Genomic DNA, 239,709 nt, shown 5'->3' on the forward strand with positions numbered 1-239,709 from the left:
CATACCCAATTGATCTTTCAAATTATAGGCCTTGAAGGGTTGGGATCAGGGCCATAAAACGCTCACAATCTTCTATAAAGTCTCACCAGAATAAGCCCACAGTAGAACCTAGACCTACACGTGTTAAAAACATCATTTTTTAATGGCAGGGAAGGCCTTAGAGTAGAATGGATGTCATCTTGTGAACTGTTATGTAGCACATTTAACTGCAAATTATTACCGAATATGTTCTACAGCGGAGTTTAAAAGCACACTTGTATTTTCGTTCAATCAAAGGGTAAAACTGCTGAAACTTTTGGCCCATGAGTTTAATGGATATCTTTCTCCTTTGAACACAATCTTCTAATTAAATGCAACCTGTCCCTCATTTCATGTGGAAGGGATTACTTATAATTGTCTTCATATGACAGAAATGTGTAACCTACTGTTTGTTCACTGCCGTCTTTGAACAATCTCTTTCCTTTTCATTTTCTCTTATCTGTTGCTTAAGAATCTACCTTAACTCACTCCCGACTAAACTGATGTTGTGGCAAATCTTAGGGTACATGATAGAATAGCACCAAATGTTTTTGAGTCGTACAGGCAACATTTAGGAGCAGGAATTTAAGGTCCTTAAAGCAGGAACATATTTAAATGTCTTGATTTAATGAGAGAGCATTATCAAAGAGATATTATCAGTTGCATTCTGCGGACAAAAATACGTTTATGAGCACTTTTAAAACACAATCTTTGTGTGTTTTTAATCCCCCTTCTGACCGGTCTGGCGAACATGCAATTCTACTGACACAAACCCGAATGCCAGGCGGGCTTGGTGGGATACATTTTTGAAAGAACATAAAACCTAAAAAAGATAGAACTATATGTCAACCCTGCTTTGGAATGCATACGCATGGGTCTTTGGAAGGATTTACTTGCAGTTCTGTATCAGGAATATGAAAGGAAAGAAAATATTTGTTTTATCCCTTATCGGCATGCATCATCCCAATTTCCTCCCTAGCCTCCTTTATGAGATAATAATATCAGTGAGAAAGGGATTTATTGGGATTGAGTCGGCCAATTTAGTGGTGAAGAAGGCAATGTAGTGGGTCCGCCTGGTGACAGCCTGGGAAGCAATGCAATACAACGGAAGTGTGCTCTAGGAAAAGTTGTTGACCATTCTTTAATTCTGTAACGTGTTGACATTATTAAAACTCAAATGATTTAAATTAAGCTTTCTAAAATGACCCTCCCTCTATTATCTATTAATGAAACCCATTATTAGGAGAGCTCAACTATTTTGAACTACTTTTTCATGTTGACCACATAAAATTGAGCCTTACCGTTTTTCAGCAAGTCTAAATAGGATTATACTGCTATATTGCTGTTCTGGATGTGGAAAAGACAGCTGCACTGCCGAGAGCCCGCAAAGTTAGCGGTTCTGGTCCCTTTGCATTCGTCTCTCTAAAGAAGAGAGTGATTAGTGTTGAAGAAGACAGTTTAGTTGCCAGTTGCACATGCAGTACGTCAAGCACTATTGCAGGTCGCCCAAGGTCAGTGATGTATGAGGCGGCAGAGAGGCAGAAGCCTTAAACTCAGACTACATTCAGACTGACAGAACACTCAGTCAGAGCAGAACAAAATCAGGATTTTATAAAGGACAAGCTGAATATGCTCCTGCTCTTTTTACAGATCTCCTTTCGGTCTTTCAGTGGTCCTACGGTGCTGTAAAGAAAGAAAAATGGGGAGACACAAACAGGGATCTGGAGAACAAAAGCAGTTGATGGAAACACGTGGCGAGAACGTTGAGAATTGAGAATATAGTGTATATCCGTAAGGTGCTTAAATGGCTCTGCCTTATCAGCTCACGTTAAAATCACAAACCTGCACCCATAGTATACGTCTGAATTCATTTTGTCTGCTTGATTATTGAAGCGCTGGTTCCATTAAAACATCTCAACGCTAGCAGAGTATTGTAGTATAATCTTTCGCTTGAGACATACCTGTAATATTTTCTGTAAATATGGATATAAACTATCGACTTTCAGATTACAAATCCAATATGGTTTTGATAAGATGATTCAGCTTAGTGAATTAGTTAGATTGTTGTTTGATCTTTGTGTTGTGGGGGGGAGGTCAGCTTTTTTCCTTATTTTTGATTGATTTGATATTCCCTTCTTTTGAGATCCCGCTTGACCCAATTACCTCTCCTGCAACATCATCTCTTCTCATCTCATCTCCTGTCTCACCGGGCTGCTTTGTTTTCTGCTCTTCTTCCTTGGACACCAAGGAAGCAGGGTATCGCTTCCTTCAGCAACAGGAAGTGGATTAGACATCATTTCTTTGCTAAATACTTTCATTGTTGCACATTTTAAGGCTTTCTTCTCAAAACATAACCACTGATGCAGGAAAAAGAGAAAATACTCAAGTAGATTGTCGATGGGCGGCTCTTTGTAGTATTTGTGTGTGACATATTTCAGCCGTCTGCTTTTTTAAGTTGGAACTTCCTAGGCACCATTGTTGGAAAGCAAGGATTAACATGAGGGGCAAAGAAAGAGTTCACTGCCTTTAACAATGCTTTTTGGAGGTTTACACCAAAAGCTTGGCTATTGTGTGTGTATGACCCCCCCATCATTTTGTGTTTTATATAACACTCCTCAAATACATTTATTCCAGACCCAGAACCAATCTTGAAGTGACAATCTAATGCAATAGCCACTGTTCTTCTGAAAATAAAGATGGTTGAAGCTACAACTTTTTCTCTCTAGCAGCTGGAATGGCTGTCCAATAAGCAGACTGTACAGAGATCAGACACATGTACCAACATAAAGAAAACATTTTACCAACCTCCCCATAAGCCTACATTTTTTGTGTTTTTTGTGTGTGTGCTACTATAAAGAGTATGACCATGTGCTTTTTTAATTGGTAGTTTTGTTTTCATAGTTGTGAATGATGAATTTAATTGATGACCGCTTCCAAACACCGGAAGTGCAACAACCGACAAAACTCTTTTAAAGGTTATGAAACTTAAAGCAATTACAGCTTTTAACATTTGGTTTTTAAAAATCAGTTTTACAGTTTTTATTCCATCAACCAAACTGGAAATAAAATAAAATTAAACAGCAAAAAATATTTTACAAGATTAGCACGGGCTGTAACTAAATAGTCTTATACATATTGACCCTGCACAAATCATATAAAATGTAATTGCATTCACTGAAGAAAACATAAAATTTTACTTACAATCATAATAAACTCAAAGAAAGAACATTTAAAAAGGGAAAATGCAGTACAGATTTTTTTATGAAGTTTTTCTGAAGTTTCAATGATAATGAGAATTACAAGCAGTTACTGTACTGGGAGTAGTAGCATTTCATCTTTAATAGGAAAAGTCAAGCAAATAAAATATATTACAAGCACAACTACAATAGGGACAATTGAAATAGAGAAAAATAAAGAGATACAAACTTTCATTTTAAAAAATATACAATAATTACACAAAATCCTTGAAGTTAAAAATGATATCTGGGGAAGTAACTGAAAATCAAAAGGAACTGGACACACTGTTTGGGAGTTTATATGTACATATATATACACACATGAATTAATATACATACACATATACAGATTGCATTTCTCTCATGGCATGTTGCAGAAAAATATTGATTAAGAAAACGTATGCTATCCTTTAAAGTTTTAGTAGGTTTCTTCCAAGGTTGATGATTTGTGGGTCTTAATAATATAATCTAACAAAAACAACTGTGAGGTGGGCTCTGTGGGAACAATGGCTCCTTGATGAGATCTATTTGCGTCACTGGAGTAATGAACTGGAGCAATTTGTTTTATTATAATTTTTTTTACATAAATCAAACCACTTTCCTGTGGAGGTAGTATTCTCCACATTGCTTTCACATACAGTGGAGGTGAGGGTTGTCTCACAATGCCACCCTAAAATAACCATCGCGATTGCATTCTCACAGCATATGAAAGCGAACGGTCATGTTAAATTATTGAAAATGTAAGGAGTTATATAGTCAGCTGGTCATGCAATAATTCTATGAGTGGCATAAGACAACATACCTGACGCAGGTTTGAGCACCGTTTTATCAATACTGTACTGCTTTAGAAAAATAGATGTATTTTCAAATGATCTTGTGACATGGTAGGGACTATTCCAGGACAAAACAAAGCGGAACTAAAGCATGGATGTTCTGCAGCATCCGAAGTTAGAAATCCCCCCTCCTCCAAACAAACCAATCATCAACATTATTTTTGCAGTCAGGGAAAACAATAGGTAGGGTGGGTCTTGAGTGGCTCAGAGATGTACAAACACATTGTTTGTTTCAATGCACTTTATGCTTCCTCTTCTTGTGTTTTTTGTCCTTCTTCTTGTTGGCACATTTAGTACAATACCATTGAACTTCTTCTGGTGGGGCTGCTGTGATCCCAACGCAAGGCCTGAAGAGAAAGAAATAACCAAAGTTGTCTTGCTGCCAATCAAGCGTACAACCAAAGACCAAAATAATAAATGAAAGGCATTATCTAGTTAAAAAAAATGTGCTGCCACAGAAAAACTGTCCTCTATTAGAATTCCAGGACCAGCCATCTGTACACCATGAAGAGCAATCGTGCTGCCCATGCATGCCACTTGTCTGTACAATTCCTCATTCAAGAGGGCAACAGCAGTCAGTGCGAACCCAACACGAGTCAAACTGATCCCAATTTTAAACAAAGGCTGGTTTAGCGGTTTCTCTCTTGTTTTCATAACATTCTTTCTAAGTCTGTGGTGTAAACAGTGAATTTGCCGTTTGTGTAAGTGGATTACGTCAAAGGAAAAAAACTAAATCAAAAATGTAATTTATTGTATTAAGAAAATTACAACTCCTGCCTCAAATTTAAAAATAAAAACTACACGGAAAAGTAAAGCTATTTTCTGCAAACTCCACATATAATAATCATATGTGTTTTAAATGTTGGTAACAATTAGCTTTATACTCTGCATCAAAACAATAAATCACTTAAATCACTTAAAATTGCTTTAGCCAGAGAAGATGAAGTGTGATGAAGATGAAGGCAATACTCCTGCACATATAGGCACCATTGATAAACATGCTCTAGACTTCCTTGCCCATAATCGTTTGGTTAAGTGTGATTCTTAATTTAAATCAGGATTTTGACAAACTTACTGATGGGGTAAAGGTAGCTTTAAAAAATATGTTCCTTTGAGTGTTCGTCTAGTCTGCGGATCAGTGTTGGCTCACTCGCTCGCTATGCGCAACCTAGTCAGCTTGTGAGGTTGTTCCAGCACTGTGGCTCCAGGCACTTGTGTTGGGACTGCATTAACCTTCAGGGAAGGTGACTCTCACACTGTGCAGTGTTGTGTTGGAGGTAAAGGACATTTTGAAGCGGCAGCTCCATTCTGTCCGAGTTGAAGAAGTTTCCGAGATTTGTTTGGGTTCTACGATATTAATTATTTATTCATTTTTTGAGGGGGGTGGGGGGTTCATTTATGTCATTTGACCAATACCAAGATTTGAAACTCTTCTTCATACAACTAGCTAAGAGCGAATTCTGGAGTCTGTGCCAGCTTTGAGGCCAAGTGGAAGTGTGTGGATTGTTTGCTTGCAAGGGCTTTAAAATTAAACTGTACAATTAGCTAACTAGGGGTACTTTAATTTACCTGAACCTTTTTAAGAACATCTTGAATTAGGTGAAAAGTAAAAGTTGCACACATAAATGATGTTCATCTAGTTTCCGACCAAGGAATGTCCTCACAGTAACAGATGCGGTGCTCCAGAACACCACAAAGAAAACAATGAGATGAGGGGTTTGCAGCTTAAGATGACTTAAGCCATATTTCCACAGAGTCTGGTCTAATGGTAAAGTGTAACCAATAATACACTCGAGTACAGCAAAGTTCAATTGCATACTCTGTGAAAAGAGCACCAAAGGATAATTTTTTAATTAAAAACAGCTGCAGAAGCTGACCTGTTTGAAATCAAGGTTCCACTAAAAAGTAAGACTAGTTTGGCAGAAAATATGAAGATACTTTCTCTGTGACAGACATGTGATGAGAAACCTCTTTATCAATGAATCTTTCAGACTATCATAAACACTGGTGTCCCGTATCTTATCTACAGAATGCCTGACCAGTTGTTTATTAATCTGTTTTGTGTTTCCAGTAATTACACATTAAATATAAATATAATGCTTTAATTCCTTTAACTATAGACTACACTACTGTACTGTAGCATTAGCTAACCTCACTATTTTCAGAACGAGAAGGTCTAGAAGCTGAATAGACCTTTTCAAAAGGTAAATGACAAATCTTATTTTTGGAAACAATCAGATTTAATCTGCCGAGAAACACTGACGACTACTTACCAGTGATACCAGTCATCGCAGTCATCACAGCCAATCATAGGACTGCCATCATCGGGTTTATTACAGCCAGGACAGATCCAGATTTGATTTCCCCACTCGTCTCGAATCTTTCAATGAGAAACCACGACAAAAACAAGAACCACAATGAGCTCAAACATCACTCTTCAGCTTTGCTGCCAAGAAATTGGGAAAGGCCTACAACTATTTTGTGTAATTTAAATGCATATTCCAGTTGAAATATACCTTTGCTGCTGTCCCACTGCTGAAATTTTAACTATGTGCACGGCACTAAACCCTGCAAATAAAACATTAAGTTTCATAATGAAACCGAGATGTACAGTGACAGCATCCTTTGTGTTGTTAGGTTTAGTTTAGACAAAGGTTTGCAGCTAATGAGAAAATTAACATCATCAGATAAATGAAGGCATATTACATGACAAAATTCTCATTATACAGTTCTGTGTTATAAAGAGACAAAGCCTGACACACACTAATTTCTGCAAAAAAAGTCAGAACTTTCATCTACAGTTGGATGCTTAATTTAAAAGCATGTAGGTAAGCACATTCAGTGTCACATTTTTACAGCATGTAAGGTTAGATCTTGTGTAATAATAATAATATTACCCACAGTCAAGTGAAAAGACCAAAACATATGAGGTGTACAGTTTCATTGAATGTACCAATGCATTTCACTTGCAGTGCCCTAAACAAATCACTATAAAACAGAAACAACAGAAACTACTGCGATGTGTGTCTATTTCAAGGCTAGTTTGGCTTTCATTGTACCAATCATTGAAGTTTTCAGAGGAAATGAAGGGGATTTTTCGTTGCTGTCTATCTTATCTCCATCTTTAGACAGGTAATATCCCCTGAAATATAACCCTTAGCAAGAACTGTACACCTTTCAGACAGAAAACTTCTTTAAATTAATGGTTCAGTTCAAAAAAACTGAAAAATAAAAATTGTAAAAAAACAATAGAAGGTTGCATAGTTTACATGTGTGCAGAACTGTTCATTTACAGTTCCTTTAACAGCATGTGAAACATCTCAAATTCTCAAATTGTTCAAGGTTAAGCTGGTGAATTTTCATTTTTTGCTTAGAAGTTTGCATTATAATTTCTTCAATAGAAAAGCAGCATCTCATGTCCAAATCTGGCTCATGATCAGATACTCTTACAAGATAAAAGCAGGAGCTCCTTACAGTATTAACTAGGAGCTTTTGAATACAGGGAAAGGGTTAACATGGCTAACTTATTGTGCACCACAAGCAGACTATTAACCTCCACAGAACAACAGCAGCTTCATTTTATAGCCCCTCCTGATAAGATCTAGAAAGTCTTGTTACTTTGTAACTTTTCCATTGCTGCACATTAGGTAATTAGTTTTAGATGCCAAAACGATCCAGAAGGCATGCCTGTGGGACTATTAATTAATGTTTATTTCTGGATTTCTTTTCTATAAACTTAATTCAATATTGCTACAGTGGAATAAGGGCACAATGAAATGCCAAAGGTAATGCACCACTAAACTTTCTGGGAGCTCACGGGCACTCCGTGTATATTCTGTATGTTTGAAAAAATATATAAGATTGTATTGAAGCGAGCTGCACACCTGGGCCTCCACACAATCACGGGAACAGGAGTATTCATGGGACACTCTGAAGTGCGGAAAGTGGAACGATGACAAGTGCGCTAATGTCCCTGGCGGCAGTGATACTCACCACGTAGGTACTGACGGTTTCTGTCACCACGCTGCGGACAGGTGTTTTGGAGGAGCCGGCTGCAGGCACTGCTGGGGACGGGGGTGGCACCGGGGCCGGGGAGGCAGCTGCCGGCAGTGGAGGAGGGGGCGGCTGAGGCGTTGGTACAGGTGGGGGTGCTGTATGAATAGGAGCTGGAGCCAGGACAGGGGCTGGGGGGGGTGTCCTGGGGTGGCTGACAGGAGTGGTTTTTTGCACAGGGGTCTTGGGGGCTGGAGCCTTAGCCTCTGGAGTTGAGACGACTTTGCTGATGACACTACAGGACAGAAAGGAGAGGAGAGTAATAAAATAAGTGTGTCTTCAACCCTGCCAGGAACTCTTTTTGTTTCAAGGGTGTTATGTAAGCCGTGATTCAAGGCGAATATATAGCAGTGAATACTAAGACTTAGCAGATTTAAAAACAGAAGCACTGAATAGCGAACAACTAAATTGAAATAACCCAGAGTACACGGATTTAATTAATAACACGTTTGGCAATATTCTACACCCTATTTTGCTTCTAGAGAGTAATATTGTTTTGTGATCAGAATGCAAATGAAATAAAGATAAACGGATCTGAATATACTTTTTAAACAAGTGTGTCTATAAATATCTCCATTTCAAGAATAGATGGTCGGCTTGTGATCAATTCAAACCAGATATAATTTTGCACCAAACTTGACCTGAAATCAACGGAGGGAACAATTAATTATATCTTAAGCTACTGTCAACAAAACTGCCAGTGATCCTTTAATCTGTTATAACATGAAATGTCTTGGGGACGACGACAAAAAACAAATCGTATAGTTTTTATACAAATATAAATATTTCCACAATATACATTTATCTATACAAACTCCACACAGAAAGATGCCTGTAGTGGTAACGGTACCAACTGCCAAATTATAGGATAAACAGAATAAGCTTTGTCATGTCTGTAACAAAAACCCGGGCTGCTGTGATTTGCACCTCTAATAAATTGTGTGCAGGGTAATCTGGTCAGGCCACAGTGCTCAACAGGGCTGACCTTCTTGACAAGTGTCACTGGATGAGCTGCACAGGAGACAGAGCCTCATTTTTAACGTCTTATCTGAAGGACAGCACCCCCGACAGTACAGAGCCACCCACTGACAAACGGTCAGGTTGTGAAAGATAAGAACATGTCCAGGGAAGGCCATTCTGTTCAGGATATGAACCTGTGACCTTCTTGGTTAAAGGTTAGTGCAGCCACATTTCCAAATACTTCCTTTACAGACTCGCCAGTGTACGGATTTAACATTTTATGCTCAGCACTCCAAAGATACTTAATACAAATATATTGTTTTGTATATGTTTAAAAAAAAATCTGAAATAAGTGTCAACAGCAGTAGCAGACTAAGGCCAGGAAACTTTTGCGAATTATTGCGTAGAGTGCGAAATTCGAAAACTGTTTTAATGCAAAACTATTTATTACAAGAACCCCTATCATACTGTAGAAAAAAGGGTGTTGGGGGTGAAAGAGGAAGGGAAAAAAACAACAAAAAACAGAAGATGAAAAAGCCAGTGAGAATACTCTGATTACTTTCATCATTTTGGTAACTGATGAAACAGTGTTTTGAAATCTCAACATAAAAAGCTCTTACAAAGACATTAAAGCGAATATAATACTTCCTCCCTGAAATGGTGGTGGATGTCGTGGCATCTGGGAGGAACAAAGACAATTTATAAACACAGTACTCTGGACAATTAAAGTGCTTCCTACTGACTTCCTTAGTGCTTGAAGATACTGGGAATATGGGCTGAAAGTATTCTAAACTGCGCCTTGAAAATCAGACTGGTATTGTTATGTTCTCTCAGTTTTTAAAGCGATCCATTCAACAGCTCAGTCACGTCAAGACCCTTATTACTCAATGTAGTAGACTGAAATGTGACCACACAAATGTTAAGCAACAAAGAGGTAAGGTCCCTCAAACTCTTAATGTTGGTATTATAAAACACATAAACAGCATTTCTTCCGTTTTATTTTAATAATTACTGTAACAGGTTAATTATCTCAAGTGAAAAATCTTTCACACACAAAGTATTTAAGTGTTAGTATTCACAATGGTGCATCTATTTCAATTTTCCTGCTTTAAGCTTAATTTTTCTTCAGTCAGCTGTGGGGTTCAGGGTGAAAGGAAAAAATGCAAGACAAGCAGGTGATTAGCCAAAAAAAAAAAGATTTAAATTTTAATTATAAATTAAATTTGGCATTTTTGTCAAACGTGGTAGCCTTCTGATAACTATCAATATGCAGAGAAAGCCAAACCCTATCATCATTTTGCTCAGTTTATCTCGCAACAGGGGGAGTGTATGGTGTAAGAATGCACTATAATTAAGCTCTTCATCACACAAGGAGAGAGACTATTTAAGTTACAGATAATATTGCAGTGGATGTACACCTAGACAGGAAGTGACACGTAAAGGCGGCACCAATATGAATATTTTTAAAAACTAGATCAAGTTAACAGAATAAAAGATTATTAAGTCTTGTTTTTGTTTGCAGTGGTGGATCACTTCAACATCCATAAGCTGTATTTATTTATTTTGTTCTGCAAATCTTGAGAACAAAATTTATGATTTTATTTTTATATTTATCTTTTACAACAGAATATTACAGATAAATGGACATTATGGACATTCCCTGTTTGTTTTCTCCCCCACTCTCTTTTTGGCTTACACCTTTTCAGTGCTGAGAAATCACCCCCCCCCCCCCCCCCTGTGCTCCTTTTACACTCCATGGCAAGCTTTTCCTCTTGACTTCCTCGTTGAATGGACGGTCTCCAATGGAGTAACTGACACCGCCCACAGCTGCGGCTCATAATAGCCCCTTGCTGCTTAAGTTACAGCACTGGATGATTTTGGTCACAGTGAGTTAAGTGCCACAAACAGTGGGCTTATTGATGAAAAACGTGCTGTGGGAGGGACATCCAGCGGGACTCCATTTACTCGATTCTGTGCATAGAATAGGCTACTGCACAAAACAGGTCACAGGGTGCTTTGGCTGTAATACATACCTGCTACCTGACAAACCTCTAAACAAGCCATTCCTCCCAGCCCTGACCACACATACTGAGTAAAGGTTACAGGCAGCCCTGGTGTGAATATGGCCGAACCAGGAGATTAATGACCCCATTATTCAACTGTTGTGTGCAAACATTATACTGGCAGCAATCTCAACGGCTTACCTCTGGGGTGGTTCGTGCTAAGTGGTTCAGCTTTCTTTACAGGTAGAATGTTTTTAACAAACAGGGTGAATTACAGATTAAAAGAAATACATAAATATTTATCATCGTCATGAATTTGGTATTTTTAATTTTCGCGAATATGGCAACCGATTTTCAATCTTTATAAATTGACATTGGCTATTTAACGATGTCACATTATATCAGATATAGCATAAAGTCTAATAGTAATGAAAAATAAAATGTAAAAAATACTTTTATAATCGTGATGATGACTAACAGACGACCACAAAAGCCAGAACTACTCTCGCCAAAATAAATGTTTGCGATTAACTTATCAATTATTGGTATGATTTATAAAATAAATAATCACATGAACAAAAAGTACTACAGCTTTAGATTGAGAACTAGTGAATGGAAAACATTACTAAACAATACATATTGCAAAAAAAAAAAATAATAATAATAAAGAAAAAGGATTAAATTATATTGTTTTCCAATTATGGATTGCTGAAATTACAATGTGTAACCTGCAAGTATAGGGCATTAAAAGGATGCTAAGGGCTATGAGAGTTCATTACCACTGAAATCAACCTAAACATACTATTTTGTAGCTTTCACCCTATTATATATATATATATATATATATATATATATATATAACTTTTAAAGGGTTTTCTGCAATGTGCAAGCATTTTTCATATACAAAACACTTACTTCAAAAGTATAAATTTGCATATATCTAGGAAGTGTATTTAAAAACAAAAACAAACAATAAAAAAAAAAACATACCAACTGCTATAATGTGAAGGAGAACTTTAGAAGTCATTATGTAACTCATTACTTAACACAGATTATATCACGAGGAATTATCTGTTGAGCTATGTAGCCTCTTAAGTTAACTCAATTAGTTATCGAGTATCAGAGATAACAGGAATTATTCAGGAATAAAAACATTCAATACTGTAAGCTAAAATACAAGTAATAGCATTAGGAATCATTAAAGGACAAGTGCTCATTCTTAATTTGATTGACCAGATGCCAAAATGCCCACCAACACTATTTCAAACCAACAAATGATACAACTGATTTTGTGTAGTAATTAAAAACAAAGAAATCTTACATGGTATCTGTACACTTACTATTAGAATACACACATAAATATCCTGTGTAATCATAGGTTTAGGTTATTGTGAAGGAGTGTAGATGTAATGCAATTATTCACAGCATTTATCAAGTTTTTTTATTTTTAATCTGAAATAGGACTGTGGTGCTTTGATAGCAGTACTGACAAGAAAAGCACATTAATTCCTTCATACAACATGCCACAATGTATTCAATGTTTTACTTACATCTTGTCCTGCCCGGCACCCACCCTTAGAGTAAGTCTGGGAATAACTGGAGAGGGAGCTGCAACAGGTGGTTCCAACTTCACCTGGAAAAATTATAAAAAACATATGTATTAATTAAACACCACAAAAACTGTTAAAACCTGCAAAAATCAAGAACATTTCAGCAAAGCACGACCATAGGTTTACAATTGAAATGTATTTACTTTCAGAATTAAACTTTATTTTTTTTAGTATATTTTATTTTCCTATACCTAAATATATACTTAAAATATATATATTTTTTATGTTCATTGTCACCTTTTAAAACTATGTAATGGGGGAACATAAATAACAGATAACAAATAAATAAATAGCATCTGAATCCTTTACACGTTTTTTCCAAAACTTCTCAACTATACATTCTATATAATGTAACATGACTATCAATACGATACTAGAATTACAAATTGGAAACCTGCTGGAAACGATACAAAATAACTTCCTAGCCCTGTCACTCAGACATTTGTTGCTCACTTTCCATTATTTTCCATTGCCAGTGCCAGTCTTGATGGAATAGCCATACATGGGTATCAATTCACACACTGCGGCTTTGGCAGCGATGTAAGTGCCCCCCCCCACCCTCAGTCTTAATAATTGAAGAACGCCAGTGGACGCCTCGGACCGGGGGCACAATGAACAGTGTGCTGGACAGTGCATCAGGAGAGGGGAGGGGGGAGACTACTCAGGTGATATAGGTAACAACACGAAATTAAGCATTTGCAGCTAATTCTTTATTTCAGAGTTGTGATAAACTGTACTAATCTGAATTCCCAATAGTACAGCTGGAATGAGAAAAAGGGATGTAAGGAAAGAAGGATATGAGGCATATAAGGCATAAGCCCAACAGGGGCAGGTCACAGTGCTTTCAAGGGCTATAGAAGACTGATCATGAGAAACAAATATGTGACGTTAAGGCCTTTCCATACCTAGTTAGTTGATAAAGATTCGCTTTAGAGTTCACTTCAAAAGTAACTAAAACGTTGCCATTTTGCAGCGGTTGGTTTCACACCATAAAATTTCAAACAAACCACAGCTCCCCTCCAAGTGAACTCAAATTCATTTTCTTCAGTTCTTAATCACACCACAAATCTTTTGCATTGCATGTTTTCCCAATGAACCTGACCATACTGATATGATCATGTGCAGGAAAATATAAAACATAATAATATATACATGTATATATATGGTTGTAATAATATTTTAATTTCATTTTCTCCAAACTAGTTTGAAAGGGCCTTTAACATTATCTTTTTTTATATAGCTAGAACGGACAAGGCTCATCTTCCTAGGAGTAGCACTCTGTGTGTAGTATGAGGTACAGTCACACTGCCTGTTAGCCAGTTCAATCTGAACCTTCGCTCTTTGTCAGTGGCATGAAAACACACACACACAGTCGCACTGAAAGTCAGAGAATACTTTCCGTCATGACAGACAGGTCTGTGAGCCCAAAAGACCATCTCCTTCAGATCATTTTAAAAGGGGCTTCCTAGCTTGTAGCAGCCTCTTCAGCAGTGGCAAAAAACATTCTGCAGCGCACTCCGTGAAACAGTGTGCAGAAGCCCCACTGCAAAGGATGAGCTAAACGTTTTCTTGAACGGATACACTGTGATACAAACAGGCAGCTAAGGGCTTTCCTTTCATGGGGCTTAACTCCAGTCAAGACCGTTTTGTTTTGGAAATGGGCCCCTGCAGCCACTAGGTCTGCGCTAGGAGGGAGTCTCAGATTATGTTGCGAGACACTAATCGTTAAATTTTTTAAACTGTTGCCGACACTTCCGTTATCAGCAAAAACTGTTACGGACAACAACGGCAAAAAAAAGTGCATCACGGCACCTTGAAGGTCGCAGTGTGAAAATAAATCGGGATATGAATATGAAAAGTCAATATGAAAGTCAGCTGGGACGCCGGATACAGTGATGGCATTCAAGTCAAACCAAAAGTATAACAATGTACTAGAAATTATCAATCTGGAACGGTATTGCACATAAAAGCAGCTTACTTTATGGAAAGAAGCCAACAAATATATGTATATTGGAAGAAAATGAAGACTGTTACAATGTATATTTTTAAAAATAAAATAGTATCAAATTAATAATGATTAAAATACCTGAAATTTGAATATCAGGTGTGCAGACAGCAGAAGGCACGCCGTCTCATTAGTTTACACTAAAGGATACTAACACAAAGGCAAGTAATACTGTAATATTGGTAAAGCGTGACCTTGCTCAGAAGCTCATTGATTGTAAAATGTAAAACGAGTGTGCCATTTAGCATGAGCGAATATTCCCGGAATGATGTTTAATTCTGTCCGTGCACTTGACCTCCGAGAGGAATGTTCCGAGAGGTACATTCCACGATGAAAACAAAGCACTGTACCTGCTAGATAAGGACCAGATTAGGTGGCTTAGGTCACAGCAATGGCATGAAAAGATACCACTATCTGCTCATGCTAATTATCTATTAAATGGCTCAGAACGAGTATGCTACTAGTATTATCACTTTATCCTACTGGAACCACTACTGCATCACTCATAATTTACATCCAAAAGGACTTAAAAAATCTAATAAGGCAGAAACTAAAAAATACAAAACCATTACTGATATTCTTCCAACTATTGTGAAGACATTTATGTTCCATTGGATCAGTATTTGTCCACAAACACATTTTGATTGCTATACTTTATGTATTTAAACATAATCTTCATCTCAAATTCAAATGCTTTTTTTATTGCAGTTTAATTTGTTTGGTTTCATGAAGTCTGACTTTTATATTGTGTACCGCTTACTAAAAAAGACAAGAATGTGTTTGGCATGCACATATGTTTCCTTGGTTTTCAAAGGTTGATGGAAAAAATATTTAATCTTTCTTTATTGCGAACTGTACAAATAAAAAGATAAAGAGATAGTTCAAATGAGTAACTCTTGGCCACATTCTGCACATTTTTTCTTTAAATAGGGGGAAATATGACAGGCCTTGACACATTGTAAACATTTCACATCTTCCAAAAATGGAAAATTTCTACATTGAACTCTGACCTTCAAACTTCAAAGATAAAGCTTGATCTTTTAGTTACCTAGGTAACCAACCCAACCCAATAGAACATCATGCTCCTCTGATCTGCCCCCAACATACTCCCACATTTAAAAGAGGAACGAAATATACTAAAGAATAAAACAATTTAATGGTTTAAGGTTGCGCTGATGTAAATTAAATGTCAATCAAAGAATATATTTATGTCTTCCCAAAAATACACCCATGAATGAAGAATTTTAGGTAAATATGTTTTTGGTACATTAAGCTAAACATATCTTGTAACGCTAATAATGCAATTTAATTCTATGATAAAATACTGAAGATAAAACATTATTCAATCAGTTAATACAGCAATAATTCACCAAATAAATAAAACAAAAGTATACTCTGAATTTATGTGATTATTGAAATATGCAAAACTAAAATAAATTACTGCCAAGTGAAGTATTGCCAAAGGGTATCTTGTATAATTTGTATAATTAAACCCATTCAAATTAAGTTCTCAAATTCAGTGTATATTTTAATTTCTAATGTACACATATAGATGAAAAAAAAAAGATATATGGGCGAAACAGAAATTATAAATAGCTCCCGCTAGGACACATGCTCGTAGACTAAATTATGATTTAAAAATGATAAATACAGAAAAAAAAGTTTTTGAACTACTTTGTACAAGGTATTACTCCTCAGAATGTGGTCCAGTGGAACAGCATTTAGATTCCAAAGCTTACTGAACCAACGAAGAGGTGAAATCCAGAGATATAAGATTCCTTTGTAGCTGACTAGAAATACATTGTCAGTGGATTTGTCCAGTTTTATGTAAAAGCAATACTCTTTTCACCTGAACTAATACAAGTAGTCATATAAGCCCCTTATTGCAGTGTGCTGCATTTTTCTGCTAATCTCTCTGGATTTAGCTTCTTTGCCACATACCTCGGGGCACTTACTGATAAAGCCTTAACTCTCTATTTTTCCAGGACACCAGCGAAGCAGCCTTGCAAAAAATTAAAGTGATCAAGAGATTTAAAGAAAAAAAATCATTTTCAGAATCCTATCTTGCAGCAAAAGAAGGATTTCTAAACTTACCTATGTAAATCAATTCTAAACAATCTTCTATACTGTACATACATTACAGAAACATTTGTTGTCTACAGTTTGAAAGATTGGATAAAGACAGGAGCAAGATAAAGAACATTTGATGCAGAATAAACATACAGACAGACTCAAAATCTGTTGTAGATAGAGTATAGTAAACAGTGGACATAAAATGCATGAGAAAAAGTATCTTGTACATGTTCTATTTTTTGATGTACAAAAACTGATAGCTTTAACATTGCACTTTAAAATAAACAAATACATCACATAAAAGGAGCCCAAAGAGAAAACGGCACAGCATCTCTCATGAAAATGTTAAAAAATTGGAAGATTAAACAATATATTAAGATCAAGCAGATCACTGTGGAGGTAAAATAGCGATTAACAATACCCTAATGTTATTATTTAATCTTAAAGACAAATAAAAAAAGAGAATGCAACCAGTTACATTATTCTTATCTCAACAAATAAATGACTAATTCTCCACTGAAGCTGCAGGCTGCTATATCAAACATCACACTGGACGTCTGCACACATAAAAACAGTGCATCAATAAAACCCTATCAAATGTTGATAATAAAATCAAATTAACACTACAGCAGGTAATATGCTTTAAGGGTCCTGCTTTCTCCAGTGTGGAGCTAGACTCTTACCAACATTAAACCAATGATTACCAGGATAATCTGTGTGCATAAATATATTCTTTATTGTTTATACTACTTGTTGGTTGTATATTCAAGTTTGTTAAAAGGACACAAATTCTGATAAAAAAATAAGTCTTTGCACTAATGCAAACATTCATTTTTTGTCATATTTATATGGGGTAGCACAAAAAGAAAACAACATCAATAGACATAAATAGTATTGGTTTTCCTTTATCAACAAAGCCGGTTTTATAAACACTTACTTTTTCATGCTTGTGCTTTTCCTTCTCCTTTTCTGCCTTCTCCTTTTCTTTTCTCTCCTTCTCCTTTTCTTTCTCTTTCTTCTTTTCCTCCTTCTCCTTGTCTTTTACCTTCTCCTTCTCTTTCTCCTTGTCCTTCTCCTTGTCTTTGTCCTTCTTCTTCTTCTTTTCCTTTTTCTCCTTCTTCTTCTCCTTCTCTTTAGGCTTCTCCTTCTCTTCGAAGAGCTTGTCCGGGAGGATGGGAGGCAGGGAAGGCAACATGGAAGGGATCCTGACCCCAGTGGGGGTGCTGAACAATGACAATGGGGTCTCCTTGGGGGGCAGGATGAGAGGTGTACAAGGAATCTTCTGCTTTTCGTCTTTACTCTTTTCCTTGCCCTTGTCTTTTTTCTCTTTATCTTTTTTACTCTTCTCCTTATCTTTCTTTTTATCCTTGTGCTTTTCTTTTTCTTTCTTTGAGCTGCTGTCTTTCGATTTCACCTTGGGTTCAAGCTCTTCAAATTCCCTTGGCTTGAACAGCTCTTCCTCCTTGGCAAAGTCCTTCCACTGTAGCTTGGCCTCCTTGATGGCTTCCTTGTCCTTCTCCTTGTTCTTCTCCCTGTTTTTTTCTTTGCTCTTCTCCTTGTCGCGCTCCTTGTCCTTCTCTTTCTGCTTGTCCTTTTCCTTCTTCTTCATTTTTGTCTTCAGTTCTTTCTTCAGCTTTTTCTTCACGTCCACCGAAGCAGCCAACTTATTCTTTTCCTCGTAAACCTTGAGCAGTGGTTCTGGGGTCGGCGGAGAAGCAGACGGGGACGACAGGTAGAGAGGATTGGGGGGCGCAGCAGGAGGAGGAGCAGACAGGTTCACCTTGCGGATAACCTCATTAATCGAATCGTCCATTGTCCACGAGTTATCCGAACTCGATGTTCCAGCAGGAAGAGGAACAGGGGTTGACGTATCCTTGCTGAAGTTATTTGTACTGATGGTCAGTTTTGGGGTTGTCGGCTCTGAAATGGTCAGTCTCCTCGGACTTGGAAAGATCTCACTCTCCGATTCTGAAGAAAAAGCAAATGGATCCGGCTCTCGCTCGGCACAAGCCCGGGCGATAACAGCGTCAATGGAGTCATCGATTGTATTGTCAGGCGGAGGCAATTTCTTTAACTGCAGATCCGGAAATTGCTTCTCAGAGTCGGACATTCCTGGTGCTTGCTTCAAGTGGATATTTTCCTTTCCCATCTTTTCGCTCAGAGCTGCTAGAGGTGTTCTCACTGGGGTTTCTACCTTGACCGTGGGATGAGAAACATTTGGTTGAATCTTGGGACTCTTGGGACTCTTTGGGCTTTTGGTTCGCCCTGGAGATTTCTTTTCCTTAGGTGTGGCTTTGGGTGAGCGGATTGGACTTCCAGAGACCGGAGCTAAGTTTGCTCCCTTGGGGGACTTGGTTTTCTGTCCTGGTGAGGTTATTTTGGGTTTCCTGCTGGGTGTAGCTGGTTTAGTGTCCAAGATTTTAGGGGTAGGCAGCTGCATTTTAGAAGATGGAGGTAAAACTGGCAGCTCAGGCGACATTGGCAAAGAGCCCGAGCTGTCATGCGCATTGACTGAACAAGGTATGGGGGGCACCTTTTGTGGGTTTATGGAACTAAGGGGTTCCCTTAGCTCAAGCCCCCCTTCTGGGCTCTCTGATTTGAGGCCTTGATGCCTCGGCCTCTTCATGACCGGCATGTCCATGGAATCAGGGCTGTCCAAGGGTCTTTTGCCTAAAAAGTTTTCATCATTTACAGCCTCATCCTCCTCCATTTCACCCTCTTCCTCCAGAGGAACCTGCATGGCTTCAGCCGAGGTGCCCCCATCTGTGAGTACTTGCTCCTCTTCCTCCTCTGTAATACAATAGAGAAAACATTAGGGGAAGAAAAAATGAAAACTCTTCCAATCTGGAGATGCAGACAACATACATTCTAAATATTTTGTTAAACTAGAATATGACTAAGTTTATTATAATACTTTTTACAGTTTATCTGTGTTTAGGTGAACTACAATATACCTAACTAAATAGGTCAAGTTAGTATTATTATCATGCATTTGTGTGTTTTCTGAGTGGGTCTTTATGGAATCATGATGGTTTTCATTGTAAAAACTTCCCAATATGTAACAATTATAGCTGAGGTCGCTATATTAAAAAAGCCACAGGAAAAGTTGTCTGCACCAGCTGCAGGAAATTAAGTGAAATTGTGTTGAAATTCAACTTGGCCCTCTCCTTTATATAGCCAAGAACTTGCAATGAAGCTGCTACAGTAGTGAAAGATACCTATCGGAGTCAGTGCACCCTTCAAATTATTATGAAGACTTGAAACTAATGAAAGCCATGGCATAGGTGACGATTCAATAACCTGGGGACTATTGCTTTCAGAGGACCAACACCAAAAGAAAACAAAACAATAACAAGGATTACAGAAAAGTTTGGATTTCTGAACAAAGGCAAAGGTTATTCAAATAGAGCATTAGAGATGTTTTTCAGCAGGGCCAATTAATAAAATCATGCTAATGTATATATCTTTCCTAATTCATAAAAACAAAGTCAGGGTAAATATAATAAATGTTAGTGTGCAAAGTAGATGACAATGTTGACAGTAAAAGAGTCAAAGTGCTAAGTTATAGATGTAATTTCATTATTCCCAAAGTGTTTCAACCTTTGCCATTAAACCATATTCCATTGATTTGTAATAATAGGCATAGCAAAATAGGTGCTAAAGTAGACAAAGTTTCTAAGTGACATATAAAGAACAACTGTAACCTACATAACAGCAGGTTAAAAAAATAAATAGTGGCAAAAATAACTGGTTCACTAAAGTTAAGGAGGACAAACCATGAATCTAGCATAAGGTTTTATTTTATATTTGTTTTATATTTAACAATTATTGTTTTTTCCTTCACATGACATAAAGACAGACCAAACTGAGCGCTGAGTTTTTAATGGTATGGTACTTGTTGTAAACTATTCTGCAAATCTGCATGATGAAATAAAACCCTTCTGATAAACTTATTACAGTAATATACATCATTTGGGGGTTTTCCTGCTTTCTGCCATGGAACAAAATAGCGGGACTGTAAAATCACGGTTATGATGAGGAAAGAGGCACAAAGCGACAGGAATATCCTCTACCAGTAAGGGGAAATCAGGTGGCATTTACTATGAATAAACCCCAAAATATTTTTTTTCCCCCTTTTAAATCATTTATATCAAAATGTCTAAATTCAGTGGATTATGAGTGATTTAAAGAAGCAAAAAAACAGGAAAACAAACCCCACTTTGGTTTGGAAAGAACAGGAGGATCCCCTTAGGGACTTCAATACAAGTAGCTGCTATCTTTATCAATGATCAAAAGTTTTCAGAAGATTAAAAAAAAAAAAGAACAAAACAGATACAAGATAAATATTTCGGTGTCAAATAATCTCTAACAACATCATACCCTTAATATCTCAATTTCTTGATTACTTTACGGTCCCATTGTATTTTTAAACTAGCAAGTTATGTTCTTGAAATGTGTTTCAACGCGATACATTTCTGCCATTGAGGCAAAACATAAAGGCAATGCCATAATCTCTTGGAAAGACACTTCCACCTACCCCTCTCCACAATGAAAACATTAAAAATGCTTTTTAAGCAGGAAGACCTGGAATGACACCTACTATTATAAATAGTCTAATCTATATGTTAATACTGTTGTATTCTATAACCATAGCAGGGATAAGATAACATTATGACTTTAGGGTTTCAGTGGCTACGTTCTATGGTAATTGTTATCAAAGGTTATTTGGTTGACACCACCAGAGCCTTGTGATTGGCTCTCTTGTGTTATTTATGATATGAATTATGATAACAATGATGTCTCTTCTTCTTTCCCTTCTACAAGATACAATAAATTGCTATCGTTAATCATAGCTCTTTGTTCAGCTATGATTACTGTGGTATAATAAGAATTTTATTTAAGAATATGGATTTGTCTCCTTCTTCCAGCAAATGAGACTGCCAATATTTTATATCCTGACATTTAATTTGTAAAGCAGCACAAGCAGTATTTGCATTTTATCTCTCTCTCTCTTCTCTTCTTCCTCTCTCTCTTTTTTTTTTTTGGATCCAAATAGTGTAGGTGACATCTAGTGTATCAGGCGGCAACATGGTTGAGAACAAAACGGATAAGGCAGTAAAACTTGTCACTTCATGGGTGGAGATCTCTATAGCATGTGTGATTTTTTTTTTCTTCACACACCCCTGTAGGTACTAACCAAATGCATATTGGCTTTTTGGATACATTTTCATTCCTAATCACAAAATCAATTTATTTTTAACAATACAGAACTGCTGTAATTTAGATTCAAGTAAGTAATTTATTTTGTCATTCGGAATTCTCAAAAAAAAATAAAAAAAAATAAAAAAAGAACAAAAAAATAAAACAAGCTTAGACCAACATTGTTCAGTAATTAACATAAGACAGCAGCAGTCTGCTTAGGAACTGAGAAACAGAGAAAGAAGTCAGTTATAAAAATATAGTCAGATTTTGTAAGTTGATATTGAACCTGTCACCACACCCCACGCCAACACAAGCAAGCTCCAGGATCACCAAATGCATCAAAGTAAAGAAACGGACACACAAACACAGATCTCAGACAGATTATTTCCCGGCAACGAGCTTTGCTGACTTCATTAAAATGGTTATAATCTGTATCATTAAAATCGATCCTCTTGTTTTCCCTTCTGTACTTAAAAAATGGTTTTGATTAGACGCTATCAAATTAAAGCCTGCAGTATGTATTGAGAATCTCTAATCGATACAAGGCAAATCCATTCCTTCAATATAGAATAGATAAGAGACTTTTATTTTCTAATTCCAACAGCCATGGAAAATGGTATAATTATAAACATAAATGCATGTGACTTTAATTTCAAGATATTTACTACAAACAGTCAATTCAATGATGAATACAATTAGTGCTGCCCCTAGTTTTTAAAACAACTAACAAAATCTAAAGCAGAACTGCAATTCTGATAAATGACAAAATTCACTTTTCATTCATGTATTTTCACAATCAAGAATATATCGCAATGCACAAGGGATACTAGTAAAAACATTTTTAAATACTAAGAAGAAAGAAAAATTAAACTATCAAAGACAATCACATTGTTAATGTGTTTTTTGGCTTGAGGGGGAAATCAAAATATGCTAGCCAACCCAAGAAGAAAAAAAAAAAACTAAAAAAAAACTCCATTTACCATTTTCTTTTATCATGCTACAGTGTTGCCACTGAGGAATGTTAATTATGCTCACGCTTGTACAGAACGAACACTAAAAGGTTACCTAGATTATTCAAGATGGAGAAATGAACAACATGTATTCAACCAGAAAAGCCCAGTGATTGGTCAATTTGCCTGAGCTACTTAAACAGTCCTGCCATTCTCTTTTGAACCAGCCTTCTCTTTCAAGTGGCTACACCAGGCCCAAAGTACTTTCATGACCTTGACAAAAAAAAATCTGGGAAGTGGAAAAGAAAAAAAGAAAAAAAAGTTTCAGAACCTCAGGCTATAAGTTATTTAAGAATAAGCTTTGAATAATTGTCCCACAATATGAGTTTCTTGATTAATTGCTTCAGATAAGGTCTACTTTTCTCTCAGCTGGCCTCAAGTGGCTCCCTTATTTCCCATAATCACTTCTGTGTACAGCTCAGTCTGCACACGAGGAACTGCAAAAGAGAAAACACAGAGACGCCAGAGAGGGCCAATTCTATTACCATAGTATTAACCGACAGATAACCCTTTGTATTCTATTAATGATAATGACTGCTATAATTATTTAATGATGGTTAGCCTATTTAAGGATGCACAGTCCCTTTTCTCATAATTAACACAGTTTAAAAAACTTCTAAGGATTTCCATTTATTTAGCTAAGAATTCCCACAACTTGAGAGGCTGCCAGCGGTAAGTGTGCAGTCACACAAGTATTGAAAAGGGCTAAATTGGGTTTCAGATCTCTAATAAGGCTACCGAGTCAAGGTACACCTCTAGCGACTCCCGTCTTTGTTAGGGAGACTAATGTCCTGCAGTCCTTGTCGCCGATTCTTGAAGAATGCATGATCTTTCTAAGAAGGATACAGATTTTGATATTCATTATGCTGAGCAAACGTCCTACCTTCAGTAAAGCAGTCCTTGAGTAATTCGTCACCCCAAAGGGAATTCACATTGTGACTAGTTCTCAAGACCAGCGCAATTATCAGAGGTCACCAAGTTAAACTCCTTTTTAGAGGAGGTGTAGGACCTCGCTATTGCAATCACTCATTTGGGGTTTTCTCGGATGAGTTTTTCCCCCCTTCCATCTCCCGTTTATTTTTAAATAAAACTGAACCGCAGTTCAATAAAATAAATAAAAGCTAGTTCTAACTGGAAGTGGGCATACCACTAAAGATAACACAATGAATATAGGAAATATAAGAACATAAGAATGGTTTCAAATGCAAGGAGGCCCTCTGGCTGGCCCTGCTTTTTTTCTTTTCTTTTTTTTAACTAGTTTATCATTCCAAGAATTTCATTCATTCTTTTCTTGAGTCAGCTTCCACTACGCAGCTGGGAAGCTCATTCCAGGCTCCCACAATGTCATCAATGCAGAACTGCGCTCAGGTTTGAGGAGACAATAAGTAATCATGGCTCGTTTAGGTATTATTCAATTCACAAGCACAAAGATCAAGACACATGTAGTTGGCTAAAACCAGCAGGAAATAACATTTGAGTTCACAGTTACAGTAAGTTGCTTTCTATGTTTTCAATTATGGTCCCGATGGTTCAAGAACAGAGCTTTGTTAAGGCCATATTAGAGCTGCATTTGGATTCTTTGGACTCCAATAAGATGATCTTGAACTCTGGTTTGGACACAATGGTTCAACAAAGGTAATTTATTTATTTGGAAATATGCAACAGGTCAGAGGTCATCTCTTCATCATTCTCGTTTTAACCTGAGGTGCCTAATAACATCCTTAGCCGGTTATCTCAATCCTAAATCACTTCTCCTTTCAACCAGACCTACTTTGACCTTAAGTGTTTCCTTTGCACTCAGTAAGGCAAAGCAGACACTTTAGAAATAAAGTCAACCTGAAAGACACTTGTACCCTGAGAGGAAATTTGTAGTTGTCATCAAACCACAGTCTACAACAAATAACGCTTCACTAATTCTCAAGATATGAATGTCACTGTGTCGAGAGGTGGTACACCAGCACTGTAAAGGGGGTTAACTTAAAGCAGATATGGGGGGGTGATCCATACACCCTATCTGTGGTAATAATTTTAGTGATTTGGCTTTTATGTCAAAGATAATGTAAGCAGGACATTGCCAGAGCAAAAACATAACCCCCCAAGTGAAAATGCGTAAAATGTGTTTCCAGAACTTGAGGTGGCTGAGCGCTGTTGACAACTCCCTTCAGATTACTACAAGAAAAGAAAGTGTGTGTGAATTACAGTGCTATTGTTACAGTGTGAAAGGGAATCCTTGAGAAAATAATAAGTCCTGATTTCAGCAGACAAACGCACGGAAGATCCGTGCAGAACAAACATGCCAGGTTTTACTGCGTCTGTGCCCATTTAATGTTCTTTTGGATGTCAGGAAGGGAGGGGGGTTTAATCCGTACCATTCACAAGAATTATACTTTACCACGGCTGTAGCCAACACCAGTATTGAGGGAAGATTGTGGATAAACTGCTGCAAATGCCAGCAGAAGCATTGACTTTTGTTTCACGGCATCACTGTGCATCATGCTTTTTTGGTTTGTTTGATTTTTTAAGAGCACGTAATGCGAAAGACTGGCGAAGAGTGCACGTCTGTGTAGGCTTAGGCCACTTTATACTTTTCACCCTAATCTCTGCAAAATGTATATAAAACTTAAGACTATAATAAAAACAACAACAACAAAAGTCTAAGACCTACTTTAGGAGGCTGAGAAATCTATTACATTCATTTGCAATCGGAGCAGAGCAGAAGGGTCATATCAAGAGCCATCTCTGTTCAACTCTTTGCACGGACCACCTCCTCTGTCATTCCTCCGAGACAAACTACTTCTGTGGATCAAAACTTCAGCAACAAGGCAAGCTGCAAATCTGTGCAAAACAATATGTAATAATAATAATACAATCCATACAAAAAGGGTCCATAGTATGTAAAATAAACAAAAACAAGTTTGGACAGCTACAGTGTTTTAATTTTGACCACTCAAAATGTACAAAGATGTACAAAAAACATTGAGAAAAATCATTCTATGCCGATTCTTGAGAGCAGAGGGCTTTCATAATTTACATTTACGATTCTGTGCACTGCAGCTGAATAAGGAATAATAATAATAATAATAATAATAATAATAAAAGGTAAAACATTTTACAACAGTGATGCTGTGACTATTCAAAGCATCACACTGCCAAACTCATGCTGGTCTGTTTCTGTTGAAAGATTTCAGAAACACTAACATTACATAAACTCACAAAATACTTTACTTTGGCTTCAGCTAACATTTCCGATTGCATCCTACAAACTCAATTACAATCAGGAATAAAAGTAATATCAGCATCATCTCCCTACCCTTTTATTTCTAATCTTGTTAAATACGTGCTTTGTAATTCTCGCTTGTAATCACTCAAATAACTATTGCTTTAATAAAAAACCTAAATATAAGTATGTGAATGGGAGGAAATTACGTGGGGAACTTTTAAACATGGTGCAACATTTTAAGGGAGATGTTCTACTAATGGCTTCTGATCTCTGCATGATGCTAATTTATACACTCATTCAGTTTTGAAAAGTCATTTGAAGAAGCTACCTGAATAGAATATGTTAACAACTCAATACAATCAAAGTGCTAATTTAGGGAAACATTAGAGTAAAAAGTGGAACATTATCTATAATGAAAGTCATCAGGAAGCCTTTTATCCACACACTGTATTGCAGAAACTGGGTTTATAGCTTCAGCTTGAAGACTAATGTTGTTGCTGGGGGTTGTCTTTACCTAAAGGAATGGGAATGAAAGTGCAACAGATTCTGAATGAACACAATTTGTCATATACAGAGACAACACACCCGAAGTGTTAAATATTCCTTTATAGTGTTTATTTTAGCGGTTTATTCTGAATGAACTTGTTCGTGTCCGTTTCCCTCGTATCGCAGAATGTGACCGAGAAAGAGTAATCATCAAGGTTTCCAGTCCAGCAGCACAAGAGACCTGCCTGCTTCAGTGAGAAGGTTGAGCTGCCCTTAAATAAATATTTTCTTTGAAGCCCCGTGGTCTGATAAAGAACATGCTTTACTGAATTGTCCATTTACGTACAATTGTTTTAGCAGTAACAGTAAACAAATACACTCACCTAAAGGATTATTAGGAACACCTGTTCAATTTCTCATTAATGCAATTATCTAACCAACCAATCACATGGCAGTTGCTTCAATGCATTTAGGGGTGTGGTCCTGGTCAAGACAATCTCCTGAACTCCAAACTGAATGTCTGAATGGGAAAGAAAGGTGATTTAAGCAATTTTGAGCGTGGCATGGTTGTTGGTGCCAGACGGGCCGGTCTGAGTATTTCACAATCTGCTCAGTTACTGGGATTTTCATGCACAACCATTTCTAGGGTTTACAAAGAATGGTGTGAAAAGGGAAAAACATCCAGTATGCGGCAGTCCTGTGGGCGAAAATGCCTTGTTGATGCTAGAGGTCAGAGGAGAATGGTCCGACTGATTCAAGCTGATAGAAGAGCAACTTTGACTGAAATAACCACTCGTTACAACCAAGGTATGCAGCAAAGCATTTGTGAAGCCACAACACGTACAACCTTGAGGCGGATGGGCTACAACAGCAGGAGACCCCACCGGGCACCACTCATCTCCACTACAAATAGGAAAAAGAGGCTACAATTTGCACAAGCTCACCAAAATTGGACAGTTGAAGACTGGAAAAATGTTGCCTGGTCTGATGAGTCTCAATTTCTGTTGAGACATTCAGATGGTAGAGTCAGAATTTGGCGTAAACAGAATGAGAACATGGATCCATCATGCCTTGTTACCACTGTGCAGGCTGGTGGTGGTGGTGTAATGGTGTGGGGGATGTTTTCTTGGCACACTTTAGGCCCCTTAGTGCCAATTGGGCATCGTTTAAATGCCACGGCCTACCTGAGCATTGTTTCTGACCATGTCCATCCCTTTATGACCACCATGTACCCATCCTCTGATGGCTACTTCCAGCAGGATAATGCACCATGTCACAAAGGTCGAATCATTTCAAATTGGTTTCTTGAACATGACAATGAGTTCACTGTACTAAACTGGCCCCCACAGTCACCAGATCTCAACCCAATAGAGCATCTTTGGGATGTGGTGGAACGGGAGCTTCGTGCCCTGGATGTGCATCCCACAAATCTCCATCAACTGCAAGATGCTATCCTATCAATATGGGCCAACATTTCTAAAGAATGCTTTCAGCACCTTGTTGAATCAATGCCACGTAGAATTAAGGCAGTTCTGAAGGCGACAGGGGGTCAAACACAGTATTAGTATGGTGTTCCTAATAATCCTTTAGGTGAGTGTATATATATATTTATTTATTATTTCAAGTGCATATATATACACACACACACACAAAGGAGAAATAAAACTTTCTTTAGCATAATTTAAAGGTAAAGAGTGTCATCTTTGTACTCTCTACATTCTATTCACATTCTGCTGAAGCACAACAAGCAGCCTGCTAATGCTGAAGAAACAGAAGTACTGATATTTTGCAAGTGTACACTTGACACCCAGTTAATAGCAAATCTTTCATTATTTTGTCATTTGCAGCAGAGCCTACTGAGCAAAAAGGCTTTGAAGATGTCTGAAATGTCAAATCAATTATTACTTTTTTGGAAAAAAGAAAAAATCAATTTAATTCTTTCATGGTAATTATTTACATTTTATGATAAAAAAAGCAATTTACCACTTGCACATTCATCTTTATTTAGAAATGTATTTAAGAGAAACATTAGTAATCGTATCTTAGTAGGTATTAGTAGGTATCCCTCAAAAGTAAAATAGTGTCATTTAACTCTTCTTCTCCTTCATTTAACACTTACAGTTATGACTACATTCAATTACAAATAAAATTAATAAATATCAATACAGGCACACAAATTTGAAGTCTTCAATTAATATTAGATGCCTGTAATCTCGCTAAACCTCTGGGCAAAACAAATGCTTCAAGAAACTACAAAGAACAACGGAAAAACGAATGGCTGGAAAAAACATGACGATACAGAAAATGAAACAAGCCGATAAGAACACATAATAATATGATGTCATCTCGGCAGTGAAGAGAGCAACATTTTTTTTTATTTTTTTTTAAATGGGCCAGACATGGATGGAATAATGGATCATTGTGTGAGGAAGCAAATACATACTGGGCTCCAAAATGGCCAAAGATGTGACCCAGTAGATCAAGAAGTTTGCAGAAGCAGATTGGATGAGGATAGACAAATAAAGAAGTTCATTGAGGAATAATGCATAGGCCTTCAAGCAGCAGTGGACTGATAAAAGCTGAAGGACATGATTAGTACATATACAGGGCAACAGACATATAGTACATGTACAGGTCTGCGTAGGCCTACATATAATGTTGCCTTCAGATGGATTCAATGTATCCTTTTGGTTGTCACTACGAGGATATACTTCTTTCACGAAGCACGGCAAAGGACACCATATTAAGTTAGCCAGAACCGAATGATGACATGAAAATGTTAGCTTACATCCTGGTAATGCCCCAGTTTCTTGAAGGTCCTCAATTTTCTGTCCATTAAGTTTGAGTTACCCCCCGGCATACCCCCTGAGGGGTTAGGTTCTCTTGGGTATCTAAAATCATCGTATGATTTTATTTTAATGACAACCACGATAACTTCCAGCAACTTAATTTGAAATGTGCAGACATTTAGAAGCTACCAGAGCACCCAAAAAATGTATAAATAAAAAAGTATAAGGTTACATTTACAGCCCTTATTCCTGTTATACTATAGAATAAATTTCAACATTGTGCACATAAGAAACATACGTTTATTATATGACAGATACACTATTCATGTGTGTAATATTGATAACCATACATTTATTTATTTCAGATTGATTTTTTTATGCTGATATGTGAATGTATGTATTTTTAATGACAACATGCTCAATGTTTCTTTCTTAGTATAGCTTCAGTGTTCTGTGCTATTCAGCAAAAATTGGATACAATTTCCTTTCGTTTGCATTTTGATGTCTGTCTTCCTTTAAAACTGGTTATGATATGCAGATTAGGTATGAAAATCAAATGGAAAGAAAAGCAGTTTGGAGTGCCAAGTTTCAGAGCCAAGTATCCTTGTTGTTTGGTATATAAAATAAGCCTGAATTTCTGTGCTTTTACTGAAACAGTCAAGTTAACCCACGTTTCCAGATTAAAAAAATAATAATAATATAAAATAAATCAGTATGAACGCGCCTGACAGCAGAAGTTCCACTACAGGAGCTGTTGGCAGCCAGCGTGATTGATGTGCTCGGATAACTTTATCCTGATTTCTCCTGTTCGACAAAGGGTTAATGGAACCTGGAGAGAAGTCAAAATTAATTATATATTTCCAAGGGAAAACAATAAATAACCATACCAGATTATTTTTGAATGTCTAAGTTTGAAGTTATTCAGGAACAGATCATATTCTGTCATCAATCAGGCTGAATAAGCAACTCAACTAATGAAAGAATAAAACCATTAAAATCAATGGAATATTTCTGTATAGATATTAATGTGATTTTATTATGAACGAACCCATTTGAAAATAAATAAATAAATAAATATACAATCTGGTGACTTTTTAAATTTAACAGCCTTGCGTGTAATTTAAGTGGAGGGGTGGTTATAAAACTGTATAATAAGGGGACACTAATTTGATTTACTCCTCATTGAATTTAAGAATTTTAAAAGTGTAGTGTTTTTTTTCCCCTTTCTTCTTTTTCTAAAGAGTCTCATGTCATAAACTAGCTTCAAGTGTTTATTTTACTCATTACTTTAACATGACCTCCTTCCTTGGCTCCAGCTTTTGTTATTATTTGAAAGACATAACATCAAACTTAGATTTGAAAAGCTCAAAGGGGTAACTGGAAGCACAGCAAATGGCAGGGGAAATATAAGCATATTTACCCTAGGTCAGGCTGGCTCCACTACAAGACGCTGGTATGTAAAAGCAAAAAGGCTGCAACAGACCAAAACCCAGGAGGGACCATCCAGCGCCCACATCTTCGTGTGCTTGGTTTGCAATGCGTGTACCTTCAACAGGGAAATGCCACCCGCTTACAACATTGTTTGTAATAACATACCTTTTGATCAGCACCGATTACAAAACCACAGAATTCGGCCGCCCCCAAAACAAAGTGTTTTTTGGCTTCTGTTTTTTCAGGGCCTGGCGCCGGGCTGAGAACAGTAAACAATAAACATTGGCCGATGATAGATTTTTTTTTCTTTTTTCTTTTTTTAATTCGCGAAACCCGTGGTGACACACTGTACTGAATGAATCTCCTTTTCACTGTAAAGAATCTCAGCTGCCAGGTGACATGTCTTAGCACCTAACTTCCCCTGCCCTTGTCATCAGCTATAGAAAAGCCTTCCTAAGTTGTGGTTATCTGTCATATATTGTGTATCACCTCTAGTAAGCCCTGGGTTGACCTGTTAAGCAACAATACACGATAATACCCTCTCCATTCTCCCATAAAATATTAACCTGGTAGAAAATCTTCAGATTATCTCATGATTTAAAAAAAAAAAAAAAATCTTGCTAAACAAGAACTGAAACAAATGTGTATTTCTCTCTCTTCATCAACAGACTGCAGTGATTGTACATTTCACACGTGTGTTGCACAATAATTTAAATATACGTTTTCGGGTGAGTAACCTAAAGCAGCAATGCTGTATTTATACATCGTCGTTTTCTGAAAATGCTGGCTCTCCTCAAAAGTTGTACACTTTAAATTGTAGATTCATACCAAATTAACTTTTACTTCAAAGTCTTTAACAATTATGTCTTTCAGCAATTACAGTTTAAAAGAACCACTTAAGCATTGCCAATGAACCCTACATGCCTTAAAATAAAATGCCGTTTAGGCTACTTTGGCTCAGAAAGAATTACCCAGGGAGTCTAGAAATCCCTCAAACGCAACGCCAGTAAAATAGCCTAGACTGCCTGGCCCTCCTTCAGACTGTGTCAAGAAAATGTTAACATTCGTGATGGGTTCAACAGAAAGGTCAACTGAATTTAAGGCTTTAAAAAAACCTGACAGCATTAGCAGTTCAGGCATTCTAGCTCTGACCCAGAAGAAAAAAAACAAAAAACAAAAAAAAATGTAAAGAAGGGGAAAAAAAAAAAATCATTAACTGGTCACATCAGGGGAAAACTATTTTATTGCATTTCAATTGTTACCAGGTTCTTATTTGTAAAGCCACTAGGTTTTCCGAAGAAATTAAATGTTTCATCTACACTTCAAAGACCTAAAAGATTTTAAGACAGAGCCACTGAAATACAAAAAGAACTATACTGTGTTTAATGGAAATAATAAGGACTATCTCACGCAATTAGTTGCGATTTTATCTACTAGATTTCTGAGTATCTAAAAAAAATGTTTGTGTTTGAAAATTCCGTCAAATAAACAAGATAAGGCACTGCTATATCGTAGAACCCAGACTTTGTACTTTACTAGATCAGTCAAGCAACCGTGCTGTTAGCATTGATGCTTTTTAAGTCTGAGGCACAATCTGCAAATGTTCCAGGTCCTAGGTACTGCAATAATTTGCAGATTAAAAACACGATAAGCAAGGCTTGTGAAAGAAAATAATGAGATGTGCAAGTCTAGTAAAGGGCAATATCATTATCATAAACAAACACAAACATTTGTATTTGCAGTCCAATTTCTTTACATTTACCAATTCCCTTACGATTAACCAAACAGAGTAAGTTCTGAAAAATGAGTTATTTTGAAGAGCAGTTTAGTTTCCCCTGGTCAAAACAAAGAGCTTCAATCTTCTACTCATTCATACACCCAAGAGATAATGTATGAATCGTCATTAACAAGTATGGAATATTAGGTAACGTTTGTGCCCTGACACTTGAAATGCATTTTTCACTTACAGGACACAGTAAAATTGCATAAGGAAGGGATCACAAACAGTCAAAATATGATATATTAAACTTATAAGTCATGTGCCATACCATGAGGTTTTCATGAACAATTTCTGTTGACAAACCGTAACAAAGCTAAAAAAAAATAATATATATATATATATATATATACACACACACACACTCACCTAAAGGATTATTAGGAACACCTGTTCAATTTCTCATTAATGCAATTATCTAACCAACCAATCACATGGCAGTTGCTTCAATGCATTTAGGGGTGTGGTCCTGGTCAAGACAATCTCCTGAACTCCAAACTGAATGTCTGAATGGGAAAGAAAGGTGATTTAAGCAATTTTGAGCGTGGCATGGTTGTTGGTGCCAGACGGGCCGGTCTGAGTATTTCACAATCTGCTCAGTTATTGGGATTTTCACGCACAACCATTTCTAGGGTTTACAAAGAATGGTGTGAAAAGGGAAAAACATCCAGTATGCGGCAGTCCTGTGGGCGAAAATGCCTTGTTGATGCTAGAGGTCACAGGAGAATGGGCCGACTGATTCAAGCTGATAGAAGAGCAGCTTTGACTGAAATAACCACTCGTTGCAACCGAGGTATGCAGCAAAGCATTTGTGAAGCCACAACACGTACAACCTTGAGGCGGATGGGCTACAACAGCAGAAGACCCCACCGGGTACCACTCATCTCCACTACAAATAGGAAAAAGAGGCTACAATTTGCACAAGCTCACCAAAATTGGACAGTTGAAGACTGGAAAAATGTTGTCTGGTCTGATGAGTCTCAATTTCTGTTGAGACATTCAGATGGTAGAGTCAGAATTTGGCGTAAACAGAATGAGAACATGGATCCATCATGCCTTGTTACCACTGTGCAGGCTGGTGGTGGTGGTGTAATGGTGTGGGGGATGTTTTCTTGGCACACTTTAGGCCCCTTAGTGCCAATTGGGCATCGTTTAAATGCCACGGCCTACCTGAGCATTGTTTCTGACCATGTCCATCCCTTTATGACCACCATGTACCCATCCTCTGATGGCTACTTCCAGCAGGATAATGCACCATGTCACAAAGGTCGAATCATTTCAAATTGGTTTCTTGAACATGACAATGAGTTCACTGTACTAAACTGGCCCCCGCAGTCACCAGATCTCAACCCAATAGAGCATCTTTGGGATGTGGTGGAACGGGAGCTTCGTGCCCTGGATGTGCATCCCACAAATCTCCATCAACTGCAAGATGCTATCCTATCAATATGGGCCAACATTTCTAAAAAATGCTTTCAGCACCTTGTTGAATCAATGCCACGTAGAATTAAGGCAGTTCTGAAGGCGAAAGGGGGTCAAACACAGTATTAGTATGGTGTTCCTAATAATCCTTTAGGTTAGTGTATATATACCTGAAATACCACATTTCTCACATGCTATTTCCCTGCATCACTGGAAAGCACTGAACAGATCCTTAAAAGTGCTCAAGTCCTCTGAAAGGCAAGGTCACATTAAAAGATGTTACAGCCGAGTGCTGCTGTCAAAATACATTAAGTTCAGTAGTGATTTGAATCTTTATCTTCCGAATACAAAATTGAATAAAGTTTCACCGAAAAAAAAAAAGATGAACAACTGAGAGCAACCTCTAGAGGGTTCAAAATGATGCTTGTTGAAGTAATTTATGGATGCATCTGCATTAATAAATCTAAAGGCCACGATACACTACGAAATTTCCATGAAATCCGAATGTCTTCGATTTAGTTGGATTTCATGAAATCCGAATGCGTGAAACCGCACGATTTCATCAGGTGAAATCATATGAAATCGTGATGCAATCGCACGCTATATAAAGGGCGTTTGGGAGCGAGACAACATGGTGAAGTTTGGAGTTTTGAAAGAGAAAAGCAACACTAGTTTCAGTATTGTACATTGCAAAACTATATTTGTCCAACATATTTGCATATTTGTTCAAAACTTGTACTTTAATATTTTTGCGATATCTAACACTGATAGTCTTACACTGTTTCATGTGTGCCTGTATTTATACAAAACGAAAACAAACAAAAAATAACATTGTACACTCTTCTTTGCTAAAACTATTTTTGTTACATTGAATCAGGGGTATGCATAAATCTGGAAGTCATAAATCAGTATATTTCTTAAAAGATAATTTATCGAGCAGATTTAAACAAATAAAAATGTCCATTATAATGACTGGTGATTATACAGTTAACACCAGAAGCGCCGACATTTCAAACTACCTACAAGAGCCAAAACTATAGCACAAATTGGGGTAGTGTATTTAAAAATGGAAATTTCAAGATAAAACAAAAATTATTGTTATAAATGACATGGAATATTTCTGTCAAAACACATAAATGAAACGTGTTTATTTGTGGGATAATCACTCTCCGTGTCCACTCAATGTGACTACAGCTGTAAGAGGACACTTGTAATGCTGTACAATGTGTGTGTTTTTCAAGCACATGAAAGACTGCAGACTGTAGGTGAGGTAGAGATTGCAACTTGAAAGTGATTTGCATTTATGCAGCTATGAGATTAACTGATCAAATATTTTAATCGACTGACAGCCCTAATATTTATAGGTGTGTGTGTGTGTGTTATTGTAATGAAATGTATGGTTTGTATTATTATTAGCAACTGTACACTACCCAAACCGAAGATATCTAATATTTTGCTTTTGAGAACAAAGACTAATCAAGGCTAATTTACCAGTATAAAAAATAATTACTTGGCAAACATTTAGCACAGTAACATAAAAACAGTAGGAAGATCTGTAAAAGAGAGCAACCCCTTGTGCAAGATACACAACTATGATTTGAGGAAAACAAAATGGGAGGTAAGAAATAGGAGACTAAAAGGAAAATATTTAATATTTAATGAATGGCTTTTGCCAATTTACCACAGTTTTATGTGTACGAGTCAGTAGCTGTAAACAGTATGAAAACTTGCTTCTCTGGCTCTGCTCTCCTGTTCAACTTCCTATCTGCTGTTCAATGTTCCCAGTGATGTCGTAGATGTTGTCATGTGACTCCTTCTTGCTCCCTGATTGGATACTTGGCAAGGGTGATTTCATGAAAATTGGACTATACTGCTTGAAATTACATGAAATCTCATGAAATCTCATGAAATCACATGAAATTGGATTGAATGAAATTTTGAGGATATCCTGGGCTGCATTAAGATTACATGAAAATGTCGTAGTGTATCGTGGCCTTAAAATTCACTCATTGTTACTAGCATGTTAAGGCAAATGAGGAGTTGGGTAGCAGGAAACATCAGTAGTACATTAATGGAAAATGTTTGCAATAAACATTAATCTGTTATGGACTGTAAGAGTGTGGTTTTGAAACATCAGTGACCTGGAGTGACAGTCGTTTCGATGCCCCATCAGACTAAACTACAAAGGAAGGAGACCGGTCACTAAACAGACAGGGCTCCTCCAGCCAGCAGGTCACGACCTTCCTGCGAGTGTCAAAAATGTTAAGGGGCCAAGTGATCCTGTGCATGTTATCAGGAAGTTATTTCTTTTGTTCCCCATCAGGCCCAAGAACTTCCCTGATTATGATTAGAATACAAATGTCTCTGGGGGGGAAAACAAAAACAAACAACAACAAAAATAATTTTAATTATGTGAAATAAATAACATCAAAAGGGTGCTCTGTTGAAAATCTAATCTTTTTCATCCAGTTTGCAAGAATAAGAACTGTAGTTTGCATTATGTCAAGGTTGTGATTTTTTTTTTTTTTCTTCTTCTTCTTCTCGCAATGCCATCTTTCTGCAGGCCACCACTGCTCAAAGAGAAAAGGGGAGGGTTGAAGGTGTACTTGGTGACAGCTTTATTAGGCACTAATTGAGTAGAAAACATTCGGAGCTAGTGCCCTAAAGTACCTGCCAAGTGCTTGCGATCACACTCCACAATGTCACTTTTAATTACCACTATTTTATGTGAAACTACACTTTCAAGATCAAACTTGAGCTCCAAAACTATGAGCGCTTGACTCTGCTTATTTGCAGAGCTGCAGCCCAGCCTCGAGGCTTTCGGGGTCAGGAAGCAGCCGTTGTTTGGACCCTCTGGGCTGTGGCTACCTTGATCTGAACAACTTTGAACTCCTCACCTTTCCCGTAAACACAGGCAAGAGAGTGCAATATCGGAGAGCAGCCCAAACCCTCATGTGGGAATCGCATACCAAGCATAAAAGGTAAGTGCATTTTTTCCCCCCTTCTCTCGATTGTAGGCGATACAACAATATGCTTAATTTGCACTGCATGGCTGCCTTTATCTGCTGGGTACGTGTTCCCTGTGTGCTGTAACTGCAGGGCTGCAGCAGCCCAAACACACTGGCGCCTTGAGTCTGCCCTTCCCATGAGAATGAAACGGCTGAGCGGGAATGGAAGGCAGCTCGGTGATATCCAGAATGTGGTCAAATGTGAGGCAGACGTACGATTGCGAAGGAGGCCAAAATCGCGACAGCATCACGGAAATTCCTAGAGTGACAGGGGTTAAAAGTTCATCTTAAATGGTAATACTTGACTATATCATCATTTAACTCATTCTGCTCCACCACTGTCAGAAACTCTTTAAATGTCAGGTTTAATATGACCTTTCTGTAGCGAGTTTATAATATTTTGTTGCTGGGAGGACAACGTGATCATTATTCTTTTTCAACTCTTGCCCTTAGGATGTATTCCACTTACAGGGTTACATTACAAATCTTGTTATTAGGAATTAGGAATATGCATTTATAAAAAATAAAAATAAAATGTAAATCACATGACAAAATAGGACCATGTCAAACCTTTTAACAGGTTTAACCCTCTGTGGAATTATTTAGAACTTTGCTACAATATTTCTTTATAACATTTTAAGTATATTGAATAAAAACATTTTTTGTTAGACAAAAACACATAATTTGTGCCAAAATTAAAATACACATCTAAATCAGTTCATACAATCTTGTACGAGTAAGCCGACATTGCATATCCCATAAAAAAAAAAATACATATATATATATATGTTTTTTGGGGATTCATACTTAGTTCTTGGTCCCAAGATTTATTATTTCTCTGGCATATTATTTCAGGTATCATTATCTAATAATTTGTTGACAAAATCTACATTTTAATTTCTTCCCCATTACATTTTAAAATCATATAATTGGAAAATAACTTTTTGCACTGATTGAGTCCATCTTCAAAACCGCTTATCCTGGTGAGGGTCGCGGGGAAGCCGGAGCCGATCCCAGCAGGCACAGGGGGCAAGACAGGAATACACCCAGGATGGGATGCCAGTCCATCGTTGGGCAACAGGCACAGGCACAGGGCAATTTAGAGAGACCAATCAACTCAAACCCGGGACCCCGGAGCTATGAGGCAGCAGCACTAACCACCATGCCACCGTGCCGCCCACCACTGATTGAGTCATTTTAAGTAAAGACAATGCAAATTGGTCACAGAATTTTGCTCTACTGTTAGTTTTGGAGTGCACAGCTCCTGCACAGCTCAGTCACTGTATTTCAGTTAGGATGAAGGGGCCATTAGCAGAAACCTGAGTGAAATATTCAGTCTGGCATTATATTTTCTCATTTAATATGTCACGTAGTTTTGCGTCAATTTTCGAAAACCAAATCCAACTCAAATAGAAAAACTGCCATTTAGACCGATTTAATTCCCTCGATTCCGGTCCAGGCAATCCACTTAAAGTTATTAAAGCTATAAATAAAATGGATACAAGTTTTATGTCAACGTTGTGGCTCACGTAAAGAAGCATAATTGCTTAATTTACAAACATTTCACTTCCTCCCAAAATCAGAAGCTATTATGCTGTGCTGAAATACTCATCCCAACAATTATGGAGCTCTGTTACTTTCCATTTAGCATCAAGTGCCCGAATTCTTGAGCTACAGAGATACAGATTTTTTTTTTTTTCCTAACGCCCTTCAATGCAAGGAACTCTAACAGACAGATCTGCATTTTCTCCTTGCTGAACTCTGTCACTACATTACATAGCAATGTACACCTGCATTGAAAGGGATTTGTGATGAATACTGCCAAATGCGGTTTAAATGGGGGGTTAAATAATTAACTCTTAGGTGTTAATGTATTGTTATTGTTATGTCTCTGATAATTAGGCCCTACATGATTTACACATGTGTTGAGGCACTGCGTATCCAATATCACAAGACCTAAACAGTGCTATGGGATATTGTGGTGCATGGGTGGGTTAGAGAGATTGGTGGGATTCCAAATGCATATAAAACATGTATGCATTTCGTTATCTATGAGAAATACATATGCTCAATATCGCTCACATTTCGGTTCTTAAGTGTAGAAATGGTGCAGTGAGAACAGTAACAAAAAACAAATACAAAATCAACGATGAGTGAATCCTTAATAAGATTATAGGTTTAACACCACAATAATACAGGTTTCTCAACAAAAAAAAAAGATTTGGGGGGGGGGGGATACAACTAAAAGCTGACAATTATGCATGACATCAAAGTGAGCTTTATATAGTAGCAACACAATGGAAATGGACGATATCCATCCATTCTTACTTTAGTTGAATGTGTGTAATGAGAGGTAAAAAAAAAAAAATAACACTTGCCTGCATAAGACCTAATTAAACTTATTTTACCAAGTCAATAAGATTAAAACTACAACCACAGAGATTTGGCCAGAATACCCAGAAACACAACAGAATAATAAGACGACATACACCAAGACATCTATAGAAACATCCAAATATACTGGGAAGGGAGAAAACAATTCAGATGAATGTTCAGAATATATTCTCCTTGTTACTCCTTAATTTTCACAGGGACCACAAAATGACCTTACTCACACCTATATGTACATATCAGCATAAGGATATAAATGTCTGACGTAGTTCATTCGGCTGAATCAAAACAGCCGACATGTTTATAAAATATACATTCCCTATCTACATATAGCACAGGTAGTTTTCAGGGTAAACTCCCAGCAATTATCTGGAAGAAGAGAAAGGCTGAGAAGGAAAAGTCCCCTTCCTGTTTCTTTTTCCAGTGGGAAAGAACTCATCTGGATGTGATGAAGTAACCTTCATGTGTAAATATTTATTACTGTTTCAAACAAGCCTGAGGTTAAGACATTTAATGACCTATATATCAATATCACATTTGTCTACGGGAACAGACCCACTCAAGAAAAAGTAAGTCAGGGAGATGTATTTCATACCTGTGACAAAACAAAAGTGTTTTTGAATACTTTCTTAAACTTCTGAATTGAACAAACAATGCAGCAAAACTAAGCTAAATAAACAAAAGCACAATTTTAACCAATATTCCAATATCATCAAGGTATTTAAATTGCTTTTCATTTTTATTCTGGGGCCAGATATTAAGAGTGAAAACCGAAGTGTACATTTGTCAAATCATTCATTATGCCATCAGTAAGTATTCTACACATGTTGCAAGTGTTCATTCCAAAAAATAAATACAAATAAAACTGAACACACAAAGCACCCCAGTACAGAACTTTACCAAACAAATTACTTAAATAGGTTGTTTCAAGGAATTACAATGAAAGTTCATGAAAGCTTCACATGCTATAGACCGTTGCAATGGGATGAACTACAATTAAATTAAAGTACCAGAGAGCACTCTTTGAGCTGCTCCAGAACATGGCTCTGACCTGTAACCGAGTTATGCAAACACTTCCTGGTTTTTAAACCAGTCTCTCTGACCTCCACAAGTCAAACTTTTCTAATGATTATCATAACAAAATAATTCCTAGGGGCACCCGTGTGCAGAGAAATTATTCCTTGAAGGGTAAGTAACTAAAAAAAGGAATAGACCCATCCCAAAGAAACACTTTATTATTATTATTATTAAACAATCACATGAACATGAACACGTTATTTAAGTATGTAAGAGTGCCCCTTTCTACAGCCGTGTCAATAGCAGTGCATATATTAAAAGGTCCTCTCCACAGATCTCTACCCTAACCACTGTTTTGGGGTCAGGAAATCCCTTAATGTATGGTTATTAGATAAATGTACAAGGAATAGGGTCACAGTAGGGGCAGACTGCCTGGGAAGTCTGCCTTGTCATAAACCATACGTAATGAGGACAGGAGGCACAAGTCAGGTGTTAGAGAACATCTACAGGAAAACCCACTGCAACAGTTAAACTCTTATGATGAAAAAAACAATATTACAAATATTATATAAAAACAAAGCCAGAAAAAAGCAAGTAAGAAATAAGCATACACTTTTGATTTAGATGAAAATGTATAACCCTGCTAAAAAAAAAAAAAAGCCAAACAGATGTGTTTTGTGGAAAAAATGCTTAACCTCTTATTGCCATAGTTACACATATCCCAGTCATTCTACGCATATAGCAGTGTGGAGCGGTGCAATCCATTCAATCCTAATGGTAATACGGGATAATATGGGGAATAGCGAGACCAAGACATCAACTTCCTGATTTCTGTCCTTCAGATTCATTTGATTTAGACAAGGTGAGAGTAATGTCATTACAATATTGAAAAACAAGACCTTCAACCAAAAGTAACCATAAAATAGGTATTATATGACTGAGTTTTTGAATGAGACTCTGAGCCTTTATAAATTATACCTTCTTTTGCAACCCATCTTTCAATGAATATTATAAAAATACAGGCTGATCATTATTTGATTCCATCCTTGGATCTTGATTGGTTTCACACTTTATAATTTTTAGTGACACTTATTCTCTGAAGCCTGATTTCTGGTCTCTCAACTTCTCCTTTTTCTCAGGGAATGTTCATTATTTACTACAGGTTGTTGTGTCTTGGCAAAATCTCCATTTCATATTTTACAAATGTTTTTTTTTTTTTTTTCAGTATGGAAAAATAAGTAAAAAAAATCATAAATATCTCAATGGTGGAAAACCAAAACCAAGAACCAAAAAACAGAATGGTAAAAATCACATTGAGAAAAAAAATAATCACTATACATCATGTATTCTCTTATCAAAGATTAAAAGTCCAGGTTAAGAACTGGCACGGGAAGACAAATGTTGCAAACACCTTCCAAAAGTTCAGTTTATCACCCATGCTGCAGTTTTAAATGTATGCATTTCTAATTTGTTTCTTATTTGCATGAATGAAAACAGGAACAATTATGGAATGCATTCCAAACAATAATTGTGGTGTATGTATCATGAGCTGTTGAGTACAGTGCTTAGGTTGTTTCCTGCCCTTGTGAAAGCCCACCTTTAATAAACTATACTGACGCTTTGGAAAGAATACAGATAAGGGGAACAGGAGTAATCCCTGGACCTACACAGACTCCACAGAAGACAAGGTAGCGTAGCACTAAGCAGGGTTTTTTTTTGTTTGCATTTAAAATGGATTCATGTAGTTTAGTTCAGTACCAGATTTGCATGGCAAATATAAACAGACAAAACAACAGACAATTACGCAGGACACAAAACAAAAAAGGGGAAGGGAACAGGTAATGAAATAAAATAAAAACAGATGATATAAACCTCTTACTTAAAAACAAAAACCTAGATGCATTCCAATCTTAATGGCAGGGTAATGCAGTAGGTTTAAAGACCAAATGGAGATGAAAGGAACCTATTGCACCATTTCATAATCCATGTACAATAAACACATATACATTAAATTCATGGGAAAGGCCGGAAAAACAACATTATTATAAATATTTATAATTTTGGCCATACGGAGAGCAAGCGACTGGTAATGAAAGGTTAAAACAAAAAAGACCTGTTCGGCAACAGAATAGGGTTTGTTTCTTTGTTTAGAAAAAATATTATCCCAAATGTTCAGCAAACCAGCTATATTTATAATAATAAAAAAAAAGAAACCTATATAAACACGCTTCAGTGTCGCCCTCACTGACCTGTACAGGGAGAATGGAAAGGCACATTTGGAATTGTAAATGAAATGGCTGTGATAACATCAGCAGCACCGGCTCCGTGTGAGACGGATTTATGAAGGGTGTGGGGAACCGTGTTCGTGTGAACTGACCTCCAACTGCGAGCACTACCTGAACATGCCAAAGCAACACGGAAAAAAAAAAAAAAACACCTGCTAATGCAATTTTCTTTCAAAAGTAACCCCCCATTACAAAAAAAAAAACAAGATGTTCAAAACATCCCACATTTGATGGCTGATACACAAATGGAGTGTCATGTTATTTTTCTTGCGCACTGAGAAGAATGGCAGTCCATTTTGTGTTAATGTAAACTTTGATGCATCAAACAAATCAAAACTCTGAGTCCTGAGAATTACTGTCAATTTTAGCCGTATCGAGATACATCTCTAAGTTTGAAACAAAGTCTTAAGTCACAGAACCTTAGTGTTCCTAGTAACAAATCAGCAGTTATGCTGCTATTGCACATCCCCATCCTCCACACGCACTGCATCCTTCTTACAAATAGTCTGCTAAGATTATTTTATTTTGTTTAAAGTGAACATACCTCTGAGTATACCACCACTACTTCCCAGTGTAGTTCAAAGGTTCATAAGACATTCTGCCTGCCAAGTAGCTCTTCATTTTATTAAATAAACACAGAGTGAACTCATTTGGTAAGATCTCCTATAGCTGTACTGAGAATAAGACGCTTGCTGTCAGGCAATAGAAGTCTATCTTTGGTATGCAGTAAAATGCCCCATGACTACAAAACAACAACACAAACCTAATTATTGTATTTTCTATTAGAGAAAAATCCATACAAAGGTAGAGCAAGAGAAAAAACATAATAAAGAAAAGCAAGTTGTTTTTTTCCTTCAATTGAGAAAAGGGGCTTTGATTTTATGGACGTCTCTCGTTTGATGGCTCTGACAGAAAAAGACTAACAATTATTCCACATCAAAACAGGTATAGCACGTTTAATTTTGCAGCTCTGGTTAAGCACTGCTTTGTTTTCCTTCTGCAATACATAACATTAAAAGCGAATCTGCAGCCAAAGTGCTCTGCTCACAATACTGTATGACTTTTTTAATGCAAGCGCCATTTGTGTACACTGTCAATAATGAAAAGTGATTTACTATGATAAACGTCCGTTATCATTTCATAGCATGTACATACATTTTCTGTTCTGGTTATATTTCAGTTGTATTTACTCCTTATATTCCTAATTTACCAAAACAAACATGCTGGATTACAGCCCATGCGTTACTTAACAGCTCCTCTTTCTCAGAGCCACAAGGGGATGAGTTGCCGATAAGGATTTTCTGTTTGCTCAAGAGATCGTGTGTAAATCGAATTTTTTCAACATTTAATTCCCTCACACAGGCGCTGTTGCTTTGGAATATACATTTTCTTTCTACGTATATCAAAATTCCAAGTGTAAATATTTACCAAGCGATTTATTTTGTTTTGCAACAAATGTTCCTTCTAAAAACAGAATTAAATACAAACATGTCCAACACCACCAGAAACTCTAAGCACATTGTGAACAGTGTCTTTCAGTCGGTTTCCTTTTTTTTTCTCTCCAAATTTAGAAGTTGCATTTTTACCCAGAATTGTTACTATTGTAATGCACTCAAAGTTTACCGGTGTAATCTCATTTACTTCACTCTAAAACATTTTAACATATTGAATATTCTGTGGGTTTACATACTCCAATAACATTATTGTGCAGTGTTTCAAAGAGGCATTCGTTTCATAGTCACCAGCAAAAGGAAGAGGTGTGTCTGTGTCAATTTACATGGTGATGTTGCTTCCAGTGTAGAGAGTGTTGTATATGATCAAGTAACACTCATCAGTAACTGACAATTTAGGTACAACACAAAAAATATCCTAATTAAACTACAGCTGGATGATGAATGGAACACTAAATCTTTCTGTCAGCAAAGTGAAATGCAATGTTAACCCAAAATGCAAACTTTTTATATCCTCATAGGCCCAATTACTGGATGCAATTCAACATGTAAAATGTTTTTAAATGCAAGATGCCATTTAATACAGGCAATGCAGACTAATTTACATTTTTGCAAGACATTCCGTTTTATTAAATAAGAAAAAAACAAATGAAATCTTGCTCTCTCTATATATAAAAAAGCCATATATATATATATATATATATATATATATATATATATATAAACAATCCTGTAATGCCTACATAAGTACAGATTTTTTTTCTAAGCTATTAATCCCTCTGTCACTTCAGAGAATGCAGTGTAAACTGATCACCACCAGCTCCCAAGAGCATTTTCAATCCTGCTCAATCCGATTTCACTTCAGCAAACTGTACTTAATTTCATTGTGTCTGACCAGGCAATGAAATTTCCTCTAACTGGACACTTCCTCAGTTGTTGACAGGCTCTTACATTTGAGTTCTCCGCTTCTCCAGATTTATCAGTGCATTTATCAAAGCATTTCCACCAGCGCTGATTCCATGGGGCAGAACCGCGCTCTCAAAGCTCCATTTGTATTCAGCAGACCAACCTTCACATTCTCTAGTGCAACTCTGATAATTTTCTGTGTTTCTGATAAAACTCCCAAATAGTGCTGAAACGCTATAGCTCCAACAAAGAAAAAAGCCGTTCCGTTCTTTTTTGGACTAATTAAACTCACTTACAGACACTTTATCCTCATTCTGGCTACACTCATCACTTAAGCTGCTAATATGACTCTCCCCGCTCTTCTTTTGTGGTTCGAGATTTTAACATCATAATATCCATCTTTCCATACATCTGTACATTTAGTTTTATATACAAACCTACTTAAATACAGGAAATACTGACATACTTACAATGATCACAATTGTGCACAAATTCCAAAATTATTATGCATATTATACCCTATTATTATACCTTTATATTAATAGTTAAATATTAAATATTAATAATATTTAGCCTGTTTGCAGTTTTCGGATATAAATATTTAACGCAATACCATTAAATCTGTAAGTATTTTTTCAACAACAAAAAACAATGTATTTAAACTATAGAAAAAACTAAATATGATCAGTTTCCTTAGGTATATCTTACTAGCAGGTATCACACATTTGGTTTCCAAGTCTTTGTAATATGCTAATGCCATTTTCCCTCAGATCAAACCTTTGCTTTAAACATTTTAATAATTTGAATTAAATACATTGGATACATTTTAATGTTGTGGTTTTTAAAGTAGGTAAGCCCACCTTGCACTGCATTCTGATTATGTGATTGAACTGGATATAAGTTTCAATGATCGTAAATTGTAAATTTATTCTAGCAAGTTCGCATTTAATGTTTTTTTTTTTAAAATTATTATTCTTTTTAATACGGTTCCAATTGCTACTTAAATGTGATGTAAAGAAAACCTGGAAACTAAAATTGCAGGTAAAAATAAACACACACACACACCTGCCATGTAAAATTATTCTTGTTACCGAGCTGTGACATCATGGGAAACATGTCAATTAACATCCTTTATGGCCCGCTTTAAAAAGAGTCTTTTAACCCCATGCATCTGTTTCTCTCGGCTCCGTTTAGAAAGAACTGTTTGCCATGGTCGGCTAGTCAAAAGCCACATTAAACTACAAACACTACAAAGTTAATTGAATGTTTGCCAACAGAGGTACAACTCATTATTGTAAAGGATAATTAATTTCTTTGTTAAAATTTTTAAAAGAGTGACCGACAAGAACCCAGTGGGCAATCAGGTACGTGTAGAGGAGGCCTCTTGTTTTAAATGCCTTTTTTTCCCTCTTCTGACCTTTAGAAGCTACTGTGCCGTTTGTGCCACAGTTTTAAACAAGCAAATATTTTCATCAAGGGATCAAAAGCAAAACAAGTAAATTACTACCACCAGGAGTTCTCAGTCCCGTCCCGTCACACTGGATTAATTTAATATGTAGCCTAAATCTTTCTAAATTAGTAGTCAACATGCATTCTTAACCTGTACGACCCAAAATGGCCAAATCGCCATCACAGGCTCTCAAAACACACAGAATTACCACCAAATCTTTCAAACAATGCTAAATTTGCTACTGTACAATAAAGTTTGAACAAAAACAAAATAAAATGTGTAACACGTAAATAAACAAAACCCCTTATATGCAATATGAAAAACAATACTAAAAATACAACTTAAGGAAGCAGTGTCTCACTTGGCACAAGTGAAAAAAAATCTTCCTAATTACACACTTTAAATAATGGACATTACAAATACATTTTACTTTTAGGCTAGTACTGTAAATGGGAATTTCCACAGTCCACTTAATAAGCTACTATGAGTGTGTATAACTGAGCCAGAGGGAATTTCAACCTCAGTTCATACATATAAATTAAATTAGATTTCTGCACTGGTGTGATGTCCTCCGTGGGGAGGAGTCAACAGGAAAAGCAAGAAAATTAAGACCATTCAAGGTACTTTTCCTGTGCTATTACAAGGCGAAAACACACAACTTCATTTGAAGGTAAACTGTTAGTGATGTCTGCATTGTTAAATGTTACTTCAAAAGACACATATTCATGCAGTGTCAGACAGAGTAGATCATTGTGAAGTGGTTACAAAGAAGAGGTGTTAAGCTGTGCTTCTAGGCTACATTTTTAAATGAAAATATTCTCACACGGTGGGTTGGATTTCAGAGGAAAACATACATTTTTGAAACGTCCCCTTTTCACAATTTCTCCCTGATCCTGTAATTTCCTACAATGACATTAAGTACCTCAACAGCTGCCCCTGCTCTAAAAACAACAAACACTAACATGTAGTACATAATCGCTTCCAGGAGGAGTAACTGAACTCAATTAGGAGTACCGTACATTCTCTACACCGAGGTTCGAAAGTTAACCAATACATTTTTAATATCTGGTTTCTCTGCGATGACCTGGGACGCAATGCAAAGTTCACATGAGAATATTTACTTTACACATGGTCGGGGGAAAAAACAACAACTATATCATAAACACGAAACAAAAACAAACAAGCACACAATCACACTTTGTTGCTGCTGTTTTACACAGGTCCCGTTAAATGCTGCACAAACAATGGAGAGTGAGAGGAAATGGGGTCATTAAGAAGGAAGGCCATTAAGTAAAAAAGTCAACGTTTACGAAGCCTTTCTGATTAGAAAATTATAAGCCAGTAATTCTCAGCTCACAAGCTATTTCCATTTGCTCAATTTGTTTCATGAAAAAAAGTTGAGTGTCCTCAAGTTAACACAGAGCCCCCACCCCACACCCCCTCAACTAGTTACCTTGATGGCAGACTACTAGGTTCACAGAAGGAGAGCAGAACAGATGCCACTTTGTCAAAAAAGCAACTAAACTATTTAGATTTCTTTAAATGCAACAACCCCAAGGGACAGCAGCTAAAATGATCTGTTTAACCCTCCAAGCCGAAAGCTCCCTTGGGAGGCAATTCAATTGCAATTTTACATCGTTTTCTATCCAGACAGCGATAAACGAATGGCAAAAAGAGTTGTATTATACAGTAATCAAAATTATTTTAATGATCTTTCCTATTGAAACTGTTCGTGGTAAACATAAATGTCTTCTCAACGTGACGGCACAATCAACTACCCTTGCAGTTGTCGTTTAAAGATGCAGAGAAGGAAGAAGTATGTGCTTCTGAATTTTTACGGAGAAAAAACAAAACATGCAACCAGATCAATATTAGGGCTGTAACAATGGGCTATTTTTACCTGAAGTGGTCCAAAGCCCTTAAAGCTTTTAGCACAGTTTAACTGTCTATTTTAGCTAGTTTAGTCTGATTTAAAATACTGTTAAACTCATGGAAATCCATATGACATTGGAGGGTATTTAAAACTGACATGGAACATATTTGAATATAGTGAGCTTTCACTGAAGGAGCACCTCTCTGTGGCCAAGTAAAAAGAAAGACAGTCAATTTGTCATGACAATTGAACAGTCACCTACTTGTGCAAAGGGTTGTACATTTAATTTTCATACTTAGCTACCTTAAACAACATGAAGTTACTTTAAAAAAATATATACTGAAGTCATGGTTAACCAAAGAGAGAAACATGTTGCCATGTAAGATACAAAACAATGAATGAAATACAAAACTTAGATAAATATCAGTTGCAAACCATTAGGTTTATTCAGCTCTGGAAGAACACACCTGGTCAGGAAAATAGGCATTTCCTTCTCATTTAGGACTTGAATTAATACAGTTAGCCACACCTTGTAGTGGACTTCAAAAGCCAGGATGATCCTAAAGCATTCAATCATAACCGATATTTGAGTTTAGCAGGTGGACATAATTCTGGACTGGATGTAGCAATAAGCAGAGATGGCCAGTTGTGTGAGCACAGGGAGGTCTGTAAATATTTAGAATGCATGCACTGTTTCAATATGGACTTCCAACAGTCAGAGAAGTTGGAAGGAAGATCACCTAATCTAACAGAAGATGCCAATTACAGGATTGCCTTTAGTAATGCTTGGGGGGCGGGATATAATATTAAATAGCATTTTTATAATGGTATGTTCAGGTAGACTTAACAAGCCCCTATAAGGAGTATTTAAATACAGCAAAGAAACCCAACTTAAAAAGACGTGACAAACAGTCCATATTTGTATTCAGAAATGGCAATATTTACATTAGTGCTTTCTACATGAAGTAAGACTGTAAACACCATGACACACTGATGTCTGTACTTGTCGTCTTTCATAAATCATACCTGCTCACTTAATGAAATTGTGAAATGCCCCTGTTAATAAACACATATTCTTTTGCATTTTGTATACATTTATAACTTAGCAAGCAGGGTTTCTTCTGCCTGAACATCCCTCATTGGTATGTACTCTGATGATGACACCCTCCACACAACAAACTGATGAGCAGAAAAAATATGTACATCTTTTTGCACAGATTTCTTTGATTTAATTAAAAAAATTATCATTTTACAATACTAATTAATGCTGAAAATGCAAGTTAAGAGGACAGAAATAAATGCTGAATCCTTATGTATATTCCAAGGTGCTAATGCCTCGTATAGATAGGAAAGCAGTGAAGCAGCAAATAGAAAGATTTGGATCTCGCTGGCTTCCATTCCCTCATATAGCAGTTGCCTCAGCTCTGAAAGACATATTAAATACTCAACCATATGCATCCCATTCCGATGACAGTATTTAGCTGTACTAACTGACAAACAGCTAGTGGCAAGCCTAATAGTAGGATAAAGGCTTAGTGTTACACTATGCAGTTTTATAATAACACAATCTACATTTATAGTATACCAACATTTATGCCTCGAACATGAGGTATAACAGCATTCAGAAATGTGTTTAAAAATGCAGTATTTTCATGTTGCTTATTTTTCTAAACATTTCGCATTACAGTAATACAAACTAATTCTTCAGCTGTAATTATTCCTTATGGCCATTGCAATAGTAGTGTATCGTAGACAGTTTTTTCTGATTTATTTGCCCATATTTTGTAGTTTAGTAAAAAAAAAAAAAAAAAAAAAAAAAAAAAAAAAAAAAAAAAATCCAACAGAGGCATGTAAAACTAAAATAATCAAAAATATGTCCATTACTTTGGCTATTTGATGGTTTGAATATTCTGACTCACATATACACAAACACACTGTAACACCCATATTAAATCTGAACATATACACTCGTACATTTAAATCATTGTACTTACAATGACATTTTACCCATATACACTGAAAACACATACAGGAACAATATACACAAAACAGTTTCTGGAAAACACGTTGCATCTTTAAAAACATCCAGTACTGTTCCGCAAATGATTATAAAGTGCATTTTTACAGTCCCACGATTCCCGCAGTTGGTAAAATACAGCAGTGATGTTTAAAAGTACTGATATTGAATGCAAGTGTAGTATTTTTGCTGTTCATACCCTGAGCTGCACATGGAATATCTGTTTCTACACCTGAGTATTAAATTAACGGTGCTATTTTGTGTGCACACCTGCATTGCTGAAGGCAAGTCAAAATCATTATTGCCATCCTTGGGGTTAAAACATTTTACCAACAGAAACAAAAGGGAAAAGATATTGAAAAACAACATGAATATTTTCTTTTGTTTTTTTTATATTATACATATATTATATATAAAATACTAAGTTAGCAGCAGAAAATTAAAGCCCAGCGGAGACCCTAATTTACTGCACAGTGCATACTTTTCCAGTTTGCTCTGATACAGTTTGTACCAGTGGGACCAACCACAGACCAAAATCTCAGAACTTCTGCCAAGACACTTATACTGTACATGTTCATCGATGGAGAATAGCCAGCCCCCCCGTGCCAGCCTCACAGAGATAGACCTTGAGTAGGTCCTGCAGGGCGCTCCCTTATTCTGCATGGATCTACATACATGGCTGGCTTGCTGCCAGTGCTGGTCAAAAAACCCCACACAAATTAATCATCTTACACTGTGCCCTAATGAATTACAATACAGTATTCCATTAACACAATGTCACACTACAACTACGGGTTTAGCCATTTAGGGTTAAGCTTGTGATTGAGGCTGCACTGGAAAATAAATAAGCTTCATGACTTCATTTGAATTCTCACACTGAGAAAACACATTTCAGGTACATTTTTTAAAACACATGATCATTTTAACTTATCAAAAGGGCTTTGCCAAATTAAATAAATGCAAGCTGGTAACCATTTTCTCTTTAGAAATAATCACAAGAAAAATATATTGTTTAGATGTTTCATATACAGTATCTGTAGGTATTTAGTATAAATTGAAAAAGCAGCTGTTGTGTACAGACGGAGACAGACTTCCATGATATACTCATTATAAAACAATGCATGAACAATTTCCTCTTTTGAGTATTTCAGGAATGACTATGTAGTTCATTTTACCATAAAGTATAAAATGGAAAGGCGTCTGCATAAACACCCGCAGATCAACATCATCTATATAAATGGGTTTTAGGTGCCTGACGTCCAGCTGCATATGGTGACCAAATATTCATTCCAACAATATTCCATGTTATAAAAAGAAAACTAAATGTACAAAGAGAAATTTTACCACTGTTTTTATTTAAATATTCAAGTGGAATCCATTTCTGTAGAATTGTACAAACCTACAGAGGGTAGAAAATTATAATCTGACTCAGAATTCAAGGAATGATACTACATCTGAGTCAATGTACAATGAATAATGCTTATGATCTGGAAAATATGAATAAATGTGAGGGCATCTCGCTGCCTACAGAATTCAAAACTAAAAAGACTGACACCATGAAACGACTGGAAAAAAGCCCAATCTATTACATAAAACTAATATGTATATACTATATTGTGTAGTGCTTGCAGACGTAAACTGGGTATTAATCAGTACAAGAGGGCCATCTAGGAAGTTGTTGGAGGTACTGCATGTTTGAATCAACACTGACAATGAGTTATCAGTGTGTGTGTAATATATATGTACATCCTTATTATACAAATCAAGATATCAGATACCACACGATTTGTCTACTTATAGATAGAACAGGAAGTTTAGTTTCATGAAAGAAGTAATGGTTTGATTATAAATTTAAAAGGTACCAAATCAAGAATCTGAAAAATGTTTAATTCACAACAAAAATATTGTCCCTTAAATTCAATAAAAGAGGGCAACCCTTTTAAAAGCTGAAGTAAATAGGTTTCTAGTGGAAATATCTGTCCACTGGGAAAAAGTACATCTAAAGCTTTCCTTTTTGAAGTGTAAAGATATTGTACTGATGATAATATAATAATGATTATCATTAATTAATGATAATATAGGAAATATACATTAAAGTACATTAAAAATGGGGTTCAGTTATTTAAATGTTTGCTTTAAGAGTTTACCAGGCTGCCTTTGTAACACCCAAAGCCAGCTATTCTAGCCAGCTATTTCAGTTCAGTAAAATAAAGTTTCCTTCCAAGTATTTAAAATGCATCCACTTAAATGTCTTACTGTTGTTCACATTCACAATTATCAAGTTACACATGTAAAATGTGCCATTATGGGAGAAATTTAACAATCACCATCAGAAAAACTAAAATGAAACTAGGTGAAAACTAGGGTTTATGTTCTCTGACTGAGGAATGTGGGGGCCATCTGTTTGCAAATTCAATCCGACTGTATTGAAAAGCCCTAGTTTAAAGCAGAAGCCAGTTTCATTCTATACCTAAAAGTGTTTATGTATCTCCATATTTCCAAGTTTTGGCAGCCAATGAGAGAAGAATAAGTCAAATATTTCTCACTAGGCTCACTATGAGTTTTGCAATGAACCTACAAGCTGAGTAACCAACCCCTACATTCGGTTTTATTTAGTAGCACCCTGAGGTTAGCTTCACAGGAAAGCCTGGCGCGAGTGCTGTAAAAAAAGCCAACATGGCAGTTCAAGTTCAGCTGACCTCTATGCAACACTTACCATCACACAGCAGGTGAGTCGCACTACATTTCAGTGGGTTGCCTTCACTTTTTTGTAATTTTAAACTTGACAACTAGCAATTTCAGACACACGCATGCAGGGCCGAGGAAAGAAATAAAACTGTTTTGACACAAAGATGTTGCTCAGACTGTGTGTGCTTCGATCACAACCAGAATAAAGTAACTTAAGCCAAGTGAAATTAAACACAACCTTCTCCGCACAGTTAACAAGAAAAAGTGGAAAATAGTTCAAGATTTTATTTTATAAGGGTTTTTAAAACAAATCTTTACACAACTACTAGGCTAAACAAAATTTAAAAACTCTGAAGTAATTTAACTCAAAATAAGCCATGTTCTATTTATTAGTGCCTTGAAAACTGTAGTAGGCCTATGTTTCAGGTTTTAAATTACCATATTCAACAATACATGGTTGTGTAAACACTGGCCTAATTAGAGGACATGCTACTACCGGTGTAAAAATAGTAAATCAATTACCTTTGAATAGTAATCATGAAAGAAACCTTGAGTTGCAAAATGTAATCTTTCATTATTCTGCTCTTCTGTCTGTGCACATGAACTAAAATAAAAATGAGTCAAACAAAGCATTTGTTCAATGTCAAAGAGAAGGGTTTTTATTTTCCTTAATTTGACTTTTAAACAAAGTTTTGAGTTATCCCCCCTCCCCCCCTCCCCTTTTTATATAACATGCATAAAATAATGCCTTCAGGAAAATAATGCGGCTGTCTTATTTTTGTCCGTCCTACAATTATCAGTTTGTGTTGGGTTTCCTTTTCTCCTGGTGCAGCAATTTCGTGAATGTTTTAAAGCAGGCAGAGAAATGCACATTTTGCAGCTACATTCAACTGAATTTCACCCTTTTTAGTTTGTACTGAAAGTACTAGTTTTGCCAAGATTTGTTTTTGCTCTTAATGAAATTATGCCATCTGCGCTTGATTTTAATATTTTACCGTGTTCTCTGCACAATGTTAAACCCGAGTACTGTACACACCTCACATACACAACGTTCAAAATCAAACAAAAATAGTTCCTATAATGTCATTCCTATCGCAGTCAATGCCCATACCTTACTTAATGTCTTAACTCTTTGCACCCAGGGGACTAGCTTATCAAATTCTTGCATAGAATACAAAATCTCTTACAGTGTAATTATCATTACACCTTCTACATTTAATTGCTGTTGTATATTTAACCCCACACAAATAGGACCTATTACTGTGACCATATTTTCAAAGTTAGGCAGATACTAGTGCTCATATTAGTCATTTTGTTGGTGATAAAATAGTGATACACTGACAATAAATTTAAATGTCTGAATTATTCACACCCATGCTTATGACATTACAGTACTACATATGCACACAATTTCCCACTGTAAACTGAAGTGTATCAAAAGCTGGTATCCTATAGTATCCTGCATGTTTTAGCCATTCATACCCCATACAACAAAAAGAACACAAAAAAACAACCCTTGAGATTTATTTTATGGCAATTTAATTTGGTGTTTGATTTGATCTTGAGGTAGAAAAGTGGCCCGTTTAAGAGTTATATTTTAAAAAGATCTCTGAACAGCTTTGCAGGCAGTGTAAAAAAGACAAATGGGAAAACTTAAGCAGATCTCTGTTAACATGTAGCCCAAACAAAATGAGACCAAATAAATCTGACTGCATTGATCCCAATGCACTTCTCTTATCTACAGAGATAGAAGTTTAAATTATCTTGACCTTGTCCAACATAAATAGTCAGAACTACAAACTGCAGATAGCTTCCTCATGAGGGAAATGCATTGAGATAAGAGGGACCAAGATAATACTGTATTAGTATATCAGTATCAATGTCAATGCGAAGATGAACATCTGTTGTGAAAAATACGTTCTTTACCATCTGCTTGTGAAAGGTACATTCAGGCAGTAATGAGTATTATCTACATAAAGATGGCTTTTCAGTCCGAGTCTGTGTTTCACAAGGCCTATACAAGGGCATCAAATACAGCCCAAAGAAATCATTATCCCTTTAAAAAAAAATACACAACGGTAGTACTGGTAGTAGTGGTAATAAAAATATTATTATTATTATTATTATTATTAAGCCTTTTCTTTCCTTCTCTAATAACTGAAATTGAACACAACACTGTAAACATTTCTTTATTCATTTAAACCGGTTAACCTGTTCTTTCTACCTTGCTTAAACCATAAGATTATGGCGAGATGGATTCAGATTAAACTATGATAATATTAAGAATCTAGATGTATGCATTTAATTATTATAATTGGTTTAACAGCCACCGTTGAACTGCAATAAATCAGCCTTTTTTGGAATATAATTTTAATTTAGAAAATGAAATCTCAACCTGCCCGTCAGACATTAGACCTTTAAGTTGCAAAGCATGAAAACATTTATATTTATAAATAAATAAATACATTTATTTATTTATTTATATTTTAAAAAGGGTGATCTGCAGAATATTGTTAACCAATATGTTCTATTGAGCTTTTAAATTTATAACTACATAATAACAAAGGTTACTAAACACCAGCAGGCTTCCACACAGTTAAAGGAAATGTATTACATGGCATCAACCTGGACTTTCTGAAGTAAAATCAGAAACTACTGATGTTGAAGTATTTTGCAGGTTTAGTCATTCATGTCCCGACTTCTACCGAAACAGCATCCTCTAGTGGAGCACACTACCAAGAACAATACGGATTGCAATTTCATATTTAACGTGGGGATCAACAACATAAAACAAACACACAAAAAAACATCCAAGTTGAAATTATAAACCGAGTGTGGAGATTTATCTTGTGAACCAATCTCTGGTAATTTTGTGTTCAGATGTAATCATTGCCTCCTTCCCTCAGAGTAAAGAAAAACAAGGAAAAGGACAATAGATAAACACAATTTTCAGCCCTAGGTAAAACACTTTGTTACTGTAATGTGAATTAACTCTTGTATTACAAGGTAAACACTAATTCAGGTACATTAATGAATCTAAAAGATGTTTTGTCTTTTATCATTATTATTATTATTATTATTATTATTACAGTGGCTTTCTTGAAGTGCAAGGATTGTAATTACACAGCTCCACCAGCTGGACACATCTCAAAATAAATGCCTTCAAATACATTGGATTCACTTTAAATAAGCAATATGGAATAAGAACACAATTTTCTTTATTAGCGGTTTTGCCAAAAGCTCATTTAAAGATAAAATGTTACCCTAAAGCAAATTCCTAGTGATTCTTCCGTTGATAAGGCGTCTGACACTTCACTTCATAAGGGAGTCTTTGAAAATTATGGGTTATGAAAATAAAAGCAGTCATAAAATCCTTTTATTTTTTTAAATGGTAAGAATGATAAATTATGGAGTCTCCCACTCCTCTTCACTAACTCAGACTGCAATCAAATCCTCACTGGCTCCAGGTAATGAATAACTATAGTCTTCACATCCAGAGCGGCCAAGAGAGGCTGTCTTTGGGAAAGTTCTGAGGACGGATTTCCAGACTATATCAGGAACTACGGCAAAACACTATATGGAGTCTCTGGCATGTACATACTAAGCCAACCGATACGTTTTAAAGACAAAGAAGAAACTACATGTGAATGGAGACTCTGGATTAAAGCCTGTGTGTGCAATATGGACATCCAAGTTAATGAGGCTTCTTTCTATTCATTGGAAATGTAAACCAAATTCAAAACCACCTCAGCTTTATTGGCAAACACACTGAGTTTACAATGTTCTCAGAAAATGTTAGGAGCAAGGGTTGTTATTTTCCGCACGAGCATCAGAGTACATTTCCTAATGAAAAAGTCAATGCAAATGGAAAAGTAGACACCTCCAAGTAATGCTATACTGTTTTCTTTAACAAGAAAGCAGGAAAATGAATGTTTTTTCATCTCTCTCTTAAATACATTGAGCTTTTTGTGGCTGTTCCTTAGTCCTTTGGAGATTAAATCTGAAAGAACCAGAACATGAACACAGAAAGGCATATTATTCATCTCTGCTGCTGCAACTGTAGTTTAGCAAAAATAATGACAAATAGTTTCAAAAAACATACAGCCAGTGTTGTTATCAAGAAAAATGCACGAATCAACGAAGTTGATAAATTGTATCAGAATTTCCCCCAAAATTAAGGTTACTGGATTTAAGCTGAAATGTACACTTTAGAATTATTTTAATACAATTCTTATTATTACAATGTTGATGGATTCTGAAGTTCTGGGCCGCCGTGAATCAAGAAAACACAAAAAGTGTGTCCTTCCAGATGGATTGCACTGCTAAGTAAAAACATTTTCCAATGCAAACGCTGGAGTCTGTTTTTGACTTAATTGTAACAGGATATCCAACAACTTCACAAAAGCAAGAAAAAGGTCTTTCTACACTGTGACTGGTATCCAGCTGAGATGGGCTCCAAGTCTATTTACCTCCCTCTCTGTCAGTCAGACTTCAGAATAGTGCCCTATTCCTTTAAATCTATTCCAGTCCTTGTCTGTTAAAAAGACCTAAAGACCTGAGGAAATGAAAAAGTAGATTTTCTAACTTCCTTTGGTACTTAAGAGTTCCTGAGCGTGTCTGTCCATTACTGGTTGGTTGCAAGCTATGATTTCCTCTTGCTCTCTCAATAGTATAGGACATGCACAATTAAGATTACACAAATGTGCTGAAGGAAATATGCACATTATACACTCTACAGTCGAGGGCAAGCTTCTGCACACATAGACGGTCAGAATATTGTGTAGGTACAGCATACAACAATACAATAATAGTGTTCTAAAATAAATGCCAACTGCTTTTGCCTTTTATACGTGCCTCACAGTTTAAATCACCTCTGTTTCACACACAGTGCTTTTAAATGAGTTGAGAAGTTGAGTTGCAATGGTCTGTAATAACTTTTTAGCTTAACGATGAACTTCCAAAAAATGTTCTCAGGGATGGCCTATCTGGGCTATTTGGCCTATTTTGGGCTGCAGGCTTCTTTAAAATTGAACTGATCAAATACATTCATATTTGAATAAATATAAGTTTTAGTTTAAAATGTAGTTCGTGGAGATGCCATGAAAAGGAACAATCAAGATATATCTAGAACCAAGTGTTAGTGGATATAATAGTCTGTTATAGGAAATCTGGATCGGCTCCAACCAATACAGTTATTTCAATTTCTGATCCAGTTGTAGTCCAGTTGTAGTCTGCAGTTGTTTTTCCTTATAAATTTGAAATGATCAACTACAAATCTTGCTATGACTCAGTGTTCCTTCAAGAGGGATGATGCAAAGCATGTGTCCTCCAAAATGTACATCTTCAAAGCCATCCACTATGTTCCTCACTGCAGACGTGGAGCTTGTGAACAAGCAAGGCAGGCAACTGCCTGGGGCCCCAGGCCGTTAGGAGGCCCCCAAGGTTATTTATAACATATATTAATGGTGATGAACGCTGGTTGGAGGGGCCCCCTGGGAATTCTTGCCTTGGGCCCCAGCAGGCTCTAGAATCACCACTGCCTCACTGCAAGCCGGGAATGCCCACAGCTTGCCCATTACAACCATTGGACTCACTACTGCTGCAACAGGAAACAATGTGAAGCTGCAAGTGTCCAGGAAGCCACAAGGAGTCACTAGTGTGCAAAGAACTGAGGATTACCCTGCCCATCCCATCTCAGCAGGGCTCAGCAAATTAGGCTAAGCATCCTCCTCAGGGAATGCCCATCTAAGGCCACACATAGTAGAGCAGGGATTGGAGACCAACTCAATCTACAAAAGCTATCAATCTACAAAAATTCAATATCCATGGTCCTGCATTCTGGTTGGAATTTATTTACACATTAACCATTCATTGTATTTTATAATGTTAATATATGTTAGAACACCTTGTTTCTTAAATGTTGTTAAGTATCATAAGAAAAAACACTATGCAGGTTTCTATTTTACATTGGTCTTATAAACAGTTTTGCTAAGACAATTATATACATTTATGATGCAAACATTTTACATTTTATTCAGTAAAGTAAATATATATTTTTAGGGAACAAAGAGCTAAGGCTACACTATAGTCAATAAACTAACTTTTGAAATATACAAAAATAAAGTGATATCATACTAAAATATATGGTTTCCAGTGGCAAAAAAACTGTAACCTTAGGCTATTAAAATCTTGAACAATTAAATCTTTATAATTTGTTTTTTTTTTTTTTTAAATACTGGTTTTCAGACCCCCTTGGTTTTACTGCAATATTTACTTTATTCAAAGGGGCCTTTCTTTTTCCCAGAGCACAGGGGAAGCAAGGTGTGTCGAGTATATGATCATCACACCTGCCTCCCTTAAGCAACACTCTTACAAACAAAGCATTTTAATCTTCCTTAAGCAAGTACACAATAAATCTCACTTAATCGCAATACATGCAAGACACCAGGAATTATAATTACTGTTTTAACCTTATATGCACCACCTTTGAGAACTAAAACATGCAACACTGTAATTCTGATGACCTAAGGAATGATCTCATAATAAAAACAGAAGGAGCATTTGAAAATGAACAATGTTGCCCTCCTCACAGCCACACAATACTCAAAGGAAGTGAATGACTGTGCCAACACATTTAATGGAGAAATCAATGGACCAGTAGTCAAAAATTAACTACACTCTTTACAGACCTCCCTATGTCAAATAAGCATAGATTAATAAGCAGTATTTATGAAACTTAATAATATAGTTTAAAATTAAAGGACTGAATACCTTAAACAACAAATATTTTAACTACATCAAGATGGAATCAATTAATTTCCAAACTCAGCAACACTTAAAATGTCAGATGCTCTGAGGATCAGAGAATCAGAGTGATGCAAAGTGTTTAAAGTAAGTTGGTGTGTCTCACTGTAGTACATCCACAGGATACCCTCCTACTTTTCAGTAGTTTAGACAATCCCCTAAGCAGGTGGAATATAGAAGTGATGAAGTAAAGGAGTATAACCCTTTATATTAAGCCCAATTCACAATGAAATGCCAGCAAAATGCAGGCAACGTTTGAACTAGTGAACCCAGTATGAGACTCAGCTCTCGGTTCATGATTGTGTAATGAGAGGTGTTGTGTGGGGTCTTGACATATACTGCAGCAAAGTGAAATCAACTAAAATAAATGAGAAAAAAAGCATGACATTACATTGTGTGTATATCTATATAAAAAAAAAAGTCTGGGTTTGCAGATCTGCGATTGATTGATTGCTCAAATCTAATTATTTAATTTTTAATTTTTCAAGTTTGACATTACTGCCTTCAAATCAAATCAAATTAACTCAAAACAAACAACCATCAGTATCACTGCAATGCAGTCTAACACGTTTGCCTGTATAGAGATATTACATTTTGCATGATTTATGTCAGAAGTTATATACCAATATGTGACAATAGTTAGCATTACATAAGTCACCAACATGTTGGTTCATCAATTACACTCAGAATTGCTACGACTACATTATTTTCGTTACAGTCACAGATCTTGGTCAAAGGTGGCTTAACCTTGTGTTCTGGTAAAAACGCGAACATGCACCCCTATTCTGATTGGTTACGTCATATGCCGGCATTCATTTTCCTGCTCCATTCACACAGATCCCTTTCCCAGAGAATTGCTGGCATTTTGGCATTTCCTGAGGTGGAAAATTGCCGGTGTCGAAATGCCAGCAATAACCAATTCACAAAGACCTTGCCGGCAACAAAATGCCAGTGTGAAAGGGGCTTTACATATGTAGTATAAATGCCCTATTTTAAGGACAAACAGCCTGAACCCTAACCTTAGCCAACAACTAAACTTCAAGACAGGCCCATACAATTCTAGACACAATTCAGTTTAGTCAGTAGAAAAGCAAATGTAACCTGATCAAACGCCTAAATTTACTGGGGACTAACCCTATAATAGCCTAAGCCTAATCAAAGTATGGACCAAAACATTACCCCTTAAACTCAAGGTTGGGGTCAATTCCAGTTTTTCCAATTCAATTCAGTTTGTATTACCTTTTTCAATTCAATCCAAATACCAGTAGAACCTTTTACATCAAAAGTAAAAAGATTTGGAACTGGAATGTGAAATGGGTCTCAGGGTTTCACTCACAGAAATGTCTGTCCTACTTTTGAATTTACAATACAATGGGCAGGACACGGGGAGGGGACTAGCTGGGCTGAGGTGCCGAACAAATGCTTGTGTGAAGTAGATAAGTCTTAGGTTGGATCGAGCTTGGAAACACTACTCTAGAGATTTGTTTACAAGTAAAAAACAGATTGTTCAGGGCCTTGAGCGGCTCATTCAGAAAAAGCATAGATTGAGTCTTATGAGCTGTGGTTTGCCAGTTCGATCCCAGCCGTGACCGTGAGTGCTCAGTGGTGGTGCACAATTGGCCAGGGAGGGCTAAATCTGCAGGTTTGCGGTACTACTGGAAGGGACATGCCTCACATCCAATCTCATGAGGGTGTGTAAAATGATGGATGGGTTTGGAGGATCCCAGTTGTACTTCCTCACTCTCCCCAAGTGTTGTGGCAAGGGACATGGAGACAAGCTGAGATACATTAGGACAATTAGGAAATTTGACGAAACCAAAACTTTATAAATAATTGGCGATTCCAAACAAAAAACAAAAACATATCATTTCAGATTCAGCAGAGTGTGGCGTGAAGATAGAGCCAAACAGTCCCTAGAAAATGACTGATCAAGGTGTTCATATTTTTTTTTATAAATAATAAATATATATATTTGTTTTACATTATGCAATGATTTTACATTATTCGTCTATGCCAACAGGATATAGTTTTAAGTTCCAGAAGCCACTAAGATAATTCCAACCCTTAGAATTCTGATCTGAAAGCAAAGCTTTTCATACTGGACTAACTGACCATCTTATGAGTTATTTTTGGGCCTTTATATTATGCAAAAAGACATCCATAAGTTTGGTCACAGAGAACTGATGCTCATACATTGAGATAAGTAGACTATATTTTGTCTTGCGTAAGGCAGCAAGACCCTTACACACTGCATAGAGGTGGGGAGGGGACCACAATCCTGGGCTACACAATTGCAGACCATTCCTGGCACAGAACCTGTATGAGGGTGCCAAGGATTTCAGTTTACTGTGATTCTTGTCACAGAGATCGGTCGAGGACAGCCCACACATGTTCGATGAGGTTCATCTGCAGTGACTGGCCGTGCTCCTGCAGTGCTGTGAAGCCCCAATTCTCGTTGGCGTGCAGTGTGATTTGGGTTGCTGGATGGTCACACCTGGGGATTTGCTTCCACAATACAACACAAGTGTACGCTAAAGAGTTCCGTACATTTCTTTTTTAAAGCAGGACCCCCCAATGGTGGTATTGGCCTACATTCCAGAAATACTGAGGTCATGTGTTCAGAGAGACATGTGTGAGTAATCTGAAAAACTGGAAACTACCATACCAACAAAAACAGTATTCCAACTGAGAACCAACTAAGTCCTTTCAGCCTTGACTGAAAACCTATTCTAATATAGGATCAGGATGCAAATCTAAAGTAGACAGCACTGGATAGAGCCTCAGTTCTTACACTTTCACATACGTTAAATTACAGTTACCATCCTGAAGACAATAGATTTTTAAATCGTGAAATTAGAGCCAGTAATAAAAACATAGTTTTGTCAGGATTTTATTTTAGTTCATTAGTTACCCCTGACTGAAATTCACACAATCGGTCACAGAAGATACTCCCATGTGGTCTTGTTCTGGAAACGATGCACACCTTGACCTATTAATAGCTTAAAAATGTAATATCAATAAGAATGGTACACAAGGGACACACTGGGGAACACCAAGTTCAAAAGTAAACGTAGTTACGGAGACATAAGACACTGAGATAGATAGGAAGCAAACCAATCCAAGGCTATCACAGAAATGCCAACTGATTTACAATATATACTATCAAATTCTACAGAGGACCTAGCAATTCAGAGGTCTTTCTTAACCATAATGGGATAATGGAGGCTCATGGCAAAGATGCATCCGTTGTATATTCACAGAGAAATGCTGAATTCAACTTTTCTGACAGATCACATCTGTGGGCACAGTCATAAAGGCCGCAGCCAGAAGTTTCTTCATTGCTTTGGCTAGGAAAGGAAGATGTGAAATACATTTTCCTAACAGTTCTGCAGAGAGATCATCTTTTTCTAGGAAAAGATTCACCACCCACCTCCACAAGCGTAAATGCATAGTATTTGATCCTGAAGGTAGGGAGACATTTTCATTAAACGTGATTAACAACTGGCAAACGTGCGTGAATGAAGTTTGGAGATCTTTTGTGCTGCTAGGAAGCTAACACGTGCTCAGATGCAGAAGACGAAATACTGGCAACAACCATAGTATGAGGAACTAAATGGTCATAAAACAGAAAATATATCCCTAAAATGGTTTTACACAGGTAACAATGGATCCCACTTTACAGAGTGGTTTTTGGTATTTAACTTTTCCCACTAGAAATCACAGTGGAAAAGTAAGCAGCCTTCCCTTTCCTTTTGAGGCAACCTTTCTTTGCATACATAAAGAAGAGAGAGAAATAAATAATCCCACCTTCTTGTGAGGACACAATGGGAGGCATATACTCGGGGATATACTCTTTCCTCTCCTCGGCATCCTTGCTGCCAGCCTGTGGGAACTGCAGGATGTTGTTCTTGGTGACAGGAAACAAGGGGATCTGATGAGCAAAGCCAACCGGCTCAAGATTGTGGACATAGTCTTCAAGCTCATTCAGGTTTATTCCCAGTAACTTGAATGCCTGTCCGACATCATCTAAAACTGGGTCTGTGCGGCCATCTGCAAGAGAAAAAACAGAACAAAGCAAAGGGTTTCATTAAAGGCGTCCTTTTAAAACAACTGTACACTCAGCCTAGAAAGACATGGTCATGATCAGATTAAGATTTGTAACGATAGGGAGATTAACATAATAAAACAGTGACAGGGGTTGCAGTTTTAATGACAAGAATAAAATTGCTGTACTAAAGGTACAAGTACATTTTGTAGGAGTGCAGCTTCACAAAGATGCAAACAGTTTACAAAAATAGTTAAAATGCGATATGGAGACAGACATGGCTTCAGACAGCACTAATCGTACTATTGGTTCAGTTAGTGTAAAGTGTTAGTAGTAGGAAGAGGAGGAATCGCGGAATTCAGAATAAAATCGGAAACAATTATTAATTTAACAGTGTATGTTGTTAACGGTAACAGCTGCTGGGGTTGTTTTTATTTAAACTATACTTGAAAAAATGTCAAAGAGGGACAATGCTGTAATCGCCGTTTATATTATAACTAGTAGTAGTCTTGTTTAATAATAATAATAATAATAATAATTACAGAAGGATGATATGTTAGGACACTCCCCCCTGTTGACATCTGCTAACACCATAAATAAATGAAGCTTGATCGCATAGACTGTCACTGCAAGTGCGACGCTTTCAACACAGCATGTTACTCTCTTTACTTGGGTAACTAAGTAAGTGCACAAATCACACGATATGGCTTTTAAGATACAATGATTAATATTAGCTAATCGTAAAAAGAGTTTCTCTCAAATGGGGACAGCAACATTAGTAACAATATTAATATTGATAATAATCATACGCGTTTCATATTGGGGATGCACATAACCATGCATCTTATGTCACTCCATCTAGGCCTCAGCACAGAAAGTAGGAAGCCACACATGACCGGAATCTGTTTTTTTAAGCACAACTTTCCATGCAGTAAAAGAAACACAAATACTCACAGAGCTCCGAGTACCGGTGACAGCCCCTGGCCAGCTGCTGGATATACCTGTGCAGAACATCAGTGAGGAGGTCGCAGGCTGTGAGCTGAACTGAGTCCCAGCCCAGCGCCTGGCATATCTGCGCCACCGACACCCGCAGCAGCGAACGGGCATAGCTCTCACACATCCCGCCGGCTCCCTGGAGGGTCTCTATCCTGTCAATTCCCGGTGCAGGCGGTGCTCCTCGTCCTCATGATGCACTAAACCCGGAGGAATCAGAGAAAAGAGCGGCGAATCATTGCACTGTTGACATCTAAAAGAATAAACAGTTTGGCGCTAATGCAGAAGCCGCCATCTTGTTCTCGCGTACAAACCATTGCCGAGCGAGTCGCTTAGACCTGCGCAGGACTGAGCGACGAGAGGTTCAGCTCCATTGTGCTGCTATCAACTGCGCAGCCTTGAGGGGGAGGGTTTCGAAAGAGGAGGCCGGTGATTGGCTGTTCGGTTCGTTTGACCATAGACATATAATCGATCTAGGTTACTTCCTCTGTCACTTCACATAGCTGAGTGATATTTTAGTCCGCCATCTTGGGTGAGGCTAAACCCCACTCCTGAAAGCGGTGTTACCAACGTTAACACGCCGTTACACCCAACATACTGGGAATTTAATTTGTGTAGTTTCTTTAAAAGTGATAATGTATTAATATAGTCGTCTCCAACCTCTGACGTATAGACATCTGTTCTGTTTATCTGTGAAAAGCAAGTACCACTCAATGTTGTAATGAGCGTCGAGTGGTCAACAAGTATAATAAAACACTTCGAGACATGAAGACATTGACATTGAAGACATTGAAATTGCACTCAGATAAATTCATTCCTAAATAATGTCATTTTTTGTATTTCCACTGCTCCTATAGCTGTATAATCTACAGCCACTACAATAAATACATCAACACAATTTAGCATGGTGTGAATATGTGTAATTTAATTGCATGATTATCAGCCTCTATGACTGCACTGTAGTTCTCAAGGACCAGGAATAGAGATCCCTGCTACTGCGCTGAATCATGCGGTTACAGTTGCGTTTTTCTTCATGAGGAAACATGACATATATTTATACATGCTGTGTTCATTTTAATTAGGCTGCACGTAGGATCTTGCAGTTTCTAGTGCAACTGAATTATGTGTGGTAAAAACACGTTAAATGGTTTTACCATGGTACAATCACAGTACAGTGTATTGTGTTGCACCTTGATAAAATCACAATTACTATAGTGTGGTTTACCATGCGTCAATCAGAGTAAAGTGTGGTGCACTGTGGAAAAAATACGGTAAAATGTACTGTGGCAAAAACACAGTAAAATGTAGATTAATAGCAGGCTACAATGCTTTAGTATAGGAGTCATTCATAAAGTGTTGTAGAGGGCAATGACGTGTCGTAGGGGACAGGGGGCGTGTCCATCTCTCTCTCCAAGACTAGACCTTGAGACCCCCACAGTGCTGTGATGAGAGCAGCACTTAGTGATATTTCTAATGAGGGAAAAAATCATGTCGATATGTTGCAATAATGTATTCATTTCATACATTTCAGTTATAGCCTCTTAATTTCAATTTAAAAAAACATGACATTTATTAATGTATTTATTTAAATTTATAATTTTTTAGTTTATTTTCTCACCCTTTCGATTTTCATTGACAAATTAATTTGATGTCTTTCAAATATGAAAGACTTAATCATTCTTTACACTGTTTTCGATTAAAGAAAGCTTGATATAGCTGTGGAGTCACACAAAAAATACATCAATCAGCCATAACATTATGTCCACTGACAGGTGAAGTGAAAAACACTGATAATCTTGTTATCATGGCACCTGTCAGTGGGTGGGATATATTAGGCAGCAAGTGAACATTTTGTCCTCAAAATTGATGTGTTAGAAGCAGGAAAAATGGGCAGCGTAAGGATCTGAGCGACTTTGACAAGGGCCAAATTGTAATGGTTAGACTGGGTCAGAGCATCTCCAAAACTGCACTCTTGTGGGGTGTTCCCGGTCTGCAGTGGTCAGTACCTTTCAAAAGTGGTCCAAGGAAGGAAAAGCGGTGAACCGGCGACAGGGTCATGGGCGGCCAAGGCTCACTGATGCACGTGGGGAGCGAAGGCTGGCCCGTGTGGTCCGATCCAACAGACGAGCTACTGTAGCTCAAATTGCTGAAAAAGTGAATGCTGGTTCTGATAGAAAGGTGTCAGAACACACAGTGCATCGCAGTTTGTTGCATATGGGGCTGCGTAGCCGCAGACCAGTCAGGGTGCCCATGCTGACCCCTGTCCACTGCCGAAAGCGCCTACAATGGGCATGTGAGCATCAGAACTGGACCATGGAGCAATGGAAGAAGGTGGCCTGGTCTGATGAATCACGAGTTCAAGGTGTTGACTTGGCCTCCAAATTCCCCAGATCTCAATCCAATCGAGCATCTGTGGGATGTGCTGGACAAACAAGTCCGATCCATGGAGGCCCCACCTCGCAACTTACAGGACTTAAAGGATCTGCTGCTGACGTCTTGGTGCCAGATACCACAGCACACCTTCAGAGGTCTAGTGGAGTCCATGCCTCGACGGGTCAGGGCTGTTTTGGCGGCAAAAGGGGGACCTACACAATATTAGGCAGGTGGCCATAATGTTATGGCTGATCTGTGTATATATAGCACAGAAGGAAAAGACAGTCCTGATGTGATTAAATAATGCAGTAACACAAAATCTCTATTGGTAATGGAATAAGCTGATTTGTCTGCATGATCAGATCTCCTTGGACTTTTGCACCACTCGTTTTTATATAGAACAAAAATAAGTTGTCTTCAGATTTAAAAGGTCCATTATGTATGTACTTCAGGGCTACTAATCTTAGCCAGTACAAGCTGAAGTTAAGAATAAAAAACTTCCAGCAGTCAGAGACAGAAAAGTGATTTAGCTATGCATGCATGGGAGCAAGAGACAAATACAAAACATACAAATGGTAATTTAATTTTGTCAACTTCAAATGCACACACAGTCAATACCAATCATTTTCTAATATTTGTAAAAAATATTAGCTTGCCATTAATGTGTGTTTCCATAATGTATGTAACAAGGCAGGAAAATGTCAGGGTCAAGTCAACCATGAGAATAAAGTTAAAACAATGATTCAAGTCTGTGTTAGAATATTTTTATTCAGAGATATTTTACAAACAGGTTGATAGGTTTTCCATGTATACTTGACAGAACTGACAATTGCTTTCGCATGAAAACCACAAGTTTACTGAAGTTGACAAAAGTTGGTCTTGCTGGTTTACCTAAAAAGAGAACAAATTATGGAAGGTAAGACATTGTCAGAATAAATTAAAATTGTCTGGTGAGAGCTGTTTAGGAAATGTAGATTTAAACTAATTACAGAATTTTACATTGACCATCAGGAACCCTAAATGTAAATTTCTGTATACAGTCAAAAGTCATAAATGTTTACCAGGAACTACCAGGAAGACAAACAAAGGGCACTCATTTAGATCACATTTTCTATTCTAAGGAATGTTACCTTTGTTTCAGTTTTGATTAAACCACACCTCAATTCCTGAGAAGATGTTAGAAATAAAATGAAACAAAAGCAGGGGAGTAAGGAGTTAAGAAATTAATTAAGAAAATGTAAATCACAGAGTCCAAACCAAAGATGAAACTCTGGGGGGAAAAGTGTGTCAACTTTATTTTGTATTGATAAGGGGACGAGAAAATAAAAAAGTCAGCATAAATCAAGAGATCTTTGTTTTTTATTATTTTTTTATTCAATAAATACATTGTTTGAAGTAATCTCTTCACCTTTCCATTTCAAGCGTGACCTTCCATTTTGGATTTCTCTGCAGTTTTAATGTGGGAATTGACAAACTACAGCCTGGACCAAATCACTACTTTGTCCCACCTTGCTTCTCTCTTCTATAAACCATCAAATACTGTATTTTGTATTTGCTAAGGCAGGGTGGATAGTGATTGTCTCGCCAAAACAAACAGCTGTCAAGGAGCTCTTGCTTACTCTAAAATGAATAATATACTCACAGAGCAGCAGCACCAGAGATGATCTCAATAAGCTCTTTGGTGATGACGGCTTGACGGGTACGGTTGAATGTAAGAGTCAGCTTGTCAATCATTTCAGCTAAAGAGAATGAGAGACACAAATTAACATGTTAAAAACAAATGTACACCTTCTCCAATTTCCAGAGTTCAAATAACTCCATAAAAGAGTGCAATAGGGTTAAGGCTATAATTACACAAGTACACGTTTACAGAAGTCCTCACATTGCCTTAAATGATGATACTAAGAAAGAAATCATACAACTCAAAACAGAATATGCAAATCTTGGCCAAGAAAGGCCTAGATCAAATTAAAACTTTGAACTACCCACAAATTGCAAATGAAAAACCAGTACCCTAGCCTAATTTAATAAACTATCAGGAGCCAATCTAAATAAAAACAGAAATACAGAACTGGTTGGTAGTGTATTATTCACAGGCCAATCAAAGGTTTGATTTGGTGTAGGTTTTAGACTGAAAGATGAAAAAACAACAATCTTACAAGCATTCTTGCTAGCACTGTCCATGGCAGTCATCCTGGCGCTCTGTTCACTGGTGGTGGACTCCTTCATACTGAAGTAAATGATATTGACCAGAGCAAACTCCTGGTAATTTCTCAGAACATCAGCATCAATATCATCATAGATGCCCATGTTTTCTGAAAAGGATCAAAAGTGAAACTATTAAATACAGACTTAATGCCAGGAAGAATACATCTTAAAATAGCTATAAAAAGAAAATGTGCATTGACAAAAACTCAATTTTCTTTTTAATTCAACAGTGTAGGAAGCATTACTAACTATACCCTGGGCTTTTTTCTTCATTTTGTTTTTATCCAAACAACAAAACAGGCATCTGATAAAGTTTAATCTTTTTACAAAAGTCAGACGTTTCAGTAACAACTCTACCCGACATTTAATATTTTCAGAATACTTTGCATTCCTCATTTGATGGAGGCAGTATATTTTCTCAGTTTGAGAATTTTCACACAGCTGTTTCTTTACATATATATATACACACACACATACGAATAAAAGCATATCAAAACGTTGCTTTGTCCGTGGGCAGGCGATTGGGTGATGTGGCCTGGTACTGGGTGTAACGATTTCCGATGAGCAACGAGAGATGAACCTCGATTGTGAACTAGAGGTGATCAATCTTGCTGAATATCCTTTCATCAAGTTTTGAGTGAATATAATACGAAAAACATTTTGGAAAAGGTTCCTTTTAGGCAATATATACATACCTGAACTTGCAATGGTATCAATAGAGTACAACGGCTTCTCTGAGGTTTTGTAGGAAATTACAGACCTAAGAGGGGAAAAGCAGAAATTCAAAAATATGACCACAATTTATACATTTACCACTGCATGTCATAATACTTATAATGAGATTTTTAAAATCTAATCTCTGAAACATTGACTTCAGAATGTGCAGAGAAGGTGAATTTTACATTAATCTTCACATGAGTGTGGTTTTAGAAATTGCTCTGCAAACAAGTTTTCGGCCCACACAGTTTATGTCCTGACAAACCTTGCATATAATGAGGTTCAGGATTCTTACCTGAACCGGTTGAAAACAATGGAGCCTTGGTCAAACTCATATCCCGAATTGAGCAGTTCGGTGGCAATTATGGAAGCATCCCCAAATGTAGGGGGTTTACGTCCCACTTCCTTAAAATTCAACAGCATGTGATTTCCGTGGGTCCTGTTGGGAAAAGTAAAATGTCATGCTTTAATCCGAGGGTACAAACAAAAATATTATAGTGTCTCTTGGTACTTGGCCGTTTTGCTGAAGCTACAAATATTGCATCTTGTATAAAATCAAGTCTTACAGAAACCCAAACAAACTAAAAACAACACATTTTGGAGATTTTCATTAAACATCATGGAGATCCTTGGTGAGTACATGCATTTGACATTGTTACTTGTTTACAGACCCAAGAGGGATCATTGTTACTTGTACTATTTCCTTTAAAAGAGCAAACTTTGAGAGACTTGGAAACCTTGAGACCCATTCATCTTGTATAAAATCAAGTCTTAAAGAAACCCAAACAAACTAAAAACAACACATTTTGGAGATTTTCATTAAACATCATGGAGATCGTTAGTGAGTACATGTATTTGACATTGTTACTTGTACTACTTCCTTTAAAAGAGCAAACTTTGAGAGACTTGGAAACCTTGAGACCCATTCATGACCGGATTGCATCATGAAGATTAAGCGTCTCTCAGAGATTACCTGTGGAGCAGACCTCTCAGCTTGTCCCCAATGCTAACCACCATGACCTCCTTCCCAGCGCTGGTCAGGTTGCCAATCTCGTACTTCATGGCCTTGGCCACACTGCTGTGAATGGCACCGCAGAGGCCACGGTCGGAGGAAACACCAATAATAATGTGCTTGTTCTTGTCCTCCGGAGCCTTGATATCGGCTTTCTCATAGAGGGCTGAAAACACAAAACTCGAGTCAGAATTGGCAGGGAACACAAGCACAAGGGGCGAGGAAAACGTACAGCAGTGAGAATCCATGTGGTTTTGGACCCTGAATTCCACATTCCACAAACTGTGTATCTACACCAGCACTTTGATAGTAGAGTTATTCTACGGTTAGTTCATATTTTGGTCTGAATTCTTCTATTGTACAAAATAAGTGTTGCAGATATTTGTATTTATATATTTTAAAGAAAGACTTTATAACCATATCTTAAGGATGTATGAGGCATTATTTGTGCATGCCACAATACAGATTACACTGAAAGAGCATAGGTCCCAAAATAGACATGTAACCAATCGGGAAAAGGTCCTGGAAAATCTCACGCACCTAGGGCCCCGGTCCCATAAACACGCGCCGGCTTCAGAGAGCGCTCAGCCCTGGCATACTTGGCTGCAGCAACCATCTTCATGGACTTGGTAATCTTCTGGATGTTCTTGATGGACTTCAAGCGAATGGTGACTGGGAGGAAAAGAAAAAAAATGTAAAAGCTTTAAAACAATCTTTACTGGGAAGGCTAAAGAGAAAAGATCCAATGGTTCATAATCAAGCAAGGGATGTTTGTGATATAGTGATTTCCATTTCATCCTCCTTCACAATCTTGTCTCCAGCATTGGATTAAAAACTATAAACATCCTTGGTACCAATAGCAATAAATCATGCTGAACACCTTTCCAATTTGTAGACTCCAGAAAACTAACAAGCTCTCTAGTTAAGGCATACTGTGCTGCTTCAGCAAACATGGAGAAAGAGAAATAATGTTCATCCACACTTTACTAAAAGTACCAGATACTTAGCAGTTTGCTCAAAGGTAGTTTATATAGCATATATAGATCTACACAAATGGAAAACATAGTACTTACTGTCCTTCAGCGTAGCCATGTTTCTGACTTGGCCACTGCAAGAAAAATAAAAATAAGATTGGTTAGATCTCTATTAACCTATATTTCTATATATAATGAGCCTGAATCGATGCATGGGCAGGACAAATGCAAGAATATGCACTAGTGTAAAGGAGGTTGCGCGTGACATTAATTTAAAATCTACAACCTAAACATGACAATTACAAAACCATTTTCAAAGATTATTATAGAGACTTAATGCAAGATATGCGTATACATAAATAATACAATCATGATCTTAACTATAGTCTTACCCGTTTAAATAAAATGACAGCAATTGTCAGGATTAATACAATTAAACAAACAGCAGGACACCAAAGGAGCAACACCAGGTCAAATCTAAAATAATACGTTTCTTACGTCTTTGCGGTGTGTCTGAACGTATTTCAAAAAACAGACTTTCTATCTGAAGAAAGTGACATTGAGATTGCTGCACTCTGTATTCATCCATAAGTCACTATGCAAATGCAACTGTTTTTAGGGCCAACAAAGATACACCACAAATGCAGCTTTAAAGAAAATATATATTAGTATCGTAGCTGGCATAAATTGCGATTTTATGTGAGTGTATTTGACTTAAAATGCCAACAATGTAATCCTTTAGCCTGAACTTGGCCGCCCTACCGCTCACTGCAGCGGCCTGCCGGTGATTTGCTCTAAGAACAATCGCACACGCCAGCACTGCAAAAAGCAACATACAAACAACCTGAGGTCCAGCAACAAACACCCATTAATTAAAAAATCCATCGTTAGACATAGACTTTGACATTTAGATAAACATTACCATTGTGGCAGAAAGACCAGAGCGCTGGTTCGGGAGAACATGGTGACTCCGATGAAGGTCAGACTCCACAAACTGCGCACGCGTCAACACCCGAGCGCCTCGTAGGCTGTGACACAAACCTTCGTCACGTGATCCCACCCAATCTCGCGATATCGTTACGACTCTTGTCGTTGCGCTTTGGAACTCATGTTTTGATGACGAATCTCCAAGACCACCTCCGCAAAACGGGCGAAGAGAGGTGAAAGGTCATTGGCGAATGACGTATTACGCAATAATACTGGAAGTGTGCTAACCTGCCTGTTACGCTAGTGTTTTGAGTTTTTTTGTACAGGAAGTATATATATTTTCAGTCTTTTTTGTTTGTTTGAGAAAGGTAGTTGTCTAAAATGGGTAAAGCAGAATTCCTCAGCCCTAAGGCAATAGGGAACAGGATAAAATCGAAAGGTCTCCAGAAACTGAGATGGTATTGCCAGATGTGTCAGAAACAGTGCCGAGATGAGGTGAGTGCTGAATACTTTGAAAGGAAACTTAAAGCAAATCATAACACAGTTATTCGATTTCGTTATGTGCTGTAGTAAGTGTAGTGACGCCTTCACCCGTGTACAGATAACAGCAGATAATAATATGGAATATTTCCCTAAACCCCGTATATATTTAATGACGTTGTTGTGTTTTAAAAGAACGGGTTCAAGTGCCACTGCCTGTCCGAGTCTCACCAGAGACAGCTGCTGCTCGCCTCGGAGAACCCCGACCAGTTTATGGACTACTTCTCACAGTAAGTTTAGACAGAAAACTGAAGACCACCTTAAATATTGTATAACTCCTGTTTTTCTAGGTTTTCACAGATTCACAGAACAAGAAAGAAACCCCAAAACATGCAATTCTTCACTGATCTCTATATTCCTGACATGTTTTGTTTAGCAAAGTATCTGCTCTTTTTATATTTGTATTCCTGTACTCTCAGTCACAAATGAATCAAATCTTTACTAACTTCCTCTGGCATTGTATTTGGCTTGTATCACTTAACAGCATTTTCAGTGTTTCATTCTTCTTCTTATAGTGCTTTTAAAGTATACATTGTATAGTTTGACCATTCAACTAATCCATCCTTTCTTTAGGGAGTTCAAGAATGACTTTTTGGAACTGATTAGAAGACGTTTTGGTAAGACTTGTGCCAGTGGGTCCATAAAATCTTGAATTTAACTGACAATCTAACAACTTTTTAAACATTTTTATTCACAGTTATTAATGACATGAAAATGATGATAATACTGCCTTTGCTTCCTTGTGTTTCTTAGTATTTGAAGTTCTATACAATATATAGAAATACATTTGGGGGGTTGCTTGATTTTAAATAAAAATAATCTAGACATGAATTGGAGATATGCCCTCATCTTTTAAGTTCTCTTCACTAATTGGGATGTGCACTTGCGAAAACATTTTGTTTTTCTGTACAGGAACAAAGAGGGTCCACAACAACATTGTTTATAATGAGTACATCAGTGACCGGGAACACGTCCATATGAACTCTACACAGTGGGAAACTCTCACAGACTTCACTAAATGGTTGGGCAAAGAAGGTAGGCACATTGTCTAATATAAAATAGTTGGCATAGGTGGAGAATGGTGACTGAGACTTCTGTAATGTATTTTATAGTATAAAGCGAGAGTTCCAGAATCCCCTACTTAGTTGTCTTGGATTTTCTATTTAGCCAACAGAGATTATATACATCTGGACCTGTAAAGTTTTGTGCAGACGTATTTTGTTGTTGTGTGTTTAGGTTACTGCAAAGTGGACGAGACACCTAAAGGCTGGTATGTTCAGTACATTGACCGGGATCCTGAGACCATCCGAAGACAGGAAGAACTGGAGAAGAAGAAAAGGCAGGATTTGGATGATGAAGAGAGAAGTGCCAAGTTCATCGAGGAGCAGGTTCGCAGAGGCAAAGCAGGCAAAGAAGAGGTGAGTGCAGTGCTGATCTTAGCCTGGCCGTTACTGTATGGCTGAGTGATCCAACAACTCAAATTCTCATTTTCCACAGGCATGTGTTTTTTGTGGTTTGGTTTCTTATCCATTAAAAATAATATGATAAATTCCCTTTGAAGTCCGTGCCTGCAGTGAGAGTTAAACTTGCATTTGCTTTATGCTTCCAGGAAACGCCTATGTTCACGGAATTAAAGAGAGAGAGTGAAGAAGAGAAGGGTGAGTTATGGGTTTACTCTGAATGTATGTCGAAGTGAAGGCGAGGACAATTTCATAGACTCTTTTCACTGATTCCAAGTATGAGTATTCAAGTGAAGAAGCATCTTAAAATGTTAACTGCATGCTGTAGTACATCGATTGATAAAGTTGTTTGTTTATTTTTCAGTAACATTCAATTTGAGCAAGGGAGTGGTTAACCCCTCTGCGTCCTCTTCAAAGTCAAGGTAAGATTGCTCTACAAGGGCTTTTTATTGTAGAAAATGTGGACATTGATGGAAAGTGCTAATAAAACGTTTTTGTTTATTGGGCTTGTATTTTTTTTGGTAAAACCGTTCCTGGATTTCCTGTTCAGAGTCTCCATGGGACAGGCTATGTTTATCTGACTACTGTTCAGTTTTTCTTCACTTTCTCACAAGTTTACAGTTGAGCTGAGGCATCTGTTCTCTGGCTCCTTGCATTTGAGCTTATTTTAATTCAGAGTCATTCATTAAGGTACATGTTCTCTCCTAGTCCCTCTCTGGGTCCAAGTGCATTGCAAGCCATAGGAGCATCGGGAAAGAGGAAGGAATCTGGTTACAGCTCCGAATCGAAGGAATCTAAGAAGAAAAAGTCTGCCCTGGATGAAATCATGGAGGTAGTGTGTGACCCACCACCCTCTAGTAAACTACCAAATGATTCAAGATTTAATCAATCTTTACACCTTTAAAATAACAAAGCAGAGTTCAAACCCTGACCAGTTTTATTTGTATTCATTTTAGATGGAAGAGCAAAAAAAGAAGTCCACCAGAACAGATTACTGGCTGCATCCTGTAAGTCTTTATGCTTATATTATAGAGCTTTCTTTGAAGGGTCATCACGTGCCAATCATATCGATTTATTTTCTAGTTAATAGAAATTGACAATGTTTGAATACTAAACCACACTTTAGGTGTCCCTCATAGCCTATCTAAATCTAAATTAAAGCTGTTGATTTGTATAATGCCCATTACTAAAATAAAAGTTGTTGGATATAAGAAAGTTCAAAACCGTCATAAAAAGCCCCTCAATTGCCACTGTCCTCTCAGCAGGCATTGGACCAGATGGCATTTAAACTGTATTTTGAAATTATACACTGACACTGATAATAGGGACAGCCCTATTAATATTGGGTAATTGCATGCATTTTTCTTTCCATGAACTATACAAAAGTTTAAACGTTGTTTTTATTGTTTATCGTTTCCTTTTTCAGAATATTGTAATCAAAGTGGTCACAAAGAGGCTGGGGGAAAAGTATTACAAGAAAAAAGGAGTAATAAAGGTAACTGTACACTTTATTCATTATTGATTGCAGACATTTATGGGGCTCAACTTGATCGATGGTACCATTAGAACAGAATGAGTAAATTCTGCCTTTTTATTTAAAAGGCTGCATTGGTTTTGTGAAGCCCTTGGAGTTATTTATTCTGAATCTGTCCAGACTTCAGTGGTATTTACCATCATGGAGTTGTCAGTTGAGTAAGTAAACCCCTTTGTTACAGGAAGTGCAAGACAAATACACGGCAGTTGTGAAGATGATCGACTCTGGTGACAAACTGAAGCTCGATCAGAGTCATCTGGAGACGGTCATTCCAGCACCAGGTGAGACTCCAGCATCTGCCTTCCTCTGGGGAATTTCGTGTAAGTGCGCTTCGGTGACTGTATTCTGTATTCATTATCCAAGGGAAACGGGTACTGGTGGTAAACGGCAACTACAGGGAGAGTGAGGCTATGCTGGATAGTATAGATGAGAAGAGATTCTGTGCCACTCTGGTCCTCGATTCGGTAAGTGTCATCGTTTTATATCATGCCACACTCATGTCTTGTGAGAAACCTGTCTGCTGGCGTGTAGCGTTCGAGTACTGACTGGGTTGTTAGATTTGTAGCTGGGAATCATGGTGATGTGAATTGATGTTTACTAAAACATTTGTTGTGTCAAAGGGGCGCTTGAGAGGCCGGAAGGTTAATGGAATTCCCTATGAAGACTTCTCCAAACTGGCTTGAATTTCGACTGACTGATCAGACACCACAGCCCCGTATGTCTGAAGAACTCTACTATGTCAGGGTTACCATGATTTATTTTTTTACTACATATCATTTAAGTCACTATTGTTGTAAATATATCTGTTTTAAAACCAAACAAGAATAATTGCTTCTGCTCTTTCACTTGCATTTGAGTTAGCAGTTGTGGCATGAGTGAAACTGTTTATATGTGCTTTAAGAAGTGCTAATTATACATCTGCATAAATAAGCCAATTATATGCTCCCAGAATGTTTTTTTTTTAAATTAGTTTGTGCATTTTTAAATATTTTCGAGTGATGATATCCGGTTCTGCACTGTTTTCAATAGATCTTATGTTTACTTTTCTGGTGCTTCAGTGATTTATTGACATGTCCTCTATAAAAGTTATTATGTACGCTGGCACAATGGGATTTCAGTGCTATTGCAAGGTAATTGTAGCTTTCTGTTTCATTGACTTCTATGTGTGCTATAAGGATATAACTGTCAATCGTCAACTGCAAAATATATGAAGCAAGGTAATTAAAAAATGATTTCAGAAATGTAATTGCAGCTGTTATTGATGTTTTTTTTGTCAGGAGAGACAGTACAATTAGACCAGGTATTTGTTAAATGATTTTAATTCTACATTTTCTTTTGACATGTAATACACAAGTGAAATTAGAAATGATCGTTAAGGACTGTGTAGGGCTATACTCTGAAGATATCATTTGGAATGCTGAACACCTGGAACTCAAAAAATACTGAGGAATCACAACTTTATTCTGAAAGAACGACTGGGGGGGAAACGCGGGAGACTGACGCAAAGATGCATTTGAAATTGTACAATAAATGTAAATAAATGTTTGATGATACACAAATGTTTTTATATTTCTGTATACTGAGGTAAGAAATCAGGATGTGACAAACGCAGTAATATTTTCATATTAATTGTATACACAGTTCCTTTGTATGCAACTCTAACTCTTTTGTGCTGTTCAGAACAGTGTATTCCAGCGTTCATAAATTATATGAGCTTTAAGAGGTTGTATTCCACAAGCTCTTAAACTTGTCTTGCTGGAGGAAACTATCGAGCTGTGGAACGATGTAATTCTTGTAATTTCCATCAATGAATCCCTTTCCACTGTTGTGAATAAACCAGCAGTAGACATCCGACCCATGCACTTTGTCTGCTCTGTAGTCTTTCTGCCATCCCCTGTTGCAAATGTAAAGACATGTCTGGTTAGTTAAATGAAGAGCAGGGTGACCCTTTTGGGGGGAAAAAAGCAGCATAAAACATCTGGTTAAAAGATCGATGCATCCAGGAACATACAGAATGCACAACAAAGAGGGTTATATCCCCCTCACAGATAAACGAGGTAAAGCCTGGATGAACGGTGGGCAGAACTGTCTTGTTCACTTCCTTGCCTTTCTGATCTTGCCAGATTATGCGAGTGTACAAATCACGCTCAATGTGCAAAGGGGCTTAACGTTGTGAAGCCAGCTGTGGACTCGGTGCCTCTGGCATTATAGCTACCCTTCGCACTTCACCTTCCATTCAGATCTTGTTTCTGCAACATTCAGTGTAAAATTGTGTGCAAGCAAGATGTTTTACTTTATAGATGATAGTGTTCTATTGATTACGCCCTGTTATAAAAATAAGCTTATTTTTCATAGACTATAATCCACTCTTTGATATTTATGTAATTTTAGAAAAGGAACTGGCAGGAGACCAGTCTTCTACACACATGAATAGACCATAGAAATTATTTATTGTGCAAATGTTTGGACTCAGAAGTATTAAGCATACTGACCCCAGAGGTGTGTTAGCTTGACATGTTTAGGAAAACCTAGCAGTTGTGTGTTGTTCTACAGTAAATTGTAAACTCAGGTAAATATACTGTAATCAGGAAATAATTACTCTCATCCCTACTTTGTGTTGTATCAGCTTGAGGACAAAGATGAAAACACAAGTAAGGTTTAACCTTGGGAATGAAAAAATAATGAACATAACGGGACACAATCAGTGAATGAGGAAACACCCCTTTTTCAGACATGCTCAACATTGACATTGAAAAACCATTAAAAATTGTCAAGTTATCATTATTGGATTACATTCTGCTTTTTAATTTTATTATCATGACCAAAAGTAGCCTCTACAATTCTGTAATTATTGCAGAATAATGATTCTGTTTTGCATTATTTCAACAAGCCCAGTATACAGGGAAAGATTAATTAGTTACAAAAGAGAACTCTGCATGCATAAATAATGACAGGTTATTATAGAGGCTAATTTAATGTACATTTTTAATAGAGAATGATGAATGAGGAGATTTAGCTCTGAAAGGACATGTTCTGCTAATTATGAGTGATTAATATAAGACACATTAGTCCTTCTCTGGCAGTGTCCATAAATAAGTACCCTTGAGAGGACAGTCACTTTATTTATATTTGAACTGATGGAGTCTACAAAGAGGGATATAAATCATCTGTTCTTAACATGAGGCTCCTGAAAACCAGAACAGGTATTGGTGTTGTACCTGGTAACAGCAAGTTTTCCTCCTTTGACGTCCATCGTGGCCTCTGGTTTACCTGGGTCCAAACCATCATGTAGACTGTATACCTGCACCTCTGGTTCAATGGCAAACTGGCCTAAGAGGCAACAGAAGAGAAATTGTATATAATGTAGTAGACTAATTTTAATGGACACATAATATTTTGTGTTTTCTCTCCAGCCTTGGTCCTGGAGAGATGTAAATTACACTGCTGAATCAGTTATTGGCTCAATTAGGCAACTTAATCAACAGAATCTTGGGACACTGTTTGAAGAATTTTATTAAACACCAAAGGACTGGAGCTAGTGAATACAATCAGCATGATAACATAATTTTGTATTGCCCTCTCAATTCTTTGTTGTATTTTTCGACAAGCCATCTTGCCATAACATGACTGTGCAACTTTAAGGTGTGAATCTACACCTCACACTACCCAAGTCATTGGCCGTCTGCTACGAGTGCGATGGCGTTCAGATTATGAAGGAACACTACCCACCGATCAGCCCGTGAACCTTGGGCGAGTACACGTTGGTGTGAGGGGTGTAAATGCCCAAGAAGTCCACGTTGACTGGGTGCTTCTTCCACACACGGTGAAGAAGGACCATGAAGGAGACCTTTTCATTAAGAGTGATGGTAACGTGTGAGTCTCTCTTGATGGTGATCTGAACTCTGCGTCACAACAGGCAAACAGGTTTCAACCACACACCAGGGGAAATTAAACAGTACTGCTGCTGGCTAACGCTTCAATCATCTAGACATCTAGACACCATGTTCCAAGTTTAAGGCTGTTCCGGTACTTTGCTTTCTCTTCAAGTACTGTAAGCTTTAAGAACCACAGTTTTCAAAGTCCTTTAAGGTAAAAGTAAATAATATTGATGGTACAGCTGATCTGGAAACTACATAATCACAGCTGTGCTCCTCTTCAATGTGTAACATCAATCCTTTAAAATCTTACACAGTACATACCCATTTTGTGTCAGGTTCCCTGTTTCTTTCCAGGAGATGAAATGAGTGTACTGCTCATCTTCTATGGATATGTGCTCGGTGGTGATCTTAACTTTGATGTGCCCAGGTTTGTAATAGATGGCAATTGTTCCAAAATAAGTCTTCATCTTATTTTTTTCAGGTTGTTTCGCTGCTCTGAGTTGACCATTCACCACAACACCTATATAGCAAAAGCAAGAACACAAAAACAGTCGTCCAAAAACTTGCATTTTCTCCTTATTGATTGATATTGATTTAATCAGTTCACAGAGGTTATAAATGAACTCATGAAAAGGGCAATAACTACTCCTTCAGAACTTTCCCAATTCATAGACATATATAAATGCAGTTTCTGTTTTTCTTTGTTATCTATCTAAAGTCTTCTTGTTTGTATTTTGTTTTTGATGTTGGATCAATACTGTAGCCAAAAGTTGTCTATCATCTATTAAATGCAGCCTTGTTGTAAGATGTAGATTTCAAACTCAGGAAGAAGAAAGTATAACCTTGTCCCAGCTGGATTACTGTAATGCCCTATTTGGAGGATTTCCAAAAAGCACCATTTCTAGTTTACAATTGGTATACAATTCTGTGGCAAGACTCTGCAGTGGGAAAATTACTCTGTGTGCCTTCTTTTCAGAGAGCCTTGTCTGGAGCTCAGTCCTTTAGAGATCTTGCACCACTGTCATGACTAATTGTGCCGTACGCTGCAATAAGGTTCAAATGAAGAACTGATAAGGAGGCTGAACTAGCAGCAAATAAAAGATCATTAAGTGGTGTTGTTTCTTTACCAGGACTGTTTTTGTTTTGAAAAGGTTAATAGAAACCATTGGATTAAAACGTAGTCTCTTACCTGAGTCAGAGTCAGAGACGAGGCTAAGAATGTCTCCAGGTTCAGAGTCAATGTTGAAACAGACGTCCATATTTTTCTTCGGCAGATGAATGATGAAGTGGGGATCGTTATCAACTGTGTTTACTCGAGTGGAAACAAAACATTGTTTTTCCTTTGTGAAGAACACGTAATATTGTAGAACCCCAGTTTAAATCAATATTTACATAAATACTGGGATCCTGCTTTCACAGTTGAAACCTAGGTTAGTATGGAATGAGTTCGATCCTGGGAAAAATGGGAGACCATTCTACGCTATGAATTGAATGATGACAAAGTCCTTCCTTTGAAAGTTTCTTGTGTCAGCTCCACACCAGGACACTATGATCTGGACAAAATTTTAAGTTGCCTTGCAATGAAAATACATGGATTTGTTATCTGAGCTTCATGCCTTTACTGAGATGACTATTTCTGCTGACTCAACTGTCCTGCTGACCAAGGAGCCATATGGTTAGACTAACACAAGCACTCGTGCACAGTGCCAGGTAAACTTCGCAAGAACCAAGTTACTGCTCAAATGAGGCCAAAGCTGGCAAGATAGCTCCAGTGCACTCTTACCTACTGTGAGGGTGATTGGACCAGCCTCAGCCTCCATGGTGGTAGGCACAGGCCAAGGAGGATTCCTCGGAGGAACACCCTCAGGCGGTATAGATGTGACCAGTATAGGTTTTCTTCCCAGCTGCAAATCTGCCAGAAAAGAAGTCCATGTGATAAAGTGCACCCTTGCCATTGGGGGCCAGCATGTGCCCCAGGTATACAAAATGCATTTAAGCCTTACTACTGATAATAATAATAATAATAATAATAATAATAATAATAATAATAATAATAATAATAATAATAATAATAATAATAATAATAATAATAACAAATAACAAATCAATAGATATCAGCCGCTAACCAGTCAACATTTGGAATACACTGCAATGTTTAGTCAAGAAATAGAAATTAGATGAAAGCAAAGCTTAACAAAGAAAGAAAAACTTCAATGCCAGGGTTTATCCAGGGTTGGGTGTTAACCTTTATGAAAGCAGTAAACTGTCCCAGTAATTTGACTTTGTATTTGGTGTGATTAGACCATGGTTATACCATCCATTTATTGCTTTGCTATGTTTTTTCATTTGGTTCGCAACTTGCTTTCATCTACCTATCCACCCTTTAACTTTGCTTAGCTACACCTTGCTCTTGTTTATCTTAATGTAGGCTTGTTTACCTAGCAAGGCCAGAGAAGACACCAATGCTCTTCTCTAGCTCTGTGCAATGACTTGCCTGTGCAGCAGGCCTGTTTGGGGTCTTTAGGAAGGTCAGCCAAAACTCTCTCAGTTCCATCTTCACTCTCCACCAGCATTGCGGTCATTGGGGTCACAAACTGGTGCTCCAAAGCCAGGTTCAGGATTTCATGAGTGATTTTTCTCTTCTTGACAGCGTTTGGAGCCAGGGCCCTGTGTGAGATCAATATATGAGTCAGGCCTCTGAACCAAACACTTCCTCATCCTTCCACTGTAACCTTTAATATTAGCTGTTATACTGCATGCCACTAGACCCTGAAGTTTAATGGCGCGGTGAAGACTGAAAACTGTACCGAGAATGCAAACACCAACATTTCACAAGGCTTACTGTAGTTGTGTTCTCTCGTGTGGAATATTGTGTACAATTTTGTTCACCATGCTAAATTGTGAGAAGGACAAATCAATCAATCAATCAAATTCTTATATTATCTTATCTATAATATTGCAGCTTATCAAGGTTGCCACAGAAAACTTCACATGACAGACTGTTATAGGAGAGAATATGTCTCTGGGGGTCCACGGCTTAAGGCCCAGACCTAAAGGTTGCCTTCCCTCCAGGCAATTTAACAGAAACAGCCAGTATGCGGTTCAACAAGTTCTCATAGTACTGCTGTCTGTGGTCTGCCCTTTAGGATGAATTGTATGACATCTGGGGGTGCAAAGAAGAGTAACCAGTCTAATTGCTGGTCTTGAAGGATTGTCTCACACAGACAGGTCAGATTGAGCCAATCTATGTGGTTATGAATAGAAACAATTACAAGTATTCAAAATCCTAAATGGGATTAAAAAAAAAAAGTTGATTAATATAACAGGGACCAGAGGTCACGAGTGGAAAGTAAGTTTAGAAAATATAGAGTTGGGAAACCCTACCCAGCCATGCACTTGAGGTGTACTCTCTGGGTTCCCTCAAGAAATACTGGATTAAACTCAATGAGCTTTTATGTACATGTGGAAAACAGTTAACATTAGACTACAGACAGACAGAAATGCTTTGGTGATACTCACCGATCGGCCATCAACTGTTTGATTGTGATGTAGGCCCACAGTTGCTTGGCAAATCCAGAGTAGACATTTGCCTGTGAGGCTAGGACCTCATCAAGCTCATTCACGTTGGCGTCCACGTTGAAAGTCATTTCCATCCAAGCCTGGGAAAGAGAACCAAGAACTGGCGGTCCAAGCTGTTTTTAATAATTACCTCCCAGTTTATCCAAGAATCTTGCCCTTCTACTTATATGTTGGATTCAGTTTTCATACTACAGGGATACCGTGATGCATTGTCCACACAGAAGGAAATTAAACACAATGAATGAAATGATGAAAATGTCAAAACGAACAGGGCACACCTAAAACAAATATACAATTATTGAAAATGGAATGGAATTTTGTATATGTATTTTCTCAGGGAACTCACAGAGGATGCCGTGATTAGGCCTTGTAAGACTGGAAATCCAGGGTTCAGTTTTCCAGCAACTACCAGCTCGGAGCCATTGAAGTACTTGTCAAAGATGTTTTGAGTGACCTTAGACACAGCGATATCAGGAAACTGGATATCTATCTTCCTCAGTAATGGAGAAGACACTTGAGTGTAGAAATTCTTTAGGGTGATAAGAACAAGATAATACATAGTTACCCACATGGTGTCCACCTTAAAAGCATTTAGCCCATTACAACAATACTTCTATTGTTATAAGACTATGATTAAAATGAAAATATACATATACAAAGAGAGAGCTAGAGATAGAGAGAGAATATGTGTGTATGAGAGAGAGAGAGAGAGAGAGAGAGAGAGGGTTAAGCACACATTTCAGATTTCAGAAATTAAACTGAACTGTCCCTGATCAGGCTCCTGATATCACCTCAACATGTGGTTATTTTATACTTTAATATACAAGCGAAAAAAACAAACAATAGGATTCAGTGTTTCTTGATCCCTAATTCATGCACATGCTCTACTCCACTATAGCTTTAGAGTTGATCAGGCTGATTTGTATGCAAACTGTTAACAAGGCATGAGATATTGGCAAAACGTTGGCATTAAACACTGTCTATTCAGCAGAACAGGCATCCTGACAGAAAATACTTGGGAGAAGGGCTAAAACAGCTGGACAAACATAAAAGTACCCTCAGCTGCTCAGAAGCATCTTGATTGGCATAAATCCGTTGAGCCATTCCACGGTTCTCCATTGCGATTCTCTCCAGGAAGTCATAGTCTACATCAAAGCCAATGCCGAGGGAGAAGAGGGAGAACTCCTCTCGCATGATTCTCTTCACATTCTTCTGAATGGTGCTCAGTTTGATCTCACCTAGCAGTTAGGGGGAGAAACACAATATCTGTCAACTCGTCAAGATCAATTCCAATCAAACAATTAAAGCCAATCATTTAAAATAAACACTGGACTGTTTTATGTTATTACTGTAGTGTTTTTTTTTTTTACATTTAGTTTTTAGTTTTTAAATGCTGAATTTCTTTACAAGTACAGTGACAACATGTGTACACAAGCAGTCATGTGATTAAATTGCAGTTCTCACTGACATTCCTTTCTGAAGGTCATATAAAAACCATAACTTTAAAGTCACTTTCGAATGTAAGAAAGAAGGTATATTTACAGCCTGCCAATTAAGTGACGGAAGGGAAAACCATTTTACTTTTAAAGTAATCTGTATGTAAGCTGTAGGAAAAAAGGAGCTCTTCTGTTAGCATACCTACGGTAGGATCTCCGTCAGACACTAGAATTATCATTGAGACTGAGCGAGGGTCAATGTAACCATAGGTCAGGCCTTTAGACAACATATAGATGGCTCGGAGAAGTGCTTCATTAATGTTAGTACCTGCAATGAAAGACATCAGAGTCAGAATTATGGATGGAGTATAAAGCTCCAATATCCTATATACATTTAAAGAAGAAGCTTATAATATTTTGAATAATCACATTGCACTGTTTTTGCACTGATTTTGATGTCAAGTTGATAGCAGAGGTGTCAACAAGTAATTATTTTGCAAGTACAAGTAAGTCCCAAGTCAGTATCCCAATAATGTGCGATAGTATAAAAAAAAGTATATATAGTATAAAAAAGTGTATATATATATATATATATATATATATATATATATACACTCACCTAAAGAATTTTTAGGAACACCTGTTCAATTTCTCATTAATGCAATTATCTAACCAACCAATCACATGGCAGTTGCTTCAATGCATTTAGGGTTGTGGTCCTGGTCAAGACAATCTCCTGAACTCCAAACTGAATGTCTGAATGGGAAAGAAAGGTGATTTAAGCAATTTTGAGCGTGGCATGGTTGTTGGTGCCAGACGGGCCGGTCTGAGTATTTCACAATCTGCTCAGTTACTGGGATTTTCACGCACAACCATTTCTAGGGTTTACAAAGAATGGTGTGAAAAGGGAAAAACATCCAGTATGCGGCAGTCCTGTGGGCGAAAATGCCTTGTTGATGCTAGAGGTCAGAGGAGAATGGGCCGACTGATTCAAGCTGATAGAAGAGCAACTTTGACTGAAATAACCACTCGTTACAACCGAGGTATGCAGCAAAGCATTTGTGAAGCCACAACATGTACAACCTTGAGGCGGATGGGCTACAACAGCAGAAGACCCCACCGGGTACCACTCATCTCCACTACAAATAGGAAAAAGAGGCTACAATTTGCACAAGCTCACCAAAATTGGACAGTTGAAGACTGGAAAAATGTTGCCTGGTCTGATGAGTCTCGATTTTTGTTGAGACATTCAGATGGTAGAGTCAGAATTTGGCGTAAACAGAATGAGAACATGGATCCATCATGCCTTGTTACCACTGTGCAGGCTGGTGGTGGTGGTGTAATGGTGTGGGGGATGTTTTCTTGGCACACTTTAGGCCCCTTAGTGCCAATCGTTCATCGTTTAAATGCCATGGCCTACCTGAGCATTGTTTCTGACCATGTCCATCCCTTTATGACCACCATGTACCCATCCTCTGATGGCTACTTCCAGCAGGATAATGCACCATGTCACAAAGGTCGAATCATTTCAAATTGGTTTCTTGAACATGACAATGAGTTCACTGTACTAAACTGGCCCCCACAGTCACCAGATCTCAACCCAATAGAGCATCTTTGGGATGTGGTGGAACGGGAGCTTCGTGCCCTGGATGTGCATCCCACAAATCTCCATCAACTGCAAGATGCTATCCTATCAATATGGGCCAACATTTCTAAAGAATGCTTTCAGCACCTTGTTGAATCAATGCCACGTAGAATTAAGGCAGTTCTGAAGGCGAAAGGGGGTCAAACACAGTATTAGTATGGTGTTCCTAATAATCCTTTAGGTGAGTGTATATATATATATATATATATATATATATATATATATATATATATATATTAATAATAATTATAATAAACACAAATGCTTTGCTGCATACCTCGGTTGTAACGAGTGGTTATTTCAGTCAAAGTTGCTCTTCTATCAGCTTGAATCAGTCGGCCCATTCTCCTCTGACCTCTAGCATCAACAAGGCATTTTCGCCCACAGGACTGCCGCATACTGGATGTTTTTCCCTTTTCACACCATTCTTTGTAAACCCTAGAAATGGTTGTGCGTGAAAATCCCAGTAACTGAGCAGATTGTGAAATACTCAGACCGGCCCGTCTGGCACCAACAACCATGCCATGCTCAAAATTGCTTAAATCACCTTTCTTTCCCATTCAGACATTCAGTTTGGAGTTCAGGAGACTGTCTTGACCAGGACCACACCCCTAAATGCATTGAAGCAACTGCCATGTGATTGGTTGGTTAGATAATTGCATTAATGAGAAATTGAACAGGTGTTCCTAATAATCCTTTAGGTGAGTGTATATACACACATTAGGTTCCCTATATATCTTGATGAATTATGGGACAAAATCCAAGGAAAAATTATGAATATGGGTTTTCTTTTTGGTCCAAAGCAGAAAATGCACACTCCTACTACTGAGCCTTACTTTGGACATAAGTAGAAGAACATCAACCATGTTGCTACATGTCTTCATGCATCAATGAAGTATTGTACTTGTTATACAGAGGATTACAAAATATTAAGTTGAACAGAACCCTGTCACTCATCTGTACATGATGTGGTCATAGAATTAGTCCACCATGGCTGAAAACCCGCTCAATAGGTGCACTTTTTGCTGGTACAGCTAATGCCCTCACTGCAAAATGGAAAAATTCTCATTCATCTTTCCCATAGGGATTTCATAAAATTGTCAAAATAAAGTCTGTGTTTAACACAGGCTTATAAAAAGTGATACGTTTTGTGCACAAAGGTGAGCTCTTTGATGCACTTTTGTACTCCCAGCAAGCAGAAAGCTAACTTTTATAAAAATGGGACTACAACATCAGACGCTACCTTGATACATCCTCCCCCACCAACACTCTACTCCTGCCGCCTGAACTCAGTTGAAAGAGTAGCTACCATATTCTCTCATACTTTTGATACATATACTAAGGAACTTTAGCACTTTATGACTCCGTTTAGAGATAACTGGCTAGCTAACTACTACAATAAACACTACCCGATTGTGCTAGAATGTAGAAGCTAGCTAGGTGATCGTGCTTGGGACAGCCAGGATGCGTTAGCTAGTGGAGGAGACGACACAGGCATGCGCCTGTTCTGTAGTCACGTTCTTCTAAAAGTTAGCATTTTGTTAGCTTTTCCTTGCTGTCGGTAAGTTTGTGCTTCAAGACCTATAATGGCCGAATGTATTGAAAGAGTCTAACTTCCACAACAAAAACGTATAAGATGGCCTAAGCCTGTGTTGAACATAGATCTCATTTGAGCAATTTTTCCTTATCTCTATGGAAAAAATTAATGGGATTTATGCGTTAGGAACCGGAAGTTAATTTCCATACGCTATCCATCTTTGAACTTTGTGCTGGATGGTTTATACACAAAAGTTAAGGGTAGAAAGGTAAAGCGACATGTCCAGACAGGGCAAACATGAGGATTATATCAACAAACAATCTGAGTACAAGGTCCAGAGAGTTCCATTTCCCTATATCCACTCCTTCACTGCCATTGCATTGTTCAACCCATGACATGTCTCTTGGCTTCCCACTATAGCTCTGGCCAACAGCTCCATGGCTTCACATACCCCCATTTGGCTGGATTGCCTGGATGTACTTCTTGGCTTCAGCCACCTGAATGCTACTCGCAGGAACCAGCTCTTCACTCCAGCAGCGGACATTGTGGTTGAAGTCAATGATACTGAAGAAGTCATTGTAGGAGAGGTCATCCAAGATAGTCTGCATTGCCTGTACTGTCTAACAGACATGACCACACACAAAAACAACAACAACAAGGTAACTGTTTCCTGCCCAATGTTCCACCTAGGTAAATGAATAAGTTTAAATGCAGAATGGATGTGAGAAGACCCCACATACTCCCCTTGTCTCCAGCTTAAGGGTGCCCCATAATACCTGCTGGATCTTTCTTTTAAAACAAATGCAATGAAACTAATAAAAATCTGCTAATGGTCCCCAAACAGTTATTTCACATTATTTTAACACCCTCATCATCATGGATTCCTTAAAAATATTTATAGTCCTGTAGAAAGGTGTTCCACCATTTTGAAGATAGCTGGACATCAATAAAATGCCTAGGCATTTAATCATAACAAAGTCAATCAGCCAATTCTGTTTTCAAAAACTGTGAATGTTTGCATACTCTGTTCTACAAAACAATGCAAACACTGACCCACATCTGTTTATAAAATATTTGAAAAGAAAAGAAAAAGTTCTCCATGAGTCGGCTAGGGGGCAGTGGAGTACTAGTTTTTTGTTGTTTATCTTTTTTCCTGGTTCCTGTGTAAAAGCTTTAACAAATATTTTCTCACCAAAGTGGACATTAACCATTTGAGAGAAAGAAAGAAAATAATCACTGCAAATACAACCATTCTGAGGTACTTACCTGTTTCATCTTTAATCCCCACATTGAGCCACTAACATCAATGACAAATACGATGTTCTTGGGAAGGGGAGCAAGGTTGGATGGGGCAAAGAAATGCACAAAATGTCCATCGGAAATCTAGGAAATACACAAACATGTATCAATTTGTTATGTGAATAATAATAAAAATAATTATAGCAACAATAATGATAATACTAATCTGAATCCAAATGAAAAGCAAAGAACAACAACAGATGCATGTTTGCAGGAGTTCTGTAACAATTTTAAGGCTACCTGCAGATTCCCCCCGTTGTTTTCCCAAACCACGTCATATTTCACAATGAAGAGGCCACTGAGCGCAGTAGAGGTGCATTTGTGACACGATCTCTGCTGCTGCAGGGTTGGCCTAAAGGAAACATGGGCCTGAAGAAACACAGCAATGGGCAGAGAAAATGTTTGCAAAATTATATTGATATCATCATCATCATCATCATCATCATCATCATCATAATACAAGGTATATTAATTGCTAACTTCAAATGGAATTCTAACCAGGACCAATACCAGTCCCAGTGCTGGTCATTGTATTTTAACAAGGTCAAACACATATCACATACAAATTCACATGTCACTGATAACTAATAAATAAAACATTCTGTCCGTGAAATTAAATGTTCTGCTTCTATTTATTATTATTATTATTATTATTATTATTATTATTATTATTATTATTATTATTATTATTTATTTCTAAACAGATGCCCTTATCCAGGGCAACTTACATAATATAAGAGCAATACAAAGTGGAATAGTACAGTACAGTTCCAAGTATAATGCAATTTACAAATTCCAATTTACACAAGTGTATAGGAAATATACAGTAAACAATACATTCACGTGAACCCTAAATCTGCCCCTGATGATTACACTAGTGACTGTTAAATCAACCACTCTTGTAACATTTTGACATTCATGGAGTTTTACTATATGTATTTATTGCATTTCCTTTGGTGTTAAACTGGCGGGAGTAGATGGATTGAATGGACAGAGGACAGACAATGTTTACCTTATTTTTCGAGTGAGTTACTTTAGTAATTCCTTCAAACTGTTCTCCAAGGATGTTGGGAACCTCAACATAGGCAATGCCCATTGGCTCATAAATGTAGACATCAACCTTGATCAAATAAACAAAACCTTTTAGTTTATAAAGTCTTATTATTCTCCAGAGCTCTCCAGGAGCCGCTAACTGGTAAAGAGCTACAGTCAAGACAAATGCATGGTTATCATTGATTTAAAATATGTACAGCAGCAAAGAGCAGAGTATTATGTATCTAAAATTAAAACAAAATCTAATATCAGGAAGCAAGCAGAAGTTTCTGGAGTTTTTTCAGGTTGTTTACCACAAAAAATGCATTGTTTCTAATCTTTAATTACACATTACTAATCTCATGCTAGGGACTGGAGCAAATATGAACTTTGGCCCATCCACCACAAATGTAAAAACACTGCTTCATGATGGATTTGCATGAAGCAGAAAGATGATTCTTACGGCAAACAAAAAAGCCACCGTTGCATATCGAAATTATTATAGTTATAACTGTAATTGGGAAGTGATTTAACATTCAGATCTTGTCCATTCCCAGTTTGTGACCCCCCCTCCCCCCCCCTTGATAAATGCATATAAAAATGACTTTATTCACAGTGAAACTAACAAACAAAACCAAATCAGACCTTACAAGTATTTTCATGCATTGAGATCTATGAGAAAGAAAACGTGTTTCCAAAACATTATATTCTTTCTTCCCTCACACCTCAGCTGTGATATACAGAAAATGATGGACGTCTACCTGGAATTGCGGCACCAGTTTGCCAGGTTGGAGGTTAAGTACGTATTCATAAACCGACAATTTCCTCATCATCAGCCCCTGATACTGCAGCTCAAATTCAACCTTGCTGCTGGCAGGGACGAACAGTTCAGCTTTGAATGTTTCCATGTTCTGACTGTTGGTCCTGAAACCAGGAATTAGAAATCTCAATAAGACAAATTTGAAAGATTTGCTAAGCTAAAACTTTTTTTAAAAGTGTGATAACATATCTTCCATTTCCAAGCAGTTGAGACAACAACAATAACAATATTATTTATTCTGTGCTACATACATTTTTATATTTTAGTTATCCTTTAGCATGTGTTTGGTCTGTTGTTTATTTTTGTGATATCTTTTATTGTTTCTTCAACTTTACAAAAATAAAAAATAAAAATCTATCAAACCTCTTATCACTGGGGTACCAGGAGTAGAGTGCTTTTGAGAATGTGCTATTATCATAAATCCCTGTTTTGTTATAACACGACTCCCGACAGTACCAGCCAGATGAGATTTGAAAGGAATCCTATCAGATAAAGTAAATCAATTTAGACTTTAGTATTACCCAAAGGGAGCTCCCTATGGTTATTCCAGAGAATAGTGCTCTACCATATGCTATATTATTACTGAAAAGACTCTCTAGCAGTACAGCTTCAAAAGGGAATTTGCCCGAATAGAGAATACTGAGATAAAACCACAGTCGCCCGGGTATGAGGGCTTCTTGGACACGCGGTCCCACTACATTACAGTAAAAGGCCTAGTAAAGATGTATTTTAAATCAGGATTAATCTAAATTCGCCATGGCTTTAGCTAATATTAAATGGAAGAGTGCTGTCTCACAAGTCTGATATTACTTTCATTTTTTGATAGGCCTTGGCCAAACTAAGAAGATTTCATGTTCCAATCTGAACATTTATTAAGATTCCTTGTGTACTTCATATATGACTTCTCGAATATTAAGGCTGGATAGATAAAGCAATGCACATTGAATGAGTGGAACAGTTGCATGACAGAATGTTCCTTATATAGACACTCGAATATGGGATTGTACCTCATGATTATTAAGTGTATTACCTTACTATCCCAGCAGCCTTTCCTCTTGATCTTGCTTGGGCATACAGCCTTCTGGCAACTGTCTTTTCCTTCACAACACCAACAAAGGTCACTCCATCCACATTCCTATAAAGAGTTAACAAAATAAGGCTCAAAGCAGTACATGGATGTAGAGGTAAGACACATGCATCAGATGAAGATGGCTAAATCAATCCCATATAACAAAAAAGGAATGCAGTCTGTAAATTAGGAAAAGCTGAAAGATATAAAGTGAATGGAGACTGATGAAATGAGTGATCAGGACTTACATGGAAAATTTGGTAATGAAAGCATTTTTAGGTACATCAACATTGAACCCAATACTCTGTGGGTGCTTGGCTGTGTTGACCACTTTGCTTTTGATGGTGGTGACGGCATAGTGAGATGTGATTCTGGCCTCCACTTTATAACTCTGAAGACTAATGCCATCTCCAGATATCGCCTAAAATCACAACATGACTTTAATGAAAACGTTGAATGATGTTCATAGTTATTTTAGGACAGATTCATAGTCAATTAGGCTACAGAATGGGAAGCAGAGAGAGAGAGAGAGAGAGAGAGAGAGAGAGAGAGAGAGAGAGAGAGAGAGAGAGAGAGAGAGAGAGAGAGAGAGACATCAGTGGTGATTGCATTCTTTGGCTTGGATTTCCAAGGTTTATCAAAATGCAGAACTGCTAATGCAATGGGAAAGATGAGTTGGAGGCGTGAATCTGAGTTGTTGTGTTTTATTTTATCATATTGATTGAGTTCAGTGAATGCCAGCCATTATTTTCTGTTCACAATAGGTTAAGTGTATTCCCTCTCAAGCTGCATTGTTCCAAATGCTCGGCTGAACAGCCTTCAGTTTTTCAGCCTCCAGCAGTAGTATAGTTCACAAATTAAGAACGATTCCAGAAACCAATAAGCCAATCTTTTTTCTTAAAGAAAGGAACCACTAAAATTATTATTTTTCTTTAGGTCCTCTCTTGGTACTCTCATTAGTTTAATAGTTTTAAAAATATGTAGTTTCCTCCATTTGTAAGATTTAGTTTAGAAGTCAAAAGGCAAACATATTCACTGTTATAAAGAGAAAATGCATTATAAAACATTTCTAGCAATCATTCTTGAAAAAGACCACAACATTCACCTATGATTGAGAACAATATGGATGATTCCAAGAATCCAAAGAGTTCCTAAAAGCAAAGTTGCTCAGAAGTTATTTTGCAATGTCAATAACCTGTCTGTCACTGCATTCTCTCTATTGATTGCTAGATAATCATTATCTTGGTCACATCGTGTGGGCTAAACAACAAAATGAAAAATACCTCCAGCTCCGCTTCTTCCTCACTGGTGAAAATACTTCTCTGAAAGTGGAAGAAAAGACAGTTAAATCCGATTGTGTCCGATTAAGTCTTGATTGTGTCATTACTTACAAGACAGTATATCATTATAGAAAACATTAGGATTTAATAGCTGCTTTTCACCAAACTTTACAAAATAATTAAATAGTACAATATATTTGACACTTGAAATTGTTATAATTACCCATTACTTCTGTTCCTAGGAAACTGCATATCAATGTAAAATATCTGATCCTCTATCTCTGATCACTCAGCTATAATGTAAAGCATGACTGGTTCCTTTCACACTAAAATAAATAGTAGATAAAAATAGGATGCAGTTAGTAGTACTTCTGCTGCTTCCAGTTTCTGAAATCCAGACCTATAATGCCTTTTAGACATCTAGATTTATTCAAATTTCAAATTTGTAGCTTACTCGTTTAGGACTTTTCCTGGTAACAACATCTATATTAATTTATACACACCTCTTTTTGAGTGACCTGGTGACCACCTTAAATAATATATAGACATACTATTTCCCATTATGTCAACAGAGAAAAGCAACAGTATTATTCTGAAAAAGTTTGTTTGTTCAAACAATTGGCAAATATATTTCTAACTTACCTTTTGTTTCTCATATCGGTTTATGAGTTTGGGTGAACCCAAACGTGATTCAACTTCCCTTCCATTTGATTCTGACAGCTGGAAGTGAGAAAATAAATAAATTGTATATGTATATATGAGCTTAAGATATGACAAAGGATTTCAATCTAATAAATCTTGTATCAATGTATAATTAAAATAAGATATATTTATTCAATGCATTGCATTCTTGGGAGTGACTGTTCTCATTTTTAACTAAAGAAAAAAATATTATATTTTACACGATTACAAATATTGTGGTAGTAATTAGCATATATATTTTGAATGCTATATTAGATATACATATAGCAGAATTATAATTAATATATTAGATTTATTTTAGTTTTAATTTAAATGTATCTTTACATGTTTGCAGACCTGTTATAAAACAAAAGATCATTTTACCTTAGTGAAGTCAGTTTCTTCACCCCAGCTTCCATCAATTACAAAATCAAAACTTTCAATTTTCGAGACAATAAAGAAACAGATAAACCAGGCAAGGTGTCTCATCTTGACTGCCTTCCAGCAGTGACAGAGGACACTCGACAGAAGCACTTTCGAACAGCTCTGAGCTGAAAGTAAACCAAAGAGTGAAGGATAAAAATGACACAAGAGCTCTTTTCCTTTGGCTGTGGTCAATATTTGTTGTGTTTCCCATGAAAAAAAAAAAAAAAAAATCACTTTGAAATTTGAACTGAATTGTGCAAATAAGAATTGTTTGCACTTGTAGCCGAGATATGATAGGTTTCCTTCAACCTGTGGATCTGCTTCCAGTCAGCTGACTGTTCAATATTTTAATTTTATTTATATAAAATACAATGAATCCACCTTTTTTCCCCTCTGGTAACAAAGTATAGCACTGCAAGGGTCTTTTTTAGTTTAGTTTTAGTTTTAAGTTTAGGGTGTGTCCCATGCTTTTAACTTTTATGTAGGTAAGTAAAGCAAACTGAAACTCAGGGATTGTAGTTTATTAGGGGGTCATGATTGTCCATCTATCAATCAAGTAATACATTTACATTTGCAGAGCAGTCTCCCCACCACTTAATTAAAAAAACAACAACAACTGTATACTAGTATATTCAATATGAATTTCACTATTATTAGTACACTCAGTTATTGAAGTCTGATTGTTGTAATTCTGAGATGGACAACCCCGCTCCCAGATTAACTCCACAGCTTGTCACTAGGTGGCGCTCAGGATATGACAAAGGATTTTATACAAAGTACTGTATAACTAACCAACTAACTAGCTATAACGTCTTGCATTGAAATGATGCCAACATCATTTCATAATAAGGACCGTGATTGTGCGCATTTCAATAATTTAATATACAGGCGCTTCAAACCCATGCATGACGTTTAAGTCGTACTATAGCATGAACTGAGTAAGTAAAACAATAATAATAAAGGACTGATCAACTGGTTCATATTTTGTATCTTCCAGCAGCAGAATACCCCCCCCCCCCAATAACGGCTCCAAAGTCTGTCGTAGCAAAAAAGAAAGAAAGAAGGGAAGAAACTGCCTGCATGGTGGGCTATAACCTACAGCAGGTAGGCCTAAAATGAAATAAGGTATTGATCAAGTTTATCATACTTGATACCATCGACAACCACGGCTACAACACGAATCAAACGCAGTTCAAGCGAGGGAGGCGGCGTGGCGAGGGTTAATCCTCCGTCTCGCCCCGTCTGGATGCCCGCGGCTCTTGCGCGCCTGGGCGGGTGGAGGCGGGACCCTGGGCTGCCGGCCAGTCTTCGGTATGTGCGCTACTTTCAGCACACCTCCGCCGCCGAGCACTTCTCTGGGCAGCTCAGCTTCATCTCCCGAGGAAGCACATGCTCCGGGGCTCACCATGCGGCTGCCGGCGTTATTACTGTGTTTGAGCGGCGCGGTGCTGGGCCGGTGCGACTCTGACGTCGTCGTCAACCCGCAGCCGGCGGCGGTGAGTGAGTGCGCGGGCTGCGGCGCAGGTGTGATGCGCAGTGTGGGTGAAATCAGCAACCAGCGGGGCTTGTTCAAATGTGTGTGTGTGTGTGTGTGTGTGTTGTGCTGCCACATGTTGTCAGCTCGCTGTGTAGTGAAATCCGTGACTGGATGTGAATTGTGATGTGTTTGTTTCACAGGCTGCTCCCAGAGTCGCAAGACAGGCTGCCTCTCTGCAGAAAAAGGTAATACAAGTGCAACAAGTTCAATTTCTGGTTTAGAAAGTGTGTATGGGGATTTTGGTAGGCAATATACTTTTCCTGTTAACACAATGCACAATTCATCATTCTATATTGACAACTTTGTATCCTTATGTTTTACTAAATGGCAAGGGGGATTGATGGGCAGATGTTTGGGGAATATAATGACTAACTAAGTAAATAAATAGATGCATGGTGACTTGTCATCCTTCCAAACTTTTCGAAATGTGTGTGACTGTGACCACATCGTTCCTGTTGCAAAACCAGTGCTGGAGTGCATTAGACCTAGTTTGAAAGAAGACTTTTCAAATAGGGTTTATATTTCTGCAAGGTCATAAGTCTTGTGTTAAATACATTATATAAACACTAGCAGTTCACTCAGACACAGATCTGTACTTATTAACTGTCGAACTCCATAAAAGTTATATGCATTTAAACAACCGAACAATGGGTGCTGTCTTTCTTATGAGATGAAGCTTGTGGATTTGCGAAATGCTAGGGATGTATAACTATTACACGCTATACATTGACAGATTTAACAGGGGCCAAAGCAAACCGAATTGATTGTGATAAATAAATAAATAAAACATACAGCAGCTGTCACACATAACAATTGAAACAAACACTTTTAAAGCATATAGAATGAAAATGACTTAAAACAGAGTATTTGATTTGTTCCCCTCTTCTTGCAGGAGAGTAAGCCTCACATTCAGGACTTCTCAGTGAAAACCACGATTATCTCTCGGTATGCTTTCACTGCCGTGTCCTGCACCATGTTCAACAGACTGTCCACGGCCAAGGAGGGTGTCTTCCAGATGCAGATCGCAGCTGCTGCCTTTGTCTCCAATTTGACTGTGTGAGTATCTGAGTGACATTGATAGAAAAATCCCCATAGCTGAAATAAAATAATAGTAAAAAAATCTACTAAGAGGATTAAGAAGGAGAAGCAATTGTTAAGCTTATCATTAGAACTGCCCTATCTTCATCTTGGTGTCTTTGTGTCCAAGAAGAAAATGTGTCAGCTCTGGTCTCGAACATTTAATAGAAATCGGCTTTGTTCAGCAGTCTTATCTTGCTTTGTGTGGTCTTTTCTTAAAGAGTTATTTAGTCTTTTTCTCCTGTTCGGAATGGCCCAGTCATTGTTTCTCTCCATTGCTGCACATCACTGATAACCTTGGAAGTGGGTACCCTTATTTTCTGTGCACCAGATAAAGCTAAATGTGGGTTAGTTACTGAGCTTCATTGCATTTCTCTTCACAAGGAGCTGCTGTCTTGCACCAGGGAATATCATCGCAAAGCAACATTTCCTTGTTATAGACTTGAGTCCTGAGACCAGCAGACCAGTATGGATGGAACTCAAACCAGCAATCTGATGAAGACATGGAGTCATCATCACTAACCTTGTGTATTGTGTAAGGTCACCCACCTCAACTTGTGTATTTTTTTTTATTGTAGGATCATTGGAGGGAGAGTCTACCCAAGTGAGGTGAAAGTGAAAGAGAAAAAACATGACAAGAAGAATGGAGATACAACACCAGGCAAAGATGATAAAATGGGAAATAGGTATAAGAAATACATGGGTGGAAGGCACTACAGTATTTTGAATAGGAGATTGCATTTTGGAAGACACATTGTAGACTGGAAATGTTTGACATTGGTGTGTGTAATAAGTGTTAGATGGAAAATATAAGCTGTAGATCAAATGCAGTTTAAACTGGTAGTGTAGCTGTTTGTTTCCAACATAGTCATATTAATTACAGTATAGCTCTAATGGAAGTGTTGTCTGATAAAGATGAAGCATGTATTAATTTATGCAGTGTGGTTGCTCTGAATACATTAAATGTCTTCTTATTCATGGTAAGTATCTTTTTTACAATATTATATTATATAAGTCAATGGAAAGCTACTGGCATTGTATACGTCTTAATTTGTTAAAGTTATTTTAAGTGGAAAATGTGAGTATATGGAACCGTTTCCTGTTCGCATTAGAATACAATATGTGAGCTGAGATTTTCAGGAATAATGAAGAAATAACTAAGAAATGGCCTGTGAAACTGGCCATTTAAGATCTCTAAAGGTTTCTCTTGGCATTTAAAATCAATTTTCAATCTTTGGATGCAATTTATGTTAGTGACATTTCTTTTGTCTACAGTGAAAGTGAGGTGGAGACCTTTCGCATAGCTGCCAACATCCCTGGAAAAAATAAGGCCATTTTCCTTCTGACCTACGAGGAGTTACTGCAGAGACGTCTGGGAAAATACGAACATGTGACCAGTGTGCGACCACTTCAATTGGTCAGCAAGCTGTCAGTAGAAGTGACGATATTGGAGCATTCTGGCATAACAGGCCTTGAAGTCCTGCCACTGAGAAATGCTAAGAATACTGCTACTAGTAAGTATGATTCTTCCATATCTGATGTTTCTATCTTGAAATAAATAAATAAATAAACAAACAAACAAATATTATGCACAATTTGCATTTGAGGAAAAAGTAGTGATTAAGACAAAATATCAATGAAGAATGATAAAATGAATATTTTGAAATATGCCTGTTAATATCTATAAATAGCTATTCCACAATTCAGTATGTTTTTTTATTTGATCCATGCAATTTTTTCTTCAGAAAAATATATTAGGAATATGACCCTATTTGATAGAATGAAGACAACATTATATTCTCAAATAAACATTTAATATGTATTCATCTGTTGATCAGTCTGAATGGTTATCCATCACTCTCATATATTTATTTTCATAGTTATGAATGGAATCAAGGAATTGGGCCAATATAATATAGCAAAGTGTCATCACACCTAAGTATATGTATTTAGCAAACCATGTTTTCTCTTGCACTGCAAAGCTGCTTGTTACAGTCATGCGTAACATGTGTTGTACTGAGAAACAGCAGATATCCAAACAATGAATAGAAAAACTGACAGCCGCCCAAGAGAATGCCTGTTCTCTGTTTGGGAAGTAATTAGCAATGAAGCTGTCAAAAGCTCATTGTCTTATATGGCCAGGATTACACCTTCTTTATTTAGGTAAATAAGCCCCCCAGAATTACAATTTCAAAGGCAAAAACAGGTTGCATTGCACTTGACATGACCTTGACAACACAGATTTTAAAGAGTATACAAACACAAAACCTCATTGACTTTCTATTGATTTAAGCCTGTGTATAGCCTATGAAGTCAATCCCTTGTTAGGCCCGGCATCTATTTAAATGTATATAGATGTTTTACAGTAAGTGTACAAAAGTAATATCATCAAAGTGAGATTGAATTCTAACTTAATCCTCACTGATATTGATACCGACTCCTTTCTAAACGGGGTCTAAGGTGGAAAACTTGGTGGTAATGCTTAACATGTGGATTTCACTAATATATGTGAGTGTGTGTATAGGGTGGCCTTCTTTTTCTTGTTTTTTATCTGCTCTGTATGCAACAAATGCCCTGCTGACAAAAAATAAAAACATAAGTAAGCCACACTGGTTAAGTATTAAGTTAAAGTTCAGTTAATATTGACCCCACATCTTGGTAAAGTTGGAAGCTGTTGTGTAACAGAAGCCATGCATACGTTGTTCGTGTACAGTGAGCTCAGACGCTGGTTCAAACACAACTAATTTTTGTACTTTCTTTTACATGCAGGTAAACCCACAGCTCCTATATCAACTGTTATTCAGCAGAATAAGACAACATGCAAAGTTACATTCAGACCAAGCCTTGTGCAGCAAGCCAGGATAGCAACGAATGGCATCCTGGGGGATTTTGTTGTACGATATGATGTAGAGAGGGAGCTGGGGATTGGCGACTTTCAGGTAGACTCTTAAAAGACTCAAAATAACTGAGTGACCCCATGACAGACGTCAGACCGTTTCAGACCAACCAGATCACGATATAGTAGCAATCAAAGTGCACATAATCTTATTACTAATAAACATAATAGAGTAGTAATACATGCATTTTCCCATATGGAACAAATATGTCTTAATATGTGGTAGATGATGTATAATTTTTCATATACCAAATGTTGACTCTTTTTTGTATATTTAAAATATATTTTTGACTCTAATCCATATATTTATTTACCATATATTCTCCAAATATAAAATACATGTATGTATTATGGACTTAGGAATACAGTCTTCCGGCAATACTGAAGATTATAGTACAGGCAATTCTGGTTTCATTTCTCACAGTTAAAAGACAGTCATACTATGCAAACCTCACTAACTAAACAGCAGATGCTGATATTTGGGGAGCTGATTTGTGTGCATTGGCAGAGAATTAGTAAATCTCTCTGAAGGCCCACCCACTTTTTATTCCCAGGAACACTAATGATCATAAACAAGAAATATATAGGAAATAACCTTGGTAACACAAAATAATTCTGACACATTGAGGATGTTTTTATTAAATATATGTATGTAATGTTCAAACCATGTTGAGCTTCTTTCCTGAGATCAACAAATTACTGCAAACCAAACAGAAAAGATGGGACTAAGGGGTTCCTCTTGTTTGTTCTTATATTTCAATATTTTTTATTGACCTCAAATTGTTATGATGAATCAATAAAATGCTGAAAAACATTTAAACATCTTTTATCCTGGTAAAAGTTTTAAACATATTTTTTCTATTTGAAATAAATATGTGAATGTTTTCTTCAATTTTTTCTTTTTTTTGCTCTAGGTCTTAAATGGATACTTTGTGCACTACTTTGCACCAAAAGACCTACCAGCTGTACGTAAGAATATTGTTTTTGTTATTGACACCAGCGCTTCTATGGTTGGAACCAAAATTCGACAGGCAAGTCACCTTTTGGAATGTTGAGTTACCAAATCATGTAGGTTTGTGTATGTTTACAATACTTTGTCTGGATTTTCTGTCAAGCAAATCACAATATGACAAAAAATGGCTAGAAAATGTAATAGTTAATTGAAAAGATCAGGTGGTAAATAAGAGCTGATGCAAGAAAACACAGCCTCATTTAGTAGAATTCCAGTTAATTGTGAAACCAGAGTTAATTGTGAAACCCTAGAGTTGTTTTTATCTCCTTATGGAGCACAGCATAAGACGTTGTGAAGAAATACTTGCATTTTATACAGAGACCACGTAACTGAGCAGTTCAGAGGAGGACAAATGAAACACCCACAGATCGTGACACAAGGGAAATAGTCTGGCTCCTATCCCTCTTTTGCTATTCCAATTTTTTTTTCTGTGATTGTAAGAGAAAATGTGATGGGAATTCCAGAAAAATAAGAAATACGTTGCATCCAACACATTTCTGACAGGCTTTAAACAGCTGACCCACCACAAGATGGCTAAGTATGGAATAAAGAGAGATGTTTGTTTCTAGGGCAGAATCAATTTTACCAAACAATCAATCCTATCACAGATAGTGTGTTGTATGTCAGTATGCTTGGATTTGTGCAGTGTCTTGATGTTGGACAATGGAATTAGTCGGTAATTCAAAATCAACTCATAAGCCGTGTCCAGTCCAGCTACAGTGTCCTCTTTCTTGTAATTTTTTTTTTTAAATATGGAAAATAAGGATTTGAAGTCCTTCAATGGAAAGCTGTGCAATGCAGAACAAGTGGGGGCTGTAGTGGCACGACAATGAGGCAGTCATTGTGAAGCGATCATTTTCAGTGCATGAATCGTTGTGTGTGAGTATTGTGATGCGTAGGGCGAGGGCTCTCAGTCAATGTGCTCTTGCCTGATGGCTTGTCCTGATTGTGGAGCTGACATCACATTCCTCAGCTGAAGAGTAAACACTTTTGAACCTTTTATTGACAAGTCAAATCTCTTCAAGGATCGGGTTGGTGCACCAGACATCATAGGGCAGAACCACTTTTTTCCACTAACCACTCATTTCATCACAAACATCAGTGAGAATGTGCACACTGTACATGACAGGTCATTGCCCATTGACCTATTGACAACATAGTCAAGCAGTGACGCTTTATTTGTATCTGGAGTTGCCAGGCAAGTCCTACCAGAGCTGCATAAAGGTCAGTAGGATAAGAATTATGTGTGACTATTTTCTTCCCCCCGTGACATCATTTTGAATGGCGATACGGGAGACACAATGATCGTGTATACATGGTGGAAGAAAGCCATGAAATTAGAGTTGTGTCATGACTTCTTTGAAGGTGGTGGTATGGCTGGATTACAATTTTAGATTGTTCTGGTTCATACTGTTGTCATTTTAAATGGTCCTTAAAACTGTATCCAGCCATAGCCACCTTAAATGAGTGAGTGTCATGGCATATTTACCAAAGTTCACACACAGGTGAACCCATTAAAACATAAAAATGCAACAGTGCTCATATTATAAATTAAATTAAAATGGTAATTACTCTGAAATAGTTTAAAGACATTTACAACCAATAAATATATATGCAATTACCTATAAATAACTAAAACCAATAGTATTATCATTGCACAGCGAAGAATCATTTTTATTATTATTATTATTATTATTATTATTATTATTATTATTATTATTATTAATTTTTTGGTTTTTTTATTTCTTGGCAGACGCCCTTATCCAGGGCGACTTACAACATAAGTGCAAAAATACAGAGAAGTACAAGGCATCAATCATTACAAATTCAACTTAGCAACATAACACTTAAAAATAATACATTTTACAAATTCCAATTACAATTTACACAAGTACAGTAAGAGACTTCCTACATCCTGGACGGTGAAAGCTAAGTGCTGTCAAGATGTAGGGTTACAGACGAGGGCTACGGGAAAGGCAGTAAGGAGGAAAACAATCAAGAACGCGAGGAGCATAATAAGCTGAAGTGCTATCTAGCAGGGAAAGAGGACTAATATTACAAGTGCTGTCGGAAGAGATGCGTCTTGAGTAAGCGCCGGAATGAGGTCAAGGACTCTGCTGTTTTGACTTCGGTGGGCAGGTCGTTCCCACTTAGGGGCCAGGGATGAGAAGGAGCGGGCTCTGCAGGAAGGAGAGTGGAGAGGAGGCAGAGTTAGCCTTCTGGCACTGGAGGAGCGCAGTGGTCTGGAGGGGATGTATGGAGAGACGAGTGACTGAAGGTAGCTTGGTGCAGTATGGTCAAGACAGCGGTAGGTGAGGGTCAAAGTCTTGAACTGAATGCGTGCCGCTATCGGGAGCCAGTGGAGGGAGCGGAGCAGTGGAGTAGCGTGTGCGAATCGTGGCAGAGAGAATACCAGACGAGCTGCAGAGTTCTGGATGAGCTGGAGTGGGCGGGTAGTGGATGCAGGCAGGCCGGCCAGGAGGGAGTTGCAGTAGTGGAGTAGTGGAGTAGTGCAGGTGGGAGAGGACCAGTGACTGGACGAGTAGCTGAGTTGAGTTGTCGGTTAGGAAGGGACGGATCCGGCGTATGTTGCTCAGGAAGAATCTGCAGGTGTGTGTCAGCATGGTGATGTGCTGGGAGAAGGAGAGCGCAGGATCGAGGGTGACTCCTAGATTTTTAGCAGAAGAAGAAGGAGAGAGTGTGGTGGATTCCAAGTGGATCGAGATGGGGAGGTCAGCAGAAGGTGAGGAAGAGTGGGGGAAAAAGAGGAGATCTGATTTGGAGAGGTTGAGCTTGAGGTGGTGCGAGTGCATCCAGGCGGAAATGGCAGACAAGCAGGAAGAGATGCGTGGGGATGAGAGGGTCAGAAGAGGGAAAAGACAGGAAGATCTGGGCATCATCAGCGTAGAAGTGGTAGGAGAAGCCATGGGAAGCGATGAGGGGGCCCAGGGAGTGAGTGTAGAGAGAGAACAGGAGCGGGCCCAGGACGGAGCCTTGGGGAACACCTGTGAGTAGAGGTTGGGGGGTGGATGAGGAGCCTTGCCATGTCACTTGGTAGGACCGGTCGCTGAGGTAGGAGGAGAACCAGGTGAGAGCAGTCCCAGAGATCCCAAAGTCAGCGAGGCAGGAGAGGAGGATGGAGTGATCGACGGTGTCAAATGCTGCAGAGAGGTCAAGGAGGAAGAGGACTGAGGAGAGGGAGGCCGCCCGAGCACGGCTGAGGGAGTCAGTGACAGCCAGGAGAGCCGTTTCAGTGGAGTGAGCTGTGCGGAAGCCGGACTGCAGAGGATCAAGGAGTGAGTGTTAGGACAGAAAGTCAGAGAGCTGATGGTGGACCACCCGCTCGAGAGTCTTGGAGAGGAAGGGAAGTAGGGAGACAGGGCGGTAGTTCTGAGGAGAGGTGGCATCAAGGGTTGGTTTCTTGAGCAGTGGGATGACAGCAGCTTGTTTAAATGCAGAGGAGAAACAGCCAGAGAGGAGTGAGGAGTTGAGGAGGGAGGAGATGAAGGGGAGAAGATCAGGAGCGGTTGCTTGGAAGAGACGAGAAGGGAGAGGTTCCAGGTCGCATGTTGTGGGTTTGTGACGTAGGAGGAGAGCAGAAACTTCAGCATCTGAGAGAGGTAAAAATGAAGAAAAGGAAGCTAGGTCGGTGGGAGGTTTCGGTGTGATGGGAGATGAGGGTGGAGTATTGAAGAGCCTGCGGATGTCTGCAATCTTGGAGGAGAAGAAGGAGGCGAAATCATCAGCAGTGAGAGATGAGGGAGGAGGAGGGGGGGGGGCAAGGAGGGAGGAGAAGGTGGAGAAGAGTTTGCGAGGGTTGTTGATAGTGCATTCGAAGAGAGATTGTGGCTGGGAGTTTGGTCCTTTTCCACTTTTGTTCGGCGGCACGCAGACTAGTTCGGGTTGCACGGAGAACAGCAGAGAGCCAAGGCTGAGGAGGGGAGGGATGGGCAGGACGAGACGCGAGAGGACAGAGAGAGTCAAGGGAGGAGGTGAGGGAGGAGAACAAAGAGGAGGTAGCACAGTTGACAGATAGATTTGAAAAACAATCAATGGAAGTCAAGAGAGTGAGGGCAGTGGAAGCAAGGGTGGAGGGGGAGACAGAGCGGAGATTTCGACTTCTCAGTTGGCTTGTCCGAGAGTCCAGTGGCAACGACACAAACACACCGGCTAATTTAAGATGTATTAGACAATAAACTCACAAGGCTGGTCAGGATGGCCCTCCCTCCCATGCAGGACTGCTAATAGCACAATTACTGGCCGCTTAATATCTGAATACACTGAAAAATAGCTCGTAGTAATGTTAAACAAATGCTAAATAATCACAGCCTACACAGTGTAACGCTTTCGAGTGCGCTAGGTTACTGGCTAAATTCACTAACATACTAACAAACAGTCGCTGCTTTTCCGACAATACAGGTGCAAGATATACAATTCGTAGCTAAACAACAAACCACGTAAACAGTCTATGTAACTTAACTAAACGAGGAAACTTGAGAGAAAGCGTTACTTAGCTGCGGCGACTTGAGCAACTTCTCAGCTGGCTTGTCTGAGAGTCCAGTGGCTCTGAGACTTGGAACTTGACTTGGAACTGAGATCAATTAAAACTGCTTACAAACAGTCAGACAATATAGGGCAGATTTTCCTTGGGGGCAAACTATGCGCAAATCTACCATTAGTATTGAATTGACTGTGTCTGTGTGGTGGGCTGTCTTCATATTTGTTCCTGTTTTCTTATGTTTACATAATTTCTGCTGAACCTCCCAAGACTTCTATTGCATTTGTTTTGCAAGTCGGGATTTATACTATCTTAGGAGATGTCAACACAGATTCAAATAGATTGCTATTTTGCTAAAATGCTTTGGATCATCTGCTTGTCTTAAAATATCTCTGCTGTTCCTTTCAGACTAAGGAAGCTCTCTTCACCATCCTCAAAGATCTTCGTCCACAAGACCACTTTAATTTTGTGAGTTTCTCTAGTAAAATTAAAGTCTGGCAGCCAGGACAGCTAGTGCCTGTAACACCAAACAACATCCGTGATGCCAAGAAATTCATCTACCTTTTGAACCCCAGTAGAGGTAAATATTCAGCAGAAATTGAGTCAGCAGCTTTTTCCCTATAAACTGGAGAAACAGCTCCCAAATCCAACAAAATTATTTTGAATTATTTGAATTATTACTCCTACAAGAAGAGAGAAAATGAATGCTTAAAACTGTGCATGCAGGTTATATAATAAAATAATACACTAGAATAAAAAAACTATAGAATAATAGTGAATTAATTCATAAACATGTTATGATTGTAGGTTTTATACTGAAGTGTTTAAAAACCCTCATGGTGTTGTGCACAGTACACCCTTTTCATCAAAGCAATCTCTGTTTTCTAGGCACTAATATAGATGGAGCCATCCAATCTGGCTCTTCCTTACTGAGTGACTACCTGGCCAGCGACAAGAGTGCTCAGAACAGCGTGTCTCTCATCATCTTCCTGACCGATGGCCGTCCCACAGTGGGGGTGACCCAGTCTCCCAGCATCCTTAGCAACACCAAGGGAGCAGTGCAAGAAAAGTTCTGCATCTTCACCATAGGCATCGGCAATGACGTGGACTACAGGCTGCTGGAACACATGGCCCTGGAAAACTGTGGCGTGATGAGACGGATCAACGAGGAGTCGGATGCCAACGTGATGCTCAAAGGGTTAGTGATCCCCTTAGCACAGTGTTCCCCAGCCCTGGTCCTGGATGAGTCCCTGTGCTCTCTGGCTTTCATTCCAGTTCCAGTTGTTGTCACCTACTTGCATGAAAGATCTGCATCTGTTTTAGAGTTGAAAACAAACTGAAACAAATGCAAACTTTGACTCAACTGCCAATCACAATCAACAAAGTTATACCCTATTGCATTTTGTGCCTTCTAACAGTAAATTACACTGTGATTTGGAACAGATTTGTACTTTGTGACCAAAGTATGTATTTATATATTTATTATGTTGACCCCTTCAGGTTTTATGATGAAATTGGCACTCCACTCCTGTCCAATATCCAGGTGGGATACACAGAGGATGCCGTGCAATACGTAACGCAGAACTTCTTCACCAATTATTTTAACGGGTCCGAAATTGTCGTCGCCGGCAAGCTAATGGATCAGAACACGGACTCCCTGCATGTCCAGATCACCGCCAGCAACAGTGACAAGAGTATCATGCTGGAGTCTGAGGTGCCCGTGAAAGAGAAAGAGAGAGAAGCAGAGCAAGTCATAAAGGCCTTGGATAATACGGCTGTGGAGAAGGATTACATCGAGAGACTGTGGGGCTTCATGAGCATCAAAGAAACACTCAAATCTCGTATGCGGAGCACGGGCAGCAAGCAGAGGGAGGAGCTCTCCGAGAAGGCCACGAACCTGTCCTTAAACTACCACTTCCTGTCCCCTCTGACCTCAATGGTCCTGGAGAAGCCTGACGTTCAAATGGACGGGGTGACGGAGGAAGTTCCAGAGCCATCGGAAGAAACTTACAGAGAGAAACCCCAGAGCCTACACAGGAGCACTGAGCAGCCAGGTGAAGTGTCCCCGGCCACATAATAACTAACACCATTATTATTATTATTATTATTATTATTATTATTATTATTATTATTATTATTAAATGATTTTGCAGACACATTTATTCAGGCTTTTACAAACACAGCTGAAGTGTAAGATAAGATTGGAATGGTCTACAGATGTCATCTAAACAGGTGTGCCTTAATTAGGAAGGGCTGAAAGGATTTTTATAGACTGCAGTCTTAAAGCTGATGGGCAGCTCATTCCACCAATAGGGGCAAGAGAGGAGAAAGAGCGAGCCTATGGTAGCCGGGCGCTTGAGGCAAGGCGTGGCAGAACAGCAGTCAATGTTTGTGCTGATTAATGATTGAAATAGGAAGAAATTAGACAAACTGAGTCAAATTAATGTCTTCAGTGCTGATTATTAAATGCAACATCCTGCAGCTGTAATTCTATTTAAAGACTCAAATACCTTAATCAGTGTAATTGTATACCACTCCCAGGAAACATCATCTGAATAGATATAATCAAGTTTCTGATTTTGTTAGGGTATTATTCTACAGAAATGTTTTTTTCTTGTCTCATTAAAAATGAATCGAAGTAATGGTTAGATTTCACATTAGGTTATAGGTTATGCCTCAGGCTCACTGAAAGCACACTAAAGTGTTTTGCAAGACTTTTGTTATCTGAGTTTGAAAGTCATTTGATTTATCTTCCAATGCTCACTCCAATTGTTCTGTTTGATCTATAGGTTCGACGGGTAAAAAGTCTGGGAAGAAAATGTTAACCTTTTCAAAAACGTCAGGTAAATTTGGAGTCTCCTGATGAGTATTTTGTTTTCTACTTGTACAATAAGTGCGTTAAATTGTTATTGTTGTGGACAGGTAAGAAACATCTGTATTGTTCGCATCGAGGCTATTCATTTGTGTTGAAGGAAAAATACTGTATTCATGGATCGCACGGAGAGGCTTGTAATTTAGTTGTTTTGTAAATGGTAATTATCAATGTTAAAATGGTTCAAATGATAACGTGCTTGACATACTTCCAAGTCTCAGTTATTTCTTGTTTATGTGCTCTAATTGGTGTAGGAAGTCTGGGAAATTCAGAGAAACAGCCTCTATTTAATTCTGCTGGCCACAGAGGACGTTGGTTTGTGGAACTATGTCTCCACTTTAAAGTTTAAGAAGTGTATGTCACATATATCTTAAAAAAAAAAAAAAAAAAAAAAAAATGTTCCCACACAAATTCAGTTGAACCAGGCTATCAATGTCCTTTGTGGTAATATCTCCGAACTGCTTTAATGGTGCCTCATAATTGTTATCATTCATTTTTCAATTTCCCAGTACTGCTTTTACCTTTAATAAAGGTCTTAAAGAGAGATGTCTGCTATTATAGGAGATACTCCAATTCTCCTGTTCTTTCTATTAACATGGTACATTGCTTTGGCAAACATGAAGTGACTAATGAACACTGCTCTCATCTCTTAGCTGATGGTGACCCACACTTTGTAGTTGATTTTCCTCTGAATAAGATAGCAGTGTGTTTTAACATCAACGGGGAGCCAGGAGACATACTCAGGCTGGTGTCTGATCATAAAAACTCAGGTAAGGCAAACGTTTATCTGGCCTACAGAAAGTCCATACTGTTGGATATAAACCCATAAGTTACCCATTGCTTAACAGAGGTTTAATAATGCTTTTGTATTTCATTTTTAATATTTGGCAGTTTTACTATTTCAGTTTTTAAATAGTAGTAATGATAGCCAAGACAACAGATGTGTTTTGTAACTATTTTTATAAACTGTGGCTAGGTATAGATTTCATATACACAACATAGCTAGAGTGTGCATGTAGAGAGGTAACAAGGTGCATTTTTATGTGTGGGGGGGAATATGACTAAAAATACAGGTGTGTCATCTCTTTTCTAGGTGTTACGGCGAATGGGAAATTAATCGGGACCCCAGCGCCGGTCAACAGCCACAAGAAACAACGCACATACTTCAGCACCATCACTATCATGGTGAACAAACCCAGGCGCTCCTATATCGAGATAACCCCTCGCAAGGTCATACTGGACGGCAGGGACAGGATGGTGCTGCCTTGTGATAAGACGCTGGCAGTGGAAAGTGACGGACTGGCCGTGTCCATCGCTGGGAAGTCCAATATCACAGTGACGGTGCAGGGATCCATCAGCTTTGTCATTCTGCTCCATCAGTACAAGAATCCGGCCCCCTACCAGAAGGACCACCTGGGCTTCTATATCGCCAACAGTAAGGGCCTGTCACATGACTCGCATGGACTCTTAGGTATGTTCTAGTTATATTGCTTTCTCTCTCTCATTGTTGGTCAAACTAAGTTCATCCTAATTCCTGCTCTATTGAAAAATATAATGAATTATTTATTTAATTACTTTCATGCAGTAACTAAGATAGTAGGGTCTATGAGACTTTAAAGGCTCCCAAAGACTGCAGTCACATGCATGGCTCAGACCTCGATGAGTGAGTTCAGTCTCTCAACTTCATCTACAAAGAGTAGTTTGTAAATAGGTCCACTTTTACTCGCAGTTTTCTTACGACAGCCTGATTAAAACCTTGGTTAGAATAAATAAAATATTTAAATCATATATATATATATATATATATATATATATATATATATTGATTCATGTATTATATATAAACAATACTGTGTATCTACTGGTTTTATTTATTGTCTCTTGGAAAATGTATTTTGACTTCAGAAAGTTATTTTACCTACATCTGTTGGAATTCTCAGATTTTAATTATTTTGTTTGTCACAACTGTTGTTGGTCTTATTTAATGTCTGAATTTAATAACCTGGTTATTATAGATTTAGTTTTTTACGTAGCAATTTCATGCATTAGACACATTAGTAACTCAGCTGAAGCCTCTATTGTCTTTCCCTTTTCAGTAACTTTGAAATAATGACTCTGCATGCTTTTTAAGTGTCTTAATATATTAGTATTATGCATGGATTAAATAAATAAAGATCCTTCTTTCTTTTTTACATTGAAAAAATTCACAGTTGAAAAATCCATTCCTGCTACAAATGATTCCCAGGTGAAAGATGTGCTTTTTTTAAAATCTTTTTCTCAGTTCAGTTATAATATTTAAAGCAACTGCCGTAACAAAGCTCTGTGCAGGAACAGCCTGCTTTGTCTGCTGTTGTGGAATCGGTTTTGATGCTTCGTCTTTTACCCTCTCTCACAGGTCAGTTCCTCTATCAGGACGTGAACCTCATCCATTTGCTTGTGAATGACACAAATGCTATGATGTCTGAAAGCCTGCAGGATGGGACACAGGGGCACTCGGAGCCCCTGACCCCAAGCACTGCCCTGAAGATTAAGGACAGATTGGTCCCAGTAGTGAAAAAGCAGAGGAAAATATACAGTGGACAGCACAGGGTGGACTGCTGGTTTGTGAAGAACAATGCAGCTAAACTGATCGACGGGACGTACAAGGACTATGTTGTGTCACACCTCTTTGATACTAACACATCAAACGCACTTTAACTCGGTGTGCCATCGGTCATGCACAGAGAGAGTGCACTCCCCTTCTCAGGAGCTCCAAAGGGTCTGAAGGTGGAACAAACCGACCGTCCAAGTGCATATATTCTTCGGCCTTCTAAATAGTTGGTTGTCATCACAAAACGCACACGGGACACTGTAATGCTTGCTGTTGGTATGAAAGCAGAAAGTTAAGCTTTACATATTTTTATTACGAACACAGTACATTAATAACCGAGACTAAACCATATAGTAATGATGCTTCAAATCACTCCTAATATAACAGGGTACATTCTAATGCTTTATGACTTTACAGGAGATGCTCAAGTGTGCAGTGGAAATGTGTACATTTAAGCAAGTGTGTGTATGCGTGTATTTGTGTACCCGGAACTAGATATGCAGTTGTTTTTTTAATAAACTAGTTTTGTATTAAATTTTCTATTTGGGGGTTTTACTTGAAAAATATTTGCCTGTCTTTTGTACATATTTTATAGATCTGGTGACACTTTACACCTACAGAGAGAGAGCACCTGCAAGATAAATAAAGAAACGTCTTTAAAAACAGGAGTCTGGTATCCCAACCGTTTTTATTTGAATAGAGAAAGTGATATGTGATTCTAGAAAAAAAATATATGGCACCACCATGAAGTACCATCAAATTGTAATATGTAGAAGTCAATTATTGCATTACATCTAAACCAAAAGTCACTTATCTTCTTGTACACATATGTAATAACTTTATAAATAAATTGTTTTACATTGGTCATTTTAATACAGAGACCTGCAACAAATATGGGAACAAAAATGTTTATAAAAAATAGAACTGTAAATATTGTAGAGATCTGAAGTTGTGGTTTTTCATAGTCTACGATTTTTATAGAGCACAGCAACGAAATTATGTATTTGTTTATATTTGCAGCGCATGATAAATGACTCTTTAAACATGAACAAGTGTTTAGGAAATTCAAATGTATTCCTTTTTAAAAGTGAAAACCAGTATACGATCATATAAGGACTCCAGTTTGATCAATAGTGAATCAGGGACAGCACTGGCAGTCAATAAATCATTCCTTCAATGTTCCTCAGTGGATGATTGAATGATTGTATGGAATATGAATGGGACTCCCAAAACAGTCTTCAGCTTAATCTCAGTTTCAAAACTTTGGTCCAACATGTACAAGGAGCGAGTATATTGCACGCAAAACAAACAACTGTTTTTAAGAGATGTGAACTTGGTGAACATTAACTTTAAAGAGTTATAATCTCCTTAGCTCATCCAAACCTCACAATTAGCACCAGTTTTGAATTTGACCATAAACTATTAAACTTTTTGAATGGGTCAAAAAACACCCCAAGAAAACACCTTACATCCTAGTTCATTGTTTCACTTAAACATACATCTACATCCTTAACTTACAATGTATTTGTAATATATTTTTTGTAAAAAATGTTTGTAGTATTGAAATTGTTGTTTGGTATAAGTCATAGTTTGGTATAACTGCATATGTAGGACTATGCGAAGTCCATAAGTTCAAAACCAAGCAGAAATAATATATAAAAAACAACAAATACAAAATATTATAGAACAAAGTAACATTTCCACATACTGTGAAATAACAGTGGTTTGTAAGGCTGTATACTGACATCAAGTCAAAGGCAGCAATAAGTCAGTGACTTCCAAAACACAACCTCACTCCCACCACACCCCCTTTCCCCAGTGCCTCAATACAATTGGGTATTTATCTCACTTTGTGAAATATCTTCGGCAAGTCCAGTTTCTGCTTGTACTGGAAAATAGTCCAAAATGGTATAAGAGTGACCATAGATTACGGTGGTCAGCAAGTGTACTAGATATGACAGCTTGTAGCATTTATTTTCTCTGTCTGGTCTGCATCACACTTCACGTCTCCTCCGTCATTCTCGCTTTCTGATGGATCTACGTCATCATCAGCAGTCAGCAGTACCTAGTGGAAAAAACACGAGAGATACCTGATGTTAACAGAAAGATCAGGCTTTTCCCCCACCGTGTGCATGCTTTAGTGGGTCAACTGCGCAGCGTGGGATAAGAAAACGTTTTAACCTTTTAACAATGGGCTCTAATTTTTTTGTGTGAACATCAACGTTGACCAATATGGTTTAAATACACTATGAAAAAAGCTGGCGAGATCTGAAACTTACTGCTATTAAGAAAGCCTTAAGAATGATCCTGCAAAGATAGTCCCCGTGTCTGCTACATGTTTACAATCAATCACCATGAACATCCACATGTTTAGAGTCTTCTGAAGTGTACTCAAACAATTGCCATTACTACTTGACTTCAAAATGACCTCCCGGCTCTAAACATGTCACTGCACGGCAACACACTCAAAATGTCATTTCCATTCCTCTCAGTAAATGGAGTGACGTGTGGCTCCCTGGCAGATGCCCAGCACGGAGGAGGAAAAGAACACAGCTCTGGTCTAGAAAGAATGGAGCTACTATTTGCCCAATTTTCTGAGTGTTGTCAAGACAGCAAAGACCACTAGCAATTAGGATTCCAGTAATATGAGCTCAGAAAATAATACACTGGGGTGAAGTGGACTGTAAGAGGGGGCTGAAACAGGCCATCAAGACCACTTTTGTATATCCAGAGCAAGCATTCAGGAGGACGCTGTCAAACACAAATCAAGCATTCAGTTGTCTAAACCTAAAACAAGACAATGAAAAATCTACAGTACAGTATGTGCAGTAAAAGTACATTTTGTTTTATAGTTTTTGGGCAAGTAATAAAATATTTGTTTCGTGTGCAAGCAGGTAGCAGGTTTCAGAAAAATTACACCTTTATGGCTTTGAAAGGTGCACACACAATAAATTAAGTGAGGTAGATATGCCCGTAGTCCCCATATCATTATTTCCATGTTTATGGAAGCATGTCTACCTGCATAGTAAGGAATCAGTTGGACATACAAGCAGAAAAATCATAGGGGTGAAAAATAAGATTGTCTTGAGCGTCTAGAGCAAAGGCACCGAATGTTGGTCACTAGAAAAGAACTGAAGTGAATGGCAGAAGACTTTCCATTACAGAGATGCGCAGGAATTTCCAAAGACTTCAAACAATGACATGGAACGAACCAGATTCACACGGCCTGGCCGGGCTGATTCGGGGCACTGTTCCAGGGGAAAATGTACCATAGAACACTGGAGGGAAAGAAGCTCTCTGACTCAGTATTTCTTGGAGTCGATTGCGAACATCTGTCTGAGTAGCTTTCAGTAAGGGATAAGGGTCACGGCCTTGGATCGTCCACTTCCTGAGTGATCCCATAAAACATCCTCCGGCGGTTTTGCAAACCACAAATCGGCAGAACAGGTGTGATGGGAAAGAGTAAATAAATCTCACTCCCAATCAACAACTTGCCACTGTAATAAACCGCCTTTCATTAAGAATACTTGCAGAAAAAGCTGATTTTCTGGGGGGTGAAAAAAAAGGGGGGGATTGTGTAGAAGCATGAGATAGGTAACACATGGTTCTGTTAATAGCAGAATTAGCAGGTTCCTCCACTCCCCCCGCCCCCCATTTAGAAAATGGGAGGGTGAAATAAATCGGCTAAAAACAAAAACCTGAAAAGTCTTAAATAGATAAGTATTCAAACCCATTGCTATGGCACTCAATACATTGAATGGAGTCCATCTGTGTGCAATACAAATGGTTCACATGATTTCAAATTAAATATACCCGTCTCTGCGAAGTCTCACAGTTGGGTAGTGCATTCAAATCAAAGATACTATGATGGCACAGATCAGGGGAAGGGTATAAAAAGATCTCTAAGGCATTGAATTTAACAGCATATCCCTTGGAGCACAGTCAAGTCGATTATTAAGAAGTAGAAGGTATAGAGCACCACCCAGAATCTGATTAGAGCAGGCTTTCCTCCCAAACTGAGCATTGGTCCCAGAAGATCAAGAGACCAATGCCAGTTCTGAAAGGCCAACAGCATTCCATGGGTGAGATGGAAGAAACTGTCCAGGTGTCAACAATAGCTGAGGTACTCCACAAAACTGGCTTGTATGGAAGTGGAGTAGCAAGAATCAACCCATTTCTGAAAATTGTCATGTGGGAGACTGTGAAAAGATGTGTATAAAGATTCTGTGGTCCAATGAAAAACACAAATTGAACTATCTGGCCTAAATGTAAAGCGTTATGTCTGGAACAAAAGCCAACACAGCCAATCACAGCTAAATGGAGAAAAAACTGCTTCAGTCTGGAAAGGACTTAAGACTGGGATTCAGCAGGACACTTGACCCCAAGAACACAGTCAAAGTGGCTTAAAAACAAGAAAGTGAATGTCATAGAGTGGCCCAGTCAATGCCTGGACTTGAATCTGGTTGAGAATCTGTGGCAAGACCTGAAGATTGCCACCCATCAACGATCCCCTTCCAACTTGACAGAGCTTGAACAATTTTGGCAAGAAGAATGGGTGAGTATTGCACAATCCAGATGTGCAAACCTGGTAGAGACTTACCCCCAAAAGACTCACATCACATGGTTAGAGAAGTATTCACTTCCTGAGACAAAGACATTTCAGTATTTTTATTTTTCATTAACTATTACCTCACAAAAATTCTCTTGCCTCCCAAAATGTCAGGTTGTAACAACAAAATGTAAAAAAGTCCAAGGGGGCGAATATTTCATATAGGCACTGTATGTATGTATATATAATGTATTTATTACTAATTCAAAACAAACACTTAACTGCAGAGTATCTCTGAAAAATATACAAACATGACACAGCAACATTTGCGTGGACTGTGACCTATTAGCATGATCTGAACTTATACACGTGTACAGCCTCACATATTATGTTCAGACTACAACCATTATTTTGCTGCAGGACAAGTTAATGATTCAAAAACTGGTGAAGGTCTCATGATGACACAGTGAGACAGTAGTGTTTCTCCAGGCAACATCAGTTCTAGAGCTATGAGGCCTCCTTCCACTCTCTGATGTTGTTTGACTGAATATCACTTAATATATGTCTGAGGTTTCCAACAACAAAAGAAAAAGCAATTCAATGGTATATTCCACTTGAAGGCATACAACATTTTGATGGAAACATCATCTGAATGACTGGGAAACAGCTGTGTCACTTCCTCTGAAATAAACAGAACATCCTTTTCCCTCATGTATTCAAAAAGCAAGCATGGTGCCAACCTCACAAGTGGAATTAATTTACCATTTCCCTTGGCTCATAATAAAGCTTTTTTTTTTTTTTGTTCATGGCATTTGATCTTCAAGTATTTTATCAAATATGAACCTGCTTTGATCTGATACAGAAGCATGGAGAAACCACCTAGACAAATCCCAGCCTTTAGAAAAGCTGCTCTTCTCTTAAATCTCACCTGTGACTCCTCATCACCCGTCCCCTTTGAGGCTGCTGTCGATTTGATGTTTGCTGGGCTCTCGGCGGTCTGCTGGTTCTTATATTTACGCATCATCAAACTGTCCACAACCCAGAACATTATGGCCTGGAATGACATTTTACATGCAGTTAGACCAACAGGTTTACATTCAGAAATCTCATCGCTATATACATCAAATGTTGGAAGGCAATAATGAGGAGTGACAAATCTATAAATCTTCAATATACCTTCAGTAAGAATGTTTTTAAAATCAGAGGCTTTATGAGCAAGGACCTCAATTTCCTTTCAATTTATCTCTGTCATTATTTACTATCAGTATGTGGTGATATCCTGGTGATTAATGAACTGTATCAAATATTTATCGATATGTCCCAAGCTACTGAAGTGAAATGCAGCTGCCTATTGTACCAGCCAGGCCCAAGTGTTTACTGTATCAACAGTTGTAAGATACACATGTGGAAACTTGTGTGGAAATGAGGAAAGCAAATTAAACTAAATAACAAACAAAAGTGATTATATTACAGTGGGGGACAAAAGTATTTGATCCCCTGCTGATTTTGTACATTTGCCCACTGACAAAGAAATTATCAGTCTATAATTTTAATGGTAGGTGTATTTTAACAGTGAGAGACAAAATAACAACAACAAAAATCCAGAAAAACGCATTTCAAAAAAGTTATAAATTGATTTGCATGTTAATGAGGGAAATAAGTATTTGACCCCTTCGACTTAGTACTTGGTGGCAAAACCCTTATTGGCAATCACAGAGGTCAGACGTTTCTTGTAGTCGGCCACCAGGTTTGCACACATCTCAGGAGGGATTTTGTCCCACTCCTCTTTGCAGATCCTCTCCAAGTCATTAAGGTTTCGAGGCTGATGTTTGGCAACTCGAACCTTCAGCTCCCTCCACAGATTTTCTATGGGATTAAGGTCTGGAGACTGGCTAGGCCACTCCAGGACCTTAATGTGCTTCTTCTTGATTCCTCACCGTTCTCATGATCATTGAAACTCCACGAGGTGAGATCTTGCATGGAGCCCCAGACCGAGGGAGACTGACAGTTATTTTGTGTTTCTTCCATTTGCGAATAATCGCACCAACTGTTGTCACCTTCTCACCAAGCTGCTTGGCGATGGTCTTGTAGCCCATTCCAGCCTTGTGTAGGTCTACAATCTTGTCCCTGACATCCTTGGACAGCTCTTTGGTCTTGGCCATGGTGGAGAGTTTGGAATCTGATTGATTGATTGCTTCTGTTGATAGGTGTCTTTTATACAGGTAACGAGCTGAGATTAGGAGCACTCCCTTTAAGAGAGTGCTCCTAATCTCAGCTCGTTACCTGTATAAAGGACACCTGGGAGCCAGAAATCTTGCTGATTGATAGGGGATCAAATACTTATTTCCCTCATTAACATGCAAATCAATTTATAACTTTTTTGAAATGCGTTTTTCTGGATTTTTTTGCTGTTATTCTGTCTCTCACTGTTAAAATACACCTACCATTAAATTATAGACTGATCATTTCTTTGTCAGTGGGCAAACGTACAAAATCAGCAGGGGATCAAATACTTTTTTCCCCTCACTGTATATGTATGGATTATTGGAAAACACAGATGGCTCCTCTGGGGTAAAGACTCCAAAGCTAGTGTGGACATCTCCTGCTTTTTGGTGTCGGCAGCTCTACTCACATTGACAATGAAGGGAACGATTAGCATGACCAACACAAGCTCCAGCTGTGGGTTGGGGATGTAGTCCAGCAAAACTTCTTGAAGCTGAAATAGAGGGGAATTTTGCAATTGGCTTCAGTGCTGCCAAGAAAAGGCTTCTGTGGACAGAGGCTTCACAGCTGCCCCCCACATTTCATTACAGCACAACAAGCCTGTCATTCTAAGAGTACTAGGGGATTCCCAGCACATTTGCAGGGCTTCCAGGTGTCGATTTCCTCTTGAGAGGTAAACCAGTGTTTTTTGAGGTGAGAGAATAAAATGATAATACTTCTAGATAATTAATTCTATAAGCAGTGGATGTATTTTAATGTCAGAATAAGTCAGAACACCTTCATAGATATCTTCATAGAAATTCACACAGTAGTCTCACCCCCCTCCCCTAACACCCATCATTCCACACTGTTGCACTTTTGAACATGTACAACCAAAACGAAAACGTAATAATACCATGCCTAATGCCTTCTCAATGTGGAAAAGAAGACTAATTGCAGCTTTTGGTTGCTTGCCTGGAATACAGACAATGATGGAACAATGAGAAGAACAATAGTTCAAATAATCGAGTCTAATTAAATTGAATAATAGATTAAATATATCCTATTCAATCAAAGTGGCCTATATGATGTTTCATAATCATTTTGGGATAATTAAAATTGCATGAACTCATTCAGAAAAGAAAAGTGAGGAGCTGATTTCTTAGCCAGAGCTTGCTTTAGCATAGAAGAACGTTGTGCTAAAGGAGTGTTGGGAAACATTACCTTATCGATACACAATTTAATCAGACTTAATAACTATTTTGTAAAATTTTCTTTGATGTGCTCCCAAGTCTCAATTATGTTATGAATGTTTACTGCTCATAAACCCCTCTCTAAAATCGGATTCTGTTCATAACTCCTAACTGCCGGTTACACTATCTCAGCCATCTGATTCTCTCTGTCGCCTCCCTTCCGCTTAATGTTCCCATGTTATAACAGTTGTTTTGATGTAAACTAACCAATCTTCTTTTTTTTATCAAAACCCAACAATAAAATAAACAAAGCAATGGAAACTTTTGCTATTCCACGGAGAATAGAGGGGTGGGGGGTTAATTGATAATTTTCTTTCTATTGAGTCCAGAAAATGGATTTCAAATCCCCAACAAAGGGAGCTGAAGTAGCATTTGTGGCCTCAAAATAAATTTTTCCATTTACAGATTTTGTTGTGAAAAGGTCACCGGTTATTTGTATATTGGTATTTCAGTTCCTGTGCGTCTGTTATCAGTGACAGATAGAGAAAAGGAATACATATGCTGAGCGTTTTCAAGCATTCTGCTAATTTAACATCTTCTGCTTTCACTGGGTCCCTCTAAACTTTTTCATTTGCGGTACATGCTGTATGAGGTACATAATACACAGTTTCCAGTGAAGAAAGTGCTTCTGGGATGATGATGTTAAGGAATATCTGACATATTGTGGCCTAGTTGTGATTGTGGCTCTTTCAATGACCCATTACAACGTCTATTTTTATTTTTAAGAATTCAGAATGATACATCATTTTCCTTCTCATTATTATTTGTATTAAAAAAAGTACTGAAAAATACAAAATAAAATGTAAGTATAATCTTGCCCTGTAATATTCCAGAACATAATTCATAAACTCAAAGATTATTTAAATGTATATGTTGAGTTACAGTTCAATCTTTCTCTTAAAAACAATACAAGGAAGCCAGCCAATGCAGAAACAGTCATTACTCACTTTGGTCCAGCCGGGAATGAGCAGCACCAAACTGACAACGGTCTTCTCGAAGACCATGATGAGCATGTAGACGGCACACTGGCCAATCCAAGCCGCCGCCTGGGGGGGGTCACCTGTGCAAGACACAAGACATCAGGAAAGTGCCATAAGAAGCTCTCTCACAGAACTGTGGTTTCACACTTATTTATTCTTTTTTTGCTTGTAACCAATTTAACCTTTGTGATGACACTGTTTTGCACATTGTGAACATGGCCTTAATAACAGCATGTAATGAGTGTTTCCAGCCCCTACAACATGAATTCTGTGAAAAGCCTTCCCCAACATACCATATCAACAGAGTTTAAGGGACACATTAAAACAAAACTTGAACCCATCTTCTAATAGAAAATGCAGTCCAGATAGTCACATTTTCTCAGATGCTCCATTTCTCTATATAATTACCATCAAGGAGCGGTTTAGTTTGCCATGAACAGGTGGGTCAGACTTTTTATTTAAACCAGCACTATGAAAAATCTTTAGATTAATGCTGTTAGCTTCTTAATAACATCATACATGGTTGCTGTAAATGTATCTTATGCTTTTCAGATAAATTCATAACCAGAACTGATTGCCTAGGCTTTCACAAAGAGTTGCAGATTGTGAATAAGTCCATCCATAAAGCCATAGGACTGGTTACACAGACCCATATCAGCACTAGTCTTGAACTACCAGATACTAATCAAGGTCTGTGAAACCAGCTCATTAAATCATATGATAAAACCTCCCAGACAAATGTCCTAAATGTTGGCATTTGGATTCAGACTGTGTTGAAAGGGTGCTTTACCACATCATCAAGCCTTTGCACAATATGTTCTCTTTTATTAGTGGAAGCAAGTGGAATTCAGGGCAGAAGCACAAAAATAAATTGGGATGTCACCCATTGGCAGCACACCAATCAGAAACCAGTGTTTGCTATCTAACACAACTGTGCAGCTCAAAAAAATTGAAAAAACACCAAACTAACACCTTTTTATATGTTATTCAGGAATGACTGTTTAAAAATATAAAAAGACAATCTGAACATTTTTTTAAATTATCTAAAAAACAGGTAATGTCTGACACGATCAATCATGTCCCATATTAAGATGGTTTCTCTGTCCTTTTATCACAGACGCTGCACAACAAAATTCAGTTTCCTTCCTATGCTGGAAAAGAGAAACATTCCTCAAGATATTTTTAGTGTGTTTTTAAATAGACAGCAGTGAGACGGTGATTCATGTTCCCATGATGTGAACTACTGCCTGTTTACATGAGCTCCTCCTCTCTTCATACAAGTGCTACCTGGAGAGATCTTAATCACCTCATATTGCTGTATTCAGGAGTGGAGTACAACATGAAAGGCATGCAATTGTTATAATTAACTCACTGCTCTAACTAAACCACTGTTGAGTATTTGAATTGAAGGTTCAAAAGACATTTTGCTCAGGTGGTGAGACAGGTATAATTTTTCAACACAAATGTAGTGCTCCCTACTTACAGGACAGGGGAGGAAACTAATATAAACAGGGTTACTCCTTTAATTTACTGCAATAGGGTAAAACCTAACTAAATTAAAAATATGAAAGAAAAAAAAAACAACCCCAGCCCTTGTAAATCACTTTTTCGTAGATCTTGGTGAGTTTCTGTATACAATTGTTCACTAAGGGTGTATTTTCACAGCTTTATAACAGTGCCTTTCTGGTATATTAATAAAGCACAATGTGTACATTGAGAATCACAACATGTAACATGAAAATAATTAAGTGTGCAGAGCTGACTGTATCATCTCATTCAAATTGTGGAATCACTTGCGATGACACAGCAGACAGAGCCAAGTCATTTGACCCCCAAATCATCAGCTACTCTTTCAAATGATCTCTTGCTAAATGACAGGAATAATCACTGGTTACCACAATCTTATACAGCAATTTGTACACATTAGCTCAAATGATGCTTGATGTGGTCTCCCCAGTGCATGCTTAGAAAATAGATTCCAGGTGTTGTCTGCATGGTTTTCCACTTTTTTTGTACACCTGACCATGGAGAAACTGCCTCTTAATGTTCAAAGCACACAGCCACATCTGTTGTGAGAAACCCTGAGCGTGAGAAAATTAAACAGGACAACTCCCGCCTCCAGTTTTGTGTGTAGTGTATTGGATACCAATACATCAAACCATTTTAATCAGCATAAATGAGAGCTTGTAGCAGCTAGTCAATTTTACAGATGAGCTTGAATGCTTTATGATCACTTTATAGTTGAGTTCCTTAGTTTAATGGCATTGCAACATTGTGTGTGTGTGTGTGTGTGTGTGTGTGTGTGTGTGTGTGGGGGGGGTTCCCTGTTGAATCTCAGTCTACTAGAAGTTCAAAGGCATCAATTGCACAATGCCTCTATCTGACCCTTCTCACAACAAGATACTTTATAATTGGTGAAAAAATATTAATCTGATCATTTTAATTCCAGTATACTAAACTAATTTGACAGAACTACCAAGTTAGTCAGATCATTAATTTTGCATTGCCTTTTTAATCAGATTCATCTTCAACTCTAATTTAAGAATTATGTCTGAATGCTTTTTAATCATTAATATGCATCATAAGAAAGATTAGAACAAGATTTAGTTCCACACACACCTTTAAACCTACGCCTCTTCAAATTATAATCTTGCAGTCCTGCAGCCGTTTGATATCTAAATAATTTTATTCAGTTTATTTGCATGAATTAGAATTATAGCAACACACATCCGCATGTCAGCGTGTTTGCAAAGTACAAAACTGATTCATGGTTTTTCACCATGCTTAACGGGATTAAAGAAACAGCTTTGATCACTGTGATCAAACACTGTTTCGACTCTGGCTTCAGAATCAAAACATAATAATTCAGAATCAAAACATAATTAATGTGAATAGGCTGAATAAAAGTGTTAGATATCTTATTTTCTGAGCAGCTGCAAATTAATATAATAGGAGTTGTTACATTTTAAATGGTACGGGCTCTTAATCCAGGATGTCCAGATGTTGCAGTGATAAGGCAGAGCCAAGTAAACACTGAAACACACAAAACACTCAGCCCCTCTGCAATACAAAATCACTTGTCTTCTCCAAAATACATGTATTAAAGCATAACTGCGTTAAAAATCATGACCTTTATCTGTGCTGCCAAATGTGATTAAAACGTGCCAGATATATTTTCCTTTGACAAAACAGCGTTGCACTCGTGTGGCAATAAAGCAGTGGCATAGCTATGCAACAGAAAAGCCACAGAGCACAATGTCTGTCAAAATATATTATTTGGTCACTTGTAATGGGAAAAGTAATAAACTCACAGTGGAATAACATATCTGAGTGGGGTTTAATCATTGTCAACTCCAACTATGGACTGGTGCCCCATCCTCCTCCCAGAGCCATGAACATTATTGAATGTTTAAATATGCCAACCTATACAAATGGACTTCTTAAAAGTACTTTCACACACACACACACACATGCACACACACACACAATTCTACCTATTGGTCATTGATATAGTCAGAACAATGCACATGAAAAACATAAAACAAACAAAGGAACAGTTTGGGAATAATGTCAGTCAAAACAGCTCATTCAAATTCCCATCTAGACGTATACATTTGTCAGCATGCATGCCCCTCTGATCTGCAGCATAGTTGTCAATTCATGTAACAGTAATCTTAGGGCTTTTACCCTTTAAACCCTTGAAGGAAGAAATGACTTTCCCATTCCTTTCACAAGTTGTTGACATCAAGGACTTAAGTTTTGTTCATAAGTTACATTGAGTGCTGCAGAGATAATTGTATAACAGCACGTTTTAAGCTGTTCAGCTGTTATTCTGTTGAATACATTAACTGCTTCGCTTGACATTGCTGTTTAATGTATTTTTTTACATTCGCACAAACTATTTTGACCCATTTAATTCATTTGATGGCAGGAAAGCTCTTCCATTCAGAATACATAAATAAAGAGATTGTATTTATTTCAACAAATGTGTGTTATATCATTAAGGAGACCGAGATCTAGACGTCTAAATAGTTAATCTAGATTTGTAAGTTCTAGAACACAAAAGACATGCTCTCATATTAATATTCTACAGTGTTGGAATGCAATATTCTTCCAGAAGTTAGCAGATGTATCATGACAAATACAACTGTGTAGACACAATATACCATGCAATCTGTGAAATAGGTTGTGAATGAGGTAACTGATACAACTGGCTTTGTATTTGGTGTGTGGATCATCCCACTGATGCAAACTAAAACATCCATGCAATCCCACATTTCATAATTTAGCAACTTCACAGTCATCAGGATATTGGGACAGAAATCATATTGAGGCATGGCATAGCAAGCTAGTGTTGTAGATGAACCGTTGCAACCACAGATTGGGCCATTAATCCTCTTATTTAAAAAGGGCTGTTCTTGAGGGATTGTTTTGAACTTTGGAAGCATTTCCATGCAGGGAAATTCGAACCGCTAATAATAATGAAACAATAACACCTAATTGACTGAAAGGAGAGTAAAGCAGCGGATCTTTAGCTGAATGCTAGAAGATACCCTGAGCTGGTGCTATGTGTGCACCCAGTGGGTATGCCACCAGGAACAAAGGGTCACACAGCACACCAGCATGAACTGAGCACAGGGGCAAACAGCTGGAGAGTGAGGTGATAATTCAATTCAAAACAGAGGCGCAGAGCCATTCAGATCCTTTTTAAGTCACAGCAGTATCTTAATCTGACAGATAGCCAATGTAGCAAAGCCAAACGAGGGGTCACATTGCTACAAGGATTTAAGCCACACAGTGCTGACAATGGCAAAGGAGGTCTCTAGGCTCACTTCTTTGACTATCTTTTAAGGCTTGATAGCTACAATGTCACAGATCCTGTCTTTAGAAGACATGGAATCAGATATCCCAGAATTCAGCAGCCTTATCACCTATAACAAATGCCCACATACACCTACAGAATTCCCATCATGGACATTTTGTTTTAATCACTTTTATTATTTCAAAGGGTGGCAAACCTGCATGTCTTTCCCCAGAATGGCAGAAGAGTCCCCCCACCCCTTAATATAATAATGTATAAAGTAATATTATTATTTTTTTGTAAATTTTGAGAATTTTAAGTGACTATTTTATTTATTTATACTTAATTTTATTATTTCGATTATATTATTAATCATGTGTCCCCCTTTTGGGCCCTGCTTTGGAATCACCAATCATTAAGAGCTGTTCACTGATTCGACTTCTCTCCTGCTTAAAGGACAAGACCCATGAGTACAAAAATGTTCATATCACGTTTTAATTCATTGTCAGAAGCCACTTTCTATTACTTATAAATGAAAACACAATATTGTAATTTAGGTTTTGCGTGTATGTCAAAATTTTGATTTGGTCTAGGCCAAAGTATCAGTCTTCTGATCTGCATGATGTCAAGGCCTACCTTTGTTTCTCAATGCAAGGCCAGAATGCCTAGAGTCAATCTTTCATGTCAATCGGACATTTGGAGTATCTCATGTACAGCAAACCACATCTTCCCCAGCCTACAAGACACACCCTGCACTCAGAGTACTTTTACGCCACGGTGGAGTCCCGTGAGCAGAATTATGAAGCAAAATAAAAATGTGCGCAAAATCAATATCATTGCAGATGCCTGGGGCTTTATCTCGATTTGAGATCAACTTCCACAATATAAATATAAACAAGTATACACATGCCTAGTGGTGATGAAACAGTGGATAATTAAAATCCTTATTTACAATTAAGCTCGACGCTGTAATAAGTCACCCATCTGAATGATTTCCATTTCATTTTCTTTATCGTTATATAAATATAATAAATTAATTAATGAGCACGCGAATCGGTGCACAGCAGTTTCACACCAATGGAACAACACTTACAAACTGTCCTTAAACCAGAACACTGCGACTGCATCATCATATTCCCGATAAAACAAAACAAAAACGCAGAATCCCACTAAATCTAAAATCCATGAGCCATTGCCATTATTAATTAAACTCTCTGACTCCCTTATCTCCCACTAAACAGGAACACAATCATGCTCGTTTCATTACAAAAGCCTGAAATACCCACACTGCTTATACGAGTGGATTAAAAGACTGAAGCAAAAGAAGAGGCTTATGCGCTTGGGGACGCGGCCTTTTGTAACAAGGGAGCCAAAATAATTCAAAGCATATCAGTGATGCAGTAATCTTGTGCTATGAAAATCGTAAAGCTCAGGGCACTGACAAAACTTTCAGATTCCAGTTTATGGAGAGAAAAAAAAAAAAAAAAAAAAAAAAAAAAATATATATATATATATATATATATATATATATATATATATATATATATATATATATATATATATATATATATGCATATATGTCAAGGTTTTGTGAATGCCATTAATAAACAGGTAATTTCCAGAATCACAGTTCTTTATATCAGTACAGAGTTTTCACAGTCCTCTTGTATAATCTGAAGGCACTATTATGCTAGGTGTAAAGCTACAAAAGTTTTCTGTTCACATCAGTATAAAAAACTATATATATATAGAAGTATTATCGTAGAACTGATTACTATTTTTAATGGTTTCTAACAAGTAATCTGTTCTCACTACTGTATTATTCTTTCTTCCACGTTTATACCTCTCATGTATTCTAATAAAGCATGCTATATATATATATATATATATATATATATATATATATATATATATATATATATACACCTACATACATCTAACTTTCATAGTAAGAGAGCTCTTTACAAGATTGGCAGTATTTCAGTACACTGCTGTTTTTTGTTTTTGTTTTTAGTTCAAATGCATAGTAATTTAATCAGGATTCAATAATTGATTGTTTGATTGATTAATCAGTAATTAGGCATGCTTCATCCCGAAGATAAGGAACTTAAAACCTTAAATACTTCAAAGGCTTAAAAACTAATAAAGAAGCAGCATATATTTATTCTGTGCTGCCAATAAATAAAACCACACTTCACAGAAATACCCTGATGCAGATCTTTGGGTCTAACTCATTTCTATCACAAGTCATTTCCTAGCAAAAGCCACTTAAATGTCTATTACAGAAATGCAATATTCACCTCATGTGCTTGAGGCAGTATTGATTGTTAACCCATTTAAGTACAAGTGGATAATAATGCAGTTTATAACAGGAGGCTTACACTGTCAGGTTCTCATTATGTCTAGCTGTACTACAAACAATGTCGTACTGACCTCTAGTGACATCGTAAAATACTGAAAACTGTTTTAGTTTATACAAACAGTGTGTAGCACACTCTGCTGGTGCTGCAGCAAAATAACACTCAAGTTCTCAACTTTCCCTATAGTGGAGAAACCAGAGCCTGAGATTTCCCCCCCCAACCCCACCAAAAAGCCAAACGCAGGCATTTTAACAACATTATTCAACTTTAAAATTACTCTTAATATGGCTCCACCTGAAACAAAAAGTGGTCATGTTGCAAAATATTTTCAAACCATTTATTTCTCTTACCATATTCCCCAAACATAAGTAAAGTGTATTGTTTGTATTCCACTATTCGTGAGATGACTTTCACAGCAAGCCAGATCAGAAGCATCCCAAGAGTGGCATCCAACAGGAAGTTCATTAAGTATCTGGAAATAAACCAGTGGAGAAGCTCAGTCATTTTAGACACTTAAATATGAAAACGTCTGTCAAAGAGAGAAGAATTATTAGTCTAAAAACCACACAAAGTACATAGTACACTGCACTTACAGAGAGCAAGGATCCTGCTCGGTGAGGTTCGACAGGAAAACATTGGCAAAGTGAATGAAGAGCGCTCCAATAGCCTGCTTAGATGTGTCATAAAACCTGGAGAGAGACAAACAGTCAATTTAGTTGAAGATAAGATTCCTTGTCTTTCTGTAGTGCAACCTATGAATAATAGAATTTCTCTGTAGTGCAAACATACATACATTAATAAATAAACACACACATATATATAAAGATGAAATGATCAACTTTACATGTGTGACATGGACAAGAGAAGCTGTAAATAGAAGCAATTGGAAATATCTCGGGGAGGCCTTCATCCAGCTGTGGATCAATATAGGCTGATTGTGATGGTGATTTCAGCGAAAAAAGTACTAAGTCAGTTTTATCAGAAAATGCACACATCCTCCCCAGAAGCACTTTCTAAAAAAACAAGAGGCTAAAACAGGCTGTGATATTGCATCAGTTAACTTGCTCAACTCATTCTACAGCAATATTTTAAAACACAGATGATTATCTGTTCAGAGTAACTGCAATACTTAGTAAATTAGGAGTCAGAGTAGAAGGAAATAAGCAATTACAATCTCCAACCCCAGTCTTGTAAACCATGAGTTTTCTGTCTTGGAACTATAGCCTGTCACAGTCTGCATAGCAAAACTCATTAAAATAAGGAAACTTTATACCAACTTAAATAATTTAGGTTGCACCGAATAAAGGCTGATTTATCTAAAGAAGCATTTCGTCTACAGCACACACTTGATGTATTGACTAAATAATGTTCAATATTATTGTATCTTTATGCAGGAAAAGAACAACACACAGGATGGTTTCTAAAACATGATGATGCAATAAGAGTATTATGACAACATCTGTATTTTGTAGCTGACACAGAAAACAGTAAAGACTTATGTTGCCTACAGTAAAACATAGTAATGTGAAGATCTGCCTTGATATTGTTGTTTTAGAAAAAGCCAAAATAGTAAAGGGATAGTATTATTCCATTGTTCAATGTTATACAATACCCTTAGAGAGAAGACAGGTAGGTGAAGGCATTGTTTTGTCAACATGATAATTAACCCAAATCCAGTGTTCATGAGCCCAGTCCTGGAGGTCCACAATGGTTTGGGTTTGCCTTTGACCCAAGTTGCTAATAACTTCACTCTTCTCTTAAAAAAACCAAATGAACCACTCTTTTCCCAGTTCCTAAGTGTTCATTAATTAAGAAAGTTGAAAAACTTAAATAAGAAAAGGCAAAGACAAAGAAAAATGAAAGAGGTGACAGAGAAACGAAGAGAAAGGAAAAAAAGGGAATGAAACATGTGCTGGTATACTCCATCAGCTGATCTTAACAACACTGACAGGTAAGGTATAATATTCTGATGAGAAAAGTATTCAGAAAAAAATGCCCACATTTTTTGTAAGAAGATTTCCAGGTGTTCTGCTCCTTTTGTTTTTACACAATGACCCAAAGTAGTTGCTTTCATTTATTCATGGTTGGATCGGGGTTTATAGAAGCTACCTCAAGCTCCAGTGCTGGTTGGTTATGAATTAAATAAACATAATGTTGCCTTTTAAAGTAAGTTTAAAGTCTTGGGTGGTGTATTATTTTGTGTTAATCACCTGTTACACAGACTGCCAAATTACAAAGCAATACAATGTAGAACTGCAACACTACATTTTCCTCACCTACATTGATTTCAATCATAGGTATTGCTGTCCATATAGTTCTAACCTAAATTCATTAGCTACAATTATGTTTGCTGTAAACCAGAAATGAAGGTTTTATATCCTGCTTTTGCTAAGCTTTTTAATGAATGACTATTTCTAAGCCTCCATTTAAGTAGTAATTAAGCAGTAATAATAGTAAAAGTAGTAGTAAGTAGTAGTAGTTGTCATAATAATAATAATAATAATAATAATAATAATAATGTTAGAAACATTTTCATTTCTATCTTGCAATTTATACATTATTGATACCATGTTGAATATTTACTCTTTACCTAAAAAGGTTACAAAGAGAGCCTTGGTACACAGATGTTACAGGAAATATAGCAGAACAGGTTCCCTTACCAAATTCTCCATGGCCGTCTTACACCTTTGGGCTCTCTGAATCTTTTTACTGTGAAGGAAAAGAAATGGTATGAAGCACTTGAACAGGAATCGTTTAAGGAATTAAGCCGAGGTCAACAAAGAGTCAAAACTTTAATTGTTTTCTGTGAAGTGTAGATATTGTAGGAGAAGCTCCCTTTATCATGAAGCTTAGACAAAACAAACACATGATGATTCATAGAGTGCAAGAGAGGCGAGAATGGGGCACATTACCTGCAACAACTGAAAAGCGCGATAAAACATTTTTCACACCTTTGTGGTTACGACAGTTCTGCTTCCCTCTTTAGTTTATTTTTGGAGAAATGATTTAGTCTTCCAAATGCAAACAACCTCATTAATAATAAAATATTGTGAGGGTTTATTTGAACACCATGGAACACACTAAAAAGATGTTGCACTATAAAGGATATCGTTCTAATAATGAACAAGGGTTTACATGAGGTTTTATGCTGAACAGAGACAATCAACGAGTAGGCCACCCCATCTGTCTAGGATGTACCAGTTAAAACTATTAATCCTGCCATGAAAAAGATATTTTACATTTTGATTATTACGATTATTAATTATGTTATTACTATTATTGTTATGAATAGTTGTTCTAATAATGGTAGAAGTAGTATGTGTAAAAAAAAAAAGTGGCAGCAAAGCAAATCCCATTATGCTTTTATTAGGCTATATAACCACTATAGCTACTGATGGTTAATGGAGCAGAGAGGGAAAGTGCTTGATAAAACATGTTAGAATTAGGCTGTGCAGTCACACAACATAAGCAAGGCACAAATAAAACATGATTGACTGTCTACCTAAAGCATTCAGTATTGTTTCCGGGGACACAATAAAAAGTGCAAAAAACTTCATTCACAGAATCACAATCTAGGCATTGTTAAATTACAGTTAAATCAAACGCTGGTACTGTTGAAATGTTAAAAGAAATGTAAAAACTAATATTTATTTACAAGTCAGTACACTGTGTTAATAAAACAAATGCATTATTTGTCTATATTTTACATTCATACAATTTATATATGTGTTTTATATACAAGATTGATTTGTATAATAAGATGGGATAAGGCAAATCTTGCACTGCAAGAGGAAAACAACATGGGAAGAGAGCATTTTTATTAGGAGAATTAGATGTGAATTGTTTTGCATGGCTGTCAAACGTGTTGCTATGGGACCAATTAGCGCTCACTTTATTGTGTTTCACCACCAGTATAATGACACTTCAGTCGCAAACTTTTTATTTTGTGCACTTTTGGAACAAGCACAATCATACGTCATTTGTACATGACACGTCCTGAATTCACGCTCACAGTGTGATTGAAACTTGCATGTAAAGAACCCCAAATGACATTCATTGTATGCCTTGACATATGCAGTGCTCCCCAGCTCCATGAACATTGGTCCTTGTTCATATTTAAAACCTGACATTTTGAATAATAATCTGTAAAATAAAAAGTAATACATGATACAATTACTATCTTAATAAACTTAATATCTATTTAATAAACCACTCTTTTGCCATGTATCATACTTACTATACTCCAGAGAGACAATCAAAAACCATCTGTTCTGACTTTAGATATTGGGCTAACAATTGTGTTTCCATGCAGAAACCATTTCCATCTCTACATGAAACGCCTAACAGTGACATCACTTTCCCATAAATCCCATACAAACTGAAGTATTTCCAACATTTTGAAAGTTCCCTTAACTCTAGTTACTAAAGTAACAACAATAACTAGAAGTTACATGCACATTTTCAGCTTCCAAGCTGTATCTGCAAGTTACAGATTGTAGTATACATTTGTTATTTCCATGTTTGTGTTATTGAAAGTGTACTGTAGTGCACTGTAGTATCCATTTGTAGTTTGTATGCTTGTTATTCAAGATGTGGAATTCAATTTCAAATGTTGGCCACAAAATGATGATAGAGGTCTACAGTGTAGTAAACAATGAATTTCTTCATGTATGTGGCTCAATACAAAAAGTGTTTAGTTGAACAACCATAGAAGTAGGACATAAGGCATACACAAAATATACACAAAGTAAGACATATCCCCTGCAAGTGGTTTTGGAGAAGATGATATGTGTAATAATGGCAAACATATACGAATACACAAGCCAATCATGTGACCAAACCCAGAAAGCTATGAAAGTGTTTTCACATCCTAGGTGTAGTTTGAATTAATGTGCATGGGTATATGAAGTGTCATGAGTTGAACATATTGTTCCACTGAGAAATTGTGCAATGCATATACGCAGTGTTACAATTCGATTGGCCACTCCAACAATGATTTTTACTAGAGCACCTTCCCTTGAACAAACTTGTTATAATAAATGCTACAATTCAGCACAGTGGGCCTTAGGATTGTGGAGAAGTAATTGCTGGAAGTTCAACACACAGTGCAATATGGAGGGCATACTGTGTGACCGATACACTTCCCAAGCCTTAACAAGCCTTAAAGTAGGCCATAGGCTTTCTAAAATAATTTTAGGCATTTTAATATGTTCATATGTAGAAACATATGATCCAATATGGCAGATAAACCATGTGCCCATCAACTTGTTTATGGTTGTATGTTCAAGGCATGGGCTTTATAAACATATATGTGAAGTTTCATATGTGTACTGTATTCCAGTATGCAGAAAATGTATAACGTGTGTGAAATTGCGCATACATTATTTTTCAGTGGCCCACATCAGCCATGTTTTTATAGTGGAGCAACTCGGATTAAAAAAACTTGGTTGGACTCCATACTACTGTCATGTATGCCAACGTTCGGAACAGTTCTGGAGAAGAAATCACTGAAAGTTTGATCAATACAGCTGCCAAAACATGTGAGCGATCGACTTCTGTCGCACAACCGTAAAAGTAGGGCATAAGACAATAATGTGCAAAGTATGTGTCAAGTTTTGGAGAACAAGATTTTTGTAGAATTCCAAGGCTTCACCACAAAGTGCAATATGGCCACCGCACCATGTGTAGTTTTCATCAGCAATGAAGGTATCACAGGCCTCTACAACACTGCCTGGATTTTTGATTTTCATGTGAGTTGGAGCACTCTAGTGCCATTTACAGTTTTTGCTTTTGGTGGAAGAAAATAATAATAGGTGTGCTTGGAAGCCTGATAATAAAAACATAATCAGGAAAACATTTCTTCTAGTTTGTTTCATCATTGCCTCTCCTGAAGTGATACAAAATCAGTAAACCAGCAAGGAATGTCTTAATGACATTCAGAATTTCCACAAGTGAAGGAATTAAAATAAGAACAAAATCAATGCAATTGTAATCCAATTTAAGCATTATGTTGATAATAAGGTCCAATATTGGATACAAAAAAATAGACATGACCCTCCATCTTAACCACACTCATATCTGCAATATAGTAAACAGCACATATGTTTGTTACAGATCAAATTTATTTTGACAATCGTTGGTTTTTATCCTCAAGCAATGCCACTATAAAAGGTTGCAATGAATGCTTCAACAATTGCAAACTCAAATACAGTCTGGCTTAGGCACATATTGATTTAATCATTAACACCAGTACCAGCCTTGGCTGCGCAACCTTCTGAGGCAATGTTAGTTCAATATTTATCTTCTCTATAATAAGTAACTTTCCAGAGGTCACAATCCTATTGATTTCCCTACTTACCTTTAGATTCTACACCCATTAAAGATAGTTTACTCTATCCTGAAGGCTCTCTGCCCAAAGTACTTTGCATATATATTGTATAGTATACTTAATGTGATGCAAATGTAATAGCTTTTCCATTACCTTTTTTCCCATTATGAGCATGGAAAAGAAAGCTTGTTGTCCATGCTTATGAATTCAATATGGAGTGGTGTTGACCATTATTTGTCCAATTAAGACAATTATTCAAATCATTATTACATTACTATTTACTATGAAGAGTGCATTTTCAGCAGTAAAGTAAAGCAGTGCATTTTCAAAAAGTAAAGCTAATGCAGATCAAGGTGACGACATCAAAAAACAGAAGTACAAGCTGACTCCGCAATAATTTTGAGAATGCAGAATGCATTTTTCGATTTGACTCGGTCACCACACGCCACAGGGCGAGAAAAATGAGCCCAAGTTTAGCTGCCGTTTGCATTGCAAGAGAATTTCAGTTAATTCCCGATACAAAGTTTATTCTGCTTGACTTTTTCAGCAGACTAGCGGAAGATGATTTGACAGAATTCCACAGTAACCACAACTGGCCTCTTCTGTCTGCCTTAAACCAGATAAAATTGCCAATGAGTGTTGTAAGTAAAAAAGAAAGAAACATGTTCCTCAAAAGCAGTACCGCATTACTGCAGCAGAACAAAAGAAAAAGGAAAACAAATGAGGAATGGAAAAAGACAAAGTGATGGACACTTAAGATTCACAACAGTCACAAGTTTAAAAAAAAAGTAAAATGGAAAGTAAAATATTACATCACGCTTTGTTTTACTTTCATAGAAGTAACAGCTACAGGACAAGTTAGGGGTTGCCTCATATCATCTAAGAGTAAATGTTTAAAAATATATATTTAAATGGTGTTAATTTACATCAGTTACATATTTCTGCAAAGTTACTTGGGAAAAAATAAATGTATACATTTGTTACCTCAACAAATGCTGCCAAGTGTTTGGAAATATAGAAACAAAGTCCAAAGACCAAACTTTCACCAACCAGCAAATTGTGAATTACATTTTTGAACTTTTTTAAATGTAAGTAGTAACAAGAGGTTTCTGCTACAAAATGGCCAGTGACAAGATACAAGTTTGTAATTTGACCTTCTAGGGTATGTTTTCATTTGGTCCAGGCCTTGATCCTACTTGCAGGCAAAGCAAAACAAAACAAAGAATAACAATTCATTAATTATTATTTTAAAAGGCATTAGACATTCCTGTGTTTAATGATGGATCTTTAACATTCATTTAAACAATCATAATGTGACTACCAGGTTCTGGATGTGCCTTCTGAAATACATTCTCTTGTTTTAAAATGAGTCACATACTATAAAAAAAACTAAGGCTTGTTTTCCATCTCTCAGATGGTGTACTCCCTTTCTCTGATAGAGTGACTTCATACTGAACCTGTGTGTGTGAATACTGTGTAAAATGTATCATTGAACAAATGATAAGTAAGCTTATAAGTAAGTAAAAAGTAAGCTTTAAAACAAAAAACAAATATTATATATATATATATATATATATATATATATATATACACATACATACACAGAAAAGTTTGCTAGCCCATACATTTCCAATCATTTTATTTTATTCATTGACATATTACTGTAAAAACATGTCTTCAGTTAACCAGGGTTCTGGAAGATAATCCATAGTAGGGTTTCACTGCATGTAGACTTTATGTTCTTTATTTTAACCTTAGTATCTACAGCCAAAACATACAGCTCTGGAAAAAATTAAGAGACCACTCCAAGTTCAAAAATCAATGTTAAGTGGTGTCCTCATTTTTTCCAGAGCTGTATATATTGGTATCAACATTAACCATTTATATCATAAAACTATATATATATATATTACAAAAAAAATATTATAAAAATGTGAAATGTGAAAAGTGAAAACCCCTCTTAAACATACTTGATATTTATTTCAGTCACGTACAACTCCGACTTAAGCCAGAGTGCGATTTTGTGGTAGAACAAAGTGCTCTATCTTTATCTTTTACAGGAAAGCATGATTCAGCACAATCTATTCCAGGAGATCTAGAATAAACGTGAATTGAACTGCACATACTATCAGTTACACACTCAAATCTTAAAACACGACGTAGTAGACCAATTACTGCTTTTCAACTGAACTCTGCCAACAACACCAATAAATATGCGCAGGGCAGGCCTATGAGGATTTACCATTCAAATTATAATAGAAGCTGTGTTGTTGTGGGCAATTTCACTTCTAATGATAACTGGCAAACTGTCTCTCAACAGTTGCTGGTGGTACAATAATTCACCATAATATCATGAATAACAAGGAGCACTATGTTAATGGTGTGTTGCCCTGTTCTATCGTGTCCGTCACGCCTCATTACACTTAAAAAGAGCTATTTGAGGCTGTGTAATTGCCACTTGTGGACTCAATAAAACTGCTTTATTAAAGACAAAGGCTGTGATCATACAGAAATAATTACCAGTTCAATGTGATATCCACTTTTAAGATCTTGAGTAACAATAGTTAGAGAAACACACACAAATACAACTTTTCCCTAAATTTATACTGTGTGTGTGGGGAGTATATTTATTTTAGGTATTTGCTATGTTAATCACAATCTGGAAAGACACTGGAGAGATTTTTTTTTTTGCAAATCATCCCTGTTACATCTACTCGAGTCACTAAAAGGCCTTGTGAAGAAGCCATAATGACAATATCAATATGACCAAACATTTCAGAGATACGCAGCTTGCGTAAGATGACATGATGAAATCACTATATACAGTCAAAAAGCTACAGCGGCTGGACACTGGTAAAGCACTTCTTAAAGGTATAGGTACAAGGCTTAGGTATAAGGTCATGGGTTGTTTTTTTGTAGGATTGCAGTGCATTGTTAAGATAATAAAAGCCTAAACATAAATCAAAGCCTCACAAGTGAACAGTGTATTTAATATTTATTTCTTCATCAAAATAAATATTGCTTCACATGCCCAACAAAGCATTTACTGCTCCAGATGTCAGTTCTACCCATTTTAGATTATGGGGATGTTATTTACAAAACTGCTTCTGATTCGGCCCTTATGAAGCTGGTTGCTGTAGAGCATTCTGTGATACAATTTGTCACTGGCACGCCCTACCGCACTCACTACTGTGATCTTTACACTCTGGTTAACTGGCCTTCACTTAAAACACGTCAGCTATGTCACTGGTGCAGACTCATTTAAACAAATAATAATCAGAGAATCACCACAATATCCAAGCAAACCATTAACAATATCAGGCCCCTCTTATAATCTTCGATCAAGCAACCTCATTGGTTTAACAATCTCCTATGGCTTCAGAGTTACTATCTTTCCACCATGTCCTGTTAGACTCACATGACTGTATTGACATTGTTCATCATTAAAGGTTCACCGCAAACATTATACAATATTGTTGACAAAATTCAACTCAAACCTCACAACCCAAACAGCCAACGCAAAACCAGAAATGTGCAACACTGTCCCCCTGTGACCATGAAGGCATTGGAAATGTATACAGTAAAAAAATAAACTGAAGAAACTACAGGTGCTTCAGGGTTCAAAGCAAACATTCCCCGAGAGGGAGAATGAGACATTCTAAAGACAAAGAGATTATAAAATACAATACCTTCCACCTCAATATTATATAAAACATTTTAGATTCAATAACCTATGTTAGATTGCAGCATGGAATAGCTTTCTGCTTTTCATAATTATTTAAACTGCATTACATTTCTTTATATGTAAAAGAAAAAATGTTTTTGTCGTTTTTGAAAGGCTAGAGAACAAAAGGAAGTTTGAAATATATGCCAGGATTTTAATTTGACATTTAGAGAACAGAGCCTGCTTTTCCCTGCATAACATGCCAACAGAAAAAGGAAACATATGTTGTCTTAACAGGCTATCATGGCTGCATGGATCTCCTACGAAATGGTTTTGCAATACTTTAGCACTCATCTGACAACAGACCCTCCAGTTAAATTATTTGGGTCAGATTTGAATGTCTAGTACTGTTCACATCTAGCTCAACTTTATCATCTTAAGCATCTTCATGAAGGAAACCTGCCATAATTCATTTAGAGATCATTTGGGACAAACACCAGAATGCCATTTCAGCCCTTGAGTTTCCGTGACTGGTCAAGGAACTTGCTAAATTGCTCAGTAATGAACGTCTTTAGAAACTGGCGACTAAGTGAGCTATTACACAAACTGGATTGGTGCTCTCCAGGACCAAGGCTGAAGAGCTTTTCTCTAGAGCTGCTTTCATTACCTCTAAAACTCACTGCCCACATTTCCCTGACTCAGAGTCTTTGTAGAACACATTAACTGCAAAATGTGCTACTGTGTATAGATTAGAAAGGTAATTTCATAGAGAACGAACAAAGAAATCATCACCTATTCATTTTCCTCTGGGCACAACTCACATCAGAGAGGTTATTGAGAAAATAAAATGACATTGTGCTGTTATTTGTTGCCCCTCCTGTACATCCTTTAAAATGATAAAATTCAACACAATGGAGCTAATTATAAACAAGTGGTCATCTGAAGAAAGTCATCCAAAGGTTTGTGGCGAACAATTCCATGACCTCCTTCTTGTATTATATGCAGGGACATGCTCGGTTCTGGTGGATACTTTGCAAAAGCCACGACTTCCAAATAACAATAAAAGAGAAACATACCCAACACACACTCCATTCACTATACACTGAAACAGGGTTCATGTTGTTGTTTTTTCCATTTGTATGGGCAAAACAAATGATTTCACAGGCCAGTTCTTCCATTTTTCCACTCCAAAGTTATTGAGGTGAAATATGAACCTGTTTGGATCCCATGAAACTGCTCTGGTTATTAATTGTATCTTATTTCTAAAGTATTGCCCAAGGAGCAATAACCCATTCCTCTCAAGGGTACACAAATCTGAGCATCTTTATTGACTTACAATAACATTATCCTAGTCACATCTTTTGAAGTTGCAAATATAGACAGCATTCATTTGAAATACTGTTATTCGGTAATTCCTTTAGATTAACTAGATTATCGTTAGTGAAACATACTTATACTATACTTGTGTATCAAACATATGGTATGACAGTCAAAGATTAAGACCCCCCTCTTTATGTTAGATTAATCAACTGGAAGCATTGGTTTTCTGTAGGCTGTTTCACTGTTCAGCAAAATGTAGTGGCAGTGATAAATATGTATAGTTTGATTAACAGTCATTGTTAAATGAATAATCCGAAACGCAGTTTTCACCCTCCTGCTCTGCTGTTTAGCATACCATAACGAATAGGCCTATATATAATGCATCCCTTATTACTCATGCATGCAATTTGAAAACATTTACATTTGATCAGCTCATAAAAGTTGAAGACACGTGTTCCCACCCATCGCACAAACTCACACACCCAATCTGCTTTTGCCACCCTGTGACAGTGAAAAGTACCCTAGAAATTCAGCAGCTTTCCACGTGTGATCACATATGGTTACAGCCAGGAAAATAACATGATGCACTGTAATAAATAGTGATCAGGAAATTGTCCAAGGTGTACTAAATACACACACACTTCACAGCGGAATACATACACCTGAATCAGCACTACGGCCTCTTTAAATATGCGCAGTCTAGGGTGTAAACAATGTGGCATGCACACAAAAAAGTTACATTTATTAACAGAGAAGCGGGAAATGGTTAGCAGGGTCTTTGTGTTTTATTTGATTTGAGTTTGTTTCCGATACTTACACATCAAAGTGCTGAAGGCAACAACCGCAAGCAGAGCCTGGATTAAAACCCCGAATCTGTCCAGAAGAGCCCCGTTATCGCATCCTTGGGGCTTTGCCTTGGTCAGATCAGTCATATTGGAAATGACAAACAGGCTGCTGTCAAAGATGCTTTTGGCCAAGGAAAAACTGCTGACTTTGTTGTTCAGATCCATGGTGGCTAGAAACAACACAGCGAGGCGAACAAAGCAGCTCCGAGTTTCCCCTGACTTTGGAGGAAACTTGACGGCTGCAGAAAGTCCCCAACAACGCCGTCAAAAGCCTTATTTTCCATCCGGCCGGATTGTCCGTTTGGCATCGATTTCCATGACCTACTGTACCGACTCCACGGGAAAAAGCAAACGGAGGCCTAAAAAGTATGTAAACGTAGAAAGTTGGGAGAAAGGGAAGGAGGGATTGAAGAAGACTCCTAGCTGTTTTTCTTTTTTCTTTTCTTTTTTTTAATGTAGCACAGGCTGGAAGGCTGCAACGTGACGTCACCTCCTGCTGCCCAAATGGAAAACATCTCTGTTGTTTCATTGTTCTTCAAACGCACATTGTCATGAAAGTAAGGTTATTTCATACGCGACTGCATGTGAACTGGAACAGCAGTGACCTCAAAATGAAGTTATTGTCTCTTCACAGGTATCATTGTATCAAGATGATCCATTATTGTGATGTACTAAGGGACTGACAGAGTACTTTTCTGTGTATTCATAACTTCTCTGATGCTACCCAAAAAAGTTATATTGGGTTAAACTTTTCCTTTAGTGTTCTTAAGTCTAGCAAAGGCATGGATTTCTTAGAGACAGCCAAACCTTAGATGTTTAGGGTGTACTATGATTGATTGTATACTATAAAACTCACTAAGAGAAATAATCTTTAAAAAAAACTACAGATGAACAGGGCTTCCCATTAAGCTCGTGCAATGATGTATACCAACAGATATATAAAGTGGTTATAATTGGTTTAATTTTCAAGAACTAGTACTTAACCACTCTTGTTTAGTGAGACAGGGTTTTGTGTGTGCGTTTGTGGAAACCCATAAGTGTAAGGCATTTCCAGTGCAGAGAAGGGAGCTTCATATGGAGGCCTGCTTCAGTTCAGTAGATAATGTTGTTTGGTCCCTGAGGCAATTAAACATCCAATCTTGTGATCTTGCTTAAGTTTCCGTTTGGAAGGGTTAAGGTAATATTAAAGCAGCCAGTATTTTATTCAGTTTTCTGCTGGTATCATCAATTTCTTTCTTCTGTACAATCTAACAAACAGTTTTGCTTAAAGTCATGAGAAATCAATGACCACGCACATGTTTTTCAGGAGTGTGTTAACAGGATATAGGGGAAATGTCCAGAAGGTAAAGATGAACACCTATAAAACTACCAAAGCAATAAAGCTCCATGTCACAAATCTGTGAATATAACAATTGTTTAAACACCTCGAAACACCCACAAGAAACTTCTAGAAATCTGTCCAGTAGTAGTACAAATATCTACAAATGTAAGCCAACCAGCTGGAGCCTTTACAGTTTTCTTTAGGATGAACCAGTGTTCAACACACTTTGCAAAAGCGATATCACTGTTAATAAGTACAGTTTAATTAATTGTATTTATTCAACCAAATGAATCGAATCACCAAATAACATTGTTTCACAGTATTTTCAACTACTACTGTACATCACACAAATAATGTATTTTCAGTTATATAATAAGTGTTGCCCCCCTACATGCAGTAGTCATAAAGCACACTTTGTGCAAAGCATATATAAGCATTGAGGAATGAGCAACATGATCATTATCCATCCTGGGTTGCAGCTGCATTTTTTAAATAGGGCAAACCTACCAACATGAAATGGAGGGCCTGTTCTTACCAAGCAGGGCAGTGAGAAAACGGATAATGCATTTCCTGTTTGGCTTATAGTTCACCAGGGAGCAATTGTGACTATGACAAGAAAAGCATTCATTTATCACACTTAACTGATTAACAGTTCTAAGAGCTGTAGGATCAGCTTCTGAAGTTAAATGTTTATAAAAAAAAATAAAAAAGTTAATGTATTGGCTTTTAAATGTCTGTGTGAGTGACAGGAAAACTGTGGTTGCAGTACTGATCATTACTCATCATGTCTGAGGTCTGTGACACTTCGACCACAGGCAAATTTGTCTGCTGTAAACCTCTCAGCAACAAAAAGCCTACACGGGGAGGGAAACTTTGCTTTTCTCAAGTATGTCAACACAAAGTTCTTTTCTTCTCATTGTATGAAAGTGTAAATGAGTTTTTGGGACATTCGTTACACTTTAATCTTCTTGCTAATATTTTTCGTATTGCATTGTGTGTGCTTTGAAGTTTGTTAATTTGTTTTTCTAAATTAACTATTTCTATAATTATTGAATTCCACCTAAATAATCCGTTTTTATTTTAATACATATTTTTCTAAATATTTGTTGGACACAATGTTCAATTTTATTCACATGTCAAACTGTAATGGGAACAATGATCTTCAATCATACTCTTGCAAGTGTATTCTTTCAAAAGATTTTTTGCAATCCCACAGAGACTAAGTGGTGAATAGACATTTTGGCAGCTTTATCCTGTTCATTGGAATTCTCGGTGGGAGACAAATGCTCCAACAAAATTACTTTCATCGATGTGTATTTTAACAGAATGGCTGTGCTCCGTTTGTAAAAATAACTTTCCAGCATTCCCTGAGGAGCATTTCTTCTTATGCACAACACACTGTCTGATTTATTTAAAGAGACTGCCACCTAATACATTGACATGGTTTTAATGTGAGAGGAAATAAACAAAATGTGTTATTGTAACAGGAAAACATAGCTTGATTGAGAAGATGATTACATCTTAAGTGAGGAAACTATTTTAAAAGAATATACATATATTTTTCAGTTAACCATAGGTTTAACATCATGACAATAGTTTTTTGTGCTACTTTCAGAAAATCTTAAAAGGGTGACAATCATTGATATTTTATTCATATCAGTTGTATTATTATTATTATTATTACTACTACATTGATATGAATCTTGAATTATATAATACATATCCACCGAACAGTGTTTGACAATACAGCTGTTTGTCTATATATTGCTTGTAAATATATCAAGCATTTTCCAGCTTAGCAAAATATGCATAATACTTATCTTTTACTTGTTCTTAAATAAATAATTACCACTTCTTGTCCTAAAGCTTTTAATAATGCATTTGAAGTACCCTTTTCAAATTAATTGGGTGGAAAAAGCACTGCTGAAATATGTGCCTCAGCATAATACTCCAATGGCAAGCATATGTAAAGCTATGATTCTGGATATTAGAAAATACTATCCAGATGTTTAATAATAATAAGATATACTTTAGTCTTAACTGAGTATACGATAGGAGTCATTTCTGTGTTATTGCAACCAAATGGGTAGACATTGAAACCTCTTTCTGACAAAGTGCAAGCTATAAGATGTAATACTATACAATTATGGTTCTGCTTTGTTTGTTCCATTAACTTTTGCTCCACTGTTAAAAACCTAAAAGATTTATAAAAAAGAATGTAGCATAGAAGCGTGAGGCATAAAAAATGAAATAGTGATTTACAGCCGTGTTTTTATTACACTTGAACACCCAGCATCTTAAATCCAGCACTGCATTACTGTAGACTACATTTAAGAAGTCTGTGCAAGGACTATTAAATCACTACATTCCTGGATCTTTATTTATTTATTTATGTATTTATTTTTACAACACAGACAATATATTTCACAGTTTTGTGTTAACTATCGGTAGAAGGTTTTCCACTTATTAGCATTGCTTCCCCTTTTATTGGGTTTTTTGACTTTCAGTTGCTTCAATTTCCAGAATTTGTCAGCTGGTCTAGTCATAGTTTTAGCCTTTATTGCGCCCTGAAATTTACTGTTACAGATCCTGTACTTCACAATCTGACCCATACTGACATACACCGATCAGCCATAACATTATGACCACTGACAGGTGAAGTGAAAAACACTGATAGTCTCGTTATCATGGCACCTGTCAGTGGGTGGATATATTAGGCAGCAAGTGAACATTTTGTCCTCAAAGTTGATGTGTTAGAAGCATGAAAAATGGGCAGCGTAAGGATCTGAGCGACTTTGACAAGGGCCAAATTGTGATGGCTAGACGACTGGGTCAGAGCATCTCCAAAACTGCAGCTCTTGTGGGGTGTTCCCGGTCTGCAGTGGTCAGTACCTTTCAAAAGTGGTCCAAGGAAGGAAAAGCGGTGAACCGGCCACAGGGTCATGGGCGGCCAAGGCTCACTGATGCACGTGGGGAGCGAAGGCTGGCCCGTGTGGTCCGATCCAACAGACGAGCTACTGTAGCTCAAATTGCTGAAAAAGTTCATGCTGGTTCTGATAGAAACGTGTCAGAACACACAGTGCATCGCAGTTTGTTGCGTATGGGGCTGCGTAGCCGCAGCCCAGTCAGGGTGCCCATGCTGACCCCTGTCCACTGCTGAAAGCGCCTACAATGGGCATGTGAGCATCAGAACTGGACCACGGAGCAATGGAAGAAGGTGGCCTGGTCTGATGAATCACGAATTCAAGGTGTTGACTTGGCCTCCAAATTCCCCAGATCTCAATCCAATCGAGTATCTGTGGGATGTGCTGGACAAACAAGTCCGATCCATGGAGGCCCCACCTCGCAAGTTACAGGACTTAAAGGATCTGCTGCTAATGTCTTGGTGCCAGATACCACAGCACACCTTCAGAGGTCTAGTGGAGTCCATGCCTCGACGGGTCAGGGCTGTTTTGGCAGCAAAAGGGGGACCTACACAATATTAGGCAGGTGGTCATAATGTAATGCTGATCGGTGTATAAAACAGTTATTTTCCTTTAATCAGAATTGCAACACTCCTTTTGCTTAGATAGATACTGCTTGGATACCATTTAATGCTCTTCAAATACAGAGTTTAGAGGACATTAAAGGATATACAACAAATAAAAGGACAAACAAACAGAAAGTTGTTACTTTATTTATTTTTAAGATTACAATAAAGACTTGCCATTTAATGGGAAAACCTGACATACAACTTTGTCACACTTCGTATTCCTCATATACCCTGATTGTAGCTTTTACTCTTTTTATACGGTATAGCTCTTTCAATGCCACTAACTAATGCAATTTTCTGCAGGGAGCCAAAAGATATTTAACAATAGCAAATACAGCATGAAAGTCTATCTAAACATTATCAGTATGATATTCTAAAACCTAATTTGCATCACTTACTAAACTCCTTTTTATAGGGTTTATTTAAATGTATCATGTATCCACTTTCTGCACCTTATACAATGCAACTGAAGTGACATTGTTACATAAACTAGGCTTTATAAGTCACTGTATGACCAACTTCTTATTTTGACACTTTTGCAAATCATGCTTTAAAAATGTAGACATCAAAGCTGTTTTTCACACTGTTAACTCAACACTCTGTCTTTTCTAAACCTTTTCTTTCATTTTAAGTAGTTCCTACTGGAATTACTGATGGATGTGCAGCATCTCAAATTTCTAAACCCATTGTATGTAAATACTACTGATTCAAACAGACAGAACTACAAATAACTGATGCACGTTTGTATCCAGCTCTTTTGCTGTGGGCTACTGTACCAACAGCTGCCTGAAGATCACATGCGAATAATCTCCTCCTATATTCAGTAGTTGAGGTTCCCTTTGGAGATTAGCAATAACTCCCAACCATCTGTTCTCTATCTCCTTATGACAAAACCACGGTCGAACTGTTAAAAATCATTGCAGGGACAGTCTTAGTGACTCCAGAAAGTTTAACACGGTGGGGAAAATGTGAAGATGGGAAAATTCCAACTATCTGTCCTTTGTGTAATTCTGCATAAATATAAATTGTAGGCAAAAGCATTCAGTTCACATCTTTCTTTTGAAACTGTTATTCTCTCTACAGCAGGAGGACTAAACCCTCCTTTGGGATACCTTAACAAAAGAGCAGCACAAACTAGCAATATGGCCGGAAATATATTATCTGCTAGATCGTGGGAACGTGATTTATGTTGCTTTTCCACTTAATGTAACATTATGGAAAGATAGATGCATGCTCAATTATTGCTGCACTTGAAGTTTAGAAGAGTTATTATAAACTAGGTTTGATTGCATCGCACGAGTAGGTGTTGTGCAGCTGTGTTGAGCTAACCAAGTACAGTCTTTGGAATGGGTATTTGATTCATGCTTTTGTAACACTTGAAAACATTGTGCTTCAGGTGCTTTTGGTGAATAAAACAGAGGCAGTATTGTTTTAAAATAAGGGGGAAATGTGTTTATAATATAATGTACAGTCTTAATCAGCAATATCCCCCCAACTATTGGAGTACAGGAATGTCCTAATCATTGTATTTAATGATTGTCCAGGTTATATGCATAGTATCCCATGATACACTGGGGGGAAATATAATCAGAAGATAAGGCTGACTGTCCCATCTAGACAATGGTTGCTGTTGTTACTGATGACATTTTGGATTAGCACAGCTTGACCAAGAAATAAGATGAACACATTCAGTGAAAGGGTTATTCTTCCTTCTTTCTTTTTCATGATATGTATTTTTAAATGTGAAATTCAACAAAAATCAGGAACAGAAGTCTCTTTATATGTGTATATTAAATCCTGTTTTTAATACAATCTCATTTCATCCAAATCTGTTTGAATGAAATGTGTGTGTGTGTGTGTATGCATGCACATATTTATATAAATCTACTTAGCAGAAAGCAAATACTGTAATACCGACGAAATTGACAGTATATAAAATGATACCTACATCCTACCACAAGATGTCAGTATTGAATTAGGGACAAGTTTCCCTTTGTAGGCGCAGGTTTTTTGAATCGATATGCTGAGATGAAGGGCAGTAGTGTATTTATCATGTCGACAAGATTACGTACAGACTTGATGGCCTTACAACATAGGGACGCCCTACTATAAGACAAAAGTATCAGCATCTTGGAATTGCAGCAAAACAAAAAGTCACAGCTATAATTGCTACTAAATATAACACAACCCCCCCCTCCCAATTAAAAGCAGAAAAGTGCATACACAACACAACACGTGTAACTTTGAAACCATATGCACTTTGTATTGTGACCAGCACAGCACAGCACAGCATACAGCGGCATGATCGCACTGCAGCTCCTCCAAAGCAGAAGCTGGAGAATTAGTCACCCGCCCTATGCGTTTTATTTCTATAAAACGACCCCCCCACCCCTCTCTCTCTCTCTCTCTCTCTCTCTCTCTCACACACACACACACACCACAACACAGTCATGCGCTATAGATGCATTTATAAAAAAACAACAGCGCACAATGCTCTAAAAATGAACACTGCAACCCCGATGTATGTATATATGCGTGTAGCCTACATATGCAGAGTGTATGTGATGTTTTTGTAGAGACTGAACAACATGATTTTTGGAGACACGAGAAACAGACATGAACACCATGGACAGTGATGGATTTCAACGTGGCACATGAAAACATACAGATAGTCAAATGCAGTTGAGGGTGACCGATATATTTGTAGCAGGGTTATCTACCTGATTTCCATACATGCAATAGGTACACAATTTGATTAAAAGGAGATGGGGAAAGCATTAGACAACATGATCATGTGTAGTTTATTTTGGAAGCTGACATGAACTGGAGTTGTCCCTGTTTTAGGTTCATACAATACAAACGTGAACTTTACAGGGGTTTGGGGGCAATTAAAAAAAAGTTGCGTCGCTTAATAAAAAAGACAGGAGGCCTATATATGACAGCTTTATGTATGTATAGTCTCATCACAAATACGGTAGCTTCGCCGTGATTGCAACACCTCTAATTTACTGCAAGCACACAGAATTGAAATCTGGAAGCTTATTAAATCATTCAACTCATTTTGGCACAGCTTATATATAGTAAGACCCAAAGGACGGCTGTTTAAAATGAATTCATGTATTGCCACTACAGCTTTTTTTTTTTTTTTTTGGTTCAGAATGAAAAAAAAAAAAAAAAGAAAAGAAAAAAAAGTTTCCAAAATGGGGGTGGAGGCTTCGGCTTTCTATTTATAATTGGCTAAGAAAAATTTTGCAACTGCTGTAAAGGTCAATGAAGGAGTTGGCTGGAAAATAAGCCGAAGATTTGACACATGCGCAGTGCGAGGATGCCATATTGGAATGAGGCTGTAGCTGGGTAGCTGGAAAGAGACACCGCTCCTTCTTCAACTGATCAAAGGGGGGCTGCACAATTTAGACGCCGGAAAAAAACTTCATCCAGGTAAGGCAGGTGGCCAGTAATTATTTCTTTAGGTAGTCGGTTTCCTGGGCTAACTAGGCTCGTCGTTTTCTCGGTGATCCCCGTCTTCGCAGATGTTTTTTCCTGGTTAAAATATGAAGCTGCTTTGAAGCTGTTGGTCTCAAAAAGCAGAAATACTGTAACAAGAAGCAAGTTGTGCAAAGTGCTCTCCTGTGTCTGCGAATGGGATTGCAATCGCATTGAGAGATGACCGCTCTGGACGCTGCCCGCAACTTTCATTTCGGACAGGGCTGGCATTTGTTTCAATGGGCATTTTGGGGGAAAACCAGATCCAAAGTCAATGAAGTGGAAATAAAATCGATATTTTAATTGAGAAGCATCGTACATGCCAACCCCCCCCCCCACCAACAACACAAAAAAACTAATATCCTGTTATTTCCCCGTTTCGTTCCAAAGCCCATGTGACCTCCTTTCGATTTCTGTTCACTAATCTATATTTGCGGGAGTTTAATCTGGATGGACTTGACCTCAGTGGCTTTCTATTTTAGAGATCTTCTTCACTTAGTACAGAGCCCGACACTGCAGTGTGTGTTTTTGTGCGTCTTGTCTTCTCCTCACTTGCTGCCAAACGGCAAATATTGGGAATCTGTCATGTCTGTTTCAACATGGCGGGTTAAGGTGTTTTAAAAACTGAAAATAAATTCTTTGAAAGGGGAAAAAATCAAACCAGCAGAGATACCTGTTCCATTCCAGTCTCTTTTGTTATACCTGCAAGTAGTCTATTGAATTAAACAGAAAACCAGTGCGGTGCGGGATTTTGCGAGTTTTTTTCCACTGCAAAGACTTTCTCGGCGTGGAGAGGTCTCGGCGGAGGACCGGATGATATTGGTCTTTTTTGGTTTTTTGTATAGGAAACGCGATTTATATATATATATATATATATATATATATATTGGTGTTAACAAAACAGGGTGGCGGTAATGGAGCTGTCAACCGCGTGAGCACAGTGCGGCCGTTTTATTTTCGGGAATTAAAACCAGAAAAGTTGAAAACGGATGGGAAAGGGTGGCCGACTTCAGCATCCTTTTTGAAGATGTGCCTGACCTGCGGAGGCTTTTATTGTCGGGTTCAGCCGCGGTTTGCACAGATATAGGGTGCGTGTGTGTGTGTATATATATATATATATATATATATATATATATATATATATATATATATATATATATATATATATATATATGAATGGAGTTGGCGGATAGTTAGAAGCGCCTGAGCTCGGGCATCTGCACCCCTGCTTCCTCCCTCGACTGGACACATTGGGGCCAGCCTGTCCGGTGGGGTACACTACACGGTACTGGCCGAAAAGCCGGGGGGGTTTGCAGGACTGCGGCTTCGGGTTGAATTTGTCCCCCGAGAAAGACAGACAGACCGAGACAGACACACAGACCTGCGTGTTTCCAGGGCCGGCCCAGACTGCCGGAGACGGACCCCGCAGGACACAGGTATGCGCTACGGCCGAGCAAGAGCGGCTGGTTTTCAGACTGTTCAATTAGGCTGCGTATTGGATTCATATGTGTGTTTGCGTGTGATATATCTGTATTTATTATGTGTGTGTATATCCACATACACGGCTCCTAAATGTATGTGTTTATAATGTAGCCTATATAAGTAGGAATATGCAGACAACACTCCCGCTGGGCTATTATTTCCCTGCTGTAAAGTGTAAAGATGAACTTTCTATTTAAAGGACAAGGGCCTGAAATAATGTCTCGAAATAAGGAAGTGAAAAGCATTCTGGTTTGTGTGTTCATTTGGCTGTGTGTGTGTGTGTGTGTGTTTCCCCGGAGGGAGGGTGTACGATGCTTTGGCTTGTGTCCATGATCTTGCCTTGACTCGGTTCAAACGGGAGGAGGAGGAGGAGGAGGAGGAGGATGGACCGGGTGGAAGCTGCTCATTCAGCACCTGGACAGGACAAGCATCTGCATCTGAGGTTGATTGGACTTGTTTGCTTTGGTGAAACTTCTTCAGCTGCACCACGCATGTCTGCACTGATGTGCCTGGCCCGGACTCGGCCGTCGTTTTGGAAAGGGTTATTGAGCAGCTGTCATCCATAACGTGTTCAGTTGTTATTTTCTCAGTATGGCCCAGATAGGTGGGGACAGCCGAGCTAAAATGAGCAGTGTTAAGGTTTGGGGCTGGATCGTGCGGTTTGTCAGGCTGAATCTGGTGGGTAATGGTGTTTTTATTGATTACGTTTCATGCGAATTATTGCTTTGCTGTTTTCATTGGGGTTGCTTTAAAAATATGATCCGCAAGTTCAATGCATTGTATACACAAGGGCCCTACATAATTATGATTATAATTATAATTATTCTTTAAGAGGGAATGTAATGGTCACCTCTTACCATGAACCTGTTTTATAAGTGAACTATAAATCGGTCTCCTGCGGGAAGTATAGCATTTCAGGTAGTTCGGCCTGTTTTCAATCACGTCCGACTACGATGAACATATTCAGTTATTTTAAGGTCGACAGAAAGTTTTAAACTTTGATACGGGTTCATAACAATCATTTTCTCTTTCTTGAAATGGATCATTTCTGCTTTTTCCCCTGTTTCCGTGTCTATGTAGCCTAACTATGGTATCATACTTTTATGGGATAATTGGGACGTCCATGCGTCATTGTGGGAACTGCTGTGCATTGGGATAGACTTGCAGGCTCGTTAGCGTGAACACCAATTAAGGCTGCCACTGCACAGCTGCTTAGACTCAGCAGGCCTATGCGTGATCTTACAGGTGCGGGGACATGGCCTAGGCATGACTGAATGCATCTTGGATAGAAATAGTAGCCTATAATGAAAAACCGAAATTGTAAAAGACAATCGTCTTTGCTGTGTTTCATTTAGAGTCAAAGGTGTCTTATTGTTCAGCTTTAACCCACACTGTGGAATAAGAAGTTGTATATATATCCAATTACCAATACAAGTAATTAACATACAAATAATGCAGTTGAATCATTATAGTTGTTATGCATTGTGGGTCTATAAATCTAACATTTTGATTTGGATTTGAATTTAGTACATCTCCATATAAGCCATCAAAGTCATGACTTAATCATACACAGCATCTGTGAAGAAACCTTAACTTATGTATTGTTACTTATTACATTCAAATTTGATCCTGTCGTTCCTTTCTAAAATATTGTTGCTACTGTAATATTGCATATGTATTAAAACCACTATTTTCTTTGATTCGGCTCAGGCTTACCAGTACCTTTTTCTGGGTGAGAAAAATAAGATAATTTAGGTCAGGATATGAGACTACAGTTATTGTTTTAGGTAAATGGTACAATGCAATTTTTACATGAATACTAATTTGTGACACCATCCCATTTCCTGACTTTGCAATACATGGATAACTTTTCAATATGGATGCCACTATGTTCTGAGGATTTTTTTTCATATAAAATGAGAAACATTTAATGTATTTAGAAAGCGTGTCGTTAGTAGAGGAATTGCCCAGTAATAAAGCCGCCAGAATTGAAGTTTTGAAGGCTTTGTTGTGTACAACTGTCATACTTATCTATATGATATGCTTGGAAAATATGTATTTTGAAAGGTACAGGTTTAGTAAAATACAGATTTCATGCCAGAGATCAGGTGCATTTGTAACTACATTAAATCATTTAATCTTAATGCAGGCGGGGAAAAAAGCACCAATGGGGAAAATTAACAATCAATGGAATTATTTCATGGCATGATATTGTTCATAGTATAATATTGATTCCCTTCACAATGAGGAGGACAATACAGGTACAGTTTGACATTTCATGTTGTGTTTTTGTGGGTATTATTATTGCTACTCCACTGTCTTTTGTGAGCAAGAATACATTTAGGTCTTTTCTTTTAACAACAATATGCTCTCAAAATGACCCTCTATTTATGAAAAACAATGGCAAATCAATACATTAGTTTTTATTTTCCGTTATTTTTTTTAATGCTAGCCAGTAGGTGTTCAAAATGTTTGTTCATAGGGGCTTCATGGCTGGGATGTGTTCCACTAACCAAGCTCCAGTCACTCATTCTTAAAAGTAGTAGGTTATGTAGTTACTTAAAAGTAGTTAGGTAATGGTTATTGTTTCCATTGATTGCTTGTTATTGGTGTTTTCTTCTGTAGTGCTGAATGTAAATTGCCCGCTTCATTGTTTTTCAATTACATAACCATCTCTTAGGTCTGTGCAAATAGTGCAAACACACTTCTAACAGTTACATTTATAAAGCTGTCTGAAGTGATAAGGGATAATCCTGCCTATTTTGGTTTCACCTGGCCCTCGTGGCTCCCAGCCATGGATAGTTCTGTACTGTGTGGATGTTCAGAGAAATGTGTTCTGTAGCAATAATGTGTTTTTCGTTTTTGGTTAATTGATTACTGCTTTCATTAATTATCCTTTTGCTTAATGTTATGAATGTTATGGTATTGTATACAATGAGCAGGCTGTCCTACTCATTGATTTTCATTGTTCTTTAACATGGATTAAGGCTTTGGGGAACATTACAACATTAGTAAATATTTTCAAACCTTTGATCATGGTTACAAACTAGCCTGATATCTGCATCTGAAGTACAAAGTGAGGGGAAAAAAAAAAACTTACAAACCAATCTAAGGTATTACTGCAACTGATTTTGCATATAGATAGTGTGCAAAGAAAATTCATAATACATCACATTTTAGTCTTCTTTGTGACTGATCTATTTTTTCCTTATGAGCCAGTTACATTTCCAAATGTTTGTGCTCCGTTGTGCCTGTTTTTAATCTCAAACAGGTAAGATGTTCTAATGTATTAATCTTGAAGCGGTTTTCAACTCTTACCCTGAATGGGGATTTAAATGTTAATTTTAATAATTAATAAATATTAATAAGGCAAAGATAAGCCTTGGGATGTATTGTGATTTGGTTATAGGGTGAGGTGAAGGAGATGGGGCATTTACATTTTTTTTTTTTTGATGCATTCATCTTTGTACATGCACATCATACTTTGCTTAACAATAAAAAAACATGCCGAGGGAAGTGACACAGAGTTGTTGCTCGGTTACGCACAGATTTATTGGGGGGTTTTCAAACGGGAACAGGCATTCACATTCCTAAACTCTGACAAATTGTTGTGGTGAAAATTCTTCAAATTCTATATTTTACTCATTATTGGTAATGAATGTGATATCTGAGGACATATTTAGATTCTCTCATCAAATTATAATATAACTGATCTTGGACAAGTGTGTTTCTGAATTAGACCCATAGTGAGAAGACTACTTTATTCACAATTCCAGTTCCAGTTTTGAAACTACCCTGTGTCTGTCTAACCTTTGTATATACCACATAATCAGCAGACTGTAATCCTGTATAATCCATAATGAAATAGTTATAATTTCAGTGTTATAATTTCATGATGCCGACAACAACTCATTATGCCCCCAGACAACACAGATACACTATCTATGTATCTATGTATTTGTCAATCTATCTATCTAGTCCCTTCTGTGGTTTCCTTTGACTTTAAGGCTTAAATTTGGTTTGGAAAAGAGAAGCAATTTGAATTGCAAACTATCCAACTTTGACTTGCCAATATCCATAATGAATGGATTCCTAAATACTTAATCGAATGATTAAACAACTCTTAATATATAGTATAATAAACCTATACATATACTGCACTTAAGAAGGAATGGAGTAATAATGCTTTTTTTGGGAGTAAATAGAAGCCTTTTAAAGCTTTACTAAGTGCAATATTTATTTATTTATTTATTTATCAGATTAAATTGGGAATTTCTGTAAGAAAAAGGGGAATGCTGTATCTCTGTTTGTGAAGAAAAATGTGTACCCTTAGTATATGTACATCAGTCAGCTAATGTACTACAAGTGGTAGACATTATAGAAGATAAGAGTTTTGGAAATGCCACTCTTTATGATCTCCCCTCCTTAATCGTACATCATTCCCCCTGATCAGTTCTTCTATATATTTTTTACTCATAAACGATAATTAAATTTAGCCAATGTAAAATATTTGAAAATGTTTAAAATAAATACAAATGTAAACCTATTTCCCTGCTTCCTTTCCATTATAAATACTACAGTAATTGTGTATTTAAAAGGATAAGTATGCCAAATGCCTGCATCAATGCTGCATTAGTTAACATCGAAAAATAAACGATAAGATACTAATATACACAAATGCAAAATTAATTATATTTAAACAAATCTACAAGAGTGATGAAGGCGCTAACCTTTGCATTTTGTAAAGTCACACTAAGGCGCTTCAGTCCAACAGGGTTCGGAGGTTACTGGTCATAAGACTTGGAAGCCTTGTGTTCTGACTGGAGAAGTTGTTTAGATCAAGTCAGTCATTTAGAGATAATTTTAAACAAACTTGTATAACCTGCAGCCCTTAAGGACTAGATTGCCTTCCATTTAACAAGTCCCTTGCTTAATTAATCAATACCTTACATGTGTTCCAAGTCTTTAGCATGATTTATGATGATTAATAAAAAGTTACTGGATTGGTTATTTCCAGGACCAGGGTTGCACACCACTGACATATTCAGATTATGAGGACTGAGTGTGTTTACCTGTGCATAGCTAAAATGGGTTTTTGATGTACCCTATAAATCATGTCAGTCATAGATTACTGTGCAGGAAATGCAGTACCTATAGAGTTATACAAATATTGTATGCAATATTAGGTATACACTGTATTACTTTTCCTGTCGTGGCACCAATAGCGCAACAACAGTAATTACTTTTATATATTTGTGAGGTAAAAGATACAATAATTGAAATTTGAAGTTCAGGTGATTGTGTTGACTAAGATTGTGTCAAATATAGGTTTTACCTGTATGTGCAGTTCTAAACCAGATAAATCTGTACATGTACATTTCTGCTTTGCATACTTAAAACATTACCTGATGGGAAGACGATATTTTCCATGTTGATGTTAATTTTGTTTAATGCATTTTCTTTTTAGATAAGACGAAAGAAAGACATGAACTGAAAGAAGATTGGTGGATTCACAGCAGATGGTTTGTCATTGGTAGCAGAGAGCAGAATGTCTTCCGTTGCAAAGGTGCAGGAGAAGACGGCAGTGCCAACACGAGAGAAGAGCCGCAGTCCGGCTAATGGGAATGGAGACCACTTGGACTCAGGTGGGAGTGCTTGTTTATATTGTCCTTTTGGTGTTCTTGTGTTTCGGTAAGATTATTTAATACATTTTCAGTTACCTTGTTGCCCTTGCAATGTTGTTTATGTGTACACTAAGTTGCATAAGTGTACACATAAGTCAACATTGATTAAAGGCATCTGTAACATAATAAAAATATTAATACGCATAAAATTGTCAGTTATCTAAGCTTTGAAGAATTTAAATACTGAAGTCATCATGTCTTTCTTACTTGTCCTCATGTATTCTGTCAAACAGGAAATACTAAATGGTGAGCATTTCATCAGAGGAACAGTTAAAACAGCATTTTCTTCCCTGGCTAGACATTGTAAATTCGATTTTCTGACAGTCAAGATAACTACTGCTTTAACTTGTAAATGGTGTGAAGTTTCAGTGAGGAAAGTAGTAAGATTGCATTTCAATGATACATGTGATTTCATCTTGTATTTCCTCTTCTGTAAAATCTAAGTGTGTGTAAATTTGAAAAGCGCATAGGTTTAGATTTTTTCTGCTTAATCCTAAAATGTGTGGCGACTATAAACTCTAGCTGTAAACATTTCAGTATTATGCCCAGGCCAAATTAAACTGTCCACCTACTTCCCAGACCCTAATAAAGAGCACAGTATTTGATGCTAGAAGAGTCCTCTTTCGGTCAGAAAGCTGCTAGTAAATATTGTAATTTGCAGTTAGTTAATGGGTCAAGGTATTGATATGATTTCGGTCATGAGTTTGCATTAGGTGAAGGAAGAATTGTCTGTCGAAACAGAAACTGATGTCAAGTACTCGAAACTGTAATGGACACTGGTAGGAGAGTTAGATTTTTTTGACATTGGTTAGGCCCATTACACCAGCATAGGATTCAATCAACCAATCAATCAATTAAACTCTAGACTAATTAGACTATGATTAATTAACCTGGTGTTCTGTATAAATCTCAGTTGTATTGGGAATCAAAACTGTCAACCAAGGTTTGTGAATCTTCTAATCTCTGTAGAATTCAAAGGGATTTAAACTCAGATTAAAGGGGAACTGGTGTGGTTCCTAAAATGTTGTTTAGTGCGTCCATTGCAATGTTGTCCAAGCTGAAATAAAAATGTCACTTCTGTAGGTACCCAAACAGAACAAAAGCATACAATGAAATCTGACCTAGGTACAGGATATATTTGTTTAATTGTTAATTGTTTATTTACACTCAAATTCAGCATTATAATAATAACCTTGACAAACTTGGACTCTAATTGTTTAGATTGGTTTTGGCTTGAAGAGAAGTTAGGGTTTTGTTTACCGCTTTTTCGTTTAATCACAGCACACTGTATATAGTAAAAGCACGTCTTTACTTTATATTTCCTAAACCTGATATATCCTAATGCATAAATCAGATTTATTCTCAACTTTGTGTATTTTACATTGATGTAGGAACACAGTGCTAATGCCAAATATCAGGGTCCCCTTTTACAGAACACACTGCAGGCGATATGCATTCTTGTAGTGATGATGACTTTTAGGTTGAATTTGAGAGAGAGAGAGAAACATAGATAGAGAAATATATATATATATATATAATTTCTCAGAGAGAGAGAGAGAGAGAGAGAATATTGTTTGTAAATGATGTGATTGCTTGTAGCACAGACATTTCTGGACAAAAACACATCTGGAAAGAACATATCATTTTTGCATCCAAATTATCTCAACTATTTGAGCTTTGCTATAACTATAGTCAGCTGATAATTGGTACCTTAACAGGTGGCAATATTTTGCTTTCAGCCTCCATACTTGCTGGAGCCACCCCTTCCAAGATGCTTCATGTTTTCCAGGACATGAATTTAGCATGTATTTCGTCCTTCACGTTTTTCAGGCACTAGACCATATATCTTCATGGAACGATGGCAAAGGTCTGGATGCACAAACAACTTGCAATGATAGATGATATAAAGGTGTAAAGAAAGTCAATAATTCTTGGGGGCTATGACAGTCCAGACTATTCAGCAAAATAAGGCTACCACAGTTTTGTGGATGTTGATTTAAAATTGTAGTCCATATAGAAGTGATACAGGTATGACTGTCATTCATTTTATTTAATTTTTTTCTTCATCTTCAAAATAACAACAAAGTGACATGACAGATCAACGATTTTCTTATTTTACACAGTAATGAAATGGGGGCTGACACTTGTTTTCAGTTGGGACGTCCCAGTATCTGCCCTTGTAACCAACAGGCATCGGCAAATTTAATCATTTATAGAAAACATGCCTGTTAAATTAATTAGGCACCATTTCGATGTATTGAATATAGTAAAAGGTAGCATGTTTGTGTGTATTTTTATTTTTTCCAAGAACCATATTTTTCACTTTCATTTAAGAAGGTGAAATGAAATATTGGTAGAAGGATGTATTCTTTCCTCACCTTAAATTATAAAGAGGCAGTAATTGCATACTTTTGAACAGACATCATATTAAAGATGAAAACATTTACTTTTTTCAACTGATACATGTTGTCTTTCAAGTTATAATGTGTGTCTAGAAACCAGTTTGACAAATACTAAGAAAAATACTTCTGATTTTAGAGTTAGATGGCTTAAGGCAATGGCATAAGAGAGCTTCTTCAGCTCCCAATTTTAAATCTTCCTTAAACTGTTAACCTTGATGTGTTATATACATGATATATGGTCATAAACCTGAAACGTATTGTCTGTAGTTAAAAATCTGTAATTTGTAACCTTTTGTACATATTAACTGATTTGTGTGGTTCTGTATCCAATATTTAATCTGTGGTGCTGTAGATGAAAGCATGGTGTATAAACTACATTTTTAAATAACTACATGGATGCTCTTACCAGTATTCATTTGAAGTTTGCTGTAAAAATGATGATGCAGTTAGACATTATGACAGTTTTTATGTATCAAGCCGTGCTGAAGTACTCGGCATTGGTAAAAATAGTTTGTATGTGTCCCCAGGAAAAATAGTAATGTAAAAGTAATGTATTGAGAATTTGATATACTGAAAATAGTATAGCATAAATTTAATATAGGCCTATGTCATATTTTTTTATTGGTTTATTATAAATGGGTTACTATATTTGTGCTTATTCTATATGGCCACATTAATTGCCATTCATTATTAATATAATGTATATTTAAAATAGTTGCTGTATAATTTTGCCAAATGTGCATCGAATTATATTTCTGCTTTGCGTATCTGTGAACACTTCTTAAAAAAACAAACAAAAAAACAAAAAACGCACCACTTAGCCTGGTTGTCAGCTGTACAGCCTCTTCCTACATTAAGTGATTTTGTGTCACTGTGTAATTTACTGTCGAGAATCAGCCAAAGGTTGTTGTTTTTTTTTTTACTTTGACTTGCTAAACATTTGGTTGAGGAGGAGAAATGATTGGTGATGTCATGTAACAGTTATTCACAATCCCAACATGTTCACATCCAGCTCAAGAATAGTGTGGCTTAGAGATCTACTTTTTACTTAATGTAATGAAAAAATGTCAGTACGTAAACTAAATGCATATTTTTATACAATTTAAAAATTATATAATTTCAACAGGTGTTTAATGCTGTAGTGATTTTTTTTAAAATACTAATTTTAATCCTGTGAGACATGCTTTTTACCCTTCTCCCAAGCTCACCTTTATCACATGATTGAAATGAAAATCATTTTTTTGTGTCCTAAGGCCTGTTGTTGTTGTTGTCACATTTGGTGTGGTCACTTATTGGTTAAGTGAGGTATTTTGCATCACATGGTAAGAAAACATTTCCTGATCACTCTATCTAATTTCTTCTGAAGCTTTTCCTTCAATTTGTGCAACTTCAGGTAAGGAGATATTGAAAAAAAAAAAAAAAAAAAAGGTTTCTTGAGTATGGTCCATTGAAGTCCTGTGCTTAGGAATAACATTTTAGGATATATTTTGTGATTGTTAAATACAACATGAGGTCAGAAACTCTGATCCTGATGGCTGCAGGAATTTTAATTGGTTGCTATGAATGCACTTATTGTCGGGTACTATTCAGTTGTTGATAGGTGAGATATAGTTATTGTCAGGTGCTATATAGTTGCTGATAGGTGCTATGTAGTTTTTTAGGATGTCAGAAAGGAGTAAAAAGGCAGTGTACTCTCGGGGGGCAAAAAATGCTTTCTTCACTATTGCATGTAAATCACACTGTACATTCTACCCATATAACATACAGAATTTGAGAATTCAGAACGTTATTACCTTTACTATCTGTATACCTGCATTGTTAAATATTTACAGGTGGGATTTGTTGCTGAAATAGTTGGAAAGGCATCAGAGAGATGCTATAAATGTTACAATTTTCAACAGTTAATCTAAAGTTTTGAATTTAAATGTAAGAAGTTTAAATGGTAACATTTTAATGAACATCTTTCCAGTGTGACTTTCAAGGCATTTCGCTCCAGTGCACAATTCTGTGCTCTTGTGTGAGTTAAATAAAAACTTAATTCTTAATCTTTTTCAGTTCATATGTTGTATCATGCTAAATTTCAAAGTGTATAACAGATACACATTGTTTATAGCAGAAAGCTTTGAAAATCACCCTGTAAAGTTCTCTGAAGTGTCACGGATTGCAGTATCTTTGGCAGTTTTGTCATTGTTGAATTATAGCTGAATAGTTGAATTATTACACATTAGAACTGTTGCATGCTGATTTAAAATGTATATAATATAAATATGAGACACGTTTAGAAACTTTAACTTAATACTGACACTGGTGATTTCAAAAGCTGATACAGGAAAAGACTGTGATTATATGGTAACCGTTCCTGTGGTTTGCGTTTTAAGAGGAACCTCGGTCTTCTACTGGTTTTTCACCTTTTCAACTGGTGTATGGGAGGCAGGTGCAAGGTCCACTGGATCAATGGATGGTACTGAGAATCATCAGAACCACTTAGTGTCGTCTCCCTATATCCTTCAAATCCGTGACCGGCTGGAACAACTCAGGGCCTGCGAGAACTTGGAGAGTGCAGAAGAAACCCAAATGTACAAGACAAATGGACCTTATGAGGTTATCTGGAAAATTGGACCTGTGACTTATGAAGTCCTTCAACCGGGGAAAGAAGACGAAAGTTTAACATATCAATCTCCTGACTGAGTGGAGAGCCAGAGAGAGGACTGGAGCAGTCTCTGATGGTCAAGGTGGTGAGGGAGGAAGAGGAGAGTGAGATGGGTATGGGTTTTGAACAAAACAAACTGTCTGAATTGCAATATCTCCATGTCCAGGAAGCCAAGTAACTAATGATGATGTTCCATGAATTCCCAACATTGTTCAACAGCACCACCCTCTGAGTGATGCCACCTACAAGGTGCTCCAGCCACTTTTCAGAGACTGATGAACTCAGTTTTCCAAGGTTGTGATGGATATGCAGCCACCTACCTGGATGATGAAGTTATCTATATTACTAGCTGAGAGGAACATCTCTGTCAACTAAAAGATGTTCTGAGAAAGGTAGAATCCATCCCTTAAAATCCCTATACCAAGAATTAAATGTCAAGTCATTCCTGGGTTTAGTTGGGTGGTACCGATGGTTCTTTGCGCAGTGCGCAACCATCGACTGCCCGCTTGCCAACCTGATCAATAAAGATATTCATAATACAGTGAATTGGAATCAAGAGTGCGAATTTCAAACACTGCCAACCTGCATGTGCTCACAACCAGTTTTGGAAGAGTCTGAATTTTACAGCCAACTTTCTTAGGACACTTCAGAAGTTGGCCTAGGAGCTATCCTTGCACAGTGTGAAGAAGGCCAAGAACAACCACTATCTTCTACTATGGCCGGCCATCAAATGGGCACTGGATAGTTTGTGTTACTACCTGCAGGGGAGAGAATTCATCCCGAGACTGATCATCAAGCCCTTACCTGGATACAGCAAATTATTCAGTTGCCAACTAATTGTCCCGATTGCCATACATGTGCAGTCCAATACAGGAGGGAGATAATGTGACAGTGCAATCTGTCACTTTACCAACGCATCAGATCCCAGCTATAACAGACACTTCATTACATAATAATTTCAGTACGCAGCTGCCTACATAAACTAAACATTACACATAGCTCTGCCTCTGATTGCCCATTGATAATATCCAGGTGTATTTCTTAGTTAGGATTTAATACGTTTGGTGAGTTTTGCTTCATGGGTGCACACATGAACTGAAACATTAGGAAACTTTCTTTTCTTCAAGTTAAAGGAGGGTGAAATAAAGTTGTTTTCTCATTTGAGTCCGTTGGTTAAGGCAATACGCCAAGTCAGTTTGACAAAAGCACAGGCGTAAAACTGGGATATTTTTGAATGGTGCAGCAGGCTCATGTAAACATGCTTGTTTTGGGGAGATGTTTTCAATCGTCTTTAACATTGCTATGCGTAGATTGAACACATTAGCTCATGAAGGACAGCCTTTTTAATTCTTTATTACACAGGGAACCCACTGAATTAATCTTATTAAAAACCCTTTCATAACAATACCATTCCAAACACTGGCGATGCCCATCTGCTCTGTTTTTCAGCATTTATAGGGCAATGGTGTGGAGTAGTGGTTAGGGCTGCATACTGTGCAGCAGAGGGTTGTGGGCTCGATCCCTGGTGGGGGCACTGCTGTTGTACCCTTGAGCAAGGTACCTTATCTAGATTGCTCCAGTAAATGCCCAGCTGTATAAATGGGTAAAATGTAAAAAATAAAGTGAAATATTGGAAATCACCCTGGATAAGGGTGTATGCAAAGAAATCAAGTCATTTAGTAATCACTCCCTTTGTAACAATAACAATATATTAAGTGGCTTTAGACTGTCTTTTAACAGAAATGTGTAGGATTTATAGAAATTGTGACTTGTTTGTTCTTCTTACATTGACATTAATGCATAATTTGCTGATGCCAATGTGTATTGTAGTTTTCATAGATGTGATGAAATTGCAGTTTAATAGGAATTGTGTGACATACAGTTCACAGAAAGTGTTAACAAGTTGGCAACAAATATTATGACTTGTTTTTTTAATCTAGATTATTTTACTGGTGTTTTACATTTGATTTACTGTCAGCAAGCATGCAGAAGCCTAAGTGTTCAATACTGGGCATAAATCAGGCTCACAGAAATCTCTTTAGAACCAATGACAGTAGCAATATGGTTTGTAGTATCGTGAGGTTACTAAGAGAATGCATTATAGTGAGACCATGAGTCTATAATGAGGGAAAAATTGCCACTCTTGAAAATGAAAGCTAGTTGTATTTCTGGTGTGACTGTACATGAGTCATTCTGTGAAATTGTAACTATAAGATAAGGCTCATATTGTCCAGACTTTGTTCCCCAGCTTGGGGAAAACCTGATTACAAAGGAGAGTGATGCATGTAGATTGATAGATTCACTTCTCCTTTCATTCTTTCTGATTTAAACCCACAAAAGTCCTCAGCTATTTAGTTGCTGTACTCAAAGGGGTTAACCGGAGTTCTGAGGACAATAAAAAGCGAAAGTCCAAAGTGTCAGATACACTTAGACCTTAGCACTGATATAATTGGCTTTAGGAAGCAGAGGTGTAGGAGGCAGTAAAATGTTAGTAGGGATATAATTTTGGGGAGTTGATTGATGTTATTCATTTATTTATTATTTGATTTTGTGATATGCAATGCTGTAGCATTTCTTCCTCATAATATAAATTCACAGTATGCATGAAAGTATAAAACATCAATACATTTCAGCCATGTGAAGTATGTAAAGCCCTGCTGATTCATAAGTGTACAGAACCATTTGTCCTGGGATCTAACAATACATGCATTTGCTTGTATTAAAGCATGCACAATTTGTATTTAGTAGTTCTTATGAAATATTGTTTTACATGTATCTATAATTCTGCATCCTAATTCATACATCCATGAAAAAGTCCAGATTTATATAAGCTTACGATGTACTTAGTCTGTAGGCCTGTGCTAAGAGAGTGTTGCTAATTAAGTTGTCTTTTAAGAGCGCATCATTAATCATCTGTGTAGACTGCAGAGCTAATTTAGTACTTAAAACAAACAATCAACCAAAAAATAGTATAGTCATAAACATTCCATTGGTTAAATTTACAGTCTATTTAAAATAATATTTTTGCATATATAGCTTTTTTGAAATGAGGAACCAGTATGCATTTACAATTATACCAATCTGTACTGTCAAAACATGTGCCACTGGCATATTTTTATATATAGAATCTGAATGGTAGAAAATTACATTTCAATATTACATTTCAGGATTCAGACATTCAGGCTCATTAGTATTGCATCCTAGTGAGACTTCCATGTAAGATTAAATGTTTTCCATGCTCTGGTACGTTAGTAAAGATGACATGTTGTATAAAGTTCCCTCATGCTTCAAATATTTCACTCTGTTTCACACCATTTTAAAACGATGTACTAAGCACAAACTTCTATATAATCATAGTGATATATATGTAATAAAGGGATTAGCCTCCATTATTTATACGTCACTGTATATATTTAATATATGTTGAAATCTGAATTGTTTTGACACTCAGTTAAAGAGCATACAGTACTGTGCAAACGTTTTAGGCAGGGGTGAAAAAATGCTGTAAAGTAAGTGCTTTAAAAAATAGACATGTTAATAGATTATATTTATCAATTAACTAAATGCAAAGTGAGTGAACAGCAGAAAAATCTACATCAAATCAATATTTGGTGTGACCACCTTTTGCCCTCAAAACAGCATCAATTCTTCTAGGTAAACTTGCACACAGTTTTTGAAGGAACACGACAGGTAGGTTGGCCCAAACATCTCGATGATGTTGAGATCAGGGCTCTGTGGGGGCCATACCATCACTTCCAGGACTCCTTGTTCTTCTTTATGCTGAAGATAGTTCTTAATGACTGTCGCTGTATGTTTGGGGTCGTTGTCATGCTGCAGAATAAATTTGGAGCCAATCATATGCCTCCCTGATGGTATTGCATGATGGATAAGTATCTGCCTGTACTTCTCAGCATTGAGGAGACCATTCATTCTGACCAAATCCCCAACTCCATTTGCAGAAATGCAGCCCCAAACTTACAAGGAACCTCCACCATGCTTCACTGTTGCCTGCAGACACTCATTCGAGTACCGCTCTCCAGCCCTTCGGTGAATAAACTGCCTTTTAGATTTCAAATTTTGACTCATCAGCCCAGAGCACCTGCTGCCATTTTTCTGCACCCCAGTTCCTGTGTTTTCATGCATAGTTGAGTCGCTTGGCCTTGTTTCCACGTCGGAGGTATGGCTTTTTGACCACAAGTCTTCTATGAAGGCCACTTCTGACCAGACTTCTCCGGACAGTAGATGGGTGTACCAGGGTCCCACTGTTTTCTGCAAATTCTGAGCTGATAACACTGCTGGACATCTTCCAATAGTAAGCATGATGTCTTTCATCTACAGTCAGTAAGTTTCCTTGGCCGACCACTGCGTCTACGGTCCTCAACGTTGCCCATTTCTTTGTGCTTCTTCAAAAGAGCTTGGACAGCACATCTGGAAACCCCTGTCTGCCTTGAAATTTCTGCCTGGCAGAGACCTTGCTGATGCAGTAGAACTACCTTGTGTCTTGTTGCTGTGCTCAGTCTTGCCATGGTGTCTGACTTTTGACAGTAAACTGTCTTCAGCAACATCACCTTGTTAGCTGAGTTTGGCTGTTCCTCACCCAGTTTTATTCCTCCTACACAGCTGTTTCTGTTTCAGTTAATGATTGTGTTTCAACCGACATATTGAATTGATGATCATTAGCACCTGTTTGGTATAATTGTTTAATCGTACACCTGACTATATGCCTACAAAATCCCTGACTTTGTGCAAGTGTACCTGGAAGAATTGATGCTGTTTTGAAGGCAAAGGGTGGTCACACCCTTTTGTACAGTACTGTAATTTCATCTGAATAGAACTCTTTGAAGTTAACAATTGAACATGTGTTAAATCAGAAGCTTGTGACTATGTAATTATTATGTCACACACTTGTCAGTGTTAAAAAAACAACAAGAAAACTGAGAGCAGACCTCTAGTGAATCTTTGGCTATAAAACACTGCAGTGCACATTGCCTTTTTGAAACACAAATGTACTCGACTCCCATTTGTTTTAATTGCCATTATGCTGTTTTTCCCTTTGTTGCAGATGGAGACTCTGTGGAAGAAGAAATTGATTTTAACTGGGAGGAATACCTGGAGGAAACCGGAGCCAGTGCTGCCCCACACACTTCATTTAAACATGTGAGTGCAGGGTAGAGAAACCAGTAGTGTGAATGCCTCAGACTGCTCGACTGTGTCCACTTCATTTTGGTGCTCTGAAGTCTTCAGTTCTGCTGCATCTGTGCACAGTTCATTACAAAGGCACCATCCGTGCGTTAATGCAGGTGGTGCAGGCACAGGCTGCTTTTATTTCTCTGTCTCTGTGCAATATGAGAGAGAGTCCATTCAGAGCAGGCTAATAGAGTTAGAAGAAGGGGGGGCGGGGGAAGCAAAGATATGGGAGCAAACCAATGTAGAATCAATCCAGACCAATAATAAGTCTTGCATGAAGTAAAGTATGGCAGATAAGGCTCCTGTACCCCCCAATTATGTATTGATGATTTGGTATGTGGACAGGGGTGAGAACTTAAAATAGGGAAATGCTTTAATATAGGTGATGGTAAAAGACAAAGGCACAAGAAAGTAAGATTGAATTAAATATAGCAACATATGGCCCAACTCCCAAAAGCCTCCATTGTTTCCGGTGGCAGCATTAGTATTAAAAGAAAGTCTTTAAACATCACTAAAGCTTTTCTTTGGTTCAAATCTTCATGTAATTTGTTTTTATAACAGCATGCCGAATAGCTTAGAAAAGTGATCATATTGGGGTTTAATCTGTCTGGCAGCAGTATACTTTCTTATTTTGTTAAAAACTATAAACTTTCTTTGTTGTATATTATATGTCAACCGCCGGAGTTAAATAGTCTTCACATTTAGTGGATAAATATTCACATTTAACTTCCACCTTCATTTAAAAATGTTTGTATTGTAGTAGAGAGAGAAAAGGTTTGTGAAGAAAAAAAAAAAATCTACAGTGCTTGCTAAAATGTTGCCTTCAGTAAGCATCGTTTTTTTTCTGTAGGGCAATTCAATTTATATTACCTGGAAAACAAATCAATATCAATCCTATTTTAGGTTTTCTGACATCTAAGAAAAATGACAAACACTGATTTCTCGTGAGTAAATGAAGGTCCCATATTTACCCAACAGATTAATATAAATCACCTCTTACCCTTCATTAGGGTTAAAACGATTATCTGAAAAAGGAAGCACTGCCCAAGTGGGAGGGGTTTCTGCGCACTTCCGTAGGAACCCGATCGAAACGTCACTCTATCAAAGCTGCCATTGGCCCCTGCGCTCGTCACTCGGAACAGGTCCCTTCCCACATCCTGTTCTATAAAACGTGACGTCAGTTCAGGTTCGTCCTCTTTTGCTGGGAGCCAGGACTCCCGCGTGACCTTGCAACCCTTGGGCAGTGCTTCCTTTTTCAGATAACCGGGGTTGCATATGAAACCTATCGTTATCTTTCAAGTTGGAAGCACTGCCCAAGGGGGAGGGGTTACTGTATAACAAAACTGTCGCAAGGAAGGAGGCAGCGAGCTGATAAGGGAGCCTGCTCCGAGGTGCACCGTTAGGGGGGCCTTGGCAACACAACTCCAGACAGTAACCTCAGGGGCCTCGTAGGGCCGCACCCGAGCCATCCAGGAGCGAGGACCGTAGTCACGCTCTATCGGGAACTGTCTGCAATCAGCATATACAAAGCGGGGCTACAGAGGTTAACTCTTACGCCCTCCGCTTACAAGAGCAGGGCCGGCTGCTCTACTAGTGCAGCTAGGAGCGAGGCCGTAATCTACTTGCACAATGTCTGGCAAACAAGCACTTGTGCAGCCTCTAAGCGAGTAAGGTAGTTGTTATTTTACAACAAGTTGCCTCCTCTGGATTCAAGCCAATCCTGTTTACGCAGACGACACACCGCCCCTGTTGCCCGGATGTTACTTTTCACCACCGTTAGGAGTTACTAATGAAAACCTGACCACAAGTATTGAAAGTGACAGTCGCTCTTAAATGAGTGTGTGTGTGTGTACATTGCTGTTGTTCGTTTTGTTTTTAATTAATTTTAATTAATTGTAATGAATTACTCGGCACAATGCAAATGCAGGGAAACAATAGGAGCGGGGCCACAGACCCAGTGAGAAAAATAAAACATAATACATAGCTGGCTAGTCAACAGAGTAGCCGAGCTGAACAATATACAATATATACATATCACGTGACAGAAAGACCTTCAGGCTGTCAGCACACAGCACAAGAGCATCCAACTCAACTAACAGTACAGAGTGTAAGAGCTCCATTGTGCTGACAATTTAGATTTCGTACAAACGAACTATATACACCACGGGGCGCAGGAACGAACTCATGCGCCGCCCATGGAACACAGGAGCAGTTGACGCCTGCTGGTTAGACCGGCTAATGCAGGGCAACATTAGCTCTACTGTGTTAAGAAAGGAACCATATACACAGTGAGGCAGCACCATCAGCTGGGAACAGCGGCAGTGAACTCCATTCTACAATTTCAGAACGGAGCCACAGTCCTGCTGTTTAACACATAATACATATAAACACGTATATACATCACGGGGTGCAGGAGCTGGCTCATGCGCCACACGTGGAACACAGGAGCAGTTGACACCTGTCGAATAGCGCAGCTAACGCAGGGCAACTACAGCTTTTACCGTGTGAATAAATGAACGATGTACACAGCGGGGCACTGGCGAACTCAAGTGCCCTCCGCTGGAGGACAACAGCAGCGGTCCCCTTGCTTCATGGCATACACAGCCAGAGCAGGCCACAGACCTGCAGACCAATATACAGAGCGGGGTACAGGCAGACGCATGCACCACCGCAACACAATTATAATGAATGAACTATATACAGGCCGGCCTCGTAAGGCAACATGCCTGTAGGCCACATGACAAGCCCTGGGAACACATCAACAGGGCTGTCTGTCTTGAGGACGCGGACCCCCAGGCAACACAAGGGGGCTAACACGACGTCCATGCACTTGGAAAACGTGCTTGGGGCTAGCGACAGGCCGAAGGGAAGAGCCGCAAACTCGAACGTTCAGCCCTCGAAGCGAAGCGGAGAAACTTCCTGTGCGCCTGCGCAATGGGGATGTGAAAGTAGGCATTTTTCAGATCCATTGTGGTGAACCAGTCGCCGGGCTTGATGACCTGGGACATGGTGCGCAGGTTGAGCATCTTGAAGCACAGCACCTTGAGGTGGCGGTTCAGGCGCCTCAGATCCAAGATGGGGCGGAAACGGCCATCTTTCTTAGACACAAGGAAGTATGGGGAATAAATCCCTCGTGCTGCCCCAGCGGGGGCACTTTGCAGATTGCTTGCTTCTCCAGGAGAGCGGTGATTTCGACTGGGCTGTGGTCTGGCCTGTGGCACCGCGGGCACTGCAGGTAGGAGGGGCGCAGCAATGGGAGCAGGAGGAGACGCAAGTGCAGGGGGCGCGGCTGTCTCCGTCCCTGCAGCCCTGGAGGAGGAGACAGAGGGGCTCGGGGAGAGGTGGAGATCCAGGACCCCTGAGGCCCCCCCATTCACTCGCCGGAGTGGGGGATCTCTGGATGCGGCAGCGATTGCGGCGGCGCCCGGTGAAATGGTGGACCTCCGGGCATGCTGTAGCGGACCCAGGAGTCGCGGCCAAACTGCGTCTCTTGTCGGTGCCTAGACAGACGGGGCATAGGACCTCCCCACTCCAGGCGGGCAAGGTGCGCTGGCCGCAAGCGACACGGTGGCGGGGGCGAGAGGAGCTCATCGCCGAGCGCACAAGCACATGTACAGGGAAATGTGCAGCAGAGGCGCCGATCAGTGTTTGCACCGGGGGAACACAACAACTGGAACAGTTGTGCACAACAAGTGCGTCTCCACCCGGCAACATTTATATACATGGGTGCACTGCGACACCAACCACACGCAACCTTGCTGTTGCCGGACTGAACACTGTGTATACCAAGCACCAGGTGCTGGATACAAGCGCCACATAGGCCCATAGGCTTAACCACACCGTTTGTGGCGGGGTTTCCGCGGACACCGGGTGACGTGGAGTCCGGGGTCCGCGGGGGCCGAGGGTAGTAGACCACCAGCCGTAGCGGGATCTAAAACCGAGGCATGCACGCACGGACCAGGAGGGCTAGCAGTGCTCGTTCTCAGCGAACTGAGAGAGCAAGATCTCCTACAGCCGCAGCTGCGGGCTGTAGTGCGGGCTCAAGCTGGCGGAGGAGCACTTCACGCAGGGGGGATCTCTTGCGACACACCAAGGCTCAGGCCAGGCAACTGGGCCTCGGATTTTACTGCCGCTGCTAGCGCTCCTGCTGTGGAGGAAAAAGCCCTGTGGACAAAAGACCAACACAGCAAGCAGTCAGAATATATAAGGCACTATATAAACATGACTATTATTTTAAAAGTGTGCTATTTGTAGCCAAAACTGAAACCGAAAGCGCACCGGAGCCCCGGAGCATGGACAGAACAGAGTCGGATTAATTATCAATAATAACCAATAGTACAAATAGACACAACAAGTAAACAGTGGTGACAGCACAGCCGTGAAGTCCGCCTACTGAACAGCAATAATAATTATTGTAAAACAATAATAATACGGTCTAATGCACAAACAAGACAAAGAGAGCTCAAGTTCTCGGTCCGTGGCGAAGTGGCAAAAGAGGACGAACCTGCGCTGATGTCACGTTTTATAGAATAGGATGTGGGAAGGGACCTGTTCTGAGTGAAGAGCACAGCGGCCAAAAGGCAGCTTTGATAGAGTGATGTTTCAATCTGGTTCTTACGGAAGTGCGCAGAAACTTGAAAGATAACATTAATTGTACTCACTGGTCTTTGATGCTAATTTAACTCTTCAGAAATCATTTGCATTCAACTTCTTGTAAGTTTGATGTGTTCAATACAACATGGCTTCTCACAGTATGCATGCATTTCTTTAGACTTTGTTAAAAAAACAATCCATAGTGCATTTGATCTATTTTACCTTAATTATCTGACCTTTGCAAGAAAGGTGAAGCAAGGCTTTGTTACCACTGGCCCGCCTGATTTGCACCTCAGTGAATACATAGACTGGGAATATGGTAACCATGGCAAAGATGGAAACAAAACTATATGCATGCAAGATTATGAATATTATGAATGAATATTATGAATGTGTAATTATTTATAAAAGGGACTTTAACGGATCTCTATAAAATTGTATATCTCTGTATAATTAAAATTATGATGTCATTATAGTAATTATGCACACTTTTAAATTGTTGTGTCCAGGGTTTTTCAACAAACCATGCTGCCATTTTGTATTTCAAGTAGTACTTTAGAACCACATATAACAAATAGCCATATTAATTAGAAGAAAAAAAAGTCAGTGAGGTAGTTAAAATAATTATGATCATAATTTGTGTAGTGGAAGGGATATGAAGTTACAGATAAATTTAAAAATATGGGATTTAATTTACTTAATTGACAGGTTTTTCTCTGGATCCTTTCCCAGGGGAAAACATGAATTAGTTTTATACCTTAAACCTTCTTTTCATATTTCAATGTCTGTTACAATCTCTGTGTGACAGTCAAACTAGAGTGTTGAGGTTAATCAAACTTTTTTTGTTTGTTATCAGGATTTCGTATTTCCTGGCGATTATTTTAATCCCTGAAATTTAGTAGAGCACTACTTGCAGAAAATTGCAAGCATTCTCACAGCCAGAGCCTTACAGTGACTTTTCTCCTTTTAGCACTGCCAGGCGTGGTTGTCAAGGTGGAATAATGAAGGTGAAACTGGTCCCTTTTGGGGAGATTACAATACAATCAATTACGATAGAAACAATTTGCAGAAATGCCTCCAATGATCCCTCATTTGCTCATTTATTTTTATTTTCAGGTTGAGATCAGCTTGCAGAGCAGTTTTCAGCCAGGAATGAAACTGGAGGTTGCAAATAAGAGCAACCCAGACACCTATTGGGTGGCCACTATCATTACCACTTGTCGACAGCTGCTGCTACTGCGATTTAGCGGGTATGGAGACGACCGGAAAGCTGATTTCTGGTGTGACGTCATGACGGCAGACCTTCACCCAGTTGGCTGGTGTACACAGAACAACAAGGTGTTGATGCCTCCTGAAGGTAAGGAGACACAGTCAAGCCCATTACACACAGATGATTTTGACTATAATTACAAGAACTATGATGTATGCCATGTACAAACTTGAGACCAACAAACATCTTTTAACATCTTGGTTAGATCTTTATTTTGTGCATATATATACATACAACTTAAATGCACACATACAGTTGCATCCAGATGTTTTATTTATTTTATATTAATCTTGATTATTTATTTAACGTAAATTAAAATCTGAAAGAAATGTACAGCTATCAATACCATCTGGTAGTTTCACAAAACCTCTGGAGGTTGACAGACGTTTCTGGAAGTCCCCTTATTTCTCATGGGTATAAAAGGAGGCTACATAGAGGCAAGACAGTCAATATAATTAGTCTTCATGGAGAAAGTAAGAAATTTAAAAAGTTAATGCATAAGTTTACGGAGTTCTAGAAGTTTGATGGTGGCTATAGAACATTCATAAGGAGTTTTTTGACCAAAATGTTTATTATCAGGAAGATCCAACTTAGTGAGTTGTTTACCAACCAGGAAAAGGATGTACAAATGTCCCCCCCTCACATGTGGTCTGGGGTTCTTCGATAGCATGGTACTGATTATTGTACATTGTGTCATTAATAAATGTGGAGGTAATTGTATGTATAAGTAAAACAAAACAAAATTAACGATATGTATATATACACAAATATATATGTGTGTGTCTGTGTGTATGTATGTATGTATATACAGCTCTGGAAAAAATTGAGACCACTGCAAAATTATCCGTCTCTCTGGTTTTATGTGTTTTGGTACAATGAACATTTGTTTTATTCTATAAACGACTGACAACATTTATCCCAAATTCCAAATAAAAATATGAATGGAATGGAATGGCTGCAAACCATGTAGTGATGCTGATTTAAGACAAATTGCAATGGTCTCTTAATTTTTTCCAGAGCTATATATATATATATATGTGTGTGTGTGTGTGTGTGTGTGTGTGTGTGTGTGTGTGTGTGTGTGTGTGTGTGTGTGTGTGTGTATATATATATATATATATATATATATATATACACATATACATTATATATATATATATATATATATATATATATATATATATATATATATATATATATATATATATATATATATATGTATATGTGTGTGTGTGTGCATATCATAGTTCTTGATAATTGTATATTATCCTTTTCAACAATTAATAAAATGCATTATGTTTGCATTGATTGGTTTTGTAAACATGATTAAGGTTTAAATGATCTAAATTAAAGTTAATATTGATGGTTTCCAAAGACTGTCAGTTAAAGGATTTTTGTAGTGGATTAATCTTTCATTGATTTACTTTTTATATTTTCAGAGTCCATTTTGCAGTTGCAAGATGTAATAAAATACTTGAATATCTCATGGTATAACAATTCAATAATGGTAGTTATTTATATTGTATTTATACACTCTACTATACAGAGTGACTAAGAGAAAATTAGAACAGAATTGTTTTTCTTGTGACGGTTCCCCCATAGGGACTGGTTTTACCTGAGAAACATGGGTGCTACCCATGTAACTGAAAAAATAGTTATTCTTGAGAAGTGAAAGCACTATTGTGTTTGCTGTGCTTTATTCCTGTACTTCACCAGAATCTCTCTTGAAACTTCACAGATTCTCTGAAAAGGGACACAATTTCCAGACTTAATCAATGCTATAACCATATATACATACATAAATGCATACAGCTATATATATATATATATATAATATAGATATTGATATATAATAAATAGATAGATAGATAGAAAGAAGCAATAATGGTATAAGGCTTCCTCACTGTTGTCCATTGTTTTCAGAGGTTCTAGATTTGTATCGAGTATTCTATATAACTCATTGCTTGTTTTCTGAAAGCTAAAACAAAAAAAAAGACCAGTTGTTTATTTAGAGACCCAAAGGGAATTTCCTTTCACAATATATGGGGGAAAATTTAAGGTCCTTGAATAAATACCTCATTCTGAATCCACTTGGTCTGCAGTGACACAAATAGCCACCACTGTTCAGCCACTTTGTAACTGAATAGTGGCTAATACATGACACAGGCACAGAGCAAAGCCTCTCTATGAATAAGTATGACCTCAAATATTGCTGTGAAAAGTGCATTGAATCATTTTATTTTGGAAATTAATTTAATTTGGATCTTACTCCAAGGGCCTTTACATGTCTTGTGGTGGTTAATGTGGTATGGGCCATTGTCTCCAGATTTTACATGTAGATCACAAGCAATCAGTAAGTCACAATTTTGTATTGTGTTTCAGAAGATGCAATTTGAAAGGGATGTGTAAATAAAATGTTTCATTTGATTGGTCTCAATGTGTAGGCAGGCAAGCCTACAGTAAAAACACTATTCTCTCTACACTTTTTTTTTAAAGCATGAATAATTTACCTGCAATACTATTATACACAAAACTCTATGATTTCAGAGAAGGAAATTACATTTAAAACCGTTACAGAAATTATAAAGAATAACCATCCAAGCTTTGCATTATTACAGTTCTGTTTTTTTATTTCTTTTTTGTTTCTCAGACAACTGTTACCTGAGAAAAGGTAAGCAGTATTATCAGCATCTTCACTTTTCCTAACTGCTTATTTTGTCAGCTGTGTGCAATGAATAGGGTGCATGTTTTTTTTTTTTTACTTTTGTTTTAGCATTAAAAGAGTCAGATTTCTGTCACCTATGTTTGTTTGTTTGTTAATTTATTCACTGTTGCATGCCTTATTCTACATACTATGCGTGCACCTCTGTCATTTCTTCTTATTGCTGAGGAAACTCCACAGCACTGCGAAACAGTCTGAACCCTGCCCAGCACCGATTGTCTTTGATTTGTAATTTATCAGCCTACAGAATGTTTTCCTAACCAAGTTTTGCAGGGTTATTTACAAATAACACATAACAATCAAAGCAGAACAACATCAAAGAATCGCTTAGCTGGGACAATAGGATTGAAGCAAAGGGAAGGATTAAATAAATAAAATTAAATAGGCTGACTTCACACGTTTGTAAACCGTTGGCTCACTTTAGTTTTTAGAAAATACACATCTTGCTGAGAGCATTTTTATTTCAAAAACATATTCTTGACTTTGTTTTCTGGGAAAGGGAAGATGTGGTGTTAAATATTATGTCATCTACACTGGTGTGGAATGATAGAGTTAGATCACAGAATCTCCTTTACCATTCTTTCGCATTATGTGGGAGCAGGTAGAGTCTTGTTCCATTCACACCTGTTCGATCACACTGTTTAATGCAAGCTTGGAAGGTTAGAAACAGACTAATATGCAAATCCCAGTCTAATATCTGGTTTCTCTTCACTAACATATCAAGATGTAAAATATATTATTTTAATTTGTCTTAATCAATTATTCTAAATTAGAATAAAAGAAAGCACTGTTGAGTCTTTTTATTTTTTTAAGTTTGCGATGTGGAAGCACATTTCCCTAAAAAGTCTGACTAATCACTGTATTTGCAAAGCACATATTTAAATATGCACAATTACAGCACAGAGCAATGAAGGTTTCAGAATTTCCATACTCTTATTAGCATTTCTTTCCGTGGCACACAAACTAAAATGGTTCATAAAATAAATCATGTCGTATCTGAGATATTTAATTAATCTTTTAATCTTCATATTTTTAAAGCATCATGAAGGGGAAAAAAGTTCATAATATTGAAGTTGACAATAGAGTTAAGGAAAACTAAAGAGATGGGGTATATAAAATAAATCAAATCTATTTTTGGAGGAATTGGGGGGAGAATGTCTAACAATTAGTGTTGAATTGCTTGGTGCTGACTCCTGCCTCGTACGGCTTTTGTATGTACAACCTTTTCCTGCTATTATTTACATCTAGGTTATTTGCTCGCAGTTCAGAACACAGTGTGCTCATCTCTCTGCCTGCTTCTAACATCTAATGCTGTTCATTTGTCTGCATCCTTTTAACTTAAACTTGATACACTGAGCCATCAAAGCATACACTTCAGAATAATCCTCATTTGAGTAAATTCAAGTGTAGCCTTCTGTGCGCCTCCAGTTTGACATATAGAGCATCAGTAGCATGCACTGAAGGAATAGAGTCCCTTGTCTGCCATGGATTCCTAAAAAATTCTCCCCTCATAGAGAAAGTGACATGTTTCTGCCTTTATTGCTTCTATAAACCGTGTGTTGGGAACACTGTACTCGAACTGAATTGAAGTAAGTGTCGTCTTTCTATCACAAAACGTTGGGCTGTATTATGCAGGACTGGTAATTAGTTTCAACAATCTGAGGAGTGTTCTTTCACGTTTAATCCATCATATCAAATTGTCAGTGCCTTAAAATAAAACAGAAAACGTAATTGTCTTGACCATAAGAATCCCCGTATTATCTGAACATCCATAGCATAACATTGTCTTTTCAAATGTGTTATTTCTGCAGTGGTAGAAGTTTAAACCTTGTCTGTGTTTGTGATTTTGTTTTATTTTTTACAGAAACAAAAAATCGAATTGATTCTTTAATTATGTTCTTTCACTGTGTGTTTTAAAATATTTGTATGTACAATTAATCAAACTGTGTCCAGTGTCAGTATGATTTTGTTACATTTGAATCATTTTTAGAAAACATCAATAAACAAAGCAAATTGGAGAGGGTGTGCTCAGTACCAATACAACACAAATTTATGTATTTTTCTTCATGCTCTCAGGCTTTTAAATATTTATGTAGTGAGGAATGTCTTGAGTAACACTATAATATTCATTGCACTGATTTTGGGATGTACAGTTCAGGAAACATATTTCCGTGGTGCTAAAAACTGGGAGCACTTTTATTTGTTATGTTCTACATATTTATATTACTGTGTTATCTGTAAGAATCTCATATATAAGGTTTGAAAATTGTGATTTTTTTAGTTCAACGAATGTATGGGTTGACAAATTATAGCCAACTGATGTCTTGATGTTAAATTGTCTTCTGTGTGTCAAGTATATGTGTAGCATAGTCTTGAAAAACACAGTTAAATTCAGGATTGTCTTTATTAGTTGTCTGTCATTTGCAAAAACTGAGACAATAAACGCAGTCTCTGTTTTGAACTACTAAGTGATGTACCATAGCTTTCTACAGAGCTTTTGTGGGAAGACATTCAGGTAATACATCGTTTAGTAAGAGCGATTTGCTTTGGCTTAAATGTGAAGTCTTCTCCTGCCATCTGTGAGTCTGTTATGTGCTGCTCCCCTCTTGCTGAGTGCCTGAAGACCAGATTTATAATGATGAGTTAATGGATTAAAATCAGTCATGCCATATACTTATAGACAAGGCCGTAACCTCTTGTAACAGTCTCTGCTTGTTAATTTGAAATGCCCTTTTCTAAGTTGTGGAAAAAGTGTTCGCCTTATATTGTGTTTCAGACACAGTGTAGCGCGAGGTCACGTTCAGCTCTCTCCAGCTAGAAAGCTAGCAGAGAGTTGAGTGTTTAAACATTTAACCACTGATGTATATGCTTCTTAAAGTAGGCCATACATTATATTTCCCTGAAGCTTAAAATGCTGTATGTTTTTATGGATTCTGTCATGCAGTGTGAGCAGAGGTGCTGTGCTGTGTAAATGACAGTGATACAGTGTGAAAGTGTTGGGAAGAAAACTGTTCCAAGTTGGAAAAAAATCCCTGAGAACAGACTGAAACAAGAGAGGTTCCTTGAAAATAGACACTTTATTATCTTTGCTATTTATTGCTCAGCAGATGCCTTTTCCCAGGGCGACTAACAGTTGTCAAGAAAAATGTGCCTTTCAACAAACACGTCACAATCAGTGCAAAAGAATGAAAATATGGCGTGCAGTAGAAGTCTCAGCTGAAGTAAATGAACTAAGATTAAGGACAGAAGACAGTGTGAGATTTTGTTGAGGGGGTAACTTGACTGAAAACAGAAGTTAGGTGATACTACAATGATGCTACATTAAATGAAGTGCCCTTTCACTTGATTTTGAGTTTGTGTTTCATCTAAAAAGTGGAAGAAATGTGAAAAACAGTTTAGCACGTTTTTTTCAGTATCGTCTCCATATTAGGTCATTCATATTGGCACAAGAGGATAAACAATGCAGCCTGCCTAATCAAAATGATCTGCAGTAATCAGCTTAGAGGATGAGTTAGAAAAAAATTATAATGCTTCAGACAGGGCAATTTGTAAATGGGAAGGAAAATATGGACCCTGGCATGTTAGTGCTGTAAATAGAGCACCTGAATAACTGATGCGACCAATGCTTTTGTCTCAGATTGTGAAACACGAGTGCTTTAAAAAAAATGACTGGATCCAACGATGGATATGTTATGAATGTTTTATGATGCGTACAAAATACACGTTCATTATGAGCACCATGGTGGCATCCTACTCTCACTGATGCTGTTTGTTGCTTGGCGTTTCAGTCTTAACTTGAATCGGTGTATGGAGGAGAGGCGGTGATAAGACACTTAGTTAATGGAAGGTTAGAATGTGGTTCTGCCTTGAGCTGAAGATCTGTTCTGCTGTGATGAAAGTGTGATGAACCTATATATCTCTTAGCAGCCCTGCAGTATGTGAGAGTCTGAAGTGAAACTGTGAGTCATAGACCGATCTGCAGTGGCCTCACTGGAATTTCTTAAAGTAAAAAAAGTCGCATGCATTTTAAACTGAAGTTTTGATTTGGCAGAAGAACTCCTTATTCATTCCAATACATTTTCTATGAATTCACACACTACTAGTCCCTGTTGGGATTTTTTTCTTCGAGTCATGAAAATGTTTTAAAAATTCACATTACTACAGAAAGACAGAGCAGTGAAGGGTGTTTTTTTATCAAGTTTTATTGAACAAGTGCTGTCTTGGGACTGGGTCTGTGTTCTTTATAGATGTACCCAATGGATAAATTGTACTTGCCCTTAGGCTTGTGAGAAATCCTCTTCAGGGCCATGTTTATTCAAATCTGCAAAGAATTCCTTCAGTTTACTGGTATTTCTGTACCAGTTTGAATGTGATCTGTTTGACCCCCTCTACAATGATCCCTATTGGTTCACTCCTCCAATATGCTTTGAACCTCACAGCTTGAGACTTCTCACACTTTCTGCTACGTATTTAGTAGTTGGGTTCAGTGTTGGGGTATATATTGCAGAATTAGTACGGTGCTTATCAACAATGCCTCCACCCTTCAGATATCTGAGTCTTCCACCACTGAAAGACTATTGAACCGCATACAACATACTGTCAATGTTGTAGAGAGCAGAGCCTGCTCCTTATCAGTACTGTTTTCCTATGACATGCTTTCCAGTCCACTGTGGAGCTGCAGATTACCCTAGGCAAATTGTACTCTGACAAGCTAGGCTTCCTTGCAGTCCTAGACTTATCAGCTCCAAATAACCTGATACCTCGGACTCGAGTGCTGTGAAACTTCGCAGCCCACCTGCTGTATTCTTGGATATCAAGTACTCATGATTATACTCACACCAAAATCCAGCAACTCTACTGCTGGCCTCACAATAACAATGCTACTAAAGTCCTGGTTATCTAGAGAGGGGAATCCCTATTATTTTATCTCTCCTATGTATGAGAGGAGTTGAATGCTGTCATGTTTAGCATGGGACCAGCCCGGTATCTTTCCCTGCATGCTTTGTAACAAATTAAAACTTTAGATAATGAAACATACCATCAAAACAGCTGATGGTTGCAGGGAAATCCCCACCTGGCTGGCTCACCAATTTATAAGAAATCCAATTTGTAAGAAATCCACAGGACCATAGTGAATCGATAAGATGTTTATTAGATAATGGTTTAAAATAATATAGAGAAACAGGTGACAGAGTTGCAGAGGATACTGGACTCAGGGAAAGTTTTGAGCCCTGAGCAAAAATACACTACCGTTCAAAAGTTTGGGGTCACTTAGAAATGTCCTTGTTTTTTCAAAAACAAAAGCTAATTTTTGGTCCATTAAAATAATATCAAATTGATCAGAAATACAGTGTAGACATTGTTAATGTTGTAAATGACTATTGTAGCTGGAAACGGCTGATTTGTAATGTAATATCTACATGGGCGTACAGAGGCCCGTTATCAGCAACCATCAGTCCTGTGTTCCAATGGCACGTTGTGTTTGCTAATCCAAGTTTATCATTTTAAAAGGCTAATTGATCATTAGAAAACCCTTTTGCAATTATGTTAGCACAGCTGAAAACTGTTGTGCTGATTAAATAAGCAATAAAACTGGCCTTCTTTAGACTAGTTGAGTATCTGGAGCATCAGCAATTGTGGGTTTGATTACAGGCTCAAAATGGCCAGAAACAAAGAACTTTCTTCTGAAACTCGTCAGTCTATACTTTTTCTGAGAAATGAAGGCTATTCCATGTGAGAAATTGCCAAAAAAACAAAGATCTCATACAATGCTGTGTACTACTCCCTTCACAGAACAGCGCAAACTGGCTCTAACCAGAATAGAAAGAGGCCCTGGTGCACAACTGAGCAAGAGGACAAATACATTAGAGTGTCTAGTTTGAGAAACAGACGCCTCACAGGTCCTCAACTGGCAGCTTCATTAAATAGTCCCCGCAAAACACCAGTCTCAGCGTCAACAGTGATGAGGCGACTCCGGGATGCTGGCCTTCTAGGCAGAGTTGCAAAGAAAAACCCATATCTCAGACTGGACAATAAAAACCAAAGATTAAGATGGACGAAAGAACACAGACACTGGACAGAGGAAGATTGGAAAAAAGTGTTGTGGACAGACGAGGTGTTCAGATCACAAAGAAGAACATTTGTGAGGTACAGACCAAATGAAAACATGCTGGAGGAGTGCTTGATGCCATCTGCAGGGGACAGCAATGTGATGGTCTGGGGGTGCTGTGGTGGTGGTAAAGTGGGAGATTTGTACAGGGTAAAAGGGATCTTGAAGAAAGAAGGCTATCACGCTATCATTTGCAACACCATGCCGTACCCTGTGGACAGCACTTGATTGGAGCCAGTTTCCTCCTACAACAGGAAAATGACCCAAAGCACAGCTCCAAACTATGCAAGAACTATTTAGGGAAGAAGCAGTCCGCTGGTATTCTTTCTATAGTGACCAGCACAGTCATCCTATCTCAACCCTACTGAGCTGCTGTGGGAGCAGCTTGGCCATATGGTACTTAAGAAGTGCCTATCAAGCCAATCCAACTTTTGGGAGGTGCTTCAGATTACCTCAACAAATTGACAACTAGAATGCCAAAGGTCTGCAAGGCTGTAATTGCTGCAAATGGAGGATTCTTTAACGAAAGCAAAGTTTGAAGGACGCAATTTCAATTTCATTTTCTAATCTTGTCAATGACTATATTTCCTATTCAAACTCATTTCATGTATGTTTTCATGGAAAACAAGGAAATTTCGAGACCTCAAGACAGAACAAAGAAAAAGTCCATATACGGGAGGAATCAATGAAAATTCATTACATGCTGATTAACATTGGCTACTGAATAATCAACTATAGCTAATGAGTAATTGTGTCATACCCTTTGGTACAATTCCACCTCACCACTGTGGACAACTCTCCGAAACAACAGGAAGGTTTGTTTTCAATGTAGCCATGTTTTGCTCATCCCCTGAAAGTGTCAAGGCAAGGGAAACCAAATGTTTTGAGAACGGAGTGTCTCTGTCTGCTTACAGACATCTCAAGGCACAGAAAGAAAGGCAGATACACACAGGCCGTGAATAAGCTGAATTTAATTAATCGGATAAATTCAATTTAGAAATTATCATGGGCTTTAGGTATAAAATTCGTCTTGGAATTATTCAGTGCTTTTAAAAAAGTAAACTTTCTTTTCAACTAACTGGCTTAGAGTTGAATATACGCAGGCAGTTAAAATGTAAAGGAACGTCTGTGAATCATACTGAAATCTAGACTAAATCTAATCAAATCTAAACAACTGGCTTATGCATATGTTTATTTCCATTTCAAAATGAAATATACTCTAACAATGGTTACATTTCACTGGCATTTTAACTTGGGCTGTGCCACATTTATTTTAATGGCATAATAACTGGAATGTAATCAAATTATTCGGTACAGCTGTTACTAGTGTTATGTGTATATGTAGGTCATTACTTGATCTGTTAGATGCAATGACACATTTTATTGCTGCATCACATATGCTTGTAAGAGGTTTACTCTTCCCCTTTGCCAAAGTTTATATCTCTTAACAATGGCATTAATAAAAACAAAAAACGGAGACCTGCCTTATTCCTGTGGGCCATTTAATTATGTTGCAAAAGAGTCAGAAAAGGTTTAATTCCTGCCAGGGGATAGGTCATTTAGTCTCTTAGTGACATACACCTTTCTTTTTTTTTTTTGCCAGTATAAATAAAGTGTAAATAAGTCTAAATGATACCTAAGCAGCTGGCGTTTATTTTTTTGCCTCACTTGATTCTCTGTGCACAATTCAGATGCCAGTGCATCGCTAGTATATAAAGCATTTTCGGAGTTAGTCTGATCTTTGATTATTATTTCATCGACATCCAGGTTTGTGTAATGAATTCCCTACAGTGCAAGTATTTTAAAGCTACCGTGCCATGCTGTAATTTGGAACACTAGCCTTTTTATCACTCTTAAGTCTAGCTCTTCACACTTCTCTGACAGTGGTCATGTATGTTTGACAGATTTTACATTGAGCTGTTTACAAGTCAAGCCAAAATACAGTGGTCTTTAATGATTTGGGGCATAGGAGAGTCATGGATGGTGATCTGTCAGTATTTCTATAGAAAATGAAGCCCGCCCACCCATCCTCCGATTCCCACAGCAGGGGTAATACAAAGGCAGTATTTCTCTTGTGGCTTGGCCAGTCTGTGGACATCCCCTCCACTGAGGATGACTGCCCTTGCAATCCCTATAAGCATGTTTCTAATTATAAATCTAAAACTCAAACATAAAACTTCCTATGTTTTTTTTTTCTCTGTTACCAGAGTTTAAATATAGATTTAAATATATATTAATCAAAGTACCTTTTTATTGTATACATCGTGAAGGATTACACATATGCTGTAAAAGAACCAGAAGAAAAAAATATTTAAATGACACTTTTGCCTGAGGAACATCTTTACTACATTTCCTGGAACATCTTGTTTTGTTGTGACTTTTTAAAGCAGTGTGCCCACCTTTATATCCTGGACCATACCAGTTAAGACCCTCTTTATGATTGCAAGGGCATCTCTAAGTGACTTTGTATTTGGAGACAAACCCCCAAAAAAAAGCAAGAATCTGGTGGTTGGCTTGGAGCTCAATGATTGTTTTTCTTTTGCTTTTGAGAAAATAGAATAGAATAGAATAATATTTCTTGTCCTCTTGTACACATCAGTTAACAATAGACATTTATTCTTCATCCCTGTTCACTGCTGTTTCAGTTGCACTAACTGTCAGAAACGGATGTTCACACTTTCCCCCCCCAAGACGTCTTGCGTGGAAGAGCGTGTCTGGTTTCCCAAAACTATGGCGATTTCCATCCTCAAATCTTGCCTAAAGTATTTTGGCCACATTTGTGAAGTTATTCTCTTCATTGTGGTCTAGACCTTGTTGAGCCAACTTTGTAATACTGCATTTGCACTCTAGTTTGCAACTGCCCCAGGGAATCTAAAACAAAACAACAACTAGGAGGTGGTTTGTAGGAGTGAATTCAAATTGGCCGCTCCCAGAATGCACTAGTTGTTTGCTTTTCCTTGGAAGAACTCAGGAGCCTTCCATTTTGTGAATTTATGTTATTTTGTTAGATGTTTTCATATTTCAGATATTTTCATAAAGTAGTGATAGGAACTGTGGTTTCCACAAAATCAGGAACATGGTGACAATGTGATTGATTAGCAGATCTTTTGACTTCAGGCCAGCTACCTGAAGCTTGATTATCTCGCTCTCCTGACTCTTAATGCATGGACTTCCAGCATGGCTGCCACTTGCCCAGCAGTGTGTCAACAGCGTGACTGACAAATAAATGATGGTCTTAGTTCAAAATGCCATCGCTCAACTTATTCATCTAATTGAAAAACATGCGAAAACCCGGGCAAGTGAAATGTAGTACGTTTCAATACAAAGTGTACTTTCATGGTGTCACTTTGCAGGTTATAGTTGTAGCTGCTTTGATATGTGTACAGTTTTGAAAAAGACCATAAAAATGCTGAGAGATAAAAGCTTCCTGATTCTACTGGCAATTAGACCCTCTCATTTTGAAGCTGCTTTTGTATATATTCGTTCATTTTCTTATCGTGGTAAATGGGATTGCTGCGAAATGTATTACTGTCTACAAAAAGGAGAAAACATGTTCTTTAACTGAAAGTAGGCATCGAAATTGGCTGGCTGTGTGCTTTAGCTGACATGTTATGAAAGGCTTATTAATTGTGTCATCATTTTAAAGAAAAGATTATCTTTATATTCAACATGTGGTAATACAAACAAGTCCTGTAATTTAATTTGTTAAATGGGATTGTAACCAGTGTGGTAATTATTAGGAGCAAATATACTATTCTCCCAATATCGGTCTGCAGTGACCTGTGTAGAATTGCAATTTTATCCATTCTGATCTAGAGCGAATAAATTATACAATGTCCTACGTCTTCCTAATTAACTATATGCATATTTAACACACATATACATATGTATTGCCACTTCAATAATAGTCATGTTCCTATACATTTGAGGTATTTGCAGCATAAGTGTACTTAAAATAAAAGCTGGTTCTTCTTTTTGTGTGTGTGTCTGTGTTTCGATAGCGTCAATTTGATCATAAATATAATTTGATCATAAGCCTTTAAAATATAAAAAATACATTGAACGTACATTCATAATAAAGCACAAACTTGGAAACACAAGGTTTTAGTGATACAAAGATTAAGGCCAGCTGTCTGAGGTACTTGATTGTCATTGATTGAGCTTGTTTAGGTCCTGGAAGCTATTTCTTGAAGTTTATTGCAGCTTTATCATTGGGAATGGCAGTTGTCTGAATCATTAATTCCTTAATAGTTTAAGGCAACTAAATGGCCTATTATTTAAATTGTACTTTTTTTTTTTTTTTAGAAATTGTGTTCAATCAAATACGTAGAAAATATCCTAATGCATCGTTTTACTACTATTTGAAGCAGAAATGGCATTATTGGAAATGTGTTCCTGTAGAGGTGCAATCTGTTGATGTGCTGCATGATATGTAAAGAAATTACAAGAAAGGGTGAAACATACCCTTGAACTTTTTCCAAATGTTCTGGTGTCAGTGCCTCATATTCATGCATTTAAATTAGGATTTGTTCCAATTATCTACACACCATACTCTACACAAAACAGTTTTTATTGTGAATTATATATATTAAAAAGACAAAACTGAACTATCTCCTCCCCCCATAGTTAATACTTGATGGAAGCTCCTTTGGCAACATTTACAGCTCATTTGGGATAGGTCCCTACCAACTTTGCACACCTAGATTTGGCTATTTCTGTCCATTCTTCTTTATAAAACTGTCTAATCTCTGTAGAGTTCCTTGGGGAGTGTTGATAGACAGCAATCTTAAAGTCATGCCACACATTTTCAATTGGATTTAGGTCGGGGCTCTGACTGGACCACTTAAGGAAATGTACCTTTTTGTTCCTTAGCCACTCCAGTGTAGTTTAGTCTGTGTGCTTTGGGTCATTGTCATGCTGAAAGGTGAACTTCCATCCCAGTTTCAACTTTCTTGCAGAGTACAGCAGGTTTTCCTCAAAGCCTTTTCAATGCTTTGATCCTTTGATCCTTTATTTTTGACCATCTACACTGACACCTTGACCTGTCCTAAAGGCAATAAAAGCCTGTAGCTCTTGAAAAGTTGCCACTGGCCTCTTGGTATCCTATTTGAACCATCTCCTTCTTGCTATATCATCTAGTTTGGAGGGATAGCCTGATCTATACAGTGTTTTGGTGGTGCCATATACCTTACACTTTATAATCATCTTGGCCGTGCTCCAAGGCATATTCAAGGCCTTTTATATTTTTTCATTCCCATCAACAGTGCCTTTCAGCAGTGTTCTCCCAGGGTTCTTTTGTAAGCTCCTTGGTGCTCATGGTTGAGTCTTTCCTTTGAAATGCACTACCCAGCAGAGGAAACCTACAGGAATTGCAAAATGTATCCTGAAATCATGTGCATCACTACAATTTAACACAGGTGGAGGCCACTTAATTTGGTGTGTAATTTTGAAGGTGATTGCTTACACCTGAGCTAATTTAGGATTGCTATTACAAGGGGGATGGACACTTATCCAACCAAGCTATTTCTGTTTTTATTTTTAATTACTTTTCTACACAGTTCTAGATTTTTTTCACTTGGAAGTTGTTAGGTAGGATGTGTAAATAAATGAAAAACAACAACTGTATTAATGCATTTTAACTCCAGGCTACAGGCAACACAAGGTGTATTAGGTGAAAATAGCAAACATTTTGCAGCACTGGTCTCATGCATTGAATTGCAATGAGGATATACACATTTTATTAATTTCCTATTTATTTGATATACAATAAATAGCTACACTATGAAATTGCATGATATTATTTTCTCAAGGTATGCACAGACAATACAATTTTATTACACATTAGTACATTTCTGTAATTGATAATTTAGTGATTTAGTGAAACAACATGGGGTATAAGCAAAAAATAAATAAATGTAAATGCCATTCATGCAACAAATGTAATGAACACAGTATAATGACCAAACCTGACATGGTACATGAAGTTTACATTGTTGTCAAGATATAATGAAACAAAGACATTGCATTTGTTTGAAAAAAGACATTGCAGGCAATAAACAAAAACTGGAAGTACCTCAGCGATTCTGGTTTGGCTACACATATGGTATCATTTAGTAGTGGTATTTTAATAGATCTTGCATTTACTACATGAGGCACTCATTTTTATATTTTATTTTGTACTGTCTTTAAGGAGAGATTTCTTACAAGCCTTTTAAAGGATCATATTTGTATCATTTGAACATGTGCGGGCAATAGGAAAATAAAAATTGTTACATTTTAGCCTCCTGCACTGTACTCAATTCCTTTAATGTAGTTATTTAAATTGGGAGTAGTAGGGTTCAATTAGCACATCTGCTATAAATGTTAAACATCCAGGGACCTAATTAGTGGAATTCTAGGCATCACAGATTATCCCACACTAGATGCTGAGCCATCGTTTACCAATCTCTTTTCTTCTTATGTTTTGTTCTAAGCCATTATTGATCTTTTTGGAGAGAGCTGTCAAATTGTGTTGTACCATCGCTTCACTGGGACTATAGACTGATATTTAATATTGTGAAAACTAAGGTTCCCTGGTAATAAATGAATGGAAAGGGGACTAAAAGGCATCAGATCATGAACCGACGTGACAAGCCAGCACATAAGATTCGTGTGTGTTTTTGTTTTTACCTTCAGGTACAATAATGTGGTCAGGACAGGCACTACGTTATTATAGTTATTGAACTCCAGTTGCATGATCTGTTTATAGACGTATCATTTATTATGTTTTCTGCCTGACCAGAAATGAAAAAAAAACTCCATGGCGATAGCAGTGTTACCACTTTTCCTGGCTTCAGCAATAAAATAATCTTATCCTGTCAATAGTAGTTAAATAATAAACCGAAGACAGCTTAAATTGAGGCAGTGCTTCATTCCTCTTACAATAAATTTAACCTCTTTATCTTTCTTAACTCACTGTGTGAAAACATAGCAGAGATGTTATTCAATGTGGAGATCTTCAAATCAAGCCTTAGTGAAACAATAACATCATCTTCCCTGTTCTTAGTTAACAATACAGCACTGTTGTCACCATTTCACACAACTTATTTTAGAGATGTGGTATTTCTTCAAGAATTTCTGAAATGTAGATTATATTACTGAAGTGTACATTTTGCATGTGACATTCATGAACCTATTCACATGAGAAGTCCCAATATATATTTTTGCATGTATATAATATTACATAAAATAAAATTGGCACCTTTCTGGATTTGTTTTGGAAAAAGTACAGTATATTTTTTTTCTTTATGTTCTGTTAGGTTGACTAAACTAATCCATTTAGTATTTGTTTTATGCCAAAAGTTGCATACATAGAAATATTAATTTAGATAAATAAGGCCTTTTGACTTTTAATGTAATTGAACTCCATGGATTTTGTTTTTGTGTTGATCCACATTCATTTGTCTTTGGTATGAAACTAAAATGAAAGTTTGATTAATGGTGTTTGTCTTGTAAATGGTGAGTGAAATACATTTGGATTGCACTTTTTCTTTTAGTGAGTGAGGGGGTCTGTGCAAAAGTCATCAGGTCCCCACTAGTAATTCAATTATCTGTAATAACTGTAGTAACACAGTATTCTTTGTTTAAATATGTCAAGAAATAACTTAAAATCTACAGTACAAACCCAGGCTTATATTCAAATATCTTGAGAGCAAATTGTCAGATACTAAAGAGTGAGGATTTAAGTTACAATTAAAGAGCTGCTCGATGATTCAAGTTGCATTCAGCAGAAATAATCTCCACTTACATTGCCTTTGATATCAGGCCTTTTCTTATTTGAAGGAGCTTTGTTTTTTAAAAATGAATCTTCCTCGCACACTTAGGCGAGACGTGTTTATCTCCCAACCTTTCCGCCTTCAGTTTGAGTTGAGTTCAAGCACCCTCATATAGGCATCTACTGTAAAACCATGTTATTACAGCTATCCAGAATAATAACAAGATAATCAGCATATCATTTTCTTAGCTCTATGCTAATGGAAAATGCCATGTTTTCACATAACGTAATTTAGGGTGTTTCATAATCGTGTTTGCCAAGGTTTCTTTAAGGTCACTTAAGCACATTTACTTATGGATCTTCATTGATTTTTTTGTTTTACTAATTTGAAAACACAGTGTAAATTTAAAAAGTAATTAAAGAAAATCTGCAGGTTCATTAAAGTGAGCGCTTTCTGAAATAAATGATAGGTTTATGAACTATAATTGATTTGTCTACATTAACAACATTTATTTTGGGCTGGATACACAAAAATTACACTACCACCAGTACACTATAAAATAAGTATTTAGTAGCAGCCTGGATTCCTCTTCTTAAGATGGAATATTTTTACTATGGTTGAAGATCTTGTTTGACCTAGCCAACACTTTACCCCTGAAATAAAATGTCTGTATGTAACATCACTTCTCACCTCTTGTGTTATGTGAGACACAATAATAAATACAATATTAAATGGTGTTGTGTGTTTTTGTACAAGAGATAAGAAATATATTGTACTTAACAGCTTGCACACACCTTGTTTAATACGCAGAAAATAGCAATCTTCTTCTGCCCATTGTGCTGATGTTACACAGTTTAATTGTGTTCCAGTCAATTTCCCCTTTACCTGGGCTCAACTTACTATTTACACTCTCTGTAAAAAAAATACTTACTTGAACCACTGTAACCTGCAGAAACCCCTATGGAACCTTTAAATTAAACTGTACCAAAGTTAACCCATGATCCACTAGGCCTAAACTATTCAATGTCAGAAACAGAGATCACAGCTGTATTCAAATAGAATGGAAATGTAATGGAAACAGACTCCTAACACCAGTATATTACACGTGATTATTAATTCTTGCCGACATTTCTTTCCCTGTTATTTCACAAATTTTTCTCTCATAGTAGGACATCCTACAGATTGGCATATTAACATATGTGATATGAAAATGTTATTGTATGACATTGTCTTGTTTTGTGTAGTCATGTTCTAAGATTTTTTACTCTTAGTGTATATATTGACATCTGTCTCTTTCTGATGCTCTATGTCAGGGATGATTAACCAGCATTAATACGAGTATTCAAGCTCATTCGGTTAATCAAGGCAGATGGATGTGGATCAGTGACATGTAAACAGCTTATTACACTTTAATGGACTTATTAGTTTACACTGGCTGTCTGTTCATTGGAATATTTCATAAACAGTTTAATTATTGAATCACAAAGCTTGTAAAAAGCGACTAGATAAAAAGATTCTGCCATTCCGTTAGGATAAACCATTAATAACTGCATTATATAAACTGACAAGATGCCTACATTGATTTCATATATTATTAGTATATTACAGTTATTCAGTATACTGCAGATAACAACTGTCTCTTTTTAGGTACCAGAAAATCCACTAGCCTGATAAATATTGCACAGCTTTGGATGTCATGTGACATTATATGTACAGGCTTTGTAGAGTGACTTCAGCCTGGATTTAAAGTTTGATAGATGAGTGAGAGAAATGTGTTGCTGAATAGAAATGTATTGTGTAAAAACTGATTCCCGCAAGATTGAAGTATGAATGGGCGGGGACATTATGAAAGGGGTGGGGCAGAGTACATACATGATGATTGGTGGATTCACACATTCCAATGGGGAGACTAAAAGTGACACCAGAGTTTTGTTTGGCTTGGTTCTCATCCCTTTCTGAACCAAACGTTTCCACTCAAATTTGAATATCTTTCAAATAAAAATGGTTTTGGTTTAGAAAGGGAATCGTGCAGCTCTCTCCTGTCCACTGGGATGCACAGAAACAGCCTTTCATTTTCCTGCTGTAATAATCCCATTTGAAGTGGGTTAGTGTTACATCTATAAAGGATAAGAAATCATATTCGAGCGCTACACTGGAGGAATGTTAATGCAGAGCTGTGTTCAGGTGTTCTGAAATGGAGCCAGGCATTCTGTGAGCCAAGAGGCCACTTATTCTTGCTCTAATCCATTTTCTAATCTAAGCTGTAATTATGAGATATGCAATTAATAAATAGTGAGACAGGACATGTACTGATCTTTGAAAATCACTGTCTTTAGAGTATGATATTTTTTGCATTATTATTTATACAAATGGAGATTTATTCTTCAATTAACATACTTAAGCATGTTATCTTCAATTTGTAAAGAGTCTTTCCATGGGTTCCTTACATGTTACATTCCTTTAGTCAGTTTTAATAATTAATATAGATTTCCAGCCTTGTCAATGATGACTCGTTATTTGTATATATATTTTATATATTAATGATGTACAAAAGGTGACAATATAATTACAGAATATAGATATATAAGCTATAATTTTATATTAGCTGTAAATTAAAGTGAACAGCAGTAATTTGTATATAGCCGCTTTCTATGACACAAACTTAGTTGGTGCACAAATAAGAGAGTTAAACAAATTACATTTTTAGAGCAAGGGACATGAGATAGCATTATCCAACAGTTCAGACAAAAACAGCAACTACTTTAAATAACCAATAAATTATCAATGCAGTTTATTCCTTCCAGTTGAAATTCAGTCCGATTTGTAGATGCACAAATTTGCGAGCAAAATCTACGTGTGGATTCTCTGGCCCTGTAACAGGAATGCTAGGAAAATGGTTCTAGGCTGAAAACAAACAAAAAAAAAAACATTCAACAGAGCAAACATCAGCCTTCTGCTTCGGCATTAGATAATGATAGGGCCAGTTTCCAGCTGAAGTTCAAATGTCGTCTCAGCCGGCTAAAATATTCTTAAATAAGTTGATGATTAATCCAGGCAGGAACTATAAATACAGTTTGTGTATTTCTGGTTGGGGAAGTGGTATTAAAGGACAGGACATGGTATAATTAACACACATAAATTAAGGCAACAAACAAACTGATTATCAAAACATTAACGTGAGGGAATTCTTTGGGGGACAATTCTAGAACTAGTCCTTCATTTATTTTCTAATTTTCAATATGTTATACATTTAAATTACATTAGTATTGAATTGTATATTCTTGTATGTTTTATAATTATGCAATATGTTGAAATTGTATGATTTTCAATTGTTGAGATTTATATGTAGATTTTCTGTTTAAAAAAATATATTAATTAAAACAGTTAAATTGATCACAGAGTGAAATAAATCTTTATTAAAAAAACCTTGAAAACAGCAGGCAGATTCTGTTTCAACATCAAAACTTCCACTTTGCATTGTATATATATAAGCTGTGAATTAAATATTGATTATGCCGCTAGTGTAAAGCATCTTTTTACTTTGGTGTTTCAGGTTATGGCATTGAAATATTTGTTAATATTTGTAAAGTTTTCCACAGTGAATTGTTGCAATCTTTGGAGAGTTATATTTATGACTTCTGTAGCAGTAGGGAGCAAATAATTTGTACCTCTGTGATTATCTTCCAGACGTGTTGTTGTCAGCAGGTTATCTGCTGTGAATCAAATCAAATCAAGACACAAAATGTGTAATGAATTATAAATCATGGCAATATTACAGGTGCTTTAGGTAAGCAGGAAGATGTTCTGGACTAGAATTATCTGTGTAGAATTCAAATGAGAGAACACAGTGCTTTTAATGGGTTTAGAGATGGCACTTTGACCCTCAGGACTTTATTTTACATGTACTTTTTAGATGAATCATTATGTATGTAAATATGCCTTTTAGTTGAGGATTTAGCAGATAGTTAACAGTCCCTGTAGATATGCATCTTTTGACAGTTAAAATAATACTAATAAAACGGTTTTACAACTGCTTCTGAATAGTACCTATTTCTCACCACATAGTAAAAGTCCAGATTGCAGTATAGTCATTGCTGTGGATTATAAATAAATGTGAAGCGGTAAACCAGGTCTAACCCTTATAACCCTCATTAGTGCATATTCAGTGCTATTTAAGGACCACAATGTTTGTCTCTTTTCATCATTTGAAGAATCCAGCTTTCATGCATCTATTCAATTATGTGACAGGAGCCGTATAAAAACAAACGGCAACAAAAAGAGAATTAAATAGAATTAAATGATTTAATATCAGTGGTGATCATATTGTTTCGTTTTGCTGAATAGTTCAAATGCAGTTTATTTTCACCTTCTCTAAACAGTAGAAGGAGCCTGCACATATGTTCAGTATTACCAAAGCCCAATAGCTTTAATTACGATGGTTGTGAACACTTTAAATGCGTGTCATATTTAAAAGCTGCATGTAGAAATAAGATTTGCATTTTATAATGATTTGCATGGTTTATAGGAGTTATAAGGTCCCGTTAAATGTAAAGTATTGCTGTCATTTGTTTAAAAAAAAAAAGTATATTAAATCCCATATCAAGTTTGAGATGATTATTTAATGTATTTAACATTGGAAAGACACCACACAGGCTTGAGCCCGTCTTGTTCAACCAATATAACAATTGAACCCCCTTTCCTATCAATAGAAATCGCAGTGTTTTAAGGAATGCTGAAAGCTTAATAGCTGTTGACTACAGATTCCAGCAGGAGAAAAAAAAGAAGAAATAAAGCTAGACATGTTGGAGGCTGCAGGCGTGATTTGGCAGGCTTAGATTCTTGTCTGTGAGAACTGCAAATAATAGTGGCAGTGCTGGTGGTACTTGTAGTTGCGTTATTGGTCTTGAGTTAAATGCACAACTCTCAGTATTTGAATTATGAAATTCAATTACAAAGGCATGAGGCTTTACAACTATACATCAGCTGCATGAAAGTCACTTATTCATGAAATTGTGTCTCATGATGGTCCCATGGTCCAGTGTAGTAAAACAGTGAAGGCATGTTGAACCCACTCCTAAACAACAGCAAAACCACTGTTAAAAATGAAAAGATATATTTTACCATAAATAGTAGATTAACCAATTAAGATAATACCAGATAACAATAACATTTAAAGCAGGCAGAGAAGCTTTGTAATGTTAGGTTTAATGTTGGCATATATTCTTTAAATACGATTCCCCCATAAGAGCACTGTTATAGTCAACACCTTATCCAGTTTGGTATGTGATTGGTATTCCTAGCCCCTCAGATTTAAAGGCAGTCCTTTAGCATTAGAAGTCTAACTTTTTTCTTTTTTTTTTTCATTTTCTTAAGCTATCAAAGAGAAGTACAGCGACTGGACCGAGTTTCTTATCCAGGAGTTAACAGGTTCTCGCACGGCACCTGCCAACTTGCTAGAGGGGGTGAGTTAAATCATTTTGTTTTTCCATTTTGAAATTTCACTCTGGGGATTGTAAGTCTAAAGATCAGTGGGGGTAGAAAACAGTGGGGAGGTTTTTCCACTGGGTTGTGGAACTAAATGTGTTAAAGAGCTTGCAATATAAGGGAAAGTAATGTTATTAAATGTGTGAACTGTGAGATGCATGTCAAAACGAGGTGTTACAGCATGGGGTTTATCACACAACCGGTTGTTAAAAAACAAAAAACAAAACCAAAACTGACTAAATTATTAAGAAGACTTAAGCTTGGCACTTTACTTTGATATCCAAATGCCAATTTTTCATTAGAACAGGGGCAAAATGGCCCGTGAACATCTGTAACAGAAAGCATATTTGAATGGTAGTAATGAGAGTCCATAATTACTAAGGGTTTTAGAGGAATACGTTTATTTTTAATTTTTTTGCTTTTGTTTTTGTGCATGCTTGACATTTTCTGAGGTCGTCTACACATGTCACACGCAGTGGTCCACAACCATGTGTTTTCCTGTCTTTCCTCAGCCTCTCCGTGGGAAAAATACAGTTGACCTTGTAATGGCAGGTTCACTGCTAGAGCTGCAAGACCGCCATGACCCTTTCCAACACTGGATAGTCCGAGTGATCGAGAACATCGGGGGCAGACTGCAGCTGCGCTACATCGGGATGGACTGCGACACACACGACCTGTGGCTGTTTTACTTGGATTTCCGGCTCCGTCCCATAGGGTGGTGCGAAGAGAACAGGTTGAAAATGGATCCACCTACAGGTAGAGTTCAATGTTACTACTTTTACATACAATTACACATTTACACAGCTGGGTTTTTACTGGAGCAATCTAGGTACAGTGCCTTGCTCAAGGGTACAACAGCAATGCCCCCTACCTGTTCATGAACCCTCAATCCTATGAGAGTTCAGGGATCTAACCGCTACTCCACACTGCTGATTCCTGGGTTCCCTAACGTTGCATTGGATGCAAGAATATGATTTTGGACACAGTTTAATTTTTAGTGAAACAGACTGTGAAGCAGGCTTTTTCTTGCCCAGATATCCCCCCCCCCCCCCGAAATGCTATTTTTTGGTAGCCTCAAGCAAACTTGTAGTGCCACAGCGCCTGAGCTTCTGCTTTCTGAAATAAGGGGAGCTCAGTAAGCTGGGGCTCATTAAGATTACAACAGAAGACACTGAACGGCATTTGTAAAAAAGCAATTATGTAGGAGAGTGTGTTAGGGTATTTTGGAGAAATCCTCAATTACTGATATGTAGGCTAGGGCTTAAGTTCTAGGTTAAACAAAGCATATTGCTCCTTTTTAAACAGATCCACATTTCTAAAAAACAAAATCTTACTCTTTCACAATTTTGCCTGGCTAATATATTTAGCAGTTCCCAAAAATGGGTTGTAATAGAAACCAGAAATAAAGTAATTTGAATTTCTATAAAAGGAAATTTTGTAACTTTCTTTTCTATTTTTTGAATGACAGTAATTTGGAAAAAAATGGTGTGTGTGTATGTATGTTATGTATGTATGTATAAAACTATAAGGAATATGTTTGTGATGCCAGAATGAAATTTGTATTTATGCCCAATGAAAACCAATGTCTTAAAAGAGTTATGTTATTGTCTTATTACATCATAGATTACAATGATTGAGAAACATTGTAGGCATTAACATTTTTCCATAATACCGTTTTACCCTGAGAAACGTATAAACTATGTTATATGTATATTATATTCAACATGATTCTCAAGGAGCAGTTGTGACAGTGATTGAATATGCATATGATCACCTCTTATAGTCTCTTTTCACTACATGCACATGGGGCCCGCACACATTATGTAGGTGCTATTTTTCGGGTTCCTGTGTTTTTGTTGTATAGAACAATATTAAAACATTGCATCATTTATTGTGTCTGAAACTGAATTGAAACAGTATATCCTAGCTGGATAAAGATAATGTCATTATTTCAAGTCATAGCTTAATAACGTGGTAGTGTGGAAAGCACAATGGCAGGAGCCTCAAGTACAGGGTATTTTGTTGAAGAGCTCAGTAAAACCTAAGAAAAAATGTTTGGTAAAAAATGTAAAATGAATGAAAGCTTTTATTGTTTGGGAAAGGGCACCAGTTATAGAAAATTTCTACATGTCAGATTCCTGTTTTAATTTACTACGGAAATACAAAACTCAATTTTGAAAGAGCAATAACATGACAGTTAAAGATAAGAAAATGGTGTTTAGCTCATCCAGTTCTGGCTTAATAATCCAAGATCTCAAATCAGTCTATTTGTTTTTGGTTTAGCGCCCTTTGCACGCTTGCCACAGAGCACTTCACACAATAAAAGAACAATACAAAATAGTAATTATACAAAATGTACAAATAAAAATTAACAAATAATACACACTAAGTTCTAATACCCCTGATTTAATCCTTCCAGTATTTAATTCTCTAAGTATATATTGTCAAGTGAATGTGAGATTACATTTGTTTTTGTTTAATTTGCCTGAAGGTTGAACAGATGCATACCTTGGGGGAATCTACTACCCATAAGAATGAACATAAGTGAAATCCCTTTCTAAATCCTGACTGTGTGTAAAGAGGGCTTTACATTGATTTTGCTGTAACCTATGATGACCTTTGTGTAAACTCTAATATATATTAGTGAACATTAGTATATCATATAAACAATATTTTGTACAATTTTGGTTATATTTGTGTGAACTACACTTGCATAAACATGCGTATATATAATTATTTATAATCATAATAATAATGGGACAAAGTTTTGGTGGTTTTGGTTTTCAGAAATATAAGCCTACATTATAGACTGAATATACAAAAATATCTTGAAAGAGACTTTATTATAAGAAAATGTCAAGGACAAAGAACAACATTCATTAATTCAGTTCTCTGCAGCACCATTCACTCCTGCTTGTACGTTTTACCTAACATGCATGAGAAGGGGGCAACGCTTTGAATACACACGTGTATAAGGGTGACTGTCTCTCTGTGTTGAGTGTAAGGAGTTATTGAATGACTTAATCCTTTAAACGACATAATCATCGCTTGAAATAGTTAGCCCTGTGAGCTCACCCAAATGTTAATACAGTGTTAAACACCGTTGACCTCGAACACTTTCAAGCTTGCCTGTAGGTAGGCAGGAAAAAAAGAGCACATAATTGAAGCCTGAACGCTACAAGAGTCTAATGGCTTTCTGCACCCCTGGGAGAAACATGTTTTTTTTTCTTTTTAAGGATCTTTAATGGTTGTAATATGAGATCATAACAGTAATATCACCAGCACCTTTGTGTCCTGTGCTGCCCTGATGTAACGTTTGATTTCCCATCAGAGATCCAGGGTTTAAAGACGGCCGTGCAGTGGAAGGAAGCCCTGGAGAGTGCATGTGTGGAAGCGGCGAACAATCCTCTACCCCTGGAGGTGTTCAAGGTTAGAGCTCAGATTCATCTGTATGTGTTCTCCCCCCACACCCCCGGGGGGAGAGGTTTGAAATTAGGTGAGGAGCCTCCAGCTTACCTAGCGCTGAAATGCTGGAGCCGGACTGAAACGGCGTCCCTCTGTGAAGAAGTGGCCCAATAATAACAGGCCTATTACTCTTTCACCAAATTCAATCTTGCATTATCATTTCTCCCCTTCCTCTTCTGACTTCCCCTCTGTGTGTATTTTAAAAGACATATAAAAGAGCTGGGATATATTTACAGATGTGTTGTGTGCATTTGCTGTGAGAATTTTTTAACAGGGAAGTCATGTTATAAGAAATGATATGCCAAATTCTTAACATAGTACTGGAGTTGTGTAAAGGGGGCATTATAGGAAATATAATAGTTGTTTGAAATCTAACTCGTTTAATTTTCACTGACATTATGATAGGCCAGCCATAATTAATGTGTTTAATGACTGATGCTCTTGCAACATAAGGTGGTATAATACACAGACAGTTTACACGCCTGTTCCTGCTATTGTTAAATATTCCTTATCTGTTCTAACTGTGACTGATCACTTCAGCGCTCGCCGTGCAAGCAGTGCTATCCCAGTTCTCCCTTGGGGAACTTGAGGTTAATTTATCTTTCCTCAATAGGCCGTTCAACGTCTTTGTAGTGTATATTTATTGTTGAATGCTATTAAGTTGGATCGCCCTTGTTAATGTGGCAGTAGCTCCTCATCACAATTTTGTCAATCCATAAATATTGATTCATATTAATATTGATAATCACATTTATAACTTGGTGCCTTGGCCTTTGTTAATATTTTGGGACTTTGTTTACAGTCCTTTGGAGAGCCCTAAAAAGATATATTTTTTCATATAGCAATTTTAAGTAGGATTTTTCTACAAACCTTGGTTGGCAGGTTTAGTGGTTTGCTTTATCTCTTCGTCTGATGTACTGAAGCATATTCCTGCCTGCTGCTGCCAAAGACTTTCCTTAAATTATTCCACTATAAAAATAATTCAACTTGTGTGCCTGGAAATAAATATTTTTAAATCATCACAACAGTTAAATGTTTTACTGTGTTACAATTGGTGGACTTGTGTTGTCTAGTCAGCGATGAATGTAAACTGAAATGTGAGCAGGCCAGTGAGAATTGCACGTGTGCAGTTTAGCCAGTAACTTTATTGTCTTGAAAAGCATTATTTCTCTAGTGCTTCATGGAACAGATAGGAATGCAAATTCAATGTGGAGTTATGAGGAAAAGTCCAGGAGGCACACTGAAATTCATCGCATCTGGTTTTCTTGATTTTATTTATTTAATTTAATTTTTATTTAATTTATTATTGTTATCACCAATTCATTGTTCATTTGTTTTGCTGAAGGGAAAACATTACCTTCAGGAAATAGTTTTCTTTTCAAGGTTTGAGTGGATAACAATGCTATATACCATTTCATTAATAAACAGATCTTAAGGGCACTTTAGTCAAATGCTAAACAAATTGTAGTGTCTGGGTATTTGATGTTATTGCAAAGTAAATTCTTCTCTTATCGCATGAACTTCGGCTCTGAGAATGTATGCAAACGGATATCTTGAGTGGCTAATTTACATACAAACATGCCCCATATCAAACAATCATTAGTGATTGTCCATAAACTATATGAACTAATTTTAATTCATGAAGATTCCCTGCAACAATGAATTACATCTGGCTATGCCTTTACTTAAGTATTGTTTTAAAATCTACTACACATTGATTGTGAAACTTTATTATTTACTGTGTTTGGATGATTATAGTAGATTCAGTTAGTTTACATGCCATAAATTAAGAATTAAATTAAATTAATTCATCCATCCATTTCCATAGATTGGACCATTTGTATCAATATTTAAAAAAAGTAAAAGGTGTGATTCACTGCATAAAGATGGCTGGTGAACTATTATTAATATTATTATTCTGATGAACTTTCAGAAAATCTTGTAACTGACTGTTTTATCTCAGACTGTGTCTTTACAGGAGAGAAACACTCACTTAAGACAATTTACTTGACATCTTTCCTTTAAAATAGTCACATTGAATGCATAATTTGAGTAAGAGTGCAACTAGATTGTCATTTTGCTTTGCAAAGGCAGAACACATTAGAATGCAGCTTTCAGAAACGGAGGAGGAAGCTTGACTGGAATTTAAAATTCACAGAGAACCAATTCTCCCCAAATACATGAGCCTGTCTGAGAGTAGTTTCTAAATGGTTTAAAACACACCCAGTCAAATATCAAAATACATATGTATGAATATGTGAGATATATCTTATCTATGACATTCACATTCAGCAGATTTATACCCAAAAGTGTGAAAAACATTCTCCTATTGAGCAGAGGTAAGATTTTGAACTTATTATAGGAGTATATTCCAGGAAGAGTGACCTGCATGGCTAAACAGTTTTTTTTTTCCTTTCTCTCCAGCATATTTTATCCCAGTATTCTGTGGAAGAATGGAAGTCTATAATTGCTGCTGTGTTGATGGATTAATTATGTTAAATGGATAGGATCATTCCCCCAATGGACCCAGTGTTCAATTTGCATTCAATTCAAATAACAATAACAATGTCAACCAATGAAAGGCAATCAACCCTTTGCTTACAAATCACAGTGATGATATGTAAATGGAGAGGCTAAAAATTAACCACTGTCAACTTTCAGATCCCAGGTCCACTTTGTACAGGACATTGTGCTGTTACCTTTCACTCTTTTCTTGATACTGTAGTAATATGCTTAAATCAGTGTGCCTGCCTGTTTGTAATAGTATTACCAGGTGTTGACGTTGCTGAATTAAATAGACAGACAGTAATCTGTCTCCCATTAGAGGAAAGGAAATTGAGTTCTGCAGAACTGACCCAGCTGCCCACTGCCGGCTACACTGTTTCTGGTGAAAGTGTGAAACCACTGCCAGTTAATGAGTGTTCGTTTCCAGATGTTAGAGGCAGTAAAGAGTAATAATACGTTTTACTGTCTCTGCCATTAATTGTCAGGAGTTACTCTGTTGAACTTAATTTAGCTAGCAACAACAACAATCACGATTTTGTTTTGGTCATACAAGTAAAACATATAGTAGTAATTCAATATAAGTATGTAGAAAATATATAATCCGGGCTATGGCTGGAAACGTGTATATATATATATATTTACATTCATACCACTTAAATTATTGATTGCTATCAGGATGTGAAGAGACTTTCAACCAGTATAAAAAAAAAAAAATCTGGAAAAGATTGCATACCCTACCTTTAATTTATTCTCTATGGTGATGTACATTAAGTTTGCTAGTTGTCAGTATGCTTATTATGGTTTTCCTTCCTTTGTTGTAAAGAATTACCCCACATACCTCATAAGCCCTTGAAGTAATGATTATTTGTTGTTATCAAATTGTTTTGCAGTGAGTAGTACAATTATGTCTGTTCAGTGTTTCACAGAAAATTAAGTATATTGTAAACCAATATGATAGACTGATAATTAAAGATTTATAGTATGAGAGGGTTGATATTCTACGTAATTAAGACTTCTGTGTAGGAAATGCACCATTAACAAATTTGAAAAGGAGAGTTTGTTTGTTTTCTTTTCAATTTAAATGTTCCCTAACCGCTGACAATAAGAAGGATATCAGTATTACGTAATGTTCTTTACCCAGGTTGATGAGTTGTGTCTACCCCCCAAGGCAGCTCAGTGACAGACTCACTTTATGTTCTTCGCAGCAATCGACCGAGTTTAGTTAAATACCTACTAAGAGAAACACCCTCTGACATGATCTCTGAGCTGTCACGGTCATACATATGAAAAAAGCTTTACAAGGGTGAGCAGCAGTGCATGCATGATGGCAATAGTCTGTAAAGTGATGATTGTGGAAAGTTCCTGTGCATACGACTGCTTTGAAATTCAATTGACTGATTGAAAGGTAAATACTATATAAAACATATTTATCGAGAGTATTCCACAAGGCGGACACTGCAGAATAAGCAGAAACTAAATCTGCATCGGCCCTGATTGGTGTGAATTTTCTGCTGTACACGGTGTGCTTTTAGCGGAACAATAATGTCAGGGCTCTATCCAGGGACAGCTATTCAGTTTAACAGCTGTGCCTTTGGTCACTGCAGTGATGGTTTCATTTTTCTCAGTGTAATTGCATGTGGGATGTTAGCTAAAGATTTAACGTTTACAAAAGACCCTGCATTTGACAGAAGTTACATAGAGACCTGGCAATCTGGCAGTGATAAATACAATTTTATTTATACACTGTAATAGCTACATCAAGTACATCGAATGCTGCGTGATTAATCCATTCCCTATGCAATCAATGCGAGTAGCATTCGGAAACTATTTTTATTCATCCCGACCGCAAAAGAAAAGTGTGCCTAAAGAGTTACTATGTACTATCTATTCTAGACCAATCTAGATAGATAGACTGACAGTCAATACATATATGCAGGGCCTTTTAAACTAATATAATTTGTTCATTCTCTGTTTAATTAACCTGTATGAATCAACAATCTCCACGTTTTTTTTTTTTATCCAGTAAGAAACTCTTGTAGTCTTGTTCTTTCTTTTCACTCAATTTCCATCTTGGCTGTTTCTGAAGTACATTTGTCATTTAGGATTATGAGTGTCAGTGGATCGGTTTGGCCTTGTTGTATTCTATTGCCTGTGATCACCTGACTCGGTGGAATCCACGGCTGTTTCATTATGCAGGTCATGTGTGTGCAGTTTGGAGAGCTTTTGGTAACCGTAGGGACTGCTTTTATGATCGCTGGGTATTTAGTTTACCCCTCCATTTATGTGGGAAAATAAAAAATCACTTTAGTATTCAGTTTGTGTTGCAGAAGACACACTTCAGAATGAATCAGTGAAGATCACAGACTGTAGCACAAAATAATGTCAATGAAGTGAAACAACATCTCAGGGGTCCTTGAGCAGATTTCCAAGCATTCATCGAGAACATAATGCAGGAAAGTAGCAAAGGGGTATAAATACATCAATTAGAGAGCTGTATACAATCATGTCAGTGCTGAGCTAATACTAATTAAAAGCTTCCTTTACTCTTTCTTTACACTTTGCTAGAATGAATCCTTACTAATTATGCAAATGTGGGTATTCAGTAGCAATGTCTCTATTTTATAAACAGAATGTTTTCAGCTAAACCAAATGACATTGCAGATTTGCAAAAAGCCTGGAATTATTTTTTTGTAATTTTATTTTACTTAGAATATATTAATCATCCAACACTATCTGACATCTATTTTTTTTTCTTTTAATTCAGTTCACATGGTCAATGTTAGATAACAATTATACAAAATATCTGACAGCGGTAAAAGTCACTAAACTGGTGGAACCAGCAAATCAGGGATTCATTACATGGAATATTTGCACATGCTTATCTGAATGTCCAGCATTCTGGCTCCATTAACATTGTATCTCAGCTTCGTTAAGTGCAGCACTTCTCTGGACAAACATTATGGTGCAAAACTATCAAATACAATTTAAAAATGCATATTATAATAGCAGCATTTTTCATATGTATTTTATTTTATGATATTATCTGATATTTGCATGTGTAGTATAAATATAACAATAAAAATACAGCTACATGATTATTAAACAACATTAGGGTACCTTTAGTGGTTGCAAATGATATTATCTACATTTGTATCGGTATACAGTAATCCCTTGAGATATGCAGATGTAAATTATGGGATTTTCATATTAACATGTTTTATAAATGGACATTCAGGAAGGAGAAGCCATTTCATAATGTGCTGATAATCCTGATGAAGATCCCTGGTAGATCGAAATGTTGCTAAAAACCTGTGAAGCATGGGCTAAATAAAAACTTTTTATTTTTTGGAGCTGTAGTAAGTGTGCAGGTATTTCTTTCTTATTTCATAATGTGTGACATTCCCATATATACACAAATGCATTTGTTCTAAATGTTTACAAAAATCAATTCTAGAGATCAGGGAGCTCACGAGATTATTTCACAAAATCCTTGTAATAAACCTAAAATTAAACCAGAAATATGCTTACTGGGACAAACCTTCTCATTTTGTTTAATTTAAAGTGCATAAAAACATCAGAAAAATGTATGTGAAGTGTTAAGTTGTTTCAATAATAAGTTACTTAAACAGAGAAACATTTAGGGCAGCAAGGAATTCATTTTATTGATCTTGTCAGAAATGTATAAGGTACAAAATTCTTCTTCGGCCCTACATTCACTTGACCAGGAGAGCGAACAAAAGAATACAAAGAGTAGAGCCTCAAGCAAGGCGTGAAGACAGTATATACCAAAAAGTATTCACCTAAGACGTCACCTACCGCACTTCTGGTGGTTTTCACTTGAAGTACCCTTTCATCTCTTATGCATTTACAATCTAATTCCATGCCCAGGCAACAGTATTCTTACAATTAGAAATGAATTTCCCTGTGGAGATAAATAATGTTCCATCCATCCATCCATCCACCCATCTATCCAACCATCTCGCTGTCAATCTAACTATCTGTCTATCTGTCTGTCTATTACATGGTTACATCCTGGGACTAATAATTAGTCATTCATCAATTGTAGATATCGTATATTTTGTAAAATATCTATTTTTTTTACAGAACAAGAAAGGCTTATGGAAGAAAATAGTAAGAGCAATGTTTAGGGAAATGATCAGTGTCATCTATGAGCTGAAATTAAAAATTTCTCTGCTCATTTCCTGCTCAAATAACCATGTTCATGTATTGCCTGAGGGGAAAGCTTGTGATTTTTTTGGTGATATATTTTATGCCACAGTGTCTGTTTACTGAGGATGCATATTATTTTAATCTTAAGAGATACAAATAAAGGGATTATTCATTTATAACCATCACGGAAGAAACTTCAAATATATAAGTCCTTTATAAAGTTGGATGCTATATATAATTAAAGTAAAACAAAATATTTTAAAGCATAGAGAATGTCTGCCAAAGTCATTCATTTCATGTTCTAATGCATTTCAAATTCTCTCACCATTTCTGTTTAATAATCTGAACAAAAAGCAGGCCTAAGGGGAATAGCACGTTTCTGCATTGAGCATATGAGATGATCTGACTTCTTTTTACACTGGACACTGTAGCCTTCAAGTTTTTTCTTTTGTAAAAATATTACACACACACACACACACACACACACACACACACACACACACACACACTAGACATGTTCCAGCTATTTCCCCCTAAAGTTAAAGCACATTCTGTAGTGAATTTAATTTTCAATTAGTTCATCGTGTTTGACTGTGGCTCAACACTGAGAATTAAGCATTCAAACCATACATGTCATCCATGTACACACTGTGGAATGCACTGCCGTATTTGTTCAGGTATTCTTAACCCTGAGTCAATGTATATCCCTTCAATTTCATCTCCATCTCTTTGCTCCTGGGAGAAAAACTTGGCAGTTTCAAGTATATAACCCATTTTACTGTATTAATGTGTGTATTGGACCATAAAGTAAATCCGAACCTGCAATTTTCACCTGCATGGAAGTGTGTTTTGTCTTTTGACTGAAACGGTAAAGAACCATGGATCATTTTGGGCGTAGACTCTTTCACATTTTTCCCTTGTTTGCATTGCATTTCAGGACCATGCTGACCTCCACAGCCATTCTTTCGAGGTTGGGATGAAGTTGGAGATGGTAGACCCAGAAAAGCCCTTCAACATCCGGCCTGTGACGGTCACCAAGGTGCGTATGAAACATGTGTAGATGCATGCTTTGGCCATGTGTCTCAGTGATGCTTCCTAGTGTTGTTTTTTGTTTTTTTCTTTCCCCTAATGAACTAATGAAATTTGATCACAACAAGGCTTTCATTTCACTCACAGTATTATGTGAGGGCTGACTGCCTGACTGACTGTCTCTACCATATTAATTTGTCTGTATCACCTAATTGCAGTTTAAAGAATGTCTATCTAAAGGAAATAAATTATTAATAAAGGCTTAACTCATTATCTAATGTCTGAGATGCAATTGAGAAATGGACAGGATTCCACTAAGTGAATTACAGCTTGAAAGACAGTTAGGGGCCTCAGAAATAAATGTAAAAATTGCCAAACCTATTTACACTTTTCCTGTCAGAAGAAACATCTTCTGCAGGTAGAGAGATACGTTTGTTAATGTAGTAAACCATGACATCAGGGATGAGCAAAAAAGTCAAAATTTTAGACCTCAGCACCTTTATTGATGCCACCTTTCTATGTGTGACATGTTTGGAAAAGCTTAGTGTGCAACACTGAAAATTGCGGTCTGTCTGTGGGATGTTTTATTTATATAGATCTTAACAATTATTTAATTAAGTGTGCTCCTTATACAAAGATGTGCTGTACATATTTATCTTACACAATTCTTAATAGTGGAAACCAGCCTTTCTGAATGAGACAACGCTCAGATTGAAACCTTTAGATTTTGTTTGCAGGAAGACTAGTCTTAGATGTTTGTGGTTATTTCCCGTGCTAAACATGTCACTTTAGACAGTACAATAATGACAGTTGATGTAAGAGAAAGCTGTCTGCACATTCACAGATTGCATGTGTATCCATTAATTCCTTGGCTGCTTCAGTCTGCTTTGAACATACTGAGGCTTATTTTCAGCGAGGCACTGCCACAATGTATAAATGATCAGCACAGAAGCAAGTATAACAAAATACAAATAACCTCCAAGTACAATAACAGCAAAACCCCCCTTAGATGTACAGCCTGAAAGAGAACTGTAACAAGCTACTGCACTGAATTGTAATGGCCAGGTTTCAGATCGAATGAAAGAAATTCTGTTTACAGAGCATGACCTGTTCATTAAGTTCCGTCTGTAAGATTTGTATTCATTTTGATCTCTGTTTTTTAGCTGGTCATCTTTGGCATCTGAAAAAATAACATATCCATCAAGACTAGTAATTATAAAAACTATAAATGCCTGATGAAAAATGAAAAAGTAGTGTGCAGTATACATTGCAGTTTCCTAAAACATGTAGCTGAGGACAATTGACCCAATTCTCAAGTTCAACAATATCACCCAAAAAAGTCACCCTTTCTTTCATATCTATTCTAATTGTATGAGAGACCAGCCTTACAGTACAGGTTATCTCATTAATCACTCGTAAATCAGGTTTGAATTATAATTAGTATGAAGTGCTCATTTCCAATAAAACCCAACCACACACTCAAATAAAATCTTTCCACTGACCAGCTGTTGTTTTCAATGTTAAATAAGAGTTATGTATTGCAATCTGTCATTTACTATTATTTTTATCATTGCTATTATTAATTTATTTATTTATTAGCAGATGTCCTTACAAAGGGTGACTTTTTTTTTCTTCCAAATAATTACAAAGTGGAATAAAATCTACAATTCACCAGCATTTGTTGTCTAGAAATCACTACTGGATAATGTAGTGTTTTGTGTTTAGATACTCAGTCAGCCTTAGATGTTTAAGGGAAATTAAGACCTGGAGGAGTCTGTTAGTGTGCTCGTTCATTAAGCTCTGGGATACACATTTAAATCACGATGTGGTAAATATTGTAGTTTTGCTAGATGTTTTTCTTCTACCTTTCTGTCCTTCTTTTATATCACTGGTTTAATGGTTCAAGATTTAAACTGTTTTGGACAACATCGCAATTAAGACTCAGACACTTATCTACCATGATATAGCTCTTGCTTTCGGAGCCATTACAAACTATTATTATCCTAGAGAGCAGCTTAGAAAATACATTATTGTCATCTTTGCGCTCCCTCGGGCTATGCTGAGTCTTGTTTTGTCAAATGTATTTACTGACCCTGAAGAAGATTGAATGTCGTTTTCAAGGATCGCTTCACCATCTCTTCTGTAATAAAATAATTCATACCCATATTCATTTGAGACCCAGCTAAATTCTACTTCCCTCTTTGGGAAAAAATATATGCTTTTGATTATCTTTGATTATTCATCTCCTGTGACACTTCAGGGTGGTTTTACTATCAAAGAGGCCAATAAAGGCCACGTTACCGTTTTGTTTTAGTTTTTGTTGTTGTGTTTTGCTGTGACCTTCGCACTGTAAAGAGAGCTACTGTAAACTGGTTCAGCAGCAATGTTTTATTTTGTTTAAAATTGTTTAGTTTGTTTGTTTACATTTTTGTTTCTGTATTGTGACTTTGAATGCTTTTTCTTGGTGTTTGTGTGCACCACAGTGAAATGTGTATATTGTTTGCCCTGTTATGTTCTATTATGTACCCTAGCATAGGCTGAGTCAGCAGAGATTAAAAAGAGAAATAGTACTTCTCTGCAGATTTTAAGATATTAATAAAAAAAACATGAATTACAGTACTGAATATACATTACAGTATAGAGTACTTTCAGGACCTTTACAGTACTGAATATGCCACATGGAAAGGGACTGTGCCTTCTTTGTTAAAGTAAGCATGATTTTAAAATTGATTTAAGGCACATATATATACAAATATAAATGTGTACATCTTCATTCCTATTTTCATATTACTTACTTTGCCAAGTTATATATTTGTATATATACTGTATAATGAATAGCTGGTGCCACTTAAGACAATTTACAGCTTGAGCTGTAAGAGCTTTGTGTATCTGCAAGAAACCCCAGAGCTAAATTACTGTAAGCCTTCAGGAGAAAGCATGCAAGCATAACTAAACACTGGAGCTTATTTCCATATGAGTGAGCTACCTCACTTAAAAATAGAATTAAAATATTTTTAGCAAATACTACACATTCTAGAATTCAGAATCTCACATTAAACTATCTTTCAAATGTGTTGGAATTAATCTTAATAAGTAAAATTATGATTTCTTTGCATTTACTGATTTATGTTTTGGAACAGGATAGATTAAATTCACATCTTCCCAAAAATATTTCAAGTTATGTATTTAGAAGAATTTGAACTGCCATGAATATTGTTAATTCTGCAGTTATGTGTTTTGCACTTTGCATTTCAAACTTCAATGCCTAAACTCAATGCCTATTTTACTGTCTATAGGCAATAAGACATTAAAACATACATATTATGCATATACTTTTTTATGCATGATTTCTTAGACCAGTTTGAATAACTGATGAGTTTTAAATGATTAGTTTATTTTGCATTCAGCAGTGTAACACTTGTCAATGTCTCTTTTCTCCTTTTAGGTGTACAATGAGAATTATTTCCAGGTGACTGTGGATAATTTAGTTGCTGAGGCGACGCCTGTTTCAGTAGTTTGCCATGCTGAGTCTCCGGGGATACTTCCCATACAGTGGTGCCTTAAAAATGGGGTCAACCTCGACAGACCAAAAGGTTTGTGTAAACAAAAACAAAAAACAAAAAATACACAATTTATTTCCCCCGTCTCCAAACTGCCCTATTAATTTTTATGTTCTGAATGGGCAAGGTGTAATATTGTTTTGGAGTTTGGCTTTTGCTTTCAAATTTCAAGAATGTATTTTTGAGAATAAGTATAGAACTTTAAGAATGTATAAAAACGTTTCACTGATTTCACTGAGTCTATGCAGTATAATTGAGGGTACAAAAAAATATGCATACCTACTATAACCTCTTTCTATACTGGAAAACACCTGTGATCTTCTATCTTACCCTAATTCTGTCTCAATTGCAGGGTACCTCACTCAGGATTTTGACTGGGCAGATTACCTGAAACAGTGTGGCACAGAAGCTGCTCCCGATCTGTGCTTTAGAAATGTGAGTTGTATTTGTTTCGGGGGTTTCTGTTTTGTATTGTCACAGTTGTCATTGTCAAATACGAATGCAGTTGCAGGTGAAGGTTTTGTGACCGTTCCTGTCATGTAGTTAAATAGCAGTTAAATAGGCTTCATATGAACCTATTAATACAGTATGAAATACCTTTGTCTATATATGATTTGATATGATTCGATCCTTTATTTAAAAACATATGATATGTGGCATTATGTATACATCTGAACACACATCTAAACAAAGGTAACAAAAGCATCACCAAAAATTTTCTATATGCCAAAATCAGTTCAGATATGCTTGATTGTCAATAATAATAATAATGTTGTTATAATTATTGGGAATTCATATTTTCATTGAGATGGGCTGTATCTGCTTTTTAGATCACAAGGTCACAGCCCTTTTGGGTCTTTCAGGAAGGGCACGTTTCAATAGCCTGCAAAGAAACAGGCTCATGTTTATAAATGTTTACAAAAGCCCCCAAGAATGCAGTGTTTTGGAATATGATGAATATATTACATCCAGACAAAAGACACAGAGGAATTCAATATTACATTGAGAGGTTTATATGAACCCTTTGAACTGTATGTTCCATGAGTTAAGATGAGGTGCCAATAGTTGTCTATAACCTGTCTTAGACAAAATGCGATTTTCATTTAGCATTATCCATTAACAAGGCATTATTTGACTAGTGTCTGTCCCACTCATTCAACAACTGGTGGGTATTGCAAGATTCTCCCAGTACATTTCCTGTAGGTGGGTGGTAGATTAAAGATGCCATCGGCATTTGTAATTGTCTTTTTATTACACATTGTAAGAACAAGGGGAAAAACTCATGGGTTTTCATGGTTTGAAGTATGTAGCTTGATCTGCTTTAGGTAAAACAGCATTCAATGGGTTTTTGCAGCTGGGTGCTCACCGCTAGAGAAATGCCTGGGTAGAAATGTTTTGGATCCAAAAATAACGTCTGAAAGGGTCCTTTGTTATTTGTCTCAAAACAGAATAGAGTACACCTTACATTACATTTTATATTGATAATATTTATTTATGGATTTATACCATCATATTTTAATACAATCGATTGACATTGCATATGAACTAGTGGGTAGGCAGTAATGTATTATATTTATTTTCCTCCTTTATTTTCATCAGGGAAGACTTAAAAAAAAAAAAAGAAAGAAAGACAATGCTAAAGAGCATTTTTCTTTAAGTCGTAAAATAGTGTTTGATCAAAGTCAAAACAGTAAAAAAAAAAAAAAAAAAAAAAAAAAAAAAAGATAAAAGCAGCATCTCTGAATAGAACTTAAACTGTTGTGGAGTCAGATTATACCGTTATTGTACTGTAAAATGGGATGCTATTGTGCTCGTGCCCTACAGACTATTTCTTCTACCAATGGCAACTGTAAAGAATTTGATTATAGTGTCTGCATCAATTATTCAGGCAGTGGAGTGCTATATTTCTTCTTTTTCCCTGTTGTAATCGTTTACACGTTTCAATTTGCCCATTTGTGTTTACTGTATATTCAAGCAACTTATAAAACAATTCAGATGCTTTTTCTGCTTTATTGTTCTATTTTTTTATTCTCACGGATTAGATGACAGATGCGCTCAAACTGTTACTCTGGCTGGAAGAGAAAAGCGAGTGCTTCTGGAGCTTAAAGTACTAGCAGAAAGAAACAGTAGGGATTCACTGGCTTTAGGAGCCAGAAAATGCTTTCAGCAAAAGAGCAGATTGATTCCATTCAGCGAAGACTGGTTTAGAGTAAAGACATCACAAAAGTTTAAAGATGTCTGCATCCCACCATAGACCACGAAGGAGGCATCATTAAATTCTATGACAGACAATTTGAATGTGAGTAGACAACTGTACAGAGAAACCCCAATATGAGTCAGGAATTTGAATGGCAATAAGATTTTATGCTAAATACAAACCACTGTGTTCTTTTATAATGTTTGAATTGAAGGTGAACGATTTACAGAAAATAAGGAATTAAGCATGGCCTGTTGATTGTTAGAGATGCATACATTAAGGGAAAAGCTGAAGCCTAAGCTGAGGATTTCTGTTTAGACATTGATCTTTTTATAGATTCACCCCCAGGTACAACAAGCAAAATCATTAATGGTTAAGATTGGAAGCTGCTGTGCATTTTAGTCCGGTCTCATTGTTTTGTAGCAGAAAGCACCTATGCTCAAAGCGATCAAGATGTTTTGTGCCGAGTTTTCATTAGAAGGTAATCACACTTAGCATTTCATTTGCACCTTGAACAAATAAAAAGGACAAGCAGGAAGTTCCCAGCTAGCCTTGAATTTTAAAAAGACAACAATTCGAAAATGTTTTTGTTATTAACTTGCTTCTGTGTAATAACTTTTTGGTTGATGGACCATTTTTCTCTGTGGAGTTGACAAGCCCCATTTATCAGTAACTACTTTTAATCTGTATCAGTAAAGGTTTGGTCAGAAACTCGACTTTACCTGAATTTATAAATACACTGCCCTTTTCCTTCATGGCTGGTAAACCCACCCACATCTATTAATCATGATTCAGTTCACAGTTTCTTATGCGCTCCTGAAATATTTAATATCTTTATTATTAATGGAATTAATTAAAATTAACCAATTTTCAGTGAAAACCTATACATTTCTAAATCTGTAAGAATGTGTGACACAAATCATCATATCTATCAAAATGAAAATTATAATGTTTGGTACACATGGATCAAACAAAAATTGCAGTTAAAAAAGAAAATTAGGAATCAATTTTCCTTCAGTCTGTTTTTATTGAAAATACTAGATTTGTTTTACAGTATTAGATCCATTTATGTTTTCCTAATGGTTCTTTTAAGATAATAATTTACAGTTTGTAAGCCTATAGCATTTTATTTTATTTTCTTTCAGACATCAGTGAGTCGTGGTTTTACCAAAAACATGAAGCTTGAGGCAGTTAACCCTTTCAAGCCCTCCGAACTCTGTGTGGCATCGATCACCAGAGTGAAAGGAAGATTGATGTGGCTGCATCTTGAAGGTATGTAAAAAGTATCATTTTAGCCAAGAAACAAATGCTTGAATCTGCTTTTAAAGCGCATTAGGCGCATTTACACTGCGATTTCTGATCCGGATCAAATGCATCGGAACATTTTATCACGATCAGTGGTGTTGCATTTACACTGCCATTTGATCAGGATCAACTGAGGGGTCCTCGCGTGCACACTAACACACAAGTCCAAACTTCATTATATGCGTATATTAAATTAGTCCTTTATAACATGGCTATATAAAACAAATGTCATTTTATCTCATTAAAAACCAACGCACTTGCATATTTTATGCAACCGAAGCATTTAAAATAAATATACATACATTTTTTGCAAACAAAAATAAGTTATTTACAGCCGAAGCATTTTAACTTAAAATACAATTGTATATTTTTGCTAAGATAAAGTAACAAACCATTTATTTTTAGTTTTAACAATATTTGATTTGTAATACGGGTTGTAGGGAAGTGTGCTCCTATCTGCTCCACTGATGCACAGGCTGTTCGTCTGCCAACTGCCTCTAAAACACACGCTCTGACAGTGCATGTCTAAACTTGAGCTGGTCGTGCATTTACACTGCCAGGATCAAATGCTACTGATGACCTCTCCCTGAGAGGTACATTTGATCCGATTGCTGAGCATTTACACTGCCATTTCTGATCCTGACCAAATTCTACCGATGCATTTAATCCGCATCAGAAGTAGCAGTGTAAATGTGCCTATTGTAGGTGAGCCTAAAGAAAATTGTTAAGATTCCTGTTTACTGCATTGACCTAGGCTAAGGAAGGGGTGTAAACCTTGAACTACCACGCAATAAATGCAATGGCAGTCAAAGGTTTTCACACACACCCATTCTGAACTCACTTCCAGATTCCAGAATTCCAGAATCGCTTGAAATCTTTCCCTTTTTTCTGACTTTTCTGGAAAGATGCCTTTGATTAACAAGTATTTATGCTCTTAAATGGATCACCAAACAACACCTTTTAACATGAAGAGAACATGCTTTCACAGTATATGCATGGAGCTTTCACACACAGATTTGGAGGCAATTTAAAATAAATAAACTAATAAAGAGGGGGTCAGGAGATATTAACACAACTGCAGGAATTACTTTGATTAACACAGATACTTTACCTTCACCTGAATCTGATGCCTATTGTCCAATGAATCATTATCACTGAAAATTATTATTCAGCCTACAGAGCAAAAACAAATTAACATGTCTTGCTATTAATAGCGTTCCCTTATGTTTTAATTACGAAAGCACATCAGCTCAATTTGTGTCCATAGGCAGGTGGATCAGCAAAAGAAAGAAGAAAAATACTATTTATAATAATTTTGATGGGTTTAAATCCTTGATTTTTTATATTCTGTATACTGAACTATTATTTTTATATTTTCTTTTATTAGCAATAATTTCCAAAGTGAAGCATTGACAGTTGTTTGGAGCTGTGAACACACTTAGCATATATACTTGATCACTGGTATATTACTCACTAAGTTTTGTTTCTTTTTCCAAACCATTGAAAATAATTGCTTTAGCTATGCTATAAATAACATTAAATGTACTCTCTCGTTTAATGACAGATTGCAAATTAATTAATCTGAAATCAAATAATTTAATTAATGTATTTGTGTTTTGAAATTATGGTTTACTTTCCTCTTGAGGAGAGGAGCTGACCTAGTGTTTGCTTTCACATGTTTCGATATCCTGGAATGGAACTGGTTTGTACACTGGTAAAGGCACTCTTTGTATACCTACTGGTGACCACAGAGTGCACTGAATAGTGTAACAGAAAAGCACTTTCAGTACAGTAGGGATTGCAAGACTGTTCTCTCATGATGTGATGCAGAGGAGAACCATCTCAGACATTACTCAGGCTAAATCAAGATTACCACAGACCCAACACAGCTGTAGTCTGACGCCAGCTCATAATTATGACTTTGTAGTTTTGAATGCTGATAATGGGGAATATGATAGGAGTATAACAACAGGGTGTAAAAGCAGATGCAACACATTGTAAATATGTCAGCTTTTCTGTTTTTGTTTTCTTTTTAAAGGGAACAATTGCAATGAAATGGCATAACGTCAACACTGTAACCATCAAAGGATGTTACATTATGATTTGTATGCCCTGAGAGAGAGAGAGCAGATTGTCTGACTGTATGCAGCAAAGAGGGATTGCTCAGCTAGTTCAGTGCTAGTTATCTTGAACTTGAGAGTAGCTTAGGACGGATGTTTGTGGTCATGAGCTGTACTTTTGTAGCTGACAGGTAAGCGGGTGCAGAATAACCTCAGCCAAGACTACACTGTGACATAGCAACACAGCGGGAGCAGAAAATGGGGGGGAAAGTGGAACGATGTGGGTGGTTTTGTCTAACCAGATCAATACTCTTCATTCAAGTTCTTCTTGCTCTTTATACACATTTAGCATCATTAACATGTTTAAGCATGAACAGTGCGAAAGGACCTCATGTAAGCTAGATAATGCACTTGAGTAGAATGTATTTCTTCTTGTATGTACCTCTCTCAGTTTACATATTTACCTATATTTACCAGAAATGCCAGCAGTTCAGAGGTTGTGGCCTGTTATAGCTAGACTGAAGTATGTGTTCAGTACTATTGTGGAAATGTAGGTCACGGTAACTTATTTCTGTATCATTTTGGTTACCACAGTGTTTTCTAAAGCTGGTGGCAGAATTTAAGTGAATGTTCCCGTTGACATCATTTGATCTAACATATACACATTTCCCCTCAACTGCATATTAAGGAAAATGTATATTTTATTTGTGTTAATCCTATTGATTTGGTTCAGAATTCAAAACTTTGTTTGAATCAATTACAAATTACAATTACAAAACTTGAACTTGTGATTGGTGGGTGACATGAAGTTTTAATTTGGTCCAGGTTTAATGATTATGTTTTTGCAGTTCAGTAAATAAAAGTGGTGAAATCATTCAAAGAAGAATCTATTATGATATACATAAATTGTGTGTGTGTACATATGGTATTAACTATGGCATTATCAGCCTGTGATAACAAAGGACACTGAAGATCTTCTATTTTTCTCATTTTTTATAACTTTTAAATCCACACGAATGTCCAAAGTCTACTTTCTTAAAAGTCTAACAGTGTCTCTGGATTATATCCTTCTAAATATTTAGATTTAATATGGAAGGTTGCATACAGACTTATTATGCAATCCAGTGTTACTGGCTTTTTTCTTTACTGTTCGTGAACGTGTTTTATTAGGGCAAATCAGCAAAGCACTACTGTTCTTTGGTGGCTTTCTGAAAGGGGGTTGTGGCTTTTTTACATGTGTAAGCGAGTCAGTTATTTATGAAGGTGCTATTTTGGGGGTTGTGATCAAAATAGATTTCTCTCATAAATGACTTTCTTACATCAGAAAAATAAATACCTCTTTGCGGCAGTCACTTACTCATTTGTGGAAGGAATAGTGGACGTTTTGATTTGACCTGTGTCCCTTCTGCCTGAAAAAGAAAATGTGGAATTTGTACTTGTAGTTCAGCCTTCCCCCCACCCCATACTCAAAAAGCAAATGAAAAATAGTTCTCAGCTAAGCAATGTAGTGGATATTGATCTGTTTTTAGGTTTTGGTTCTGAACATTGTGGTTGTCCAACATAGAGCAGGATTGTTTGAGCTTGTATGAACATATTATGGGTCAGGACTGCTCGGGATTACGAGATTAAATGCCTACAGCATTGTTATTTAAATGTCACACAGATATGTTTATTCTTTCTGCTTATTCCTTGCAGGTCTGAAGAAGCCCCTCCCAGAATACATAGTTGACGTGGAGTCCATGGATATTTTCCCAGTTGGATGGTGTGAAGCTAATGGCTACCAGCTCATTTCACCTCACAGAACTGTCTGTATGTATTGAGTAAACAGCCTTTTCCTTTCAAACCAACCAAACTTTTTAGAGCCATGCAACTGTTACTGTGAATATGAAGTGACAGTTTTCTTAGCTGCCTGGTAAATGATATCCTGTCTTTGTCATGTCAATTACAAGAAAGCAATTATCTTGAGGACAGGACACAACAGATCCCAGTTCCTCTCTCTGCAAGAGAAAACATATGTATACATAAAAAAGCTATGTGTGAGAAAAAAGACATCAATTCACAAATATCAGCTAAATTACCTTCACTCTTCAGTGCTGGAGAATAAGAATTTCATGAATCAATATCTTGTTTCTGTAGGTAGCAATCTATGTATGTGACCAAGCAGGTTGGGAAGGGGTTAGAGAGAGCAATACATATATAGCTCCTCCGTATTTCTAATATACAACTATCTCATTTATAACCCTATACCCTTATTTAAAAATATACAACTTATTTAAAAAATGTAACATACGTAAGGGGCCCAATTACATAAAGAATGGTGACCTGCCGTTACCTTGAACAAATGCAGGAGAGTCGCGGCTCTGAATATTGCAGGGCCACTCTGGCTGTATTACATCTAAAATTTTAGGAGCCACAAGTTTGCTGGTGTAGCCTCCGAAATGGGCAGGCAGGGAGAAAGTCCCTCCGAGCTGATCACATCGGTCGTTATTTAATCTCAATCAGAGGGTGGAAGCCGCAAGAGGTCGCAAGAGACTATACTGACGTAAATAAAAACATTTACCAACACGCTAATAGCAAACTGCAGGCCTGAACTTGAGAGCATTATATTTATGAGTAGAAATAAGCATCTAACAGTAAATAAAGCTGCCACTGAGGACAGGTTTGTAGTTTTATATTTGCAAGTGGTTTAATCCCAGCCGTGATGTTGTTTAACTGTGTTTTTTTTTTGTTTTAAAGTGTATTGTTTGGTTAGCTGGGAATATTTTGTTTACCATGATCATGAAAATGTACTAATGGCCTGGTTTTGGTTTCAGTGAGTAAATGATATGCATAGCCTAATAATAATCATACAAACAATAATTCTCAAAATAAGAGACACATGAATAAGGAAAATTAAGGCATATAAATATACTGTCCAGACCTCTCCATAATACCTTGTTTATTTTTGTTGATATTTTGTATATTATTTACATTGCTTGATTGCACAATCATTTTAGATTTGATACCACAAAAGTTTAGTAGCACAAGGTCCATCCAGTAATGCCTCCCATGTCTCTGAAAGGAATTCACAGCACAAACATTTTTCTTTAGTCGGGCCCAAGGTTAGATTTAGACTCTGATGTTATACATTGTAATCCCTTCACTATGGTTGATTTGTGTACTGTTTAGTTTTGTTTTCATTTTTGTTCTTGGAAGAGAATGTAATATAATTAACTTATCATAAACAAGGATGTAGTTCACATTTTATGGTAAGGAAGTTGTGTCTGTGTTTTTTCTTGGCTAGGGCAAGGCTAATTAATACAAAGTGCATTAAGAAATAGTTAAGTGTTACCGGTTTTTAAGAGCTTCAATGATGTTTGCACTGATTATGGAATTTAGCCTTTGGTTTGTAGAATAGATTGGTGGCAACTTGGGTCTGAAGTTCAGTAAATTCAGTTGATCTCCCATGTCATTGATGGGTACATTAAACACATTGTAGATTATTGATTGGCCTTCTGTGAAAGTCTGAGAGTGTGAAAGTGCTTCAACACAGAAGTATGCCCGAGTAATAATGTCCAGTGATGCAGCAATAAGCTTTTGTTGTTTCTGTATAATTTCCCCAGATTTGTTGTTTACAGTGACACAGTATTACTGAAAGCAACATTCCTGAAGGTTGCCTGCAGGCAGTGAGCTTGTGTGATGTTACAGTCAAAAGGAACACACTGTAAGCAAACGGGAACATGTCTGGTAAAAACCTGCTCGATTCCTAAAATGAGTCAGCTTTCATTGAGCAGAAATGACAGCAGCAATACCTAAGCAAATCGCTGAAGTTTATATATTTCAAGAAACATAGCTCTGTGATATATAAATATATATATTTTGGCATGTCTGAAAACCCATTTAGCAATACTATATAAGATCAGATAGTATGTGCTGTGCTTGAAATCGTGACTTAGCATGAGATTTTTAAAACCAGTTATTAATCAGTAATTCAGATGCTCATAAGTCATGTTGTAATAACGCGCTGTTCTTAATCAGCCTTATTCATTGATTGATCTAGTGCAGAAGGTGTAATCAGTGGGAATCTGTTGTGAATTGTATTAACTGCTTCATCAGAACAATACTGAATCATAATCCTGGCCCGGCACATTTCCATACAAATTAAATCGTACATTTCTCACACGGTGTAAAGATGTGTTTCTAAGCGGGATGTATTTTGCTAATTAAGACTTTTTAATAGGATGACAGGAACAAGAACACTGTGCCCCAGCACTGATCTTTTGCAAACCAAAGAGAAAAGACAGATTACCCTTTTTTTTTAAATTATTTAGATCTTAGTTGATACTGATTATTTACCGAAGCTGAGATTCATTAACATATGCAGTGTGAAGCATCTGTTTCTTTGTAAGCAGAAATAGTTTTTCATGGAAAAACACTAACACTAGTTACAGTTTGAAAGCCTCTCATTTATAACATGATTCACACAGTGGTGGCTGAGGACCTTGATTGAATCGCAGAAATAAAACAGAATATAGGTTTTTACGTAAGGTTGAACTTGAGAGTATGAAGTGTCTTTTGAAGATAGAGAGGTAACAGAATCTGTGCACTTCTGTTCAGTAATGCAATGAGACCAAGATTTGGTGAAAGGAGCAGAAAGGCATTTGGTGTGAGGTGGAAGGCAATATTTAATATGACAGGTGGGGCTTTGGAAGAAGGAAATCAGAACGCTTACAAACAGGCCTTGTTCAGTGTGCTGGTAGCTAAGCAATCCCATATTTTCATCCAGACGTTTCTTGAAAGACTGCAGAGTAACGGCTGACCTGGATAAGAGCGGGCAGCAGCTGGAGGTGTAGGGGTATTTCGGAAGCTGTGGGGGGAGACCATGTTTAGCCAGACTGCCTTGTTTAAAAACCTCAGTTAATTAGAATTTGTTCCATGTGAATTACTTACTGGTTTAAGGACAGAATTAGTAGGAATGCACAGCCAGCATTTTGGGTATATACAGTTTAAACTGGCTCTTGTCAAGCTCTTGTCAAAGTCAGATATTCATTGTGATCTAAATTAAGTTTATGGTCTTATTATGATTACGATTATTAGGCTATTGCTTCAGTCATTATCCGATTCAAGATTTTTTTTTTTTTTTTTTTTCTAGAATTTCTTCCGGTCACGTAAGAAACTAATTTCAAACGGTCTATATGAAATGTATCATGCACATTGAAACGTGGGTTGTTTACATGTGTCATGCTTTATATAAACACATGATTTTTTGTGTTAAAAAAGTGTCTTAAATTCCAAGTTAGTGACAAATAAAATGTGAGCTGGTTTAAAAGGAAATGGCAGGATGTGTGGCATGAATAGATTTTACATTTTAATAATTATTATCTTTAATGTTGGATTTCTAACGTTTTTTGTGATTATGTCCTATTGTTATGGTTATCAGTATTTAATCTTCAATATCACAGTCCTACCATACTTACTGTAGGAATTTACCATGAAGAGAACAGTGTTCTTTATTGACTGAATGAACAAACATCATCCCACAAGTTTTCATTCAAGGTTAGAATTCATCCAGGCAAATGACAACCTCGAATAATTGACATTTTCAGCGGTTGTCATGAAGTTAAGAAAAATAAATTATGAAACATTTTTTTTCATAATTATATATATATATATATATATATATATATATATATATATATATATATATATATATATATATATATATATATTATAGCTTTTATTTAGATTATATTTGCATGGATTATATTCATAGATTTTATGTGATAATTAGTCTGAATCTTCCAACAGGAAAGAATTATATGATTTAATGTATTTCTAGATCAAATGTCTTTAGAATGGAACAAACATTGAAGGAATTAATGGTTAACAACAACAGAATAAAGTTCCTGACCTTAGCAGGAGAACAATGGGGAGTTACAGCCCAAATACTTCCAGTCAAGAACACATTGCTTGGTGGTTTCTGTTAAGTTAAATGCATCCATATTTATTGCATGAATAACAACTACATCAATATACAAAAAAACATGTTTTCCCATTTAAATGCATAAATTTCAGGTTGTAACACAACAACATGTGAAAAAGTCCAAGGGGGGGTGAATACTGCCTATAGCCACTATATATATATATATATATATATATATATATATATATTATATATATTATATATGCTTCAGACAAGTATATATTTCACAAAGCTGCATATGCAAGAAACATCGATAATTTATTCTGAAAACTTTATCTCTTAATGTTTAATAGTGTATTTGCATAATTAACATTTTGACCTCTTTGTTGAAAGGGGAAAAAATCTTTCTGATGGAAAAGTAATATTAAAATGGAAACAGTTTAAGCAGTTTCTCTTTTTTTTACCTTTAATTTCACTTGTTTATTTTTATGTTCTGCTTTTCAGGTCAGAAACAGAAAAAGATTGCGGTGGTGCAGCCAGAAAAACAGTAGGTCTACTATTTGATTTGGTGTTTCCTTCCTCTCCCCTTTAGATAAGTAGGTAAACCCGATGATTATAGTAGGACTTCTCTGTGACAAGCAACACTCCCAATACAGAAGTGCCACTCCATTACAGCAAGGCCGTTTATTTTCACAGCAAACCGACAGAAAAACAAAACTGGATCTCAGGAAAACAAGATGAAGTTTCTCCTTAAGCCCAAAGCTCTATGATTGAAAATCTTTCTAGTGGGGAGTTTTTTCGTTTCTGAAGATTTATACTTTTTATATATATATATATATATATATATATATATATATATATATATATATATATATATATATATATATATATATAATTACTTGTTACAGAAGTAGATCCTTTGTTGAGAGATGATAGCTTTTACAAGTTACTCCCGCCTTTTTTATGTCGGAATAGAAATAACAATTTATATAATCTCGAGAGTGAACAATTTTATCATCACCTTGGTTACCATTAGTGCCTCACTGTATTTTTATTTTTTTAAGATTACACAAAAGTCATGACTTAATTTGTTGTGCTTTTTACAGATTGCTTACCTCACAGTCTGTGGAGAATATACCTCATAACCTCTGTCCCAATGCTGCACTGGAGACTGGTAAATGAACTGTTGAATGTCTTTGATCAAAGCAGGCAGTGATCACATAAACCTATAAGGAAAATGTTTAGTTTAGTAACAATTAAAAAAATAAAACGAATCAAAATTGTTTCTGCCTTTAATATGAAACAGGATATACATATTTGACCACAGCTGGAAAAAAAAAGATATTACTAAAATAGTTTTGAACACCTACAGTTTCACTTGTCAGAACTTGTCCCTTAATGCAGATCTCATATAGGGCAATTATCAGTTATTGCAAATGCGACATGTTGAAAAATGCTGATAAGAGATTTGGGTTTTAAACAGCATTTAATTTCACGCTAGCTGCTGCATGTCTTTTTATAAAAAGAATAAGAATGATTTCAAAATGTAAACAAACAAACAAAAATGCTTAAAATAAATATTGGAAATTTAAGCATGTATTGTCTTTTTCTATACACAACTTTTGTATTGTATTGCCTTCTCTTGGAAGAACATTATAAACACATTTGTCTTGCCTGAATGTTGCCGGCACAGAAAATTATAATAATATTCAATGTTTTCCTACAGGTTCCACAAATGGAAAATACTGCTGTTCCCAAATCTTCGTCAATCATCGTTGCTTCTCAGGTCCCTATTTAAACAAAGGGAGGATAGCAGAATTGCCTCAGTCAGTGGGGCCAGGAAAGTGCACTTTAGTTTTAAAAGAGGTAGGTGCTGAAAGACTGAATTCAAATTATTAAGTGTCTACTGTGTCTACTGTAAGACAAAATTATTTTTTTTAGGATACCATTTTAAGCATCAGGAAATAAAGCATGAGTGTTATGATAAATTCACTGGCCAGACTTAATAATCAAGATATACATTATGAATAGGTGACAATCGTTATTCTTATAGTTAAACACTTTTATTAATTAATGCATTTCCAGTAAAGCAAAAGTGAGGGCAACCTGTTAGATGTGTTCCATCTTTTACAATAAAAGACAGCTGTTTCATTGCCTCAGGTAAAATCTCTAATCGTATTAACTTCCAGCTAAGATGTCATAGTCATTAGACAACAAAACTGAGGTAATGATGTTGAACCATCCAATCATATATATGATAATTACATGTTACAACAAACATTAAGCTTACACGAATAGTTGTTCAATACTACATTAAATAATACATTTATAGGTTGCTTTTAATCATTTCATTTTAGTATAGTCTTTGCTTATTTACTGCTATAAATACAACCTTATTATGAAATGTTACCTGACTTTGCTGTGACTGTGAATCAAGTAAAACTTTGAAAAGGATGTATATTGCTGTGAGATGCTACTATCAACCATAGTGTCACAATATTTTAAATCTATTCGGCACTAAATGTGGTGGAAAAGTTTTTGATCTTAAAAAATACCAAAATAAGCCGTTTTCTCTGTGATGACCACAGATTTGATTTAGTCTACTTGATGTTTTCTGAGGGAACATTTTTAGCAAATTTGAAATGTAACAAACTGCGGCAAAGTTGTTCTCCTGTGTAGCAGATTCATAACATATAAATATGATTCTGAATTAAGTAGTTTGTACAAATGGGAAGGTATTATGTATAAGGCAAATTTGTGATACTGATTTTGAGGATGAGCCCAAGGCAAATACTTAAATTTAGACCACTTATCATGCATAATCTGCAAGCATTAAAATACCATCAGTGTTTCTAGTTGCACATCTTGGGATATTGAAATTCTCAGAGTGAACAGTTGGTTTTAATTTGGAAGGGATATTTTTTTATATGGTGTGAGGCATTTTACAGTTGTTGTTTTGACACTAGTGTTTAATTAATTGTATTATCTTAAAATAAAATAAGGGACATGGAAAGCATGGAATCAAATTTCAGAATCATATTTTACCGTATTTGTCACTTTTATAGATACAAGTAGTTCCTGCTCATGTAAACTGTAGAAAATAAGGCATGTGAATGAGATGCACACACTGAAGTTACATTTAAAGAAAAAAAGCAATGCGAATGAAATATAAAACCTCTCATGTTTGGAGCAAAAACTGGCGTCATTAAGAAGATTAACCACAACAAACATATAAAGGATATTGACAAATAATTTGCCATTCTTAGACGTATGTCAAGATCAATTTGTGAGAAAAACCAAGAAAACCGCTTTAACCAGGGTCCAAATAAGACTTAAACAGAAGACGACTAGTTGTGCAAGAGATACAAAGAAATCAGTAATTTAAGTTTCTACCAAATCTTCTAAAAGTATGGTAAACAGGGCTTAAATTCTCAGTCAGTTTTTCCCTGAACACATGTGATATAAATTAAATATACAGCTCTGGACAAAATGAAGAGACCACTTAACATTGATTTCTGAACTTGGAGTGGTCTCTTAATTTTTTCCAGAGCTCTGTCCTCCATATAGGTAAATATAATAATTTGTCATTAAATATTATACAAAGAAATTGCACAGTACTCACAAAAATAAATTGTTTTATAATTACTTATAGTAAAGTGCTAGTGTTAGTTATTCATACTCCCAAGTCTTTGCTTGATTGAAGGTAACTTTTTTACAGAGATGTACAAAGGCATTGAAAAAAGCCCAGTGGTTGTAAACCCATTGATGTAGCTTCACATATGAACATTATCAATTCTAAAAAGAAAAGGGATCAAAGTTCTGTATTGGATATTGCAACCTTTTAATCTGAACCCTATTAATGTGTTATAGGTGGATTTGAAAGACAGTGTGGTTGCCAAGAAACTCAGCCATTTAAATTCACATCAGGTTTCTTGCATTAAAGAACAGAGAAACATTTCACACAGAACGCATAGCAACAACTCATCCAAAGCTACAGAAACATTTCCCAACTATAATAAAGGATATATAGGTTGTACCCGGTTACATATTAAAATGCATGGTCACTTTTTTCCCTGTAACTCACTGCTTTACTATATTTTGTTTTAAAACGTATACATTTGTTTTATTGTTTAAAGTCAATATAGGGTTTGAGATTCAGCACGTGACCTTGGCCTTCAGTCTAAGTCTCATGAATAGGTCTTATTTTCCATCATATATTGTAGTGTATATGTGTATTTTGAATAGTTTGCAATATAAATTAATTATAAGTTGTTATCTATATTTTGGGCTACTTTTGTATTGTGAATGGGATGTGATTTGTCCTCCTAGGTGCTTGGCATGTTGATCAACGCTGCCTATAAACCAGGCAGGGTTCTCCGAGAACTTCAGCTGGTCGAAGACCCACAGTGGAACTTCCAGGAAGAAACACTAAAAGCCAAGTAGGTTTTTGTCGTCTTTTCCAGTCAAAGCGCATTGCTTGAGGGGCCGTAATTACATAATAGAATACAGGGTTTATAGAATATTAATAGCATCTCATACCAGCCTACAAGAGCCCAGATGATGTGTTTTATAGTTTGTGGTCAGCACTTTACCCGGCTGTGTTTAATGTTTATTTTTATATGCTATTACTTCAGACTCCTTTTCATGTGCTCAGACCATCACTGCAGGTTGCACAGAGTTTGAGAGCACACAATTTGTCTTTTAAGAAGAGGATCCTCAATTGTTACTTGCCAAAAATAAAAGAGCACTATACATATGTTAATGTTCCCAGTGTTTACTTCTAATTTCCTACATATGTTTCTGATGGAGTGTTTATTTTGCTTGACATAAAACCAAGCAAATATACTGTATCCGATTACTCTAAACATCTAAGTGAGCTCTCAAAGCAGTATATTGGAGTGTTTACAATTATTAATGGCCATGAAGTATTCAAAATAAAACAGTCACAAGATGGTCATTAATGTTTTATTGTTGTTATTATTATTTTAAAGTTTAACTGTAATCAACAACAGGACTTAATTCTTTATTTAATGATCTGAGTTTTTTTTTTTTTTGTATTATTATCTTGTTATTTCATTACAAATGTTGCCAAATCAAATCCTATATACAGAATGTTTTGAGCATTAGACTTTCATGACTTCTTGTCTTTGTTCAGATACAAAGGAAAGACTTACAGATCCACTATCAAGATTGTGCGAACATCAGACCAGGTGTCCGATTTTTGCCGAAAGGTTTGCCTGAAGCTGCAGTGCTGTCCCAATCTATTCAGCCCCGCACTGGTCACAGACAAGTGTCCCGAGAACTGCTCTGTTCACACAAAGACCAAGTACAGTGAGTATGTCCCCTCCAAAGGGATGTTATATTGTTGTGACCAAATTCACCTGAGAACATTTTATTTTCAGTTTCATTATAATTTGTTTTCATTTTGCATTTCAGGAAGGATATGTTTGTCATATATCTTAATCTTAGTTTCTCACATTTTGAGAACTACAAATACCTGATCTCTGTTTAAGAACCAACAGGCTGCATTCACAGACCCAGAGTAGCGCTAGTCTTGAACTACCCAATGTTGTTTTAGGTAGGGTAATCCAAGAGTTAATTGAGGTCTTTGAAACCAGCTGCAACATGATGCTCAAACAAGAGTATTTATTCATATTTAGCTTGACTAAAAGCCTTACAGCTACTTTTCTAAGATACTGTTAATATGATTAGTAACAGGTCATGCCTCCCCTCAGGTGAAAAACTACCCTGGATTGCTCTTTCTTTTTCATTGCCCCTTATTGGTGGAGTGAGGCGGCCAATGAGCTTTACTGCACCTGTCTTGCCACCTTTTGATGTCTCATTATAAAGCATCTGTTTGAATGACACTTGTAGACCCTAGGTTTGAACCTACATTTTAGTCAGTGTAATGAGGTTAATTGTTCTAGTGATGTTGGCATCCTTGTAATATTGTATTTATGTGAAACATTGTGTTTTAGTGGTTGTTGACCATCAATAAAACAAATTGATATAACTTCTGCTAAATAACTTCAGAATATTAATATAATTCCTACTTATAATACAAACAAATACATATCAGCTCTTTTAGAAGATTTAAAATTGTATTGTAGTGTACCTTTTCTGATTCTGAAGTCTAATATTGGCAGATTTTTTACTGTGCAAACATATTTGGGCTCATTCTAACTTGCTTGGAGTATCAATGACCATTACTGACCTAAAGAGTGCTCTGTGTCCAACCTATTGCCATGCCTCTGTCTTTACACACTTTAAATGACTCTGCAGATTTTTGGCGCGCTGCAACAGCTTTGAGTTTTGGCCTCATTTCTGTCACCTATTGTCATTCCCAGCATACATCGTTATATGTTTCCTTGAGTCAACTGTAGTATTTGGATAATTTTGTTCCAGGTTTCACATCTCTGCATTAATACAGACTGCACATATTGGTTGAAGGCTTTCATTTTCAGGCCCAGAGGCAGTTTCTCCATTTGAATCGCACTTAATCTTCCCAAAGCACTGTAGACAGTTGTGTCTCTTCTGTTTATTTTATACATCTGGTTGTATAGTAATTGACCTAAATAACGCCTGACTGTTGACCTCTTCCGGCTTGCTGTCATTTACTTTAGTTTCCTTGGCAGGAGAACATTTATTGAAGATCACTTTAGTTTTCTGCAAGTTTGTTTACAAAGTAGTTCTCCAATTCAGCATTGAATTTGTCTGAGATTTGTTTGAAGAAAGCACTATGATGTAGCTGGCTTAAACATGTTATTTAAGTAGGTTCCACTCATCTTCTGAAATTTTTCTTATATTTTTTTAATCTCTTCATTGTGACTGTAAAGCGCTACTGGTATATCATATAAGATTGTGGTGTTTTTCTAAAGATACCCTTCTTTTGATCTTTCTCTGTGTGTGTGTGTATACAATTATAAACAAAAGTATTTGAGATGGTGTTCTCTGATTCATTGAGTTCAATCAGTATGGTTCATGGAACTTCACTTATTTATCAGGTAACATTCACTTTACTATGTAAGGCAAATGTAGTCCTAAGGTTAACATCTATTCTTAATGTGCTGAGAGAGAGAGAGAGAGAGAGAGAGAGAGAGAGAGAGAGAGAGAGAGAGAGAGAGAGAGAGAGAGAGAGAGAGAGAGAGAGAGAGAGAGAGAGAGAGAGAGAGAGAGAGAGAGAGAGAGAGAGAGAGAGAGAGAGAAAGACATATGAAGACTATATGATAAACACTGTCATTTATTAATTCACCTTACACTTTCATTAGCATATCCTGCAACAATTCTGATGGAATCATTGCAGAACTGTTTGACGTATTTTAGTAGGAAATTGTGCAATGATGGAAATGATCAAATTCAGTTTAGGAAAAGTAGGAACTAATACTACACACATGCGCACTGCACTCTGAGAAGATGGTTAGCTACAACTGTGTATGTGCATGTATAGGTCATCATATAAAATTTCATGGCAGGATAGCATAAGAGCCTTATTTGGTGTTTTTTTTTTTGTAGAACAACAAGTTTAAAAAATGAATTGCTTTGGGAAAACTGGTTTGCCAAAAGAAATGGGTAAAAAATAAATGTTAAACCAAAAGCACATGTTGAATATGGTGGAGGAGGTAGCATAACATTGATCTTTTAGTTGAGTGCATATGTGTTGATTATGCATCCCAATGGAAAATAATTCACACCTAGTATTCTTCATCTTGAGAAAAACGGAGGAACTCCCAGCACATGTGTTAAATTTGCAACACCACTAAGTAGGTGTGAGAGTCAGGTTGACAGTAGGTGAAATAAACTGTAGTCCATATAGTGAATTGCAAATATTTCCCCCAATAAAATGTGTGTGGTTGCTACATACATTCCTACTGGCATATGTATGCTACAACACATAGTTGTCCAGCATGCAGTAGATTTGACCTCTTTCAGTGAGTTTTTAAAGCCAACATTGCAACACAGTGCATCCTATAGTAAAATTGATAAATTAGAAAGCCTAGGAGCTGGCTTGTTTGCACACCATACAGAAATCACATGGTATCTGTAGATTTATTCTTCTTATTTTGAATAACAATAGAGGTTTCAGGAAAGTACTAGTCCAAACGTCCAAGATAAATTGGCATTAACTTGAACAACCTCATTCCCTTTCTTGAGATGCTTTTGCTCACAGCAAGCAGTTTAAGAGAAGACATTATATTTCAGTGTAAATACCTCTGTGAAAACAAACAGTATCAGTCTGTACTTGTCAAGCTGAAGTTTCTGGAAAACTGGGTTATAAGCATCTATTTTCTTTGGTGAAGTACATTTCTCCCACATGGAACAGACATATTTCTTAATTTCTTAATGTGATCCTTCCTCTCTTTTCAATTTCAATAGCATATTATTATGGAAAGAAGAAAAAAGTTATAAAGACAACTATAGGAGATACCTGCCCAGACACTGGACTTCCTAAACCTACCCGCCGAAGGAAGAAGCGCAAGTCGATCTTTGTACAGAAGAAACGCCGATCTTCTGCTGTAGACTACACCCCCGCTGGGTCCCCACAGGTAGGAGAAGGGAAACGCCACCTCCGTAGCTGCTTACGTGTCTCCTTTGTCACAAGCCAAATATATAGATTTTTGTTATTATTACTTCATTATTTAGCAGACACCCATACCCAGGGTGACTGACAGATTCCACACACAAAAAATTATATGCAAAACACAAAAGACAAAATAAGAAATAAGCATATATATATAGATACATCTGTGGTACTCCTCTCCCTAGGGCTCGAGGGAAGAAAACTACGGACAGACAAATTGGGGTTATGGGGGCAGATTGTTCAGTGTGATCGCCTAATAGGTGTTGGGGAGACCTCAGTATAACGTCGACATGGGCATCTGTTTCAGGACAGTGACGATGATGATGACCAAGATGGCGCCGATGACGACACTGGGAGCGAAGAGACCAGCTCGGAGCAGCGAGAGGAGCACACCGACACCTCCTCCGTGGAGGTGGTGAGCAGCCGACCCCGCAGGGCGGTGACGATGAGAAGGAACACAGACTCCGGTGCTCCGGCCAGCACAGAGAGGTCCCGCCGCAAGAGGACGACCCGGTCGCTGTCCTACACCGAAGACGTCAAGTACCACCCAGCCAAACGCACAGCAGCAAAGGTGAGACTCAGCGGACTGTTTTTTTTATCATTGTTTTTGCCATATGAATATGCTATATTTTGTAAAGAAGTCAAATAGCAGACATCTTTGTCCAAACTAGCTTGCAAGAAAAGACACTACAACCAGAAGGGACTACAACATCCCTGCAAAGAATACATTCAGCCACACATTACAGCAAACAACGTTAGGTCATGTACTAATTGGCCCGGTGCTTCCCCATGTTTATTTCTGCTGTAAAAGGGATTAATCCGGTTCCGGTTCTCCATCAAATCACGGAGATCTGATGACAAAGGGAGCATGTATTTAATAATTTCTGCCCCATTAAAAGGGCACTCTCGCAACTGCAATCAGGTGATATGGAGCGTGCCTCCTGTTAGAGTAATTAACCCATCAGTCAGTGTGCCATCGCATCGTTCTCTGAGTGTGAATAAAGACAGGCTTGTTTGGGAGCAAATCTCATTAGTAGAGTTGTTTAGAAGAATGCATCTTTATCAATTAACAGCCAGCAGATTAAAGGCAAGTAGTGTTTTGACAACGAAATGTTGAAAAGGGAGTTAAATCGGAACACCTCAGAAACAGCCCAGAGTCATAACAAGTCATGAAGTCATGAAGCTGACAAGCAGACTGAGAGAGGAGAACGAAGATGCATTCAGTGAGAACAGGAAGCATGTGATAGCATGAAGGCAGACCTTTCACAGGGACCAAGTTCAAAGCACCTGTATTAAACAAATAAATTAACAATTTAGCTTTTCTTTCAAATTCTCTCAGATTGTAGGTGCAAGGCACATAATAGCTAATAAACTTATCTTAAATATGTTTACAATGTGTATAACAGCCATAGGAGCCTAAGTTAAAGTTTAGATATGTACAGGATTTTCAATTATATGTACAATATTTATAAAAACCAAAGCAAATTAAGTTTCTGAAAATGTGTATGATTACCATGATTAACTGTGGGATCTGATTGGATTTCCTTCCTTACCTTTTCTAATTGTCTTGCAGTATTTTCCAAATGTGTAACTAATGAAGTAATCTTAATTATGTTTACCATGTAGGAAACAGTCATCTCAATTCACTGTGCACCTTCCCGTAGTGTAGCAATTATAAAATCCATATTTCTGTTGTGCAAACCATGTTACAGTATGATTGGTGATTTATGTTACCAAAACAGTTGTTGTGCCTCAATGCAAATGTTTCAATTGATGAGAGAATACATTAGATTAGATGGACTATTCATAACATACAAATTGTATTGAAACTTTTAAATACAACACAACAGTGCTGTCTGTAGTCGCTAATCTCCATAACTACTACTATTGACTACTAATCTCTATAAATACTATGTTCACAAACTGCCAGGCCTACGTAACAAACTGTTGATGGTTATTAATAGGTAGGTTATAGGTTATTAATAATAAACGTTCAGCTGCAAGAGAGAAACATATGTGACCTTATGACCTTTTAATTGGACTCAATTGTGTTATTTACTGTATTCATGTTTCTGACCATCGTGGAACTTTTCTAGCTGCATGGCGACTGCAGCGGCTGTAACAGCTCAAAAGCCTAATCATTTTTGCAAATACCAATGCATTTGTACAAACTGTAGAATAAATGTCAGATTGCCATTTCTGTTCTATTTGTATCTATTTACACAGTGTGTTATCTGTCACTGTTTTGTTTTTTATAATTTGAGAAGATGGTTCACTTCTGATTTTGTTGGCCGTTGCAGGTGGAAAACTGTGACGAGGAAGGCAGACTGGTACTGGAAAGCAACCCTCTGGAGTGGACGGTTGCCGATGTCATCAGGTTTATTAAGTCTACAGACTGTGCACCCCTTGCCAAAATATTTCAAGAACAGGTACAAAGAACCATACAGCATTTCACAGTGTCTGTAAATATGTAGGATTGCCAGGATTGTGGAATCTGAATATTTTTTTTTTACATTTTGTTATCTATGATAATTAAAAACAAAATGTGTTATTGAACTATTGGACCCATTAGTGATATTCTTTGAAAAGCAGGGTTGTTTTTTAATGATTGATTTACATATTATATATTTTCTTAATATATAATATATACAGCTCTATTCAAATGTATTCACACCCTTAATTCTATATTATTCGGTCATTCATTTCGTTGAATAAATATTTATAATGAACCATTTCTTAGTTATCAATTTATATGTTTACAGATTTTCTTCAACATTTGGTTTGGCCTATTGAGAGTTGAATGCCACCTGAATTAACTAATTGAGATAAAACAGTGGGTGTGCAAAGTCTTAACGACCACAGAAATGATGCAATAGGCGGCACCACTGTTTCATATACTCTGATATCAATGCAACAGTGTACTGAGCAGTATTTATAGAACTAAACAAATGAATCAATAACATTGTTTCAAATAAAGTTTGTGAATATCTTTGACTGCAGTCTGACTGAATATCTTTGACTGCAATCGTGTGTGTGTATGTGTGTATATATATATATATATATATATATTCAGTTTGTTTTCTGTAAGTTAATAATCTTTTCCTGTTTGCAGGATATCGATGGTCAAGCACTGCTACTTTTAACTCTTCCAACAGTACAGGAATGCATGGAACTAAAACTTGGACCAGCCATAAAACTGTGCCACCAGATTGAGAGAGTGAAAGTTGCGTTTTATGCACAGTACGCTAATTGACTGGACTGCCAAATGTGAAAGACTGACTGACATCCTTTCATTGCGTAACTGTTGTGAGCTGGAGGTTCTGCTTTTTACATTACTGCTGAACTTGTGCAACATGAGGTCAAAAACAAACACATCATTGAGCAGTTCGTATTGTGGAAACTGGGTGGCCGGGTCTGATGATCTGCAGAAGTCTGTTCAGTGGAAGTCTTAAAGCAAGGTGGCTGGTATTGTGGGCCCCCTTCATTGCTCTGGTTGTTTTGCTATTCAGTTGTTCTTTGTACAACTCCGTGTTATCTACAGGGAAATTTGAAAAACTGCAATGCACTTCTGCTGTCGGTGTGAAATGGCAGGTAAAATCTGTTCTCCATGCAGTGAGACAAAAGTATGAATTTTCATTGAACTGGAAATCAAGAACTGCGGTAATTTAAGTTTATTTCTGGAAGACAGAACAACACATTTGTTATAAGCCATACACCATGCCATACTTCTGGTTTCTTCTGTTTAATATTTTTGTATTTGAGAGTGAAGTACTGTACCAGTTAAAATAAAACAAAAGTTGGTTTCCAGAGCACAGCTAGAAGACTAAAAGTCATCCAGTTTGCTTTATTTAAAGTTTTACGGAACCATTTTCACAGTTAAATGTGATTGTGAATTAGGCCCTTACTGTATTTTTTCTTCTTCTGAGTAATTAAAAATGATTGCAAATGAATCTAGCTTACAGAATATAACATTTTGTAAAAGTACAACACCCTTAAGAAATCGGGCTGATTTTGTTTGTTTGTTTGTTTGTTTGTTTCTACAATGAATTGTGGCTTTGCTATTGATATTTTTTAAAAATTTATTTGCCATTGTTTCTGGCTTTTTTATTATTTTCAAATATATTGTGAAGGCTCTATTTTAGCAATGCTCTTGTGTGTTGCATGCTCCTTTACTCTGTGTTATAAGGAATTAACCTACTTTTGACAGTTCTATTTGAACAAAAAAAAAAGTTTTCCAAAATTCGGACAAAATACATTTTCTGAATGTATTGGAGGGAAAATTTATTGAATAGTATCTTAAGTACATTAACTTCTGTTACTGCATTGTGATTTATCAATGAAAGCCACAAATATCTATAAATCCTTGTCTTTGTTTACAAACTAACAGACAAATGCAAAGTTTTTACCTTTTTTAAATGGAAATACTATACTTGATAAAAATGTCAAAGTACCATAAGCATTTTAAGATCTAAGACATTGTGGCTTTTTATCTCATATTAATTTATTACAGCATTGCACCATGAGATATATTGTATTAATGCAGGTCAGTGCCATATACTAATCTAATAAATATATCACAGATACAGGCAACCCCTGCATTTATGACAGCGTATGACGCAAACTCCACACCTCATCCAAAAATAGGATGCACAATGTCAGTCAGACTCATTTATTTCGTTTTCCTTATATATGTATGTGTATATGTATATATATACATATACATATATATACATACATATACACATATACACATATATATATATATATATATATATATATATATATATATATATATATATATATATGGTATGACATGGGTTTCCAGGAACAGACCTGTCACTTATAACATTGCACCAATGTGTAATACAAGTTTGGACTCTGACTTCTCAATTTACAACGGCTCTCCAGGAACCAATTATGTTGTAAGTGTGGGGGTTGCCTGTATATTTTAGGCTGCCTCAGATTAATATCTGTTAAATTCACGATCAAACTATGTTCTTTCTAATAAGTTATATTTTGATATGGAAATGTGCAATGCAGCCCTTTATTGAAAGCATTCTGAAGATACTGTGAGCTCTTGAAAGCCATGAAGTACCTAGTATATTTATTTTCCAGTTATTTAAAAAAGAAAAGTAACAAATATATTTATGAAATCTTCGATAAGTATTTTAAAATATCTGATTTTAATCTCAATTTTGTTTAAATGTAATGTTTTATCAATATTATTATTCTAGTAATATCAATGATAAATGCACTTTTGCAATTGGTATTTATTTTAAAGTCAGCCTTAATTCAACTACTCTTGGACTAGTAATTATTTATTTTTTATTGTAAAAGTGCAAATGATATTTTACCTAGAGTTAGGCATCCTTCAAGGAGAAAACAAAAGCTATCAAATTCCAGCTTTTATATTGTTATTAGTAATTTCCTTTGGGTAAAAATCATTCAACTGTGAACCAAATTGAAGTTTGCAAAGTTTCATTTACCCAACTATGCAAAGTGCGATAAGAAAAACGAATTCACAAAGTGTTCATGAAAAGCAAATTTTGTATAGATTTTTACAAAGCGTTTTTTGTGTACAAGACAGAAATATAAAAACACAAGTTCACATTCCACTGTTTTCTAGATGCTCTTTATATTCTGAATGTTCCTGAAAAAAATCTGATTAAACTTAAAACTATCTGACCCGGACAGTTTTATATATGTGTAAAGCCACATATTATAATCCCCCCATCTACATATGGCATAGTCTGGTTAAACATTTTCATTTGAATAGGGCTTTCTTTATCTATTGAGGAAAACAATGCTGTTAACCAAACTTGATGCTCAGATTTAGATTCATATATATTCTTATACACTGTTGATTGAGGTGGGGTTTTAACTTAACATTTGCATCTAAACTGTTGTCGTTTTGGTCACATTGTCTGGGTGGATTAAACAATTATTCGTGGCCAACCAACTTAGACTGGCATAATCAAAACAAATACCTTGTACTTTTATATGTCCGTACATAAGGTTTGAATTTCTAAACTTCCTTAACAAAAATATATATTTTAAGATGTGGCTAGTCTGAAAACCTGAATAAAAAATCTCCTGGTCTATTACATTTTTTTTCCACATGCTTTTATTTTGGCTCGGTACAAAATGATGAATTATGAAACAACTGGAGTCATCACTGGCGAGGTTAACGATTTTCAGACGAAACATATTTCTGTTGGAATATTCCCTTCTGTATATATGTTTTCATGTAAATAATGAAAAACTATATTCAGTTTTATATTTTAAATGTTTGCTGAATTAAAGTTGCTCATTTGTACATGTTGAATCACAAGGCACATTGGAAAAAATAAAGAATATTAAAAACAAATGTATTGTTTTGTCTGTTATTTATTTTTTATTTAGAAATAATACAGAAGCAATTATCATTAGATGAATGTTGTTGAGTGGGCTAGTATGATTATTCTCATTATTATGCACTATAGCATGTAATGTAAGGTATTAGTCACAAGAACATTAAAAGTTCAAATGTAAATATTTAATTTTATTCTGTTTATATATCGAGAGAGAGAGAGAGAAACATACTTTACAATTTTGTTATACGCTTCATGAAGTGTAACAGTTGGTATATGAACATATATATATATATATATATATATATATATATATATATATATATATATATATATATATATGTTCAAACCTAGCAATCAGAATTTTTTTAATCCATAATTTTTTAAAGGAATTTTCAGTAACCTTTTGAATAGATTTAGTTATTTCTCAGGTGGGATTTTTGCCCATTCATCAATTATATCTCCATATTGAATTATTAGTTTCGTTTTTATGTACCTGTTTGGCAAACCCCTTTATCCAAGCAGTTTGCCCTTGTGCATCATTTTCTTCAGTCCATTCTACAGGTGTAATGTTGGATTGTGGTCAAGAAGTTGCAATGGCCAATCAAGAACTGGGATTGCCATTTGGTCATAGGCTCACATGTGTGCTCTGGATTGCTATCTTGTTGGAAAGTCAAGCTTGAGCTTCACAGCACAGGGCACCAGCTTGTGAGATCAAATATCCTGGAAGACTTTGAAATCCATCTGTACTTCCATTCTGAAGAGAGCTCCAGGACCTGAGGACGCAGAACAGACTCAAAGCAAAATGTATCTTTACAGAGGGGACAGTCTTCGTTCCGTGACTGCTGCCTTTACTGCCTCAAACAAACCATTGCTGTGGATATTCAGAAAGCTCAATCTTGGTTTTATCTTACCATGGAATAGTCCAGCTTGGGAGTTATTCACGTGCTGTTTTATGTGGCAACTCCAGTGGAGGCGTCTCCCATACAACTGATTCATGCAGCTGGCGACTTGGAGATACCTAATCCCAATGAAGACGTGAGAGTCATGACGATCCTGGATTCAAACTGCAAGATCAATTTGTTTTATGTTGGTGCATATTTGACTTGTGTCCTCCTCCCGTCCTGGTGAAAACAGTGATCCCACTAACTTTGATGTCATTTTGAGGGACACTACAACTGGGACGATTCTTTCCATTAGATTTTTTTTCAGTCCATCACCAGTCATCAGTTACCATGCGCTGGCTATTTTCAGACATTTCATTTCTTTCTTCCCTGTGATGATGAGGTTTAGGATTGCTTCTGTATGTGGGCTCTTATCTAGCCAGTGGCAAATCCCCAGAAGCTTCTATAAACTGCCAGAAGTTTCATGAAATAACCAGATGACCACAAAAAAGGTGCCGGATTATAATTTTAGTACTCATTTGCTACACATTGACATAGCATTTACAAAGTTTGTGACTTGAATTGAAATTGAATATTTGATTTAAATGTAAAAATATATTTAATCTGTGTACATCCTGAGGCAGTATATGGCCAGAAAGTGAACAACTACCTAAAGAAGTAATTAACAGAATTAACCATGAAGCAGTCAAATAAATAATATCATTATATTATAAATAAAACTACTACTATGGAATAATAATAATAATAATAATAATAATAATAATGTTGTTTTGTGTATCTTTCTGTCTGTCTAATTAATTGAATTCCACATTTGGACTCTGGCACTTCTATTAAGTCATTCTGGAAATTAGAAATGCATGTACAATAGTGTTTGTTCAGCACAGACCTTTACAGTTGCTAGGCAACACAATTTGTAACTTCTGCTTTGCATGATTTATACAGCTGGTTCTTCCTAAACTAGTAAACTTTACACTGGTGAAGAATTGGATCAGAATACAACACCTTCATTTCAGGAAATAAACTAAAATTGTGATACTGATGTCTTACACTGGATTGTGATCACAGAAGTCCTTATTAGAAGGGCTTTTACAGACAGAAACTCCAAAATTCAAATACATTTACTACTTTCAAGTACTTTATAATTTGCATTATAAAAGAAACAGGCAAAATGTAATGCTATTTTACAGTACTGATCATATTTTTTATAGTGTTTCTTTACAATCAAATTGAGGCGAACAGCTTATTTTTATGCTGTAAGTAATATATTTCCTGGTACTGCCTTTGGATTTTCATTCACTTCACCTTCTCAAGCTGACTGTCTAGTTTGCTGACATTCCAAAGACAGTCTTTAATGCCTCACTCATTTACAACCCCCCAAACCCAGAAAAAACACCCTCCACAGACATGCACAAACATGTATACCTTGAAATTACATTTTGCATGGCAAAGAGATTAAACTGGTTGGCCATTGTAGATTTTGAAATCAATTGTTTATTGTGCACTATAAAGCAGCTTCAAGCGTTTCTGTTCACCGTTTTAATTTGTAAAACAAATGCAATTGGAATTTCTGCAAATATTGGCGGTATGTATAAGATGTAATGTTTTTTTTTTATGTATTCACAACACAGAAAGGAAAGTGTGGTAAATTAAAATAATTGCTTGCTTTTTTACTGGAATTATGTGATATAATCTAATGGCACGTTTCTAATGTTTATTCAGATTGTAGTAGATGCTTTGCATCTTTAAAACAATATCATGATCAGGCAATGCATTTTCCATCTTCATGTTGTCTTAGACTTCTAAAAAGCTGACATCTCGTGTGTAAGCACTTAAACGATAACAATATAATAGAAAGTATATATATTTTAATAGCTTTCACACATGGCAACCTTTCGTATAATACCCAGATTTTAATAAAAATTATTCTATTTCCCTGCTTCAGTTTCTAGGTTTTACAAGCATCTGCTTTGGAAGGTCTTGAGTTGTGCATTACATTGCTGACAGTTTCCTCTGGAGAGATATAAATCGTGACTGAAAAAAAAAAAAACAGCTTTTGATCCCCATGTTCATGAGTAATAAACCTGATCTACATACCATCGGCACATGGCGTTTTCATCTCGTTTTAGAGCTCATCTGGGCTATTTTAGGAGATTTGTTCTAAAAGGCTTTCAACCTATTTATGAAGTCAGTATCCAAATTATTACAAAGCTACCATATTTTGAGAACAGATTGTTCAGATATGCAAACCCAGGTCTTGTCCTTCGCATATCTAGTATGTTGATGTATTGAAAACCTATATAATGTTGAGGGATTTTCCTCCAAGCATTAAACAAAACAATGATGTGTAGTAAAGAGGTGATCTTTAATTTTAATAGATGAACAATGAAATTATAATCATTCCCAAATTGCAGTAAATTACGGTGTTTATGGATAATAAGAAGAGAATGGAGAAAATGCCCTGCAGTGAAAAATTGAGACAAGCATAACAGCTTTTCAGTAGAGTAAATGGAATCCTCATTTAAGTTGAAATTACTTTTATAAGTGACTTGCTATTACTACTGCAGATGGAGTAACCCACACAGAAATGGAGAATTGGCTTTCAAAAAACACAGCAAAACAAAAACATTAGAGAGATGTGACAGATTGACACGGCTGCAACAAAGTGTCTCCTCTCATGCAATTAATTTTTACATCAGTTCCCTGATACAACAGGGTGTAGTCCTAATCCGAACTACGGGGTGTAGTGCTAGAACACAAAAGAGAGGACACCATAACCCTCCAGGATGAATAACTTGTACGAGTAATCGAATTGCCTATTCAACAGTGAACAAGATTAATTCTAATTTATCTCATACGGGGGCACCTGAAACACAAAAGGAACTTGCTATTCTTGCTGCGATCCTAATTGGTGTTATTTAGTACTTAGGCTTCGCATTTAGCTAAGTTTAAGGTTTAGTTTGCCAGGAAAGGTGGACTTCTGTGAGGGTAGGAGTTGTGTTTCTGCTCGGTTAACTATTTGAGTTGCAGACATGGCAATGAAATGTTGAAAATGTTGATTTAACATACAGCTTGCCGTCTAGTAAGTTGTGGCACCAGCACAGATCTGAAGTGTCAAGTCTTTGCTTTTTGTCTCATCACCAATCCACAATTTGGACAATTTGTTAGGCTGCTTAATTGTCACCCAATCCCAAATTGTCAAATTATATGAGAGCGATTCTCGCCTTTTGTGACTTAAGGCTCAGGTTAAAGAGAATAACCTTAAATCCTAGATCAAATCCAAACTTAGACCTACAAACAAATCACAAATTACAAACAGTTACCTTATTGCATTTTGATTATTTATAGTAGTAGAACCGTGATGTGGTATAGGTTTGTATTTGCACTTTGTGGGTAGGTCAAAGTTTTGATTTGTCCTGGCCCTAAATCTGTTTCGTTGTGCAGCTACACTAAGAAGTACTAAAATAGTCAAAATAGTTAAACTAGATCTTTAGAAACATAGAAGGTTTTGGAAGATTTAAAAATAAAATAATATAGTGAAAAAGTGTTTTATGTAAAAGATATATATTGCCTATTTTTACTTATCTTATTGATTCTCCAGAAGTAAAACAAGCAGACCCTTTAGGATACGTTAGACAAGACAGAAGGGTACAGAGAAGGTGAGGAGGGAAAGTGTTCGTTAGCGAGATTGTAATGAAGCAAACGAGCAAAACCAAATACATAAGCCTAATTATGCATGTTTGGCA

General features: G+C 37.0%; 7 protein-coding genes across 12 annotated transcripts; 3 read left to right on the top strand and 4 right to left on the bottom strand.

The window, feature by feature from the left end:
- Nucleotides 1–3,027: 3,027 nt before the first annotated feature.
- Nucleotides 3,028–65,386, bottom strand: taf3 (TAF3 RNA polymerase II, TATA box binding protein (TBP)-associated facto). Its single transcript, XM_066705085.1, has 7 exons — nt 65,018–65,386; nt 63,826–64,068; nt 17,729–19,581; nt 12,654–12,736; nt 8,081–8,375; nt 6,361–6,467; nt 3,028–4,434 (listed from the first exon to the last, which is right to left on the bottom strand). Exons 1-7 carry the CDS (start codon nt 65,181–65,183, stop codon nt 4,320–4,322), a joined length of 2,862 nt encoding a protein of 953 aa, XP_066561182.1. The 5' UTR covers nt 65,184–65,386; the 3' UTR covers nt 3,028–4,319.
- Nucleotides 65,387–68,177: 2,791 nt separating this feature from the next.
- Nucleotides 68,178–73,416, bottom strand: atp5f1c (ATP synthase F1 subunit gamma). 3 transcript variants are annotated; one of them, XM_066705090.1, is made up of 10 exons: nt 73,263–73,416; nt 72,440–72,474; nt 71,907–72,038; nt 71,328–71,532; nt 70,650–70,793; nt 70,333–70,397; nt 69,589–69,744; nt 69,072–69,168; nt 68,560–68,595; nt 68,178–68,320 (listed from the first exon to the last, which is right to left on the bottom strand). In XM_066705090.1, exons 1-9 carry the CDS (start codon nt 73,301–73,303, stop codon nt 68,589–68,591), a joined length of 882 nt encoding a protein of 293 aa, XP_066561187.1. In that variant the 5' UTR covers nt 73,304–73,416; the 3' UTR covers nt 68,178–68,320; nt 68,560–68,588. The 3 variants fall into 3 exon arrangements, with proteins under 3 accessions (XP_066561187.1, XP_066561188.1, XP_066561189.1); XM_066705091.1 differs by lacking the exon at nt 68,560–68,595; XM_066705092.1 differs by lacking the exons at nt 68,178–68,320; nt 68,560–68,595 and having other exon boundaries at nt 69,068–69,168.
- A 100-nt stretch (nt 73,417–73,516) lies between these two features.
- kin (Kin17 DNA and RNA binding protein) lies at nt 73,517–78,660 on the top strand. Its single transcript, XM_066705088.1, has 13 exons — nt 73,517–73,762; nt 73,943–74,037; nt 74,381–74,424; nt 74,720–74,842; nt 75,044–75,225; nt 75,417–75,465; nt 75,632–75,689; nt 75,976–76,099; nt 76,224–76,274; nt 76,694–76,762; nt 76,983–77,082; nt 77,165–77,265; nt 77,422–78,660. The coding sequence occupies exons 1-13, from the start codon at nt 73,649–73,651 to the stop codon at nt 77,482–77,484; spliced, it is 1,173 nt and encodes a 390-aa protein (XP_066561185.1). The 5' UTR covers nt 73,517–73,648; the 3' UTR covers nt 77,485–78,660.
- On the bottom strand, nt 78,103–95,644 carry itih2 (inter-alpha-trypsin inhibitor heavy chain 2). Of its 2 annotated transcripts, XM_066705086.1 has the most exons (21): nt 95,442–95,644; nt 95,019–95,096; nt 94,380–94,418; nt 93,345–93,517; nt 93,058–93,162; nt 91,969–92,131; nt 91,188–91,295; nt 90,416–90,544; nt 90,143–90,259; nt 89,328–89,496; nt 85,897–86,022; nt 85,315–85,496; nt 84,605–84,787; nt 84,199–84,338; nt 83,174–83,346; nt 82,463–82,591; nt 81,869–81,991; nt 81,001–81,199; nt 80,531–80,703; nt 80,020–80,131; nt 78,103–78,695 (listed from the first exon to the last, which is right to left on the bottom strand). In XM_066705086.1, exons 1-21 carry the CDS (start codon nt 95,544–95,546, stop codon nt 78,518–78,520), a joined length of 2,904 nt encoding a protein of 967 aa, XP_066561183.1. In that variant the 5' UTR covers nt 95,547–95,644; the 3' UTR covers nt 78,103–78,517. The 2 variants fall into 2 exon arrangements, with proteins under 2 accessions (XP_066561183.1, XP_066561184.1); XM_066705087.1 differs by lacking the exon at nt 93,345–93,517 and having other exon boundaries at nt 95,442–95,629.
- A 1,091-nt stretch (nt 95,645–96,735) lies between these two features.
- Nucleotides 96,736–112,500, top strand: itih5 (inter-alpha-trypsin inhibitor heavy chain 5). The gene is made up of 14 exons (XM_066705093.1): nt 96,736–96,979; nt 97,161–97,205; nt 97,913–98,076; nt 98,676–98,783; nt 99,373–99,611; nt 100,867–101,036; nt 101,908–102,024; nt 106,912–107,083; nt 107,392–107,701; nt 108,004–108,557; nt 109,293–109,346; nt 110,029–110,145; nt 110,469–110,846; nt 111,771–112,500. The coding sequence occupies exons 1-14, from the start codon at nt 96,797–96,799 to the stop codon at nt 112,070–112,072; spliced, it is 2,913 nt and encodes a 970-aa protein (XP_066561190.1). The 5' UTR covers nt 96,736–96,796; the 3' UTR covers nt 112,073–112,500.
- A 134-nt stretch (nt 112,501–112,634) lies between these two features.
- tmem110l (transmembrane protein 110, like) lies at nt 112,635–140,722 on the bottom strand. Its single transcript, XM_066705094.1, has 8 exons — nt 140,240–140,722; nt 130,771–130,819; nt 128,704–128,799; nt 128,461–128,582; nt 120,917–121,029; nt 119,147–119,230; nt 117,443–117,568; nt 112,635–114,030 (listed from the first exon to the last, which is right to left on the bottom strand). The coding sequence occupies exons 1-8, from the start codon at nt 140,430–140,432 to the stop codon at nt 113,914–113,916; spliced, it is 900 nt and encodes a 299-aa protein (XP_066561191.1). The 5' UTR covers nt 140,433–140,722; the 3' UTR covers nt 112,635–113,913.
- Nucleotides 140,723–148,421: 7,699 nt separating this feature from the next.
- Nucleotides 148,422–235,078, top strand: sfmbt2 (Scm like with four mbt domains 2). Of its 3 annotated transcripts, none has more exons than XM_066705095.1 (22): nt 148,422–148,558; nt 155,553–155,730; nt 165,884–165,978; nt 171,718–171,958; nt 174,522–174,542; nt 193,830–193,918; nt 194,453–194,696; nt 197,272–197,369; nt 205,018–205,119; nt 208,555–208,702; nt 209,022–209,104; nt 212,012–212,138; nt 215,927–216,040; nt 220,638–220,680; nt 221,240–221,307; nt 221,860–221,999; nt 224,463–224,572; nt 225,289–225,464; nt 228,507–228,676; nt 229,019–229,282; nt 231,012–231,140; nt 231,824–235,078. In XM_066705095.1, exons 2-22 carry the CDS (start codon nt 155,634–155,636, stop codon nt 231,962–231,964), a joined length of 2,700 nt encoding a protein of 899 aa, XP_066561192.1. In that variant the 5' UTR covers nt 148,422–148,558; nt 155,553–155,633; the 3' UTR covers nt 231,965–235,078. The 3 variants fall into 3 exon arrangements, with proteins under 3 accessions (XP_066561192.1, XP_066561194.1, XP_066561193.1); XM_066705096.1 differs by lacking the exon at nt 148,422–148,558 and adding an exon at nt 150,500–150,763; XM_066705097.1 differs by lacking the exon at nt 174,522–174,542.
- The last annotated feature ends 4,631 nt before the right edge of the window (nt 235,079–239,709 follow it).

This window comes from Amia ocellicauda, chromosome 5 (assembly GCF_036373705.1).
Source record: "Amia ocellicauda isolate fAmiCal2 chromosome 5, fAmiCal2.hap1, whole genome shotgun sequence".
Classification (NCBI taxonomy): domain Eukaryota; kingdom Metazoa; phylum Chordata; class Actinopteri; order Amiiformes; family Amiidae; genus Amia; species Amia ocellicauda.

Bases quoted from the DNA above. Each gene is read 5' to 3' on its own strand.
- taf3 (XM_066705085.1), bottom strand. From the start codon at position 65,183: ATGTGTGAGAGCTATGCCCGTTCGCTGCTGCGGGTGTCGGTGGCGCAG. The intron at 64,069-65,017 runs GTGAGTATTTGT...TTTCTCTTGCAG, and splicing joins TCACCGGTACTCGGAGCTCT to ATGGCCGCACAGACCCAGTT. The intron at 4,435-6,360 runs GTAAGTAGTCGT...CTTTCTCTTCAG, and splicing joins TGCGATGACTGGTATCACTG to GCCTTGCGTTGGGATCACAG.
- tmem110l (XM_066705094.1), bottom strand. From the start codon at position 140,432: ATGGATCTGAACAACAAAGTCAGCAGTTTTTCCTTGGCCAAAAGCATC. The intron at 130,820-140,239 runs GTAAGTATCGGA...TTTCCTTCACAG, and splicing joins TGCCTTCAGCACTTTGATGT to TAAAAAGATTCAGAGAGCCC. The intron at 128,583-128,703 runs GTAAGTGCAGTG...GTTTATTTCCAG, and splicing joins GAGCAGGATCCTTGCTCTCT to ATACTTAATGAACTTCCTGT.
- itih2 (XM_066705086.1), bottom strand. From the start codon at position 95,546: ATGAGACACCTTGCCTGGTTTATCTGTTTCTTTATTGTCTCGAAAATT. The intron at 94,419-95,018 runs GTAAGTTAGAAA...TTCCACTTTCAG, and splicing joins ACCGATATGAGAAACAAAAG to AGAAGTATTTTCACCAGTGA. The intron at 93,518-94,379 runs GTATTTTTCATT...TTGTGATTTTAG, and splicing joins AGGAAGAAGCGGAGCTGGAG to GCGATATCTGGAGATGGCAT.
- sfmbt2 (XM_066705095.1), top strand. From the start codon at position 155,634: ATGTCTTCCGTTGCAAAGGTGCAGGAGAAGACGGCAGTGCCAACACGA. The intron at 208,703-209,021 runs GTTTGTGTAAAC...TCTCAATTGCAG, and splicing joins CAACCTCGACAGACCAAAAG to GGTACCTCACTCAGGATTTT. The intron at 225,465-228,506 runs GTGAGTATGTCC...CAATTTCAATAG, and splicing joins TCACACAAAGACCAAGTACA to CATATTATTATGGAAAGAAG.
- kin (XM_066705088.1), top strand. From the start codon at position 73,649: ATGGGTAAAGCAGAATTCCTCAGCCCTAAGGCAATAGGGAACAGGATA. The intron at 73,763-73,942 runs GTGAGTGCTGAA...GTGTTTTAAAAG, and splicing joins AGAAACAGTGCCGAGATGAG to AACGGGTTCAAGTGCCACTG. The intron at 75,690-75,975 runs GTAAGATTGCTC...GTTCTCTCCTAG, and splicing joins GCGTCCTCTTCAAAGTCAAG to TCCCTCTCTGGGTCCAAGTG.
- itih5 (XM_066705093.1), top strand. From the start codon at position 96,797: ATGTGCGCTACTTTCAGCACACCTCCGCCGCCGAGCACTTCTCTGGGC. The intron at 109,347-110,028 runs GTAAATTTGGAG...CTCATCTCTTAG, and splicing joins AACCTTTTCAAAAACGTCAG to CTGATGGTGACCCACACTTT. The intron at 110,847-111,770 runs GTATGTTCTAGT...CCTCTCTCACAG, and splicing joins TGACTCGCATGGACTCTTAG to GTCAGTTCCTCTATCAGGAC.
- atp5f1c (XM_066705090.1), bottom strand. From the start codon at position 73,303: ATGTTCTCCCGAACCAGCGCTCTGGTCTTTCTGCCACAATG. The intron at 72,475-73,262 runs GTAATGTTTATC...TTTTTCTTGCAG, and splicing joins CTGGTCTTTCTGCCACAATG to TGGCCAAGTCAGAAACATGG. The intron at 70,794-71,327 runs GTAATCTCTGAG...TTTTCCCAACAG, and splicing joins CTGAGAGGTCTGCTCCACAG to GACCCACGGAAATCACATGC.